This window comes from Phyllostomus hastatus, unplaced genomic scaffold, assembly GCF_019186645.2.
Source record: "Phyllostomus hastatus isolate PE091 unplaced genomic scaffold, TTU_PhHast_1.1 phas_contig_402, whole genome shotgun sequence".
In the NCBI taxonomy this organism is placed as follows: Eukaryota; Metazoa; Chordata; class Mammalia; order Chiroptera; family Phyllostomidae; genus Phyllostomus; species Phyllostomus hastatus.
Genome location: NW_025333873.1, coordinates 13,520,544 through 13,762,548, shown reverse-complemented (window position 1 = coordinate 13,762,548; position 242,005 = coordinate 13,520,544). Strand labels below are relative to the sequence as shown.

At 58.1% G+C, this 242,005-nt stretch overlaps 2 protein-coding genes across 13 annotated transcripts; both read left to right on the top strand.

The window, feature by feature from the left end:
• Positions 1-3,143: 3,143 nt before the first annotated feature.
• On the top strand, positions 3,144-110,049 carry GREB1 (growth regulating estrogen receptor binding 1). 8 transcript variants are annotated; one of them, XM_045844534.1, is made up of 35 exons: positions 3,144-3,170; positions 3,421-3,493; positions 3,771-3,905; positions 48,322-48,505; positions 53,628-53,747; positions 55,262-55,438; positions 63,613-63,795; positions 65,136-65,279; positions 66,539-66,667; positions 68,702-68,815; positions 69,217-69,360; positions 70,269-70,454; positions 72,917-73,270; positions 74,830-74,958; positions 75,588-75,716; positions 76,332-76,529; positions 77,166-77,346; positions 79,180-79,375; positions 80,571-80,707; positions 83,317-83,656; positions 84,500-84,615; positions 86,414-86,613; positions 88,072-88,161; positions 89,041-89,657; positions 91,250-91,352; positions 92,980-93,138; positions 94,010-94,152; positions 96,519-96,680; positions 98,883-99,087; positions 99,712-99,886; positions 102,137-102,358; positions 103,605-103,740; positions 105,633-105,833; positions 106,229-106,367; positions 107,756-110,049. In XM_045844534.1, exons 4-35 carry the CDS (start codon positions 48,349-48,351, stop codon positions 107,917-107,919), a joined length of 5,850 nt encoding a protein of 1,949 aa, XP_045700490.1. In that variant the 5' UTR covers positions 3,144-3,170; positions 3,421-3,493; positions 3,771-3,905; positions 48,322-48,348; the 3' UTR covers positions 107,920-110,049. The 8 variants fall into 8 exon arrangements, with proteins under 8 accessions (XP_045700490.1, XP_045700492.1, XP_045700497.1 ...); XM_045844536.1 differs by lacking the exon at positions 3,771-3,905 and having other exon boundaries at positions 3,150-3,170; XM_045844541.1 differs by lacking the exon at positions 3,144-3,170 and having other exon boundaries at positions 3,341-3,493; positions 79,183-79,375; positions 102,140-102,358.
• A 7,103-nt stretch (positions 110,050-117,152) lies between these two features.
• Positions 117,153-213,005, top strand: LPIN1 (lipin 1). 5 transcript variants are annotated; one of them, XM_045844318.1, is made up of 22 exons: positions 117,153-117,529; positions 134,269-134,325; positions 166,291-166,491; positions 167,549-167,644; positions 171,384-171,691; positions 172,313-172,438; positions 174,813-174,920; positions 178,398-178,530; positions 180,180-180,489; positions 181,465-181,558; positions 182,167-182,354; positions 183,835-183,928; positions 184,715-184,784; positions 187,803-187,895; positions 190,899-190,978; positions 195,466-195,592; positions 196,605-196,753; positions 197,205-197,291; positions 202,872-203,024; positions 205,771-205,885; positions 207,408-207,511; positions 210,426-213,005. In XM_045844318.1, exons 1-22 carry the CDS (start codon positions 117,449-117,451, stop codon positions 210,583-210,585), a joined length of 2,934 nt encoding a protein of 977 aa, XP_045700274.1. In that variant the 5' UTR covers positions 117,153-117,448; the 3' UTR covers positions 210,586-213,005. The 5 variants fall into 5 exon arrangements, with proteins under 5 accessions (XP_045700274.1, XP_045700273.1, XP_045700277.1 ...); XM_045844317.1 differs by having other exon boundaries at positions 134,269-134,355; XM_045844321.1 differs by lacking the exon at positions 174,813-174,920 and having other exon boundaries at positions 117,154-117,529.
• Positions 213,006-242,005: the final 29,000 nt, after the last annotated feature.

Genomic DNA, 242,005 nt, shown 5'->3' with positions numbered 1-242,005 from the left:
GTATTTTCCTTTGTCTTTTCTGTATGTAGGGGCATGATTAAAATTCATGTGAATTGTGTTGAAAAAATACAGTCAGCAACTTTGAAATCCTTTGCAAGGTATTTACATATCATTGACTTAATGAAAAAAGATAAACTACAATACCCTGTCCTAAGAGAAAAGAAAATTGCTAAGCATCAGACCTTAGAACACTGGTTTCAGATTTATGATCCCCAAATTTTAGTTTGGAACTACATTTTAGTTCCAAAATGCAGTTTGTTTGCTCGTGTCTTGTTGATTGTGAAATGTGTTTGTATTTTCACCTCCCATGAACTACCCCCAGGAGGTACACCTGTGCTGCTAAACTCGTTTGCCCCGTGACTCTTGCCCTGGTTTATCTGTCTAATGTGGTGCCTGCCAAGAGGACATTGGCAGGGCAGGTACGAGCTGGTCTATCATTTGCTGGGAGTGCCTTGAGTCCCCACCAGGTGGAGCAGTTTCATTTAATACTTGAGGGAGTCCAGGGAATCAAGCTTCTGCATTTTGGACGGTCACACTATTCCTGGTAAAATGGGGGTGGAATGGAGTCGAGAAAGTGCAGTCAGATCTCAGTTTAAGGTTCCAGATGAAGAATTCCCAAACCTTTAGGCCACAGACTTACTACTGATCAGGGTGGGGGTTAGCATCTCTGGGCTACATCGTGTGCAGAAACAATCCAGATCCTACTGTTGTGGCTGAATTGTGTCCCCTCCCCATCCCCCCTTCCAAATGCATGCATTGAAGTCCTGACCCCCAGTACCTCAGAATGTGACCAGATCTGGAGTTAGGGTCTCAGCAGAGATAATCCAACTAAGATGAGGTCATTAAGTTGGCCCCCGGTCCCATGCCACTGGTGTCCTTATAAGAAGAGGAGATCCGGTCACAGATACCCTAGAGCGAAGGTGATACGAAGACAGCCACCTACAAGTCAAGGGAAGGGGCCGGGAGCAGGTCCTTCCCTCACGGCCCACAGGTGGAACCCATCCTGCTGACACTTGGGTTTTAAGTTTCTGGCCCCCAGAACTCTGAGACAATAAGTGTCTATTGTTGTAGCCACTCGGTGTGTGGCGCTTCATTGCGGCAGCCCGAGCAGATGAACAGACCTCCCCATTCACATTTCGGGATGATTTAAGCAAGCTGGGGTTAAGCACTTACAAAGCCAGGGGAGCATTTTCCCCACAGAAAATGATGATTAGCACAAACTGGGTTACAGTTTAGAGATCTATTATTGGAAGAGAACATGTTTTAAGTACTCTTCAGCCATCTAGAAGTCCCCCTTTTATAGAAACAAGTGGCGTGCTGCTCACCAATGATTCTAAACAACTGCGCATACATAACTAGGGTTTCTGAAGGCGTCACCCTGGGCCATGCTGCCACAGTTTAGTTGGGCAGTTGCGGTGAGCGTGACCGACCACCGGAGGACGCTGTTGGTGCCACGAGGGAGAGTATGTTGTTACTTGTGTGTCTGGACACACAAATTTGCACACACATGCAAACGTGTGGCAGGAGTTTGCATCTGGGTGTAGCCATGTGAAAAAATGTGTGTTGCAAAGAAATGGCAGGAAATATGGGTGCAAGGAGCATGTGTGCGTGAAGGGGAGAAATGGTGTGACTGTGTGCATGTGTGTGTGTGCGTGAGAGAGGGAGGGGAAGAGAGATTTGGTGTCCGTGGAAAGAACGTGAGAGACGAAAAGCCGCATGGATGTTAAGGCGTGAGTGCTGTACGGGTTTCAGGAAGCAGATGTGTGTGCAAGGACTGCATGTGTGATGCGTGTGCACACACCTGTGAGGGGAAGTGTGTGGGCGTGGCTCTTTAGAACGACCCTGGTCAAAGAAACAGATGCGCCCAGGAGCCGGGTCTCATTGCCCTCCCGCGGCCTCTGCCAGAGCCCTCCGCTCACGGCCACCTGGGCTCGGACAGGGACAGCCCCCTGTGGGTTTCAGGCCGGCCACCGGAGTTTTTTTTGGTTCGGCCCCATTCTTGTCAGCGTTTAAACTAGGCTGATTCTCCTCATTTAAGAAAATATCCTGAAATTACTTTTTCAAGTCTTGGTTCAAGTTCAGTGAAGACATGTAAAACAAGTGGGTCAGTTCCAGTTCAGGAAAAACAAATCTAACTCATTGTGCTTGTGTGCTGGTGTTTACATCAGTGGCTAGAAGCAAGCGGGTGACTCATTAAGCATGAAAACAATACACAGCTTTTTGTTGACTCTCATTTCTTGTCTATTAATTCTTAATTGGTAGGAGTCTATTCATTTCTAAAATTTATTGTAGATTTTCAAAACCAGAATTAGATGGTTTTCCCACACTCATGGCATGAAGCAACTAAGGTATAGCTGCTCTCCCTCAAGCTTTCCCCCAAACAGTAACACTATTTTCACTTTGATTCTTAGGTTGAGCCAAGTTGTACTTTTTTGTCTTTATTAAAAGTAACTTCCTTTTAAGTGTTGGGTTTCAAGGAAAGAAATTATGTTTTGGAATGACTTTCTCCTACCAGAGGGCGAACTAACCCCGCCCCACACCTGCTCGGCTGCCTGTGTTTTCCTGTTTTCTAAAAGTGGCCCAGGCGTTAAGAATGATTTTTACACTGTAAGAGGTTATGTTTCAAATGTTTCTATAAGGACTTGTATACTAGAATAGCATTGATTTTGCCTCTTGGCTGTCAAAGCTTAAAATATTTATTCCTGGGCCTTAAAAAAAAGTTTGCTGACCCAGGTTCTGTAGAATTCTATAATTTTATAAAACGTAAGCTGTCAAAATGTAAGGGGCAAACAGTCAGGATTTCGTGCAGCGGTTACCGGTTTAGCAACGGCGATCGCCTAGACCAGTGAGCGAAGGGGTTAATGTCACGTTGGTGGAACCTGGCTGCTGTCTGTCTGTCTGCACGTTCCGCCCGCGTGGTGGCCGGGAGACGGGCTGCACCCCAGGAGCACCGGTGCAGTTCCACGAGTGTTCCCCGCAGCCGTGTCCACAGTCTCGGAGAGCCGGGTCGACTCAAATGCCCGTCAGGAGCACGTGTATACAAGTCGTGCCAGATCCACCCAACCGGAACACTACTGACCGGTTAAAACGAGCGAAGCGGAGGTGTGTCTGTGTGATTAGACGGGTCACACGAGCATCGTGTGGGGCAAAACAGCACGAGCTGTGCACAGGTAGACCCTTCATACGTAGAACAGAGAGCACGATAACACATGGCACGTCGCAAAGCTGATAAAGTGCTGTGCACAGGGTGTGAACGCGAGCGTCCGCAGCGACACTAGGAAAACAAGGACGGGACGTTTCGGAAGAGTGCCAGCACAGGCGGGGTGGGGAGGAAGGAACCGGGGGCAGGGAGAGCTGACCAGGGGCTGTGACCGATGGTGATTTATTTCATTTATTTCTTACGCGAATATATATCCGCAGCAGCGTGGCGACACCTCGGGACTGGCTGGTTCCTGGGCACACGGGGGCTCCTGGTGCGGCTCTCCCTGGGGAGGTGAGTTTGAAACACATCACAGGAAGCACAAGACAAGGACGGTGCTGCCCATCAGGGCAGGGGAGCTCTGCGGAGATTCGCTCTCCGTGTTCCCTCCCGGAGGACCTGAGAAGGGGGGGCGGGGCGCTCGCTGGGGGGCTGCACCCTCATTCAACTTTGTCTCCCCTGTCTGCAAGGGCCCTGAGTGTTAGGCCCAAGGCCACGCTGGGGGTCGTGGAGTGAGTGGCAGCGAGCCTTCAGGGTGGGTGGCCTGCCTCTAGCTCCGCACTTCCTGCAGGTTCCTGGGATCATCGGCCTGCCTTTGGCTTAAAGAAACAAAGAAATCTCGAGTTTTGCGCCTCCAGCCCTGGGCTCCGGCTGGGGGCCACCTCTGCTGCAGTCGCCAGAGAGGTCTGGCAAAGACTTATGTGAGGTCAGTTCCTTCGCTTCTCCTGTTTCTTTTCCTTTCTTTCGTTCTTCTGATCAACACCAGATTCAGTGGTGTCTGGCCGGGTTCCCTCCGCACATCATTCCAGAACCTTCCTCTTCCTCTGCTAGCCTCAGGCAGACCCCCGTCTCCGGGACGCCGGTCCTCTGCGGGGCTGGTGTGGTCGCGCGCCGCGCGGGTCCAGCGGGGCGCCCAGCACAGCAGCTCTCGGCGGGGCTCCACGGGGTCCCGGGGCCCTTGTGGGGTCGGTGGTGGGCCTGGGCTCCGCTGCGGCTGCCACACAGACCGGCCGTGTCCCTTCTTCTGGGAGCCTGGTGCCAAGTGGCAACATGACCTCTGTTCTCCGAAGGTTCTTGCAACTTCTGTCCAGACTTCCTCCCGGGCTAAGTCCCCCGTGGCCGGAGGGGCTCCCAGTGGCGGCCCCGCGGGAGTGTGTGGGGGTGCGTGCCCCCGGGCAGAACGTGGCCGCGGGTGGGGGGAGGGATCCTTCGCTCGGAGACTTAAGGAAAAGACCTACCCGGAGCGCGGCGGTGCACCTCGCCCGGCGCCTGGCCCCTCGGGTGAGGAGTTGGGAATTCCACCGAGGTGGGCGCCCGGACGGCGCCCGAGGGCTGGCTGCGGACCGAAGACCGGTCTCGTCTGGGGCGCGGGGAGCCGGGGACAGGGTGGGGTTACCGCGTCCCCCCAGGGGACGAGAGCGGGCCAGGGTCAAACTGGGGCGCCGCCGCTGGGGGAGGGCTCGGGGGCTCGGGGGCTCGGGGACTCGGGCCCTCCGCGTGCCCCCCTTCCCCCTCGCCCGCCGCCGCCCGGTTGCAGCCCCGCGCCCAGCCAACACCCTGACCCGGTCCCGGGGCGGCCGGGCCCACCGCGCGCCCCTCCCCCGCGGCCGACCCGAAGACCCGGAGAGGTGGATTCGGGGGCGGCCCGTGTCAGGGGTCGGGTCCTCCGCGCGGACCTCTGCGCTCCGCTTCTCCGGGTTTGCCGAGCGCCCCTCGCGCGACCGAGCCCGGGAGCCGGGGTGGTGCAGGCGGCCGGAGGCTGGGCTGGCCCTCCGACGGCGCGGGGCGCACGGGAGCGGGCAGCGCCGGCGCGAGGACAAAGGGCAGCGGGGCGCGAGGTAGGAGCGGCCTGCGGACCCGCCGGCAGGGCGGGGGGCGCGGGGCCGCAACGGGCGGGCGGGCGGGCAGCCGGCTCCGGAGCGGGGCGGGTGGGACCTCGCCCCTGCCCAGTCCGCGGGAAAGAGGAGCCCGAGCGCGGGGCGCGGGGCGCGCGGGACGTGGGCACTTTCGGGGCCGGACCAGCAGGGGAGGCGCGGAAGCTTCAGGGTTCAGCCCTGAGGACACCTGGAGACCTGGGTGCTGCTTCCTCTGGTGTGTGTGTGGGGGGGACGGGGAGAGGAAGGGAGGGACAGAGGCAGAGACGCACAGACACGCTTGGCACGGGGGGGGGGGGCAGCGCTCCAAAGGTGAAAGCTAGTAACAGCGACCGCGACGGCGATAATCACTATTTTGAGGGCGCGCGTGTGTGCGTCTGCGTGTCCAGGAAAGTTGGAGCCCGAGGTGGCAGCTACGTCTGGCACTCGGGCCCCGGGGGAAAACGGGGCTTCTTGCAAGAACGACCAGGGACCGTCTCTGAGGGGCTCCTTCGTTTGGACAGGCTGCCACGGGGGAGGTGGGGGCTCAGTCACTGGATCCCAGTTTGGGGTCTTGGGAACAAAGGCTGCTTTCCTGGAGTCCGAGAAGGAGAGGGGGGTGGAGAGAGAGGGAGGGGGAGAAAGAGAGGGAGGGGGAGAGAGAGTGTGCGTGTGTGTGGCCGCCGGCGCCAGGGCGACCCGCCACCACCGGCGAGGGTTGCTGGGCCACTTTGCTGTCACCCCTCCTTTGATCCCCGGTCGCCGAGGACCCGCAGAAAAGAGGAACTACTTAATTTGTGTGCTGACACCTTTCTTTAAGAAACTTTTATTATAAAGGCCAGTTACTTCGGAGCTCGAAAGGTTTGTTTTTTTTTTTTTAAGCATCTGTCTGCAAAACAAGAAATGCGAAAACTTGAACAAAACTTTCTAACCCCCCGCCGTGGGCGCGCTCTGATGGCCGCGTTTCACACGGGGTGTCAGTCATGGGGGGTGGAGGTCTGGGAGGGTCCCGAGCACCCCCCTGTGGGAGTGCTGCGGCAACATTTGGTTTGCAGCGTCTTCAAGGTTTTGGAAGTTTCAAAGGCCACTGAGAATCTTGTCTGTATCTTTTTGAACTATGTTGAAGAACATTTTCATTCTGGAACATAAAGCTGTTTTGAAGTACAGTTGGCTCTTAAGTGTCTTCCCAGAATCGCTTCAATCTCGGGGCAGGATGGAAGAGTTTGTTATCACCCATCCACAGCCCTGTTTTTTGAGGCTTTCCCAGAAAGGTTTGTTTTTAGGAAACAAAAACCCAATTTAAAATGGAAACAACTAAACGAAACACCGGTGAGGAAAGGCATCTACAAGTCTGTTCGAGCTGCGGCCGGGCTTGTCTGAAGTTTGCCATGGGAGACTCAGTGTTTTCCCTTCTGCAGCACGGTGGACGAGGTCTTCCGCCAATCCTCCTGGAACCCGTGCTCTTTGTGGATTAAGGAGCGAGCTCAGGTTGGAGCCGAGATTCCACGCCGGTCTTTCTTGTGCTGCAGGTGGTGTAGATGATTTACTTGTGGCTTAAAATGGGTTCAGTCAGTGAGAATAGCCAGTTGGACCAATCCCTGTGGTTTGTTACCGGGTGGGCAATTTGCAGCTACACTTTAAATACCTGAATTTTTGTCTTGTCTTTTTTTTTTACGGGAGAGTTTATAATCTCCTAGGGCCTGTCTAGGGAGTTCTGCGCCTCATGAAGTTGATCATGCTTTCCTTGAGGAAGTGGCTGGCGGAACTGTGGCACGGGAGGGCTTCCCTCCAGTACTGCCATCTTCCTGGACGTCAGAAACCCCCTTTTAAAGAAAACGGTGTCCACGTGGTGGACTCAGCATTTGAAATGCTTAGAGATTCCAGGGTGTTTAGAGGCAGCCTCAAAGTGGAGCTCCTGAGAGGTTAAAAACTCAGAATGAGGCCTGGCTGGCATAGCTCAGTGGATTGAGTGCGGGCTGCGAACCAAAGTGTTGCAGGTTTGATTCCCAGTCAGGGTACATGCCTGGGTTGCAGGCCACGGCCCCCAGCAACCGCACATTGATGTTTCTCTCTCTTTCTCTTTCTCCCTCCCTTCCCTCTCTAAAAAAAAAGCAACAACAAACAAACCTCAGAATGAAAAGAAGATAGACTGTATCTGTCTAGAAGAGAGGGAGCAGACCCCTGTCCCCTGCCCCATGCCCAGGTGTGGTCATCAGACAGGCGGGGGTGGGGGGGGCAGGACATTTAAGCAGAGGCTGTGGTAGGGGCCCTTGATGCACGGAGTGGGTAAGGGAGCTCGCTTTTTAAATGATCACACCTGTTTCTCTGTCTCTCATGCTTCAGCGGTTCTGCTCCAGACCTGGGGGGAAGCTCCTGTTGCATTTTCGGGGGCAGCTGACCCCTAGGGCTGGCCGAGAGCAGCTCGTGGGGCCCCGGTCTGGCCCTTGCAGAGGGTCCCTGGGGCCCTGATCCCTTCAAAGGATTGCAGGCAGTTAATCCTCTCAGCTTACACACTGCTTAGTGGGCGCTTCTGATTTTTCAGTTCAGTTCCTGGATACGCAGACACATTATAGTACTTTAAAGCTAATTGCCATATAAAACTAAAAAGAGATAGGAAAGGCTATTGTAGAAGTAATGCCACATATGTATATGTGGCATAAAGCTTAAGAACATGCAGAAGAGTTAAAAAAAGGAAAAAGAATACCAGAAATCTACACTCCAGATATAATTATTGTTAACACTTTGGTGTACTTTTTCCTGGTATTAAAAGTAAAGTCTACATGCTTCTAAACATTGGTCAAAATTATATGTTATGTGAAATATATTATGTCACTTTGTACCTTCTTTGTATAAAAGTTAGATTATGAATGTTATCCATCATTGTTGGATATTGTCTTTTCAAATAACAACTTTATGTTCTAGTGTGTGGGTCAATTGTAACTTAACTATTTTTTCCAGCAGATTCTTAGGCTTTTGCTATTATTCATACTTTTGATGTTCTTTCCGTTTGGGTGAAACATCGCTGGTTAATGGTAATACACATTTCTGAAACTTGACTGCCCTTAGAAAGTGGCAAAACATTTAAGCTCAGGGATGGAACGTGGAAAAGGCTGCAGCCTTGTCCTGATCTCTGCGCTCACTCTTCATTGTCTCTCGTGCCGTCTGTTAGTCTCTGTAACACAATCATTTGCACCTTATTTACCCCACCGGATTATGGGTTTCTTGAGGGCAGAAATGGGTGCCTTAATTTTGTCTGAGATCCTCTAGTGCCCAGCCAAGGCTTGGCCTGTCACCAATGTTCCAAATACTGTGTGTGTGTGTGTGTGTGTGTGTGTGTGTGTGTGTGTGTTGGGGGGGGCGGGTGAGTGTATTTCCAGGACTTTGGGGGAAGGCCATGCCTCTCGCCTCTCGGAGATGTGTGGCGGTGGCACACCCAGCAGGGTCCCCTCACATGTGTCACGGACTTCTTCAAACATCTACCAAGCAGAGCAGTTTATAATGCACTCTCTGTGATCGTCATCGTGCGGGTCCCACCCTGGTCAGCGTTCTGTCTGTCCCGTTCCTCCTCCTCCTCTCTCTCCACCCCGCAGCCCGCCACCTGGGTTTCTCTGGAGTGAAGCCGAGGCATTACGGCGTCTCATGCCCCTGCGTTTCAGACCGTGGCTTCACCTAGAATCCCAGGAGAAGGCCATGGCTTGGGGGGCTCAGCAGCAGGTGGGTTTGCCCGGGCGCTGTGTGACCGAGTGCCTAACTGGCTCTGTTTGGGTGGGCCTCGAGAGGCTGGGTTCTCCTCCTGGGCTCGGGTCGGCACTGTCACCTGACGGGTTGGCCTAGGTAGGTGGTAGGCTCCCTTCTAGCTTTACCTTGGTCCCAGCATTTACCTGCCACCCAGGCCGTAAGTCTTTTTTTTTTTTTTAAGATTATTTATTTATTTATTTATTTTTAGAGAGGGAAGGGAGGGAGAAAGAGAGAGAGAGAGAGAAACATCAATGTGCGATTGCTGGAGGCCGTGGCCTGCAACCCAGGCATGTGCCCTGACTGGGAATCGAACCTGCAGTGCTTTGGTTCGCAGCCCGCGCTCAGTCCACTGAGCTACGCCAGCCAGGGCTGGGCTGTAAGTCTTCATCAGTGTCAAACGTCCTCCCCTTGTACAGAGGGACATTGACTGTGGGGGCCCGTGGGGTTTTCTGATCAGGAACTCGGACAAACAGGCCGTGGCCTTGACTCAGACAGACCTCACCCTCTGTCCCAGCATGGACGGGCCCAGAGAGCACGGGGCTAAATGAAATAAGCCAGACGGAGAAAGGCAAACGCCGGAGGATTCCCCTGACGTGTGGAATCTGAAGAACAAAACAAACAAACAAAACAGAAATAGAGCCATAGACACAGAGAACAGACTAATGGTTGCCAGAGGGGAGGGGGACTCAGAGGCTAAAAACAAGATTTGGGAGAGAAATAATGAGATAAAATATTTCCCAATTGGGATCCATGTAGGGCATTTTCATTTAAAAAATCAGGTCGCGAACCATTTCACCTGACACACACATTTGAAATGACCTGTTTGCTTGTTTGATATCTTATCTGCACCCCACCCCCGTGCATGACCATACTTAGCCTTAGTCACCCCCTTTTAGACTCTGTCTCCAAATACAGCCACACTGGGTGTTCGGGCTTCCGCATAGGAATTGGGGGGACGCAGGTCCTCAGTCCATAACACCCTGCAGAGATCGCCCCCTGAGGTGGGCACGCTCAGTTTTGAAGCTTGCAGGCGGGGGGGCTGGTTGGCAAGAGCGCATGGGGGCTCCCAGCACTCGTGGGGAACATCGGGGAGGGGGCGGGGCTCTTCTCCCGTAGAGAGTAAGGCTGCGGCGCACAGGTGGCACGTGTGTTGTCGGTCATCTTTCTGTGCCTGGCACGGAGACCGAGGTGCACTGCCCCCCGCCCCCTGTCCCGGCCTAGGACAGTGCACGGCGAGGTACTTTGTACGGGTGTTTGCTCATTGGTAGTGGACAGTTCTGGACCAGTGACCACACATTGAAACCACCCTATGAAGTGTCGGTACTATCATTCCCATTTTACATGTGGGAAAACTGAAGCCCGGGGAAGGTCAAGGTCTTCTTGCTCGCCCTTCTTGCTGGCTGGTGTGGCTTAGTGGATTGAGTGCCAGTCTGCGAACTAAAAGGTCTTCTCGCTCAAGGTCTTCAACCTTTGAATGCACTTCTGTCTGATCACAAAGCTGTGCAACTGTGAAGCCAAATCTTAGTGTCAAAAAAGTGTATGCCCATGGTTTTAACTTCCCCAAACTTTCATTTGTTTCAAGGTAATTTCTGTGTGGGCTTCTCATCTGTCTGCCATTCAGTCTCCCCTTCTTTTGACATGAAGAGTCACATCTCAGGATAAGAGTTCTGCCTTTTCCTTTTCTGTCATCTTTCCCTGTTTCTTTCTGAGAGCCTGCATTTTCTCTGCGGGTCTGGTGAGGGCTTATTCTAAAAATCTTCGGGCCCTGCTTTTTACTAAGACGCACTTGTTGGGTTTGCCTGGAGAGTGAGGTGCTCGGAGTTCCGTAGTCCTGAGTGAGGTGTCTTTGCCCACCCTTACCGAGGACGCCAGCCTGATTTTTACCTCCTCCTTCTTCTTTTTTTAAAATTTAATTTAATTTAATTTATTTATTTTTAGAGACTGTAAGGGAGGGAGAAAGAGAGAGAGAGAAACGTCAATGTGCGGTTGCCTCTCATGTGGCCCCCCACTGGGGACCTGGCCCGCAACCCAGGCATGTGCCCTGACTGGGAATCGAACCTACGAAGCTTTGGTTCGCAGCCCACGCTCAATCCACTGAGCTACGCCAGCCAGGGCTACCTCCTTCTTCTCATCTCAGTCTTCTCCCTGGTTACTCCGGGTGGTCTATGGCACTCGTTAGAAGCGAGCAGAGGACAGAGGGCCTTGGGCGAACAGAAGGCCAGAACTACTGTAAATTCACACCTTTGAAATGAAAATCATTCTTCTCAACAGGCTTGTCTGAGAGCACATGCGGTCAGCTCGTGTGGCCAGAATCTCCGTCGCGGCGTGCGTGGTGAGAGACACGCGAGGGGTGCACCGCGGCGGGCCCTGCGTTCGAGGGCCCGTCTGGAGGCGCCCGGGACTGCCGCTACCCTTCCTCACGGCTCAGACACGACAGGCATTGAGAGCCAGCAGAGTTTGGGCCAGCGTGTCTGGGGACTTAGGGGACATAGACCTGATTGAGAAAAGGTGAGGGAAGAAATCAACAGGTACTGACTTTGTCTCAAGCCCGGGGACTTACATATGTCACCTCACTTAGTCCTTGCTTGGAGGCAGAGGGTCAAGTCCACTGTAAAGATGAGGCAGTGGAGGTGCGGAAGGGCCGACAGACTTGCCCAGGGTTCATGGACAGCAGATGGTGGGGAAGCCTTGTTTGTCTGATTCCAAAGTGGGAGCGGGGGCCGGACAGAGCCAGGCTGAGAGGATGGGCCCACAGGATTAGTCTGGTCGGAGGTGCCCCCAACATTCAAACTGCTTTTCCTGACTTCCCATCACACAGATTCATGAGGCTTGGGCCTTGTAAGGCGCTTTCGGGGTCCTCTGGTGTGTGTGGTCCCCGGACCAGTGGCCTCAGCCTCACCTGGTACATTGTTAGCATTGGAAGCCGGGTGTCGGGGCCCTGGAGGCTGTGCTTTCAAAGCCTCTGAGTGAGTCCTGTGTGCGCTGAAGGCTTCGAGGCCCTGCTCTGGAGCCGTCCTGGCCAGAGGTGCACCCAAGGGTCTTTGACCTAGAAACCGGGCGTTCGTTCCTGGCCAGCGGCTGACGTGGGGTGTTGTGACGCGGCCTGGCCTTTAGATGCTGACAGTGCTGCATCTGTGAAGGGGGCGGTCCGAGTGGCTGGGCTAATGGGGGTGTGGTTAGGAGCTGATCGTCTGGGGTCCTGCAGACACGGGGTCAGATCTGAACTTGATTGCACTTGGATAAGCGACCGAACCTCCAGCTCTGCTGCTTCTTCTGCAAAGTGGGGTCAGTAGTAACAAGCAGTAGTCACGGCGTGGGGGCGAGAACTCGGGGTGCTACATATCAGGTGCTGAGACAGCCACCTGGTGGGTAGAAAGAACCTACACCCGTCGTCATTCTGCTATCGGTGCGTTTTACCCCCACCCGCCGCTGGCGCTGGCCTTGGAGGGCTTTCCCCTGTAGGGGTGCTAGTTTTCACTCTTACCCGCCTCTTGCCGGGTTTCCATGGTGATTGTGCGGGGTCAGTCTATGACCCCTTGGGAAGAGGCCCCCCCCCCCCCGTGTGACATCCAGTGGTCTGCCTGGGGAACCGGGCCTGTCACATGATCTGCTTCCCTCCACCCCGCGTTTTCCTTAGCGATGGCGCTCATACACCGGGTCCTTTGAGCATCGTGACTGGGAAGCGGACGGCGGTCCGGACAGCTGGCCGCTGCATCCCCTGAGCCCCTGCTCTGTGCCGGCCCTTCGCCGGGTCCCGGGGCCTCCCCACGGGCTCGGGATGTGGGAGCGGTGTGAGCCCGTGATCCACTTGGGGTGACTTTTGTGTACGGTGTGAAGGGTTGGGTCGAGGTGCATTTCTTTGCCTCTGGGCCTTCAGTTGTCCCAGCACTGGTTGTTGGAAAGGTCACCTGCCCTCCACCCTGTTGCCTTTGCGTCAATTTCTCATAAGATTTTAAGAATTGGTGCTTTTTGTCATCAAGTCACATATGTCGGGCCACAAAAGTGCCGGACGTGGGCACAGGAAACGTGAGTTGCGCATAACTCAGGAGACCCCTGGAGACCGTGTGAGGGACACTGCAGGTCAGCACTCCGCGGCCCTTAAGTGGGGGTGGGGGTCAGGGCTCCGGGCATGGGGGGGGCGGGGCCGGGTGGGGGGTTGTGTTCCTGTGGAGTTCGACCGCTGCTCTAGGCTGGGCAGCCTTCCATTCCCAGGCACGGGTGGCGACACCGGTGTCCAGGTCGATCTGGGGCTCACTGACCTCGGGTGCAGTTGACCTTGTGGCAGGCAAAGGCGTGACCTGGTTAGGCTCGCACTTTGTCTCCGGGTCAGCCCAGCCTGACCTCTGACTGATTTCTGCGGTCAGCTCCTGGGACGCCTCCCACCCCCACCCTCACCCCCACCCCCACCCCCACCCCCACCCCCACCCCCACCCCCACCCCCACCCCCGCCTCGTGGCTTCCATTAGCTGGCTGTTTGAACTCCGGGCTTAGAATACACAGAAATCAAGTGCAATTTGGGAAGGGTGGGCTTACATTGAAAAATTTTTCATTATCTTAAAATGTTCCTTGGCACACAAACATGTTCCTCGGGGAAAAAAGTAGATAGCAGAGCTAAACAAATTTACCCGTATCTGGAGTCCCCGTACCCGGAGATAATCCCCGTGAACGCTTTGTCCTCACTTTAGCCAGGCCACGAAGACCCGGCGCTGGTCTGGGAAAAGAAAACAGCACTGTTGGGTCATTGCCTGAGGGGGAGGGAAGTTCTGGCGCAGCTGAGCGGGCTGCAGAGGCTGCCTGCGCGCGGGTGCCAGGGTCGCCGGGTGCCGAGGTCGCCCAGGCATCGCAGCAGGGCCAAAAGGTGGGCGCTTAAGGCCGGCTGCGGCCAGAATGAGCTTTTGTTTCCACTGCGCCTGCCTGCCGGGGTGACGGCTGAGCACATCAAAGACGCGACTGAACACGGTTGTTATCTGGCCCCGTCCTTTGCCGGGGCTGCTGCGGAGGGATCTCCCCGCAGGGAACCCTGGCGAGCAGAGCCCCCTGACGCTATTAATTCTGGGCGGGAGCGATCGATAACGTTCACATTAGCCGTCACATTAGCCGCCCGCATCAGTTCCCCTGTTTTGTTCTGGAGGACATTTTATTTATTTACCTATCTGCTTAAAAGATTAAAATGCATTTTCGTTCCACTTAAAAACATTATACGTGCTAATCGCAGAAAACATAAAACACAGAAAAGTGCAAAACGAAAGACTGTAATTCCTCCACCTGGAAGTAGCCATGGTGGCATTTGGAGAAGCTCTTCTTGTCTTTTGAGTGCACGTGCGGACAGGGATACAGATTTCACAGAAACTGCCGTCACACCGTCACGGTGTCCCCGCGGGTGTCCCAGGAATCTTCTTCCACGCCTGCACGCGGAATATTCCACCACACAAACTCGGATATCTGTAGAGTCGTCTACCTTACATCCTTCTTACAGAATTTTTTAAACGATTTTTTAAAGATTTTATTTATTCATTTTTAGAGAGGGAAGGGAGGGAGAAAGAGAGAGAGAGAGAGAGAGAGAGAGAGAAACATCAATGTGTGGTTGCTGGGGGCCGTGGCCTGCAACCCAGGCATGTGCCCTGACTGGGAATCGAACCTGCGACGCTTTGGTTCGCAGCCCGCGCTCAATCCACTGAGCCATGCCAGCCAGGGCCAGAATTTTTTTTACAATATAAAATTGTTGCTTTTTTCAAAAAGATTTCATTTTATTTTAGAGATAGGGGAAAGGAGAAAGAGAGGGAGAGAAATACTGATGTGCAAGAGAAACATCGACAGTTGCCTCTCACACGTGCCCTAACCCAGGCCCTGGCCTGAAACCCAGGCGTGGGCCCTGACCAGGGATCGAACCAGTGACCTTTTGGTTTGCGGAATGAAACCCAACCCCACTGAGCCACACCAAGCAGGGATAGAATTATTGTTTTTTTTTTTTTAAATTAAAATGATATTGCTGCCTTTTCTGGTTAGTAAAGAATTCTTCTTGTAACAACTAAAAACATTATAAATCAAATTAGCTGCTGTGCCAACAGGAACTTTTCAAAAGGATCAGTTAAGTAACAGACTGCTACTTGGTGTTAAAACGGTTCCACTGAGACCCAGTTTTAATTTTGCTACAGTCCTGTTTTTGCAGATTAATCTCAAACATGACCGAATCTCCGCATCCCATAGCATGAGGTTGGGGAAGGGTACACACACATCACGGTCCTGATCCATAACAGACAAAGCACCTGAAGGTGGATTTTGTCCTTGAGGAAACCCAATAACGACAAATCAGTACGTGATCACGAACAAAGGCAGTGTTGGAACTCCTTGTAAACGGATGTCGGGAAGGAGAGCGACAGGAAGGCATGCTGTCATTGCTGTTATGTTAGGGACGACGGCAATGTGTCATGTTGGCAAACCTTCGGCGGGGGAGGGGGTGCAGGGGTGCGGAGAGACCGAGCGATTTACTTACAGCCCCACGATGACGAGCCACCGCCGGCCTCAAAGCCGTGGCATTTGCTGATCGCTGTCTGTCTGTCTATCCGGGGAGCACCTGTGGTGTGGTGGGTCAGGCACCACTCCCTGGGGAAAGAGCAGTAAGTGTTAACAGCGTGGACGCAGGCAGGCCCTCGACGGCAGAGCGGGGGGATGCACCCCACTCCCCAGCCCTGCACACTGGTGACCCAGGGCACCCGGCAAGCTCCTGCCACAGTCCATGCCCAGTGGAGGGACACCAATGCCGCTTGTTCCGCCACTGTCCTGAATGCCAGGCAGGGCCCCTGCCTCCGGCTTCTTTGAGGAGCTAAGGAACCAGGTCAGAGGGCCAGACATTCACAGATGCAGAAGCTCAGTTCAGGTGTCCTGATTCTCCATGCGGTTCGCCACCAGTGCCTGGGTGGCGAAGAGAGAACACGCCTTTCCTCCCTGTCTCCTTCCTGCCCCTGTAGGCTGTGTGTGCGGGGATGGGGGGAGGTGGGGGGACATCATCGACTCGGTCCCTGAGAGAGTGCAGAGGTGAGTGGAGCGGGGGCCTCACATCCTTCAGGTCCCGAGTCCTGTTCCCAGGTGAAGGACAGGGGCTTGCTCTTTGGGCCCAGACGTCTTCTCAAGGCTGTCAGGTGGACGCATAATTATAAGATATGTGATGGTGTCCTCACCTTGGGGGTCACCTGGGAGATGAAACTCGTTTAATCCTGAAAAGTCAAGTAGGAGGAGAGGCCCATGGACCCACAGGCAGGGGCCCTGCCTTCCCCGCAAGCCTGGGGTGTGTTTGAAAATAAATAAAAGTTTCCCGTGTGGACATGAACGTGGGCAGTGCATTCCTTTCCACGTAAGGAACTGCTTTCAGGAAATACCACGTGAACGTGTGTGCCAGGGTTTTCTTAGAGACCCGGTTCCTTCAGGTGGCAGGATGGGGGTGGGGCTGCAAGGCCGGGGTCCCTCGCCCACTTCCTCCGGCTGCCCCAGAACCTCCTGGCATGGGATTGCCCCGCCTCCATCCAGCACGAGGGGATGAGACTGGCCCCCACTCAGAGATTCCTTCTCGGGAGCCCAGCCGCCACGGTTGCAGCCGCCGTGGATCATCTAGAACATTCTTCCCTCAGCCCTTGCTTGGGTGGAGAGAGCGGCTTTGCTGCCCTTGCGGAACACAGTTTGGGGAGGGAGCCTCGGGTGATTTTAAAGCGAGTTCCTGACACGTGGTGTTGTGCAAATACCTCTGCGTGCGCCTCCCCGGGCATTCCCTTGTCCAGAAACATAACAGCAATATCCACGTCTCATCTACGTAACGATCCCATTGTATCCCAAGCGTGCAGTTAGGGGTCCACTTCCACCGACGGCCATGCACGTGTGGCTGTGGTTGGCTCGTCCGTGGGAGTCGGGATCCACACAAGGTGTGTGTGTTGCGTTTGCCTGCTAAGTCTCTTAATGGCTCTTTGGATCTACAACAGTTTTTTTTTTTTTCTGGTCCTTTGTTCGAAACACCAGGTCATCGGTCTCTTGCAATTAATTCTCTGCCTTCTGGAGTCAGCTGGTGGCACCCCGGGGCTGCTGTTTAACGCGTCCCTCTGTCCCTGCGGGTCGCCAGTAAGCTGGAAGTTTGTCACAGCGGCCCGATCCGATTCGGGTTCAGTATTTGGCCAGAGCGGGCATCAGGAGGGGACACTGTGTCTAGTTGGCCCCCTTGGGGTCGGCCAGGGGTGGGGTCAGGGCTTGTCAGCGTCATCCATTTATTTAAAAATCCCCCATGAGGCTTTCAGCGCTGGGTTTCACCACAGGTCACCGTCACTGCCAAGATCCCCGATTCCTTAGGTGTCGGGAAATGATGATGTGCTAACATTTAATGTCCGTATCTCTTTGCTGGACTTCTTGGTTTTTTTAAAGATTTTATTTACTTATTTTTAGAGAGGGAAGGGAGGGAGAAAGAGAGAGAGAGAGAGAAACATCAATGTGCGGTTGCTGGGGGCCGTGGCCTGCAACCCAGGCATGTGCCCTGACTGGGAATCGAACCTGCGACGCTTTGGTTCGCAGCCCGCGCTCAATCCACTGAGCTTCGCCAGCCAGGGTGGACTTCTTTACGAAGCACTTCTCTCATCAACAACTGCTGGGTGACCTGCGACGGGCAGCTGGTGCAGGGAGAGCAGGCGGTGGGCGGGTCCTTTCCCTGAACCTGCCCCTTTTCCGAATCCGAGTCGCTGCTCCCCTGGCATCCTCCAGAGCTGACCGATGAGTGTGGTTTTGCTTTTTAGCACACTTACGCACTTTTAACATACTCAGTGTGCTCAGCTCAGTAAAGCAGTTTTTCTTTCTGGTGCTCCACGGACCCACCTTCGGCCCTCCCAGTGGGCTCCCACAGGCCAGGCGTGGCCAGGCCCTGGCTCAGGGTGGGCGGCTGCCCTCCTGCCGCCAGCCTCCTTGGAAACAAAGACCCCCCCCGCCCCCCCCCCGTGAATGGCCTTGGGAGCCAGACTGCGACGGAAGGGCAGCCGGAGGTCATTCTCTCCTCTTTCCATCACACGTTTCCCCGGGGGTCACGGCTCCTCCGGTGTTCCGTCATCACCCCCGTGTGAGCGGAGGGTCGGAGAAGTTACGTTTCCCCCGGAGACGACCCGGCCCGTCGAGGCAGAACCAGGGAATCCGAGCCAGGCAGGGGGGCGCCACACCCCGAGAACCGACGAGCAGAAACGGCCGGAGGGTAAGCTTCCACCTCAGGGTGGGCAGAGGGAGGCCGGAGATGAGATGGGGGTGTGACCGCAAGGCCAGGCTGGCTGGCACCAGGGCGAACTGCGGGTGGAGTGGAGAAGGCAGGCGGCCCTAGGTCTCGGACGTGTCCCTGCCGAGGACGCAGGTGAAACCCGGAGGCCACCGGATCGGGGCGAGGGCCCCACCCCCCGCCGCGGTGTCTCCCAGGGGAGCAGCGCTGCCGTTGCTCCTCACGCCCTCCACTTCGGGGCTCCTCCTCCCCGCCCTTGACCTGTCTGTCCCCTTCCGCCTGGAGACGGAGAGGTTCTGGGGAGCAGGGGCCAGTCCTCATTCAACAGCGGGCCTGCGTCTGGCTCAAATCAGACACCACGCACAGACGCACCAGGTTTCTTAGGTGAGTCTTCTCGGCTGTAAGCCCCGGTAACAGGTCCCGTGCCTTAGGGGTGTCGTTTGTAATGCACCTGAGTGAGATTCCTGGCCCGGCCCAGGGTCCACGGTGCGGACCACCTCCCCCGTGGCCAGTATCCCTGCCACGAGACCGTTTCCCTGCCCTTGGCGTTCCCAGGGGGAAAAAACCCTGGCTCAGTCTGCCTTGCTTTCTGTGACCAGCTGATTTCTCACAGGCAGCTGGGGGGTTCCCACAGCACCAGGCAACGGGGTCAGGTTCGGAAAACAGTGCTGGGAACGGGGTTTGTTGTTTGTTTGTTTGTTTTCAATCGAGGTGAAACTTACATCATATAAAAGTGACCATTTTAAAGGCGAAACATGTAGTGGCCTTCAGTACACTCACAGCGCTGTGCCGAAGCTGCCCTTGAATGCTTTGATTTTCACGTCGAAAGGTTCGGGAGGGGCACAAGTTCTCACCTGCCACCGACGAGAACGAAAAAGTAGCAGCTATCTATGCTGTATCCTTTCTCCTCCCTTTGTTGTTCCACCAAAGGTGGCTGACCACATGCTACTTTGCCACCACTGTGCCCACGACCCTTCTGTCCAGGTTACAAGTATTTGGGCCCCTCCCCTCCCTGCTGCCTCCCCGCGGGCTCCTGCGAAAGACCCACTTCTTGGAACCCACATTCTGTTTTGTAAATCTTGAAAGAATTATCATTTGTGTGGGGCTGACGTAGGCAATTTTTAAACTTTAAAAAGCAACTCTTTTCCTGAAGATAAAAATCAACCACTCACCCTATTTACTGAGTGCTTACTCTGTGCTGTGCCTTGTGCACCTAGTAATGCCCTAAACAGATGTGATTTCTGCCCGGGTTCTCTTGGCAACATTGAGGCAAAGGGGAGTTCGCATGTTTCCTACAGCTTTGGGGAAAAAATTAATCTTGAGCTCCTCGGCCTGCCGAGAAGCACCCAGTTTGGGTGGAAGGCGCCGTGGGCGAGGAGGCAGTGCCTGGACCGCCGTGTGGGTCCCGTCGGCTGTCCCAGGAGCCAGGCGCCTGACTGGAGCCTCTTCCTCCACGTGACAGCCGCGCGGCCAGGCCTCTGACCTCGCAAGGCTGTCGGAAGGCCCCCGAGAAGCCACGCCGTGCCCCGTGCGTGGCTCTGGAGGGTTCCGTCGGGGGAAGAGTGAGTGGAATGCCTCTTCCGGACAACTCGGGGGGCGGTTTGCGAGGCTGGGCTAGTTCTAGGTTTTACTTCAGTGAATAGGACTTAAGACTTGTAGACGAAGCCAATCCGGTCACAGTGACCCTCCGCCTGGGGCTGGGGCGGGTTGGGGGAGGGGACCCAGGGAGGGCGGTGGCAGGGAGAAAGTTCTGGAGTCTCTCACCACCTTCGCCCTGGGGTGGAGAATCTCACGAAGTCGGAGCTTCTCTCTTCTCGAGCTCAAAGGGGACGCTTAAAAACAGTCGACTCCACTGGACCTGATTGCTTTCCTGTTTGTTGTTCAGAAGTAGGGACTGTGTCTGTGGGCAAAGCTCTGCAGATTAATCAAATTCGTTCTCTTTATCTTCCCCAGGAGGGACAGGTTTTCTCCTGTCTTGGGCTCTGGTAGGGACCTGTGGCTCATCTACCATGGGCGGGGGGGCGGGGAGGGAGAACAGCGATCTCTAACCTGGCCCCAGGGTGGGGAGGGTAAATCCTCCATCTTCTCCTCCGGGGCAGGGCGGGGGGGGGGGGGTTCAGTCCAAGCACTGAAGGGCGGACTCTCAGGGAAGGTGGTGGTTTTAAGCAGCCTGGTCATTGTAACGGGTTTGTTCAAGATCCTTGCAATTAACTTGCTCAGGATCCTTCCCATGAACTGGACACTCTCCGAGTCTCTAGCCCAGGACTGGGTTCCTAGGGAACCTCTTTGTCATCCTTGAAGGCCCACTTCCTTCAGGAAGCCTTCCGTGATCTCCTCAACCGGCAGAATTTGCTCCGTGTCCTGCACTTCTGTGACCCAGGGTTGGAATTGTATTCCGACCCGCCAGAAACTGGAACTGACGGGATCCTGCCATTCATTTCCTGATGGTTCTAGTTCATCCAGGGTTCTCAGTCCTGCTTTGAAAACACAAGAACAGTGGCTCCCTCAGGAGGGTTCACAACTGCTCAGTGCCCAGTGTGGATGAAGCACTTTCTCCGGGCCTGGCCTTTCTTGATACCGACGGTGACGTGTTGGCCCAAAGCCCCGGCTCCGCGTGTCCAGCCGCACTCACGAGGGCTCCAGTGGGACGGGCGGCGGCCGCATCCCTTCTGGTTTCATTCAGCCGAGATTTCCTGAATGATAATTGGTGCCAGACGCTGAACCGGGCCCAGGGGCCCTGCGGCTGCCAGCTCCCGGCCGCTGCCGGAGCTCGGGCCAGAGCGGGGCGGAGGGAGCCCTTGCTCACTCACGCCCGCAGAATAGCAGCTGGATCCGAGTGGAAGGGTGGGGATGGGTGGAGGAAGGAATGTTTTTGACTGGGAGCCTGGCCCCGATGCTGGAGAGGTGGCTTCTTACAACCGAAGGTGCTGGGAAACAAACAGTGTCCCCGAACCCCAGGGGGCGGGAGGTCAGCGGTCAGCGGTCGCCGGCGCGGGCCAGGTGTCCGCGCGCTGCAGACAGGGTGTGACTTGGTCCCCGGCCGCTCTCACGCAACCCTTTCCCAGTCCTCTGGTGCGAACATTCCGAGTTACCGTTTCACAGACTGGGAAACCCAGGGACTAGGGAGAATCGGTTGTTTTCCCAAGTTAGCTGCTGTGTTGTTGAACTTGAAGTTCGCCACACCCCTTTGCTAGCAGGCGCCGCCACACCGACCGCCCCCGTATTTCTGAGATCGAGGGTCAGTGTTGCATCTTCAGACTCACGCGCGGTTTCTCTGCTGTGTGGGGGAGGGGTTTGGCCCGCAGCCCTGTCCCCCAAGGAAAAGGGGGAGGGGCGCTGACTGCAGAGGACCCCAGGGGAAGGAACTGGAACGAACTCTGGAGGGTTCACTGGGCTAAAGGGGTGCCACTGAAAGTGTGGGAGATCTCGTGCGGAGCCCGGCGGCCCGGGGAGACTTGAGAATCTTCATGACTTCCCGGGTCCAACTTCTCGTTGTGCTGAGACCAGGGCTGCCGCCCCTTCTCGTGGTGCTTACCGTGTGCTGAGTTAGTACCGCGGCATCTCACCCCGGGGAGATTCGGGGGTCCTCCGAAGTTGAGAGCAGCTGCGCTCCAGGGTCCCCAAGGGTCCCCAGGATCCCTGTGTCCCCAGGGCCTAGCGCTGTGCTCGGCTCGGAGTAGGTACTTAAGGGTCGTTTGTCGAATTCATCCATCTACCCGCCCAACCACCTGCCCACCCATCCATCCACCATCCACCCTTCCTTCCACTGGTCTGTCCAGCCGTCCCTTTGTCCACCATCCCTCAGTCCATCCATCCGCCCACCCAGACATCATCCACCCACCCATCTACCCACGCACACATCCACCCATCCACCCCCTCGCCACCGCCACCCTTCTCCCCACCCGCTCACGCCGCCCTCCATTAGGTGCTCTGCAAACAGTACCGTACACCTGGCATTGAGGCCAGTGCCCAGGACGCAGAGATTGAGTCAGGTATGGACCAGGCTCTCAGAGAGCTCAGAGTCTAGGAGCAGTGAGAGGAAAATGTGGTAAAAAAAAAAATAACAAAATGAGGACATTATTGTCCCCAAGCCTATGACTCCCCAGGAAGATGTCAGTTGCTTCCTGCACCGCCGGCGCCACCTCCCTGGAGTCTCAGCCCCCCCCTCCGAGGTCCCCCGCACCATCTGGCCCCTTCCTCTGCGGGAAGCCCTTTGAGACAGGACGCTCTCTGTCGGAGCTGCATGCGGAGGGCAGGGCAGGGGGCACTGACCTGGTGGCTTCAAGGTGGCCACATCGCCGTCCCCTCTGGGGTCTCCCCGGGAGGGGCGCTGCCTGAAAGAACAGAGCAGATGCTCTCTGGGCCGAGCGGTCATTCATCAGCCCCTCCTCCGGGAGCAGGAGGTGACAGCACATTTATCTGAGAGCAGAGGCTAATTCCTCTGGCATTATTCTCGGCTCAGCCCGCCGGCGCTTTGGGACACACTTCGGCCGACCCCCGAGGGGCGCGTTCATTCATTCACCTTCTCCAGTCTTGGCGGCGGGCGGCGGAGAGGCCCGTGCGGAGGTGTTGAGCTGGTGACTTGGCGGTGAGAGACAGCCGGGCGGGCAAGTCCGAATTCTGGGCCTTGAAAGCGGAAATGTGCAGGAGGCCCACCTTGCAGGACGTGGAGGATTTCACGTGCGTGGGTATAAAAGTAACCTTGGAACAGCAAGGGGCCCTCTCGTTGTAAGGAACTACATACAGTATGTCTTCTAGCCCATGTTTCAAAGTCTGTTCTCCCTGCAAGAATGTGTCCTATTAATGAAACTTACACATCGATACTTGTTTCTGGTGTAACTGATGACTGCCTTTGTTCAGTGGGTGAGTAATTTTTCCAACAGCTCTTTATTATGTTTGCTAATGTTTTTTTTTTTTTCCATTTGCCTCTGGTTTTGGAAATCCCAGAAGGTTACTGATTACTGTTCTCCAAAACTTTTAAAATGTCTGTTGCAGCATTTCACTGGGAACGTGCAGGCATTTGGAAAACATGCCGTGGAAGCGAACGTCCTCGACATTCCCCTTTGCGACCTCTTTCCCTGTGCCGATCGTGGAGCAGGTGTGGGCCACCCCTGGGAGGCAGTCGCACCTTTGGTTCTCTGATCGTTTTCTGTGTGACCAGCCTGTGTCTCTACCTGCAAAAAAGGTGACCCTGGATGGCCACCTTCCCCCCTCAGTTACCGAGGATGGAAATGCTTGGGTTGTCTATTTATTTATTTTTTATTTCCCCCCAGTATAAGTCGTCTCCTTGCCCCTCTAGTCATGGTTCAAGGGGACCGTCCCACGTGCTCCTCTTGTTTTGTGTGTCCGTCTGATTCTGGCACAGGTGCGTCTGTGGCTGTGATGGGCTGATACCATCCAGGTTCTGTGGTGTCTCAGGTCTCGGGGAGCTTTCCTAAGGGTGCCTGGCTCCCCATCGCCCTTGCCTGCGGGCATTTTACTAGAGAGCGTGATTTAGTGTCATTTTTGCGGAGCAGAGGAGCCGGCGCTCTACCACAGTGGGACACGGGGGCCTCATCACTCGGGAGCCCCCCTCTGTGCCCTGTTGGGGGGTGGGGTGCAGCTCGATGAGGAACCGGGGGCTGCTCTGCACATGAGTGTCCTAGGTCAAGGCCACAGTCAGGTGGGCAGTGATGACCTAGAAAGCACTGGACGTTGGAAAGGAGCACAGTTAACACCTTTGGTGCGGGAGGAGGGCCACGCGCGTTTAAGGGTCCCCTTGGATGGTCCAGACGGTGCGGCGAAGTTTTCCTTCCTTTTCGGTAGAAAAAGCCGCTGTGTTTTCTGGGGCTTCTCACCCTGAGGTGAGCCTCTCAGGGCCTCGGGGTCAGGGCAGCATCAGGGGACTGGACAGGGGCTTCTCTCGGGGCTTCTGGGGTGCGCCGTGGCGTCGGGGGAGGGGAGGGGTGGGCGTCAGCTGATGGGGTCGTCGTATCCCGTCCCTGCTGAGGCTGCAACCTGCCAAGGCAGCTTGCTTTGGACTCTGGTGGCATTTTGGTGGCAGTCTGAATAGGACTTGGGCAACTCGGCCATGTCTGTGAAGTTAATAGAATGAAATGAGGGGAAAAGTCTATGAAATGAAATATAAATGTGAGTTTTTTTTGTCCTCACCTGAGAACATTTTTTCATTGATTTTAGAGAGCCAGGAAGGGGGTGGCAGGAGAGAGATGATGTAACAGAAACATCAGTTGGTTGCCTCTCATAGGCTCCCGGACGGGGGACCGAACCTGCACCCTAGGTATGTGCCCTGGCCAGGAATCGAACCCACGACCTTTCAGTGTATGGGACAATGTTCCAACTAATTGAGCCACACCAACCAGGGCTAGATGTGATTTTTTAATGGAAAATACCCTAACGAGTTACCTTTGTCATGGAAAGATCTCTTCCACAACGTCTCGCGTGAAAGGCACCTACTGTTTGCTTTCTGTTTTAACCAGACCAGTAGTTTAACACGATCTGGAATAGTGCAGAGAGATGCAGTTACCTCTACTGTTGGTAATAATGGCCACTCAGGGGCTCCTGTTTGTTGGCTTATTACAGGAAGACGTTTTGACCGTGGGAAGGGACTATTTTTGAAGGTCGTCACCAGGCCTGGATGGAGTTAGAAACCTCCGCCCCCTAACTCCCATGGTCCCACCTCCCTGCCTTAGCCCTTCCACATTTTATTGTAATCACTTGTTCAATCGCTGAACCCTGTCCCCCACAGGGCTGAAGTTTTGTGAGGACGTGAGCTGTATGTATCTTGTTCACCATTTAAAAAAATTAAACGGTAACTTAATTACTTCTTTTAAACAAAAAGATTTGTTTATTTTTAGAGAGAGGGGAAGAAAGGGAGAAAGAGAGGGAGAGAAACATCAATGTGTGGTTGCCTCTCTCTCGCCCCCAACTGGGGACCTGACCCACAACCCAGGCATGTGCCCTGACTGGGAATCGAACCCAAGACCCTTTGGTTTGAAGGCCAGCACTCAATCCACAGAGCCACACAAGCCAGGGCTAACTTAATTACTTCTTCTATGCAAAGCCCTGTTTCAAGCTCTTTTTTAACCTTATTTCACCCTCGCAACGACCCTTTGAGACAGAGCATGGATTTCCCATTGCTGCTGTAACAAGCCACCACGAACGTCGTCCTCAGACGCACGAGGCCTGTTCTCTCACGGTCCTGGAGGTCAGAGGTTCTGGGCTGGCCTCCGCAGGCTGACCTCCAGGCGTCTGCAGGGTGGTCTTCTTTGCTGGCAGCTCCGGGAGGAGTCCGTTTCCTTGCCCAGTGGGGCTGCCGGCCTAACTCCGCGCAGGCTGCCCGCCGAGGGCCAGTCCCATTTCTAGAAGCTGCTCCGTTTCCTGGCTCCACCGTCCAAGGCAGCAGCTGTTGGCCAACTCCTTCCCACACCTCGAATCTCTGCTCCTCCTCCCCCTCCCCTGCCTCCTCCACTGTCTTATCTCGCTCTCCGACTAGAGAGACGGGTTCCCTTTAAGGACACAGGTGGCCACACTGGACCCACCGGATAATCCAGGATTATCTCCCGATCTCAAAGTCTGTAACCTTAATCTCCCCTGCAAAGTCCCATTGTCCCTGGCAGGTAAGATTCCCAGGGTCCAGGGGCCGGGGTGGGGACATCCTTGTTGGGGGGGCGGGGGGGTTGTTATCCTGCCTGCCACAGGCAGGCACTGTTAATGATCTTTATTTGACAGATGAGGAGACTGGAATGCAGAGAGATTAAGCAACTTTTTCAAGGCCACACAGTTGTGGGGTGGGGGAGGGCCTGTCACCTCCTTCCTCTGTTCGGCAGCTACGCTGAGTGCCGGGTCCATGGTGGGGACCCGACACCGACCCAGTGAGGGATGGCTGGACTCTTCTGAGGAGGGGACTGAGCAGCAGTGAAGGTGAAGAAGGGTTTGGGACGTGGGGAGCCCCTGCAGCTGTGAACGAGAAAGCCCTCTGTGTCCTGGGCAGGCCGGCCCCTGCCTTCCCGATTCACCTGGATTTGTAAACCCGCCCCCCCCGCCCCCGCTGTACACTCAGCCGTTCCACTTCCTCCGTTCACCCTCGGTCCCCTCGCCCGGCCAGGCTTCTCCTTAAAACACAGAGGGTGGACAGCCTCCACTCGCGTCGTCTTCCCGGAACTGTTCTTCCTCCAAGCGGACGCAAACCTGTAAACAAGTCTAACTGGCAGATTTATTTGAGACTGTTGTGAGACGCAAACAACACAGACCGCGTCTCGTCTGCCACTGGGTGCCGCCCGTCTAAGTGTTCCGTGTCACGGGACTTTGAAGACAAGTTGCTGTGTTTGGCCCTGGGTGGCCGCAGCAGGCTCGCTGCGAGAGTGCGTCGGTGGGAGCCTTCCCACCCGTGGGGGCGTCTGGAGTGTGTGCCTTTCCCTGCACAGGGGAAGTGGGCATCTTGTCCGTGACTCGGAGATCTGCAGAGCTCTAGCCATCCTTGGGCCCCCGGGGACATTCCTTTGGCCGGATGCTTGGCAGGGGTGCCCCGGGCGGGATTCCCCGAGTCCTGATGCCAGCTCAAACAGGAAGGACAAGAGGGCCCGGGAGCAGCCCTGGCGGTTTCAGTCTCTGGTCAGTGTCCTTCCCGCTGCTTATGCCGGTGACTCTTGGGGAGCGGCGCTGCTCTGACCGGCCGGCCACAGGAGGCCCTGCCTGCGGCCCTGCCCCAGCGGGCTGTGCTAGGCGGCCTCTGCCTCTCACAGTTTGGGGTCCCGGTCGCCGCTGTCTGGCCCACCTTGTTCGGTCCCAAGTGCCTGGTGCAGCAGGTAGGAGGCTCTCTGAGTGCGCACCTGGGCAGTCTTGTCTTGGGGTTCGCATAGGCTCAGCCCAAGAACGCTCTGCTCAGAAAAGGATAACAATTTGGTGTGTTTGAAGAACTCCCCTGCCCCACAGATGGCATTGCATTTAAATTTGCCGGTGGTAATCTGTATTCCTAACAAATAAATGCCCAGACACAGAGCCCACCCTTTTCTCCTTCCTCTCGGGAGAAGGTGTTCATGGCAGGCCTTTGGGGCGTTATGGGTAAGGCTTGGCGAGGACTCACAAGAGGGAGGAGCGTGTTGTGGGGTCGGTGTGGGTGGGCTGCCTGAGGCCGGCCCGGCCCAGCCAGGACCAGGGGCAGGTCTCACAGCTCGACGGCTTGAGCAGCGCCGACCAGAGGTCACAGCCAGGAGGCTGCTGGCAGGACAGGCAGAGGGGAACGTCTGACTCGGGGGGACAAAGCCATAGCAGGAGCGAGGGACCCGCGGACCTCTCCGTGGGAGGTGGCTCTGACAGGGAGCTCTGGCCCGGCCCAGTGGCCAGGGGTCTGGGGTGAGGGGGCGCCATCCTGCCCATCTCCTCAGGCCAGCGTCCGGCGTCCAAGGAGACACTGCCCAGTAGACCAGACAGGAAGAAAGGTGGGGCGGTGCTAGGCTTGGGATCGTGCGAGATTCGTGTTCGAGTCTCATGTCTGCTTCTCCCTAGTCACGTGTCCCTGGGCCCTGCATTTCCTCTGCTGTTGAGCCCGTGGAACTGCATGAGGACGGAGTGAAGAGACACGCAGAATGCCCGGCACAGGCAGCCTCTGGGGGCGTCCGTGGGCCATCCATCCTTCCCCGGGGGACGAAAAGTCCTCGCAGGATTATAAAATAGCCCTTGGAGACTTCTGCGTCTGCCTCGCAGTGTACCACGTCCTGTCTGAACATCCTCTTCTCCCCAGAAGGTCAGCGTGACCTCGTTGTCTGGGACAGATCTGGTCTGGGTTTGTTTTGGTCTTATCATCGCTTTCCATGCTGTGCTCTCCAAAACACGTCACTCGTCCTGGCACTGGCTGAGCCGGCGCCGGCCTCTGTGCCGCCCAGGGCTAGCAGCTCCGGCCGCCCCCACCCCTCCCCCTGACCGGCGGAGACCTGCTTTTGTTCGGCAGAGCTGGGTGCCAGCCTAAACTCTCAGCTTCCCGGGCCCCCTGGGAGTGTGGGTGGCCCTCAGACCGGGCTCTGGCCAGTGTCTCATAAGCACCGCAGTCTTTCGGGTGGGACTTCTGGGAGGACAACTGCCCGATGACACACGGCCCCTGGTGAAGGGCCATGCCCCTTTGCCCTTGGCCTTTCTCCTCTCGCCTTCCGGTCTGGAATATGGACTCCCCTCGCCCCCTTCCGAGGCAGAAGGAGCTTTGGTCTTAGATGTCAAGGTCAAGATGCCTCCCTGGCTCTGGACTCCTCCCTGCAGGCCTGTTGCATCAGGAGAATGAGCCCCGATGGGGCGGAGCTACTGGCTGGGCTTCTGTGACGGGCGACCAGATACGACCAGGGGTGTGGGAAGTGCTTTCCTGAGCTCACACCCGCACGACTCCGTCCATTTAGATGCGTTAGCGTGGCCTTTGCAAGGGCGCCTTGACCACATCCTCTTTCTTGTGCTGCTTTTCTTCCAGAAGGACATGCTCTGTGGATTCCCTTGGGCTTCTTCCTTAAGGCATATTTGGCCAAGGCCCGGGAGAGTGTGTTCTTACAGAAATTGGACCTTAAGTGGTGAGGGGGAAGCGCTTGCGGGGGACGCAGCCTCCCAGGGACAGACCGGTCCGGACGGGTCCCGCCCGAGATGCAGGCGGGCACCCAGGCTCAGTGCGTAGACTCGGTTCTGATGTCCTCCCCGGATTCCCCTGCCCCTGACTCCGTCTGGCTGTGCACCTTCCCTCCCACTTGACGCTCAGCATCCCCCCTCCTACCATCGCTGGGGTCCTCCTGAGCCCCTCGGGGCTGTGACCCTTTCTCACTCACTGCGTGGGGCTCGGGCCCCTCCGTGTTTAGCTGGCACAGGGACCCAGTGACCGCTCCGGGTGGTGGGCAACGCTTCCCAAGGCTCGTCCCAGCTTTGCACAGAAGGATCAGACGCTGGGCAGGGTTTTATCAAAGCTTTACTTTTATAAATGCCAACTTAGTTTGTCCTGGCCAAAAAGTAAAGTCCATTGAGAGCTTAAGTTCACGCGGATTCATTTCCTCCCTAACCCTAGCGTCATGGATGGTCTTTGGTGTTGCCCTTTACTCTCCATTTTTGCCTCTTCTTTTTCTTTCTTCGTATCTTGTGGCATTTGATGGGATCCCATGGCTCCAGACTTGCCTCCTTTAGGTCACTCGTTCTCTTAATGTGGCAGAATAAGAGAGGGGGCATAATACAGAGGAAAGACCATGAACTTGGGGTTTCGGCAAACCCGCATCAAAATCTTAGCTTTGCTTACTAGCATGTGATCTTGGTACTTCATGTCTATGAGCCTTAGTTTTCTCGTTAGTACGCGATGAATTCCATGAAGATTAAATAAGATATTGTATGTTGAACACTAATTACAGTCTTAGTTTCCGTAGCCACCCACCCACCCCTTCCTCGCTTTTCTTGTTCTTGGGAGAGAGCAATTTCCAGTCCTTTCAACTGGTACTTTCGGTAATGATCTTGACATTTCTCAAGAACGCAGTTTGCTGCTGCCTGGTCTTTGAATTTGAGGTAATATTTACTAACTCCCTCATGTGGAAGGTAAGATTCCTCTCTCTTTCCCATCCGCCCCGTTCTCCCCACACGGATGTGCACCTCCTGCCTGCCATCCTTCCGGCTATTTATAGTTTTTTTTAAAGATTTTATTTATTTATTTTTAGAGAGGGAAGGGAGGGAGAAAGAGAGAGAAAGAGAAACATCAATGTGTGGTTGCTGGGGGCTGTGGCCTACAACCCAGGCACGTGCCCTGACTGGGAATCGAACCTGCGATGCTTTGGTTCGCAGCCCGCGCTCAATCCACTGAGCTACGCCAGCCAGGGCCTATTTATAGTTTTTGATGGCTCCATTCAATGCACACACGATGATGGCCATGTGAACACACCACAGCTGGGCCAGGTATGTACTACTCTTGGTTTTCCTTTTTCCTGCATAGCTTTCCCCCCCTGAGATTAGTAATAACTTTGTTTTTGTATGCATTTATCACTACTAATCTGGTGGTCAGAGCAAAGCGAGGAAGTAGTAAGTGCTAAAGGTATCTTATCGGACAGGGAGAAGCATGACCGTTCTTCGGGAGAAAGGATTCCCCCCACCCCCCCGTCCCTCGTCACCTGCCCTGCACTAATTTCTGTCGTGTAAACGATATCGTGGCACAGTGGATCCATGTGTTAGCAAATGCCGAAGCCAGTTCCGTGTGGCTGTTTCCCACGACGGTGTGGGGAAAAGCCCGGTTGTATTTAATATTCCAGCGCGACTCTGAGAAGGTGACTCCTTGAGGGACCAAGCTGGTGGGGCCGGAGACGTCTCGTGGTGAAACTGGACCCGAGAGTGTGCGTGGGCCCCTGGTGGAGTCGAAGGACGGCCTGTCTCCTGCACGGCCTTTGCTGTGGCTCAGCCTCTCTGGGGAGCGGGGCTCACCCGTGCGGTCAGGAAGCGCTGACAGAGACAGACGGGCGGGGACCGGGCTCTGGAGAGCCCGTAGCCAACAAAACAGATGTGCTCTTGGCCCCGTGGCGCTCGTGGTCCCGTGGGAAGACAGATGTTGCTGTGTGGCTTGTTGGTGCGGTCAGTGTTGTGAAGGCTCGGGAGGGCGGGCCTCCGGTCCTAGTTGTGCAGCGGTTTGACGAAGCCTGCCACTCCGACTGTCCTGCTGATACGCGTTCCCAAAATATTTTAGGGTCGATGCATATCCCCAAGGCCCGTCAACTGCCTTTCCTTGAGACCGTTTGGACCCTTCCGTGTCCATTCTGCATGGATACGCAAACAGCTGTTGCATAAACACACACGTTCTCAGAATCTGTGTTTTTCAGGCTGTAAAGTCAGATTCCGTCAACTGTGAGCTCGCTCAGGGAAACAGTCCCCGGCTGTTCCCCCCGGGAAGGGGCATGGGTCTGAGGAACAGGTCACAAAACCCAGGGCCATTCTTCCGGCAGAGACCAGAAGGATGAAGACTTTCGTAGGGTGGAGGGTTTTCTGTCGTTTTACATCTACCCCAAGTTCACATTTATATCAAAGTTACTTGGCGGAAGGAATCTCTTTCAACTCTGCCCGAAAGATGCAGGAATTTATCCAGTGCAAGCACCCCAGTTGAAAGTAGCAGGGTTCTGTATGTACTTGGAGTGATTGTTCTATTTCTTGCCTTTCAATGATGTAACAGCATCTTATTACAAGGCACGGGTTGGACCTGGGGTAGTGTGGAGTCCCCTTCCGGCTGTGAAACCTACGGTGACAGAATGTTTCTCAAAGCCTTTCCCGAGCTCTGGTCCGTCTGTGTGCATCGAGCGGCCCCAGGTCTGTGTCTCCTGGGAGACACTCTCAGTACCGATACTTTTACAGAATGCATATGTTTGTCGAGTTTCATTTTTTTTTCTCTGCTAGCGTACACATCCTTACCCCAGAAGAATGACCAGGTAGCTTTTCTAGATTGGAAGTCTTCCAGGAATTAGTTTGGATGAAGAATTAGCTCCTGGCCATCTTTTTGCGCCTGGCTTGGGCAATTGTCCACGTTATGAAATGGAGTTCGGTCACTTGTATTGTATTGTATTGCAACAGAGTTCTTACCTTCACAGAATAGCCAGAAGACTATGTTTCTTTTCACCTGGTTTATGTGTTTGTTTCCCGCCATGACCTCGAGAATCCCCACTTGTCAGGGTTCAGAGGGTCTTCCTCCTTTGAAAGCAATGGTAGGAAATTCTAAAAATATTGAAAATAATGAAACGGCCAAATCTGTGTTAGGCATGTGAAGATGGAGGAGTTCCCCTCACCCCTGTCCGAGAAAAAGAAACCCTATAAAACAGACAAAAGAGAAACTAGAATATGCTTTTGGGCAGGGACTAAAACTTTGAAGTAAAAGCGTGGTATTAACATCCACAGAAATTTCCTTTTGGTTTGGGAAGGTGAACTGAAGGGTTGGGTTAGGAATTTATAAAGGGGTGAGAGGGACAGAACTAACGAACATCTGAAAAGATGCTCGCTCACTAGTAAAGAGGGAAATGCAAATTAAAAACACAAGATACCATTTCACACCCACTAGATCAGCAACAATTTGAGTCTGGTGAGACCCTCAACTGGTATGGCCTTTTTGCTGTAGGGGGCACTGTTCATGCAGCCTCCAAGGTGCATGGTGTCCCCCAAGCTGTGTGGCATCCTTGAGACCCGTGTGTGCACCTGGGGACCTACGTGATAACGTCTATACCAGTGCTATTTTTAATAACACGCAGGTTAACAAAAACTAGAAGTAACTCAAGTAGCCATCGGCTATACAGTGGAAACGAAACGGTGGTATATTTACACAGTCACGTGCTGCAGAGAGTGGAAGTGACCCACAGACACGGGCCGGGTCGTGGGGGGATCTCGGGAACATTGCATTGAGCCAAAAAGTAAGTCACAGAGAGATCGTGCAGTGTGAGACCGTTTTAAACATGTAAAACTGGGCAATATGTTGCTTAGGTTGAAACGAATTAAAATTGTTAGGCCTTGACTGGTCGGTGTGGCTCAGCTGGTTGGGCGTCATCCCGTAATCCAGAGAGTTGCCGGTTCGATTCCTGGTCAGGGCACAGGCCTGGGTTGCGGGTTCGGTCCCCCATTGGGGTGTGGACGGAGGGCAGCTGGTCAGTGTTCCTCCCTTACATCCACGTTTCTCTCCCTCTCTTTCTCCCTTCCTTCCCCTCTCTCTAAAATCAAAGAGAAAAAGAAAAAAATTAAGTTAGAGCAGCCTGTCAGAAATGCCAGATTTCTGACACCAAGCTGGACTGAAAGAGCATCTGCATTGCAACAAGACCCCTCCCTCTCGTGGTTCGTATCCTCACTAGAGGTGATCTTCGCCAAATGGGAAAAGTTTAAGTAAATCTTTGTTAAATCGTAGGTTAAAATTAAGTTACATTTAAATTAAGAATGTTGTTCCAGCTGCAGAGAAGAGCAAGGAAATGATAAACATAACATTCAGGATACCAGCGACCTGGGTGTGGGGGTGGGGGCCCAGGAGGCTCCCGGGGGGGGGCGGGTCAGGGAGAGCAGGGTGCTCTTGTTCTTAAACCAGAAGTGGACACACTTCCGGCTGTCCATCGTATCCCGAGTCTTTATAACATATAGATTTCACTCACGTGCTTTCATATGTGCTCAACTTTAATAAGCACAGCTGAAGAAGGAAAGTGGGTCAGAGTGAGCGGTGGACCAGCAATTGCAGGCAAGTTGCCTGGAGGCCAGGGGTGCTCAGCGTTTGGGGAGGAGAGGTCGTCCGGGTCCAGGTCTCTCTTGGGTCCGAGAGGCTGTGTTCCAGGCCGCCCGTCCCAGCCCCTAACTCCGGCGGGCCCTGCAGTCCGCCCCGGAGCAGGGGTGCATAGGCGGTGGGCTGGCATCCACGGGCAGGCGCCCTGGCCGCCTCCCGGCTTCCACACCGGGACGCAGGCCCTCGAGGGGAGACTAGCTCTGGGGACACTCGCTCCCCGTGCTGTCCCCTGAAGGAGCTGTTGAGAGGGAGCTGCCGGCTGCCGAGGAGGTGATCCACCCTGAGCCACGTTCCGTGGCCGGCCTGCCGGAGCGGCAGAGGCGGGGCTCTGGGGCGCTCAGCTGCTCTCGTCGGCGCCGCCGTGGTCACAATCCCCCCTGACAGTTAACCACGTAAATGGCACGAGACCGCTGGCAAAAAAAAATACAGAAAATTAGAAAGAAAAAATAATTGTCTTTAACTCCATTTCCCCACACATTCCCCTGTTAACATCGTAGTGTCTTTCCTTCCAGCCTTTTCCCAATGCACGTAAAAAAGTACGGTTACATTCAGTGCTAAGGACGTGAGTGACAGACAGAACTTTCCGTCCTCAGCTGTACTTTCTCTGCCAACCGTGTTGACCGTCATGCTTTTTGTTACTGGAATGTGTCATATTAAATAGGTGGAAACTATCCTTGCTAATGAGTCCACATGGGCAGGAGTGGAATGGGACACGGACATTTACTTACTCCTGGAGAGTTTAGCAAAGATCCATTCCTTTGGGGTCACGAGTTCTCATTTTTTTCTTATTTCTTGAAACTGAACCTGCTTCTGGGAGTGTTGCTTCATCCATAAACAGTCTCACGGCACTTATTTTGTGCTGGGCCCCGGGGAAACAGATGGGCAAGATGGTTTTCTAGGAGCTCGGCCTTGGGGGTGGGCAAAACATTACGCTCGTGTCTCGTAAAGTAGAAGACGGAGCGATAGTGGCTTCCGTGATCCGTCCTCGCGTCTGAAGGGCAGACCTGATAAGGTCCCTGCTCGGAGCAAAAGCCGTGGCGCCGAGTCCTTATCTTTTCCTATGCCCTTTGTTTTTGTTTTAAGGCTCACCGCAAACTTGAGCAGTGAAAAAAAAAAAAGAAGTGCAGTAACTGGGTCAGCGTGACCCAGAACCAACCAAAATACATCTAATTACTGCAGCCGGCAGCGATGAGTCATGCTTCGGCCAGCTGGCCGTCTTCCCCACAGATGCGTCCGTGCCCCGACTCACGGGGCCGGGGGAGCGTTCGCCCCAGCACGCGTGGGGTCGCGGGAGGACAGGGGTCGGCGCGGGGTCTGCTGGGCTGGGCCCTCCTCAGGGGAGGGGACCTTCCCCTTGGCAGGGCTGTGGCTTGGTCACTGTCATGCGGAGCCCCTGCCATGTGCTGGGCGGTGTGCAAGGGGCTTAGGGTCCTGGTGTCCCTGAAGGCTCCCAGGGACCTTGTGCTCTCAGTTTATCGCCTGCACTTGGCTGAGGACACTGAGGCTCTGGCAGCTGAGTCCCTGGAGTGCCCAGGGGGCCGTGGCCGCCAGCGAGGTTTGAGGGAGCAAACGAAGGGTGGCGTCAGGCTAATGGAAGGGGAGGTGGCAGGAGAGAGCCTGGCTGGTAGGACCCCAAAGCGTTGGTCCCAAAAGTGAGGAGGTTCTGTAGCTCCCAGTTACTCATTTTTTGCAATTTTCAAGCAGCAAATTCACGTAGCAATGGGGGAGGGGAGGGGATTGCAATGTAAATTAATAACACAAGACAGACAAGGGATAGATAGATACCTGGCCGGTGAAGAGATCGGCTTGACTAGTCCTCAAAAAAAAAAAAGGAAAAATACTTATCAGGTATTAGCTACTGTGTTACATACTTTACTACCATATTTTATTTAATCGTCACCAAACCCCTTTACATTAAGCCTGTGACGTGTGTTTATGGTGCAGGAGGCTGGAGCTTGGGGGGTCAGGGGCCCGCCCCCAAGTCCCACAGCCCCCAGGCGGACGCAGGCCGGCATGGTGACCCGGGCACCAGCGACGCAGCTTCCCTGAGACTTGTCTGCTTTCCAGTAAAGAAAAAAAAAAGAAAAAGCCAGGAATGAAGATTTCCTTATATACTTCAATTTTATTCTATATTTGCTGGGGGAAAAAAAAAGAATGACAGATTTCTTTCATGCTAACAAAATCCAACAGCTGACCCCGTCCCAGGGAGAGAGTCCGGCTCGGCCACGGGCAGCGAGAAGGCCGAGCAGGAGCTGAGAATGTGGGTGGGTGGCTGGGGTCACCAGAAATGACGCGCTCGGAGTGACTGGTGTGCACCCCTGGGCCCGCTGGCTTCTTCTGGGTGCTTCACCGGTGTTTGGCACAAGTGCTGTCTCTGCTCCGGTGTCTGGAAGTTAAACCCAAACAAAGACAGGTGTGTTTGGGGAGGTCAGGCGCACTGCTCCACGGAGGCTGGAGCCAGGTTTTGAAGGACGAGCCGGAGCCCAGGCAGAGAGAACCCCCCCATGCACACAGAGAGCCAGAGGTGAGATGGGGCACGGAGCGGGCAGAGGCCGCGAGCACGTGGCAGCTGGTGGCCGGTGGCTGGCAGCCGGCCCGGCACTGATCCCTCAGGTTGGCGAGTAGGGCAGATCGAGAGTGACCTGGAGAACTCTCGGGGAACGTTTTGTAAGATCCAGTGCCTATTTGTTTGGAAATGGTGGTCATCGTGGTCTACCTGTTGGACAGGTAGAGACGTGCCTGCTTTTTAAAGGTCGTCACTTCTGGCCCTTGGGGTCACCAAAAGCCACCACCTCATAGTCTCAAATGCCCGAGTTGCCTGTTGCAGTGGTGGCTGTGTCTGTGTGTGACGTGGACGGGGTTGGGCCGGGGAGAGCAGCCAGGTGGCAGGGAGCAGGAGAGAAGGGTTTGGGCGAGAAGGTGCACTGGCCTGCAGCGTAGGGTTGTGGGGCTGAGTTCAGACGGGAGCCCCACAGTGCAGACGCCCTCGAGCTGACGTCGGGGGAGCTCTCCCCTGTTCCCTTCCCACCACCAGCCTCTTCGGACAGTGACGGGAGAACACAGTGCGACCAGAGCTGCGTACCAGAGACCTAACGCGGACGGACCCTTCTTTCCTGACGTTCTGCTCCTGGTGATGATTGTGTCAGTGCAAAAAGTTAGCAAGTCACAGGAAGAGTTAAAGAAGCATGAATGAGCCCTGGCTGCCATAACTCAGTGGGTTGAGCATGGGCTGCGAACCAAAGTGTCACAGGTTCGATTCCCAGTCAGGGCACATGCCTGGGTTGCAGGCCATGGCCCCCAGGAACTGCACACTGATGTTTCTCTCTCTCTCTCTTTCTCCCTCCCTTCCCTCTCTAAAAATAAATAAATAAAATCTTTAAAAAAAATCTTTAAAAAAAAGCATGAACGAAATCTTGAATTCTTCACTTGGAGGCAACCAGTGTGGACATTTTTTCAATCTCTTTTCGGCACTTTATGAATTTGCTTACAGGTTGAAAGCTTAGTAGTGACAATGTCACTGATATCATGGCCTATGTAGTGAAGACTGTATCTGCGCCACTCACTGGGCTAAGCCTCATCGTACGGATAGGGACTCACGCAGTGCACCCAGCAGCCCTAACACACAGGCCCCTTTATGCCCTGGTTTTCAGACTGGGGAAACCGAGGCACAAGGTGAAGTAAGCTGCTCAAGGTCTGCCGTCCAGTAAGTCGGGACTCAAACCCAAGCCCGGGTCCAGAGTCCGTTCTCTTAAAGACCCTGCTGCTTCCTCTCCCTCCCTCTCTGCTTCCACATCTGTATACAGTAAAACATGTGTCACGTTACCCATGCACATGCGAGTATCTGCGTGTTTTTAGCAGATACCTTTCCATAACAAGGTACAGTCGTTTTCTTGCCGAGTGTCGTATCCTGAGGTCGTCCTCACCATGTAAAAGCTCTTTGCACGCAGAGCTTCCGTGCACGGGGACTCTGGCGGCTGCGTCGGGCGTTGCTTTCCCGGGGGCATTTTGGTGCCTCCAGGCTCCGGCCATTAGGCAGTGCGAGGAGAGGCGGGAGGCTGCAGGCACGCCCAGCAGGCTCACTTCCTCCCCGGCCCCTGGGTCCTCTCCCGCCTGGTGTGTCTCCACAAGTGAGCGGAGCCAGGGCAGGGCGCCCAGGGGTGTCTGGACTCCCCTAGCCTTTCTCTGGCAGAACCACCAGGGGGTACTCCCCTGTCCTTGCTGTGACTGTGTGGTGGCAGGTGGGGTCCCCGGTGGCTCTTTCTGGGGGGACAAGACTCAGCCCAGGAAGGAGTCAACAGGTCTGCGATGGGGGATACTTCCTTCGACTCTTCAGCACCTGGTGCTTTGGGGGCCTAGAAGCAGCTGAGATGGGGGCACCAACAAGAATAATCCAGCTCTTTTTGACTTTTGTCACACAGGGTAGGTGACGCGGACCCCCTGGGTCCCGTCCAAGTCGTCGGTGCAGGCAGGTAAAAGACCCCGGCGGGACGATAAGAATCAAAGTTGAAGGCCTCTGGCACCAATGGAGTGGGCTTCTATTATTTTCTTTCCTTTTCCAGCTCGGGTTTGAGTGGGATCCCTGGACTCGTAAGGGCTAACTGCAGCAGGAACAGGTAGGAAGCTCTGGACCGGCGCTGGCGTGGGCTTGATATGCAGGGTGGCAGAAGTGATTTCAACGACGGCAGGGTAGGAGCGCCATGCACCTGTGACTCTCGGGTGTCTCCCCCGGCGTTCCCGGAGGTGCTTCTCTTAAGGGGCGCGCGCCCCCCTGGGCCGGCGCCACACCTGCGGGGTCTGCAGGCCGGGCTGCCTGTTCCCCGCGGCAAAGCCCTGCTCTCCCCTGCGCCGTTGTTCTCTGCACAGAAGTCCGTGGTTCCATTCCAAGAACAGAACTTCCATGTTGTTTAAAAAGACTCGCTTTAATTGCTGGTGGTTAGACGGACAGATCAGTATGTACCTGCGGGGAGAGCACGGTGACCCAGCAAAACACGGCCGTGCTAAGAAGGCAGAAAACCGTGGCATTTGCCATCTGACCCAGCAGGACCCCGAGGCGGATGGAGCTCAACTGGGAAGGTCTGCTGCTTGGGGTCCCCCCCCACCACCCCCGGTTGTTGTGGCCTCGGGAGCAGATGCTGGCTCAGAAACCTTTTCCTTGGCTGGCGTGGCTGCCTCTGCCTGCCTGGGCAGGGGCCAGGGAGCCCGGGTGTCAGGCCAGCCCAGCGCTTGGCCCCTGCTCGGGGCAGAAGGGCTCCCACGTGATGAGAGGCAGCCTCCGCAAACACGCCCGCCTGGCCGCCCTTGGCTGGCCGGCCTGTGGGCCGCCCGAAAGGACCAGGTGCATCGTGCACTTGACTCCGGGGCAGGACACACCGGCTGCGGGGGGTGGAGAGGTTTGTGGCGACTTTTTGCTTCATTGTAAGGATGGCACGGGCCTGTGTTGGGCGGAATGGTGGCAAAGCATCCACTTTTAGTACGGTGTGGGCGGGGGTGGGGGTTGGGGCAGTAAGCCAAGTGAATCGGCCTCGTGAATGAGGTTTCTTATTCTCTTGTTTGCAGTGGTATGTAAAGGCAGTGGTACTGTAATTATAAAATGATTGGCTAAGGAGATAGACAAAATGCTCTGGATCCTGCCTGGTTGGCTCTGGAGAGAAGTTTTTCAGTAGTTTTTTTTTTTTTTCTTCCCTGCAAATCTTCCCTGGTTTTCTTCCGAAGGTGGGGGTGGGGGGGAGGTGGGGGAGGTGGGGGTGATGGGGGCGATGATGACAGGGCTTTGTAGTTCCATTCCGAGAGCTTGAGGACCCCCGGAGGAAGCGCTGTCTCACGCTCTGTGAACAGATGTCTGGGCGGCGGCGGCAGCTGGCCGCAGGCAGGGCTGGGCCGTCTCGGTTGGAGGGACGACAGATTAGACCTCGGCCTGGCGGCCCTGCCTGCAGAGACACCTGCGGGGTTTATGAGCCCCTGCCGGGAGACCCGGAGGCATCTGCATGAGAAAGCCCTTTCCTGCCCGGAGGGTTGTCAAAGAGTTTACGGGAGACCGTGTCGCAGCCTGAATGCCTTTATGGCCGCATCATATATTCCAGGCCGGCCGCTCCCGGGGTGGGGGGCCAGAGGCCCGCCGTGCTGTCGACGTGACAGTGAGGCCGAAAACGCAGCCCCGAGAGGGCTCTGCCTGTGCGTTCCCTGGAAGTCACCGCGCTTCCGTGCTGGCTGAAGGGACCCTCCGCTTTGCTGCAGGGGTGATGCCGGAGGGCGGGGGGAAAGAACAGGGTTCGGTGGCAGCTCCAGTCTGGGCTGGAGGTCGGGGTGTCCTGGCAGGGCTGGGTCAGGTGTCTTCCTGGGAGGCCCTGAAAGGTGAGCAGGACCCTAGGGGACGCCTGTCTTCTGGAAGAGAGGGAGCCTCCGGTGGGAGGGCCTGGGATGACAGGTGTGCTTTGGGCAGGATTTGGGGGGAAGGCCGGCAGCGGAGCAGAGCGGCCCGGCCCGTGGGCTGCGTGGGGAGGGTCTCTCTCTCCTGCACTTGAACTCCAGCCTCTGACGCGGGAGCCCGCCCTCTCTCTCCTCCGCCGTGGTCACTTCTCCAGGCAAGGGTGAGAGAGATGGAGGAGACAGACGAGTGGGTCCAGACCGAGCGAGGCGTCGCCCCGAGGGGGGCTCAGCCAGGACGGGGTGGCGGGAGGGTCCCAACCCCTCCATGCACTGAGCTCCTCAGCCGCCCCATGGTGCCTTCGTCCTGCACCGCCACGGCGACACCACCGACGTCCTCCTCTTTCTGGAGCCCCACCTCCCTCTCCGGCGCGGGGCAGGGTGGGGAGGTCCCCTTTGGTCACACGTACGGCGGTGTTCTCCAACAGGCCTTCCTCTGGGAGCTAAGCGATGGGTCCTGTACCACCTCCGCCAGCTTCTGGTCCTCTCCTGGCTCCAGGGGGACGAGTCCGGGCCGGCCCCTCGTCCCTGTGCCACCCCGGCTCCCACAGGCCCCCTGTGCTCCTGCGTCCCCAAGGACCTGTCTTCCCAATCACACACTGCGGCGTGCCACCCCAGGGGCACGCCTGGGTGCACCGACCCCTTCTGCCCGGAAGGCCCTTTCTTCCCTTCTGCGGGCGAACTCCTCCTGCCGGACGCGGCTCTTCCCAGGGCCCTGGGAGGTCAACTGGAGGTGGGACCTTCCGAAACTGTCTCTGTTTGAGGCCACCTTCGTGTCTGCGTGGCGTCCGTTTACCTGCTTACCTGCCTTCCTCCATGCCGGCGTCTATTTTACGTCCGCCATCCGCTCCCAGCAGGCCTGGAGTGTTCCTGCTGTGTATCCGGACGAGATGATTTAACCTGTTTAAGGTAAAGCTGTGAATCGGGACGAGGAAAGCTCTCTCTGCTTTCCCCAGAGGAGGCGCAGGACAGGCCAGAGTTGTGGGCTGGTCGCTTAGGACAGACCCAAGCTGCCTGACCTTGGCCCCGAGAGACCCTGAAGGCCCCCAGCTGCGACTTTGCTTCCTGCCAGGGGTGGCCCAGGTGGCAGGATCTGGGGCAGGGGGGCGGTAGTTAGCACTGAGTGTCCAGCCATCCCTTGCCACGTCCACTTTCTACAACATATACACCGTCCTGGGCTCTGTGGGGAAGGAGACATGGGTGGGCTTGGTGGCTGCGCCCAGCAGTTCAAGCCCCCGAAGAGGTGGGAGACACAGACACCCTCTGTGGCCTCGGGGGGAGTAACGCAGAGCCCAGCGGGGTGCCAGCGAGGTGCCGGGCGAGGCGGGGTAGGGGGAAGGAGCAGGAGCCATGAGTTTTCCTGGGGGACAAGCGGAAGGAGCTGAGGCACCGGCAGGCCCGTGGAGCAGCAGGGTGTCCCCGAGGCACGACCGGAAGGACGTGTCTTGTCCCGTGAGGCTCACAGGCAGGGCCCCTCTGGCCTGGCGTGCAGTGGAGGCAGTAGGTGAGTCCAGGAGATGCCCGGGGCCGGGCCGGCGATAGCCAACTGCTATCTGGTCCACTCCTCACGGGAGCCAGGCGTTTGCTCATCTCCACCGGAGTGCGACGACTCACATTCAGTCAGGGTCTCTGGCCAGCGTCTCAAAATGAGAATCACGAGCAAATGAATTGAAATTTTAGAGAGGAAACTAGAATTGAAGGAGGTCTACTATACGTCAGCCGTCCTCTGTATGTTCGTTCCTGGAGCCCTCACTACAGCCCTGGAAGGTGGTCCTTCTTAGCCTTGGTTTACAAGTGAGGCAATGGAAGCACAGAGAGGTTAGGTAACTTGCCCAAGGCCACACAGCTTGAAAGAAACATAGCCGTGAATTAAGCCCCTCCTGGTCTTATTCCTCCACAGATTATGGAGGAAACAGGGTGTTGGGGACTGTCCATGGGTGAGCGGAGACCTGTGTGGGCGCTGGCGGAGGGGGTGCTGGGTCGGAGGGTGAGCACAGGAGGCGGCGGCTGCTTTATCTCGAGGAGCAGAGCGACAGGCGGGTGGCCCCGAAGGGTGCACAGAGCGAGCGGCGTTGTCTCAGGAAGTGTGTGCTGGCTCATTTCGGGAACTCGGTGGCCGCCGTCGACAGATCGGGCTTGGGGTTTAGACAGACCGGCCTCTCGGCGTGACTGATGAAAGAGACAGAGAAGTGACTGCGGGCTCAGATTTTAGCCGGACCCGTCGCTGGGCAGGCTTCCTGTGTCTGTGGGCCTTTTCAGATAAGTGGATTTTCTACCTCTTGAGCAAACCTTTTGGTATTCTAGTCTTACCAAAAGAAAGGAAAGAAGCTGGGGGAGTCACTTCAAGGAGAGGCGGGTGCTAGCATATTTTTCTTTGAATGGGCTGGAGTCTGGTGTCTTCTGCTTTAATCTCCGGGGAAGGGCCCGCTGGGGCTGGGGCTGGGGCTGACAGCGAGGCAACACCAACCAGCCCCAGCCCCCTGCCCCTGCCTGTTTATTTTCCTGCTCGCGCTCCCCCCTCGCTGGCAGATTGGTCTTCAGGCGACATTCTTAGGATGCTCTGGGTTTCTTTGTCCGCCTGGAAATGTCTTTTTAAATGGGCTTTTCATGTACTGAGGCTTCGTTTTCTGGTCAGGGCAGCCCGCCCCCCGCCCCGGCTTGCTTTCAGGGAAAGCACCCTTGAGAAAGGACCTCCAGCCACCCAGTTCCTAACCGAAGTTTCAGCGTGGGCTGCGCCAGTGAACAGCATTCATACAACTGGGGAAAAGGCTCCCTTTGCGGAAGAAGTCAGCAGCGTCGCCGAAAGCAAAGTGTCTCAGACTCAGCGACTTGATGGGGCATTCCAAAACTGCACCCCGGGGGGTGACCCCAGGCCGGTCTCTCCACGCCTCTGTTTCCTCCCGTGTAAAACGAGAGCCACGCGAGTGTGCCCCGGAGCTGTGACGAGGGTGAAATACCATTGCAGATGTCATCCAAGAGCGGCACCCGCCCAAGTGGCCCTGATGACCGGTGGCTGTTCTTTTGATAAATTATCGTATAAAATGTTCTCAGGCTTCACGACGCTAAAGGAAGCAAGAAAGATGGGAACACAGCAGAGGTTTTTAAACTCAAGTCTGTTGGCCTGCCAGAGGAAGATGATCCTTCTGTCACCGGAGCGGTTGGCGCATAGGAGATAACTAAGCAGATGTTTTGCTTATTTTTGAATTCAGACTCCAGTCTTCTCTCTCTCTACGTATGCTTCTTGATTAATAAATTGTATGCGGGGACCACCGTGTATGACACACGTCTTTACATCATGAAGCACCCCCAGAAGAATAATGGAAGCGACTGGATAACGAGGGCAGGACAGACATGCCACATCTTCACCGTCGCGCCCACTTTGGACGGAGGCTGCCGTGTGTGTGTGTGTGTGTGTGTGTGTGTGTGTGTGTGTGTAAGCGCTGCAGTAGGTCCACCGTGTGATGGGGCTCTGTGCACACAGGCAGGAACTCCCAGGATGACCGCAGGGTTGTACGGGCTCCCGGGCCCCAGGAGAACCCTCGCCCTGGGAGGAGGTCGGCTGGCACCTCGGAGCGCCTGCTTAGTTAGTCTCAGACGCCAGCTGCCTGGCACTGTCCCTTAGAGGTTTAGAGCCATGGCTTCCGGCGAAATGGGCCCTGTCTTGTCCAGGGGAAGGGGATGGCAGTGCAGACTGACGACCTTCCCCCGGAGGGCGTCTGCCAGTGTACGCTGCTCAACGCCACTTTGCACGGAAGAGATTCTCTGGAGATGGGCTTTCCGCTGCAGGCCAGGCGCCAGCTGTGCGTCATCAGACAGGCCTCTCTGGGCCTCAGTTTGTTCATCTGTGGGATGGGGATGAAAATCGGGACAGAAATAATACCAGACAGGACAGTCGCTAGGATTAAATGAGATCGTGCCCAGCAGGGTGGCCTTCCTTTGCTCTCGGTGTGTGGTTCACTGTGACCGTCAGCTGCCCAGCTCCTGAGATTCTGTTCGTCCTCCGTTTGTTTTCATGCCTGCATTTCATTTATTTTTAAATGCAACTTTCAGCTTTCAATACATTTAAATACGCATGAGCTATGGAGTCTAGTCTATCCTATCCTATTCTATTCTATTCTAAGCTTTAAGATGAAAAACACCAGTCTCCCAGCCTATTTCCACTCTACTTCTGCTTCCTCCAGGCAACTGGCTTTTAACTCTGGTTGTTTTCTTTTCTGGAATTTACCTCGTTATTTATGGACAATAACCAGGGCTGCGATTCCTTACTTACTCCTGGCTCATCTTTAAATTCTTCCCGTGGAATAGGCGAATGTAGCTTTTTTACCCCCCTTCCCGCCCCAAAGCGCAGCCTCACCCACACACAGTGCCTTCCTGTCCCCGCCCGTCCGGAATGGTCCCCACGAACCCCGGCTGCGCTGGCACTCCGCGCGGACTTGCCCTGTGCCCGCATGAAACCTTCGATTCCCGTACAACCCCATATTTTCCCTGTAGCATGAGTTGTTGCTTGTTTTTTGTTTACTTGAGTTTTCATCCATCTACTGATAATTGACCCCCAAGCTCTGCTCTGGCAGAACCTGTACAGCTCCTTTCAACCACGCGGACCGCCTCCGGTAGCCACGCCTGTCCCTCGTCTTCCTCCTGAGGGGTCGGGCGTGGAAGACGCCTGCCGTTCCCAGGCCAAGTGCACGTGCAGGTGCAGCGGGGGGTCTGGCACAGAGACAGCGTCCGGGGAGAGAGTGCCAGAGCCACCCAGGACGGAGGCCTTTTGCCCTGTGAGGCGTCGGGAGGGTTTAGGCCTCTGTGTTTGACCTTGAGCTAGACTTGTGGCTCTCCATCGGACGGGTGCGGGGTTCTGTGCCTCCACTGCAGCCTGCTCTGCCCTCTGACCCCAAGCCCCCTCCTCACCTGGCCGGTGTCCCGTCTGCACGGTCCAGACTGCTGGTCCAGGGGCCGACCGAAAGGGCCATGCCGCTCCCCAGGATCCTCAGCGCCCCCGATCCTGCTCACCGTGGTTACTCCACGTGATTTCAGGTCAGCAATCCACAGGGAGCGGGGTGCATTTTCTCCGTCGTTTGCTTATAGACACGGAAGCTTCGATGCTTGCTCAGGGTCGTAAAATGAAACGCTCCCCTTTGTTTGAGAACTCTTCCCGTGTTGCCGTTCTCTCGTGTTTGTGCCCTCTCGCCCCCCCCCATCCCCTTCTGCCCCCACCCCCGGCTCCGGCTCTTATCTTTCCATAAGAGTTCCTTCAGGTTACTGATCATCTCCAGGCCTTGAACTTGTCATCCTTATAATGGGCTTCATAATATCCTCGCCCGGCTGGCGTGCATGTGGAGTGGGGGAGCCTGCTCACTGCTTTGGACACAGAAGCTGGCCAATTCATGTTGTTCGTATTTTCTTCCCTCTGTGTGGCCCCATCCACCTTAGGCATTGATCTGCTTTAATGGGTGGAGTCCCCTGGGCTCCGTGTGCCAGTCAGCTGTCGGGTGAGCTGAGCAGGACCTTGGGAACATAGGGTCTGGGTGTCCCGATCACTCTTTGAGTGCAATTCTGCAGGGGCTCCGTGTCAAATGGGCTGGACGTCCAGCTTCTTATGTGTGTTCAACTCCTTAGACAGACCTCTACAGACATAGGGGACATTTCTGAGCTTATCAATTTGTGGTGCCTTGAAATAGTCCAGCCTGAATCAGAAACAGTGCACGTACCCCCCCGCCCCAATGGGGCCGGTACGCCCTCATTCGTGCACCAGAGTAGGCAGCAGGTCAGGAAGCCAGGCAGACCAGGGGGCCCCGGGGTGGGTGCTGCCAGGGGGTGGGGTGGGAGCTGTCAGGTGGCTCCCGCAGCTGCCCTCTCTCTTTCAGGAGCGCTTCCTTTTTGTCGGGGCAAATTCCTGAAGCAGGGCGCCCCACGGCTCAGTTCCCCGGGCTGCAGCCGAGGCTGACGGAGCGGCCATGCTCAGGAGTTACTGCCGCTGGCAGGAAGTGTCTGGCGGTTTCCGTTTACTTTAAGTTGGCAGAGAAAGGCTTCCTTACAACAGGAGGCAGAAAGTCAGTGAGGGGACACCAGCCCTCTTGACCTTCCAGAGGGCACCAGAGGCCCCGTCTTGAAGTGGCTCTGCCTCGGACAGCGAGGGCCAGGGGCATTGCTCACGTGGGCCCTGCGTCCCAGTGCAAGACCGGGTCTGGCTGGTGTAGCCGGGCTCCCCGCCCGTGTGGCCAGCGCCCCGCTGCGAGTGAGCCAGGACGCTGCTGTCCTGTGAGCGCGTTGGAGCCGGCTTCTTGCGCTGTGTTTTAAGTCAAATGCTACTTTGAGAATCAGCAGTGTAGCCCTGGCCTGCTGGCTCAGTTGGTTGGAGCATTGTTCCGTACATCAGAAGGTTTCGGGTTTGATCCCCGGTCAGGGTGCAAATGGGAGGCGGCTGATTGATATTTCTCTCTCACATTGAGGTTTCTTTCTCTCTCACATCAATAATAAAAAAACCTTCAGGTGAGGGTTAAAAAAGGTAAAAGAAACTCAAAAGTATAGTAGGCAAGTAATACACAAATATTGTCTGTTTCACATAGGAGATTTGAATAATTTAGCTCCTTTCCTCCTTTGGAGAGGGTTTGTACATCTCTTTTCTCATATTGATAGTATATTTTAAAAATCCATTAGGTGTCCCCCCCACCAAAGAAACCCTTGACAAATTGAAAAAGTTTCTAACACTACAGTCATGGTTGTAATCCAGTACAAATTAGGAAGAAATAATATAAGGCTGACCTCTTCCTCCCCATGCCTTGACTATTTAGAAATTAAATATATTCTCTGGGTAATTCTCAGATTGAAGAGGAAATCAGAATGGAGGTCATAAAGTATCTGAAAAGAAATGAAAAGGAGAATACTTTATACTCAACCCACATGCTGTCGCACAAGAGGGGCCCAGAAGAACAGGATAGTCATGTCTTCATTATTAAAGAAGTGAGGAGGAGCCCTGGCTGGTGTAGCTCAGTGGATTGAGCGCGGGCTGTGAACCAAAGCATCGCAGGTTCGATTCCCAGGCAGGGCACATGCCCGGGTTGCAGGCCACGGCCCCCAGCAACTGCACATTGATGTTTCTCTCTCTCTCTCTCTTTCTCCTTCCCTTCCCTCTCTAAAAATAAATAAATAAAACCTTAAAAAAAAGAAGTGAGAAGGAGAATAAAAGTGATGATAAAGTAATGATTTTAATAAGTTTGCAAAAAGTACAAGCCATTAAACCAAAAGAAAATGGAAAGAGGGTGACATAAAAACTAAGTTTACTGAGAGAATACGTGGAAAGCACTGGGAAGGACTGTAGACTTCAGTGGCAGATCTTGGGAAGAAGGAAACTTGAGAGGTTGAACCGTATGTGTGTCGTCTGGGAGGCAAGTCTGAGTGAATATCGGCTCCTTCACGCCATGGAAGAAGACGCAGCCTTTAAAACGCGTTGTTTTCAAAGCGGTTGTAAGAGGGCGGGGTGAAATGCTTACACCAAGTTCAAAACGTAGGGTAACCCGTTGCGTTACAGAGCGATGATAGCCTTGTGGTCACAGCCGCTCGTCTCCCTCCCACCCCCAAGTTCTGGAGGGAATTCAGTCTGGGAGAACGTGTTTCAGTGTCACAGCTGGACTGGAATCCTGACCTGTGCTACCAGGCGGGGGGACCCCACGGACATCGTGCTGAGAGCGGCCCCTCACAGAGGACCACACACTGTAGGACCCCATGAACATGAACTTTCCAGAGCAGGCGAATCCACAGAGACAGAAAGTAAATGAGCAGGTGCCTGGGGCCGGAGGCTTGGGGCCAGGGGAGCTGGGAGTGGCAGGCACGGGCTGTGAGGTTTCCTGTTGGGGCTGTGAGAGGTCCTAAAATCAGTCACGTGAGGTTCGCACAACACTGAGAATGTATCCCTTTGAAATGGGCACTGGCAGTGGGGGAATGGTACGGTTTGTGAATTATATCTGAACGAAGTCACTAACCCCTCCACCCCCCCACCCCCCCCCAAAAGTCACAGTGCTTATCTCGGGGAATGGACACATCTGATTTTCCTTGCTTTCCACCCTCTTGTAATTTTCCGATCGAATTCTGCGTCACTTGTCTAACGAGAGCATGATAAACCAAACACCATTTTAAAGGGAGAATGTTAGTAACCGGCCTTTTAGCAGCAAAGACAACGATGGGAAACCTGCAGCCCGCTTCCTGGGAAGCACGGGGAGGCTGAGGGGGTCCTAAAACCTGGGGGCCGGTCGTCCTGGATCACCGGGCTGTCAGCTGCTGTCACGTACACAAAGTGGCCAGGGGCTATTCTTCCCCCGGGGGCCGGGAGGAGAAAGCCTCATCGGTCTGGGGGCTCTCGGGGCAGGGTCACAACACGGGGGGAAGCTGGGGAGGACCCGGAGAGTCGACTGATTCCTAGGGACAGGTTCTAAGAGGGGTCAGAGGCTGCCCTCCGAGGGCGAGGCTAGAGAAAGCTGTGACTCATATAACTTCCTGTCGTCGCCGGGCGCTGGCGGGCGGTGGCGGGCGGTGGCTGAGACCCACCCGCGCCTGCTCTCTGCGGGACGGGCAGAGCAGAGGGGTTCGTTCTCTGCCTCGGGGCTTCCCACGCGCGGGTCCGTCCTTTTAACCGGAGCCGAAATGCCATTTTGAGCAGAAGACCCCGCCGGCGGGCCTTCGGAAGATGGGGAACTCCTACGCCGGCCAGCTGAAGGCCACGCGGTTCGAGGAGGTGCTGCACCACTCCATCGAGGCCTCGCTGCGCTCCAACAGCCTGGTGCCGCGGCCCGTCTTCTCCCGGCTCTACCTGGAGGCCGAGCAGCAGCTCGCCGCCCTCGAAGGTACGCCCGTGTCCGTGTCCCTCCCGTGGGGGCGCCCTCCGTGTCGGCGGGGAGGTGGGGGGACGACTTGAAACTCTTTCCTCTTCTGCTCTGGGGAGAGAATGCCGAGTCGGGCGGGACAGCACTGTGAGGGAAAGAAAGTGACGCCTAAACTCGTACTTGGCTAAAGTTCAAGTGGGTTTCAGCTAGCAGGTGGCAAAGAATCAAAATTACTCGTGGGACTGACAGGAGGAAGGACGGGGGCCGTGTCAGGCTGTTCTGAATTGGCTGTGGCCCATTAGAAAGCTTTGATGTTTCCCCTCGGACAAGAGAGAAAGTGTAACGGGCTCTTAACCCTCAGCTGCTCTCTTTCCCTGGTGCCGCCGCTCGTGGCCCTGTCCTAGCAGAGCGGTCTGGGTGGCTTCTCTTGCCACAGCAGGTACTAGGAGCCTCTGGAAAGTTTTAAAAACCAAGAACAGACCTTTATGAATTTCACGAGTGCCAGGATTAAATAAATTATCTTCAGCCCTGGGGACACCTTGAGGGTTTGACCTAATCGTCCAGAGAATGAAATGGTTGTATTTTTTCAGTCTCCCCTGGTTTGCAGTTTTATAGCCGGGCGTTGTCATGGCGAAAGTGACCCCACGGCAGCCCACGGCACAGGACGTGTTCCTGCGGTGATGAGACTTCTTTGTGTCGGGTTTTGTCTCTCCCTCGAAGTTCCCTGCAGACGTCACTTAGCAGTTACCTGCAGGCATTGCTTAGCTATTGAAACGATGCAGGGCTGTGGTTTAAAACGAACGTACATTCACAAACTCAACAGCGTGCAGTCTGCCAGGCCCTGTGTGGTCACGACGTGCGCATGTATGTCAGTGCGTGTGTGTGTCAGTGTGTGTGTGAACCTGTGTGTGTGTGTGTGTCAGTGTGCGTGTGAACCTGTGTGCGTGTGTCGGGGTGGGGGTGGGCGGGTGGGGGGGCTGCCTATCAAGGGAAAACGAGGCAGGGACCTGTTTGTGGGACACAGACGGCCCCTCACCCAGCAGGGAGGCCTTCCCGTGTCACGCCCTGACACGTCCTGACTGAATTCACCTGGCAGACAGCTGCGGCTGAGGACTAAGAAGCATGGATTAGGAAAACCAAGAGTTCCCTCGTCTTTGCATGGAAAGCACTAACGGTTCCTGGCACAGGACACAGTACTGGGGCTTCGTGGGGGAGACGAGAAACAAGGAGAAAATATTTTATAGCAGAGGACTTGGGAAGTACATATTAAGTAGTCACCCTTAACTTCTTACAGCACTGGAAGTCTTGGTTGCTCATGATAAAATCATGATAATGGTAATGATAAATAATTCAGTGCATTTGCACGGCAACCTAAAAGCTACAAAGTGCTTCACCTGCACCAGCCAAAGTGACTGAGCCCGTGGTTTGGGTGCAGGTTGAAGGGTGCTCACCTGCGGAGATTGGGGAGCAGCTGTGAGAGGGTCACTCTGTCTGAGATCTCCACAGGCACCCCTTCGTGGCCTCTGCCTGGGAGGCTGCATCTCAGGGTGCCCCCATCTGCTGGTGGGGCACTGGGCGAGGGACACTCTCCAGGGACAGTTTTGAGGCATGCACCCTGGGTGGGGGCTGTTGGCCCCCTGGTCTGCCCCTCCTGTCGGCATGAACACCAGCGTGGCCCTCTGTGTGCTTTTCCCGTTTGTCCAGCAGACGGCATGGGGATGGCCCCTTGAGGTTTTGTTTTTCTAGCAGGGGAGCTCGGTGGGCAGGAGCAGCCTCACTGTGGTTTGCTAAATGCCGCCATAAACCCAGCTCTCTGCTCTAGCCCCTGGCCGGTGCCTGCAGCCCACACCCTGCTGCCGGTGGCTTGCACAGGTCGGAGGTCTTGTTGTGTCTGCCTGTCTCCGCGCCAGGGTCTCCTGTCTCATCACTGTCCTTGCTCAGACAGTAACCTTCCGGATGGTCGGTCTGACCAGGGCACCACTGCACTCAACAGCCCCCCCTCCGTAACAGACTCTGTATTTGGGGGGGGCAACCCAGCAAGGCCCTGGTTCCTTTGTTCTTGAATCGGGGGTCTCACCACCTCCTTTAGGGGAAAAACCTTTATGTGTTATTTGTTGTTTAAAAAGGAAGGCCAACCAGAATAAAAACAAACCAGCCCGGCATTTTGAAGTGTCTGTTAAAGTAGATGCAGGTAACTATCTATAAACCCCCCTGCCCCCGAATGCCAGCGAGTTCCCTTAGCGTGCACCTCAGGATAGGCAGCCCCAAACCCTGGAGCAAAGTGCCGCCGCAGAGCCTCTGGGCCCCTGCTGTCGCTGGTGGTCCTCGGGTCCCTGTCCCGCTGGCTGTGTCCAGGGACGTTCCAGGCCGAGGGCCCCCCTGCTCCCCAGAGACCTCAGTCGTCGGTCCGGTTTCCTCCCTCCCTCCGGGTCGGGGAGCCTCCTCAGGCTGCCCCTGGCTGACTCGCTCATCCCTTCCCAGGCCCTGGAATGTCTCACGTAGACCTTTGACCTTTAACCCTGCTTTCTTAGAGACTGGATTTTGAGCTTCCTTTGACTTTCTGAGGCTTAAGACCCTCCTCTTTCATGCCTTCTGAGAGTCTGCATTCCTGTTCTTCTCGGCTCAGTAGAGTGACGTGCGGGCATTCCTGCGCGTGCCCTCGGCACACCCGAGACTGTCCCTCCCCCGTCCCCTCTGCTGCGGGGGTCTCTGCCGTCCCCTCTGGGCCTGGAACACTGGTTGCACATCAGGGTTTTGCAGAGGAGCTGTCTATGCCGCCCCTGCCACAGTGACCGTGGTGAGCCGTGCCCTGTGGCTGGCACCTGGGACCTGGGTGTGACTGTACCTTCTTCTCCCTACAGGGAGGGGCAGGAGGGGAGCACCTCCAGGAGGCTCCGCAGTTCCCTCCCACCCCCTGGGTGCCCCCTTTACACTCTTCCCGCACCCTCCGTGTCCCCTAAGCCCAGGACCGAGACGCCAGGACTCTTGCGTCACTCCTGCTGTGGCCTTCCCAAGCCCATGGGTCAGAGCTGGCTCAAAATGTCCAGTTTCTTCTGCCTCTTGCCCCTCACACACCTTTAAGATGGTGGCCACTGTGAGGCTCCGATGCCGGCACCTGCGCGGATGAAATCGCACCTGGAGTTTTCTCCGGGCCCGAGTTCTCCACGTAGGTGTCCCAGTGCCAGCGGCCTTGTTTTACAGACGCAGGCTCCACGCACAGAGAGGTTCAGGAGTGTCCCCACGGCCACACAGACGGTGGTGGACCCCCAGTCCTGTAAATGGAGTCCCCCGACCCCCAGTCCCATCTCTGTCCACTGCACACGATTTCGTCATCCACCTAGAACCACGTAGCCCCTGGGTGGGCAGGGGATGCGAGGGCCAAGGCAGAGGGGAACGGAGAGGTGGCCACCAGGAGGCCGACCCTCCAAGAGGGCACGGAGCAACCAAGAAGAGACTGCTGTCTCCTAGCCTTGAGTGTTCAAGGTGTTCAGGGTGACCCTGTTTCATGAAGAAATCTGTGTGTTCTTTATGAAGTGATATTTGAGGCAGGTTAAAAGAGGTTTTTTTGTTTGTTTGTTTTTTTAACCAATATGTCTGTTAAAAGAAGTTAGAAAGACTATATACTTCAACAGACCTGAAAATTCATTGACTTGAGCGCCCCCTGTCTCTAGTGACACGGGGTAAATGAGGTGTCACCGTGCTGCTGGGGTCCTCCGGGCAGGTGTGGGCTGAGCGCTGCTTCTGGAACGGATTTAGTCGAACGCCTGGACGGCGGAGAAAGAGTGGGGGCGGGTCCCCTCCCCCGGAGCCGCATGTCTGCCGGGAGGGGCGGGGTTCCCCTGCCTAATTCTTGGCTCTCCTGGCCAGCTCCACGTTGGACACTACTCCTAAAACACTGTCACTTAGAGAGGGTTTCCTGAGCTCACAACACGCCTTGTCCTGTGCTGAAAAGGCTTTTTGTGTGTGTGTGGGTGTGACAGAGTGGGCGTGTTTGCATTTCTAGGGCCGATACCAGCCTTCTTCCCCGGGGGTGAGTCACAACGCATGGCCGCACCACTGTCTTCTGTGTGTGAAGACTGCGTGTGCGGCTGGTGGTCGGAATAGCAGCTCGGGCAGCAGACGCACCTGGGAGCACGCCCCCCTGTGCACGCCCCCCTGTGTCCCTTAGCTCTTCATTGGACAGCCGCGGGCCAATCAGGGCCCTCCGAGCCTCCGCGTTGTGGTCTGTAAAAGGGTCCTGCCTGTTATCACCGGCACCTGCCACTCAGACGTTCCTGGAGGGCCTGGCGGGTGCGGTTTCACGCGCCATCCTTTCCAACCGGTTCTTGGGTTGCCCAAAGAGTCCTTTTAGTTTTTCTTTTCTGTACAATGAAAGACACATTATTCATTGTCACTAAGAACTTTATTGATTTGGATATTTTGAGTACGTCAGCTGTCTCCCGCTATTGGCTTCGGCTGGGGAGAGGCCAGGGGCGCTGCTAAACCTCTAACAATGCACAGGACAGCCCCACAGCAAAGAATTATTTGGCCAAAATGTCAGTAGTACCAAGAAACTTCGCAAACCACTTTTGACACGTTCAATCAGTCACAGCACCTTCTCCGCACGCTGCACAAATATTTTTTTTGCATCGCAGTTGTGTTTTTACCTTTCTTGAAATAATAAAGCATAATACACTGAAAATGTTGTGTACTTTCTTCCATCTTCAATATTAAAACGGCTGCACAAAAATTCACCGATTTTGAGAACTTTTTAAAAAAATGCACACACACCAACATGACAGCTGTTAGCACAATCTAACAAAATCATTTCAAATGAAGCTAAAGACGACTAAGCATACTAGAGCCATCGTACAGAAAAAACCAATGGACTTTTTGGCCAGCCCAACACATACAGACTGGCCCCAGTGTGTGTGCAGACCTGTGCAACTCTGGTGGATGGGAAGGAACGTGACCCTGAATTTGGAGCCTGCGCCTGTGACCTTGGAAGAGCCATGCACCTGAGCGAGCCTCAGCTTTTTCTCTGGTGCAGAGGGTGGCAGTGCCCGGCCTTCGGTGTGGAGCAAGGACTGCCTACTTACTCAGTAGCTGGGGTTCGCTGAGTCCTTACTTGTGCCTTCCTCCCCCTCCTTTTCCCCCTGTCTAGGCAGTAGCCGCGTCGACAATGAGGAAGAGGAAGATGAGGCGGAAGGAGGGCTGGAGCCTAGCTGTCCCCCAAACCCCTACCAGATGCACCCTCCACCGGAAGGATGCTGCACCATGGACGGTGAGCCCGCTGCCCCGCCAGGCAGTGCCCACTGCCCAGTATCTGCAGCTTTGAGCTGGGGGTGTCCCCTCTGCCCATGGCCCCCACCAGCAGTGGCTGGGGTGACCTCCCGGACCTGCAGCTTTGGCTGCACGGACACCATGGGGTCACGGTCAGGCTCACAGCCCCTCAGCCGCTCACTACACAGGCTCAGCTTTATGAGTGGATTTGGATCCCAAGTTCCTCTTCCTATCCTAGTTATCTGAAAACTACAGTATATTTTTGCACCTCAGGTGTGGTGGCCCCGTGTGAGTGTTTAAGTCAGAACCGATTGGTAGGAATAACCTTTCACATCTGTTGGTGTTTCACTGTCGGAAAAGCAGATACAGGTTGTCCCAGGAACCCTGTAAAGTCAGCAACGTGAACCCCACCTTGCTGTCGAGGGGCTGAGGCTCGGAGATGCCGGGCGGGGTGACCGCTTGGTCCAGCGATGCGGCCTCGTGCTTGGCACTCAGGGACACTGGACAGACTCCTGGCTCTGCCACTCACTGGCCAGGCCACCTCTGAGCTCATTTGCCCTGTCACCAGACCAGCCAAGAGGAGTCCCTCGTTAGTGATTTAGGGCAGTCAGTTAACTAATGGAAATAACTGAGCCCAGCTCTGGAAACGTGGAAGTAACAGGTACAAGAGCTCCCACGTTGATGGGGCTCCGTGGGCCAGCAGACGCTTCACTCAGGCTGTGGAAAGTGCTAGTAGGGTGGGCGGGGCAAGCAGGGGTGTGCACAGGAAAGGTTCCTAACACAACTAGGGGAGGGCTTCCTGGAGGAGGTGGTCCTTTAGCTGGGTTTTGAAGCATTAGCAGGAGTTAGCCAGGGGACTGTAGGAGGGTTGCGGGGAGGTGGGGCCTTTTCAAATAATTTTGGACACTTATTTTTTAAATAGGAAGTATAAGTAGGTTTACAGTTGGGAGTATGCGAAACAGTTTATTCTCGTATTATTTATTTGTATTACGACCCTAAACCTACTTTGCCCATCCATGTGTTTAACATCTCTTAAGTACAGAAGGTTCAAAGGGATGAGAGGGACAGTCTGTCTGTGCCGTGAGTCTCCTCTGTGTCCCGGGCGTCCAGGCCCCTCCCCAGAGGCGGCCAGGGTCACCAGGTCCCCCCCCATTCCTGCCGCTCTCCTGTCCTCACACATGTACTACAAATACGTGATCACTCGCGGTTTCTTGCAGATTTACCTTGTGTAGATTTTCATTGGCACCGTGTGCCGAGTTTCTCCTGCTGAGCTTCCTCTGTGCAGTCGTTACGTGGGGACACCCACCGATAGCCACGCCCACGGGGGGCCGGACATTGTTTAGCGCCCACGCCGCTGATGTTAGCTCTCAGAATGAGCTTTACACTCGTCCCGGGCCGCGGTGGGGTCCGTCTGACGGGGTCCGGACGGCCCTCACCCCTTCGTCCGTCCGCGAGGACCTGGCCCTGGAAGGCCCTCCCTCGGCAGCGCGCGTGAGCCCCGCCCCTTCCTCCCAGGCTTCTGCCAGGCCGGGAAGGACCTGCGCCTCGTCTCCATCTCCACCGACCCCATCGACGTCCCCGCGGGCTTCCTGCTGGTGGGGGCCAAGGCCCCCGGCCTGCCGGACCAGCTGCTGGTGTGCGCCGTGGACCAGCGGTTCCTGCCGGACGACAGCGGGCACAACGCCCTTCTGGGTAAGCCCCTCTCCTTCCCCTGAGCCTCGGCTCCCTCCGCGTGGTGGGCGGGGCCCAGGGAGGCCGTTTTCGGGGGGCCTCTTCCTGTTTGTGTCTTTGGGGAGGCGGTTTCCTCGACGAGTGGCGTAGAAATGAGGTTTATTTTAAAACGTGACTACCTGCCTGTGGGAAGCCCATCGGTGAGTGTTCAGTTTTTGGTACCTGTATGCACCAGGCCCTCCCTCAGGGCTTACCTGGGTCAGAAATGGGGTCCCAGCCCTGGCCCAGACCCTCCCGGGAGCAATCGGCCCTGGGGCAGAGGGGGTGAGGCTGAGCCTGCGCGTTCCTGCCTCCAGAACGGCCATGTCCCCGCCCCCCTCGTGCGTCCTCTCCTCGGTTTCCCTCCCACCTCTCCCGGGGCACCATTCTCATCCTGGTTTTACAGGCAGGCTGGGGCCTGTTAATGCACTTGCCCAAGGGGACGTGAGGACAGGAACAGGGTCAGGATTCAAACTCAGCTCTTCCTGGCTTCACGTTCTATGCTTTCATTAACCTCTGTACCTCCTGGTCGGGAGTCCTGGTCAAGGTCAGCGTGGGGGAAACCTCGGCTGTGACCTTTCAAACGACCAGTGGCTCGAGGAGACCCCCGTGTCTGTGCAGAGCCGAGACCAAGCTACCAAGCGCAGCTCCCTCTGTCCCGACATTTGCTGAGCCCTTCCTGTGTGCCAGGCCCCCCACTCGGCACACTGCCCCAGTAGTGGAGCGAAAACCGAGGAGCGGTGCGGTTTGGACCGGGAGCCCCAGGGCTGGGTTGCAGCCCTGCGTGTGACCACAGGTCACCTGTGGCGGGCGGGCCTCCGCGTCCTCATCTGTGAGGTGGGGACGGGACGCCCACAGCGCTCCTGACCCTTCCCCAGTCGGGCCCCGCGTTCCCTGGGAGCAGCAGGGTTGGTGACGATCTGCCTACTTCAGCAGTGTCCTTGGGGACGACCTTCGCTGTAGCGGCCAGTTTGGTTGTGAGGGTTTATGGGAAAAACGTCTGGGCTGACTCCCCGGCCCGTTTTTTCTGGACTTTCCACGGGTGCAACACCGAGACTCCCAGCTTTACGCTGGGCAGGTACACGTGCGTGTCAGTGGGGATTCACTGAGCACCTTTGCGTCCCAGGCACTGTGCGCAGGACCGAAGGGTGGGGAGGGGAGAGAGCGAGGTTTGACCCAGAGGGAAAAAGAACTAGTCCTTCTATAGGGGGGCAGGGGGGCGGGGGGCGGGGCACAGCCGCAGGCAAACTCTGAGACGAGGCAGATGCACGCTGCCTGGGGGGGCAGACACGGCTCCCGGACAACCACCAGGGAGAGAAGAAGGTGACGCCAGATCTCTTTTTGGGGCAGATTCTAGGCTTATTGTAACTAGCTCTTAAAAACGAGAAGAATCCCAGAGTCTTGGAGTGCATCTCAGATGTGATTTGCTGATAAGGCCGCACTGTGTTGGGAGGAGCGCCTGCCGGCTGGGTGGGCGTTTGATGTGGCGGACGGAGGAGGCCGGGGTGTGCCTGCGTCCCCCCGCTTGGTGGCTGTAAAGGGATCGCGAGGGCAGTAAATCGAGGTGGTTCTGTGTCTTGGAATGTGGCGACAGGACTCTCTCAGTCCATTCACCAGCGGTGCCGGAACCACTTTGGCTCCCCAGGCGGAGCGCAGAGGAAATGGTGTCTTTGTTAATTGCTCGCCAAAAAGCCCTCGGAGGTGGGGAATGAGGGCTGGTTGGTAATAACCCATGCTTTCTTCTCTTAAAATAACTTTATGCCCTCAGCTCACACACTTAACACTGTTCAGGCTTCCTGCAATTACCTCTGATGTCCGCACAGGATGGGGCGGCCCCGCAGCCCTGGGGGACTGGGCTCAGTGCTTTTTAGTGGCCCGTATACACTGAAAACTGCGGATAATCTCAGGGGAAGCGATGGCTAGCGCCCCCACCCCCGCCCGTAACTGATAACGAAGAGAGTCTTGTTGTAGCGCCTTGGCATCAACTGAGAGATTTTGTCTGAGAACACGGAGAGATTAAAATCCAGGTGTGTGTTTCAGTTTGTTTCTTTATGGTAATGTATCTCAACTGGCTGATGACTGAGATGTAGGAGGAGAAAACACAGAAACAGAACGTTATAGATGGGAGCAAGCAAGTTTTCTGTGCCTTCAGGAGGCACATATGTAAGCATTTTTGGAGTGTGTAGCCCCACACTGGAGGTCAGCCCCAAGGTCGTCCGGGGCCCCAGAGCCAGGACAGACCCGGCCCTTCCCAGGGAGCTTGGTGTTCAGCGGGAGAGCACAGGCACAGGGGGCCTGGGACCTGCGCCGGGCGACCCCAGAAACACAGCCCGCTCAGATCCCTGCAGCGTGCCGTAGCCCAGTGACTGCAGCACCTCGGGGATCATGGAGGGCGCCTGGCGCCCAGTGCCCAGCGATGGGAAGGAAAGACATCTCAGCCCAGGTGGGCTTCCAGCTGGGCCCCGCCAAAGGAGGGGAACGTCGCCCGTTGGAGAAGAACACGACCGGCAGTTATTTGATAGAGACTTATCACGTGCCCCAAACCATGCCCTGTTGAAAGAGCCCGCTGAGGTGGGCCCATTATTAATTATCTAGCCTTTATAGATGGGGAAACAAAGGCCCAGAGAGGTTAACCGTCTTGCTCAGGGACACCCAGCCAGTCAACGGCAGGCCCTGGGTTTGAACCCAGAGGACGTGGCCCTGGTGCTCGTGTCCCAGAGGACAAAGGGCAGGCCAGACAGAGGGACCTCGTGCTTGTAGGAACCCAGCCTGAGGGGGGTGGGGCGTCATGGTGAGAACTTCTCTGGCCGCTGCAGAGGCTGCAGAATGGGGCCAGTAGGGTCCCACCCAGAAAAGGCCACAGCCTCCCGGGAGCTGTTTGTACACTGCAGGGTCGACGGAAGAGCTAGCAGCCTGACGTGTACGTCTGCCGTCTTTAACAGCCCCCAACCGCGGGGCTGCCCTGTTTGCCTGTAACTCCCCCTCTCCACCTTCCAGACTGCTTTGAGGCAAGTCCTGGACATCAGGTCATTTCATCTGTAAATGGTTCAATACGTATCTCAGAGATACGGGCTTCTTGTTGGAATCCCAGTAACATCCCCATACCTAAAGAATGCAGCATTAAGTCCTTCATAGTCTCAAATCTCCAGCGTGTTCAAGTGTTATGTTACAAATTTCTTTTTTTTTAAGATTTTATTTATTTTTAGAGAGGGAGGGAAGGAGAAAGAGAGAGAGAGAGAGAAACATCAATGTGCGGTTGCTGGGGGTCATGGCCTGCAACCCAGGTATGTGCCCTGACTGGGAATCAAACCTGCGATGCTTTGGTTCACAGCCTGCGGCTCAATCCACTGAGCTACGCCAGCCAGGGCACAAATTTCTTTTTTACAGTTGGTTCTTTAAGATCAAAATGAGATTCTCCCAAAGCATTCGGTCGCTAGGCCTCTGAAGTGTCTCTTATTAATAAGTCTCTCTTCATTTACACGTCCTTCCTTCCTACTTTTCTCTTTACGGTTCATGTTTTAAAGAGACATGGGAAATGTTCAAGTAAAGCGATCGCCATGTTTTAGTCTGCATTTCAGAGAGCTCTCTCGGAGGTCACACGAATAATTGCTTTTTATTAAAGGAGAAACTGAGGCCGGGCCACCGGTGATGAGCCTGTTGCAGGGTTCCAGGTAGTGCCTGACAGTCGGAACCTCCGAGTGCCGTGCCCCGAGCCCCCTGCGTCATTCCCGGGTGCGCCTCCCGCAGCCCGCCCTTAGCTGCGCGCTCAGAGGCCACTGCCCGCCCGCCGCGTCTGAAGGAAGCAGCTGTGGGTGCTTCAGAGAGGAGTCAGATACCTTTGGTTCTGGAAGGAAACTCAGGGTTCATTGAGACCTCACGTCCCCTGTGATGGTTGGGAAACCGGAACCCGGAGGGACGGAATGGAGCCACTCCCTCCCCCCCCCCCGGCCCCGTCCCCCTCCCCCGTCTCAGCACCGCGAGGGCCTGGGTAGGGTCAGACTTCAGTCTCCCGGCCGCCCCGCCCCAGCTCCGCTCTGTGATACAGCCGTGCCCGTCCGAGGGACAGGAGGAGGCAATGACATTGGATGAGACCTGCTGTGTGCTGAGCACATGGTGGGCACTTTGCCCTCCTCCCGCTCCTTCAAGATGGATTTTTGTGAGGACGTGCCGCAGCAGAATGGTTCAGTCCCAACCCCCGACCCCTCTGTGGGCGAGCTGCTTTCTCCCTGTGCCCGATGCCCTCATCTGTAAACTGGGGAGCCTGCGAATTGTGTTATAGGGCTGCTGGAGGTTTAAATGAGAACATTTATCATGTCAAGTGCTGGGCTCAGGGCCTGGCAGCTGGTCAGTGTGCAATAAATGTTCACCATTATCATGTTTACAGATGAGAAATGCAAAAAAGGCTCTGAGATGTTACTTAACCCGCCCAAAGTCACACAAGGTGGGAGTGGGGATTTGAACCCCGGTCCCTCCGATTTGCAAGTATGTGCATGCTCTGCTACAGTGAAGTGGGTAGGAGGTCAGGAACTTTCCTCCCAACAGAAGAGAGAGCCTGGCTTGGTGGCCAGTGTACACTGGCACGAGTTCAAGGTGTGCTAGTTAAACACAACCGGACCCGTGGGAAAATCGCATGGTGCCGCCTGTGTGTGGTCAGGAGCGAGGTGTTTTTATGGGGCCTTTCCCGTGGGGCAGTTCGTGGACGGAATGATTTCTCTCGAGTCTGGGTATTTGCGCCTGGCGGGGGCTGGAGGGTTCGGGCCCGGTGGCACGCTTCCTGGGCGTGTCTCCCGAGGGGACTGGTACAGATGTCCGTGTCCTCGGGGAGACTTGCAAAGAGAAGGACTTACTGTGTTCCTCCTCCTGAAAACCTGTATTGGCTTTCAGACAATTTCTCGAAAGATTAGAATTATCTCGTATGTTCAGCTGGGGTGGTTGCAACCACTCTGCAGTCCCCTGGGCCGGCTGGTAAGCCGCACTGCGGTCTTCCCGGTCGGCCCTCCCTGCCCGGGGTCATCTCCCTGAAGAGCAGCGGATTCTTCTCACCAGAAAGTGAGCACCGACACAGAAGGGCGGTTTGCTTGCGGGCTCCCTAAATACCGACCACGCCGGGAAGACCCAGGTTGCCGCTTGCTTTTCGCAACCACAAAGAGGAGCTCTTACGGTCCGTGGTTCCCACCCCCGCGTCTGCGATGGCCCTGCAGTGCACCTTTCTCATGACACAAAGTCATGTCCACTGTTTCTGGACAGGGGTGGCCGTGCTGGCCTTGGCCGGTCACCCTCAGCGTCCTTGGCCTTGCAGCTGTTTCTTGTTCATCCGTCTTTTCAACGCTCGGGCTCAGAACCCCTTCCGGGGAGCTTGGGAGTTTTCTCGGGGCCTCAGATGGCTGTTTATCTCAAGGTTCCCATGTTGGAGGCAAAGGGACCAGTAAGGATGTTAGATGATTACTTCAACGTGTGCCAGAAATGTGCCCGTGCTCACTCTTGTACTTAACCTTGTGTTCTGTCTCCTTCCTTCCCTGCCGATGTGTACGGACGCTCTGCCCCGCGCCAAGCACTAGTCTGTGCGAGGGCGCTTATGTACCCAGAGCAATGCGCCTCCACTCGGGCACACCACGGTCCCAGCGCTTGGGACGCATGGGAAAGTCGTGGGGGAAAGACATGAACTGCAGTAACTAGAACTCTAAGGAAGAAGCCACACGGCCCTCTGAACGGTACAGAGAGGCTGCAGGGGCCCCGGGAACAGTGAGCCCAGCCCCTTTGGGGCAGGGAAGTCTCCGGAGGCGTGGGCGTTGAGCTGAGGGCTGAGCGGTGGGTGGGGTGCATGCAGATGTGGCTCACGTGAGGTAGAGTGTGCGTGTGCCTGGAGGCAGGAGCGTGGCAGGAGTGGGCAGTGGAAGTCAGCAGAGGGAGCCCTTTGGAATTAAGCATATTTAACAGGAGCATCAAACTCATTTTCACCAGGGGCCACATCAGCCTCACGGTTGCCTTCAAGGGGCTGGATGTCATTTTAGGACTGTATACATGTAACTACTCCTTAACTAGGGGCAAGGAGCTCGGTGCTGCTGCCGGGCAGAAACAAGGTGCCGGGCCGGATAAATCAAGGTGGAGGGCCGGATTCAGCCTGCGGGCCTTGTGTCTGCTGCCTGTGTGGCAGAATGAGGACTAGAAATAAAGCTGGAGACGAGGGTTGGGGGGCTTGGGGGGTGGCCCTGGATGCCACGCTGTGGGTCTAGACCTCAGCCTCATGCTAGACTCAGATGCCACACTCTCTGAATCTACTTCAGACTCTTGCTTAGCCTCTCTGGTTCTCAGGTTTCCCCAAAGGTGGTCTTGCTGCCCTGATTGACTGAGTGGCTTGTCCGGATGACAGTGGATGGGCAGGGACGTCACGGCTTCTCTGTGCGCATCAGCCCCCTCCCTGTCCCTTTAGAACACCAGCAGGCGGAGTGCCATGTTGGACGTGTCTCTGGGGCCTTTCCCGTGTGCTCTGCTGCAGAGGGAGCAGGGTTTTGGAAGAGCGAACTAGCCTGCACTTGTCTTACATCTAGACCAAGAGACTGACCCTTATTTCTAAGGCCTTTTGGGGAATATGACATTTGCCTAAAATACAGCAGATTGGCGAGCCCGCAGGGTTCCGCAGCGTAGACGTGTCATCTCCCGGTGGAGGTGTCCTGAACTGTCACCGACAGATGCCGCTTTGAACACGGGCCAGGGGCTCCGTCTACCAGGCGTGCAAGCAGACCCGGTGCAGAGCCGCGCAGCCCTCGGGGCCGAGGTCCAGAGGACCTTGGTAGACTCGTCGGCCCGAGAGTGTGGTTAAATAAATGGGTCGGCCTCAGGGCGCCCCTCCCAAAGGTCCTTGGATGGTTGACAGCAGCCGTGCCTGGGGCCAGGCGAGGGCTGAAGGACAGTCTCCTTCAGGCGGGGTCCCGCGACCGTCAGGTGGCGGAGCTGGTCCTCACAGTGGTCCGCACTCGCCCGTGGCTCTGGTGAGTGCCGTTCGGATGGACGTGACGGCTCCGAAGGTCTTCTCAAGCCTCTTCTCTGTTTTTTTTTTTTTTTTTAAGATTTTATTTACTTATTTTTAGAGAGGGAAGGGAGGGGGGAGAGAAAGAGAAAGAGAGAGAGAACATCAATGTGTGGTTGCTGGGGGCCATGGCCTGCAACCCAAGCATGTGCCCTGGCTGGGAATCGAACCTGCGACACTTTGGTTCGCAGCCCAAGCTCAATCCACGGAGCTACGCCAGCCAGGGCTTCTCTGGGTTTTCATAGTTCCTAGGAGGTGGATTTGCCATCGCCACTGCGTAGACGGCCTTCCCAGAGCCTCGCAGCTGATGGCAGCCTCGGTCACCTCCCAGAAAGGCCCATTCTGGCCTCGGGTAGCAGGACGCTGACCCTGTGACAGCCACCTTCGAGCAGCATGCCTCCACTCCCCCGGCCCCGGAGCCCCCAGACCCCCTCCCCACTGCCTGCCATGCACCGTGGAGCCCTTTTCAGCAGCTCGTTGAATCCAATTTCTTTTTTTTTTTTTTTAATATTTTATTTATTTTTAGAGAGGGAAGGGAGGGAGAAAGAGAGAGAGAGAAACATCAGTGTGTGGTTGCTGGGGGCCGTGGCCTGCAACCCAGGCATGTGCCCTGACTGGGAATCGAACCTGTGACACTTTGGTTCGCAGCCTGCGCTCAATCCACTGAGCTACGCCAGCCAGGGTGAATCGAATTTCTCGACTCCAGGGCGGGAGTCTGCACTCTCTCGCGCTCTCCTGGCGTGTCTAGCGCCAGTGAGCAAACACTGAGACGCTGGGACTGGCCAGCGCGGAGGACGGGGGGGTGGGACAGGCCGGGTTCCTGCAGACACTCGGTCCGTGCGGGCAGCCGCAGAGACAGTGCTCGTCCTGGGAAGTCGGCTCCCACAGGCGTTCGGATATGCACCCAAGCAAGTTCACTCTCCCGAGCTTGCCTGGGCCCATGTCCGTGGCAAGGTCTTCTTGGTGGTCCTCCTCCTGTTTGAGTCACGGCCATCTTGCCCCCCTGCGGATTCTCCGGCCGGTGGCAGAGGACGTGAGTGGTCAGTTCTGATGAACCGTGTGTTATCTGTCGGAAGAGGACTTTGGAGGTGAGCTGGGGACAGTCACGCACGGTCCGTTCCTTCTCCAGGATTCTCTGGGAATTGTGTTGGCTGCGGGAAGAAAGGCTTCTGCTACTTCACGGAGTTCTCCAATCACATAAACCTCAAGCTGACCACTCAGCCCAAGAAGCAGAAGCACTTGAAGTATTACCTGGTCCGCAACGCCCAGGGGGCTCTTACCAAAGGGCCTCTCATTTGCTGGAAAGGCTCAGGTGAGGGGTTCGGCTCTGCGGGGCGGGCGGGTGACGGGGTGTCCCCCGGGCGGGCGAGGTGCCTGTCGGCAGGACTTTGCGGAGAGACGGCTCGGTGGCAGTACTGAAGGCAGGTGAGGGGCCAGTGTGTGCAATTAAAATGCCACTTCTCATGACAGGTGTTCAGTTTACAGCGTCAGCCTACTTGTGCGGGCTGTTTAAGGGCTGACAGAGGGCTGCCCCATGCTGTGCCGTCCTGTGGCCAGTGGTTGGAAGGTTCTCCAGTGGGTGACTTTGTCCCCCAGGGGACATTTGCCATTGTGTGGGCACACTGTTGATGGTCACGGCTGAAGGGTGCTACTGGCCTCTGAGGAGGGGGGCCAGAGCTGCTGCCCACTATCCTGCAGCTCATAGGACATTCTGGCCCCCCCCAAAGAATTACCCACTCCAAAATGTCCATGGTGCAAGGTTGCAAAACCCCAATGTAGGGAAACTTGGCTTGAATAATGCCCCCCAGTCCCCGAGCAGAAAGAACAGCTCCCCAGCGTCCCGGCCCTGGAGGGAGTCTCTGGGCCCCATGCCTCCCTCTCTGTGTCCCCTGTGTGGGGCCGGGGCACTTGGCTGCAGCGAGCTGTGGGTGGAGGAGAGGAAGAGGGTGGATTTCAGAGGCCCAGCCTTGGCTGCTCCCTGAGATGCCCCCACGGAGCTGGTGCGGAGGGGCATGTTCTAGAAGGTTTCTCAGTGAGGCGACTGGATGGACCGACCTTTGGTCCCTCACTTGTCCATGTTGGCTCACTGCTGGCCCCTCGGCATCTCCCAGCCAGCTCCCACGAGCAGAACAGGGGCTTCAGGAGCCGCTGGCTCTGGGCGAGCCTCCTCCCCCACCATTCCTATCATCACTTCCTCTTCCTCTCCTTTGCTTGCATCAGTCAGTAAACACTGACATTCCTTGAGCTGCTCGTGCGCGCCAGTCCTTTTCTGGGTCCCGGGGAGGCGGCAGGTCTTCCCCGGGGGACCAGTGAAGGGCTGTCATTATCTGCTGTGGCCAAGCACCTTGCAGGTGAGGTCCGTCCCTGGGGCTGAGAGCAGCCTGCGGGCTGGGGGAAGGTATGGGTGGTACCTTTACCTTTGATGGGCAGTGGCTGGAGGATGCATTCGTATCCTCTGCTTTTCTCTTTTCCCCAGATGCTCACTCTTGTCCTCTCCTGTCAGTCAGCGTGTCCCTCAGATGGGCCCCTGCCCTTAGAGCTCGGGTGTCCACGTACCTGGCTCCCCTGCAGGACACACCCCAGGCTTGGAGCTCATCTCTAACCGGTGGGGGCAGCAGCGACCTGGTTTTCACGACCCTGTCTTGTCCGCAGAGTTCAGAGGCCGGCAGACCACCGCTGGCCCGTGCTCCAGTTCCCTCTTCCCGCTGCTGGACAGCTCCGGGCCCCTGGCCGCCTTCTCCGGGGAGCCCACTCCCGGAACGAACCTCAGCATCCCCCCGGGGGCACAGCCCGCAGGTGAGGCGCTGGAGCGGCCCGGAGGAGCAGAGCCCGTGGCGGCCTGGCGTGCCCCCGGCGTGGCTGCTGGGGGACGGGCACTCCCGGAGAGACGGGGGCATGCCCCATGTCCTCTTTCTCTGCAGCGCCTGCGCGTTTCGTCTTGACCTTGGGGGAGTTTCCGACACAGAGTGCTCTGTTTCTAACTTGGAAAGGCGCTCTGCATGCCTCTTTGCTCCGGCACAGGGTCCCCCCCATCGGTGGGCTGGTGGGGTCGCTCGGCAGGCCCGGTCTGCAGCGTAGGGCTTGCCCTGTGACGGGCACTAAGTCGGCGTTGGAACTGGGCTCCCGGGAGGGGCGGTGAGACCGAACATGCGCTCTGTCCCATGTGCCCTGCGCCCCAGCTCTGGGCGTGTCCCGTCCAACCCTAACGAGCCCCTGTGACCAGGCTTCTGTGACCCCGTCGTGCTCGCTGGGAAATGGGGGCCACCAGCTGGGACCTCACTCATGGGCGGGCGGAGCCCAGATTTGACAGCATGTATTTCTGGCTGAAGCCTTAAACGTGGGAGAGGCAACCACAGTAGGCAGCAGCCTTCTTGGGGCTCGGGGGGGGGGGGGGCTGGTGGTTTCCGTTCCTTTTGCCAAGAGGGTCCAAGGTCGGACCCCAAGAGGAACCACAGCCCCCGCCCCCCCTGGCTGGTCCCACCTGTGACGAAGAGCTTGCCCTGCGCTGAAACGTGCTCCCCCCCAGGTGCCACACCCCCCTCCCCACCCCGAGGTGTCTGCCGCTGCCCTCCCGGTGCCCGGGCCGCCTGGGGCCTCTGCCACCAGGCACCCGGAGAGGCCGCTGCTTTGGCATCAGAACACCGGGGTGTGAGCGCCCGCGCTGCCGCCTCCCGGCCGGGCAGTTCAGGGCAGGCCATTTCAACTCTCCGAGCAGACTCTGCCCCCTCCCCTGGGAGGCCGGAGAGGAGAGGGCCTCGGTGACCGCAAACCCGACCGCTGTGCCCAGTGTGTCTGATACACACCTGGCCCTGGGGGGTGAAGGAGCAGGTGGAAGGAAGCAGGAACAGTTTCCGGGGCAGCCCTGAATTCACGGAGCCCCACGGGCCACTCCTGTCCCTCGGGGCCTTCCCCCACCGGGGAGTGCTCACTGCAGGAGCGTGTGTGCACATGTCTGCACACGCGTGTGCATGCATGTGTGTCTCCGTGTGTTTTCTCAGCCGGGCGGAACCGCCGTGCTGTGAGCTGACCTGCTCTGTCTTGTTCTCTGCGAGCAGGACCGGCCTCTGGTCACCCCCCTCTCACCGTAGCCACGGGCCCAGCTGTCTTCAACGGCCAGGACTCCCCGAAGCACCAGCAGCTGGTGAAGAGCAAGCTGTCGGCGGTGACGCGGCCCTCGGCGCTAGGTAGCATTGCCCGTCCCGCGGGCCCTGCCCTTCTCTGGGTCAAGGCTTTGGGGGGCGGACATGGGAGCCTCTTGGAACTGGTGTGGCTTGGACGGAGTCCAGCCAGGGCAGCAGGTGCCTCCCCAGTCTGCAGGGCTGTGCCCAGGCCCTGGTGCCGGGTGACGGGTCCCACCAGGAAACCGTGAGAGCCTTTCGTGAGGCGGGGGACCTGTCCCTTTGTGAGCCACCCGTCGGAAGGGCCGCAGGGTTCGGGAGAAGCAGAGGGTGACGTGGTATCGTGTGAACAACATCAGATAACCGCGGATCCAAAACCCAACTCTGTCTCTTGGTAGTCGGGGGTCTTGCATAAACAAGACTTCCGGCTAAACGCCCCCTTGCCTGGAGGTACGAGTTCTGCTCTGAGGGCCGTTGAGAGGATCGGACGAGGTGATGTGTGTGGAGGAGTCTGGGCCATCAGGCAACTCCCTCAGGGCACCTTACCGGCACCCACAGCGGCAGCAGGAGCGGCAGCAGCAGCAGCAGCAGCAGCAGCATTGAGCTTGCTCTGTTCAGGGAGGGCTTCCTGCAGGAGGTGACAAGTGACCTGCAGCTCACGGCTGGGGAAGCACTAATTAGAGATGCTTTGGGAGGAAGTGAGGAAAGGGGCTGAGGAGGTGGGGATCGGGGTGAGTCAGGGGTGAGAAGGGGGTGAGCGAGGGGGGTAAAGGGGCCCCCTGCTGGCGCAGAGGCTGTGGGTGGAGGGAGAGTGGACCCAGCGCTGTGCTCGCTGTAAGCCAGGCTTCTCTCTCCTCCCTCCCCCGCCCCCACGCGCACCGCTGAACGGATGGCCTGCTCTGCCGGCGGCCGGGATCAGCTTTAAGAAACTGCTTTTGAGGCGGCAAGGGGTGTTTGGGGAGGGCTGAAGGCTGCCTCCGGGGCAAAGTGTTGTCCCTGCTGAGCGGGTGGCTGTGCAGGGACCAGTTTGGGTTGTCCCCGGGCAGGTGGGGTCCTGGAGCTCCAGGTCTGCAGGGACTTAGTGCGTCAGCGGTCTCACCCTCCAGCGATCTTCCCAGAGACCGGACTCCGCAGGCGGGGGCTGGGCCCAGGAGCGGAGCGTGTGAACGGGCCCCTGCTGGTTCTGTCCGGCTCCTCCTCAGGCCGGAATCAGAGAAACGTTGCTCCAGGTGGTGGTTCCCAACCTCCGTGACGCCTTAGGCTCGTCAGGGAGCCCGGGGGGTATCAGCCCGCCTGCGCCCCTCCCCCACCACAGACGCCGGGGTCCTGGTTTACATGGGGCGGGGCTGCCTTAGGCGAGGAGGGTCCTAAAAGCTTCTCGGGGGAGTGTAACGTGCAGTCAGGGTTGGCCATGTAGCTCTTAAGTGCAGGGGAGATGTTGCATCCAAAAGTTGGTCCCAGAAGCACGGTGACCAGTCCGTGGAATTTTGAGTAACCACGAGCCCAGTGAGAGTCACGGGCACGCTGTCATCCTGTTGTCATCTGGGAGGGCAGGATGCCTGGTAGCAGCCGTGGGTGCCAGCCTAGGTCCCCTCGATTTCTTCAGCCTGGAATTCGCTTTCCAGGCTTGGGGTGGGGAGAGGAGCAGCGCTGGGTACGTGCTGCCCCCTAGTGGTGCAGCTGCAGCGGTGGGCTGAGCTTGCTGCAGCTTGTCTGCGGGAATGCCGTTAGCGATATATGGGAATGTGAGGCGATGGTGATGGAGTCTTGGCGGCCACCACTCATTGGGCCCAGGCTTGTGCTTTACATATATTCCCTCTGGTCCTGACCGAGGCACCTTTCAGAGGCGCGCCTAACGATCCCAGGTTGAAGGCGGAGGGGCTAAGCCTTCAGACTGAACGGTGTCCTCGCGCAACTTCGGAAGGAAGCATTGGCAAAGGTGGACAGGATGTTGCCTTATGCCTAGATGCTTCAGTAGATGCTAAAGCCCGTCGTGAACGGTGATTTTAAAAAATAAATAAGTGTTCTCCAAGTCAGGGGAATGTTTTATCGACGCTCATCCCCACGGGCAGCTTAATGCACACTCTGAATGTCGCCTAGGTATCTTGTCCAACTCCGGGCCCCCCAAAAAGCGCCACAAAGGGTGGTCTCCAGAATCTCCATCAGCTACAGACGGTGGCTACCCCCAGGGTGGTGGGAACAGAGCTAAGTATGGTAAGTGACCAGAACTTTCCAAGAATCCAAGGCTCGGGTGTGCTGCTGCTGGTGGGGTGGCGTGTGCATGCGTGTGTGGGCTTCTGTGTGTGCTGGCGAGGAACTGGAGGGAGGCTGACCTTGGTACAGCCAAAGGCTCTCTCTTGCATGTATTAGAGTTGCTTAACAAAGTCCAGCATCCCAGCACAGTAGTGAGTTCCCCGACCTGAAAGGACTTTAAAAAGGAGCTTGCCTGTCACTTGTCAAGGATAATGGAGAGGAGCCTGGGTCCTTTGGTGGGGATGGTTGGACCCGGTGACCTTAAAGATGCTTTTGACCTCAGAAACTTGCGATCCCAAGACTTGGTGGGGGGCGGGGCAGGGTCGAGGTGAGTCTTCCTAACGCTCTCAGTGTGTTCGCAGAGGGTGCGGGCATGTCCTGCCTGCCCCCGGCTGGCTGGGCGGGACCAGCTGCAGTCACCTTTCCCGTGGTGGCCTCCGGGGAGCCAGTGTCTGTCCCGGACAACTTGCTGAAGATATGCAAGGCCAAGCCAGTGATATTTAAAGGCAAGTGGCGCCGTGCAGCGTGGGGGAGCCGGCCGAGGGGGGAAGGGGGCTGGAGGAATGCGCGAGACACGGCCAGCAGGCTGACATTCTTCCAGTCGGACTCCGCAGTGTCCCCTGAGCGCTCACCGACACTCTTTCCAGGACGATGAAAGACCCGAGCGGACCTACCCCGTCACGGGGAAGCCCCCAGTCCTCTGCCAGCAGTCAGAGAGCTTCTTTTTTTTTTCTTTTTAAAGATTCTATTTATACATTTTTAGAGAGGGAAGGGAAGGAGAGAGAGAGAGAGAAGCATCAATGTGCGGTTGCTGGGGGCCGTGGCCTGCAACCCTGCCATGTGCCCTGGCTGGGAATCGAACCTGCGATGCTTTGGTTCGCAGCCCACGCTCAATCCACTGAGCTACACCAGCCAGGAGAGCTTCTTGATTTTGCACAACAGGCCCAAGTAAAATGATTCCACTCCGTGCCGTTCATTTGCTTGTTCATTTGTCCTTTCCTTCCTCACTCACTCAGCCTCACTGAGCTCCCGCCATGGCCACAGGCTCGGGGCTGAGTACCAGGGGCTAGAGACAGAGCTTCGGCCCCTTGCCGACTGGCGGGACCGGCACCGCCCGGTCTGGGGCTGGCCTCGCTGTCACCCTCTGCCGCTGGTCTTTTGGACGATGGACCCCGTGTCTGGTTGGGCTAGGATAGCCATGGTCACCAGTGGGGAGCGGGACGCAGAACCAGACTTGATCTCAGTGTCGGGTCAGTGGCTAGTGTGTGCACTACGTGGGGGCTGATTCGGGGCTCAATGAAAGCAATCCCGTCTTTCATGAGGCCAGAGGCCGGGACTTGGGAGGACTGGGCAGGGCCCTTTGGGTGGGGCCCAGGCCGGTTGACCAGCAGATGCCGCTGCTGCTCCTCCCCAGGCCACGGGAACTTCCCTTACCTGTGCGGGAACCTGAACGACGTGGTGGTGAGCCCGCTCCTGCACACCTGCTACCAGAGCTCGCAGTCCCTGGCCCGGGCGCACGAGCAGTACGGGGCCTCCGCCCTGCAGCCCATCTCGGAGGAGACGCAGCTGCTGCTCACCGTCTACTACCTGGTGCAGCTGGGTGAGTGCCCGCGCTGCCTGCCTGCCTGCGGGCCTCCACGGGAGCACCCGCTGCAGGTGACACGTGCCCAGCCTCCCTCGCTGACCGGCGCCGTGGAGACCGGCTCCGGCTGGTGGAAATGAGGGGCAGGCAATAGGCCGACAGGGGTTGCCTACCGGGGTGGGGGCAGGGCTGCAGGGGTCACCGCTCTGAAGGACCAGGGAGGGCTCACAATAGGTCAGAATGTACGGAAGTCATTCAAAAACGGTTGACCCGCTGAGAGCGGAGTGAGGGCTGATGGGTGACTGTCGGGCGTGGGTCCATGGAAGGGGCCGGCAGCCTCGGTGGGGGCTGGATGAGGAGCGTGGGGACAGGAGCCACGTGGGGGGGGGGTTGGAGGAAACTAGCGTGGTGACTGTGGACAGCTCTCCCAGGGAGCTTGGTCTGGGAGGGGAGGGATGGTTCTGGAGAGGGTGTGGGCTCAGGGGAAAGGCTTTAAACGTGGCAGATAAACAGCTGCCATATTTTTTGGACTATAAGATGTACTCCCCGCCCGCCCCCTGCCCTCAATTTGGGAGGAAGAATGGTTGTTAATGCTGCAGTTGAGTTCTGTTTACATTGGTCAAATATTGTTATTTACCACATTTTTTGCTTCAAAAGTTTTTTTTCCTATTTTCCCCTGCTAAAACCTAGGTGTGTCTTGTGGTCTGAAAATACAGGAAATTCAACCGAATTTTGACGCAGCCCAGGGAGTGGGTGGTGTGATTCCTATTTTTTCAGATCAGGAAACTTGATCACAGCGGGGCTCGCGGCTCCGAGCCGGCGCTGGGTGGGGACGCGTCTGCTAAACAGAAGTTCTGCCCTCCACCTGCCCCCAGTTATAAAATTTGGACACATAAACCAGAAAATACCTGTAGGAAAAAAATGTCGAAAGTGTGCAATCTCAGTAGCCATCGGAGAGATGCCAGTTAACAAGTCAAACAAGGAAAATTTTTCTCAAACTATTGACAGCCCCCCAAGTGATGGTATCCAGGGGCGAAGGGTGCAGGAACACCAGTGTGTGTCGTGTGTCGTGTGCCGGTAACGCGTGGAGGTTGACACACGGGGACCATCTAGAAAAAGTCTGATGATACGTGGGAACTGGCTCTGTAAGGTCACTTTGGAGAGTTTAGGCTGAGGACGCTACGTTCTGTACAGAGGGCTGCACGCTGCAGAATCACTGACAGGTGAGGGTGCTACCTTCTGTACAGAGGGCTGTGCACTGCAGTCACTCACACAGGTGAGGACGCTACGTTCTGTACAGAGGGCTGCACGCTGCAGAATCACTGACAGGTGAGGGCGCTGTGTTCTGCACAGACGGCTGTGCACTGCAGAGTGACTCCCACAGGTGATTCCGTGGAAGCAATAACAGGACTGACAATAGAGACATGCTGCGTAAACAAGGTGCCTGGAACATCTCGTGCCCATTAGTGGTGCTATTTTTGAAGACCCTAAACAGCGGGGAAATGTGACTGAGGTGTGATGGGAAGGACAGGGGACCAGCTCTGAAGCTGTATGCCCGCAATCCTTACAGCAACTTCCAGGAATTTAAACCTGCCCGTGGGGGGCGGGGGCGGAGACGTACACAGAAATAGTTGTGTTTGCATTAGGATGGCGCCATTAGGGCTGCTTTTGTGTCCTCCCTGTGTCTCCCAGTAGTCTGTAATATGATGTAACTAAATACTTTAGATTGTTTTTAAACTAGAATAGGTGCATTTTCCCAGAATCGCTCATTGTATTTGTATAACGCCTCTGCGTGCAGCTCATGGGTCGAGTGGGGGTGGGGGGGGCACCTAAGGCACGAGGGACTCGTGGAGCGGGAGGGGGTGCGCAGGTGTGGGTCGAGTAAGGCATGAGGGACTCGTGGAGCGGGAGGGGGTGTGCAGGTGTGGGTCGAGTAAGGCACGAGGGACTCGTGGAGCGGGAGGGGGTGTGCAGGTGTGGGTCGAGTAAGGCACGAGGGACTCGTGGAGCAGGAGGGGGTGTGCAGGTGTGGGTCGAGTAAGGCACGAGGGGCACGTGGAGAGGGAGGGGGTGCCCAGGTGTGGGTTGAGTAAGGCACGAGGGATTCGTGGAGCAGGAGGGGGTGTGCAGGTGTGGGTCGAGTAAGGCACGAGGGGCACGTGGAGAGGGAGGGGGTGCCCAGGTGTGGGTTGAGTAAGGCACGAGGGGCACGTGGAGAGGGAGGGGGTGCCCAGGTGTGGGTCGAGTAAGGCACGAGGGGCACGTGGAGAGGGAGGGGGTGCCCAGGTGTGGGTTGAGTAAGGCACGAGGGGCACCTGGAGCAGGAGGGGGGTGTGCAGGTGTGGGGCATGTGAGGCATGAGGGGCACCTGGAGCGGGTGGGGGTGTGCCAGCGTGGGGCGCGTGGGGGCATGGGGTGAGTGGGGGCATGGAGCAGGCACTGAGGCGCCGCCCGCCCGCCCGCCCACCCTGTGTTGCCAGCGGCCGACCAGGTGCCCCTGATGGAGGACCTGGAGCAGATCTTCCTGCGCTCCTGGCGCGAGTCGCACCTGACGGAGACCCGGCAGTACCAGCAGGCGGTGCCGCTGCAGCCCTTCCCGCCCACGCCCAGCGCCGTGGCGCCGGTCACCTCCGCGCAGCTGCCCTGGCTGGCGGGCCTGGCCGCCAGCTCCTGCAATGACAGCGTGCACGTCATCGAGTGCACCTACTCCCTGGCCGAGGGGCTCTCCGAGATGTTCCGGCTGCTGGTCGAGGGCAAGCTGGCCAAGACCAACTACGTGGTGATCATCTGTGCCTGCCGGAACGCCGCCATCGACTCCTGCATCGCGGTCACCGGTGAGGCCCTGCCCGCCACCCGGCAGCTGGGCGAGAAGCAGCTGGGGGTGGGTTTCCCAGGGGCTCTCGCTGGCAGTTCCACTCTCTGTGCCTCTCATGCCCGGGTCGGCAGCAGCGGGGGGTGGGAGCTGGGGACCGAAGGTCCTGTGGCCCTCCTCCTGGTGCCAATGCTCAGTGCCCTGGGTCGTGAGCTTGGTGAAGATTCTAACCCCTACTCCCACCGGGGTGACTTGGGGGTCTGGACAGGCCCCAAAACCTCGCTTTTGTGTGCACCTGGCGATGTGATTGGCTTCTTAGAGACAGTTTCTTCCACTACCTAATGGAGACTTAAGAAATGGCCATATTGTGTTGTGTGGGTGAAGGAGTCCATTAACTAATCGTGAAAACACTTGCGGGAGCTCTCCTCCATGCGGCCACAGCCAGGGGCTGGGGACACAGGAGCAGAGGGAGTCAGAGCCCAAATCCAGCACAGAACCTGGCAGGGGGGAGGGCAAGGGGGTGGAGGGTTTTAGTTAGGGGTTCTGGCTTCTAAGAGGCGGTCAGGAGAGCCTCTTCAATGGGGTGTCTTTGAAGCAGGGGTGTGAAGGACGGGGAAACAGTGCCGACAAGGGCAGGCGCAGGGTCCCCTTCCCCCCCAAGACCATGGGGCAGCAGGTGGTGCATGGCCAGGTGAAGGGACCACGGGCTGGCCAGGACCTGGGGCTGTGCGGGGCCCTGAATGCCGGGATTTTCCCGTGTGAGCTGTTTGGACCAGAGGAGAGATGTGACCTGACTTTCGGTTCAGGAGGACTTGCCGGGGGGGGGGGGGTGTGAGAACAGGCTGGGGGTGTGCCTAGGGAGGAGGCCGTGTGGGGCGCTGGGCTGCTGGGAGTGGGGAGAGGCGGCCGGAGCCTGGGTGCATTTTGGAGTTGGCGCCTTCGGGGTTTGCGGTGGGTCCTGTGCTGACAGTGGGAGGAAGGGGGGACTTGGGGACCACCCGAGGAGTGGGGCCTGGGCCGCTGGCCTCCTGCAGGGGCTGTGTATTGAGACCAGAATAGGTGTTCTGAACTTAAACCTGAAATCTTCGTATTTTTAAAAACTTAAAAAACCCTCACGTTGTTCTGGGTAAGGACCCCATTGTCTCTCACCATTCTCTGACGCTGACCTCATTCCCCATTTTGTGCGTGGCACTGACATTTGCTGTGTCGGGCGTTGGGCTAAGTGTCTCACAAACAGGGTCTGTTTCACCCGCACCACCGTCCCACCGAGTGGGTACTCCCGTCAGCCCCGAGTTCCAAGGGGGATGCCGGGTGCGGCAGGGCTCAGCAACGCATCCTGGGTCAGCGGGGGAGTCAGGCCCCATGGCCAATACTCTGGGCATTCCCTCTCATGACCCCGCCTGGGACCCGGGGCCAGCGTGGAGTAGGCTGCGTGTCCATCTGACCAACACAAACACCTGCGCTCAGCCAGGCCAGGTGCCGGGAGGGGGGGGACAGGGGAGAGAGGTGCAGGCACCGACTTGCCGTCAGCGAACTAACTCTAAGCAGGGGCCCGGTGAGAGTCTGCGGCCTGTTTTCCAGGGAAATACCAAGCCCGCATTCTCTCCGAGAGCCTCCTCAGCCCCGCGGAGTACCAGAAGGAAGTCAGTTATGAGCTGGTTACGGGCAAAGTGGACTCCTTGGGAGCCTTCTTTAGCACCCTCTGTCCAGGTAGGCCTGCAGCGAGACGGGTTCAAATGCATGCACGAACCACACAGAAATAAGGATACAGGGAGGGGAGGTCACGGTGGAGCCCGACCCTCCTGACCTGCTGGGGCTGCCTGTCTGGTGTGCGTGTCGGCGTGCGCGGCCCCTGCTGCCACCTTCCTGCACTGGCTGTAGCTTCTCCTGGGCTTTGTGGTTTCTATCTCCTTGGGGCACGTGAAGGCCTTGAGCCCGTTCCTTTCTGCCCCTCTCCACACCGCTCCTGCCTGCCCCTCTGCACGGCTTGAAGCTTCTCGCGGGAGCGGCGCGTCCTCTGGGCCCCGTCCTGTGGGTGCTGTGCGCGCCCGTCTCTGTTCTTTGCCTGGAGGCTCACCCCCCAGACTCGCGCGTGGGCCCAGAAACCTCCTCCCAGAGGGGCTCAGACCCTCTCCTCCGCCCTTCTGGGGTTGCTCCTTCTGTCCCAGCACCTGCGCGGCACGGTGTGGCTCCCCCACCGGGTCTGGACCCCTGGATGGGGTGGGCCGTGTCGTCTTTGTCTCTTAAACCCCAGGCCCAGCGTGGCTCCGGATGCACTGCGGGTGTTCCCTGGGGTCTGCTCACTCTCACGACCCCGTTTCTGTTCCTGTTTTGGGCAGAGGGTGACATTGACGTGTTGCTGGACAAATTTCACCAGGAAAGTCAAGGCCACATTTCTTCTTCACTCACTGCCGCCTCTGTCACCAAATCAGTGTCCCTGGATGTCGGAGGGGTGCCGGCGTGCACGAGTGAGTGGTGAGGAGTTGGTGGCCGGGGTCTGGGCTGGCAAGGCCGCGTCCGGGGACCCCGGGGGGGCCGCCGGGAAGCGACGTGCGAGAGGCACGGCCAGAGGGCAGGGCTCCTCCGGAGCATCACGCGAGACCTGATGTCCAGCTTGAATTCTGGTTCGTGACGACAGGTCATTGACCTGGAAACAAGCATCTGTAGGGGGTTCTGAGAGGGCGCAGTTCTCTGTTGGGGTTCACCTCATCAATGTGCTGTTGAGATACTTATTCACACTAAGGCCCTGACGTTGTCTCCTCGACAACTCACGCCCTCTTCCGGATTCCAGACTCAGCCAGCCTTCCTAGGACACCACCCCCATCCTGTCCCCCGCGGGTGGAGTGGGTCACAGCCGCTGAGCTCCCCAGGGGCAGGTCCATCCCCCTTGGATGATGAAGTGGGGATGGGTGTGCGAGAGGACTCCTGGGACCCAGCCCGGAGCAGGTCCCCGGGGGGCAGGAGGGGGACTGTTGGCCCCATGCACGAGATGGGGTGGGGGGTGCACCGTGTCCTCCCCGGCAGAGGTCGGGGGCCGGGGCCCTCGGCTCCGGGCGCCTCACGCCCACGGGCTCTGGTCGCAGGTTACAGCCCGGAGCCGCCCCGCGTCCGGCCCTTCCAGCTGGCCGTGGCCCAGAAGCTGCTCTCCCACGTGTGCTCCGTCGCGGACGCCAGCACCCAGAACCTGGACCTGGGGTCCTTCGAGAAGGTGGACTTCCTGATCTGCGTCCCGCCCTCCGAAGTGGCCTACCAGCAGACGCTGCTGCACGTCTGGCATTCGGGTGCGGGGCCTCCCCGGGCGGGCGGGTGGGCGGGGGGCCGGCGGGGGCAGTTGGACGAAGGCCACGCTGGGGTTCGGGACAGCAGTCTTCGCCGCTGACAGGGGCAGGGCAAGAAGTCTCGCCCCGGTTTGTGGGCCGTGACACTGGTGCTGAGAGATGATGCCTCACCCAGGACTTGGCTCTCCGTTCAGGGGAGATCCAGCTCGAGTTCTCGCGAGGGTCCAGGACCCACGTGAACATCCTTGCCCTAGTCTTTCAAGGGGACTGACTGGGAACTGCATGGAGAGTCAGTCCTCAAAGGGGTCACTCCGGTCCGCCCTGCGTCCTGGTGGCATCCAGCCCGGGAGGTGCCCTTGCGGGGCCTGGGGGTCCTTTCCGACCTCCTGCTTCCGTGCCTGGGATCGGCCTCTCCACGGAGCCGGCTCAGCTGTGTGCCCCGGGCGGGCTGTCTCTGGGCCCAGCCGCAGCACAGCCGAGGTAACCCGGTCGCTTGTGTGGGGCCGGCCCCCAGACTCGCCCGTGCAGTTGGGGGCCGAGCACAGCGCCAGCCACACTCGCCGGGGGTCCTCAGAGTGGATGGAGGCTGCGGCGGCGTGTGCGCCACACTCACGTGTGCGTGTGTACACTCGGTTGCAGGGGTCTTGCTGGAGCTCGGCTTGGAAAAGGAGCACGTGAGCAAGCAGCAGGTGGAGCAGCACGTGCTGAAGCTCGATGCCGAGGCGCAGACCAAGTTCAAGTCCTTCCTGCAGAGCGCCTTCCAGAACCCACACACGCTCTTCGTCCTCGTCCACGACCACGCCCACTGGGACCTCGTGAGGTGAGGTTCGAGTGCCGCGGGCGGGTGGGCAGGCTGCTCCTCTGAGACGACGATGGTGTTTATGGATGACGCCGGGGGACTGTGTCTCGGCCCTCGGAAGAGGAGGGGCGGTGGGGTTTGGCGTCGGGGACAGGCACTGGGGCTGTGGTTCTGCGCCTTCGAGCTGGGCGTCGTCTCAGGCATCCAGCGCAGCCTCTGAGTGGTGCGGTGTGGAAACCGAGGCCCCAGAAGGGACGCGTCATGCTCGATGTCGTCACAGTGCTGGGTGCGGGGGGGCGGGTGCCCGCCTGGAACCAAGGCCCTGAACTGCACGAGGGGATGCGTTGTCGGTGCCCCACTCGGCTGCCAAGCCCCAGATTCGTGCGGGCGGGATCCTGGTGGGGGGCGGGGGGAGCTCAGTCCAGGCCCCTTCCTGACGGAGGCCCCCCCCTCCCTCCCCGTGGTTGGCTGTGGGACCGACCGCGAGTCCCAGCAGGCACCATCCTCCTTCAGGAGGGACGTGACATGTCCGTTCGTCTGAACTGAGTAGAGGGGTCTGAGCGTTGAGCTTGGAATCTGGGGGTGATCCGGGTGTCTGGCGGGACCGGCCACCCCCAGGAGACGGGCCTGGGTGGTGGGGTACACTTGACCCTGCCCCTGACGTGGCCGAGGACGGGGAGGCAGGTCTTGGGTCGGGTTAGGGTGCAAGGCTTTGGTTTAGCACAGAGCCAGAAGCTTAGGGCTGCCCGGAGCCTTAAAAAGGATGATTTAAATTTAAGGTAAATGGCTCCCAGTCCGGGGCCAGTGTGTGGGCCTGGGGAAATCGGAACATCCTGGATTATACAACAGGGTACGTTTTTTGAGTATTTATTCTGAGGGGAGGCGTATCACCCATAAGGTGAGTCGCTGGTTCTCACTGTTCCCCTGGACGTGCAGGTGAGGCGGCCAAGGCCGTCTGCCCGTGGAGCCAGGCTCCGCTGCCCTTGACCCCTAGGGCCCCCGTCCAGAAGGCCGCCGCGCCATTCCTGCACCTCTGGAAGATCTCACTCGAGGCCACGCTTTTATTGACGTTAAAGGCGGGGTGGGGGGAGAGGGAGAGACACAGCGACCGCCTGCCTCTCATATACAGGCCCGACCAGGGATCGAACCCATGACTGTTTGGCTTACAAGACGATGCCCAAACGCCTGAACCATGCTGGCCAGGGCTCCATTTTCAATGCTTTTTTTTTTTTAAAGATTTTATTTTTAGAGAGGGAAGGAAGGGAGATAGAAACATCAATGTGCGGTTGCTGAGGGCCGTGGCCTGCAACCCAGGCATGTGCCCTGACTGGGAATCGAACCTGTGACACTTTGGTTCGCAGCCCGCGCTCAATCCACTGAGCTATGCCAGCCAGGACCCACTTTCAGTGCTTTTCAACTGAGCATAGAAACCTTCCGTTTCCATCTTCCTTGGATCGTCTCAGAGCCCGCAGGCCTTCAGGGGAAAGGATTTAGGGAGACGGGTAACAGGTTGGGCCGAGGGAGAACGGGCGGTTCGGCGAACACTCCTGGGTGACAGTCGCCGCTCCAGGGGCGGGGGGTGCGCTGTGTCCCCTGCAGGCAGTGTCCCGGCCAAGTTGTCAGACGGGAACCGGCACTGGGGGCGTCCCTGACGGGTGCCTGCAGCAGAGTCATTTAAGAAAAGTCCGTTTTCCTCATCACGGGCAGAGCCGTGCACCTCGATTGCTGGTGGTGTGTCGGGGTTGGGGTGGGGGTGCTAGTTATGAACGTGCGAACCGCGTGACCCTGTGCGAGTGTAGGTCGGGCTGCTCATCCCACCGACGGCCCCGTCTCCCCTCTTCCTTCCTCCCCCAGCAGCGCCGTGCACAACCTCTACCCCCAGAGCGACCCGTCGGCGGGATGGGTGGACAGGCTGCTCAACTGCAGGGAGGTGAAGGAGGCCCCCAACATCGTGACCCTGCACGTGACCTCCTTCCCCTACGCGCTGCAGACGCAGTGCACCCTCATCAGCCCCTACAACGAGATCCACTGGCCGGCCTCGCACAGCGACGTGAGTCGGGAGAAGCTCTCTCCGGCGGAGATGCCGGTGAACGAGAACGCTTGGGGGGTCCAGGGGGTGCCGGCTCCTCGGGTCTTTCATTTGACCCAGGTCCGGGTTGCAACCCCCTCTTGGTGTTAAGGAACATTCCTGAAATACATCCGTTGGCTTCCGCCTCTTAGAGCAGGGAAGGTTTTGTCCGGCCGTCTTAGAACGGTTCCCGTGTGTCCTGTATCCCTGAACTGTGTCCCTCCTCAGACTGAACGCACGCCCACGGAACCTGGCGAACCTGCCCTTCCTCATCAGATCAGAAGGTCACCGCGGCTCCGGTGACCTGAGGGGCCTGGGTGGTCGGGTGCCAGCTGATGGCACGAGGAGCCAGCAAGCGGCAGTTTTCTGGGGTGTCCCGGGGTCACCTGAGGAGCTTGTAAAGATCCCGAGCTTGGCCTCTGCCCAGCGGACTCGGCCTCAGTGGCGGCGAGATGGCACTTGTTTGTGTGGCCCTTGCCGTGAGCCGGGTGGGCACGGCCCTGAGGGCTCTGTCACGTGAACTCATTTCGGACGCAGGAGCCCGGAGGATTTTGGTTTACACATCGGGGTGGGGGTGGGGGGCTGAGCCACTTGCCTCAAGCCGCACGGCTGGGAAGGGGCCGCAGGCTGTGACCCAGTCGGCTGGCTCTGTGGCCCCGCACTTAACCACGTGCCGCTGGAGGGCCAAGCCTACGTCTCTGTGATTGTAGCAGCCTCCCCGCCTTTGCTCTGGCGTTTGAGAAGCTCCGGTGTTAGTTTGGGAGGAGCTGTGTGTCAGTGTGAGTAAAATTGGTTAGCTGGACATATTTTTCCTGTCACCTTTCATAACGGTGGGATGTGAGATAGTTGACTGTTCATAAAGCCAGGTGGTGATGTTGGAAAGAAGCAGGTTTAACAACAAAAGCTGCATGTTAAGGATAAAGCTGGTTTTCTTCTTGGCAAGCACACTGGGGTTAGTGAGCGGAAGAGCCCTGACTGATGGGGACACGCAGCCCCCTAAGTGGGGGGCGCTCTGTGCTCTGGGCCTGCAGAGGAGCGAGCGAAACGCCCCCCAGGGGACGGCGGAGCCGGCACCGTTCAGCCAGGGTGCCCGCCAGGGCGCCTGGCTCCCAGCACGTGACCCCCTCAGTCTCCGCAGATGTGACGCTTGGGTGACCGGCTCTCTTCTCCGCCTCAGGGCGCGGACTTGTATCCTGAGAGCAAGAAGTACTTCGGGCTGTCGGAGTTCATCGAGTCGACCCTTTCGGGGCACAGCCTCCCCTTGCTGAGATACGACAGCTCCTTCGAGGCCATGGTCACTGCGCTGGGGAAAAGGTACGCATCCCTCTTCGCAGTCCCGAGCGTGGCCCCGCGGTCGAGTGCACGGTGAAGTGGGTGTGTCCAGGCAGCTCCGGGACGGGACCCACCCTGGGTGACTCGGTCCCTCTGGCAAAGGGACCTGGTTTATTTCGTGCCCTGCGTTTCGGGACAGTGGCGGCTGCTGTGCTGTCGCTGCAGAAGACCCCGGAGACGAGAACAGGCAGGAGGACGCTGGGACGCAGGACTGCGCATGGGAGACCTGACTGGGAGGGAACAGAGTGGGCGGGGAGACACCAGAAGGTCTAAAGGCGGCAACGGTGGCCATCCCAGCTGCTCCGTCCAGGTTTTATTTCCTTCGAGCCACTCGCTGTCCCGAGAGCCTCACTCTCATGGTCTCACTCGGTCCTCACCACCTCTGAGTCTGTGGATGGGCTTGTCCCAGTTTTGCAAATACACGGAGGCTCAGCGAGACACCGTGACGGTCTTGGACCATGTGTCTCACGAGGGGTGGGGCTAGGAGAGAAGGCAGAGCCCATCGGATGTGACAGCTTGCCCTTTGACCCGTCACAGCGGAGCTCGGGGGCAGGCGCTCCTGCTTCCCTTTTACAGATGAGGAAACTGAGGCCTGGGGAGGTCGAGTGATTGAGACACCATGCAGTTCCTACGCTGCAAAGCCTGGCTGGGTTTTTGCAGACTGTAATGCACCACCCTAGGGATGGGCGTGCCCTCCCACTGGGGGTGAGTGGAGCTGGGGTCCCCCACTGGCCCTCCTGGCACCTCGTTTTTTCTCACTTGCCCATGAAGGGATCCAATTAGACGCGTGCTTCTCAAACTGTGTCCCGAGGTAAGGTAGGCTGCTTTGGCTGGATACTAATAGCCCTTGGCCAAAAGGGGTTCCGTGGTCACACACGTTTGAGGAACCTCTCATTTAACCAAAGGATTTCTCTTTCGTGAGCATTCTCACAGCCGTCCACGGGCCAGGGAGGCCATAAGTCCTCCTTGAGGGGACGGCTGGAGTGGATGACACCTCCAGTGTCTCCTGGGATGACCGTCCCTCCCAACACCCTTTGAGAAACCTGGTCCCTTTGCTATCTCGGAGCACTTTGATGCTGATGGATTTAATCGGGCCACTTCTGCAGCTCCGGATGGGCGGGTGGCTGAGCGCTGGTGGACTTGCTCAGGGAGGAAGCTGTGGAGTCGTCCCCGAGGCTGTGAGAGCTGGTGTTGGCCCCGCCCTGCCCCGTCCTGCCCTGCACTCACTCCCGCCCGGTTTTGCAGCGAGCCTGCGTGGGGTGCCGAGAGAACGGCTGTCCCCCGAGCAGAGTTGAGTGCAGGCACTTCCCACCGTGTCGGGGGTGGGGCAAAGAAGGTGCTGCTTCTGCCTACGAGACATCCTGCCCTTCTGACCTTGCTCAAGGTGACAAGGGGCCACCAGAGCCAGGGCAGTAAGTGGGGCAGGGGAGACGGTGTATCCTCCACTCTGCCGCCGTCCGTCCTTCCTCGGCACTGTGGGGCCAGGGCAAAACAGCCCTTGGGCCACCGAGTCCCTTTGCACCGGAGTCTGTGGCCCGGTGTGGCTTTCCCGGGCCAGCTGTGGTAGTGGCAGCGTGCCCAGCCAACCCCAGTCTGTAGGACCCGTGGGGTGGTGGAAGTGCTAAGGAGAAAGAATGAAGGAAAAGGAGGGGCAGGAGGAGACCTCAGAGATGCTGTCAGAAGGCGGGCTGGCTGCACCCCAACTCCACATGCCCATTGTGGGGTGTGGCCACGGGAAGGTTCCTGACTTTGCAGGTCAAGAAATTACTTAGTCGTTGCTCCAAAAGGCGCTCAGCGAGAGGGCTCATTCCCGAGAAATTCACCCGGAGGAGCCCTGTGCCCAAACTGGGTGTCGTCGTCTGTGCTCCTGCTGAGACACGCAGCGACCTCTTGTTCTGGAGTCTCTTTCAGACTCGAGGGCCAGAGCCGCTCCAGCTGTGCACCTGGTGGGGGGGTGGGGTCACCGCCGCCGTGTGAGACGCATGTAGTGGCCGTGACCTCCACAGAGAGTATTGGGCCTCCTGGTTGGACTGGATGTGTTCTGATTTGTCACTCTTAAAGTCAATCGCATTTAGTTACAGTTCCATTAACGATGAATGCGCTGTCCTTGAGGTGAATGGCTGGTGTGCTTTTAGGATGAAGCCCCCGAATCTGGGGTCTGTGGTAGCTGTACTTACACAGCGACAGCCGGCGGTTCCCCCCTCCTGGTGGGGAGAACCCAGGGTTCCCTCCCCTGGTGGGGAGGAGCCAGGGCCAATGGCCTGATTCAGGGAATGATGCGTGGAGCTGGTTATGGACTGGGCAGGCACTTACCTTCCTTCTCCATCTGTGCATTCGTTGAACACGTACTTCCTGGGACACCAGCAACAACAGACCCGTCCCTGCGTTTCCTGGCTGGACATGCCCACGCAGGAAGGCTACTGTCTCGGGTTCCAAACGGCCAGGGTCCACGGGACTCGTGACTGGGCTGTGACCTGGGCATTGTGGAAGTCAGGCAACCTGTTTGCCATGTGCGGGCCTCCCCACCTGGAGCCGCTGGACAGCCTGGGTCCCGGGCCGTCGGGCGGGCTCACGCCGGTCTCTCTGCTCAGGTTCCCACGCCTGCACAGCGCCGTCATCCGGACCTTCGTCCTGGTGCAGCACTACGCGGCTGCCATGATGGCGGTGAGCGGCCTCTCGCAGATGAAGAGTTACACCTCGGTGGAGACGCTGGAGATCACCCAGAACCTCCTCAACGCGCCCAAGCAGTGCCCCTGCGGCCACGGGCTCATGGTCCTGCTGCGGGTGCCCTGCCCGCCGCTGGCGGCCCTGGCCTACGAGCGCCTGGCCCACGTGCGCGCGCGGCTGGCGCTGGAGCGGCACTTCGAGATCATCCTGGGCAGCCCCAGCTCCGGCCTCACCGTCGGGAAGCACTTCGTGAAGCAGCTCAAGGTGGGCGCTCTTATCAGGGGCCTGGCAACACACTCCTTAATGTTGTATCCCTCGTGGCCTTGTGCGCCTTGCTACCCCTCCTGCCGCCTCCTGGGCCAGGTGTCCACCTGCATCTTTCAGTCGGGAGGTGCCAAATTATTGCTGCAACCCCCTGGCTGCCCTCCCCGCTGCCCCCAACTCACTATCTTGCTGTTTCAGACTCCTGAGTTGCAGCATGCTTTCTTCCTTGGGGGTTCTCTTCTCCTTCGCTTAGCTGATGTCTGCCAGCCTGTGGGACCCAACCGGGTGTTTTCCTCTTTCAGCAAGCTGCCCCTCCCGACACCTGGGGGCCTCCCCCACACCTGGGGCTGCTTCGGTGTTCTCCGTCCTCGGGCTCCTCCCCAGGTGATGGATGGAGGGCGGAAACCATCCCCAAAGATCTCACTCTTTCACACTTCAGCGCAGTGCCTGGCTTAGAGCAGCTTCTCAGTGAATCTCTGAGTGCTGGGGAATTCACGAGCGTTATGTCAGAAGGAATGTTGAAACGATGACCGAGGGGGAACTGTGGGTGGGAGGTGGAGTGCCACGGTGGAGAGACGGTAAAAACCAGTACATGCACCGAGGGCGTGTGCCGTCGTCCAGGGAGTCAGGGAGCAGGTGTGTCCTGAGTAGCTGGTCTGCGCTGGGTGCACGGTGGAGAAGGAGGGGACCTACTTATTTGCAGTACAAAGAACGTCCCTTTCTGTCAAGGGATACCACGCAAGGGTTTTTTTTTCAATCAGTAGGCGGCCATGCAGGCTCCCTTGGAGCTGGGCTAGCTGGGGAGTTGGGAGTCTTTAGGTGTTATTTCTTAATTATCTGCAGATGTGGCAGAAAATCGAGGATGCGGAGTGGAGACCTCAGACTTACCTGGAGCTGGAGGGCCTGCCTTGCATCCTGATCTTCAGTGGGATGGACCCGCACGGGGAATCCCTACCGAGGTGAGAAGAGGGGGCTCTGCCCCTGGGGTCTCTGAGGAGCCTGGGCCTACACCTGGGGCTTTTCTAGGCTGGGTTTCCACCGCCCGACTCCAGGGGGCGCATTCCCATTCATGGTCACCTTAGGTTTGTATCTTTGTTATGGTGGTGTTCTAGCTCATGGGAGTGAACTGTGGGACCTGGGACACTTTCCCGAGTTCTCTGCTTGTGGGGGCAGAGTGGGGGCTGTTGCCAGGCTCTGGGTGGAGGCCTTGCAGTTTGTCCCCAGGGCAGGGGGAGGGCTGTCACCCTGAGAGGGACGGCCGTCACCCTGAGAGGAACGGCTATCCCACTTTGGAAGTGTTCGATCGTCGCGGCTGCGTTTCCCGCTGGTCTGGGGGAGAGCTGGTCCCTCCAGATCTAGGGCATGTGCTGGAAGGGGCTGGTGGCCGATGCCGCTTGGGAAGAGTCCATTCTTCTGGCTCTGGGGCCTGCTGTCTCAGGGGCCGTGTTCCTGGCCGTCACAGCCGAGCAGGCAGCTGCAAGCCCGCACGGTGTCTCCTGGGGGTCCGTCTCCCCACGGGCCGGTGGACACTAAGGACAGAGATCCCTGGGCCTTCAGTCTGGAAGCTGCTGGCACTGGTGGTCACAGGTGGGCTTTTACAGACTGATGTTGCACCCACAGAGCAGAGCAGAGCAGGTGGCTACACAAGACACATTTTTGCTTGCATAACAAAATAGGAGGAACTGACGTTTCTTGGGCCTGTGCTGCACGCTGGCCACCCTCCTAGATCCTGTTCCTGTGCTTTAGTTCACTTGACTCTCGTGACCCTGGGGGGAGGTGTTGTTCCAGGAGCCCTGAGTGACTGACGAGGCACCGGGGCGGACAGAGGTTAAGCGGTGTGGCTGGCTGCGGACGCCGGGGTGTGTGCGAGGGCCAGTGCACGCTGCGTGTGCATGGGGCCCAGGAAAGGGGCTCCAGACCTTTGACCTCGGTTACTGCTATTTCACAAGGGTGAACTGTTCCATTCCGCAACTCCATAAGGGCTCAACGTCTCGCTCCGTCTTAAACTTGTGCGAGGGGTTTACTGAGCGACCTCTTTGCATCGGGTCGGCGCGGTGCTCGACTTCCAGTGTCGTGTCTGCGCCCTGCTGCAATAGCACTGCCGTCCCGTTTCGTAGATGCGCTCAGGAAAGACTTGTTTGCCTGAGGTCACACACCCGGCAGCCAGTCACAGGGTCTCTCGCTGAGCCCTGTGCTGTGCCCCCTCCACATCCCCGAGCCTGCGCGGGCCTGTCCTCCCTGCTCCCTTCCTCTGAGGACCCCACCCTGTTCCTGGTCGGTGTCTGTCCCCCAGGTGGACTCTCCTTTCCAGTAGGTTGGTGACTCGATGGTCGTCATGTTCCCAACACCTAGCACAGCCCCTGGCACGTTGTAATTGTGCATGAATAATCGCGTGTCCAATCATTGCACACCTCACAGCGGTGCACTTGGGTGGCTCTTCCCAGTCGTGCCCACGTTTCAGAGGAAAGCGTCCTGAGCCTCCGAGAGCTTACACACCGTGGGAGGGCCTGTCCCTAGGAAGGGGCAGGGTTGAACTTCAAGCCTCATTTTCGTCCCCACTCAGTGCTCTGCCCGTTACGCGCAACTCAGCCCACGCTGGCGGAGGGCTCCCAGCAGGCCGGGGCTTTTCCTTCCGGGCAGCCCTGGGCCCCAGCGGGAAGGGCAGGGGGCGGGGCCGCTCCCCGTTTCCCTCCGCGTGGGCGTGGCACTTCCTTGCGGAAGGCTCTGGATGGACACCTCCTCCATTCGCCCCCCCAGGTCTCTGCGGTACTGCGACCTGCGTCTGATCAACTCGTCCTGCTTGGTGAGGACGGCGCTGGAGCAGGAGCTGGGCCTGGCCGCCTACTTCGTGAACAGCGAGGGGCCCCTGGAGAAGGGGCCCCAGGGCGAGGGCGTGGAGAGCGACGCAGAGAAGCTGAGCAGCACGGACAACGAGGAGGAGGAGCTGGTGACGGAAGGTCGGCGCCCGCGCATGCGCAGTTGTGTGGACATTGGTGCGGCGTGCGCGTGGCCCTGGGGCCCGTCTGCTGGCCAGCAGCTGGGGAGAGAGCTGTGTAGACCCGTCTTTGGAGGGAACGGCAGCTCTCTCCTTGCACTCGGGCTTGCTGTTTTTCCTTTTCCCCGAGGTGTAAGAAAGTGGAAACCCTCACAGGCTCTTCTAGCTCTAGGATTTTTTTTTAATTTATTTTTATTTTTAGAGAGGGAAGGGAGGGAGAAAGAGAGAAACATCAATGTGTGGTTCTGGGGGCCATGGCCTGCAACCCAGGCATGTGCCCTGGCTGGGAATCGAACCTGCGACACTTTGGTTTGCAGCCCGCGCTCAATCCACTGAGCTATGCCAGCCAGGGCTAGCTCTAGGATTCTTAACGACTGGGAAGAAAAATGGAGATTTCTTAGGGTCCAAGTTCGTACTCTGAGTTGTCGGTGCCATTAATGCCTGGTGTGAGATGCATGCGCTCATTTCCCCTCCGTGAACCAACCCGGCTGCTCGTGCCCCTTGCTGAGACGTGTGAAAGCAGGCCAGTCGCGTGGGCAGACTCGAAGACCTGACACCATGCGGTGGGAGGGCACGCAGGGCAGAGCGGGCAGAGGCATTGGCTGTGTGTGCTCAGCAGTACAGCGAGGGGAGAAAGGCTCTGAACACACAAGGGCACAGCCCTTGGGCGTGGTGGAGTGGAGGGAGGGGTGTCGGGCCGGAACACCGAGCTTCTTGTCCTCTGCCACCTGCTGCCCCTGTGGCGGGTGCCCTGTCCCAGCCTCTGCGTGGCCCTCTGTGAAGTGGGGATTGCAGCCCCTGCCCGGCCGACTTCCCCGGGGCAGGGGCAGTCACACACGAACATGTACCTACCCTGCCGTTCCAGTGCCTGTGCCCCCTGCTGCCCGTGGGGTGAATCCACACCCCTGGACTGGCCTTCTAGTCCACCTCCTGCGAGTCACTGTTCCCCGCTGCTCAGAACTCTGCAGCCCCAAAATGCCACAGCCAGCCTCGGGTTACCCGGCTGTGCTCTGCCCTTGTCCCCCCGGGGCCACTCCTCTGTGCTTGACCTGGACACCCCTGCTGACCCTTCCGGACTCTGGTCGGGGTCCTCTCTCCCTTCCTCACCTTCCCTGCCTCTGTGCTGTGTGGGGGCCTGGTCCCTCTCTCCGTCCTCCTCATGTCATCCTGTAGCTGTGACCCTTGGGTGGGGGGTCCCCACTGAGACAGGGACTCCTCGCTGGCCTGCCCTGCCCCGTCCTGCTCCTTCCTCCTTCGGTCCTCTCAGTGCTGTCAGATGCGGGCACCTGGATGCTGAGGGGCAGGAGGGTGGCTGCGAGGATGGGGAGCAGCGGTGGGTGGGAAGGTACATGTTCGTGCGGGGTGGGCCTACGGGCGATGCCTTCCGGGCGTTCGCACAGGCGTGTGTGTCTCCGCACAGGCTGCCCCTCGGAGAAGAGGAGCCCCGTGAAGAGGGGGCGGTCCTGCTCCCACGAGTCGGCATCCTCCGGCTTCTCCTCGAAGGCGCCCGGTGAGTGTCCCGGGGAGAATGAGCTCAGAGATGCATCCGGAGATCCTTTGCTTCCGCCCGGAACTGGACAGAGGTGGGATCTCAGAAGAAGGGGACTTGCCAGAGAGTGAGCGTCTTTCTGGGCTGGGGCCTGAGAGCGCGTGGCATTTCGGCAGGACCCCAAGGGACCGCGGCCCCGGTTCTGGGGGAGGACTGTGGACTCGGTCCTGTTCAGTGGCCTGTGTGGGGCGGCCACAGGGGACCACCCCCTTGGGGCTCCCCAGGTTTGGGTAATCAGGAGGAGAGAGGAGGAAGGTGGAATGTTCTTGTAGATCCCGGAGTGCAGAGAGGTAGACACCAGACTTCAGGTGTTACAGATGGGGAAGGAGGCGTTGCAGGCGCAGGGAGAAGGTATTCTAGGGAGGGAAAGCTTCAGAGGGTGAGGTTGCTGAAAGCATGAAGGTGCCTGGGTTCAGGGAGTGGCCCTGAGGAGTGCGCAGGGTGGGGTGGGGTCAGGGTGTGGCTGCAAGGCTGTGAGGTGTGGGGGGGTGTTTGTGCAGAGCACAGCAGGGGACTTGGCCTGGGGGAGGGGCCTTCGGTTTCTATCTCCGTCCCCCTCCTGCAGGGCAGGAAGGGAGTGGCAAGGAGAGGCCTTTTGGGGGGGGTGTGGCGGGTGTTAGGGGGTGAGGATCACACCCTGTGGGGGTCACCAGCTGGCTCCCACGAGCGGATCCTGGGCAAGTCATAGGACAGAAGAGGCTGCATCACCAGCGGAGGGATCTCACTGACAAAAAGCCCAGCGATGGCCCAGTGAGGGCAGTTCGTGCTGCAGAAACAGGAGGCCGGCAGGCGTCGGGATGGGCCGTTCCTTGGACGTGACCGATGGGTTTCTCTCCCCAGGCTCAGCACTTGGCGGCGAGACCTCGGCTCAGCTGGGGGGGCCCTGGCAGGGGGAGCAGGCCCGGTCCCCACAGCCCTGTGGCCCTTCAGAGGAGGGCAGGGCCCCCGGCGACAAGCAGAGGCTCCGAGGCGGTCAGGGGCCCCCGTCGGGCGTGAGCAGGCACAGCCCCGGGCTGGCCCCCCAGCAGCCTGACTCCGGCCTCAAGACCAGCCAGAGGGGCGTCCAGGTGCAGGTTGCCTCGTCATCCCAGCTCTCCTCCTCCTCGTCCGCCACGCCTGCCACCGGCCCCCAGGCCCCGCAGGCCCCCCGGTGCTCCCTGGCCAAGGCCTGCCGGCAGCCGCCCGTCGTCTTCCTGCCCAAGCTGGTGTATGACATGGTCACGGCCACGGACAGCGGCGGCTTGCCCAAGGCCGCCTCGCTGCTGCCCTCCCCCTTGGTCATGTGGGCCAGCTCCTTCCGCCCGCTGCTCAGCAAGACCATGACCTCCACGGAGCAGTCCCTGTACTACCGGCAGTGGACGGTGCCGCGGCCCAGCCACATGGACTACGGCGGCCGCGCCGAGGGCCGCGTGGACGGCTTCCACCCCCGCCGGCTGCTGCTCAGCGGGCCCCCTCAGGTGGGTGCGCGTGGCCGTGGCCCGGCCCCTGTGGGTCCTTGTGCGCAGACCCGGGGGCGTAGGGCTGCCGTGCCCAGGGCAACGTCTTCTGTGATGGTTCCTCTGTGGGCAGGTGGACGGAGGCCAGGGCCTGGGTGACCCCTGACCTCTCACCTCTCACCTCAGTTTCTTCCCCCGGTGAAGTGGAGGGTGGGCGGGTTCTCTGGGTGCTTCTGGCTCTTTCGGATGACGATTCTGCATTTCCCACCTTGTCCCATTCGGTCCCCAAGCCAGTCCGTGAGACCGGCTGGCTAACGCTGGAAGGCGTGGGGTGCGGTGTAGCAGGTTGGCTGTCAGCATCCCCGCCCCTTGCGTTTCCCTGGCAACAGCAGGCCACTTGCTACATGGTGCGATGTCAATTAGGAAAGACAAATGGGCATGTGTACCGTGTGTCTGTGTGTGAATGGGCCTGAAACAGCCCCCGACAGAAAGTCCATTAAATCCTTGGGGGGGGGGTGCAGGTAGGGGCATGCGATTTGCGAATATTCTACCTCATTATTGACCTGTATTTCTTGAACTTTTACGTGAGCATTTATCTTTAACACAGGAAGAAGTTTTTTTAAAAAAACGGGTACCGGTTTCTCCATACCCTCTCATTAGTTCATGTAATCAGTCACGAAGATGTTTACCTATTTGATAGGGGGAAAACAGTATTTTGTTTTATTAGTAAGGTCGAATATATTTTTATTTATCTGTCATGGGTATTTCTTGAACATTGGTATTTTCTGGTTTCTTTCTCTGTGAGGCCATTTCACTTTTTCCTGCGGTGGAAGCTCTTTAGAGAGGGTCAGACCCTTTGTTTAGTGTGTTTTGCAGGTATTGTCTCTGACGCTTGCCCTGGCCGTGTTTCGTATTTTTGTTTTCAAAGTTGCTTGCGTTCACCAGCATTTGCTGCGCACTGACGGTGAACCGGGCGTAGAGCCTGGAATTGGAGGGCATGGCCCTGGAGCTACAGGGTGGGGGCGGGGAGCGTTCTGGGGAATCCAGGAGGCGCTTGCTCATCTAACCAACCGTGGCCAAAATAAACCTACGTAGACTCGCGTGGTGCTCAGCTCAGGGCTCGGGGGACGTGATGAGAAAAGAGGAGGAGGAAGAGAAAGACCACTTTTTCCTGGACCTCGGAGGAGGTGCTGGCATCTCATGTTCCTGTTCTCTCACTGGGGACAAACCGACTAGGGCAAGAAGAGTCCTTTGCAACATGCAGGACTCTTAAGAAATGATGTTTCGTACTGGCGGTTTCTTTTCTCTGAAGCAAACTTTCTTCACCTGGCGATTGAAGTCCCATTTCTAACAGCGTGAAAAATGTGGCTGGTGAAAGCTGGAGACCCACCGGCAGCGATGTATGAGCGGCAGGTGGGGGGCGGGGATCCCTGCGCTCTCCTGAGTGTTCATCCGCCTGCTCGCCCACCGCGCTTCCTGACGCTGCATGTCGAAGCCTCCGCCGGGTGCTAGTGCTCCTAGGGGGCGAGGATCGGGCGAGGCCTTGCACAGAGGGCGGCGACCGGGGCGGACTGACGGCTGGCTCCGCCCCCTCCCACCTCCTGTGCTCGCAGATCGGGAAGACAGGCGCCTACCTGCAGTTCCTCGGCATCCTGTCCAGGATGCTCGTCCGGCTCACGGAGGTGGACGTGTACGACGAGGAAGAGATCAACATCCGTGAGTCTGACCCCCTGGCGGCGCTGGGGCTCGGAGTCCTCCTTAGTCAGTTTCTCAGGGGACTTTCTTGGTGTCTTTCCGAGTGAAATTGTCAGGTTCACGATCAGACGCCCCCCAGGGGGCCTAGTGGTGGGTAGTCACTTTGCTCAAGACCAGGCTGGTGTGTGGGAGGCCCTTGTGGGGCTAAAGCTACTGAAACTAGCCACCCTTGGCTGAGGGGGTCCCCTGTGTTAGGCACGGTGCTGGGTGCCCTGTAACCATGACCACGTTTAAAGTTCTTACACACACTGTGGTGGTTCCCGGTAAGTTAACAGCTGTATCCGTTTCCCTGTGAGTCCTGTGCTCAGGAGCCCAGCCGGGAGGTGGCGGAGCTGGAAGGAACCTGGATCTGAGTGCTGCTGCCTCCAGAAAGTGGGGCCCTCCATCAGGGGTCCCCCCATACACACACACCCCTGCCGGCTGGGCGGCTGAGCGCACAGGGCAGTATCACGGGGCAACACGGAAATTCTGTGCGATGCACGGGGACGGCCTTTTCTCCTCATGCCCGAGACAGAGTTTACCCTCACGGAGGCAAGACCCTTCAACCGGCTGGTGTATGCTGTCTCGGGGCACGGCCTTTGTTTCCCATCCCCCCCACCCTCGGGTGTCTCCCGGCGGCCAGGAACTTGGGCTGGTAAACATGCAGATGAGACCAGGCCTGTTGAATTGCTGTCTCCTCCTCCCCGGGAGAGATCCCAGTCATGAAGACAGGGCTCGAACCCGGTCTGTGAAACCCGGAAGCGCAGTTTGTTACCTCCTGTAACTCCTGTTCCGCAGGGTGCTGCGGACACTATGTGACGTTACTTACACGCAGCACCGAGCTCCGCCAAATACACAGTGAACACCCCTCTCCTCCTCCTCCTCTTCCTCCCACGGGCCGTGCACTCTGCCCATGTGTACAGTGCCCAAGGGGGGAGAGGGGCATAGAACATACACGGAACCCCAATACGTTACATGATTCGAGCTGGGCCAGCTAGACTTTGTTTGGCCTTTGACCCACAAGCGTTCAGCGAGCACCTGTAGCCCAGGCCGGTTACCACGTAAGGTGATACGTGGGACCTGGAGAAGAGCCGTGCTGGCCAGGGCAGTGCTGGTGTTCACGGGCGGGGGGGGAATGGGGGACCTGAGCTCTTAGAAGAGGCCTTCCAGAGACTCGGGGCTTGGGGCTGGGCTGCACGGCCGGGTAGCATGTAGATGCAAGAACAAGAAGTACATGGGCCTCCGAGGGTGCGGGGGACCAGCGTGGTGCGTGCGGGAGGCGGTGCTGGGGAGCGGCACGGGGCACCGGGAGGGCGGGTGTGCTGGGAGGACCTGCAGTGGCCACGGGTCAGAAGAACAGGGCCGTCTCGTGGCAAACGCGGCTGCTGCTCTGGGTGGAGATCACGCCTAACGGGCCTCCCCGCCTCAGGGGGACAGTCCCCAGACGCGCTCGTGTCCTCAGGGTGCCGTGGTGTGCCCCCAGAGAGCCACAGACTGTCACCGCTCCATTCCACTCCACACCCCCCGCCCTGTGCACGTCTGAAGTGAGCCCGTCCCATTTCTCCCTGTGTCACGACTCTGGCCATCCCCCCATCCCCCCATCCTGTAGACCCCCGAGAGGAGCCCGACTGGCACTACCTGCAGCTCAGTGACCCCTGGCCAGACCTGGAGCTCTTCAAGAAGCTGCCTTTCGACTACATTGTTCACGACCCCAAGTACGAGGACGCCAGCCTCATCTGCTCTCACCACCCGAGCGTGAAGAGTGAAGGTCAGACTTGCAACATCTTCCGGGGCACGTGGGGGCGGCCCCTGACGGGAACCGGCCAGATTTTGTCAGTGGTGGACGTGAGGATCCAGCGGGGGTGAGCTGGTCAGCAGCGGCCAGCGCTGAGGTCGGCGGCTCCCTGGATGGAGAAGGGGGCTCCCCAGGAAGGAGGACTGGCCACTCAGGGAGTCCGATGGCAGTGAGGACACGCCGGCTGGTTGTCACTGGCGGGGCCCTGGTTTGCAGAGGGCACGGGCCATGTACCTTTATTTGTGAATTTGGGTCTTGGCGACAAAATGCTTATTTCCCTCTCCTCCCTCAAGCCTCCCGCTTGCTTCCTCCCGCCTCCCACAGGGGCCGCTGTCACTGCATTGTGACCCAGCCGTGTTTCAGGGTCCCCGTCAGCCAGCGGGATGTTGTTAGTGGCCAGTGTGGTAGCAAACACTGATAGGACAGTTCGGTGCACACGGCGTGTGAGGCGGATACTCACCAGTGTCCGTTTCAAACCGACGCTTTTGGTCCCCGTGGCCCTCGATCCCATCATTGTTGGGACCCCCTCCCTGTAGGCTCGTCTCTGGTGCCAGTTCAGCAGGAGACGTCACTTGGAAAAAATGGGGACAAGTCCCTGTGTATCACACGGGCAGTCAGTCTCCATAGTCCCGTACATTGATAAAACGTTCCCAGGTTCACGAGTCAGGCGACGTGGAAATAGTTTCAGTTTATCCCGCAGAGACTTCTTGTTTCTGCCCAGCTGGGCCCCGCCCCCGGCGACCCCCTCCAACCGGGTGCTAGCGCTTCCAGTGGTTGCCTAGGAGCCGCAGGAGGGCGTGACCCGCCTGCCTCTGCCACTCGGTGACGCCGGGGTTTCCTGCAGATAGGGGGGCGCCCCGGAGGCCGGAGGACCTCTACGTGCGGCGCCAGACGGCGCGCATGCGGCTGTCCAAGTACGCGGCCTACAACACCTACCACCACTGCGAGCAGTGCCACCAGTACATGGGCTTCCACCCCCGCCACCAGGTAGGCCGCGGGGCGCCGCGCCTGCGTTCCGCCTCCGTGGCGCCGCCGCCACTGTGGTTTCCCTGTCTGTGCGTTCATTCCTGGGTCGGGGATGGAAAGTTCGGGAAGCCCTTGGTTCCCGGTCTGCTAGCGTCCTCACTTCCCTCCCATCATCGGTGGGCTCACCGCCAACGCTACAGAGCAGCGGTTCTCCAGGGCCCCTCGTGCATGAGCAGCAGGGGGAGCTGCCTGCAGCCACTCGGTTGTCTGATTGTCTTTGCGTCCTAGCAGTTCGGAAAGGGCAGGCACGCGGCGGACACTCCCCGCGTGCTTGGTGTGGGGCGGGCCAAGAAGTCCGATCACTGTTTCCAGTAAAACAAAAGGCACGTTTTTCCTTTTCACCACTGACTCGATTGATTTGGACATTTTGAGTATGTCGGCTACCTCCTGCTATTGGCTTCTGCTGGGGAGAGGCCAGGGGCGCTGCTAAACATCTTCCAGTGCTTAAGACAGCCCCACGGCAGAGAATTATTTGGCCAAAATGTCAGTTGTGGCAGGAAACTTCGCAAACCACTTCTGACACGTTCCATCAGTCGCAGCACCTTCTCCACACACTGCACAAGCTTTTTTTTTGCCTTTTTTGAAATAATAAAGCATAACACACCAAAAACATTGCATCATTCCTTCCCTATTTAATGTTAAAATGGCCGCACAAAAACTTACCAATTTTGGTAAGTTTTTTTTTTAAATGCATGCTGATATGACAGCTGTCACAATACAGTGTAACAAAATTGTCCTGAATAAAGTTAAAGACGACAAAGCACAACTAGAGCCATCATTTGGGAAAAAACGCAGCGGACTTCTTGGCCAGCCCAGCGCGTACCAGATGCGCACGCGGAGGTGAATCAGCTTCGTTTCCACTCTCCCCACTTCTCACCCCTCACGGCGTGGGGACGGAGGTGTGTGTGGGCAGCACTTCAGGACGCTGTGAGCCCGCCGGAAGGGCGGTGCGGCTGAGCACAGAGCCGGTGTAGATAGAGGAGTGTGCACTTACTGAGCACCGACTGTGTGCTGGGCCGTCTCCCAGGCACTTTTCTATCTCAGCGTTTCCCAACCTGTGTACCTGCTGGAAAGGGTCATTCGCCCTGGACACTGGCCCAGGGCCCCAGCTGGTCCCCCGAGCCAGTCTGCGTGGAAGCCACACCTGTAATCCATTCAGGGTGCACGGGGTTAGAAACTGTCCTGTCTAGTTTATTTAATTCTTAGTGGAACCTCGCGAGGCAGTAGGGGTTTTTGTCACTTCAGAAATTGTCCCCAGGGAATCATGGAGGGTGAGTGGCAGAGGGAGGAGGTGAGCTGAGCTGAGACCCGGGGGCCACAGCTGAGGGGGCCCACACTGAGCCTCCAGGAGCACTGTGGGGCGTACACCATTTCCCTCTGCTCATTCTGCTCCCTCCTTCGTCCCCCAACGCTCCTGGGACCTTTTTGTGAAATTCCCTCAGCTGCGTCCCTCTGTGCTCCCTCCCCAAGTGCAAGTCTATCTTTCCCTCTTCTCTGCTCCCAGAGGGCTTTGTGGTTCTGGAGGAGCCACGGGAGGACTCAAGAGTCCGCCCTCTTGGGGCCTGTCATTCCCGGGAGTGTGCAGCACACACTGGCGGGCAGGGCGAGGGAGGGGAAGGCCCCCGCTGTGGTGCCCAGTGAGGTCTGCAGGAGGCGCTGCGTGGCTTGGGCAGAGCCAGGAGGGGAGGTCGCACCAGAGAGCTGCAGGCACAGAAGCAGCCTGAGGGGTGGGCTCTTCGGATAAAGTAACTAGAGGCGAGGCCAGACTTGGGGACAGGGGTGAGCCCCAGACCTCTGAATGTGAGTCTCCGCCTCCGTAACGTGGGGCCGATGACGGGGCCTGCTTCGGAGGACTGTCAGTGACAACGCAGAGGGAACAGGGGGCGCAGGGCGCAGGGCGCAGTGAGGGGGAGGGGGTACCTAGGTGTGTCCAAATCTTGTAGTAATTTGCTACTGCGCGTGTGATTATGCAAGATGAAAAAATACGTTTGTTAGACCTGAAAGTGTGATCTAGCTAACCGAGCACTCTGAGTCGAGTCCAGAGTTCCTGGCGCTGGAAGTGGCGCCCCTGGGTGAAGTGACGTCACTGGGGAAGCGCCATCAGGATTAGCCAGTAGGTCCCGGCTTCAGCCGAGTGGGCGTGGCCTCCAGCAGCCAGGCCCGGGTGTCCGCCCCCTGTCCGGGTGTCGCCCCGCGCGGCTGCTCGTGCTGTGGGGCAGAGGCGGCCGTGACCTGCGTGCGGTCGCGGCCAGGATGGGCCTGGGGTCTTCGGGGCGGTCACGCCGGACGCCAATGACGAGCTCTGTCCTTTCCCCCTCGCACCCCAGCTCTATGAGTCCACCCTGCACGCCTTTGCCTTCTCTTACTCCATGCTAGGAGAGGAGGTCCAGCTGCACTTCATCATCCCCAAGTCCAAGGAGCACCACTTCGTCTTCCGCCAGCCCGGAGGCCAGCTGGAGAGCATGCGGCTGCCCCTCGTCACGGACCAGGTACTGGCGCCGCGTCCGGGGGCGGGGGGAGGGGGGGTCAGAGCAGAGCGGGCGCGAGGGACCGCTGAGCCGGACACCTAGAGACTGTAGTTGCCCCATGAGTCGGGCTGGAGGGACCGGTGTGGAGGCGGCTGGGGAGCATAAGGGCTTTGGGGTCACTCAAGCCGAGGTGGAGGCCTGCTCCGCCGTTCGCTGGCCGTGTTGCTTGAACGTCACACCTAACGTCTCAGAGCCTCGGCTGCCTCACCTGTAAGGCCGGGCAGGAAGTCTGCGGTGAGGTTTATGGGCATAACCGACAGACGTTGCCAGCGCGGCGCTGGGGAGATACAGGCGGGGCGAGCTTCCTCCGTCCACTCCCTTCTCCGTAGCGCCCTCTGCTGGGCGACGTGCAGATGGCCCAGTGGTGGAGCAGTGTGACTCCCGCAGGGCCAGGCTCCGGCCCCCGCTCCGGCGTTTACGGACTCAGGGCCCGTCCTGCGGCAGCGTCTGTCCTGTAGCAGCGCTGTCTGTCCTGTGGCGGCGTCTGTCCTGCTCTCCTGCCTCCCCGTATCGTTGGGAAGCCAGTCCCTGGCATCATTATCACGTTCCCTACACATGCTGTAGTTCGCATCTCTGCAGGAGAAGCTTCCTCTTTTGAAGAGATCATTCTTTTCACTTGTACTTACTTTGAAGTCTTTATTGTATTTTCCCCCATTACTATTGAGTCTCTGCACACCCCACTCCCCGCAGCAGTCGCCACACGGTTGTCCATGTTCGTGAGTCCTTCCTCCTTTTGCAGCATCCTTCCCCCTGCTAGCCTCCCCCTGCCCCTGTAGCTGTCATCCTGCTCTCCGTCTGTGAGATGGGTTTTAGTAATCCGTCACCTCTAGAACCACCGCTGTTTCAGAGACGCGCCTCCCGGGGACATGGGGTTGGATGGTTCCAGCCCGACGGTCTCAGCCAATTCTCTGCCTGTTAACCGGCTCCCATCACCGCGGCCCAGTTGGGGGCACTGCTGCTGCTCCCAGGGCCAGACGTCGCAGGGTTGAGCCTGCCTTTCAGGCCCGGTGACCGAGCCCTGAAAACGTTTGTACAGTGCTGAGGAGACCTTTATGGCGTGGCGCCCCCTGCCCCACGAGCTGGGTGTTGCCAAGGTCAGGGATTCACTCCCTACTTCCACCCCCACTCCCACCCCCACCCAGTTCTACCGGAACAGGCTGTGGGCGCCAGGGGCACCGCGGCTTTGCAGCGGTGTTTTAAAGATTTTCTTTTTAGAGGGAAGGGAAGGAGACACAGAGAGAGAGAGAGACATCAATGGGTTGCCTCTCATACATGTCCTGACCAGGGACCAAACCTGCAACCCAGGCACATGCCCTGACTGGGAATCGAGCCGGTGACCTTTTGCTTTGCAGGATGACGCCCAACCAACTGAGCCACGCTGGTCAGGGCCACATGGTTCCTCACGTAAAAGAAGCGCATCCTCCCGGCTGGCGTAGCTCAGTGGATTGAGCGCGGGCTGCGAACCAAAGCACTGCAGGTTCGATTCCCAGTCAGGGCACATGCCTGGGTTGCAGGCCATGACCCCCAGCAACCACATTGATGTTTCTCTCTCTTCCTTCCCTCTCTAAAAATAAATAAAATCTTAAAAAAAAAAAAAGCGCATCCTGAGTGTATAAATAGGCAGGGTGTGTGAGTCGGTGGCTGGGGATTGAAGTCCCGCAGAAATGCCTGTGCCCCCGGCACGAGGCTGGGTGCTCATGTGGAAGGGCAGCGACTTGGGGCGACCGGTACATGCCCATCAGTCCGGGCTAACAAACCCTTCTCAAGTCAGCATTCACTTGGCCTCGGATCCCGGGGGCCGGGAGGCTGGGCTCGGTTCCGCTGGGCGGTCACCCTGGGCTGGGCTGAGCTCCCTCGTGCCTGCAGCGAGCTCCCAGGCGGGCCAGGGCCGGCTGGGCTCGGGTGGTCTGGGTGGGCCACCCATCTCTGCTCCCCGCGGTCTCCCTTCTCCAGCAGGATCGCCCAGGCTGGCTCCCGGGGAGGGCGCGGCAAGCAGGCCGCAGGCCCCAGGCCCCGTCCTTTTTACCGCATCTCCCCAGCAAAGAGCGAGGCTCCGCTGGCTTCAGGGAGTCCGGAGATACAGACCCTTCAGAGGGAGGGGAGGGATCGTGACCGCAACCGCGTTCAGAAACACGTGCCCTCCTCACGCCCCCCCCTTTCCAGAGCCACGAACACATAAAGAGCCCGACGTTCACCCCGACGACCGGCCGCCATGAGCACGGGCTCTTCAACCTGTACCACGCAATGGACGGCGCCAGCCACCTGCACGTGCTGGTCGTCAAGGAGTACGAGATGCCCGTGTACAAGAAGTACTGGCCCAACCACATCATGCTGGTGCTCCCCAGCGCCTTCAACAGCGCCGGCGTGGGTAGGCGCCTCTCGCTGCCCTGCCCGTCCGGTTCCCGGGAGAGGAGACCCGACCCGGGAGGGTGTTCCCCGGGTGTTCTGGGGTGGGCAGAGTTGAAGGGCCTTTTTTTTTTTTTTTTTTTTTGAGAGGGAAGGGAGGGATGGAGGGAGGGAAACATCAATGTGCGGTTGCTGGGGGCCATGGCCTGCAACCCAGGCATGTGCTCTGACCAGGAATCGAACCTGTGACACTTTGGTTCGCAGCCTGTGCTCAATCCACTGAGCTACACCAGCCACGGTGGGTTGAACGTCTTTTGTCAAGTCTTTTGACTTGTACAGCATTTTGATTTGACCCTCCTTTCTCCTTTGATGTTTGGTGGTTGATTTCATTCGTGCTCTCGATTCACGTTCAGAAAAGCGAGGATAAGCAGACAGGCATGCACATGCCCCTCAGAGAGGCGTGTTTTGTCTCCTAGAATTCTCCACCCCCCCCCAATCCACAGCTAATAATAGCCAGTGGGAGAGGGGTGTGGGTGGGCGAGGACTGACCTTCGGGGCTGCAGGTCCTGGGGTGGGGCCGCTTTCCTGGGTGACGATGCCCGGGGGCCCAGAGCTGAGCTGGTGGGGGTGGCTTTGCCCGGTGCAGGCGCCGCCCACTTCCTGATCAAGGAGCTGTCCTACCACAATCTGGAGCTGGAGCGGACCCGGCAGGAGGAGCTTGGCATCAGGCCGCAGGACATCTGGCCCTTCATCGTGATTTCCGATGACTCCTGCGTGATGTGGAACGTGGTGGACGTCGATGGTGGTGGGGAGAGGAGCAGGTGAGGTGCCTCCCCAAGCCCGGGAGTAAGACCGGGGCCCTTGGTCTCCTTTTCAGTGGGGATCGCCCCGCCACCCCGCAAGGACCACCAGGGAGGGCCCTCCTGTTAGAAAGCTCCGCGTGTAGGGCCCTGGCTGGCATAGCTCAGTGGATTGAGCGCGGGCTGCGAACCAAAGCATCGCAGGTTTGATTCCCAGCCAGGGAACATACCTGGGTTGCAGGCCATGATCCCCAGCAACCCCACATTGATGCTTCTCTCTTTCTCCCTTCCTTCCCTCTCTAAAAAATAAAATCTTAAAAAGAAAAAAAAACCTCCGCATGTAGGGACAGAGGCCTGGATGCGGCAGACTTACATTCCAAGCTTTACTTGGGGTTTAAAAAATTGTTTTAAAACTTATTTATGTATTTGTTTATTTTAGAGAGAGGGGATAGAGAGGGAGGGAAACATTGATTGGTCGCCCCTCACACACCCTGACGAGGGACCGAACCCGCAACCCAGGCGTGTGCCCTAAAATCGATTGGTGATCTTTTGGTTTGTGGGACAGCGCCCAACCCACTGAGCCACACCAGCAAGGACTGGAGTTTTAAATTTTTTTTAAATCATTTTTCAAGTACAGTTTTCTCCTTTTACTCCCAATGGAGTTTTAAATTTTTAAAAAATTTTACTGAATCTGTATGGGAAACCACAACGTATCTATTCAAATTAAAATATATGCAAAAGAAAAACGTCCTGTGCAGAAATTGTCACAAACTGAACATGCCCACTTAACCAACGCCCCTGTGAAGAAAGGGACCCTCACCACCCCCAGGGCCCCCTCCAGTTGTCCCCCCAGCCCCCCTTCCCGCCCCCCCCAGCCCCCCTTCCTCCCACACCTGCTTGTGTTTTACTTGCTGTGTGACGTGGGCTCTCTCTGGCTTCTGGTTTCCAAGGAATGCTAACACCTGTGCTGGTTTGTCGTGAGGGTCAGCGCATCTGGGGGGCGTGCCCGCGGCGAGCGGCGCCACATGGGAAGGGCTCAGCAGAGGCCGTGGTATCTGAACATCACCCATAAAAGCAGTTCCCGTGATTTTGCTGTGTCCGCGTAGGGCTGCCCGAGGACTTCTGTGCGTGGCTGGTTTCTGAGAGGGCCACCATTAGGTCAGCTCTCCTCCTTGCTGTCAGGGGTGGCCTGGTGCAACACAACCCTCGGTCACTGTTTTCCTAGAAAAAGTGTGTTCCGTGTGACGGAGTGGCAGGTGACTGAGGAGGGATAGCAACCTGCCTGGCTTTCGCCGTTCTCGCGGTCACCCTGCAAGGGCAGGAGCTCAGCTGAGGGCCAAGGGGGAAGGGGTGGAGCTTTCCTTGTGCCTTCCTGATTTGCATTTTTTTTTTTAAGATTTAACTTATTTTTAGAGAGGGGAGGGTGGGACACACACACACACACATCAATATGTGGTTGCTGGGAGCTGTGGCCTGCAACCCAGGCATGTGCCCTGACTGGGAATCGAACCTGCAATGCTTTGGTTTGCAGCCCGCGCTCAATCCACTGAGCTATGCCAGCCAGGGTCTGATTTGCATTCTGAAACAGCATTAGAAGTCCTGGATGTCACGTCGAGCAGGAGACTCAGAGTGTAGCTAAAGCCCTCCAGGCAGGGAAAGGGAAGCCGAGGCCCAGAAAAGCAGGGCCACCTGCCTGGGCCCTCGTGGGCCTGAATCTCGTCCCCGACTTACAGCCCCAGAGTCCCCCTCCCTGGTCATCCCTGTCCCTCACTGTCCCTCACTGTCCTGCCAGACTTCCGACACCGTCCTGTGGGGTCACAGGCATTGTGCTGCCACCCCCTCCCCACGCTCTCACTTGGAATTCGCAGTAGAAAGCTCTGCCCTCTGCCTCCACTGCACCCTCAGACGCGCACACCGGGGAGGCGCGGTGGTTTGGCCCAACCGAGGGTGAGGGCTTTGGAGGCAGCAGGTGTTCACGCCCAGGCTCTGGGGGGCGGCACGGTGCAGGTCACTTGCAGCCTGTCTTCTGTCCGCGGTGACACGGGCGGGGCGGCTGCCTGTGTCACCTGGTTGCTGGGAGGACCAATGCTAATAAGCTCGAGGTGCTCAGCCTGGCTCCTGGCCCTCAGCCAAGGTTGTGATGGGCTCTACCTGCACCAGCCCTGCCCGGTCTGTGAGGGTCGGCCAGAGGGCAGCGTCCTGGCCGGCCAGGCCCCAGGGCCTCACCTTGTTTGTGCGTTGACCTGGAGGTGTCCGTCTCCGTCCTTCCAGCAGAGAGTTCTCCTGGTCGGAGAGGAACGTCTCCTTGAAGTACATCATGCAGCACATCGAGGCGGCCCCCGACATCACGCACTACGCCCTGATCGGCATGCGGAAGTGGTCCAGCAAGGCCGGCAGCCGAGAGGTGCGCGAGCCCTTCTCCCGCTGCCACGTGCACGACTTCGTCGTTCTGAACGTGGACCTGACCCAGAACGTCCAGTACAACCAGAACCGGTGAGCCTCCCGCCCCACGGCGGCCGCCAGCACGGCCCACAGCCCTCGGTGGGGGGCAGCGTAGGCCAGCGGAGGGTGGCTTCTTCCCTGCCCTGCAGGGCCGAGGGAGCCAGAGGTGCCCGCCTGTGGCACTGGCCTTGGTCCTGATTTCAGCTTTAAGTTCCTCCCTCCCCTCCCTCCATTCCTCCTTCCCTCCTTCCATTCCTCCCTTTCTCCTTCCCTTCCTCCCTTTCTCCTTCCCTTCTCCTTCCATTCCTCCCTTTCTCCTTCCCTTCTCCTTCCATTCCTCCCTTTCTCCTTCCCTTCTCCTTCCCTTCCCTCCCCTTCTCCTTTCTTCCTTCCTTCCTTCCTCCTTCCTTCTCTTCTTCCCTTCCTTCCTCCTTCCTTCTCTTCTTCCCTTCCTTCCTCCTTCCTTCTCTTCTTCCCTTCCTTCCTCCTTCCCTTCCTCCCTCCCCCCCCTTCTGTATTTTTGTCATGTAAGTCTGTGGAGGGGAGATTCACATAAGACCGTTCAGCTTCCCTCATGGAGTCACACCATACATGCTTCAGTGACTTGCATTGTCCTGGACTTACATTTTGGGAGTCACTTACGTTTGTGACTTGCATTGTACCGTGTATTTACGTGTGTTGCTTTTTTGGCTTCCTCTGAGCACATCGCTTTTTAGGAGCATTAGCACCGAAGAAAGCTGTAAAGGGATTTCTGTGTGTTGCTTTCTACACACCGAGCCGCAGAAGTGCTCATATCTCAAGCCTAACCCCATCACCGACGCCCATCGAGCGTCCCTGTGCCCGGTCGGGGCCCGCCCCCCGGGGCGGCCCGTGTAGGGGTGTCTGGTTCGGAGCCAGACCGACCTGCTAGGAACCCGGGTGCCCTGATGCCCTGGCTCTGGAGGGAGCCTTGTTTGCTCCGCTGTAAAAAGTGGCTAGTTTTTTGTCTTTAACCCTGGGAGGTTCCCTTTTCTTCCTTAACGAATCGGTGAAAGGGTGTTTGTGAGGTCCTCCCACCGAGCCAGTACGGTCAGCAGACTGCAGTCCCGCGGTCGACGCCGTGGGGACCCCCCGCCTCGCCCGGGGCGCGGGCACATCCCAGTCCGTGCGTGTCCCTCGTTGGTGCTGCCTCTGCGCCTCCCCAGGCGGAGTCCTGCAGGGCGGGGGCGGGAGCGGGCCCCGCCCCCGCCCGGGGTCCGGGGCGTGGCGGCGTGTGGGCGGCCCGCGGCCCGACCGTCCCCCCTGTGGCCCCGCGCAGGTTCCTGTGTGACGACGTCGACTTCAACCTGCGGGCGCACAGCGCCGGCCTGCTGCTCTGCCGCTTCAACCGCTTCAGCGTGACGAAGCAGCAGATCGCGGTGGGCGGGCACCGCGCCTTCCACATCGCCGCCAAGGTGGGTCGGCCGCGCGCCCCGCGCCCCGCGCCCCGCCCCCCGCCGCTGGCTCTGCTGCCGGGCTGGCCCTCGTGGCACGAGACTGAGGGTGGGAGCTGGCGGGAGGCCACATGCTCGCCTTCCAGTCGGTCTGGGGGGCGTGGGCTTGACCCCTGGGTCGTGGCAGCGAGGGCCTTCAGCTGCGTCTGCCCTGTGCCCTCCCGTGTGCCCGGACACTCCCGGGGGGCTTCCTGCACACGCCTGCCTCACCGCGCCTGTGCTTGCTCCTGTCTCCGGCAGGGTCTCCGCTAGATGGGGCTCTGGGCTGTGCACGGCCTGCTCTGGGCCCCTGGGGCAGCGCCTGGCCAGACACTGTCTGAGTGGCCCTGACAGGCTGGCTTGATGGCCGAGCTGTCGTCCGTGGGCCGGCCCTGGGTGGGGGGAGGCAGGGTCCGGGCTGGGGAGCTGCAGTCATGTGCATCCCTGCTCCGGGGTGTCTCCCGTCCACTGGCCAGAGCCCTGTTCTTTGCTTTTCACCCCCATCGGCCTCAAATCGTGCCCCGATGACATCGGCCAGCTTGCACTCCAGCCGCCTCTCCCAGCCTCTGTCCTTCCCCGTGCCCACATCTCCTCCGTGGTGGCCGCCCTCCCTGACCTGGGCCAGGGCTGGGTTCAGACACCAGTCCCATCCCCTCCCCTCCCCGGACTGGCGGGGCGGAAGTCCCCCTCACTTCTCTCCCCGATTAGTTAGTAAGACCCTTGGATAAAAGGTCTGTACTTTTGGGAGAACTTGGACTCATTTAAAATCCTCCCCGCCCCGACTGCGGAGGCTTCTCACTGCCGTTGTGGCAGATTTACAGTTTAATTCGGGGAGATTGCAGATCTTGACCGTGGGAAGTCTTTCTACCAAAAAGCCCGATGTGCTTTGAAAACTAATTTTCCTTTTAGTTCCCTCAGTATCAGTTTTTAACTCTTAGGTGTTTTATTTTTATTCCTACTTGGAGCATAATCTTATTTTTTCCCTTAGATACAATCATGCAGTTGAGTGTTTAGAGGGCAGCTAGCGATGTTTTACTCACTCAGGAGTGCATGGCCTGGCAGCTGGGCCGGGTGTTAAATAAACTCGTGGTGGGGTGCTGGGTGCCGCCGTGATGAGCACCCCAAGGGGGCGTGTGTCACAGGGAGACCTAGCTTCTTGGGGGGGGGTCTGTGCGGCTGTCCCTGAGGAAGTGACATTAAGGCGGAGGTCTGGAGGATGAGGGGAGAGCACTGTGTCCGGGCATGGGGGGGGCACCCTGGAGACGATGCTGAGGTCGGCATGGAGAAGGTGTCAGGGTCACCGGGGAGAGTGCTGGGGCGAGGATGAGCTGGGGAAGCGGCAGGACCCTGTCGGCCGTGGGAACGAGCGAGGCTTCTCTCTGGGAGTCAAGGACACAAACCGTGGGAGAGGGTCCCGCAGAGGGTTTGGTTGGTTCCCCTCACGTCCGCAGCGTCTCGGGCAGGACCATGTGTGGCGATGATGGTGGAAGAGGCGGTGGGCTCGCTGGGGGGCAGTGTGGGGGGGCGGGGGACCTGGGGGCAGGAGGCCGGCCATGCCCTGAGGTTTCTCCCTGGGCTTTGGGGAAGCCAACTTTCCACGTGGGGAGGTCAGTGTCTGCAACTCTTGCCGACCGCTCTGATCGGTTCCCACGCGTCCCCCCTCGGTCAAGCCCAGTTGTTCTCTGCGGAGAACCTCACTGCGGAGGCAGGCGTTCCGCGCTCGCAGCACCGCCCTGAGACGCAGGCGCCCTGTGACAGCGCCCCCCCCCCCGCCCCCCCAGCCTGGGCTCCCAGCAGCCCGGGCGCCTCGGAGGAGGGGCCTCTCGGCTCGGGGTGGCCAGGAGCGGCTGACGCCCGTCCTTCCTGCACCGCAGGCGCCGGACAGCTCCGCCGCCGTGGTGCCCGCGCAGTACGTCTGCGCCCCGGACAGCAAGCACGCGCTCCTGGCGGCGCCCGCGCAGCTGCTGCTGGAGAAGTTCCTGCAGCACCACAGCCGCCGCTTCTTCCCGCTGGCCCTCCAGAACCACGGCCACCCCGTGCTCTCGGTGGACTGCTACTTGAACCTGGGGCCCCAGGTAACTGCCAGGCGCGGGGGCCCGTGGAGCCCTCACCCCGAGAAGTGCCTCAAACACAGGCACGGTACTCGGGCTCAGAAGCGCCCCCTAGTGGCTTCCTCTCAGGCTGAGAGCGAGCAAGCGGTTTTCCCCAACGTAAGAAGTTAGGAGTCAAACCCAGTTTCGTGCCTAAATGTTTCTGATTCTCGAAGGAGTTAACGAATATGTAAATCTGGGCCAGTCTCTTGGAATTGATTTTTAGGATATAGATTTGGAAGTAACAGAAAAATACCGTTTCTGGCCGCCCCAAACCCTTGAGCTGGGCCAAGCAGCTAGTGTTTTAGATGCTGAGCCCTAGCATGGTTATTGCCGAGTATTTCCCAGAAAGCGATGTTTTTTCCCTCTCCTTCCTCCAGATTTCCGTGTGCTACGTGAGCTCCCGGCCCCACTCCTTGAACGTCAGCTGCTCCGACTTCAGGTTCAGCGGGCTCCTGCTCTACCTCTGTGACTCCTTCGTGGGCGCCAGCTTCTTGAAGAAGTTTCACTTCCTGAAAGGTGACTTCCCCTGCTCCTCCCCTGGCCCTTGCCTCGAGTGCTTGTCATCATCCCCTGGCGTCTCCGAGGTGACGTCTGGTCGTAGTCCTCCTTTGCCAGTGGGTAAACCGAGGCTCAGAGAGCGGACGTAACCGCCAGGGAAGTACGGGAAGATGGGGGTGGGACTCCAGGGCGGCTCCCTGTCCCCCCCAAACCCGTCGGGTAGAGAGGAGACACCCCTTCCTGTGAGGCAGCTTTGTGTTCCTCTCCAGCCCCCAGGTCCCCACGGGTGCTGCTTCCTCCCGTGGGTGGTGAGCTCTTCCCCCCCGGTCTTGGGGTTCTCCGCACTCCTGGGCCTTAATTCTCCTCCTTCTGTAACTGCTTTCTTGTTGAGGTGGTCTGGAGGGACACCCATTCCCTCTCCGTGACTCTTAATGTTTCCAGTGCAGCTGGGGTCCCTGGCCGGTATGCACGTGTCCTTGGGCGGCCGGCCTTCCCTCGGACCTCCCGGCCTGGCAGGTGTTTCCTGGGCACCACGTGGCCCTGGCCCTGGCCCTTGGGCGGTGGTGAGAGGCGTCTACTGCGGCCTCTGCCCCGGGGAGACGCTTTGTCTAACGGGAGGGGGCACGTAGGGAGGAAGGTAGGAAGGCGGCAGAGAAGACCAACGGACAGAATGAGTGAATGAATGAGTGAGTGAGTGAATGGACAGGAATGAGGTCTTGTTTACGCTAGCACTCCAAGAAGAGGGAGCATTCCCCTGGTTGCGCGGTCAGTCGGGGAGGGGTTGGAGCTGCCTCAGCCTGGAAGGGCGGTGGCCTTGGGTGGGAGAAGGTGGATGGGGCCTAGAGGTGGCTGGTGCTCACCCAGGGCTGCGGCTGAGAAAGCTTGGTTTGGGATCTGACCAGCATCTGTTTCCAGTTCCCCTTCTCCATCCCTCCTTTGTCAGTGTTTCTGCGGCCCCCCCCCCCCCCCCCCGTTATCTCAGCTGCCAGGCCTGCCTGCCACCTCTCCATGTCTGTCTTGCTCAGACGATGAGGCGTTCGAAAGGACGTAAGAGGTCCCTGGGCCCTCGGGTCCTTCCCTTCCCAGCCGCATCCCAGTTCTTCTTGGCAAGCAGAACCCAGGCAGTAGGCTTCAGTGGGATAAACTCACCTGTTTTCTGCCCTGGCTGGGGTAGCTCTTAGTGGATTGAGCGCGGGCTGCGAACCAAAGTGTCGCAGGTTCGATTCCCAGTCAGGGCACATGCCTGGGTTGCAGGCCACGGCCCCCAGCAACCGCACATTGATGTTTCTCCCCCTCTCTTTCTTTCTCCCTCCCTTCCCTCTCTAAAAATAAAATCTTAAAAAGCCTATTTGAAAAAAACACAACTCACCTGTTTTCTTCACTCGCCTCCGCCGTTGTCCGTGCAGGTGCGACCTTGTGCGTGATCTGTCAGGACAGGAACTCGCTGCGCCAGACCGTGGTCCGCCTGGAGCTGGAGGACCAGTGGCAGTTCCGCCTGCGTGACGAGTTCCAGACCGCCAACGCCAAGGAGGACCGGCCGCTCTTCTTTCTGACGGGGCGGCACGTCTGAGGGGCGGGGACTCGGACACCGCGGCAGGTTTTGGGGAAGAGTGGAGCCTTCGGAACTTTGTGCTGTTGGGGCTCGAGGAAGAATTGGAAGCGTGGGGTGTTGGAACTGAAACGGGCCCCAGAGCTGGTCCCATGCAGGCCAGCAGACCGAGGCCCAGGGGTGATGAAGACTCACGGCGAGTGAGGAGGGCCTGTGGGTGGCGCACAGGAAGTCAGACCCAGTGTCCCAGGTTCTGGGCCGGCTGCGCTGCCCTGGGTTGGGTCAGAGTCCATTTCACCAAGAACAGAGTTTTGCCTATTGTCATGTCATCCATGTGCTTCCACAGACGAACTTGACTTTTCTTAGCTCCAAATCTCGTGGGTTATTCTATAGAGGTGCCAGTGTTTCCAGACGATGGGGTACGGTCTGAGCTCTGTAGGGTTTCCGCTGTGCTACAAAGCAATATCCCAGAAGAACTTTTCAACTGTAAAGGCTGGAGACGAGGGAGAAAAGTTTAAGTGGGTCACTGCATAAGAATTATGTGATTGCTTAGAAGTTTGCTTTTTAAAAAGCTAGCCCAAAGGTGTCAACGTTAATGAAAGTAAAACAAATTGTTTTACTTGAGAGCAAATGCGATTCTATTAAAATAGTATAGGGTAAATACCCTACCTCTTAGAAAGGGCAAACGTGAAAAGAAACTCAAAATCCAGAGGTTTCAGGAAAGATATTTCGTTACAGAAGTTGACCTTAAGAAACAGAATTCGCCTTACAAAGGAGAGAGGACCAAATGGCTTACTCGAGACAAAACAAAAAGCAATACAGAAACAACTGGGTGAGAACTAGACTTCTGACCATGACTTATGGAAGCTGTTCTCAGTTCCTCAAAGAGCTTGCCTTTTCTTATGACTGCTTGGTCCCTGACGGGAGAGGAAGGGGGACAGCAGAGGCGGCAGCAGGGATGTCCCCGGCTACAAACACTTTTGCTTGCCCCCCAGAAAGTTTTGTAAACCAGCCGTGTAGAGCGCCACCTACAGGCAGGCATCGGCCGCGTGCGTGCACAGCCAGGATCCCAATGAACCCTTCTCCGCAGCCGGTGTGGGCGGAGCCACTCTCCCATTGGGCAGATGCGGTGTGGGCGGAGTCACTCCCATTGGACAGACGCAGCGAGTGCGCCTCACCTAGGCGACAGCGGGAAAGGGGCGCAGGCGAGTCTGACCGCTGGACCGTGGGCTCCGGGTCCACTGTCCCTCGCAGCACTGCTTGCGAAGTGGCCTGTGAACGGAAGGGAAAGTTGAACGGTCCTCAGAAGTGGATCTCGGAATGCATTTTTATGTCTGCATCTTAGTCATTTATAAGCACTCTCATGGACAATAGTTCAAGAAGAAACTATTTTAAAAGACGATGCCAAAGAATTAGTGTCAGTCTTTTCTTCCCTAAGATGATTTAGGTCGATGTTTATAAAGTCATCACTTTGTACCTGTCGTCATTCCTCTTTTGGAATAAAAACTCACTTATATTTGTCTTTTGTACATAGGAAGCTTCGTGCTCTTTTCTCCATTTTACTAGTTAACTTAAAGCAAACTAATGTTCTTGTTTGTTCCAGCATTATAAATAAAACTTATAATGCATTTACTGTTTCTTCAGAGGGTGTTAAGTTACATCATTTTGAGGGACGCTGTGTGGCCAGTGGTTTCCAGGGCTACCTGCTTAAAACTCTGGTGACATGACAGAAGACAGTTTTGGAAAGGAAAGAACAAATCCATACAAGTGGGGGCCTATTAACATGCGGAAGAACCGCTGAAAGAAGGAACTGGAAATGGAGAAAACCGCGGCTGAACACACGTGAGGGAGCCTGCCACACCGGAAGGCGGTTTTCGGGGTGCTCTGAGCTTCACCGTGGCTGGGACAGCTGAAAGGGAGGGGGGACCTGGGCTTTCCGTAGGCTGATTCACAGGAGGGAGTTGGCGCAGAGAAGCCCTTCGGTTCTTCCCAGCTCCTCCTGCCGCACTCTTTGTAGTCCACGGGCCTGGGCAGAAAGGAGCAGAGGTAAGGGCGGGAGGGCGCTGCGTCTAGACTAGAGAATACAAGTCAGAGTCTGTAAGAGACAGCTGTCTTCCATTGAAAGCCTTGTATTTGTTTCTTGACTTTGGAAGAAAGTTTACCTTGTTTTTTAAATGTTTCATTTTTAAAATTCAAAATATGTGTCTTGGGTTTTTCCTCCTGAGTTCCTTTGGCAAACTTTTTTTATTGAACTGAACATTGTAACAGCACTTTAAAATCGGTACAAGAGCCCTGGCTGGCGTAGCTCAGTGGATTGAGTGTGGGCTGTGAACCAGGCATCATAGGTTCAATTCCCAGTCAGGGTACATGCCTGGGTTGCAGGCCACGGCCCCCAGCAACCACACATTGATGTTTCTCTCCGCCCCCGCCTTCCCTCTCTAAAAATAAAATCTTAAAACAGTACAAGATATCTGAACTAGGTGCTGCACCCTTTTTAGGAGTTATCAGCAATGCTTTTTTTTTTCATCTGAATGTGCGTTCACAAATAGACACCAAGAGAAAAATGAAACACCACTCGCATTGGTCGTTTTAGTTTGCTGCAGAGCCAAGCAGGGGTTTATTGGCAACAGCATACTTCCTACCAAATTGCAACTTTGGTGCCAGTTGAGACAAGTTGAAGGTAAAACTAGGTTTAAAGTTAGGAATTACTTTTTGGAGTTTTAAAATATTCCTGGAAAAGCTCTATAGCTTTTGTACTTTCAGAAAGCATAAGCAACTTTATTGGTTAAAAACACTGGTTAATGTAGACAGAGAATCAACTCACTGATAAAGCACGAAAACGAAAGGTGAACCAAATATGCGAAACCCTAATCCGAGTTTGGTTATTTTGCTGCAGCAACACAAACTGTATGCCCAGGCCGATATCTTGAACGTGCTGCTTGCTGGACGGTGCAGTCACACTGAAAGAACTCACACGTACAAAGTCGAAAACGCGCCTCGAACACATTTCAGTTTTCGTTGCGTTGGTCAGTGCGCACCACATGGACTCTGCAACTAGTGTATTTTTAACACTCAGCTTGCTTGACACTTTCTGCCCAAATTCTAGCTCCAAAACAGGCATGCCCAGATGCCACCAGGTTGTGAGACACGGTGGAAATTCGCTCCCAGGCATTTCAAATGTCTGGTTGCAGGTTCATTGGCAAGGCTGCGTCAGGGTGCTGCGGTGCACTGACCACCCCAGATGAGCCTGCTGCCACTCAGAGCCCTTGTGGAACCTGCTGGGAGGTGGGCGAGGGTCCCGTGCTGCTCCGTGGCCCTGACGTGCTCGGGCCAGCGTGGTGGCAGGTGGTGCTCGGACTGGGCCACTGAGGTCTGAGATCAGGGTTCCCTCACCTGATGTGATGGTAGGGGTGGCAGTTCCCACTGTCCTGACTGCGGCTGGAGTCCCCGCGTGACCAGATCCACTCCTGTGGCTCCTGTCCTGCCTCTGGTGGATTGGGGTTTCTTTTATTTTTGTTTTTGGTCTTATCATCAGGTCCAGATTTGGGTTAGGAATTTGACAACCAGCAAACACGTCTGATACAGGAAGTCCATTTTAAAAAATAAAGGTTTCCCTGGCTGGTGTAGCTCAGTGGATTGAGCGTGGGCTGGGAACCAAAGTGTTGCAGGTTCGATTCCTAGTCAGGGTACATGCCTGGGTTGCAGGCCATGACTCCCAGCAACCGCACATTGATGTTTCTCTCTCTCTTCCTCTCTAAAAAATAAAATCTTAAAAAAAAAAAAGGTTTCTTCCTAGCTGGTTCTCAGTAATCCTCTTTACGGGGGCCGTGGTTAGCAATTCTGAAGCAAACGGAATGCTATCGGACTGAGTTTAACTTTGTGTTCTCCCGTGTCCTTGTTAAGGCTGCAGTTGGTGTGTGTATTTCTCCTGAAATCTTCCTTAATACCGAATGTGCAGGCCTCTCTCCCTTATCTGTGCAAAATCCCATCACCCCGGCTGGCTGTCCTCGGTCCCGGGGCTGAAGGTGACCAGTTTTGCCGATAATGGAAGAGCAGAAGCCTGGGGTGGGTTAGGAGATCCGTCACCCCAGGCTCCCGGGGCAGTTCTTACACCCAGCGACGCTCGCTCACCACTCCTGCAAGCTGGGGAGGCCATCGACTTTCAGGGTTCATTTTAAATCCCAGACTTCTCTTCGTGTGTCACCGTGGCTGTGAAATGTGCCGATGAGATCCAACTTTCCAGGTGGTCCTGAGTGTTAGAGGTGGAAACATAGGTGGTCTGGTCCGCCCTTCCCCTTCTCTGGGTGAAAACCTGGAGCAATGACGGGTCACCAGCTTGGGGTGCTGGTGCGAGGCGGGCTCTGGCTGCCCCCCACAGCTTTCAGCTCCCCCTTCGGCCCCATGATGACGGCCATGGGCGGGACCAGGCGCCCAGACCAGCCACAGCAGGGTGCAGGTCCTGTGGGGTGTCGGCTGGTGGCTGGGCACAGGGCCAGGAAGAGCTCAGCGCAGCTCGGGCACGGAGTAGTAGGCGCGGCATTCCAGGTCTCCGAAGACCCAGAGGGAGTGGCACCGCACGAAGATGTAAGAGGTCCGCAGGGCATGCGACTTCCGCCAGCGGCAGCAGCGGAGCCGAGAGAGTTGGGCTGAGCCCGCGCTAGCGCAGGCGCCCTGGGGCTTGGCCCGCGCCTTCAGCACCACAGGCACGGACAGCGCATTGCTGCAGGCGCCGGGCGCTAAGGTGCGCGAAGAATACAGCATGGGGAAGGGCACCTTGCTTCTGAGCTGGGCTGGGGGTGGGGGTGGAGGGGCCTTCGAGCTGCTGGTCTCCAACCCCCTTTCACAGCCTACGCTCTCTCCTCTGAGTGCCCGGAGACTGGGCGAGTCCCCAGTTAGCAAGTGCCTCCCCCTCTCTGAGAACTTCCAGAGAGCGAGCCTCCCATCCCCGCCCAGGAATGCCTCTGAGCACATGCACGACCACGAGTGCGAGCCCGGGGCCGCATTCGCATTCTCAGTTCAGTTCCACCTAGGGAAGCGGGTGCTGGCTGGAAGGTGGCTTCCTTTGGGACCTGAAAGACAAGTTGGGCTGAACGCCACCACTCACTGGCCTTGCGGCCTTGGGCAAGGTTTTCAGACCTCTCTCAACCCATCTCTGCATGAAGAAAGTATTGTCTACACTGCGGACTCTCTGTGAAGGATGAATGAGGGAATCTGTGCGGAAACCCGGGACTGGCAGCGCAGCGAGTGCCCTGGGCTGTCCCGCTGTGCGCCGTCTGGCTGTGTGCTGCCCCACTGTGCGCCATCTGGCTGTGTGCTGTCCCACTATGTGCTGTCCCACTGTGCTCTGTCTGGCTGTGTGCTGTCTCACTGTGCACCGTCTGCCTGGGTGCTGTCCCACTGTGCGCCATCTGCCTGGGTGCTGTCCCACTGTGCGCCATCCCAGACACAGCTGGTCTTGGTCTTGCCAGCATGTCAACACTTTGCAGCTGCTATTCTTCTTGGTGAGGGCTGTTTCAGTGCCACACTGATGTCCTCCAGGAAGTCCCTCGTCACTGACCGCTGCATCCTCATGGCTTCACACTCGCCCAGTCCTTGGAGGGTGTCATTCTCAGGGAGCCATGGGAGGTGTCCCCTCTGCTTGCTACTGGGACCTCGGCTGACCCATGTGTGTGATAAAGGACAGTCACCCACGATATACCCACAGCTCTGAAAGCCCAACAGGAGAAAAGCCAACAGTCCAATTAAAAAAAAAAAGGGCCAAAGACCTTAACAGACACTTCACCGAAGAAGATATACACAGATGGCAAGTAAACAAAAGATGCTCCTTATTGCATGTCACCAGGGAAATGCAAATGAAAGCAGCAACGAGGTATCGACTCACACCTGTCAGAATAACCAAAACCTGAAACGCTGACAGCGCCAAACGCCGCCGCCGCCACGGAGCAGTAGGGACGCTCCCTCGCTGCTACTGGGAGTGGAACGTGGTGCGGCCGCTTTGGAACACGGTTTCTTACAAAACCAAACGTACTCTTATTACCGAACCCAGCAATCGCAGTCCTTGGTATTTACCCGAAACAGACGAAGACCTGTGTCCCCACAAGAACCTGCACGCAGACGTGTGTAGCAGATTTATTCACAAGCGCCATAGCCGGGAAGCGGCGGAGATGCCGGTCAGCGGGTGCGCGGGTGCGCGGGTCAGCAGGCCGCGGTCCCTGCAGACCGCAGAGTGCTGGTCGGCGGTGCGCAGAGATGACGTGGGAGGCTGGATGGATGGGGGAGGAGGGGAGCGCAGAGCGCTCGGAGGGCAGGGGCGTTGCTCTGCACGACATTCCAGGGACGGACGTTTGTCATCAGCAGAGGTCAAGACCACACAGAACGAGCGCCGGGAGTGCCTCTGACGGCCAACCACGGGCCTTGGCGATCACGCTAAGTCGTGCGGATCCCTCCGCTGTAACACCTGGACCGCTCAGCAGGGGGCGTTGGCCGCGGGGGCGGGGCGGTGGTGTGTGCGCGCGCGCGCGGGAGCTGGGAGGGCTCTGAGCCCCGCCTCCTCCCGGCCGGGCGAGCCTCCCCCAGCTCGCGTCCCCTTCCGGGGAATGGTATCGCCTCTCCTGGAGAGTTAGAGAGGACGGGTGTGAGACAAACTCTTGGCACGTGGAGCGAACTCGGGAATGTCAGTCCCCATCTCACCCTTTCCCTGAAAGGTCAACGTGTGGGAAGGTCATTGCGGGGTGGAGAGAATAGGGGAGGCTTCGAGGAAGATGGAAATCTGACCATTTGGGCCCAGAAAGCGGGCAACTGCGAAGGCATTCTGGAGAGAGATCACAGCACGAACTAAGGTTGAGAAAGGGCAAAACCCAAAGTGCCCTTGGGCATTCCCCGGTGACCCCCAGACGGCACCGGCAGGCCCCGGGGAAGGGACAGCCGTGGGTTCTTCGCAGCAGCGACACACAGCAGCCAGCAGCGTTTCACAGGCAGTTCGCCTGCTCCCGGCCGTGGCCCTCAGGAGCGCTGTCGTAGGAAAGCTTGGGGAGTCTGCAGCGGGTGGAAATCCGAAGTAAATCAGGGGCTCAGCTTCTTTGTCTGTGACATGGGGCTGTTAGAGCCTACGACCCAGTACGTGGGAGGTTCCGTGGCTGCAGCCACTTTGTGAAGGTCTAGCACACGCCAGGCTCCGCATCCAGGGCTCGCAGCCCGCGGCCTCCAGTATCCCCGCAGCAGCCCTCTGAGAGAGCGCCTCTATTTTTATCCCCGGGTCTGCCAGATAAGCAAGCGAGGGCTCTTCGAGGCCGAGGGACCGGCCCCGAGTCAGAACGGCTTCTAAAGGTCAGAGCGAGACGAGAGCCCAGAGCTGCGTGACTCAGAGCCTGAGATTTAAGCGTCATGCAGAGCTTCTCGGAGCCCTGTGATCGGCCGCCTCCCGTGGCGAGGTGTACCCGCCAAACCAGCGCTGGCTCTCAGCAGCAGCCCTGCACAGCAGTGGGACGCCCGCCAGCCGGGCCACCCCGTCTCCAGCACACGCTGCTGTCAGGCCTGGGAAACTGCCACCCGGGCCAGGAGTGCTGAGCACCATGCCCCCTGCCCTCCCGGTCAGAGGGGGCACATGCCTGCGCCTTCCGAATGGCAACAGCGACACGGGGGCTGCCCCGGTCAGACCCACCACCCTGTGCACGGGCCGCGCCCCTGTGCATGCTGACCAGGGCCAGGTGTGACCAGCCACTCACCGTCTTATCACTGGTTGGTCAGGAGATTCTTAAAATATGTCGACAGGAGGAAGTAAAAATAGCGAGTGGTGGCGGTGACCCAGCTCAGCAGAAGTGTCTGAAAGTGGTGTTCTGCCCCCCCGCCCCCCGCCCCCCGCCACCTCAGGACATTTGGGGCGTTCAGACCGCGGGAGCTGTGCCGGGGCGGGGTGGGGCGCCCAGCTGTGAGGCTGTGCACAGTGGTCCCTCCCCAGGGCGCTCTGTGCTCTTCCAGGGTGGGCAAGGCAGGGACACCTGTGTGGCCAGGACCCTGGCGTAGTGAGTGACCTGGGAATGGAGGCCCGGGACCAAGCCCCTCCCTGCCCCTTCCCAATGCAGCACCGGGGAAGCCTCTGACCCCTGAACTTACAAGGGGAGGGCAGTTAGACACGGGCACCCTCCTGTGCGTGAGTACCTCTCCCTCACCCAGCCCCAGGGAATCTGGGGAGGGCAGGCCTCTGGGGGGAGGAGGAACCTGCCCGCTGCGGTGAAACCAGAGAAGGCCTGGCCGGGGAGGGTTTTGGAGAAGAGGGCAGAGTTGGAAGATTTCTGGAGGCGGTCCGGTGCGGGAGTCACAGGTTTCGGGGACTGGAGCAAGGGGCGGGCCCCAGTGGGGAGAGCTGTCAGGGAGCCGACTGAGCACTGGCTGCACACCGGCCTCCGCTGTCCTCTCTCTGACCCTTCTTCCTCTCCCCGGCCTCGGCTTCCCCGCCCACGTGCTCAGATGCCAATACTCCAACCCACCTTCTCCCTTCCTCTGTCTGGGTGAGATGGCAAAGCATCCCCTACTCTGTCCCTGTCATGCCCACTCCTGCGGCGTGCCCTCCGCCCTCGGCCTCGCCCGACACCGCCCTGGTTATTGGAGCCCCTCCCGCTGGCAGCAGGTCCCCCAACAGGCTCATCGCCATGCGTCCCCGGCTCCCGGCAGGGTCCGGGCTGGCTGACCGGCTCTGCCCCTCAAGGTGGCCCGGCCCTGAGATGCCACTTCCTGCTTCGGGACCCGGGGCCCACTCTCCAAGCTCCTATTTTCAACCCGTGACCTTATTTATAGGGTTGCTCTGCGAGTTATATGCCAGCGTGCGGCTTAACTGCTTCGCTCCTGGTGTGTGGGAGGCACTCAAAACTGGGGAGCTGTTGCGCTGGCTGGTGCAGCTGAGTGTGATGGAGGTGACGATGGTGACCTGGTGACCCCAGCTTTTCCGACCTCCCGAGGGCTGTGGAGGCCACGCAGAAGAATAGAGAGAAAGGATTCCCCAGGGCATTTTCGGACTACGTTCCCCGCCCCCCCCAGCCTCCACTGCGGCAGGTGGGGCTTCCTGCCCCCAGCGCACTAGGCGGTCTCTCCCCCACCTCCTCCTGTGCAGTCCCCTTTGGTCTGAATCCCTACTCTGTCCTTTGGAGCTATGTGACCTTGGGGAAGCTGGTTAGTCTCTGAGGGTCAGAGAGCTGGGGGGGGAGGGAATGAAGACAGTGCTGGCTGCCGGCCGGCAGGGGTCGCGCCCCCGGCCGGCTCCTCTCACCGAGTCCACTGCCTCTGGCACCTGGGGGACCCTGCGGCCTTTAGGACGGGAGAGGCGGCTCCAGTTGTCAGCCAGTCCCCAGGTGGGAGAAGATTTGCAATTCAACACTCCGCTCTCTATCGGAGCCTTGTGACTTGGCCGAGCTCCTGGGGAAGCCACCTGCCGGGTTCGGTGTCCCGGGCCCAGCCTCCCTGCTCCTGAGGGCGTGAAGGGAGCCACTGGCGGCATTTTTCTCCCAGGACTTGGTGGCGGCGGCGAGGAGGCGGCCAGCATCCTGAGGGCGGGGCCATGGAGGAGCAGGCCCGCACCTGTGGCTCCACCTGGGAGCCCTCGAAGGACAAGGGCCACCCGGATTCACCTTGGTCGTGGGTAAGGGCCGAGCGTGAGCGTCCCCGGCCGAGCGGCACCGAGGGGACCCGTGGGATCCTTTGCGCTGAGGAGGTGCCAGTTAGGATTCGTGAGTTCACACTTTACCAGATAAGTGGTGGGACCGACCGGCTGCTCCCCAGGGGCTCCCGTTACGGAGGCCGCATGTGTAGAGGTTTTAGAACTTATTCAAGAATCAAGGACTTTTTTCCTTTGCTTTGAATAGAAAATAAATAGTGACGGCTTTGACCCTCGAGACTGGGGCACGGGGTGTTTTGAGGGCTTCCTGCTCCAGGCCCTTTGCTGGGGCCTTGTATTGTGCACTGAGGTGGGGGGAAGGGAAGGGAGGGCCCCCCTGCGGTCGTCGGACCCCACGTCTCAGAGTGTGGCGTGTGTGCTGCGGGCCCCACCGGGCTCCACAGCCAGGGGCCGCACCATCCTGCCTGTTCAGGTCCCGTCCTGGCTGCCGGGGCTTTTCCGTGGGGTGGGGGGCGGAGGTTGTCTGTCAGCAGTTGTTTTCCCTGAAGGCCCCCCAGGCAGGAGTGGAGGGTGTTCAGCTCACGCCCAGTGGGAGTGGTCCTGAGCGTGGGACCGGGGCTAGAACTCGGGGCTGGCCGTCCCTTCCACAAGGCAGGGGTTTGACCCATAGTGTCCGGGTGAGCCGTGACCCTCGGCCTCCGGCCCTCGTCTGCAGACGGCTGGCTGGGCTGGCACTCCGGGGTTCGGAGGGACTCCGTGGGCCTGGCAGCAGGGTGAGGGGGCTTTCTGCCTCCCAGGGCAACCGCGTGAGGGGCGTGGCCTGTGTGGGGCAGACTGAGCCTCCTGGCTGGTGGTCACCTGTCACTCCAGCCAGGTTCGTGCTCAGGGCAGCTTGCCCACGCTAAGATGCAGTGGGGACACCCACGGGAGAAAGGGGACCCAGATGCTGCTCCCATCTCTGGGCCCTCTGGGCGAGAGCTGCCGAGTGGACGGAGGCCTGCGGAAGTTCCCGGGGCTGGTCCACGGCCCTGCCTCTGCAGGCTGAGGACAGGGTTGGGACCCTCGCCCCCCTGCCACCCCGGGAGTGCTGTGAGGCCAGCCAGCCCCACCCTCTGATTAAAGAGGCTGGTTGTGTGGTGAGTGGGGGGCTCACGGGGTGGGGCCTTGCTTCCACTCCCGGAAACGCCCCGACACACAGCAGCCCCAGGCTGGCCCAGAAGCGCACCTGTCTCCCCTCCAGGGGCAGCGTGGGACTCCCGCAAAGCCCCCCACGCCCACTACGGTGACCGATGGTCTCCCAGCCCCGACACCCGGGTCTCAGTGCGGGTCGTGTCTCTCTCCTGCAATCCGGGCTGATGCCATCATTCCCTTTGGACAGCTGAGGAAACCGAGGCTGTGAAGGCGGGACTTGGCGCCCCCCCCACCCCCCGCAGCGCAGGGGCTGATGGTGGGGGGTGGGGGAGACAGGAAGCTGCCCGCCCCCCGCCCCCGTCAGCCTGGGCCACCTCTAGAGGCTGTGACCTGGGGATGCTCTGGCAACACCTGTGTTTGGCTCGTAGTTTCTGATTATTCCTTATTTTTCCTGATTGTGACCGTGTGCTGATTCTAGAGGATCTAGGACGTGCGGCAGAGTGGGAGTAAGAGGGCACAGCTGCCAGCAGCCATCCCTCCGTGCGCGGTGTCTGGGCGTCTGGGCATCTGGGCTTCTGGGTGTCTGGGCGTCTGGGCGCACGGCACTCAGACTCTGCTCGTTGCTCTGGAGGCTGGTCTACTGCAGTCATGGGAAGGGCTCCGGGCCCAGCCCTTCACCCCTTTTATTCCATAACTCGTCCAGCCCCTCACGGCGCCCCAGGGGGTTGGCTCTAGAGCCTTCAGTGGCCCTTGTGCTGTCCCAGGGGGGCTGCTGTGTGACACTGTGACTTTCCTTCCTGGGGGAGGCGGGCCTCTGTGGCCGGGGGGGCACGGGGAGGGGTACTGGGAGGCGGGTCCTGGACTCTGGAGCTGCAGCACCGGCCCCTGCAGGGCGTCCGCCGGGCACAGGGTCTGAGGGGTCCCGGGGACTTGGGCTTTTCTCCGACGTGTGCCCGTGCCTGGGAGAATCTGGCCTGCGGGGCTGAGGGGCAGCTGCGCGGTGGGGACACTGGGAGCCCAGCGGGCCGCTCCAGTGGGAGAGCCAGCCTCCCGCTCGGCGCTTGGGGACAGAGGAGGGCCTGGCCCAGAGGGGTCTTCGGCAAAGCAGGACAGGAACTCGAAGCAGGAAATCGAGGCAGACGCCCAGAGGGACTGACAGCACGGCGGGAGAGCCCAGGAGGAGGGCACAGCTACCGCGGCCGGGAGCTCGGGCTGCACTGGCTGCTTCTGGGGAAAGGAAAAGCGGCTCAGTCGTTGTGGGTGCTTCCGTCCCGGGGCGGGGGAAGGGCCTCTGGCGGCTGGGGCACCCTCCGAGATATCTGTTACGTTGGCACCATCCACCTGTGACGTTGGCCACGGCCCTTCCGAGAGTCCGTGGGGCTTGTCTTCCGGGCCCTGAGGGTGTGCAGAGACATGTGGGGTGTGCAGAGAGGGGGACACTTGGTCCCCACCTCTAGGAGGTCAAAACAGAATGCGAGCAGGTAGGCCTGCCCCCAGCCAGCGGCCAAGTTCATGGGGTCACCGATCAGGAGGAATTCCAACTGGCGGGGCCAGGGAAGGGGTCCCCGAGATACTGGCGTTGGAGCCCCACCTTGGAGAAGAGTAGGGTTTCCATACCCAGAGCGCACAGCGGCTGGAGCCTTCCAGGCTGAGGGCTCGGCCAGCCTGGGCAGGGACTGGCTTTGGGAGGAGGACGGGCTGTTCCCCTCGAGCGAAGTCTGAAGATCTTGTTCCTGGGATTTTGTTTCTCCTTAGCTGGGACGTGCACGGCGACATCCGTCTCGGTCAGGCGTCTAGGGGCGGTAGAAAGCAGACACTCAGGGTCAAATACACAGGACCCAGAGTAAGGGGGGGGTTGGTTTGGGGGGTGGAAGCTTCAGGCCTGGGCTCAAGTCCCAGTTTGGCCAGTTACACGGTTTCCTGGAGACTTAGCTTCCTCACCTGTAAAACGGGGCTTACGACACCTGGTAATAGAACGCTCGCAGGTATTTAGTAAATGGTAGCTGGTATGAACAACGGCGCTGAGCCTGAAAGACGAGACCGCCTGTAAATATGACGGGCAAGAGAGAGCGGGTCATCTCCCCGTGGACCACGGGTCTCCGCACCGCGAGGAGGAGACGCCCAAGCCCAGACCCCCCTTCTCTGTGCACACAGAGCAGGACTCTGGGGGTCGTCTTCATCTGACCCTGTAGCTCTGCTGCATCCGGGCCGAGAGCCACCGAATCAGAGTGAGGCAGCTCAGGAGGGCAGCCTTTTGTGGCGGGTGGGCCGGAGCTGGACCTGAGTGGTGGGAAGAGGAGCTGGGAAGGAGGGGGGATAAAGGAAGAGGCCTTTGATGTGAAGTCACAGGCGCTCGCTTCCTCCCACAGCGCAGACTCTCGTCAGGGGCTTTGCTGATGAGGGGGGCGGGGGCAGGGCTGCCCTGCAGGTGTGCCCGCCCCTGCACTGCCAGCTCCCCTTCCCGCCACCTCCAAGTCTCTCTCAGCCTTCAGTTCGTCCATACAGTTGGGGCTGATAAACCTGCTTTGCCGGCTTAGGGGGAGGGTGAGTCAGGTGAACCTGTGGGAGTCTTACTATTTTGCGCTTAGCAGCAGCTGCATGGAAAACACAGTGGAAGGACCTGTGGGTATGAGCGCACTGCGATTCGATGGGAACTGTGAGCGCGGGCTGGCGTCCTGCTGGCCCTGGCTGTTCCGAGCCGGAGCCCTGGATCCAAGCCGGCTTCCGGAGCTGGAACCCCATCACAATGAGTCTGGGGTGCTCCGCACGTCGGCTGGAGCAGGGCCCGCCAGGGGGGCGTGACCATCTGGCCCCCACCCCCCAGGAAGAACCACAGTGACGATGCACAGTCCTGTGCATCAGCTGTGGCTCCAGGCGTGGCCCGACCACGATTCTCAGCACCTGCCCTCCCCGACACAGGACCCTCGCCACCAGCGACAATACCCAGACCCCTCCCTATAGACCTGGGCCAGCCTGGGAAGGTGCAAAGACAGCGAACTTGGTGTCCTCCCTTCTCAAGACTCCTTTGCTTTTCCCACGCCAGCCGCCGCCTTGCCAGCCCCCACCTCCCTCTCCACAGGCGGCACAGCTGGAAACCCCCACAGGGGTAACTTCCCCGCCGGCCATTCAACTCTGGTGTCACGGGCTGGGATTCTTTTCGGAGCAACACACAGAGGGACAATCTCCGGGCCCCTGCTTGGTGGACCCAGCCTTTCTCCTTGGCCATGGCTGGGAGGCTGGACCCTGTTTCCACACCCTGGTACCTCCTGCAGGCCCTGCCTGTCCCCATTCACCCCAGAACAGGGCAGCGAGCCTCGGACTGCTGTCATTTGGGCCACAGAAGTGTCCTGTCTCAGAAATGCCCCCAGAGGGCGCTGTCCCACGGTGACCCCAGACGAGGCAGCCTTGGGCAGGGACGATGCCTTCCCTCCACCCTGCTCCGTGCAAGTGGAGAACAAATGGAAAATGAATTAATATATAAAACATTTCGGCCAACAGGAAGTGAGTTTTGTTGTCATTTCTGGAACGAACTCTCTTATTCTAAGGACAAGACGGTTTGAACTTTAACGTGGTTCAAAGGAAAGGAAAGGGGGACTTGGCTAGCTGGGGACTCGCCTGGTTTGACCTAGGCAGGAGCTGAGTTTATTAATAGCCGTTGGGGTGGACACTTCCCAGCTCAGGGTGAAGCAAGACGGGATCGGGTTTCTGGGCTTTCTCCAATCAGAGACGCCCAGTGGGCAAGAGGTCACTGGGGGGGTGGGGGGTGGGGGACAGAGGCTGCGCAGGCGTCTAGTTTAATGTTATTTTGTACACATTCGAGTTATTCCCAGTTTATGGATACGTCAAAGCGCTTTCAAAAGTGGTAACTGTCCAGGCGTTATTACTGTTTTTGCTGTTCACGGAGAGCTTTCTCTGTGCCCGGGGCCCTGAGAGGCCTTCCCGGGCCTTCTGGTCTGGTCTTATCAGCCCTGGTGCGAGCTGAAGGTGTGGCTCACTAGGTTACCTCCCTGGCCCGAGGTCTCATGACTGCCAGCCCGGAGACCGGGAGACCGCAATCCCCGAGCAGCCCTCCTGCTTTGAAAGACCACGCTCTCTCCACTGCAAGTGCCGAGCATTTGCGGGAATGAACCCTAATTTTCCTGGGAACCCCTGCTCCCAGCCTGCGTGGGTCTGCTTAGCCCCGGCGCCTGGGGGCAGAGACCATGGTCCCTTCCAACCCATCCTGGGACCCGATGGCTCTGCGTAGGGTGAGGGTGGAGGTGGGGTGGGGGGTAGCAGGACAGACGCCGTTCCCTCTGTGGGTCCCACCCTGGCGAACTTTCTGAAACAAACAACGAACACTGAGCGCCGTCTGGGAGCCACGGGACTGGGTGGGCGGGGCCTCTCCTGCAGCTTGCGCTCAGAGCTGGCCCTGTGGGAGTCCTAAGAGCCTCTCTCAGTCCCGAACAGCAGAACCACTTACAGCGTTTCCAGAAAAGACCAGATATGCAGCAGACAGCGCCCATGGCCTTCCTAGGAGTCCCGCAATTAACTCTTTGGCTAGCAGAGTCAATTAAGTAGTCTATCTGTGCTAAATGTCATCTCACTGGTTTCAGACCTGTCCGAGTCCTCTGATGCTCAGATTCTGTTATCCGAGGCATTCATTTTGTTACATCTGAAAAGGTGACCTGTTTTCTCTCCTTTTCTGACTCCAACTGAACGGATAATTGAAAAAACATAGTTCCCCGTCGCATCTTTTGTTTCCTTCAGCAGAGTTTACGACCGTAGATTGAATCCCCATTCTTTGAGCGCTTCTCCTTAATTTTGAAACATCTCCCCTTCATGTCTAATTTAGTTTTAACCTTTTTATTACGTGTATACGCCTGCCAGTCATCCAGGCCTTAGCTCCCTGTGGGCTGACAGTGGTTCCCCTCCACGGCGAGGACATATGAGTCCCCCGAGAGACTTTTCAAGCCCGTCCTTCGCCTGGTGTGTTCCGCGTCGTCAGCGCACTGCGTGTGGGTTCCTTTTTATTTGCCTCCTCGAAGCTCAGAGCCGACTGCCACTCACCTGCCGTGTCTCTTCTCAGTTTGAGGAGATTTTCAGGCGTCGTTTCAAGAGCTCCTCCTCGGTGAGGTCGTCAGTGAGTTCCCTTTTCCCGCCCACCTACCAGGCACAGATGGTCTCTTCATGTCAGGCTCTGCTGGCTGAGCACTTCCTTACTCCACCCCGCTGTATGAATTCTCTCTTTGACTGCTTCTCATTAGATTTTCCTCCCCACTGTTTTTTTTTTTTTTTTTTGGAAGGATACTATTTTGTTTTAAGATTTCATTTATTTATTTTTTAAAGAGGGACGAGAGGGAGAAAGAGAGAGAGAGAGAAACATTAATGTGTGGTTGCTGGGGGTCATGGCCTGCAACCCAGGCATGAGCCCTGACTGGGAATCGAACCTGTGATGCTTTGGTTCGCAGCCCGCGCTCAATCCACTGAGCTACGCCAGCCAGGTTTTCCCCACGGTCTTGATATTTGTGTTTTAATTTAAGTGACCATAGCTTTCATTTCCAAGACATCTAATTGGTTCTTTTCCTTAGCTACTGGGTAGTAGTCAATTTTTGTTCCTTTCTGTGACGTCATTTCTGTTTTTAGTGGAAGTTCTTCCTCAATCTGTATCTTCAAGCACCCTAATTGTACTTGTTTAGAGTCAATGTCAGCTGTTCAATGAAATGACCCGGGTGTGAATTCATCTAAATGTTTGTTTGTTTGCTTGCTGCATTTCTCAGCGTTATTTCTCTTCCTGAGTGTAAGGAGTTTTGCTTGGGGCTCGTTTTGATGCCTATTCTATTTGCGGTGGTGAGTTCCCTCCTCTAGTATCCGTCTCCCACCCCCACCCAGTGCACTGAGGCCAGACTATCTGAGGGCCACGCTCCGGGCCAGCGGCCTCCCCAGGCCCCGGGTGCCGCCCAGAGCCCCGGCCAGCCCTGCGGGCCCCCTTTAGGGCGGCGACGTTGGGGAAGTTTGGTGCCCAGACTCTGAGCGGCGCAGCCCCTCACTGTGATTCCTGCTCGAAAGAAAGGCCGTGCCATTGTCCTCCCTCCATCCTCCAGAGTCTTAGCCCGAAGCAGTGGGGCTGCGTTTTTAAGCCTCTTCCGCCAGCAGCGGGGACCACGTCCCACGTGGGGCTCCAGGGGGGAGCCTGGCTCCTGTGCCCAGTCTCGTGGGTCCCTCCCCGGGGGCCGGCCACACCCTCGGCTGCTGGACTCAAGCCCGGAGACCAGCGCCTTCCCACTTCCCATCTGTCTGTGGCTCACGACAGCACCTGCCTTGTTTTTGAGCCTCACGGCATCGTTTTGTTTTGTCCCGTTACAGACTCCGAGTCTGGGTCAGAGGGCGCGATTCGAGGCACAAACCCACTATACCATCTCCGACCGTAAGTCGTCTCCGACCATAACTCACAAATGCGCTTTCTCCTTCAACCCAACACCAACAACATGTCTAAGAAGGAACGTGCTAGAATATAGCCAGTGGCACGCAGTCCTCCGTCCCAGCTGATTTCCACATCCTTCAGGAATGTTAGCCTGACTGCCTGTGCTTAGCGCAGTGTGGCCCAACCCGAGTTAGCCGACCGATCCTTCAGGGCATCATCACAGAAGATTTTATCAGATCCTTGTTGAAAGCGTTGCGTGCCCACGCCGGGGCGTGCATGCGTGCACGCCGGGGCCTGCGTTTGTGTGGGTGATCGGCCCCTGGCGGGGGAACCTCATTGTTCCATGGAAAATGAGCTGGTTTACTTTGCCAGAGTTGTGCCGTCTGGCGCCTGCCCCTTTCTCACCAGTTGCCAAAGTCTGTGGCTTTCCAACACCAGGAACCACTCACTCGGGGCTCCCAGGGTCAAGTGCACACAGTGGCCGTGCCCCAAACAGAGCCTTGCCTCCCCGTGTGCCCTCAGCAAATGCTGGCTTATGCTTATTCAAGGCAAAAAGTCATTACCACCTGCCCACAGGATTCTGAATAGTTCTGCTTCCTGTGAAAGTTCTGTGTCATTGCTTTAGCTCTGGCCCGGTGTGAGTTCACGTGCGTGTGACCTCGTCTGCGCAGTGGGCTGCCAAGGGGGGGTCAAGGAGGTCGCACCGTGCACCCCAAACACCAGACTCCCCTGGGAACGGGGAGAGTTCCCGGGTTCTGGCGCTAGAGATGTGCTCCAGGGGGTCAGAGTGGGGCCGGAGAGAGAGAGAGAGAGAGTGTGTGTGTGTGTGTGTGTGTGTGTGTGTGTGTGTGAGCGCGTCCTGCCGTGCACCCTGAGAAGCAATCGGGTTTGGGTCCCGGGCGAGCCGCGGTGGCGTCTGTGAAATGCTTAGCAGGTGGCGCCGGCAGCCCAGCCAGGGCTCCGTGGAGCGCCCGCCTCCCGGCCTGTCTCCGGCGTTCCCGCCCCTCCTCCCCTCCGAGGTCCGCTCGCCCTCGTGGTGCTCGGTGTGTGTCCACGAGCAGAATCCACAGGCTGCCACTCGTGTAAGCTGCTCTTCCCCGGAGGTTTCCCTGTGACGAAACGGGAGGAAGGGTAACGCGTCGCCCAAAGTTTCCAGTTGAATTTCACCGTCGCGGGCGCAGAGGCTGGGCTCTCTTCGCTGCGCTTGGGCCCAGGACAGAGAGAGAAGTCGGGGCCTGGCCCCGCCCCCGAGACCTTGGGGTCGTGTTGCAGCCGAGAACCGGGAGGCATGGAGGCCAGCTCACGTGGGAGAGAACTCTTATTTTGGGTCAGGGGTCCGCCTTCCTCCTGCCCCTCAAATGACGCACCAGGGGCTTTTTCTGAACCTTGGTCCAGCTGTGAGCGGGAAGCTTTGTGGCCGCTGGCACTGACCAGACAAACCGGTAGGTGGAGCTAGAGAGTCGGAAATAGAAGAGGCGGAGCCTGGTCCTGGGGTCGCAGAAGGCCAGGTGCGGGGGTCAGCTGCCTTTGGAAAGGGCTCTGCCCCAGAATCTCTGAGCAAGTGTTTTTTTCTTTTCTTTTTTTTTTAATACTATGGAATCCCAGAATCCCCATGGAATCAAATTTCTGGCATTGAGCAGTGGGCATGTTTAACAAGCTGCCAGGTTTGGGACGCACTGATCTAGGGATTCTAGAATGATCTAATTGTGGTCCAGGCACTCCACTGAGTGGAGCAGGAGCGTGGCATTGCCCGGGAGCTGCTCAGAAATGCAGATGCTCAGGCCCTACCCCAGAATCTGCACTCTTTTTTTAGTTGATACTGAAAAAAATTATTACTTATGCTCTTATAGTTGTCCCAATTTTCCCCCTCTGCCCCCTCCACGCAGCGCCGCGCCCCATACCCTCAGGCCATGCCCGCCCTGCTGTCCGTGTCCGCGGACCTGCATTCCTAACCAGACCCCCCCTGCTGCCTCAGAGCCCCGGGTGCTCCTGGGGCTGACCTCCCGGCTGTTCCTGGAAGAACCGCCTGTTCCGGAAGCCTGGCTCAGCTCCCGTGTTTGTGAGCCCTGGGGTTCATCTGCCTTCCCAGCTGCAGCCGCACCCCTGGTGGCCTGGGGCTCCGTACACGGGCACCGGAAGGAGCCCCTCTGGCCTCCTGGGGCTCAATCAGGAGTCAGGCTTGGGCTCCTGTCCCTCGCTGCCTCTGTGTGTCATCACTTAGGGGCTCGGCCTGTCCCCCCAGCACGAGGGCACGCAGTGTCTGCTGAACCTCAGTGACTTGCTGGCCCCTTCCTTGCCTGCCTTTGCTCGTGACTCGGCCGGGCCTGGCGCAGGACAGGGACAGGCTGTCGTGCATGGAGGAGGGAGTGGGGAGGAGCTTGGCTGCCTGCCTTTGTGGCCGAAAACCTGACTCGCACCCCATCAGTCGGCCTTGCCGGCCATGGGCACCCGCAGAGCCGGGGCGCTCAGCCCCCTGTGTCCCCTCCATCTCCCACGCCACTCCGTGGAGGCCAGGAGCAAGTCCCAGCCCCGGGTCCCTGCAGCAATGTCAGGGGAAGGAGGGGACTGGCCCAACTTGCCACGCCTGCCTCAGCTTTGGCTAGTTTCCCAGCCCGGAGTCCGGCTTTGCTTACGGGCCTGGCTGGGGCTGCAGGCGGGGCAGTGGTGGCCAGACAGTGTCACTGTGGTCAGTGCTGGCTGTGTTGTCATTTTCTCTGAAGCAACAGACAGACCTTCCCTTCGGTGCCCCCTCTCTGCAGGTCCCAAGTCCCCAGGGACTGGGTCTGTTGTCCCCGCCAGCTCAGCCCGTGGGGCACTGTTGTGGGGGGGGGGGGAAGCCTGGAGGCGCGGGGGCACATCGTGTCCTGCGGTGTCCCGATGCCTAGGCCATCACCCCTCTTGGCCGCTGCCGGCTCTGCAGCCTGGCCGGAGTCCAGGTTCACGGCGGCTGCCTCAGGAGACCAGCTTTTGAAGAACGGGCTGGATATACCCAAGGTCAAGGGGCTTTCTCCGAGTTCTTTATTGAAACGTCCTCCCCGGGATGAGGTCTGCTGACTGGCTCCCCAGCCACCCGCCTCTTCTGAGAAATGCAACAACAGTGTCATGCGGGTCTGATGTCTTCAGAGGCAGCTGCTTCTTCACGTTCCGAGCTCGTGAAACGCGCCTCCCTTTGAGGTCACGGGTCAGGTTTTCAAGAGCCGGGCGTTTAGACAGCCTGGTGCTGTGTCTGCAAACGTGGGAGTGTTGGCCAGGGGTGAGCAGGAGCTGGCCAGTTGGACAGAGGGGGACAGGGCCTTTAGAGTGGACAGAGCACGTCAGCTGTGTGGTCTTGGGAACATTCCTCGAGCTTTCTGAACCTCAGCTTCTCCGGTGAAAAACAGGATGGTGTCACCCACAATGCTTAGAGAAGAAGGGCAGGAACGGACCGTGTACCTGCCATAGAGCGGGCGTGTGTCTCCACTCCACACTGAGGGGCGTGCACACGTGGCCACCAGTCTGCTGGGCTCCCCGGGTTGAAATTCCTGGAAGTGCAGCTTCGAACGGTCACCATGTCTCAGGTGTGACTAGAGCGCTGGGCATGGTGTCCACAGCTCCAGTCACCTGCAGTCGAGTCGAGGGTTCAGCCTGCCCCAAGTGCAGCCCCAAGAGCCTGCCCAAGTGCAGAAGCACCGCCCCGAGTCCGGAGCTGGACCAGCCTCGGTCACGTGCGCGATGCCCGCGGCATTGCGGGTGGGCTAAGATCGCGGCTGCCCAGAATCCTGGCTCGTGTGGCCGTCACAGGCTCTGTCATCCTGACCTCTGTCCCTCTCTCTGTCCTGGCCCAGTGCCGCCGCTTCCCGCCTTCCTCATTGGCTGTTGCAGCGGCCTCCGTGCCTCCTCCCTGCACCTCTGAAGGCAAATCAGAGAGAGAAGAGTGAAGGCTTTGGGGTTGGACAGACCAGGCCTGGGTCAGGTCTCCCCTTGGCCACTTCCACAGCACGCAACCTGGGGCGGGGGACCCAAAGCTACACCGAGCCTCAGTTTCTTCAATTCTAAGTTGAGGCTGATGTGACTCACTCACTGGGAGACAGTGAGGTTTCAAGAAACACGTGTATGAGTGACCAGCACGGGTCACGTGGCTGCTGCTCGCTCTGTGGTGCCACCCCCAGCGCCACCGTGCACACCTGTGGCTTGTGTCACATTGTCACTCCCCTGGACAAAACCTCGGAGCGCCTGACTCTTTCCCTCTGAGCCTCCAGCTCCTCCTCCAGGTTTGCAGGGTCCTCTCCCCTTCTCAGCTCCCCGTTCCACACTCACTTGGCATTCTCACCCCCTCGCTGGCTTATGGGACGATTTGTGTCTCCTTGACCCTGTGTCGTCTCTCCGCTGGCCACGCCCTCCCTTGCTGGCCCAGAGGCTCCTGCTTGGTCATCAGCCCCCAGCTCCTCCGAGACGTCTTCCCTGACCCTCCCTCGTCCTCCCCGAGGGTTCCCCCCACTGGGCTACCCCAGCCTTTGGGTCATGCCTCCCCAACCGCACGCATCAGGCTGGACTTGAGAGGTTCGTTTCTGCACCCGTTTTTCTCGCTGGACCATGAATAACTCAAGCCATCCTTTCTCAGTGAGCTTTGCAATTGCCCCAGCGAGGAACTCAGCATGTAGCACGGAGCGTGACCAGCTGTAGGAGCTCAGTCACCCCGTGATTGAGTCACGGGGTGACTGAGTTTGCTAATCCAGTGCTCGCTGGCGTGTCTCTGAACGCTGGCAGCAGCACACAGGTCTGTCCCCAGCACCGGGCCCAGGCGGCACTGACAGGAGCAGCAACCGCACCCCACTGCTGCCATTTAGTGACACGTAACGATGGTGGGAGTAATAATAAAGATGATGATGGTAAAATACAGCACCTGCTGAATGCACAATAGGCACTGGTTTCTGTGCCTACTGTTTATGTCCATTCGCGTGTAACCCCGATAAAAGCGGCGTGTCCTTGTGCCCATTTCACAGACGCAGGCACTCGCTGTGCTTGCTGGTGTGTCCGGGGCCGACGTGTTCTTCTTGGTTGGTTGGTGTCTGTGTGGTTTGGGCTGTGGCTGCACTAAACTGTCCCTTCGTTATTTGTGTCCCCTGTGTCCCCATGCATATCAATGCCTTGATGTTCTCACGGTGTCCCCTGGGCTTGTGGCTTCAGGATGCTGTGCGCTTGAGGGAAGCCAGGACTTGTTTTACTCAGGGTTGATAAGATATGTGACTATTGTGCAGCGAGACATTTGTAACCCTCCCAGGCCCCTGGAAACGGGAGTGGGGTCACGTGGGGAGGCAGAGGGAGCGAGGGGATGGGTGGGGGAGGGCTTCACTGTGTTTGCCACGGGCAAGGAGCAGACAGACAGTGTAGGGCTGGGTGGTGCGCACGCTGTCAGGGGCTCTGGGGCACAGGCCCCCCGAGGTCTGGGACCTGGCCCTGCGGTGATTAGAACAGGTGGGTAGTGGCTCTGGGTGCGAGTGCCCGATCCAGGAGGCGTCTGACTTAGGGGCCCTGGTTGGTTGGCTCCCAAGGAAAGGCGTGGCCATAAACGTCGTTAAGCCCGAGGGTCCAGAGAAGAAGGGGTCGTGGACGCCGGATGTCGGCTGGGCCACGAGGAAGAGGTTTTTCTTCTTGGGGCGACCAGGGAACGCGCACCGCTGCTGCTTCTCTGGGTCGGAGGGGCAGGTGTTCGGTGGCCCAGTGGTGACCCTGGTCCCTCCCCTTGCCTGGCCCCGGGAGGGCAGTCTCACCGGGGCCGCAGGGCCCTACCCGTGAGAGCACTGAAACTCAGACAACAGAAAGGCAAGGTTGTCACGCCGAACCAGGCGGACACGTGAGAAAGACACACCTTGGTTTACACGGCATGGTGTGTGGGTGCGTTCATGGTCTCCGTGGTCTCTTCACAAACAGGCCAAGAGGGCCGTGAGGACTGGGATTCGGTTTCACACGGGAGCGTCGGCCTCATCGTCTGGCCGTAAACACACCCAGAAAACAAGACACACACGTGTCGGGCTCTCAGAGGCACAGACCGTGCAGTTCAGAGCAAACACACAGACGTCTTGCAAAACCGCTCTCCGCTGGGAAACAGATACGCAGATGCAATTTAATCCCACGGAGCGGTGCAATCCAGCCCCTCTTCCTGCAAACCTGTGCTCCGTGCCGGCCACTTAGCCCTCCCAAACCAACTGCTTTGAAACCTGGCGGCTGGTCACAACAACTACTTTCTCTCGTGGTTTCAAGGGTCAGGGTGTGGGCGGGCCTGGCTGGGTGACTGTCCTGCTCCTCCTGTGCTACCAGGATGACGCAGGGGAGCCTGACTGGCAGCTGGGCTGGCCTGCAAGGACCGCTGTGACTGCCCACAGGTGTCCGGTGGCTGGGCGGGGGTGGCTGGAGGGCCGCTCAGCTGGGGCTGTTGCAGGCGTGCCTACGCAGGCCGGCAGGGACATGGGCCTCAGGACAGTCACACCTCTTACAGAGCAGCTGGCGTCCCCATAAAGAGCATCACCGGGGGCCGAGGGGGCTGCTGGGAGGTTTCTTACAACCTGGCCTCCGGACGTGGAGAACAGCACCTGTTCTGCAGGTCACCGAGCAAGCAGCTCGCGTGGGCTCGCTCAGATCTAAGGGGAGGGCTCGTCGGTGAGAGGAGCAGCAAAAACATCTGAGGTCCCTGTGATCTCACACACACACACATAGCCTATACAGCCCGTGTGAAGCTCAACTCTTCCCTCGTAAGCATTATTAAGTATTATAACCAGGGCTTCGATGCACTTCCCCTGACTACGGATTCTCTTTCCATTTCTGCACCATTTGGGGGCACTCCTGGGGGCACCCAGCTCAGACACGGTCTACTGGCCTGGCGCGGTTTGAAGTGCCCATGGCCCACCTGCGTGGCGGTGTCCAGCGGGTCTGTGGCCTGGAGCTGAGGGGCAGGGTCTGGCCTGGGGGGAATCCTGACCTGTGGGGCAGCAAAGGAGCCTGTCACTGAGGTCTTTCTAAGCCTCGATCTTCTCTTCTTAAAAACAAGCAAACATGTCCCGACTGGTGTGGCTCGGTCAGCTGGGAGTCGTCCTGCAAGGTGAAAGGTCGCCAGTTTGACTCCTGGTCAGGGCACGTGTCTGGGTTGTGGGTTAGTCCCCAGTTGGGGCGTGCACAAGAGGCAACAAACAGATCGATGTTTCTTCTCTCCCCCTCTCTCTCCTTCCCTTCCCCTCTCTCTAAAAATAAGTAAATGAAACCTTTAAAAAAAACAGACAGGCAAACAGTAACTACACAAACTCAGTCCTCTTGTCTGTAAAGAAAGGACAGTGATAAAATAGTCCCCTTGCAGAGCTAGTGTAAGAATCAGAAGAGAAACTACCGTGTGCACCAGTAATGCACAGCACAAAAGTTAGTTGCTAGTCTGGGCGCTGGCCAGACCAGAAAACTCAGGAGCGGGCGCACATCTCGGAACGCGGGGCTGGCTTCCGCCTCAGTCGCACCATGAGCTGCGCACCCACTCGGGGCCGTCTCTGGGCATCGGCCGCCAGGGCCACCTTTCTGCCCGCTGTTTGCAGATCCATGGGACTCCGCGGAATGGGGGTGTGCGCTGGCATCACTTGTGACTCCACTTTCCGTCCCTCCTTCTTTTTTCCTTGTATCCCTCACTTAAATGTTAACACACGTAACGCTGTGATGGATGGAATGTTTGTGCGACCCCAGATCCATATATTGAAGCCGGAACCTCCAGTGCGATGGTGTTTGGTGGTAGGGCCTTGGAGACTTAGAAAGGTCGAATTCCTGAAAGGCCACTCAGCTCTCAGTGAGAGGGCTGGGGTTCAAACCCAGTTCGTTCTCCGAGGCTGGGCCTGCAAGTGTGTGCTAGAATGTCGGGTGACGACGAGTAGCTGTGGGCGGGATGAGGTCCTGTCTTCTTAGCTCTGAGAGTAGTTACTGTGGAAACGCACGGCCTAGCCACGTTTGGTGTTCTGGTGCTTCCGTCCCATCTCCGAAGCCAGCCCAAACCCTCGAGGGGCAGCGCCGTTGCCCCCGTGGCAGGAAAAGGTACACAGTGTGGGGCAAAAGCAGGTTTACCACTGTTCGTATGGAAAATAACACAAGAATAAATTATAACACAAGAATAAGCTGTTTCACGTACTCACAGCCGTACACCTACTTTGGTCCCCCCCTCCCCCGCATGGATTTGGTGTTCGATTTGAAACTGTACTTTCAACCGGGACCAGACCCTCGCGAGGTGGAACTGCCGCCAGCCTCCGTAGCGTCTCTCGTGAGGGTGACACCGGTGTGGCTGCTCGCGCCTACCGCAGAATTTGGGTTGGGTGCTCTGGGACACCTGTGTCCACCTTGTGGGGCTGTCTGCGGCCTGCTGTGCTGTCCGCGTGGGCTGAGACGCACTCCAGCGAGTGCGCACAATGCATCCCTTGGTTGAAACCAGGATTGAATTGACTGCCCAGTTAAGCAATGCACAGATGAAGAAACCAGTGGCCTTACCCCACGTTCCCGGCGAGGACCCAGACTTGGGTGGAACCCGGGAAGGCTCATCTGCCTTCTCTCCCGGGTTCCGGCTTACAGGAAACTGTACGGACCCTTTTTATTCCGGAGGCGGTTCCAGGACTCTGCAACGGTCCCCCCAGAATCAGTCCTGCGAAACACAGGCCTGCTCGTCCCACCCACCCATCCGCAGCTCCCCACCACGTGCAGCGGGTGCCCTCAAACCGTGCTGTCCGAAACCTCAGGGCTCTCTGCAGCCACGGCTGCCGACTCTGGTCCCCTTCCTCGATACCACCGTACCGTCCCCTTCTGTCCCTTTCCATGTGGCCTCCTGCAGCAGACTGTGCTTGAGGAGGGCATTTAAAAAAGAAAGAAAAGGAAAGGGCCCCCCCGCTCGACCCACGTCTCCCCACCGTGGACCCGTCTCCTGAAGTTTCACTGACAGGTTCCGTGTGCTCTGGGAGGGACGTGGTGAAGGCAGGAAGGAGGGGAGAAAGCGGTGGCTTTTTGGTGCTCTGTGTGACAGAGACCTCAGGCTGACGGGACGCGCTGGGGGAAGAGTCGGCACAGCCTCTTCCCTAACCTCCCGTCTTACGGAGCTGCAGCTGGCAGAGCACAGAACCCGCCACGGCGAAGTGCACAGTCGGCGGTGCTCAGTGTATTCCCAACGCCGAGCGCTCACCCCCGAGATCTGATTCCAGAACCTTTTCGCTCAGTAACTTCTCGTGGTTTTGTTTTGCAGATCCCCATAATGAGAGACCCCGGATGGATTCGAAATGTATGGTCTTCGAACATCAACGTGAGTGAAGCTGCTGCGAACGTCCTCATGGTACTTTGACCTTTCAGGAGGAGAGACAAGGCTCTTCGGCAAACTGGGGTTCATGGCCACGGGCAGGTGCAGGCGCCAGGCCGGCCCCCCGCCATGCGGCGGGTGCTGGGGAGCTGGCCTGTAGCACTTTTCTCATTGTTGATGGAGCTAAGAGCCTGTTGGTTAGTTTCTCATCTCCTCTCCCCGCATTCTGCCCCAGGCAGGGGTGTGGTTTTGTTGCCTCTCTGAGTAAAAATCACTCAGCGGCTCCCTAGTGAGGACAGGAAAGGTTCCTATCAGCTCCCATGCGGCTGTTGCCCCACTGTGTAAGGTCACGTGTATCTGACAAGAGACGTGCAGCTGCGTGTAGCCCCTCGAGGCCCATTAGCAGATTCTGCCTCTTCCTCCGTAACCACTGGCTCAGGCCCTCCGGGGGGTCTCTGTGACCCTGCTTAGCGCTTCGATCTCGGCTTTGCTCGTGGACGCTGTCTTTTGGGATCTCCCTGGACCCCGTGTTCTGCAGCCTGAGGACGCCACTTCCAGCTCCTAGACTCTCCTCATGGATCTGCCGGTCTGGGCCTTGGTCGTTGGGGGGGGCGGGTATTCACACAAGCCCCCGACGGCGGTCCCAGCCTCCAGTCCCTCTCTCCCAGGGCACGTGCCCGGCACTGGAGCTACACTTGCAGCGTCATCGTACACCTTGCTGTGCCCCACGCACCTTAAACACGAGGGCCTTGCCTGTGGAGGGTGGGTGTCAGGGAATAAGCATGGGGGTGCTGGGGTTCACGGGAGGACTTTGGGGCTGGTCCAGGGACGAAGTGATGCAGCCGGGACCCCTACTTGTCCCTCTGTGGTCTGTCCTCAGCCTTGGGGATGCAGAACAAAAGTTACAACATTTCGTCTTTGCCCTTGAAGGGCTCGCGGGCTGCGGGGGACTCGGGAACAGAGAGGGGGCCAAGGGGGTTTCCAGGGGACGCGTGAGGCCCAGCGCAGGGTCGGCCAGAGCGGGCAGCTTCCCCGGGGGTGAAGGAAGAAGGCTCCGAGGGGTCCTGGCCCGGGGCTCTGTGAAGAGCAGAAATTCCGTGTCCGAGGGGATTGGCAGGGAAGGGGCCCAATCAGAGGACAGGAACTCGGGCCAGCCGGCAGTTGGTGGCTGTTAGGCCTGGAGTTGGGGGGAGCCACCGCCTCCAGACGTGGGGGAGAGATGGGGCAGGAGGTCCTGGTAAGTGAGCCTCTCCCCTGCGGGTAGGAGTGCAGGGGCAGCCTGAGGTGGACTTGAGGCTGCTTCCCATGGCCAAGCCCCCACTCCCCAGGCCGGGGCGGCAGCAGCTGGGATGGGAGCCCACCGGTCTGGTGTCCAGCTGCAGCCTCTGGCCCCGGGGCTAGGGGTCAGAGAAAGGCAGGTGGGGCAAGGCAGCCCACTAACTAGGCCTTTCCCGAGGGCCCTGGATGGGGCCTCCTCGGAGAGGGACCAAATAGGAAGCCACGGAGAGAAGAGGGGAAATGACAGAAAGCTGTTACTGTCTGAGCAGGAGAACTGGGTTAGGAGCCCCAAGTCCTGGTCGCAGCTCTGCCACTTAGAGTGAGTGTGTCACTGGACGAGTCAGCTAACCTCTCCGAGTGCCATGTCCTCCCTCCCGGGCACATGGAGCGTTCCTTCAGCCCTGAACATGAGGGACCAGCTGGTCCCCACGGGGCTCTGTGCAGAAGCGGGTCTGGAGCTCAGCGTGGGGGGTGGGGGGAGGGCGGACGGTGTAGCAGTGATTGCAGGAAAACTGCCTCTGACAGAAGGCGAGCATCACGCAGAGTCTCGAAAGGGCCCGCTTTAGGCAGGCGTGGAAATGGAGCGTGGTGCTCGTGGGGAACTGGAGCTCGTGGGCGGTGGGCGTGGAGGAGGGGGAGGAAGCTGGCTCCTGATGACCAGGGGGCCTGTCCCCCTTTCTAAGGACCTTGGACGTGATCCCGTAGGTAGTGGGCGGGGGGTGGCCTGGAAGGTGTTAAGCAGGTGAAGCCATGTGAGATCTGCAGCCTTGTTAGAGCGTGGTCGTGCGGGGGAAGGTGGGCTGGAGACCCAGGTTCATTGCTGGGCTGGTTGAGTTTGAAGCACTTGTGGCCCACCCCCGTGGAGGTGTCCAGCAGCTGCTTGGACGTGTGGTCTGGAGCTGAGGGGCGGGGTCTGGACCGGACACCCCGACCTGTGTGTGGTCAGCAGGGGAGCGGCGTCACTGCAGGCGGGCCGAGTCCCGTGGGGAGCGCGCGTGTGGCATAGGGAGGCGGACAAGGGCATCGAGGTGGGTTTCCCATCGAATTCTCTTCTACCAAAGTAGCTGGTAACTTGTATGCTGCTGTTCTTACAAGGTAGGTTCATAAATTCCAAAAATGCTTAGTGATGAGAAAACAAAAATGAAGGGGAGGTGAACCAGAGCAGAAGTAAGGCTCTGAATCTCCCTCTGCCTCTTTGTCTCTGCCTCTCTCCTAGCTGCTCTGCAAATGTGCCGGGCACCGGGACTCAGGCGTGGGTGTGCCGGGTGCCGGGCACTGGCCTCAGGCGTGGGTGTGCCACGGCTGGTCTTTTCCGTCAAGGGCTCACCAAACGGCAGAGGAGACAGGACACGGTGACAATGCTTTGTGAGGCGTGCCGCCGTGGAGTCACACACGGGCTCATTAGTACGGAGAAGCCAGTGACTAATTCTTCCCGCACCTGGGGAATGTTTGAGCACAGGTTTCTCTAAGGGGTCTGGCTTTGGGGTCAAAGAATCTGGCATGGGGTGCAGGACCCCAAGAAGTACGCTCTCATTACCCCCCCCCCCCATGTCCTCTCTGTGCACACGTACCGATTCATTCAAGGCCAAGGGCCCCGGCGTCTGGAGGGACAGGTGAGCGATGACATTTTCACCGAAACTCCTAACCAAGCTTGCTTGTTGGACTATTGGCACTATCTGTGACATCGAGCCGGGCCATCTTCCTGTTGCCTTCGGAGGAGGGCACCTTGGCAACACCTCTCGCCCGCCTGTGGCCACCCTCGGCTTGGACTGCAGCATTTCTAATAAGGGCAACCGGTCCCTGAGCTCTGCATCATCCCGGCCCAGTTACCGGAAACCACATTTTGTTTATTCCTCTTATTTCTTGTCGTCATTAGGTCTGCCAGAGGACTGCACCTAAAATGTAGTCTTCTCGTTTTTGTAGGGGGAGGAACTGAAACGTGTGTCTGGTTTTAAATTTAGTCTTGAAAAATTGTATCAGAGCGATTCCTGGGTCTGGTTCCCAGAAAATCAGCCAGGAAACACTGGTTCCCGTAAAGCCGGCTGCCTCCCCACCCCCACCCCCCGCCCCGCCCCCAGTCTGTGCAGGCACTTGCTCTGATCGTCCTGCGGACCAGCTCCCACAGAGGAGACTCCGGCCACTCCCTCGGAGCATCCGGAGCAAACGCCCCGCCCCTTCTCACGCCCCGCCCCTTCTCACGCTCCGCCCCTGGTGGATGCTCCCACCTTTTCAGTGGGTTCCGATTCTGCCTCTGTCACAGACGGAGTTGTCCTTGGGGCCGGGGGTGGGTTTCTCCTGGAAGTTGTGCCTGCCTTTCTCCTTCATCGTCAGGAGAAACAGGCCCCCACCGCTGGCCCGTGTCTCCCTGCCCCACGGCCCAAGGGTGCACAAGGGCCGCTGCCCCTGCAGGTGGCCCCGGGGATCGTCCGCGCGCGCGGTATCCGTTCTTCAGTCCCACCTCCCCGGGCGCTCGCCTTCCGCCGTCCGGATTTCATTCGACACCCGCTCCCTGGACGATACCCTTTCTGCTGCTGTGAGCTTTGACGTTCAGACGTTTCCCTGACATTTACCAAGGTGTCTGGAAGTAAAGGGAAAATAAACACGTGTTTGTCTGCCCTGCACCGCCTGCCGTTTGCCCCAGGGGTTTTCCTTTCCGTCCAGCATCGTCCGCGGGGCTATTGCGCAGGCGTCCCGCGGCATTCCCCGGCTTCCTATCCAGGAGCGGGCGGCAGCGTCTCCCTTAGCCAATTGCTTTTTTCCTGCAATGGGGGTCGTTACTGCCGCCCTCTGCAGCGCCCTCGCCTGGCACGGGCGAACGGCAGGCAGCACGACAGGGATGTGTTTCGTGAGGACTGTGCGGCCAGCGGTCATTTCCTGCTCAGCAGGTTCTCCCGGTTCACCGAGGTGTCCCGGGGTCCCATGTCACTTGATGCCACTTGTGCACAGACACGTGCGTGGACACACGTCGGCAGTGTGGAGCTGAGCGGGCGCTCCGCGCTCGCCAGCCCCCTGCCCCCGCTCCTCTGCCTCCACGTGGCGCAGCCCGGATCCTCGGAGGCTGCAGATAAGTCTGCAGACACTGCCCGCGGTTCTTACCCCACCGGCCTTTCGCCATGTCCCCTCTGTGCTGGCGCAATAACGGGTGCAAGAAGCCAAGAAGTGGTGTTTCTATGATGCAGGCGGCAGTGCGCGGAGCCGTGGTGGGTCTGGGTTGAGGCTGAAACGCCTTCTTCACCGGGCCTGAGAAGACGCCGGTGGTCCAGGCTCAGACCCCGGTAGCTGACCTCAAGCTCTCCCACGTTCTCCTGGTTCCCGAGACTTCCTTGATCAGAGTTCAGTGCTTATTGATATGAAGGCAAGATGAAGAAGTAAAGTGTTATGTGTGTAAAATGAGCAAACAAAAGGAACATCACATGTTAGCATATACGAGGTGTGTCTGGAAAAAATCCGCCCATCATTAATATAACGTGGATGGTTTACACAACATCAATTTAACCTGGCAGCCGAGGAGAGAGGCCTGGAATGCTCATGCGTGATCAATGACGATGTCACTGTACCAGTTAGTCGAGGGCAGCAGACGCCCTTGAGTGAGCTTGTGTACTGGGCAGCTGTTGCATTCAAAAGGACTGAATGAGCAGAGCAACAAAGATGCATCACACTTTGCATTGAGCTTGAACATTGCTCCGTGGACACTATTTGGATGATTCAGAAGGCTGCAGCTGTGGGCAACTGGTGGGATTGGCAGCTTCATCACAACAACGCACCCGCCCATGCATCAGGTCTCATCAGAGTTTTTTTGGCAAAACATCAAATCACCCAGGTGACTTAGCACCCTCATAGCCCAGATTTGGTGCCCTGCAACTTCTGGCTTTTCCCAAAACTAAAATCACCTTTGAAAGGGAAGAGGTATCCGTTCTTCAGTCTCACCTCCCCGGGCACTCACCTTCCGCCGATTTCAGACCACCAGTGAGATTCAGGAAAATCCAACGGGGCAGCTGATGGTGACTGGGAGAACTTCTGTGAGGTCCCAAGGTGCCTACTTTGAAGGGGACTGAGGCATCATTATCCTATGCACAATGTTTCCTGTGTCTTCTTCAATAAATGTCTCTATTTTTCACATTACATGGCTGGGCACCTTCTGGACAGACCTCGTATTCTTAATCCTCCCATGGACCAGCCCCTTCCTTCTCCGACCCAAGGGGCCTCTTGGTGTGACCCTCTTGTCCTTGTTTTCTCTTGCTGAGGACCCTGTCTTGTCTATTAGACCTTGACCTCTTTGAGGACAGAGGCATCTCTTTATCACTTGCCTTGCCCACAGTTAAGTGCTCAGAAACGGCTTGTTGCATAAACGAGTCCTTTCTGTGCAACCCACTGCCACGGGTCCGGGAAAATGCAAAAGCCTGGGCTCTTCTTCTTCTTTGTTTTAAAAAATATTTTATTTATTTATTTTTAGAGAAGGAAGGGAGGGAGAAAGAGAGAGAGAGAGAAACATCAATATGCGGTTGCTGGGGGTCATGGCCTGCAACCCAGGCATGTACCTTGACTGGGAATTGAACCTGCAATACTTTGGTTCACAGCCTGAACTCAATCCACTGAGCTACACCAGCCAGGGCTTGGGCTCTTCTTGTACTGGGGCTGGTGGGGCGTCACAGACGCTGGAATCCGCGGCCCACTGAGCATGCTGGCTCAGTCGCACCTTCTGGTCTCAGTAGAACACTGTACTTTTGAAGATGGGAGTGACGATTTAAGAAGTCGGTGAATATTTTTAGCCTCCTCCCTGCCCTACTGGTTTGGGTAAGGAGGGGCTGCCGAGGTCTGGGGAGACCACAGAATAGCGCAGTGTTTGGTGAAGTGGTCTGTGGGCATCGCAGGCACTGCGGCTTCCAGCTGCACTTGCTTCAGCAGGCAGCTGGATGTGCTGGAGCGGCACCCAATGTGCTGATTTATTGTGTTGTATTTTTTGAAAGATTTTTCATTTATTTATTTTTAGAGAGGGAAGGGGGAGAGAGAGAGGGAGAGAGAGAGAAACATCAATGTGCGGTTGCTGGGGGCCGTGGCCTGCAACCCAGGTATGTGGCCTGCCTGGGAATTGAACGTGCGACACTTTGGTTTGCAGCCCGTGCTCAGTCCACTGAGCTATATCAGCCAGGGCTTTGTGTTGCATTTTGACAAGTCAGCAAAACTACGTGCACATGCCAGGCGGTTACTAGAACCCACTGCCCAGCCTTCCGCCACCGGAACAGCCTCTTTCGCACTCTGCAGTGCCTGCACATCGATCCGAAGTACCATGCGCTGGAGAAAAAGAAAAACTGCCTTCCTTGTAAGAACTTGTTTCTTTCGTGACTTTTCCTCCAAGACTCAAGAGCGCCACCCAGAGGCGATGTGGGACGGGGTAAGCAGGTTTTGTGCGACTGGAAGACCAGGAGAGCTGCCCGTGACCCCCACCCCCAACTGTGCATTTTCCCAAAAAGGAGAAGGCCCTAGGTTCCTTGACTGATATCACCAACTTTTACCCTTCACTCCCCTGTGTAACGTCTGACTCCAGGTGTTCTGGTCGTGCCACGGAGATGGCTGATGAGAAGAGAGCCTCATTCGAACCCTGAGCATCCGTATAAAGACTGGGCTCAGACGGCCAGGGGGTGTCCCCCGATGCTCAGCCAATTGTCTGGGCTCCCGGGATCACACCTGAGCAAAGACTTCTGGTGGTCGTTTAGCAGTATTGTCTTATTTTGTCAGATTCTGTCCTGACGCTGTAACTTTCCACCTGTATCACCCTTTAAAAGTATTTCTTTAGTTCATGGAACAATAATTCAACAATTGTAGCTTGTACTCATTCGTCATTTTCGCCTGGGACTTGACCATATCGAAGACCTCCTACGCAGCTCGCCTGATCTCGGAACTGAGGCTTGTCTGCAACAACAGCGGCTCCAGAAATCTCTTAATAGACGTCTCGGATGATACCAAATTTCTACGCTGTGTGAAAAACAGCTAAGGTGATGTCCTCCGTCAACATTTCTTTAGTCTGCTGGAGGGCAGCTTTCTAAATCAGATGGTCCTTCTAGTCGGCTGGTTGTGAACTCAGAAATCAAGACGACAGAACCCCGCCTTCATGAGAGGATTGGGCCATGCCGCGCTCCCAGCTGGCTCCCTGCCGCCCCGGTGTGGACCGAGCTCTGTTCCGAACCGGGCCGGTCCCAGACCGGCTCCACTCCGCAGCTTCCGTGGGTCCACACCCACCTCCTCTCTCCTTGTCCTCCTCTCTGTGCCACCAGCACTGACATCATAGTCCCAACAGAATCGGCGGAATCCCGCCCCCCAACAATGCGTGTCTTCTGGGCCCTCTGCAGAGAGTGTGGATGGGAGGAGGACAGAGGAGAGAAAATGGGAGGGGTGGAGGTGGATGGAGGGGCGAGATCAGGAGGCAGGAGAGAGAAGGGCGAGATGGTGATGGTTCGGGGAGCCGACCATGCCTTTCCTAACAACAGCCAGTAAGTGGGGGACGAGGCTGCCCAGAACTACAGACAACCGGGAGAAAGAGGGACATCGGCCAGGGGACCCAGGTTCCCACGAGCAGGGACCTCCCTCTGAAGTTAACGCCAGTTCTGTGGGGTCCTGCAGACGGGGGAGACCAGGCTCCTTCTGGCGGCGAAGGTAAAGGACAGGCAGGGAAGGCGGAGCGTCCTTAGGGTTCCGTGGGCTCCTCGTGCCTCGGGCACAGAGCGTACCGGAGGACGGCGCCCGTGACCGAGGCCCGGGGACCCCAGAGCCCTGTCCCCGATGCCTGGAGTGCCCGTTCCACCTTCTGTTCACCGGCTTGCTCTCTCCGTCTGCTCAGAGTAACCGATGATCTCCTCGTGGAGTGCTTTTAAGAATGATCAACCATGGTCCATATTAACAGTGAAATTCTAATTTATGCAAATACTCCCCCCCCAACCTTTCATCTCATGAACACGGGTTACATACGAAGGCAGCGCCCTTTGCACACGTGCACCAGCACGTGACGCCGAGTATGTTTTCAGGGAGTTCTTCTCCAAGCCGGCGCCTCGGCAGGAGTCTCCGGAGCCTGATTCCCGACAGAAGGACGACAGGCGGGAACAGGAACAGGAGCTCTGCTTCCCGGGCCGGGGGCCCCCAGCGCCCTTGGGAAGCAGGTGAGGTCGGCCTCTGGCTCCCTCGCCCCGCCGGGCCCCGTCTGCCCTCCGTACGCCCCCCACGGCTGAGGCGTCTGAACCGCCGAGGGCAGCTCGCCACGCAGCGGTCATCGGCCAACCAGTGTGCACAGGAAGTGCCCTTTCACTGGGACTTCAAGGCAGTGGTTTTGTCTTTGCTTTGTTTTGTTCCGAATCGGGAACTGGCGGTTCTGGGAGACTTCTCAGAACTGCTGGCCGTGCAGACAGACAGCCAGCGGGGCCCCCGGCCAGGAGGCCTGCTCCCCGAGCTCCGGAAGCGCCCTTCCCCTCCCGCCCCCCGCCCCCCAGGGCTCTCGTCCTTCTGGCGGCGGCAGCGAACGAGGAACCAGTTTCCCTTGCGCCGAGAAGGACTTCAGCACGGGGGACTGCACAGAGCTCTCGTCCCCCAGCGTGGGGTCAGGGCAGCGGCCCCGCAGGCAGTGCTGTCCCCCTTTCGCCTGGGCCTGCGAGGTAACAGATGGGGGCCCTGCTCAGGGACCCGCTCCCATCCACTCTGAAACAGGGACGTTGTTTGCAAGTGGGTTGCCCCTCCGTCGAGCCCACCCCTGACCGCAGCGTGGCCCTGTAGCTTGATACCTAGGCCATTGCAGAAGCCTTCCCGCCACCCCACGCGGGCTGTCTGCCGTGGCCAGGTTGCAAAGGCAGAAGGACACTTCCCCCGCTTAAGTAGCCAGGATGATACAGCCCTTCCGATACGTGCTCTCAAGTTCAACGCCAACCACTCCTCAAGCAGGAGGACTGGACGCCGCCGACCACCACGTGCCACCTGCCGTTGATCCCGCCCGGTTCGCCCGGTGGAGGGGTGGCCACCTGTGTTAGCTCACTGCTCTTGTCCAGAGGGAAAGTGAAACTTCTGGTGTCTTTATGACAGGAGATAGCTTTGCGCCTGGGAGCAAGGCAGAGCACCTGCCCACGTCCGGCGTCCACCCTCCTGGAAGCGAGGGGATCCGGCGCCGCCTGCCTCACTGTTGCGCGTCAACACGCACACGGCTTCCAGGTCCTCGACACGCTGCTGAGTGGCACTGGCGTCCAGCGGCTCATTTAGCTTTTAAAGAGATTCACTGACAGCTCAGGAGGGGCAGAGACAGAATTCATTCATGGTAAGTGTTCCACGGCCAATGCCCTGAGAACGGAGGGGCAGGCGGTCTCTTTCCCTTTCTGCACCAGGAAAGACTGTGAACTCCTTCTCGGTTTGCGCTGACCCTCAGGCCAGAAAGGGGCAGCTGTGCAGCAAGCTGTGCAACAATCTACACACCCATGATGTGTGGATTGAGAAGACGGCCGGGGTCAATCTGATTTCTCTCTCGAAACCTTGGAGTTAGGGGCCTGAAGGGCAAGGTCACGTGCAGGTCACATGAAGGGGAGAGGTTTGTGATGAGCTGCGTGTGGCCAGACGGAGGGGGCGGAGAAGCTGGGAGGAGGCAGAGGAGGCAGGCTGGGAGAGAGAAGGGGCAGAGCTAGCCCAGTGTGTGTGTGTGTGTGTGTGTGTGTGTGTGTGTGTGAGAGAGAGAGAGAGAGAGAGCGCCTCCATCCCTGGCTCCTTTCAATATCTCCTGCCCCGTTTACTCTCACTCCGTCTATTTGAGCTGGCTTGCATGGGTTCATTATGTGGGCGTTTAGGAGAAATATAAATGGTCTGTTGGCCCTTGGCACGTGGGGCTGGGAGAGGGGAGGGTGGGCTTTGCAGGAGAGATGGCAGCCGTCCAGGGCCCTGCGGGCAGGGAGGTGGACTCTTTGGAGATTGGCCCTTCACCGAGACCAGACATTGGAATGTCACGGGGAGCGCTGCCGTGGCCCGAGAGAGGCCTGGGTCCCACCCGAGGGACTGATGTGCTTAACTGATGGGGACCCAGTCTGGGTGTGGAGAGATTTGACAGTTTCCCGGGAGTTCTGGTACGTGACAAGATTTCACGGGAAACGCTGCCTGAGAACTCGAAGGGCAGGTGAGAACGTCTGATTCAAACGGTTTCACTTACTCTAACAGAGGATACCACGGACTCGGAGTCTCAGAGTGGAGAGTCACTTCCCCCCACCAAGGCCAGGGTCTAGGTCAGCGATTGAGGAGCTTGCGTCTGGCTCCAGACGACGCACGGATGCCAGTGGGGATGGCTGTGGGCAAGCGGCGTTTAAATTCTGTAGCTTCTGGACGCAGTTTGTTGGCGCATCCAGTCCCTTTCTGCTCTCCTGTTTGTTTTGAGCTGACAAGGCATTCTATAACTTGGTGTCTTAGGCTGCACCTGAATGGGGGCCAGAAGTCTAGTAACTGAACAGCTACCCCGGGGCTGGCCCAGAGCTCACGGCGCTGCGACAGGCGGCCCGGGGTCTGCTCCGTGGGAACCTGGTTTTGTTCGGAGCCAGCTTCTCTCGCTGAGGTCAGAGCCCGGGTCGCTAAGCTCAGCTCTGTGGTCCAGGCTCTTCTGGTGGGGCTCCCCCCACCCTCAAGACCTCATCTGAGTCTAAGTACCTCCCCACCTCCAAATGCCATCCCGCTGGGCTTCAACACATGAACTTGGCAGTGTGGGCCGGGTGGGGGAGGGGCACAAACATTTCAGTCTGAATTCCTCAGTGAAATACAGATAATGTGTTCTTCTTGGGAAGATTCATTTGTATGAGCTCATATGGCCTTGCCAATGATTAAAATGCTAAAGAGTTTCGTTCTTGCCACCTCATCCCCCCTTCCCTGTCCCCTCCTGACCTGCTCTCTGCCCTGCCTGGCATCTATTCTGATTGGCACTTGCTTGCGCCACACCAAACAGTGCGCATGGCCATCCTGGGGCTGGCAAGGAAGAGACCGGTGCTCGCTGCAAGGCGGGGCGGAGGTCTGGGGCGGGGGATGCTGGGAAGGACGAAGGCTGCGAAGCTGGATTTGGACACCCTGATTAGAAATGGCGTGTGGGCTGGTCTATAGGGACTGGGGCTGGAGGTGGAACTGGAACAGGGGCCAGGGAACAGTGTAGCAGAGAAATATGTCTGTCTTGTTCCAGCCTGGCTCGGGGGGAATGTTCCCCCTGTGGCCGGAGGGGAAAGGGTGTCCCAGGCCATCTTGATCACGGGGAGCACAGGCTGGGAGCCCCTGGCCCGGCCGGCACGTGGCTTGCTGTGCTCCCCAATGACCCCGCCAGAGGCCAGCCAGGGCCTTCCCCTCACCCCCCTGCCCCCACACCAGGCTGCCTGCACACGCTGCCAGGTGAGCCCCTGCAGACGTGCGTGAAGCTTCGGTTCTGCGCGCTGCTGAGCAGGAGGACGGGCTCTATGTGTATTTGTGTGACTGGCCGTGCTTACTGCCCCAACCGCGTACCCCCCAGGGCAGGCGCCCCGTCTGCTCTGCTCCCCAGGGGGGCCCCTGGGGCTCCACCCAGGGCCTGGCACGCGGCGGATGCCTGGCACACGGGGGATGAATGAAGGTGCAGGCGAGTGACGGGGCGAGGGATGGCTGGCGGCCGCTCTCTGAGCGAGAGACCCAGTGTGGGCCCACGGGGCACAGCAGGCCCAGGGGGGCAGCTCTCTCTGCCCCCTGCCCGGGGCTTTCCTCGCTTCTCTGCTCCTCCGTGTGAGTGCTGCTGCACGAGACGCCATCTACTTAGTGTCTCTGTTGGGGTGAATCGGGGGTGTGGCCTCCAATATTCGCTGTGGCCACTGCCAGCCTCGCCCCTTTATCTCCTGTGACTTCTTTCCCTCTGGGACGCCTTAGCCCTAATCTGTGGTCCTCACCCTAATTTGGGGGTGAGCCCCTTCAGACACTCGCTCTCCCTGGTTTACCCTCCCCCTTCCTTCTCTCCCTGTGGAACCCAGGGACTCTCCACTCTCCCCTTCCCCCTGAAACTTGCTCTGGTCAGATGGTTCCCCGGCCCCCAGGGGACCCACTGCACCTCTGGTGGGTTTCCAGGCCGCCCTGTCCCCTGTACACCAGGGAGGTGAGGTGGTACCGAGGGGCCCCTAGTTCCCACCTGATTCTTGAGGCCCCAGCCAGGGAGGATCCCTGCGGAAGTCACCTCATCAGGGGCCCCAGACGGGGATGGGCCTTGGACCCCAGGGAGAGCCCCTCCCTCGCTGGGAGCCCAGGTCCTCCTGGGCCTGTTCTTCCTTGGGCATCTTTTCTGCCCCGGGGGCATTTATAGAGCTGCCCGCCGATGCCACCACCCCCTGGTTCATGGTACACCTGCCTACGATGTTTCACGGGCTGTCCACCGCATCCTGCCTTTCCCCTTGCAGAGCCCTGTCTGTGGTGTAGGTAGGTTGATCTGGAAAACGTCAGAACTCCCAGGACAATAGGGTTCTTGTCACCAGCTAAAAGGCGGAGGTTTCCAGCTAGACTAAGGCGGCTTCCATCACTCTGGCCGCTTTTCCGGGCAGAGGAGTTGCCATTGCCCCGGCCCTATCCACACTCAGCAAGGCGGCGCTCTCTGGGGGGTCCCCCCCTGGATCGGGGCGAGCCGGGCTAAGCACTCAGCGGATCCTTCCGCGAACCGCCAGTCCTCCACGTATGGGGTTCTAAAGGTTAAAAAGCTTTCAGGTGAGCGGGCGCGCCACGTGGTTTACAGGATGGCCCTTTCCGTCCTCCCAGTGCGTCTGTGGGTTGAGCATCCGCCCTCGCTTTCCAGGCCGTGAAAAACTGAGCCCGCAGAACCCAGCACGCTTGCGCCGCTTTGCCTGGCATCACCCATCCACCCTTCTTCCTCCAGCCAGCGCCCGGGGAGCAAGTTTTGCTCATCGTGCGTTCCCTCTCTTCCGAGTTGGGCTGAAAGCGGCAGGTCCTGGAATTGGCCAGAAGGGATCACCTCAGCCTCCCAGGCTGAGTCACAGTGTCGCCACCCAGCAGCTGGCAACCGGCAACACGGCGGCGAGGGCCCTCCCAGGGGGGTTCCCGACGGGGCCGCGTTAGGAGTCCCATTCGGCTTCTGGTGAAATGTGTTCTAGTGAGGGTTTTCCAATAAGTTGCTTGATTGAACGTCACCGTCCTGGTCCCTGGCCCCCGGCCCCCGGGTCCGGCTCTGTTTAGAAATTGTGGCAGCCATAGGGACAGCAGAGAAAGTGCCTTCCCTGGGGTGGCAGGCGAAGCTGGAAAGCCATCAGACCTCAGTTGCTCAGGGTCCAGCTGGACCCTGAGAATCGGTGCCGCCTTTGGGTGAAACCCCCAAAACCTGCGTTTCCCCCAAGCTCATCATTTTATAGAATAAGCGAGTAGGACCGGATTTTCTGCTTAAGACCTCCACTCTTCACATTTTGATCATTCAAGATTTATTTTAAACAAAGGCTTCACCTAAGAAGCCTGAGGTTGGACTTTGCTTCCAGGGAACCTTTCCAGGCAGGGCAGTCTTGCTTGTGGGCCCTCCCTGGGGGGCAGGGGCGGGGGTGGGGAGGAGAGGTTGAGACCGCTGCCTTCTGGGGGCACTGCACTTGCAGTCCCAGCCCTGGTCTCTGAGACGCTCTGTGGGAGGGTCTCCCCTGTACATGCTGATCCCCTGTGTGGTGTAGCGCCCTCCTCTGCAAAGCCAGCGTGGGAGGGGGCTGCCTGAATGGCGGTTACCCCAAGACCAGCCAGAGGGCACCCAGAGGGCTCTTCTGTGGCCTCCGTGGGCTGCTGGACTGAAGACACGCTGCCTGGGCAAAGCTCCCCGGCCGGCGGCCCCAGACTCCCCAGACTCCAGCCAGCCCGCCTCCCCTGCCAAGCCCCGGAGGCCTTCCTGACATCTCCACTGAGGCGGCTCCAGAATTTCCTCCCGAGCCTGCCCCTTCCCTCTTCCTCCTGCAGCCCAGGAGAGCGCGCTGCAGTCCCTCAGTGGTTCCAGCCCCATGCGGAGGGAGCTGTCACCCTCGACTCTCCCTTCTCTCATCCTGCGCCGCCCCCACCCCACCCGCATGTCTGTCAGTCCATGGGGGTGTCATCCAAAACATACCTGAAGTCTTTCCCCTTCTCATGACCACCCTCTCCTCTCCCGTTGGTCTGAGCCCACATCGGCTCCCCAGGTTTCCTGCTGCAGCTGCCCGTCTGAGTTTCCACTCCTGCCCCCTACAGTCCATTTTCCATATAGCAGAGAAGCCCTTTCAAACCTGTATGTTCTGTAATTCCCTTGTTTACAACCCTTCTGGAATGTCTACACTTCTTCAAGTGGCCCAAAGGCCCTAAAGGTTTGGTCCTTGCTCCCCCTGCAGCTGCCCCGTGGCCCCAGGACCCTGCAGAGGGCTGCCTGGGGACCTTCAGCTCGCTTTCCAGAAAGCTCTGCCTCCTGGGCCCATCTTAGGACTTGCGTGTTTCTTGTCACTTAGGATCTTGGATGATCTGATTGTCAGTGTAAGAATATCCAGACCTGTAGAGAATTTTTATGAGTCTATTTGAGCCAAACAGAGTACGTGCCTGAAAGCAAGATCTCAGTGGACTGAGAAAAATTCCTCTTGGAAGGACAGATTTGCCATTTTTGTTTTTGTTTTGATGCATTTGGAATTAAAGTGGGAGGAAGTAAGGTGGGGATTGGGTTTGCAGCTAGTGAACCAGGGTATGCGCTCCCTGAGGGAGAGGGTGTTTATATCTCTGAGGGGTCTGAAGAAGAGCATTACTCTGGCATTTCAAAGGTGTGTTAACCTGGATGCACAAGAAATAGTGGGCGTGCTCTTCTCCTCCAGGCACACCCACTCCTTTCTTCCCCCGCAGGCGTGCATCTCCCACACTCCAAGGGTCCCCACAAGACTGGCAGCCGGGGGAGCAGTGGGCGGGAGCGGCGGGCAGCAGCGGCTGGTTCTGGGCTGACCCGGGAACCTGTCTCCGAGGCCGTTGTCCCTGACCTTCTGGTGAGGCAGAGCGGCCCCGCTCAGGCTCCTGTCTTTCCTGTAACATTTCGGGAGAGCCAGAGCAGCCCCGCCTGGGCTCTCCTGCTGCTGCTTCTGTCCTGAGCCTGCCTTGTTTCACCATCCCTGGGTTTACTAAAGGTACTCTCAAATAAAAAAAAAATTGGCAGGCTTGCTTCAGGCAAAGACAAACTCTTTACCTAGAGGTTTATGATCAGATCACCCTAGGAGGTTCCTTTCAGTCTGTAAACTTCTCAGTGGTATCACAGAACCCTCTTTTCATCCGCATGACCTAAATCATTTTGCCATCGGAGGTTATTTTGCTTTTTATTGATTTGTCCCTCGCCGCGTCTCCTGCTGCTGGATGGAAGCTGCAGAGGGGCAGGGGCCTGGCTGTCTTGTTCAGTGACAGGTACGGTGCTTGCCGAGTGAACGGATGACTGAAGCAGAGGTCATTGAGACAAAGGAGGAAGGTGGACCAGCGCGGTGAGGAGCTAGGTGCAAATACCCGTAGGATCAATACAGCTGCCACGTTGTGGTTGGAGACATGAAGGCCGGGGTCAGAAGGGTTAAGGGACATGCCCAGAGTCCGTTGCTCAGGAAGAGTAGGGCCCAGAGAAATGCAACCAACCCCTGGCGGGGGCGGGGGAGTCCCCGCCGTTTACCAGGCTACAAACCCCTGCGTCGGTAAAAGTCAATCTAGACCATTGAATTAAACATATGACTTTGGTGTGGGTGTGTGTGGGGGGATCAGAAATATGGCCCAAGGTCCCGCGCCACAGGAAAAAGCTAAGGCGAGGAAGGAGGGCTGGCGGACTGGGACCTTCCTTCGGGACTGGCTCTGAAAGCGGCCCAGGAGCCCGTGCCTCCGGAGGCCCCGCGGGCCACCCCGCTTTCGGGGCCCCGCCCCGCCCCCTTAGCCCCGCCCCCGGCCCGGGCCGCGGGGGACCGCGAGCGCGCGGCAGGCGGGGTGTTTGCATACAAAGGCAGCCACGCGCACGCGCTTCCCGGGGAGTAGCTGCCTCCAAGCCGCCGTGGATCCCGGGGCGAGCAGGCAGAGCCTGGCCGTGGTCGAGGGAGACTGCAACCTCGGCGGAGCCGGGACGGCCCGGGACTGGTTGGCGCGCGGGGAGGCCTGAGAGGGCCGGGGCACCGGGGCTGACCTGACGTCCGGGGATCGGGCTCTGTCCCCGCAGCCCTTTGGGGGTAAGTGGTCCCGGGAGGCAGGCGGAGAAACGCGCCCGGGGCCAGGCGGCCTCACCAGCATCCTCGGGCCTTTCCTTTCGGAGTGCCCGCGGTGCCGACCTTCAGCGGCCTGTAGGACCGGCGGGGCTCAGGTGGGGTGCCGTGGGTGTGCGAGCGGTCGCCGGATCCCACGGCGGCGGGACCTTCTCGATCCAGGCAGGAAAGGCGGGCTCTATCTGGGCAGCAAGTAGCCCGGACATGCCTTGGGACTTGAACGAAAATGTGCCCTGAGGGAGTAAGATTTCTGCTGTGCAGTTTAGGAAACTGAGGCACTGGGAGGTCGATGTCTGTCCGGGCCCAAGGTCACACAGCTGCTGGGCGTCCGGGAACCAGGCTTGGAATCTGGGTTCTCACATTACAGTGGTCCTGGGATTGCCAGCCCTCCGCGCACCTCTCGGCAGCCAGTGGGTGCTAGGCCTCGCGAGTTCCATCGGATGTCCCCGCCAATGGCTTTATTTCGGGGAAAAGCCGGGAAAACAGACGATGAAAAGGAGCGTTTTGGAAATAACTTTACGTGCCACGGGCGGATACTTTGTTGGGGGCGGGGGTGAAGCTGGAGAAAGATGCCACCACCGTTTCTGACCGTCACACAGGACACGGGAACAATTGGCAGCATTAATTCGGAGAGTTTTTAGAACCCAATAGTTTGCCCAGGATAGTAGGAGTGTTTTGGAAATGATGTTTCAAAAAGTTTTTTTTTTTTTTAAATTGGGGGGATAGCGGTGAAATTTTTGTTCATCTTGTGTTCCATAATTTGGGCCTTCCGAATTAAAGCAAGCCATTGAGGAAAATGTGTCATAATCGAGAAATAAACACACACTTCTTTGCCCCTGGAAATGGCGGACGATCTACGGGTTTGTTTTCTGGTTCTGTATTTTGATAACATGCCATACTTGCCAGCCTTGGTTGGGTTATCAGGCGTTTTTGCGTGTGGGTGTTTGTTTGGAGCCTTTATTCCCGTTGCGCGGAGGGCCAGGCCTGGACGGACGGAGCCCCACCCCGACCCGGTGGCGGCTCTGAGGCCTGGGCGCTAGTCTTAGTTTGGCCTCAGCCGGCTGGGGGCCCAGCACAGTTCGGTCACCGCCCCAGGTCTCAGCTGCTGCAAAGACCACATCATTCTAGAAGGAGCAGGCTGCAGGGTCTCAGTGCACAGGGGAGAGAGAACATGGGGGTTCAGGTGAGGGGCCGCCCCAGGATCTCGTGTCCTTCAGCCGGAAAGATGTCCCCTGTCCAGCTGAGACCTTGGGTGGGGGCGAGTGGACAGGGCTTCGTCTGGCGGGGAGCAGGGAGCTCTTCCACACCGGTGACGGTGGCCGAGTCTCTCAACCCACCGAGTTTTGTGATTCTTGCAACAACTTACTGGAGTTCTTTGAAGATGCCCAATGCTGGGCTTTCCAGAAAAAAAGCGCTACAGGCTGCTGGACGCAGCAGAGTCCGTGGCTCTGCTCCTGAGTCCTTTGCATTGCGCGCAAAGCTGGCCACAGACTCAGCCGCTGCCCGAGACGCACCTGTTTGGCTGCTGCTTCTGGGATGGGCTGAGCACACTCGCCTGTGTACCTTGTTTCCAGGAAGTCCCCGTGTTTCCTTGCAGACACGTGCCCTCTCTGTTTGCTGACGTCTTCCTCTGCACTCTCGAGTCTCACTAGGCACCCGCCTTTGCTTTGCAGAGGATGCACGCCCCAGAGGTCATGGGGTGATGGGGCACCGTCGCCCACTAAGGCGCACTCCTCAGCTCCCTCCGTGAGCTGCTGGGGCGCAGTGGGCTGGAGTCGATGCCAAGAGAATTGCCTGCCATCGAACTTTGCATAACGGCAGGCTGCTGCCCAACGTGGGGGTGCCTTTGGGCTCAGGTTTTTGGCCGCATGGAAGTGTATTACCACCCAGTTGGAATGGAAGTATGCCCTTTTAGTATTTCTGTATTCACTTTAACCAACGGTATGCTTTTGCCCCTGTGGCGCCTTTGAAATAGTCTATATGCGCCAAGCAGGGTCCGGCCAGAGCCTTCATCTAAAGTCCAGCCTTTGCCGGGAGCATTTGTGACCATGGGCTTCACACTGGCTGTCGCCTGTGCTTGCCCTGGGAAAAGTGCTTTACCTGGACTGCCTCACAAACAATCCCGTGAGGTCGGACTCAGCAGGTAGCATCCCATTTTATAGGTCTGAAGCTGAGGCGCTGAGAGGTTAGCGACCTGTTTGCGGTCGGTGGGGGAGCTGGGATCTGAACGCCAAGGGCCGGCCGGCATCCCTAGCCCCTGAGCGCCCTTGGCTCTCCAGCTGGTGTTCGGCCCTCCGTGAGCGGCCCTCCGTGAGCTGCTGGGGCGCAGTGGGCCGGAGTCGTACGGAGCTCTCAAGAGCAGCGCGTTCTTTTCCATCAAGAACAAACTTGGACACAGGGCGTTAGCAGTAGGCGAAGAGCAGAAGCAAAGCCTAGTGCTCAATTAATGAGTCAAATAGCTAACAGTCAGAGGATCCGGGCCTGAACCTGACCACCCTGTGTGTAATCTCCATCACCCCCCACCCCGCCCCCCCCATTCCAGGCCCTTCGTGTCCTTGGCAGGGACCCGAGAACGAACTCGCATCACATGAGACTGTAGGGTCTGAGCGTTGCACAGCGCTGCAGGAGCTGAGCGTGCACCCCACCTGACCTTTCTGACCGAAGCAGGCCCCCCCCCTTTACCCCTCCTGTCTCAGCAGTCTCAGCGAGGACGGGGAGACCCCGACCTTGAGCTGGTCAGAGCTTTCCATTCCTCACCCAGGTCTCCGAGGGTCTTACAAACTAGTGTTAAAGTAATACACGCACGGGTAAAGATTCGCTCTCGGCAACTGACCCTGTGGGAATATGTATGATGAGAAGTGAGGGTCTCCCGTCCCCAGGTCTGGTTGCTCGGTGAGCCCGAGAATGCACCTTGTTCAGCCTGGAAATCAGTCCAGACTTTCTTGTGCGTATCAGAATAGGTGTAAGTGTAATTCTTTTAAAAAATATTTATTTATTAGAGAGAGGGGAAGGGAGAGAGGAAGAGTGGGAGACCTCTCTTTGGCTATTGATGTGAGAGAGAAACATGAATTGGTGGCCTCTTGTAAGCACCCTGACTGGGGACTGAACCTGCAACCTAGGCATGTGCTCCGACTGGGAATTGAACCGGTGACCTTTTGGTTTATTGGAAGATGCCCAACCCACTGAACCACACTGGTCTGGGCTGTAAATGTAGTTCTTAGCAAATGGGTTCATGGTGTAAATATGTCCTTTTTTCACCCGGTATATATATCTTTTCATGTTTGTTCGAGGGAGACCTATGTCTCCCTCTCCCATTTTTTAAAACAGTCTCCTCATATTCCACCGTCCAGTGCGGCTGGTCTGTCATCTGCCCAACCAGAGCCCTGTAGATGTGGGAGCTGTTTCTGGTTTTCCCTGTTAGAATCCATGCAGTAACACTGTTTGCCCACGGGTCTCACCGCAGAGAATTGCTGAGGTTTGCCAGTACCTGCGAGAAAGTGTCAGGCGTTGCCAGGTGCTTCCGCCTTTGTTAGCCCGCCCGCCGTGGGCGGTGGGTGGGCTTCCCCCACCTTCGCCAGCCCTGGGTTCTCACGAAGCACTCTGATTTGGGGCCGTCCGAAAGGCCTCCTCGGATCTGCACGGGTTCAGCCGTGAGCAGGGTTGGCTCTTCTCGTCCATCATCGACCTGGTGGGTTCCTTCCTCCTTCCCTTCCTTTCCTTCCTTCCTTCTGTGAACTCTGTCTCTCCGCTTTTTGCCCATTTTTCACTGAGCTGGTCCGAGGCCACCGTCAACTGGCCTTATCATTCTGGAGGTGGATGGTGTTGGCAGAAACGGCCGCGTTATGAAAGCTGCGGCTGGGGTTTTGAATTTTGGCACGCGTTCCGAGAAACCGGTCTTTCTTGGCAGTTAGTGAGCCCTGGAGAAGGGTTCTGCCAGTTTTGGGATGAAATGCTGTTGTTTTTCCCCCCCGTGCTGTAACAACTAGGTGAGGAGTCTCGAGACCCCCGTTGCCTAATCCTGACATAGAGTGTCAGCAGTATGGCCCTCCTGGAGCCTTGCCAGCCTGGGGCGCCCGGCGCTTTGGCCCGCCGGCTCTGTGCCCACGGTGGTGCCCATGAGCCTCAGCGTGGGGCGCCCCCACCCGCGTGGGAGCCCTGGCCCGCCCTGCTCCCCGCACGTCCGATCGTTCCAGGTGCCTGTTTTCTCAACCCACTCCTGCAGGGTGGCAGTGCCCTCCGTCCCGGACACATGCTGCATGCCTCCCGCCTTCCCTCCTGCCGGCAGGCAGCACCTCCTGAGCCGGCTGCCCCTCCGGGTCCCAAAGCTGGGCTGGGCTGGGGTGAGCGGGGCCCTGGATTCGTCCCACCTGCTGAGCTCGGAAAGGACTTTGGTGGGGCGACTCTGGGGCCGGCGGTTTCTGCTGCTTCATCTTTTTGTCAGGAAGTGTCAGTTTGACTTGCAGGCTGTTTAAAAGCACCTCAAGCTTTTCTAGTGAATTTCCCTATTTTGGGCCCGCACCCCGAAGGGTATTGATGGCTTGGTCTGCTTTGTTTAAGAAGCTTCTTATAAGCACCTTGTGCGGGTGGAGGACCAAATAGCCTCGTGCAGTCCAGAACTGGCTGGGGGGCAGTGACCTGCCCACAGGTGTGCTGAAGGGTGCAGGGATGGGACCCGGTAGCTGGACTGTAGGTCTGGCGTGCTCTCGCCTGCACTGTGCTGCTGCACTAAGCCGTACTTCCTTTTGTTGCCACGTAAACGTCATTCATCATCCTGACAGGCTGCTAAATACCCACAATGCCCTGGAAGAAAGACTTCCTCTCTGCCACTAACGAAAGTCACAGGAGGAAGGTAGATACACTGTAAGCCAGTTTCATTTTCATGCAAGCCTTATTAGTCATGACATCATTTTGGGGATTTCTTAGAAATTGTCTTTTCTTTTTTTCAATGCTCTGGTTGAAAACCCACCTCATCTCCCAGCCTGTCAGGTGAATGGGACCTGGGTGGACCCTGGGAGCTGTGCGGTGTTCGTGTTTCTGTTCAGAGTTGGTCGGGCTGGGGCTTGGACCCCCAACGTGGAGACACAGACTGGGAAGTGACAGGAGAGCAGCCAGGGGTGGTCAGGGCAGCCCCCACCCCTCAAACTTACTCAGCAGTGGGTCTGGAGGGCCGGCAGTGCCTTCCTACAGTGCTAGGGCCCCAGGGACAGCCACAGAGCTCTCCTCCGATGGCCAAGGACAACTGGGAGAAAGGAGGACCCGTGGGGAGAGCCCCAGGGGGGCAGATTTCATCATGCCCTCGAGGAAGAACTGTCCTGACCAGAAGCCAAAGCCTTTCAGTCCTCCTTGTGATGGGTTGCTCACTCTCCCAAGGAAAGTCTTCAGTTTTCAGAAGGGTTACAGGTGGACATCGGGATTCGGTGGTTCAACACCTGAGCCAGCGACGGTGTAAGGCTTTCTGTTTCTGCAGGGCAGGAATCGGTCTTTCCTGGCGCCGGGCGCTGAGCCAGGCGCAGGGCGACGCTCTGTCCCCGCTGCTGTGCGAGGGGAGGAACGGGTGTGTGTGTGTGTGTGTGAGGGGGGGGAGGGGTGGGTACGGGTGAGGGGCTCGCCTGTCCCAGAGGCAATGTTCAGACCCACGGGTCACCAATCAGGGTGCAGAGGGGGAGCAGAGAGATTTCCACCGCGAGTATTTAGACGTCCCCCGTAAAATCTTTTTTCTCCGTTTTCTTCATGAACAAAAAGGAACGAGTCCCCTTTCAGCGCCGCAGGGGGCCTGGGGCTCCCTCCTGACTCCGAGAGCGGGTGGCAGGGCGTGCCCCCTGGGGATGGCAAGGGGTGGGGCCGGCTGTGGCTCCTGACCCACCAGCGCAGCGTGCACAGGCCGACCCTCGAGCCGACCGGCTTCCTAACCAGGTGCCGGCTCAGGAAAAGGAAATGCCGCCGTTGACCTGTCCCGCAGTGGGTCATTCTGGCCGCGCCGTGGGAGAAGTGCACATACTGTCACATAGTGAGTGTTCTCTGCGCCCCTGCACTGTGTAACCCAGAGTCTGCGTGTGCAGCCACATGCGTCGCCTGGACGGTGGGGTCACACGGGAGGTCTGCACGACTGTCACAACCGGGAGCAGACCTGCCTCCGTCTGACTGCTGCTGCTTCTCTGCCCCTTCCCTGCTTCGGGGCCCTGAGCACGTGCCAGGGCCTAAAGCTCCGCTGCCTTCTCTGCAGGGTGGGGACATGGTGTCCCCCGCGCCCTTGTGCTGAGCAGTGGGCAGCTTTAACTCATTGCTGTCACCATGTGGGCAGCGTCCTGACCTCACTGGCAGGTGGAGATGGGCAGCGCTCTGGTTCGCGGCTGCGCTCTCTGCCTGGCGTCGTGCGTGAACTCAGTGGGCAGTTCCAAGTCTCCCAGGTGCCCTTCAACCAAAGCAGCCAGCGGGCTGAGGCGTGACAGACCACCCGTGTCTGTCGGCCGCGGGCGCTGACTCTGTACCCAGGGGTGGGATCCTGCTGCTGATCCCGGGAACCAGAGCAGGCCCCGCCACGAGTGAGCAGACCTGGGGTCGCCTTCCAACCCCGAAGCTCCCCGGACGACGTGCGGTCAGCCCAGACTCCGCAGGTGTCCTCTGGCACCTGCCGGGAGAGTGGGGGAGGGTCGGGGAGGGTGGGGGAAGGGGAGGAGCCGCCCGGCCGGTGTGTTTTGTCCAGCGGCACGTGTGTTTTCACCGGCGCGGCAGGGGATCAGCAGCAGAGCCTCTCCAGGAAGTGATGAGTCACCCTGAGGACACCGTGCAGAACAAAGACTCCTCACATGCAGACTGGAACCAAGGAGGGTGTTTTTGACCTTCGTCCTTGCTGGGAGGGAGCCCTTTGAATTTACATTCCAGAGGCGCTGGGCTGGCTGGTGAGGGTGTGAATACTCTGGAAATATCGGAGTCGTGACTGAGCGGGATGGCCCCGTCACTCAGGTCCCGCACTCAGCGTCTGGAGGCCCCGGAGAGAGGGCGTGGCGGCGCCCGACCCCGGCCGTCGTGCAGCTCCTGCTTCTCAGGCTCTTGCCCTTTGGGGTCCGTGGCCCGTCTGTTGGCAGGAGCTGCCTAAGGAGCCTGGGGTTTAAGCTGCGTTTGCAGTGGGTTTTGTTTGGGGCACTGTCTTCACCGGCCTCAACGGCGAAAACATTCCCCACGTTCCTGGTTTCTTCTAATTTTGGAACTCGAGCACTCTCCCCCGGTATCCAGGCTTGCCCGACGGCTTCGGAGGCGGCGGGTGCACCTTGGTGTCTGCACGTCTCCCTCCACCAACTGTCTCCCTACCCCCACCCCCACCCCGGGGTACTTGCTGGGTTGAAGACTTGATTTCTTGGGACTGTTATGACGGCGCCACAGGGTCCTCAGCTTAGAGCCCCGCCCCGAATTCCCTCCGTGACCTCTTTGCCCAGCGGATGCGTAGTGTCTGAGCAGAAGCGTGGTCCCATAGACTGCGCCTCCCACCCTGGCTCCGGAACGGCCCCCCGGCGACGCTGACTTCCGTGCACCCTGTGACCATCCTGGGATGCCCTGCAGACACGTGCAGGGTATCACCTGTCACTTCACACTAGGTGGTTGCCATCTGTTCTGCTCGAGCCCCCCGCCCCCCCAGGGGGTTTCCTGTGACTGGGCCTCCCCCACGGATTCCAGTTTTATCCGGTGAGATGGGGGGCAGCACGGTGCCGAGGAGAGCAGGGTGGGCTAGCGGCGCTCCAGCCAGGGCTTCTGCACGCCGCCCCTTCCCGGCCCTGCTTCTCTGATCAAGCATCACGCAAACGTGGCACCCCGGTTCCTCGTCCCCGGTTCCTCGTCGTCGGGTCTGCTGCACGGGGTTGCTCTGCTGTGCGACCCGGGGGGGGGGGCGCAGGGGGACGCAGCGAGCGATGTGTGAGGGTCTGGAGCAGAAACGGTTTAGGTCTGAGGGCTTCGCGGGTTACTTTCTCTCCGAAGTCGGCAGAGTCCCTGCGTGGCTTTCCACGCCCGCTGAAGTCTCTCTCCTAACGAGCATTTTATCGGCGCCGCCCGCCGTGATGGTCCCAGGAGCCGCTGGCTGTGAGCCGGGGAAGAGGCGTGGTCGCCGGGGCCGCATCTGCTGCCGCCGGGAACCTCCCGGAGACGGAGAGGAGCCGCGGGCTGTGCAGCGGGCTGGGCCGCCGGCTGACCGGCGTTCCCCACGCTCCCTCCGGGCGGAAGGACTTGCGTGTCCTCCTAGAGCCCGGCAGTCTCGCGGGTTCAGGACGCCCCCTTCAGAGGTGAATCCAAGGGCAGCCTCTGCTGGCGCCCGGGTGCAGTCGGGCGACTCCTTGCCCGCGGTCGGCGCCACCTCTGATACGTCCCCCCATCTCTGCCTGCGCGCCAACTGTCCCTCACTAAGGCGTGACGGGCTGTGCATGTCCTGCCGAAGCGGGGCCCCCCCCCACACCCCGGGTACCCGCCCTCCTGTCCGCGCGCCCCCTCCCCACCGCGCCACGGCGTCACCGGAGCGCTTGCACTTCACCGCGGGTCCTCGACACGCCGGGCAAGCGTGTGTTTTGTGTGCTGCGCAGAGGGGGCGGAGGCGGCTTGGATCCCGCGTGCTCTGTGCGTTGTACCACCCGAGACGTCTTCCGAACAGTGACTTCCAGCCCGCGCGCCGCAAGAGCTTCGGAATCAGGCAGCATCTGACTGTGGCGTTGGGGCACGGAGGACCCCCTTCTCCCGCGGGTTGTCACGTGAAAAATGACAGCAGCCAGCCCAGCGGTCCCTGTCCAGTGTGACTGACCCGTCTTGAACCAGATGCAGGTCGTATCATGGAGTGGCATCTTTGCGATCACGCCGCATCATAAGGCTGCGTCTGATTGGTTCATTCTTGGCACCAGAAATCCTAATACACTAGCATAGGCCCCCGCTGTTTTAAAAAGTCACTTTGGAGCAAAAAGGGTGGGTAAGGTAATTACTACTACTTTTATTTGTTTTTGGTAAGTCAATCAAAATTACATCTATTTTTTGGTCAGATCAGCAACATTTTTTTGGTGTGCTACACTTTCACTTTGGGAGGACAGTCACCATGCAGATTTAATCCAGTCATTCCAGAGGTACCTAGCTTAACAGACCAGAAAAAGAAAAAAAGAAAAGACTTCTGTCTTTCAGGTGTTGGAGGGGCTAGTCAAAGGAAGTGTGGAAATAGTTAAAGGAAACGGGGCATGCGTGACCACAGCCGTTGCCTGGCCCCCTGGGGGGTTGGGTGCCCAGAGGCCCTGCCATCCTCAGGACAGCAGACCAGCGTGGGGGATGAGGGCGCTGCAGCCACTTGCCAGGTGACAGCCCCCATTCGTCAAGCCAGTGTCCCGGACGGGAGGGAAGGTCGTGAACTGAGCCGGAGGGAGGGCCGAGGAGGAGGAGGCCGGACAGCAGGTGAGGGCGGACGTGGAGGAGGCCACAGGCAGTGTGCCCGGAGGAGGGATCGTGGGAGTCTCGCAGGGACCTGAGTCCTGAAGAGAAGAGTCGAACGAGGAGCAGAGGTGAGAAGGACTGAAGGGTAGAGGAGATGCTGAGAGTTGTATCCCTGAGAGAGTGCTGCCCTTGCTTTTGACCTTGGTCTGGGCGAGCCCTCCCGGTCTGCAGCCTTCCCCGGGGGCAAGGGGTGGGGGGGAGGAGCAGAGTGGGACCTGCCAGAGGTCGCACCGCATCCCCGATCCACTCCCTGATTCACTTCCAAGGCACTGCATACCCACAACGGGAAGATGGGGAAATGGTGACTTCCCAGATAAGGTGCCTCCGCTGACTCCACAGCCGAGAGAAATGGAAAAGGAGTGGAAATCACTTTTACCCTCTCGTGGGACCAGTGGGCGGAGTGATGGATTCCTGAGTGGACGATCAGATGGAGGTGCTTGGCCTCAAATGTCTCCCGTCCCCATGTTTAATTTTAGTAGTTGACTCTTGAAGCTGAACACGCAACTTCCTACTTCCTACGACGTGCTAAACAGAATCCCAGATGGAAATACGCTTTGGGGCTTTTAGGTCCCTGGTGTGTCACCTGTCTGGGTCTCAAGCAGATTCTGAGTTAGGGAAGAACGCCTGGGCAAACGGAGCTCCGGTGGGAGGGGAGCGCCCCAGACCGTCGGTGTTATCTCAGAAGGTCGGGCTAGAAAACGTCCCCGTAGGAAGACACATTCGCTCGTTTCGTGACCTCAGAGTCGCTCGGCAAACCCACACCGCCGCTGACCGGCCCCGGCGTGGCCGGGGGGTCTGTGAGGTCGCGCTCAGCTCTCCTCGAGAACCCCTTGAACTTGGGCTGTGGAGTCCTGTCTCGGGCGGTCCCTGGAGCCCTGTCGGGTGAAGCAGCTCTTCCTTGCCAGGTTTTGAGATTGAAATCAACCGACCTGAAGGGGTTTGGTATGGGGCGAAGGGAGAGCGCGCGGCTCAGAGCCGTAGAACTGGAGATTTAAGCGTTTTGTTTGGCTCTTGGCAGGTTTACTTCTTCTGTTCCTCTGCAGGCATTAAGATACTTTCTTCAAAACAGGTCTTCCCCCCAGGCCTGGCCGCATGTCTTAATGGAAACCGTGGGGGTTGGAGATTAGCTTGACCTCCGAAATCTGGGCCGGCTTCTTCAGGTCAATCAGATTGGCTTCCCTTGGGTTCCTCTTACTTCAAAGGGAGCTGATGGCCGCGGAGCGGGGACCTGGCGCCCCGCTGGTTTGTCCTCCTGTCGTTTCAGTGTTTGTCCAGCGTTGATCTGGGGGAGGTCCCAGGACAGGGGCAGAGAGCGGGGCGGGGGGGGGGGCCCACTCTGGCCCCGCGGATGCCCCAGGGGGACTGGGCCACCCTCTCCCAGGCCCCCCGGGCCCAAGGCCTTCTGAAGAAGAAATTTCACCAACTAATAGTCATCTTCCTGAAGTGAGTTCTGGCTAATAATGCAGTATTCTTCCTCACCCCTTAATTTTTTTTTTTTAATTTGTGGAGAAACACATAGAACGTAAAATTTACTGTCTCAGGTCTCCAGTGTACACTGCAGCACACTTAACGTCAGTAAGCACAGCGATGCTGGGGGCCTTCGCTGGTCTCCGGCTGCAGACGGTCTCTCCTCTGCGGAAGAAGCTCTGCGCCCGGGACACGCTCCCCCCGCCCCCGCTTCCCACGTTCCTGTGAGCCCGTCCGCTCCGGCTCCCTCATCTAAGGGAGCTCATCACGGTGTTTGTGTGTGTGTGTGTGCGACTGGCTTATTTCACCTGGCACGATGTCCTCCAGGTCTAGCCGTATTGCAACAGGTGCCAGAATCCCCTTCCTTTGTAAGGCCGAGTCACATTCCGTCGTGTGCGTACGCCACGATTCTGTCCCCTCTCTCATCGGTGGGCACTTAGGCTGTTTCCAGCTCTCCGCTGTCGGGAGCGAAGCGTCCGTGAACGGGGGTGTGAAGACGTCTCCTTGAGAACTTGCTGTCCGTGTATCTTGGGCATACACCTGCCAGTGGAACTGCTCGATTGCACAATGGCTCTGTTTTTCACTTTTTGAGGAATCAGCACTCTGTTACTCGGTGGCTGTGCTGTCTGGGTTGCTGTCTGGCAGCCCCATCCGCAGTGCACACGGGTTCCAGTTTCTACACGTCCTCAGCAGTGCCTGTTTCCTGCTTTTGGACAGGAGCCGTCCTGCCAGGTGGGAGGTGGGGGTGTTTGCCCTTTTAACAGACTGTCAGCGCTCAGCCAGGGCGGCCTCGGGGTGTCGATGCCAGGACAGGAGCCTATCACCGGGTGGGGCCCTGGCCCTGGTATTTGTTAGGAATTATGAACATATTTTCTGCTTCTACATGGAAGCATTTTCAGATTTGCGAATACGTTATGCAGTGGAGGGGATAGGGGAAGATGTCAGAGCAGCTTCTGATGACTTACGGTGGGAAACATAATTGAGGCCCGCTCCCGGGGCACACACAGAGCAGAGATCAGAGGAGTGGAAACCCAAGCCTCGGGGGAAGTCTGCCAAAGTCACTTCGCATTTCTGAGCTTATTTCTTTCAAACCCGGGTGTCAGAGCATCAGCCCAGTCAGGATCCTGCCAGCTTCCAAACGCTCAGATTCTGCCCAATAACCTTGAATGTGCTCCTTGATGAGGGGGAGGGACGCCTCGTTCTTGAGGACAGGATGACAGAGGAACACTGAGTTTAAATTATTCAAGATGCCCTTTCAGCGGCTCAGCATTCAGGAGTGCAGCCTCTCTCCTCCTTCCAGTGGTTGGAGCTGGAATTGCACCTCCAGGCCACCTGGGCCAAGGTCCTCATTTTACAGATGAGAAGCCAGGCCGTGGCGATGGGGTCGTCCCGCCCAGCTGTGAGCTCTCTCTGTCTTGTGAATAAAAAGTGCTGGTCGCCGGGTCCTGAGGTCTCGGGAGCTGTGCTAGCAGCAGCAGTAGCACGGGTGTGGCTTCAGGACGTCACTGCTGGGGAGGGGGGGCCACACGTCATTCTGTGATGAGCACAGCTCATACATTCACATGCGAGGGGGATGGTTAAGAGAAACCGTGGGGGAGGGGTGGGGGAGGGGGCTGCCGAATCCAGAGCCCCGGATTCCGGGTCTGCTGGCCCACCTGCGATCCTGGGCGTTTTTGCTTCGTTGTACTTTCGCGCGTCCTTGAGTTTTCTCCTCTGACAGGCCTCGTGCCCACGGGGTGGTTGTGCGAATCCCACGAGCACAAGGTGATGTATACGAAAGGAATTGTGCAAGGTGCCGTTCACCCTGCTTGCCCGTCGCTGTAGTGTCAGCGGTTTGCCCCTCAGGAAGCGTGGTGTTGTGGTCAGACCTAGGCCAGACGATTTGGTGGCGACGATTTCCTGTATAAGAGGACTCCCTGTAAGGAGTATCAGGGCGACAGAGACTCCTTTTTTTACAGCCATCTTTTCAGGGACTGTGCGCCCTCCCCTTTTCCCACGGAGTCGGCCCACCTGTACCACGAAGCGCACTTAGAAACGGCGTGGCTGTCTGTGCTCGTGGGCACGCACTCGCGTTCGCGCTGGAAGCTGGACCGCCCTGGTGGTCCCCGCCGCCCGAGGGCGGCAGGTGCGTGCGCGTCTCTGCGTGTTTGCTGAACGCGTGACCGGGTTCCTCATCTGCACGGGGAGGTAGGCGCCGAGCCCCAGGGCGTCCTTCCAGGCCCCAAAGCGAGCAGCGAGGGCTGGCCTGCGCTCTGTCTCTTGCAGGTCTCGTCCGTCGAGTTTTGACTCTCCTCGGTTCTAAATTAGAGTTACATCCACCGTTCTTTTTTGCCCAGTGCACACAGGCCATCGGACCCACTATGTTTGGGCCTCAGTTTCCTCATCTGCAAATTGGGGATGCTAATATCACGGCTGCTTGTGTCATAGAGATTGGGGTGAAGCTTCCAAAAGGCTTTTTTTTAAAAAAGATTTTATTTATTTATATTTAGAGAGGGAAGGGAGGGAGAGAGAGAGAGAGAGAGAGAGAGAGAAACATCAATGTGTGGTTGCTGGGGGTCGTGGCCTGCAACCCAGGCATGTACCCCGACTGGGAATTGAACCTGTGACACTTTGGTTCGCAGCCCGCGCTCAATCCACTGAGCTATGCCAGCCAGGGCTTTTTTTGTTGTTTTAACTTGAACGGACAAGGCCTGATCCTTGGCCTCAAGGAGAATCCGGTTCCGCGGACAGGCAAGAGAACCACTTGGCAAAATAGACGCATCAGCGCAAGAAAGGTCACAGGACCGAACTCGGAGTGGGGGCTGCTCGGGGACAGGTGTGGTGGCCGCTGGAATCACTGTTAGGGACCTGAGGGGGGCGGGCGCAGCGTGTTCTGTGTGCCCCACGGGTAGGCCGGCACCTTGCAGAACTGAGGCCAGTGGGCCAGGAGAAGGGGCCAGGTCTTGGGGTCCACAGATGACTTTGTGCAAACCCTTCCTACTCAGGTATTTGGACCACGTGGTCTCACAAGTCCGCCAAAGTGCTACGTGTGCCGAGAGGAGGGGGGAGGGGAGGGTGGCGACCAGGTCCCCCTTGTGAGGCTGGGAGGAGGCGGCCCAGAGCGGGAAGGACCAGTAAGCGCAGCCCCCTTCTCGGGTGTGGGGGGGGGGAGGGTGGGGGGGGGGAGGGTGGTGGATGGGGTGGCCCAGTGAAGCTGAGTGAGGAGGAGGAGGGTACAGAAACAGGTGGCAGGGCGAGACCTCGGTGCCCTGGACCGGGCTGAGGTGTCTGAGTCCGGTCAGGACAGGTGACAGGGCGTTGCCATGGGACTGGAGGCGGGGCTGCGGATCAGCACGCGTGTGGTGGGCGGAGCCAGCATACAGCGCATGCTCAGACCCTGCTGCTCGGTGCCCCGGGATCGCTTCTTCTGCCATCTTTCAGGCTGGCGCCGTTTCCCCTCGGCACCGTCACACACAGCTGCCAACCGCATTTCGTTTCTTTTCTTGCCAGTCGTCTCTGCACTTGTTCCATGATGCTTTTTCTGAACCGTGGTCCGAATCGCCACTGTGGTGTTCCCGAGTCTCCTGCGGCTTCACAGGGCGGTGCCGCAATGTCCGAATCTATTGGCGTGATTTCGACGCGCTGCCTTTCCCCCCGCACGTTCTCTGCCGCGGGGACAGCCGCGCCTGTGTCTTCACGCACCCCGCTCCTCCTGCAGGGCCCTCGTCCACCTTCTCACCTGAGAGCGCCCCAGCCTCCTCCCAGCCCCACCGCCAGCCTCGGCGACGCGCTCGCCGCTGTCCTCCGTCCTCACTCTCCTAGCATGTACTTCAGGTCTGGGAACATGCACAGCGCACTGACGCGTATTTTAGGGCCATGTGTTCTACTTCTCTCTCCTGCATGAGCCTGGGAGTCCTTTGAGGGACGGGGACTGTGTCTTCTTTGTCTCGGGGTCCCCAGCCCCAGGCCCTTGGTAGAGTAGAGTGCTCTGGATACTGGCAGCGTGGACTTCAGCTGACTAGCTGGGCGGAGACACCCCCCGAGCGCCGATGTCCCCAGGAGTGTGGAAGGGAGTCACGTGGGCAGGCAAGGACCAGGGTGGGGGTGGTCAAAAGAGTAACCATTTTTTTCTTGTCAAGTAAACATAGTCATTTTTTTCAACTAATGGAGTACCTGCTGGACGCGGCTCGTGGGGATACTAAGAGGTGTCGTATACAGTCTTTGGTCAACAGCCCTGAGATGTAGTCTGCAGAACTGCACGTAGGCGCAGAGCAAGCGCAGGTGCCAGGGGCTGTGAGGATGAACAAGGACCGTTGACCTCAGCAAGCAAGGGCCCAGTGCTGCTGGAAGTCGGGCCTCCGGGGTCTTCAGGGTGGGGGCTGGTGGCTGGTCGGTTTGTGGGGGGGAGGCGGGTAGTGGGGTGGGGTGGGGTGGAGCCCGTGCCGGGGAACCAAAGGCACGTGTGACCCACGTTTTGAAACGAGCATTTCGTTTTGACCGACTCCAGGTAGACGGCCTTCTCCGAATTGTAACTGTTCGTGTGTCTATGTGTGTGTGTGTCTTGCGTGGCTCTGTTTTCCAGGCTCAAACCATGAACTACGTCGGGCAGCTGGCGGGCCAGGTGTTCGTCACCGTGAAGGAGCTCTACAAGGGCTTGAACCCCGCCACCTTGTCCGGATGCATCGACATCATCGTCGTCCGCCAGCCCAACGGGAGCCTGCAGTGCTCGCCCTTCCACGTCCGCTTCGGGAAGATGGGTGTCCTGCGCTCCCGGGAGAAAGTGGTGAGGGTCCGGGGCCCTGGAGGGTCCGGGCGGCTTCTCCCCGCAGGGAAGGTCACCGTAGTTCTGCGTCTCCACGTGTCTGGAGCGTGTCTCAGACCCGGATGTTTAGCTCTCCGTTGGAGAGGGCTGTCCCGGCCCTGGCTGGTGTAGCTCAGTGCATTGAGCTCGGGCTGCGAACCAAAGTGTCGCAGGTTCGATTCCCAGTCAGGGTATGTGCCTGGGTTGCAGGCCATGATCCCCAGTAACTGCACATTGATGTTTCTCTCTCTCTCTCTCTCTTCCTCCCTTCCCTCTCTAAAAAATAAATAAATAAAATCTTTAAAAAAATAAAAAAAATAAATAAAGGGTTGTTCCCTGAGTTGACAGTCAGTTCAGATGGTTCTGGTGACTGTGGCTGTGCAAATCACCCCCACGCTGACGGGCGTTAAGCTCCCGGGTTCCACGAGCATTGAGTTCCACTGCTCATGAGGCCTCCTGGGTTCTGGGGTCAGGAATCCAGGCCCAGCGCGGCAGGGCCATCTGGGGCCTCAGCTGGAGGGCTCTGGGCTGGGGGCGGGAACCCTCTGAGGGCCTGCTCACTCACACGACCCATGGCCCTTGGCCCTTGGCTGGCCTCCCAGGAGGCTGTTGGCCTCTCCATGTGGGCTGGGCATCCTCACAGCATGGTGGCTAGCTGTAAGGGCGAGCATGGAGAGAGAGAGTGACAGAGAGAGAGAGAGAGAGTGACAGAGAGAGAGAGAGAGAGGGAGAGAGAGAGACAGCGCGAGCCGGGTGGATGCTCCATTTTTTTCTGGACCTAGCTTCTGAAGTCACCTAATGTGTTCTGCTCATTAAGGCAGTCACAAGCCTGCCGGGCTGGAAGCCATGGAGGTGTGGGTGGGCAGGTCGGCTCCACTTACGGATGGGGAAGCGCAGGTAGGGCCGGACTGGCCGGCTGAGAGTGGGGATTGTGAGATGTGTGTGGCGTGTGTGCGCGGTTCAAGTGTGTGTGTCTGTGGGGGCGGGACCACCCCGCCAGGTCCGCTTCCTGCTGTGGAGACACATGTTTCCCTTTCAGGTCGACATAGAAATCAACGGGGAGTCCGTGGATTTGCACATGAAACTGGGAGATAACGGAGAAGCATTTTTTGTTCAAGAGACTGATAATGATCAGGTAGGGAAGGCTGGGTGGTCAGGAAGTATACTTCCTGGCTCTGAGCCTTGAGCAACGCTTATCTAAGGGACAGGGGAGGTGTAGGCGGAGGGTGACGCCGGCGCCCGGCTGTGTGGACAGCGATGACGGCGGCGGAGGAGGCAGGCACCGGCCTGCCCTGGGGTCTGAGCCAGGCAGGCTGCCCGCGCTGGGCCCGCACGCGCCTCAGCAGCCCCGGCTGCTCCCATTGGCTCGCGGTCTGCAGGGAGGCGGGAGAACCAATCCCCTTGGCCTGAAAACCCTTGTCCGAAGCTGACACATGACACTGGTGTCAAACCTTAAGAGGGCTGTGTGTTGGAATTTTTGTTTAACGAGTGACCAGATTTACTTTATTTATTTAAATTTTTATTTTAATGATCTAAAAATTTCTAACAGCGTCGCTGAGATAATTCTCATACCGCAGAATGTATCCATTTCAGGTGTATAGTTCAGTGGTTTTTAGTGTTTTCACAGATGTGTCACCGGCTTTCACAATTGCTAGCACAGTCAATTTTATTTATTTAAAAAAAGATTTTATTTATTTATTTATTTTTATTTTTAGAGAGGGAAGGGAGGGAGAAAAAGAGAGAGAGAGAGAGAGAAACATCAATGGGCAGTTGCTGGGGGTCATGGCCTGCAACCTAGGCATGTGCCCTGACTGGGAATCGAACCTGTGATGCCTGGTTCGCAGCCCGCGCTCAATCCACTGAGCTACACCAGCCAGGGCCACAGTCAATTTTAGAGCATGCCCATCACCTCAAGCAGAAACTGTGTCGTTCCCTGTAGTTGTCACCTCCCCCTCCCTGTCCCTCCACCCGCCCCCCCGGAGCCCCGAGCAACCGCTAGCCTGCTTTCCGTCTCAGCGGATTTCCTTCTTCTGAGCTTCCATGTAAACGGGCCCGTGTGCTGGCTGATCCCGTATTCCTGTCTGCACCCACTCATCCTGACGTTCTCAAGGTCATCCGCGGTCCCGCACAAGGTCACCCGTGTTCCAGCGGGCACTGCGTTCTCCTGTGTGGTGAACGGTGTTCCATTGTATCGATGCCCCACGCTCTGCTTGTCCTTCCACGAGTGGGTGGACCCTTGGGTGGTTTTCCCCTTTTGTGAATAATGCTGCTGTGACTGTTCGTGTACAAGTTTTCACGTGGATGCGTGTTTCCACTTCTCTTGGGCGAACATGTCTGGGAGCGGAGTTGCGGGGTCAGATGGTGACTAACTGCGTTTAACGTTTGAGGAACCACCAGACTGTTGTCCAGGGCTGCTGCGCCACTTGCGTTTTCATCAGCAGGGTGTTGTCATCGGCGGTGCGTGGGAGTTCCCTCTTGCCCGCGTTTCCACCAATACTGCTGGTCTGACTCTGTGCTCACAGCCGTCCCCGTGGGAGTGGGGTGGTGTCTCACTGTGGCTGTGAACTGCCTCCCCCCGGTGACTGGTGGGGGCTGAGCATTGGTTCCAGGGCTTACTGGCCATTTGTGTATCTTCTCTGGACAAGTGTCTATTCAGAGTCTTTGCTCATTTCTTAATTGGGTTGCCTTTTTATTATTGAATTGTAAGAACTTGTAATCTATTCTAGACACAAGCCCCTTATAATCTGTTTGACTTGTAGGCATTTTCTTCCATTGTGTCAGCTGTTTTTGCACTTTCTTGGTGGTGTCTTTCGAAGCACAAAGTTTTAAATTTTGTTGGAGTTCAATGTATCTACTTTGTCTTTTGTTGCTTGGGCTTTTGGTGTCTAGGAATCCTTTGCCCAATCCAAGGTCGCAAAGATTGGTCCCTGTGTTTTCTTCTAGATAAACTGCTTTTTTGACTCTTTTACGCACCGAGAGAGCCACTTGGACTCGACCCGAGGTGGTCATGCCTCAGCCAAGTCTGCTCGAGCTCATTCCTTCCAGGGAAGGCGGCCTGGGTGAAAAGGAACGGCCCTGGGCTCTGGAGCAGGTGTCCCACTTTCCGCTTCCTCCTGGCCCGCCCGCAGGTGTGGCACAGAGGGCGGGCATCCCCCTGCTGTGCCTCCTGTCTTCGCAACTGGGCTGTGGCCTTGGCCGTCAGGGGCCCCTGCCTGCCTGCCTGCCTGCCTGCCTGCTCTTTACCTCCCCATTCAGAGGGAAGGCTGTGAGATTATGAATTAGTTCCTAATGGTGCTTCGACAGACACTTTTCCCACCTCAAATGCACGCTTGCCTTTTAAACTTCTGTTTCCCCTGGGCTTTCAGCGGCTGTTGTGTTGTAAGAGCTGCAGAAGCACTTCGGGTGAGGAAGCTGCAAACCTCAGAGGGCCTGCTGGGCTGGCCTTACAGGTGCCGGTGGGTGGCCGGGGTCAGGAGGCCAGAGCGCGTTCTGTCCCATCCGATGACCCTTTCTGCCGCTGAGAGGCTGCTGGGAACTGGGGGGCCCGTGTCCTTCCTCAGCAGGCTGCTGCGGGGTGCTGTCTCCCCTCTACGGCAGAGCTGCACCCCTTCCCTCTTCAGCCAGTGGGACCTTCTTTCCTGCTCTTGACCCAGTGTCAGTGCGCGCTGCGTTTCTTCTTCACTTGGTCCAGTTGAGCAGCTGGATGAGATGGCCTCCCCTGTCCCTTCTAACCTCTCCCGTCCCTTCTGGCCTCCCTCCTCCCTCCCAGCCTCTCCCATCCCTTCTGGCCTCCCCCATCCCTTCCAGCCTCTCCCGTCCCTCCCAGCCTCTCCCATCCCTTCCGGCCTCCCCTGTCCCTTCTGAACTCCCCCATCCCTTCCGGCCTCTCCTGTCCCTTCCAGCCTCCCCCATCCCTTCCGGCCTCTCCCCTCCCTTCCAGCCTCTCCCGTCCCTTCCAGCCTCTCCCGTCCCTTCCAGCCTCCCCCGTCCCTTCCGGCCTGAGGTGGAGCCTCTCAGATGTAGGTTTTGTGTCTGTTGCACACTTGCTGTTCCCTCAGCCACTTCCACGCCAGCAGCGTGTTTGCGTTCACCCCTTTTTACACGTGTTCTTCCCTTCCTGTTACCAGGCTTCTCATAATACATGAATCGTTCACAAAATGATTCCTATAGCTTTTAAAGCACCGGCGAATCACCGGTCAGCTATTAAATGGACAGGCTCTGTATTCTTTTCTTTTTGCCTTTTTATCTTTTTAAAAAAATTTATTATTTTTGATTGTATTTTTTCCCCATTACAATTTAGTCCCCTGATGCCCCCACCCCCCTCCTTTTGTCTTTACGGAAAGGGTCAGTATCTGATTATTGGACGTCGCGTGCCTGGCTGCCCCCTGACCCGGGCAGGCCCTTGGGGGCAGCACGGGGGGCTGTGCAGTCTTTCCCAAACACACGGACATCTCAGTTCCATGCACGTTCAACACACACACGCATTCTCGCTCGTACACACACACCCCCTCACCGACACGGAGGTGAGAAACTGGGTCTAGTTCCCCGGGTGACGTGACGACTCAGAACCCAGTTTCTCCTCTTCACTCTGGATAGCTCCGAGTTGAATTTTGGTGGCGTGAGATGACTGATACTTACCTCGCTCCGTTATGATTATGAAAAGTTGGAATCAGCAGCACTGGCATTTGAAGAATTCACTGCTGACTCCGTGGTCTCCTGCCCAGGCCACTGCGGCGTCTCTCCTCACGATCCACGTGGCGGTCCCCAAGCGGTGCTGGGGCTCCCACACGGGCACCGGCACGCCCTAGGCACGGTCCTGCTCCCGGACCCAAGTGAACGAGGCTCTTTTTTAAAAAAACCCTTCTGTCCCTTAGGAGGTGATCCCCATGCACCTGGCCACCTCCCCCATCCTGTCGGAAGGAGCCTTGCGGATGGAGTGCCAGCTGCGGAGGAACTCGGTCGACCGGGCGCGCGGCCTGGACGCTGGCGCGCCGGCCCCAGTCCTGGCTCCCAGCGAGGCCCCTTCCGGCAGCTCTTCGGTGAAGAAGAGAAGGAAGAGGAGGAGGAAGTCCCAGCTGGACAGCCTGAAAAGGGACGACAACACCAACACGTCGGAAGACGAAGACATGTTCCCCATCGAGATGAGCTCCGATGAGGAGACGGACCCGCCGGACAGCAGTAGGTGAGTGTCAGTCACAGGCAGGTCCCGCCTGAGAGCTGCTGACACCGTTTCTTAAGAATTTCCCCCTGAGAATTCCTTATTTTTTTTTTTGTTCATGCATTTTAGGCTGAATGTTGTAATCCTGTGGACCCAATGTTTAAGTAGCAAAGATTAAAAAAAAAAAACCCACAACAATTTATTTATTTTCAGAGAAAGGGGGAGGGAGGGAGAAAGAGAGGGAGGGAAACAGCAACGTGTGGCTGCCTGTTGGGTGCCCCCTACTGGGGTCCTGGCCCACAACTCAGGCCTGTGCCGTGAGTGGGAATTGAACCTGCGACTCTTTGGCTTGGAGGCTGGCACTTCATCCACTGAGCCACACCAGCCAGGGCTAGTAGCACACGTTGGACGTAGCTTACAACTAAGTTGGTGGGTGATGCGGACTTCCGTGGCTGCTCCCCTCAGCTCTGCAGCCGAGGCATGAGTGCGAAGCACCTTTGCACTGTCCGCGTCTCGGCTTCCCCCGCTGCACCGCCTGGGACGCGGCCGGGCGCTCCGGGGATCCCGATCACGGAGACGGGGCGGCGTTAGGAGTCTGTTGCCGACGACCCTGAGTCTTTCATTGTTGTTATTTTCTCAAACCAGAACTCTCTGTAACGACACGCCGCCATTCCAAGAAGACGTCCCCAAGGAGAACCTTCCCTCGGTCCTGACTTACCCCCAGTCGGCGTCGTACCCCAACTCCGATCGGGAGTGGTCCCCCAGCACCAGGTGAGCCGCGAGCGCGCATGCGCGCGTGTGGGGGCGTGTAGCGTGTTCACCGGTCCCAGACCCGGTCCCCGTCCCGCGGATCGGAAGTCAGTCCTGGGAAAAATGCCCTTTAGGGTGGGAGGTACAGGTGGGGACCGAAGTGACCCGCGCAGGCCTTTACCTCCCCACGTCGGAGCCGCGCTGCAGAGACGGCTCTGGGCTCCCCGAGGCGACGCAGAAAGTTAACTGACGTGACGCCAGTTGTCCCCGGGGGGAAGGCAGGTGCCGACGCCCTTGCCTGATGCTTAACTCTAAAGATTCAGACGGCGAGGTTGCTCCCGGGCTGCCCAGGTCGCTGGGGCTGTTAGAACGACGCCCTCTGCCCGAGCTCAGTCCTTTCTGCTAAACTCAGGGATGCTTATTTCCCCTAGACGAGCTCTCAGGTTGGCCTTGACCTCTGGTAGGAGCTGGGGAGCCAGGGCTGCCCAGCATGCAGCTCGCCCCACTGAGGGTCCTGAGACTTTTAAGTCTGTGGAACCCCAGGAAATGTATGGAAACCCTCTGGGCATTCTTCTGGAGACTGGGGGAGGGGCGGATCTCGGTCGTGCCGACTCGATAGGGGTGACAGCAGCCCATCGGCACGAAAATTGGTTCGTGGGTGGTGAACCCCGCCTCAGGCCTTATGCTGGGCTGTGGCCTGTAATGAGCCACAGCACAGAAACGGGTCCCCAGTGTGTCCGTGGAAGGGGATCCCTTGGTGGAGGGAGGGCTTTTAGGGGGCGGTGTCTCAGTATGCGCAGGAGTGTGTGTGGCCGTGAAAAGGGCCCGAGAAACGGCGGTCGAAGTGATCGTGAGCAGCGTCCCTGGGTGGTTCTTCTTCTGAGTGTGTAGGATGGACGTCCGGTTTACAATGGACGTGCGGGAGCCCCGGCCAGCTCCAGCACCTGCCTGCAGCCCGTCCCCTGCACCCTGGGTCCTGGTGCCCTCGTTGGTGACACAGCACGGGGAGCAGGGTGTGCCGAGCTTGAGGTCGGAGAGGACGAGACGGTCCGAGGGCCCGGGTGCAGGCGGGACTGTCACCAGGACTGTCCGTCAGCCGCGTGGGGCTGGGGCCTGGACTTGTCTAAGGACAGCTGTGTCCCCCAGACACTGCCACCCCCACGGGTAAGTCACGGCTTTCCAGAGGCTACCCTGAACAGTGGAAAGAAACTGATGACATGAACTTGGATGTTCCATTAGATTTGACCCAATGTATCCAAAATACCATTTCAAGGACTCTGTTTTTGCATACATTGATAATGAGCTCTTTCTCATTGTATTTTTGTACTGAGTCCTTGAAGTCGCTGTGTGTGTTGCACGCACAGAACTCGCCAGTGTGGACTAGTCACATGTCACGTGCTCAGCAGTCCCCTGCAGCCGGTGGCTGTCCTGTCGTGCGGTACAGGTGGCGGGACACCTTTCCAGAGCCCCAGGAGGGAAAAACGCAGCACCTCAGGAGCCAGCTGTGTGGGACGGGCGGAGACCACGAACAGGCTGGAAAGTCTGCTCAAACACTCCTGACTAATATAGTCTAAAATTAATGTCTTCAGTATAACCCCAGAGAGGTTTTCTCAGTCTGTCACGTTTTACGCTGTGAACCCAGAGTGGTGGCCATGTCAGATTATGTGGATCTGACTGTTGTGGAAAATCCACCCACACTCGGGGAGATAACGAAGCACAAACTTTATTACCTGGGGGGCTCAAGGGTTAATTCCCAAATCCCGAGCCGAAAAGGCTGGGTTAGGGGTCCTTGGGGAACCAGCTGCTGAAAGCAAGCATTCAGAAGCAGGGGCAAGGTTAGTGACCTTCAGATAACGTTACATAGCAACATCTTGCTAGCTGGCTCTTTACCTAAAAATAACTTTTACTCAGCTTTTGTCCAGACAAAACTTGCAAGTGTTACAGAGAGCAGTTTCTTTTCCTGCCACATGACCACCGTCAATTGCAATTACAAATTAAGATAAATAGGTCATTTCCGTACCAGGAATTACGCATTTTCTTTATTTAAAGAGACAGCCGACAGCACGAACAGTCAAACCGCTTACTCCAAAGACCGGGCAGAGCACTGATCTCTGACCAGAGGAAAACAGTCTTTCCCGGGCAGACGGATGAGCTGGAAAGGGCAATGGGCCTTCGGGAAGTCTTCCCTGTTTTTTTTTTTTTTTTTTTTGCGGATACGGCAGTTCGTGTTGATTTCTAAGTGATTTCAACCTGTCTGTCTGCCGCTGTCAGTTGCCGGAGGAACCTTCATTTCCTTACAGACGGGATCGTTGAGAGCGGTCCTCAGTTTCCATGAACTTCCGTTGCTCCTCTGACTGACCTGTGATCTCTTTTCCTCTCCACGTGCATCGCCCAGGAGCCTGCTGGACGGCCAGCGGAGCCCCCCTCACCTGGCGGACCTGGCCGAGGGCGGGCTGTCTAGTTCTTGCCCTCCGCAGCCGTGCCTCCTCCTCGCCTCGGACAGGTAGCGGCCACTGCCCCCCCGCCCCCGCCCCGGGGCGGGTGCCTTCGATAACGACACGTTCCACTTAGCCCCTACAAGCCTGTCTCACCACTAACCGCAATTCCTTACGCAGCAAGTGCTTAGAGACCCTGTGAGGTGAAGATTTGCATCTAACTCTCCCAAATCTTTTTTACTAACCAATCAAATTACTTACGATGAAACTACATAGAGATTACTGTTCCGCTTTCATTGTAAACACTTGTAGATTTCTTTTCAACTACTGCCTTTGACTCTCTGGGGATTATGGTTGAGCCTCTCCTTCTCCCTACTTCTGGGGAGTGGTTTGAACATAGAAGAACGAAACAAAACTGGGGAATATGATCTTTTGTTCTCTGTCTGGGGTTGTTCAGCAAGTAAGTTTACAGGATTTTTTTTTTTTAGGATATCCCTTTAACGGAGGTTATTATCATTATTTAAATAGCTTATTAAACTTTCTGAGTAGTGGCGTCAGATGTTTTCACAGCATTTCTAGAACAGAGCTGTGGAGAACAGGATCGGATAGGACAGATCCTGAGGCTGAGGGCCGTATATTTGTTTTCTGGTTCAAGGCCGCGGTCTCAGATCTCTGCCCTGTTCCCTCGGGGTTGCCCTTTGCGGGGTTGCCCTCTGCGGGGTTGCACGCCTGCCCTGCGGTCCAGCTTTGTGGACTTGTGGGGCTTCAAAATTTGAGTGTGGGAAGCTGTGATTGATTTCTAGGTGGGAAACGGTGCTTCTCTTTGACTCAAGAACCACATCTCAGGATGCACACGTCATCCCGAGGGCACACGCACAGGAGAAAGGCCACTTTAGAACATGGTCAGCTGAGCCGGGAGCCGTTACGACCGAGGGCCCGATGGGGACCGGCAGAGATACTGCACGGCTGTGGGGGCTAGTGAATGCATCCCTTAGGAAAATCAGCCAGTGCCCTCGTAAGCTTGCTTTGTGGAGCAACCCCGGAATGCACGCAGAAACCTCACGGTTGGCCGTGGGAAACTCTGGAATCATCGTTCTCGTCAGTCACATCCAGGATCGGGAGTCTTTGACTAATTCAGCTTCAGGCGCACCCCCAGCGAGTGGCCAGCGTGAGCGTGTGTGTGTGTGTGTGTGTGTGTGGGCGCAGACTCCTTCGAGAAAGGCTGGCATGACCGAGGGGGCCAGCGTCCATGATAGCCCAGCGCCGGGGCAGGTGGGATGTGCAGCTTGTCTGTGCCTTTCCCACGCACAGGGCTTGCTTCTAGTGTGTGAGCCTGCGTCTGCAAACCTGAACGCCTCTGGCCACCTCGTGACGTTCTATGGAAGGGTCGGGATGTTCGGGGTCCTGGAGTCGGGGCCGGCTCTGGAGCTGCGCTCAGCCTTGACGCCCTCTGGAGCGGAGGCTGGCAGACCACGCGCAGCATGTAGCACCGGGGCCAGATCGGGCCCGCCATCTGCTCCTCTGAAGGTTCGCCAGTTTGTTTGCACACTGGCTCTGGCCGCGTTCCCTCCCTCCGTGATGGCGGAGCTGAGTAGCTGGGACGGAGATCGCGTAGCCCACAGAGCCTGAGATATTTGCATTCCGGCCTTTTACAGAAGAAGTTTGCTGACCCCCCCTCCCCCGCACTCTAGAGCAAGTTCAGCCCCAAGGGCTTTGCTTAATTTAGTGGCAGTGGGTGACGCCAGCTATTTCACAGAATCTATAATAAGTTATCATAACAAAAGGTTATACAAATTGTATTTTGTGCGATCAATACAATGAGCGGTGTAGGGGCTTTTTAGACAGGTGACCTGTGACTTGGCTGCAGCTCTGAAGAGGGTGGGAGCTGGTCTCCCGTGAGGCCCGGGAGGGGCGTGGCCTCGGGTCCAAGCTGTAGACCCAAAGGCGGCAGTGCCCCCTGTGCCGGCTTCATGGATGCTGAGCATGAAACTGCGGACACGCAGTGTCGGAGTAGCAGTGACCCTTTGGAGACAAGCGTCGTGACGGAGCTGGAGGAGGCAGAGAGGTTGGTTGGGAGGCGGTGACCCTTTCCCACTCAGACGTGTGGCGGTCCCAGCGTTCCTGCTCAAGGACGCTTTCCTGACGGGCAGTGTTGGGGGACGTGCCCCATTTTCTGTGCTGTCACGAAATGCCATCTCAGGACCCTTGTCTCCACGGGCTGGCGGAGCAGACCTGGGGGCTACCGCACGGCGCCCCGTCATGTGGATGGATGGAGGGCGGTGGGCACCTCGGGGGCAGGGAGCAGCCCTTGTGCCTCTCGGAGTCGGGGGGGGGGACGGGAGCAGGCTCAGTCCGCTGGGTCCCAATGGCTTGAATAAGGACGTTGAGGGTCAATTCAGCCACCGAGGGCCCGGATTGGATCCGAGTTAGTGTCATCCACGAGCCCCCACGCCCTGATGGGAAGGCTGTGCTCCAAGGGGGTGACCCTGACCCCGACACGGGACCAGGCGTGTCCGTGGGAGGCGAGACATGGTGCAGAGGAACCTGGGGCAGCTCCCTTTCTGGCTGCACTCGAAAACGGCCGTCTCACTCGGGAGGAGGGGATGCAGGAGAATAACGACGAGCAGCAATTACCGGAGTATTTTGTTTCCCCACCTGCATGTCTAGAATGCGGTGAGAATTTTGTCAGTCAGTGGACTACTCTTGGCAGGTGACAGGCTGTGAGTGTGGTGGCATCTGGCATTTGCGGTCAAGTTGGCACACGATGCGATTTCCTCTTTTCAAAGCCAGTGCAGGCTCTAGTCTGTATTTTAAGTGTGGAACAGAATGGGCACGCATGTGTCGGCGACGGCCAGGGAGGGCCCCGCAGTGCCTGGAGAGTGACTGGAAATTGGGGGTGCAGCAGGGGTGCGCTCGGGGCGGGCCTGGGCGGGGAATGGCTGGGGGCGAAGTAACGAAAAACTCTCTTTTTCCCTGTTTCTTTTCGTCTGTCTCTCTTTTTCACTTTTCCCTTTTTAATGCTACTCCTCATCCTTTCTCCCTGGAGCTTGGCAGTTGGTTGGGACCAGGTCACGCACCCTGGGAGCACCTTCCCCCTGGACAGGTGTCCTGTGGACCCCTGGCAGCCACAGAGGGACGTGCCACGAAGCCATGCTCCTGAGGCAGCGATTTTCACCCGGTTCGCCCCAAGAACTTGTAAAACATGCAACACCCGACTCTCCAGTCAGGGCAGCGACCTCTTTCCCCTCGGGCTGTCAAACAGAAAAATGGCAACAGCCCAGACAATAGCCGTCTGGTGTGAATGAATCAAAGTCATACCGATTTTGGTCAAATCTGCCAAACATATTTTCCGGAGGTGCTGCAGAATTTTAGTAGTTGGTTTACGTGTGGCATGAGATGAAAAAGGTTGAAGACCGCTGTCCCAAGGCAATGGCGACTTGGCTGCATTTTCTGGGCTATCTGAACCATGTTAATTCTGGGCCAAAAACATTTTTTTAAAAATAGTTTGCCTTCCCACTTTAATCACGGGTCTGTGTTGTGTTAAGCCCCTCAGGGTCCCGGCCTTCCACGCCCAAAAGCGACTCGGAGCTGGTCAGTAAGTCCGCGGCGGACAGGACGATGCAGAAGAGCAACCTGGAGATGCTCTGGCTCTGGGGGGAGCTGCCGCAAGCCGCCAAAGTGAGTGGTTTTCCTGGGAACTTCGCTTCCTGCCGCAGACCGGAGGCACTTTCTCAAGACATGAAATGGACACAGGGTTTTTATTTCAAGGAGCTGTATTTTATATTCCAGTGCATTTTGCAAATCTTGAATTATATTACTGTGTTTCAGGTTGTTTTTTCTTTGACTTACTATAAAGCCCTTGGAGATGCCGCAGCCTCTGGCGTCTCCCCTAAATGTTTATGATCCGAGCGAGCCAGCGGAGGAGTGGGGGGGGGGGGGGCGTTCTGTTAAGACTCAAGATGGGCAGCTCGTCGGGGAGTAGGTCGGTTGGGGCTGACCCTGGGGATTCATGCCCTTTTTAGGCTCGATTTAGCTTTCACGGAAAACGCTGCTTTCTCTGCCCACAAACTGTCGTGCTGACCCAGCGAACCCTCCTCACTGCACTACGTCACTGGTTGCTGGGAAACGGCGCGGACTTGCCCAGCCACCGCCTCCGGACAAAGCCCCACCCACAGGCTGCGCGGTGTGTGCACCTGGGAGCCGCTGGGACGGGTGCCGGCCTAACGCCCTCTCCCGGCCCCGGTCCCGATGGGCTCGTTGCATTTCTGTGTTTATTTGGATGAATCTTTTCTGTAACTGGAAACTTCTTGGAGAGGCAGAGTCAGAAATGCTAGTTTCCTGCTCACGTGAACCAGCCACCAGATACATTTTCACCCACTCACTCACATTTTGGGGTGAAATACACATATATACTGTATTTTTCCATGTATAGTGTGCTCCCGTGTATACTGTGCACCCACGTTTTTGGCCCAAACTTTCAGGAAAAAAAATCTTTTGTTTTAATTCATTGTATTTATTTATATTTAGAAGCAAAACCAATGATCACATTCTAGGATATTAATTTGCATATGGATATCATTATTGCTTTTTAGAGTTACGCTTTTAATGCAGAAGCGTAAATAAAAATTAAAAACATTTATATAGATATGGAATTAGTAATATCCATGTATAATGCGCAGCCTTATTTTTCCCTAAAAAAGTTGGGCAAAAAAGTGAGCATCATACATGGCAAGAGTGAGCATTCTACAGTACATGGAAATGCCCAGGTCATAAGTGCGTGCATAGGGCAATACATTTTCCCACGTGTCCGTGTGACTTGCACCCAGACCACGAAGCTGGACCGACTTGGGGGCCCCCACCTTGGCAGTTACTGCTCGTACTGACCCTCCATAGGGACAGACGTGATCTCGACTCTCTTAACAGCAGAGACTGGTTTTGCAAGCTTCAATCCGTACCTGTGTTAATTACAACTCCTTTATTCTCATTGCTGCAAAATCCCCCTCTGTGTGTGTGTGTGTGTGTGTGTGTGTGTGTGTGTGTGTGTGTGTGTACCGTTCTCCTGATGGGCACGTGGGTTGCTGCCACCTGCTGGCCATTCCTCACCTCGCTCACTTCTGCTTGCCAGTGGGTATTTTTTAGAGAAGTTCCTTTGCTTTGGCAGATGTGGAAACTTCCACGGGACCCCTCAGGCTGAGGCGTCTCCTGCCAAGTGTGGACAATTCAGCAGATCCTTTTCTGGCTCAGTGTGGTTCTTCGGTTGACTCAGTTTCCCTGTTTGCCTGTGCTCTGACCCCGTCTCTCTCTCTCCCCCTGCCCCTTTGGTCCAGACTTCGCCACACAAGACGAAAGATTCCAGCCCTCTGAGCAGCAGGAAAATCTGTGAGAAAATTCACTTTCAGGCCATTCACAGTGAATCTTCCGATGCGTTTAGTGACCAGTCGCCGACGTCGGCTGGGGCACCTCGCGTGCAGCCACTTTCAGAGCAGAGCAAGTCGCAGACAGAGATGCAGTTTGTGAACGAGGAAGACGCCGAGGCCTTGGGCGCCGCGGCCCCGCCGCCGCCGCCGCCCGCCGCGGAGGACGCCAGAGCCCTGGCTGCCGTGGCGAGCAAGACCGAGTCGCCTTCCAGGAGAAAAGGTGCGCGAGGGCGGGGGCTCTCCGCCTCCCTGTGCGGAGGTGCGGCTCCACCAGTGACGGCCCTCCCTTCGGACGTCCAGGGCTCTGAGCCGGGACGTCAGCTGCGTACAGTTGCGCGCCTCGCGCCCCTTTGCGGAGGATATTATTTGTGAGACCTTAGCTGTAGGAAATGAGACGTACAGGAGGTCTTGGGGATCGGGTAGCGAACCCCTCACCTTACAGCTCGGGGGTGCTGGGTTCCAGAGGAAGAGCATCCTTTCCGGCATGCTCTGGGCTACTCAGCTAATCCGGTCCCCTCTCCCCCGCCCCCAGCTTCTCTCTGTGCATCGCTCGGTTTCAGTTTCTGCTTACCACCTTTCAGATGCTCATTTGTTTGTTGGCTTCGCCCGGCGCCCCAGTGCAACCTAGGTGCTCGGCGAGGCCAAGGCTCTTGGTCTGGTTTAGCTTTGTTTCCTCGCTGCTTTCAGTAGTGGTTGGCACCCAGTAGGTGCTCCATAAACCCTACTTAATGCACACCTGGTTGCGCGTCAGAGTGATGATGTGAACCGTAACCCGCCAGCCAGTTGGCTTGGTACCAGCCCAGGACCCAGTGCCGGAAGCGAGCAGGTCTGCAGCCAGCGCGCACGTGGGTGCTGTGCTCCCGCGCATCGGGCTGGATGAAAGCGCATCGCTTAGCAATGATGATGCTAATCACTTCGGTGGAGGGAGTGCAGGTCCCAGATGGGCAGTGAGGCGCTCGGTCACGTGACTTGGTCCAGGCCACACAGTCAGCCAGCGATGGCATTGCATGCAGACCAGGGCACCTGTCTTTGCAGTAACGCTCTGCTGCCAGCCTCTGAGGGTGGGGTTCTGGGGCCAGTTTGGGCCCTTCCCAGCACGGGTGCACGCTGTGCTGTGCTTTCTGGAGACCCTGGGAGGTCCCCGGGCTCCTTTCGGGAGGAGCAGCATTCTGACGCACCCCGTGTGCCTCCATAGACAAACGAAGCAGACACCTCGGTGCCGATGGCGTCTACCTGGATGACCTCACGGAGATGGACCCCGAGGTGGCTGCCCTGTATTTCCCCAAAAAGTAAGGTTTCTCCCTATTCTTCACGTCCCTTTCTGTACCCTGAGTCGGAGCCTGTGTGAGTTCACTTTCCCTGCTCTTTGATGAGAAGGTGGGAAAAGGCGGCAGGAGGCCCGCGTCTCACTGGGAGGAGTGGGCAGTGGAAACGGGGATTTCCTCTGCAGGCAGAGCGCGGGGGTGGGGGTGTCTCCCGGCGGCTCCTCACCTTCGGAGCAGGGACCCCCCCGCACAGGGCTGTGGCTCCCGATGACGCTGAGGCTGCATTGCCGTGACCAGTGCCCAGAGTGGCATCTGCGTGGCTCTTTCTCCCTAGGACAGGGTGAAAGTTCTCCCGGGGTTTGCAGGGACGCCACGAGTGCAGAGCTGTGGCCTCTCGGGTGAGCCCTGTCCCTTCAGGTCTCCCCACGTGGGCCTGGGAGGGGGCGAGACAGGCAGAAGGTTGTATTCTCTCCCGGAGTAGTTCCCTTCACTCGTCTCGGCTTCCCACGGTGCATCACCAAAACATCCGTCTGAGACGAAGCCCTTTGCTGCTCTGCGGGGCCGTTGCATGTCTGTGTGAGACCCGAGGCCAGGAAGGTCCTCAGACCGCCCTCCCCTCCCCCTCCTTCCAGCGGGGATCCTGCCGGGCTCCCCAAGCATGCCGACAACGGGGCCCGGTCAGCCAACCAGTCCCCCCAGTCCGTGGGCAGCTCCGGCGTGGACAGTGGCGTGGAGAGCACCTCCGACGGCCTGCGGGACCTGCCGTCCATCGCCATCTCCCTCTGCGGCGGCCTCAGTGACAACAGGGAGATAACCACAGGTACACAACCACAGGTACCGCAGGGCTTTGGAGCCGGTCTTCAAGCCGAGAGCACCCTCTTGTGGCAGCTGGTCAGAACGCCCCGGAGCTGGGGCTGCTGGACTCGGTTCACAGCAGAAGTCGCCTCCCCTTCGCTGGGTTCCCAATACCACCGGTGACTCGCTGTTGCTCATGACCCACGTGTTGGTGGCCTGCACGTGGCTGACCTCGGGGTTCTGGGGTTCACACGTAGCTTCAGGCAGCGGCCTCGTCGGGGTCACTCATTGTCAGGCGTGTTCGCTCCACCTGGTGTGTGTCTCCGTGGCCCGCACCAGCCCCGTGGAGGTGTGGGAGCCTGCAGCCGGTGGGGCCACAGTGCACTGGAGGGGTGCACAAGTGCTGTGGCATCTTGGAGGAGGGGGGCCTCTGGGCAAGTCCAGGGACACTTCCCAGCTGGCCGTGAAGGGTGCTCTTAGTGTTGGCCTGGAGGGTGAATGAGTTCACAGCATTCACGATATCCACGAAGTGATTTCTCAGTGTCTCAGGACAGTTATATGGGGAGGTGGCCCCAGGCCCCCAGTCAGTGTGGCCAGCCAGTGCCACCTGACAAATTCCCCGAGGAGGCCTGGGTGTCCCTCTTCCACCCACCCCACCCCCTGCCACCACCCCACACTCCTGCTGTGGCCTGGTCCTGTTCCTCTTCCTCTCGCCACTCATGACCACCTCCCTGCCCGAGGTGCCATCCTGGACCCTGTCTCCATCCTGAGGTCCCTTCGTGGCTTTGGGAATTACTTCTTACGCAAAGACCAGGGCCCCTCATGCTGGCCCCGAACCCGCTAACCCGTCAGCCCAATGATGGCGAACTAAGGCGCCCCTGACCCGGGCCTCCCTGCCAGCCCTGGCGCCAGTGGGGCTGCGTCAGCGGCTGGGCCCCTCGTGGGCCTCCGCACCCCTGCAGGTGGCCATGGCCAGAGCCACACCCACTGACACGGAGCGAGCCCTTGTTTTAGGCAGGACACCGCCTTCTATCCGTGGCCTCGTCCATCCTCGCAGCTCCCGTGGAAGTTATGCCCCTGGGGCAGAGGGGGGGACTGAGGCGTGGGGACATGAACCGCTCTCCCAGGGTCACAGCATCAGGTGCGACTTACACCCAGGCCGCCCGGTGTCCGCGCCCCGCTTACCGTTCGCCTGCCTCCTCGGAGGCGCACGCAGACTGTGGTTTCCACGCTCCTGCCCCTGCCCTTCCCGCGTCTGCGCCCCAGCTAGGGGGGCGCTTCCCCCACGCCCTCAGTCGGCCCCGGGCTCCTCTCGTTCTGCGTGGACTTGGCCCCCCCAGACACACCGAGGTTCCCGCACTGACGCAGTAGGAGACCTGCCCCGCAGTTGCAGCGTGTGAGCTCTCGGCAGACCTGCCTGGGAGCGGGAGCCCGTGGGAATGCGCCGGCTCTGTCAGCCAGGCGTTCCTCACCTCTTCCCCCGCCCCCGGCGATTGCTTCCCCAGAAGCGTTTTTGGAACAAGCCGTGTCGTATCAGCAGTTTTCGGACAACCCTGCACTCATCGACGACCCCAACCTCGTGGTGAAGATCGGGAATAAGTGAGTTTCTCCGGGGAGCCGCGCGCAGGGGCGTGACGCCGTTTCGGCGTCAGGTTTTCCAGTGCAGAGACCTGGACGGCGGACCTTAGAAGTCAGGTCATGTGTTTATGTATATATATGTACGTGTCTTTGTTAAAACGTGTTGCTGTCAGTTCACCGTTGGCGAGAACCGTGGTGCAGGACAGTTGTTAGCCTGATGTGAGCGTTGAGCCTGTGGGCTTCCACGGTCTCGGTGCTGGGTTTCACAGGGGACCGTGGGCCGTCTCGGGCCTGTGGGGCCCGGGCGGGTGTAACAGAAGAGACTGTGTGTCCACCCCGGACAGCTTCCTCATCTGAGGTCCCCCAGACGAGCTGAGCGGGTGTCCAGGGACGTGCAGGCGTTCGGTAGACTGTTGGCAAGCTCTTCTCCCTGAGAGGTGGTCATGGATGTTTAAGGTCGTCGAAGTCAGGGAGCCTGGGCGCCCTTCCCTAGAAGCGCGGCAGGCAGTGCCACCAGCGTGGGGGCAACCCGGTGCACCGCGGGCCTCGGGCCGCCCTCCAGCGGCCGTGCGGCCTCCCGCTGCCTCCGACTGGACGTGCTGCTGCCCGGGCAGCCGCTCGGCCCCTCCCTGCGGCCACCCACAGCAAGGGTGGGGCATGCAGCGGGAGAGGGCTGGGGCGTGGGCAGCAGTTTTGGGCTCTTCACGGACCCAGCTGCAGTTCCAGAACTTTCCACGACCTCCTCTCATGCCGTGAGATTGTCAGGCCGAGCCTCGGTCTGACAGCTGTCTCACTGTCTCGCGCCAGGTACTATAACTGGACCACGGCGGCCCCGCTGCTCCTGGCCATGCAAGCTTTCCAGAAGCCTCTGCCAAAGGTGAGCGTCAGCGCGAGAAAGAAGGGGGCGCCGGCAGTGGTGGGCGGGTTAGTCTGCGTGGGTGCAGTTTAGATGTCGTTTTGTTTTAGTTACGTTGTGCTCTTTGAAGTTCCTGGCGTATCAGCGTCAGGGCGTTTGAATCCGTTTCTCTGGCACGTTGGATGTCCTCCCCCTTGTGCTCATCAAGGCAAACCTGTCCGCCGTGGGGGTGCCGGACCACGTCCTGCCTCCCCCAGGGCTCCTTTCCCAACTCCCGCTGTGCTGGGGACACGGGTGGGGGCGGAGCAGGCGGACGCTGGGGTGTCCCGAGCCGCGGATGGGGGGGGGGCCGCAGCCCAGCAGCGGACGTCAGGTGCTGGTGCCGGCTCCAGCCTCGGGCCCGATGGTCCGCCGAGGAGCCAGGGCAGGGCCCGGGCGCTCCAGGCTGCAGGTGAGAGTAGGCGAGGGGCTGAGGGAGACGCAGGGTGCGAGGTCAGACGCACCGGGGCAGCCACTGTGCTGTCATCCTACCCTTCCCAAAGCGTCATGGGCGCTCGGCCTGGAATTGTTCATTTTTCCAGCGCTGCGTCTTCCTGCTAGATCACACGCTGCTTTTTGGTCCCTTGTACACGTAGCAAGTGCTTCGTGCCGCTTTGCTGTTGCTGTCTGTCGGCTACTCCTGACGCCTGAGGGTCTGGGAGGGCTGACTGACTGTGATGAGTGCATTTGCTCCTTCTCGTGTGTGTGTGTGTGTGTGTGTGTGTGTGTGTGTGTGTTGGAGTTTGGGGCTTGTGACCTTTTTGGGGGGTATGTTCCCTGTGTGTACTGTGCTCTGGGTGGAGGGCCTGCTCTCCTGGGTGGGTTTTGTTTTTCTTGCCGGGTTCCTCGCGGTATCCGTGGCCCGGGACAAATTCTTACGTTACACATGTCAACTCTTACACGTTAATAAGCGAAAAGACCAGTGCAATGGAAATACCGTTAAAGGATGTAGTTTACCGAAAAGGAAATACCCGTGGCTTGTAAACTTAAAGACTTGGCGATACACATCCTAAATCTTTTTACAAGTTGTGTTGATGATTTTTTTTTTTTGACGGGTTCTGGCGTTTGTCTAATACAGAATTATATTTACACGTAGACTCTGTCAGTCTTGCACGGCTGTCGGGTTTCGTATCATACCTGGACTGGCCCTGCTTCCTCACTTCCAACACTCATCAAAATGTGCCCTGTCTCTTCTAGTGCTTCCTTACGGCTTCGCGCCGTCCAGATTTCATGTTGAGAGTGACGGGTGAGGGGACAGGAACCAGCTCTCTCTCTTCGCAGCCGGTCACTGAGGCAGGGGGCTCTGGGGCAGGGAACAGCGACCACAAGCGGCTCAGATGAGACGGGTTTGTTTTCACGCGCAAGAAGAATCGCAGAGGCTGGGCGTCCCGGGCTGGACGAATGTGGGTTGGCTTCTCTGTGATGTTCTTGGCTTTCCCGTCCTGATCGACAGGCGACTGTTCTACCCGTCCTCTCCCACGGCCCCGTCCACAGCGGGGAGGATGGAGGCATTTCATTGGCCGCAGCTTGTTCATGTGATCGCCTCCCGACCAGTAGCTGGAGAAACGGTGGGAGGACTGTGAGTGGTGTAGACTGACTGAGGTTCGTTCTGTGAGTGGTGTAGACAGACCGAGGTTCGTTTTCTGGGACACATCGCAGCCCGGGTCTTGAGCAGCGTTTTGGTCACGTGGGCCAGACAGTGAGAACGGGGTGATGGCGCATCCAGGGTGGCAGCTCCCGGGGCTGGCGCAGCTGCCCGAGATCGTCCAGGCACCTTTCCTGGGGTGACAGCTCTCGTCCCTGCCGATGGGCGGTTGCAGCCTGGTCATCTCTTACGTTTCTCTGCGAATGCAGGTGTATTTCTGGACTTGGTCTTCTGTTCAGAAATTAGTGTGTTTACTCGTGTAGCGGCCGCATTTTAAAAAGCCACTCTGGTTTTCAGTGTATTCTGTACTACTTAGAAAGGCTTGTGTCTTCCTGTTACTCATCTGAGGATTTTCTTGGCTGTTTTTGTTTGTTTTTCCTGTGAACTGCAGACAATAGTCCTGTTAGGTTTTTTTTCTTTAATTGGGGTTTTACACATTCCTGGATGAATTAGGAGGAGCAGGGTGATTTATATCTTCATGGATGGCCCTGTTCGTGGGGAGGGGGTGTGTGTGGTTTGCATTTTATGCATTTTGTGTATTCAGGTGTTTCTTTGTGTCAGGTAGGGATGTTTTAAATGATAAAAAGAAGCACACTTTGGGCCGAATATGGGAATTATTTACCTTTCCACTTATTGGCAGCCTGTTTGGTTGAAAGAGTGAATCTTTCACTCATTACCAGCTGATGTGTCAGCTGCTACCTGATAGTTCTGTGAACCAAGGAGGAAAAATGAGATAACAGTGACCTTGGCCCAGGGAATTAGCTTCAAGATGGATACTTTGCTCTTTGGAAATACTTAGAAAATTATTAGCTGATATTAAATCTTCTCCCACAAGAGTATGAGTTTTTTAACACTTGATATTTTAAATGCACTTATGAATGTTCAGTTTGTCAAACTTTAGAAATTTACGTTTACTAAAAACATCTTTTGCATTTTTACCCTATACCTCATAGTAATCATTTCATTTTTTTATTTTATATTGAGAGTAACAGTGTCCTAACCAGTAAGCCACTTTAATTTGAAAACTCTGGTCTTACTAATCACTAATGATTTTTCAATGCTTTCTTTTTCCTGTTGTTGTTGTGTTGTATCTTTTTGCTGTTTGTTTATTCCTTTAACATCTTGTTAAGTCTTCATGCTTAAGTTACCTTACTGTAATTTTGGACGCCATTAGGTTTTGCTTCTCCAAGTTTTTTAATTCACAAATAGTACGTTCCATTTTCTCTTGATTTTTTCTTCTTCTTTTTTTTTTGTTAAATCTTACTTTAATTTGCATGTGTGCGTCTTTTGGTTTGAATGTGCTAAGTCGATCTTTTTTTGGTTCCATTATTTATGTTCCCATCCATTTAAAACAGGCCACTGTGGAATCCATCATGAGGGATAAGATGCCCCGAAAGGGAGGAAGATGGTGGTTTTCATGGAGGGGAAGAAATACCACAATCAAGGAGGTAAGCACGGGACACACAGGAATGTTGGGGCGCAGCTCAGGGAGTTTGGGGTTCGAGTGGCGGAGTTCCTCAAGCTCTCTTGTCAGAGAAATGGGCGTCAGCCGGGGCAGGGGCCCACTCTGCCGAGAGGCGGGGACGGCTTTGCAGGGTGTGCGGGAGGTGGAGGGGTGCGGTCTGGGAGGCCCGGAGGGGACCGGGCTCACCCCCGGGCTCTGTCACCTCTCAGCCCCTGTCACCTCCCGGCCCGGAGACCGAGGTCACGTCCCTCTTCCTCTGGAATGCTTCTCCGTCTCTGAATAGCAGGGATTCAACCTGATAGCTCACTTTGTTTTTGTTTTAAGTTAAATACTTTCCTCCTGCCTGTGAGGATGATCTCAGTGAGGCGTGCTTAGAGCTGCCAGCGGTTCTCGTTCGTCTGCCCACGCTGAGGGCATTTCTGTAAACGCCTGCACCCGTCTCCAGGTCTCTTGGCGCCCCGGGAGGGGGTCTCGGGGGCGGTCTCGGGGTCTTCTCTTCTGCTTGAGTCGCCCACTCCCCCCACGGCAGGCTCCCCCGCAGGACGACCCATTGTTATTTCCAGACCATGCATTCTCTGATGCCTCTGCCCGTGTATCAAGTAGCCACCCAGGAGACGTCCCCCCCACCCCGCGCCCCCCCCGCCCCCCCGTGATTGCTCCCCGACGCTGCAGACTTGTCATCTCTCACACTTACCTCACCGTGTCCCTGTGGGTCCTTCACTGGACCGCAGTCCGAAAACGGTGCCGCTGGCCGTCCGCGGGCTAGCCACTCCCTTCCTCCTCACACGCAGTCCGTCACCCGGTCCTGCCGGTTCGCCATCCTGGGCGTCGCTCCCAGCCATCTTCCGTGTCTCTCCGCCCTCTCCCCCACACGTCTGGACGGCCGTTCTCTCTCCCAGAACTGTGTCCCAGCGGGCTGGCTGTGTCCGTTCTTGTCCTCCTGCTTCATCCTCGCTGCTGGGCTGCGTTGTTCTGTGTAGGGCCCTGGTCCAGTTTGTGTGCTGCTCCCTGCTTAAACCTTTCAGTGGGTCCCCAGCGTTCTTGCGACGAAGACCAGTATCCTCACCATGGTCCCAGGCCTCGGGGATCCTCGTCCCCCCCCCCCACCCCCGTGTAGCCTCATCCTCTGCAGTTCTCCCTCCGCCCTCTGAGCTGTGGCGTCACTGGCTGAGAGTCCGTCTGCCCCAGGACCTTTGCACGGGGTGCCTTCTCTGCCCGGTGCTGGGAGGGCCCTCTCACTCCCCTTCCCTCCACCAGCTGCTGGGCCAGGCTGGCCCTCATGCATCTTGTCAGAGTTTGTACTGGCGCACGTATCGGTGTGAGTATTGGTCGGTGTCTGCTCCCTCGAGACCCCACGCTCCACGAGGGCCGAGACCGTGGGTGGCTCTCACCCCTGGGCAGTCCTGGTGTCCGTTTTGGACCCAGAGCAGGAGTCGGGAAATGTTTGTTGAGTGGTTACTTTTGGAATGTAGCATGAAGAGACCCCAGGGACACCACTTGGTGTCCAGTTGGTTATCGTCACAGTAGAAGCGCCCTGGCCGGGGTGGCTCCGTGGGGTGGGGCATCGTCCACGCGGAAAGGTTTGGTCCTGGGTCGGGGCGTGTATGGGAGGCCGCGATTGATGTCTCTCTTGCTCTCTGCCCCTCCCTCCCCATCTCTCTCTAAAAAGTAATCAGCATGTTCGCAGGTGAGGATAAGAAAAAAAAGTAAAAGAAACCCCAGTGAGCTATTTATTTATCAGTTCCAAGGGGAAAAGTCTGTTGGAAAGATTTTGTCACAGTAACATTGTTCTTTGACACTCTTCGTTAGCATACTTGAGTTTTACTGATTGTTGCATTGTTCCCAAGGAACCTAGACATGTTAGGACAAATGTATACTTCAAGAGACTTAAAGGGCCTTTCTAGTTCCCTTACTAAAGGGCAGAATGTTCTAGAATTTGGGCAGAAAGCAATGTCAAAGACCTACTTACTGCATAATATCCAGTTTCCCAGCAGTTTGGATTGAGGAGAATGCCAGGATGAAATAAGGAATCGTTATGACATTAAATATTTCTAAAAATATAAATGCATTTGTTTCAGATAGATATACGTATATTCTGAGCTAGTCTGAGAAAGCTCAGTAAATGGTGGTAGCTGAGTTGCCTATCTCAATAAATAGATTATAAATCACTGGGCGTGTTATCACATCAATTGTGAGTACACTTATAAAAAGCTAAAGAATATTTAGAAAATACTTGGTACTCATCATGTGTTAAGATGGTCACCCTGTTTATATTGCTCATTTTTTAAAAGTTAACATGGGAAACATTAATCTACCTCTGGAGCAAATGGCCACAAAGAGCGAGATTGAACTGAACGCCCTCCACCCGTCTGCACTGGCCTCCGGCGCCTTCCGGGCCCCCAGGTGGGGCTGTGGGCGCTGCCGCTGGGTTGGGTGCAGCTGCTGCACAGCACGCCCCGCAGCGGGAGGGGGTCCTCGCCCGGTTTCCAGGGGGACTAGAGGCCTAGAGGTCCCGCGACTTGGCCCCGGATCCTAAGTGAGGGGAGTGGGGCTGGCCCGATCTCCGGGCGCTCCAGAGCCAGAGCCTCTGCTAGCACAGCGGGGGAGCCGGTTCTGGGAAAAGAATGAGTACGAGAAAGAAAGACGGCGTCCAGTTTTCCCAAGCGAAACACAGGGTGAAAATGTTTTCAGGCATTTCCCTCAGCAGTTACAGGGAAACACTTTGAGAGCCCTCAGGCCCCCGAGCGGCCCCCGACGGGGCATTTGCACGGCGCTGCAGTGGCTGTGGAGTTCGGTCTGGTGCCCCAAACCCCGGTGGAAAACAGACTCACTTTTGTCACGAGTACTGATGAGCTGAACTGTGTGCTTCGGAGGAGAGGGGTGGGGGGGTGTGCTGTTGGGGAAGGCCCTCGGACCCTGCTGGGCCTGGGGAGCCCAGGGTGGACCCCCGGCCGGCACGCCCCTGACTCTTTCTCTGCTCCTCCAGGAAAGCAAGCCGGAGCAGAGCCTGGCTGGCAAGAGCCACAGCACCGGGGAGCAGCCGCCGCAGCTCGGCATGGCCACCAGGTACAGTGCGAGCCGTCGTCCCGGCGCGTGGCAGCTCCTTCCCGTGTCCAGGGTCATGGCGCGGGCCCGGTGGACGCTGATCGCGTGGTGTTCACCAGACCCCACGGCCTTGGACCCAGGTGGAGGGGGTAGGGGGCAGCCCTGGGGCCCAGCCCTGCCTCTGCCGTTTGTTCAGTGGCCGGGGGCAGTTGGCTTAAGTTGGTTTCCCACTCATCAGATAGAGACAGGCTCTGCCTGAGAGATCTAACGTCCAAGTGAAAGAGGGGCTTAAAAATGATACAGTGTAACCAGAGTACTTCTCACGGTCGTGGCCCGAGACAGCCTCGGGGTACAGGAGGCAGGAGTAGTGATGGTGATGATGATGATGGTGATGATGATGATGGTGGTGATGATGATGATGATGATGGTGATGATGAGGAACAGCGGCCTTTCCAGTGACAGAGACATAGGTTTCCCTCCTGAAGAAACTTGCCTTTCTCTGTAGTTCAAACACTTACCAGGACTTAAGTTGCTACTTTAATTTCTTTTTTTAAAATTTTATTTATTTATTTTTCTAGAGAGGGAAGGGAGGGAGAAAGAGAGAGAGAGAAAGATCAATGTGCGGTTGCTGGGGTCCGTGGCCTGCAACCCAGGCATGTGCCCTGACTGGGAATCGAACCTGCGACACTTTGGTTCGCAGCCCGAGCTCAATCCACTGAGCTACGCCAGCCAGGGCTAAGTTGCTACTTTTCTGGTGATTGATAGGGATGCGTATGAACTTGGTGCAGGAGACACCAGACCAGACAGCGCTGATCAACATGGGCAGTGTTGTTGTTTCGTCTTCAGGCTGATCTGTTTGGGGTTCAGGGTTCGGGGTGACTCCACCCTGGGGGCAGCGCTGTCACCCACTGATGGGGACGCTGAGGCTGCAAACGGACACCGAGTGAGCGAGTAGCACACCTTCCGCGCACGCCCTGCCGTAGGGAGTTCCTGTGCCTGAGACACGTGGGGTTGCGCTCCGCCCCCGGCAGACAGGAACGTCGGCACACTGGCCGAAGGCGGGGTGCGGATCTCAGTCATCCGTGCCCCGTGGAGGCCAGGCCAGCGGTGCTGCTGGGCGGCCCCTGGGCCGATGGGGTCTCCCCGACTTGCCGATCTGCAGCGGAGGGGGGCTTGGAGGTCACGCCCGCAGACCCCTTCCCCGCCCCGGCTTCCCCTTCGCTGCTGTCTTCCTGGGATTCGCCGTTGGAGACAGCAGCCCGGGTGGGCGGCGAGTGGGAAGCAGCCAGCGTTCCCTCTCCCTCTCCGTGGGGAAGAGCGTGCGGGACCCGCTGAAACTGGTTTTGGAGGTGGCTCTTAAGTGGCCCAGCCGGCTCCCGGCAGGGACGTTACTGGGGACGTGCTTTCGGTGCTCCCTGGCGGCGCCCCGGCCCTGCGTGTCCCAGCCGAGCCCGTGTGGGTCCATGTGGCCGAGGGGGCGGGGCTGGCAGACTTGTCGTCGTCACCCCCTGGACGCCCCCACCCTGGGCGCCTCCTCTGGGAGGGCTGCCCAGCGTGGTTGGCCCCTTGGCTCCGTCCCCGGCAGGAGCTCTGAGTATGGCTTCGGGAGTGTGGGGAGGGAGACGGCAGGCGTGCTGGGGGTGGACACGGGCTAAGCCCGCCCCGTCCCTTGGAGGGGCCGTAAGCTCGAGGCAGAGCGGCCCCAGGCTCCAGCCTGTGTGTGCGCTCCTGTGAGAGGGAAGCCGCGGCTGCCGGCCGCGGACCCGGGGGCCACGCAGGTCTGCCGGGGTCCTGGCTGCGGGCAGACCCCTCACCGCGTGTCGGCAGAGGGACGACGCAGGGCCTGGAGCGGCCAGAGGGAGGCTGCCCTGGGGTGGGGGCGCCACGAGGGACTGCGTGGGCCGAGACGCGGCGGCGGGCCCGTGGGAAGCGGTTCACACCAGCTCTGGCTGCACTCGGAGGGTCCGTCTCCTGGGATTCTTCGTAGGAACCCTCCCCGCCCTGGCAGCAGGTTCCGAGCAGGAGCGCGGAACGAGCGGGGACTCTCGGCCTCCTGCCTGTGACCTCGTCTCACGCGCGCCGAGATGACCTCCTCAGTCCCTGGTGTCGCCTCCTTCACCTGTGAAACGGGCACAAGAGTGACCCCCGCTGCAGGTGTCAGCGCACTGAGTCCCCACAGCAGCCTCACTCGAGGAAGGAGGCCTGGGCCGCAGACCCGGCCGGGCCACGGGGGGGTGCCCGCGGTGGCCGAGTGACCTGGGGACACGTGCCCGTCCCGACCTCGCAGTTTGGGATGTTTTAAAACTCCCTCCAGGATGGGTCCCAACGCGGCGTCTGCCATGTTCACCCGCAGCCCGCCAGTCCAGGCCTCGGGGAAGACAGGCCGCGGCTCCAGGAGGGTTAACAGGGACGGGACCGGTCAGCGTGGGAGCAGGGCCCGCAGGCAGAGGACCTGCATGCCTCCCTTTATTCTTCCCGCTCCCCGCCCCCCCCCCCGAGGCGGGGAGGCCTGGGTTGCAGCAGCGGGACACCCCGCAGCGCTGCCCGGTGTGCCGCTCCGCCGGCGCCATGTGGGCGCGGTGCACCTGAAGCCTTTGGACTTGCCCACTAGCTGGTGCGACCTCCTGCGCTTCCCCCGGTTAAACAGTCCGGCGGCCCCCAGTTCGGAAGGGAGCAGGCCCCGCCTCTTCCTTACACCCCACAGGCGGAGAACGACTCTCGTGAAAAGGAATCGAGATTGTGAGAAGTCATGAAAGTTCTTTCATGGAAATGTAAATCTTTCAATTTTTTACTGGCATCTTAGACGTTTAGTCTCCTAATTAGACTCCTGCAGCTGACTGAAAAAAGAAAAAAAGCTGTAGGAGTGTTTTCCTAATTGACAGACTTGATTGACAGAACAGCCCCGAAGCCTCGCCGTTGAGCAAACCGCTTGTCACCGTGCAGGTCATTAGAATGCCATCTGAGGGACGCTCGCTGTGACGAGTGCTGCCTCGGCTGCTGTTCCCGGCTGCGGACGCGCCCCGTGGCTGGGCCTGGCCGCTCCCTGCAGGTGCAGGGGAGTGTGCAGTGCGACCTGAGCTGCTGGGCGGGGTGGGGCGGGGGGGCTGGGCGGGAGCCACGTTGTCCCACGTGGGGTGGCAGGTCCACCACAGGTGGCCGTGAGCTTGCCCTCGGCTGCACCTACCCCAGCCCCCTGCGCCGCTTCCCTTTCATTCCCTGTGTCCGTGGCCCCTCAAGTGTGGCGGGCTGCCCGCCTTGGGGTCTTCTTCAGAGCAGCAGAAGGGAACAGCAGCGACTCCGCTTTGCTTCCTTATGGGCCCCGCGGAGGCAGATGCCGGCCTGCTGTCCCTGAGCGCGCTGGCGCACGGCTGGGTCTCCTCCCCCCGCAGACTGTCTGGCTGGGGCGGGGACATTGCCTGACTCGACGCCTCGGCCGCGTCGTCTGCCGCTCCTGGCCAAGCGCTCGTGGGTCCCGCGGGGCCTGTCTGGACCCCTCTGGGCTGTGGGTTCAGGAGGACCTGCATTGCTCACGGGCTTTGCAGGAGGGGACTCTTGTGGGAACGTGTCATTTTGCGGGCGAGCCCCTGAGGCCTGGGGAAGAGTTCTCGACTGATTACTGATGTGCTGTGTGTGGGCTCTGTAAGGAAGAGGAACCCGCTTCCCCCCTGCACCTCCCCACCCCCACCCACTAGGAGAGCCTGGAAGGCCCTCGCCCCTCGGCTTCTGGGCGGGGGACCGGGAGCTCTGGGGCGGGCCTGGCGAGTCTTCCCTGTCCTCCTCGGTGCCCCTTAGTCTGCCCCAGAGTGCCCTCATCGTCGGCGGCTGTGGGTCTGGAGAGGCAGATGCGGGGACCTGACTGGTTGGAAGTGCAGAGATTGGGACTCCTTGTGCCGAGGAGGGGAGGAGAGGAGAGGGGGCCAGGGAGGGGAGAGACAGTGAGTGTGCTCACAGGCGAGGCGGGGGCCCGGCCCTGCGGACCAGGCAGAGGAGACCCCCCCCCCCACCCGGTGTTTGACGGTGCAGGTGTCTGACGGTGCAGGTGTCTGTCTGATGGTGCAGGTGCCTGACGGTGCAGGTGTCTGATGGTGCAGGTGCCTGACGGTGCAGGTGCCTGATGGTGCAGGTGTCTGACGGTGCGGGTGTCTGACGGTGCGGGTGTCTGACGGTGCGGGTGTCTGACGGTGCAGGTGTCTGACGGTGCGGGTGTCTGACGGTGCGGGTGCCTGATGGTGCAGGTGTCTGACGGTGCAGGTGCCTGACGGTGCAGGTGTCTGACGGTGCGGTGGTCGCTAGTGAACCGGGAGGCCACGGAGGAGAGGCGGCCCCAGCCGAGGGACGCGGGAGCGTGTGCACGGGAGCCGAGTGGGGCCCCTGGTAAACGTGCGCGCGGCACACGGGGAATGACGGCCCGAGGCTCCGTGCTCAGGAGACCGGTTCCGGCCCGATGCGTTGTTGGTGGCCGCCCGGACGCACTTCCTGACCGGCGGCCACGTCGCTGTGGGTTCTAGAATGAAGCACGAGTCGTCCTCCAGTGATGAGGAGCGCGCGGCCGCCAGGCCCTCCAGCGCCGGCCACCTCCCGCTGCTGTCCGGCGTCGGCTACAAGAAGACCCTCCGGCTCACGTCGGAGCAGCTGGTGAGTAGAGTCTGGGCCTCCTCCTCCGGCCTGCCTGTGGGTGCCTGTCCAGGCGGCTCCTTGGTTCCGCTTCCCCTCTGCCTTCTGTGCCGCAGCAGCCCTGGGGGCCCCCGTTTTCTCGGGCAGAGGGAGGCAGCCCGGTGCAGCTGACCTACCCCGAGCGTGACTGGCCGACAGACCGAGCTCGGGCGTTCCCGCTTGTGCCTGGGTGCACGGCCGCTTCAGTCAGTTCCTTCCTTCCGTGGACCCCGTGTCCGGGAGCGGCCATGAGCAGGCGTCCCAGGCTTAGTGTGGGGGGGGGGTGCAGGGGGTGTGTTCAGTGGGGAATGACAGCCGGCAGGCGCCGACACCCACGCCGCCCCACGAGCGCGACCCTGCAGCTCCCGAGCAGCTGCACGGCGGCGGGCGGCTCCGGCCCGCGACCTGGGGGCGCCCCGGAGTCCGGTGGCCCCTGTGCGGGTGGTTTCCTGGGCCTGGACCTCCTGCTTTCGGACCCAGGCGGGGCCTGGTGGCAGGCTGCTTGCCCCCAGTCGGCGCCAGTGTGAACACTGTGGAAAACGTGGTTCCCTAGGGAAGCATGGGCCCACGCTGTGCTTCCGTGGTCCCACCCCGGGAGGGGCCCTGCACGTTGGGCTGTGGAGTAGGGAGGTGGCCTGTTCTGGAACTGTGGTTCCTTTTGTCGAGCCTGGTGGCCTGGGCGTTAACCCCATCTGGAACTACGAGGTTGGCGTCCTCCCTGGGGGGGTGGCATCCTCCCTGGGGGTGGGAGACCTTGTGTGTGAGGCGTGTGAGCTGCGTTGGGAGTGGGTCTGAGGGGAGAGTCGGGGTTCAGGTCGCCCGGGTCCTGGAGGGAGCCCTCCAGCCTGGAGCAAGACGGGGAAGATGGGACTGCTCCGTGGCCGGGGGCGGTGATTCCAGAAGACCCTGACCCCACTTGTCCTGGAGCGGGAGGCACGCGCCCCCGGCCCGGGCCGCCCCCTCAAGAGGGCGCGTGCCCTGTCGTGTTTTCCAGAAAAGCCTGAAGCTGAAGAACGGCCCCAACGACGTGGTGTTCAGCGTCACCACGCAGTACCAGGGCACCTGCCGCTGCGAGGGCACCATCTACCTGTGGAACTGGGACGACAAAGTCATCATCTCTGACATCGACGGGACAATCACCAGGTGGGTCCGCCGCCTCGGGCCGGCGCGCTGACCTTCATCGCGGCCCCTGGGCCTGGGGCCGGCGCCTCGGGGCCCTTCCTGTGGCGCTGGGGGCCGTGCCGTCCAGCCTCTGGGCTTGCGGAGCCTTTGCTGCCCAGCCCAGCAGCTGCCCCAGGGGGCTTGCCGGCCGGTGGTTCCTGCCGGCTCCTCCTGTCGTGCACGGGGACGCCTCTGCAGGGGCGTCGTGCGTGACGGGCCGCTCAGGGACATGGCACGCACGAGTGAACGTAGCCCCCTCCCCCGGGCCTTCTCACGTGACCGCTTCAGTTTCTGTCGTCCGGGAAGCAAGTGGCAGGGTCCTTTGGCAGTTTTCATGGGGCATTTGTGGTGCCATGAATCGGAACCCACGAGTTTTCCCCTTCTGCGATGCCCTCTTTATGTTGTTGTTTTCCTCTTTTCTGCCCTCCTCTAGGTCGGATACTCTCGGCCACATTCTGCCCACCCTCGGCAAGGACTGGACCCACCAGGGCATCGCCAAGCTGTACCATAAAGTGAGCCAGTGAGTACAGAGCGCGAGCCTGCCCCACCCCGCGCACCGCCACCGGGCCGCGGGGGCGGCTCCCCGCTCGGCCGGGGGCGTCGGCAGCGTGGCGGTGGGGAACCCCGAGTTCAGTGCCGAGAGATGAGAGAGGAAGTGGCTGGTGAACCTAAGCTGATGGAGAGGGAAGAAGGTGGCAGCTTTGGGGGAGGGACCGGGGCTCAGGTCATGCCGGGGAGTGTCGGGGACAGGCGGGTGAGGGATCCTGGTCTGACATCTGCCCGGAGAGAGTGTCCCGCCCCCAGGGTGCAGGCTCCCAGCCGGGCGTAGCCGTGGCCGGGGGAGCGCTTCGCTGAGTGGCCGGAACATAGGCCGCACCTGCCGTGGGGCCCCCGCCTGGAGGTCTGGGGTCCGGGGGGGGGCGGGTAGCTCTGAGACTGTCGGTTGGGCACATGTGTCTCTCCACTCCCGGCCTGGGGTGATTCTGACAAGTGAGATCACTTCTGTGTTCAGACGAGTGAGACACACTCAGAGTCACAGCGGTCTATCCGAGCTCCCGTCGCTGCTGACAGGCGGAGCTCGGCCCAGCCCTGTCTGCGCAGCTCCAGGGCCCCCGAGTCCGCTCTCCTCGGTCCCCAGGGCTCTGAGCCCCTCGGGGACCCCCACCCCTTCCTGGCATCCTGTTCTCCAGCCAGTCAGGGCTGGGAGGTGCCTGCGGCTGACTCGGGACCAGCCCTCCGCCGCTCCATGGGGGGAGGGGGAGGGGAGTGTCAGGACGGCACCCAGGCCCGTGGCTCGGTGAAACGACCACCGGCCTGCAGTGACCTCGGAACGCTGCGGATGGCTCGTCAAAACACGAGAAAAACATACACAGAGACAGCCAGGTCCTGTGGGGAGATAGGGACGGAACAGCCACTCTCTCTAGTGGGGAGCACCTCGGCTACCCTCCCCAGGGGAGAACGCCCCATTCTCCCACCCGAGCAGGCTTTTACTGGGTTCATTTACACAGGAATTCAGGTAGAGCTCATTAATCACTGCCAGGAAGTAAGGATCAGACAAATAGATAACAAGGAACTCTGAGGGCCTATTCTGAGTCAGGGTCAGATAGCTAAAGAGCAGTAAAACTTTGAGGCACAAACTTACTTCTTGTTTGGACCCTAATCAGTTAATTGAGAGCATTCTGAACAAAGCAGGTTTCACAGGAGTTTACAAATTCTTTCTCAGCCTGATCACCCAGGGAACCCGCCCTTTCCAGCACAGGGCTGCACCCACCTCCATCATTGTTTCAGGCTTAGGTGGAGCAAGGGCAGTAAGGCAGCCAAGAGATAAGGATATTTTCTTGCAGACAGTGAGGACTCAGGCTGTGTCAAAGCCGAGGGGTGAGGGTCCATCACCCCCTTTTTTGCTGTAGCCCCCAAAGTCCTTCCTTGGGGGTCTGCCTGTGATCGTGCCTGTCTTAGGTTGCCCCCTCCCCCCGGCCCCGGGAATCTTACCCGTCATTGGCTAACCGACCAAGCATTGGGGGCCAGGCAGGATGAAGTAAAAGGAGCAGAAGCGGCGCTCCTGCCAGGGAGATAAGCTTTTGTCTCCCTGCTGGCTTATGGTCCAAGGTCGCTCCCTCAGCCTTAGCCTTGGCGGGGGTTACAGCTTCCGATACCAGGCAGGGCGGTTCCCAACATCTCGGAGCCTGACAGGCTCACCGGTGGCCCCCGTCTGGGGCGAGGGGCCTGGGGGGTGGGCCCCCGGCGCTGTTTCCAGCCCCCCGAGAGCACAGGGGGTGAAGTGCGTGCTTTCTGCTCCGCCCCCATTCATTCGCCCAGCGCCCGCCGAGTGCCCGCCGAGTGCCTGGCCCTGTGACAGGCGTGCGTGGGGTGACAGCGACGCAGGCACAGTCGCCGGCGTCCTGGACCTGGTGCTCCGGTGTGGGGGGGTCGTTGCCTGGGAGGGGACCTTCTGTTCTGGTGGAATCAGAGACTTCCGGTTTCTTAGACGCCCAGGTCACTAGTTTGACCTTTCTTTTCCAGGTCTTTTCTATAAAAAATTACCTAAGTAATCACATGATTCTTTCAAATAGAGAGAAATAAGGAGAACTAGAGAAATTTAGAAGTATGTAGAGGTGTCTTCTTCCTCTGTGTTCGTGTGCTGAGCTAATCACCTCGCTACGAGCACCGTGAACAGTTACGTGATGCACCCTTATGCTGCGTCACGTCAGGTTTACTTCTTTTTTAAAAAAAGATTTCATTTATTTACTTTTAGAGACAGGGGAAGGGAGGGAGAAAGAGAGGGAGAGAAAGAGAAACATCAGTGTGTGGTTACCTCTTGTGTGCCCCCTACTGGGGACCTGGCCCGCAACCCAGGCATGTGCCCTGACTGGGAATTGAACCGGCGACCTTTTGGTTTGCGGGCTGGCACTCACTCCACTGAGCCGCACCAGCCAGGGCAGGTTTACCTCTTCTTAACCACCGCACACAATTCCGTAATATGGAGAAGGCACGTTGCATCTAGTGCTCTGTTGACGAACTTGGTGGGCAGCCTTCATGTTTTCACTGCTGCCAGCAGAGGCAGAAGCGCTTACGCCCCGTCTGCTGTGTGTAACAAGCGTATGAATAACGAGAGAAGGCGCACTCACTGGGGCAGGCTGCCGTAAGGTGGGCTCCGCCAGGGGGATTGCTGGTCAGAGGCGGGGCGCGGGCAGAGGGCCGATCTGGTCCTCGTCCCCACGCTGCCCCCTGCAGGGTCCCCGCCTGTGCACTCCCAGCCCTGTGCCCGCCCAGCCCTCTCCCCACAGCCCCCTCGCCATGGGCAGATCTGTTTTTAGAAGGGTTAAGTGGCGGCTTTTCAGTGACTTGCACGGCACTGACAATCGCGTCTATTTTGGGTTGAAAGAAACCGTCTTGGGTCAGGCCTCTGAGTAATTCTCAGTTGACAGCCTGACTCATTGTGGCTTTTGGAGCACCGATCTGTTCCTGTCTTCGCTGAGACGTTAAAAAAATGCAGTTACATTTTTGGGGGGAAGGGGCTGTCTTGATTTGTGTCTATTTAGATTTTCCCAGAAAAGATATCTTCTTGAAAAAATAAAGTTGTGCAGTTTACCAAAACACATGCAAGCCTTCTCTATCGACCCATGTAGAGTGAGTGAGCCATGTAGCGTGAGTGAGCCGTGGAGGTGAGTGAGCCGTGTGGTGTGAGTGAGCCATGTAGCATGAGCGAGTCGTGTAGCGCGAGTGAGCCATGTAGCGTGAGCGAGCCGTGGAGGTGAGTGAGCCGTGGAGGTGAGTGAGCCGTGTAGCGTGAGTGAGCCGTGTAATGTGAGTGAGCTGTGTAGTGTGAGTGAGCCGTGTAGTGTGAATGAGCCGTGTAGCGTGAGTGAGCCGTGGAGGTGAGGCTCTGGAACAGTCTGGAGCCTCCTTGCATTTCCGTTAGGGCCGGGAGACGGGGACTCGCACTCCCCCGAGCGTGGAGTCCGCTGTGCTTCCCGAGGCACCCAGACACGGGGGCCAGTGAGGTGCGTGGCCCCAGAGCAGCCCCCCCCCGCCCGCCTGCTGCTGGGCCATGGCCCGCGGGGGCTCGGGGCACCCGGGCGTGGGTGGGAGCCTCTGGTGTTCCCGACGGCTTCCGTGCGGCGAAGGCCCTGGGCAGCCAGCCCCTGCTGCCACCTACGAGCAGGGGGTGCTCTCCTTCCTCGAGCCGCTTTCCCAGCTGAGTTTAGGGACTACCCCCGACCCCCGACCCCCGGAGCCCGGAGCCGGGACAGCTGGGTGGTGATAACAGCCACCAGGAAGTGCGTTTGAAAATCGAGTTTTGAATCAAATTAGCATCTCAGAGCCCTCCCTGCAGGTGACAGCTTCCGACTTGGTGTGAAGAGCTGGAGACAGAAATAGTGATTTTTTTTTAAAAGATTGCATTGATTAGACAGCTCAATTACAAAGATGTTTAATTAGAAAGACTGCTTGATGTTCAGATGCATCCCTGTAGTCCACACACGCTGATGTTTCTAGATTCTCTTTAGTCTTAAAAACGTTCCTGTGTTTCTTTTAAAGGACTCGCTACCCACGGCCAGCGTGTGGTGTCCGTGGGGGAGCAGGGAGTCGATGGGAAGTGGGGAGATGGCACGTGCTCCTCCAGCAGATATTTCCGAGTGTCTGCTGTGTGCCAGGCACTGCTCCGGGCACGGGGGTTCCAGCCCGGAGTGAGACCCAGTCCCCACCCTCAGGGAGTGTGTGGATGAAGGAGACAGCAGACAGGGGACTGCAATGTCCTGTCAGTGACAGGTGACAGGGGGACAGACAGGGCCAGCATTAGTGCCTGGGGTGAGGGCCAGGGCAGGTAGTGTTATTAGGCAGAGGTAGCAGAGAAGGGCCCTCCCAGGGGGTGGCGATTGAGCAGAGTCCTGAGGGTCTGGCGCTGGAGCAAGCGCAGCGAGGGGGAGGGGCGGCGAGAACCCGCCCCTGTGTGCTGCGCCAGGAGCAGGTGGGGTTGGAGGGCAGGGGCCAGGGCTCGCTGGCTTTGGAGGTCATGGCGAGGAGCTGAGCTCTGGCTAGGAGAGGGGCAAGGTGTGGGGGGGCTGTGAGCACGACCGGGTTCAGTGTTGAGTTTTCCGTTTTCTTTCCGTGTGGAGACCTGTTGGGGGCAGGGGGATGTTCAGGCTGCGGCAGGAGTGCGGGTGGGGTTCCGCCCAGGGCTGCCCCCACTCGAGATGCCCGGGCGAGGAGCTGGTCCCCAGATCACTCACAGTCTACCCAGCTTGGCTACAAACCAGGGGTCCCCCCCCTTCTCAGATTCGGTAATTTGCGACGATGGCCCAGAACCTAGGGAAACATACTTACTGGTTTATTACCAAGGATGCAAATGGACAGCCAGGTGGAGCACGTAGGGTGAGGCCCAGAAGGGAACCCCCCCCCGCCCCCCCGCAATGGAGTTGGGCTGTGCCGCCTTCTCAGCACGTGGACACGTTCCCAAAACGGAAGCCGTCTGAGCGCCGTTGGTCGGGGTTGCCGGAGGCTTGGGTGCTTGGGCTTGACCGAATCCTGGGACATCGGCGTCCTCGGAGCTCTAACTGCCGGTTCGTTCCTCCGGCAACCGGCCCCCGCCTGCATGCGTCGCCTCACGAGCAGACACAGGGGCGTGCGTGGAGGGGGCAGCCCAGGAACGGTGCAGGGTGCTCCTCTCACTCCTGTCGCCGGGGGAGCTCCGAGGGTTTTGGAGGCTCTGTGCCCGGAACCCGGGACGCAGACCGACTGGGCGTCCGTCATATCACAGCGTCACTAACGTTGGCCGCTGTCCCCGTCGGGGTGTGGCATTTAGAGCCCCGGATGGATGGGGGTGAGGAGAAATGGGGCTCGAGGACCCCAGAGCTCCTGTGCCTTCAGAGGCCGGGACGCTGGGCGCCACGGCGACTTGTCTGGGGAGAAGCAGCCGGCGAGGAGGCAGGCCCCGGGGTGGGGGTGGGGGTGGCATCTGTAATCAGGTTTTGTGGAATGTGGCCTTGAGGGGACCGGCCACCACGCCATGTTCTCGGGGCAGATGCGGGTCAGGGCTTGTGAGGGCGCCGGAGTCCCCCACCGTGTGACGCCGCTGAGGGTGCGCCTTTGTCTCTTCCAGGAACGGGTACAAGTTCCTCTACTGCTCTGCGCGGGCCATCGGGATGGCGGACATGACGAGGGGCTACCTGCACTGGGTCAACGAGAGGGGCACGGTGCTGCCGCAGGGGCCTCTGCTGCTGAGCCCCAGCAGCCTGTTCTCCGCCTTGCACAGGTAGGCCCCGCCCGCCTGCCCGCCCCGCACTGCCCGGTCTGCTCTGCCCTGCGCGGGCCCTGTCTCCCTCCCCGGGGGCGGTGCCGGAACGGCCGGCCTCTGCTCGGTCTTCCCGACCCAGCTCCCGTCTCCAAGGTGGGCGCTGGGAAAGTCACCCTGAAGAGCAGGCTGGCCCTGCCCGCCGCCTCCTCCCAGTCCCGTTTCCCCCCAGTTTCTAGAGCTTCTCCCCAGTTTCCAGAGCTCGGTGGTGCCGAGCCCGCTCCGCTTTCCATGGTGATGTTCTCGCCCTTGGCCACGTGCTGCACCCCTTTTGTGGTGGCCGCCCCTCCTGCTCCCGCGCCCCGTCCCCGCCCCGTGTTGTCAGACTCCCGTGGGGTCTGGGAGAGTCAACGTGCAGTCCGTCCAGTCGGGGACCTGGGTCGGGTTCAGTGGCCCTCGTACCAGATGCCACCGCTCACCGGGCCTTGGACCCCATCATACTCGTCCTCGCAGGGAGTTCTGGTCGCTGTTTATTGTAACGGCGTCCAACAGACCACTGGCCTGGTTCTCACCACCCTCCTCCCTCGGCCCTCTTGGCCCCCTTCTGATCAGGGCGGCCCAGTCGGACTCTGGCCTGCGGGGTGGGGGAGGGGAGCGCTGGCCCCCTCTGTGCAGCCCGAGGCCCCGGGCAGCTCCCAGACGCTCTCACAGCATAACCTGCTGTGGCCGTAACGGGACCCTGGTCCTGCCAGGGGCTGCAGTGCGTACCCTGCGGTTGTGTCCCGAACGTCCGATGAGAAGCTTTGTCATGATTTTGCCTCAATTGGGCACCAGGTGGGCCACCTGCGGCTCTGGCCGTGCCGGTGGTGGAGAGCCCAGACAGGCCCGGCGCCCTCTGGGCTGTCTCCCTTCAGCTCGCCGGCGGCGTCTCCAGCGCGGCCCTGTGCCGTGCGAGCAGCAGCTCCTCGTCCTGCTGCAGGAAGAGATGCTGCACGGAAACTGGCCCGCACTGGGGAGAAGGTGCAGGCAACACCTGCGGGTGCCGCAGTGCACTCCAAGTCCCGCCGGGGGTCGCGACGGAGGCCTCGGTAGAAACCCAGACGCTTTAACGAGATGGCTCGGTAATCCCGTGTTTTAACGGAGTGTCCCCGGGTCGTGGGCAGGGTTTGTGGCCCGCTGCTTGGTGGCGTGCTGAGCACCAAGGCTGTGCGAGGCAGAGTCCAGAGCTGGTGTTTCTGTTCCTGACCTCCGACCACTGCAATAACTCACGGTGACCCTCTCCAGTGTTTCCTTAGTTAAATGTTCTCGTCCCAGAGGTGCCCCTGTGTCCTCGTGGGGAAGTATTAGAAAGAGAAGCCGGACCCTCACAGCTGTGCTCCCTCCCGGGAGCTGGGGGCAGTCGGGGGGGCGTGTCCTAAGGCCCCCAGAGGGGGCCGAGCTGCGGGGCTGAGCTGCGGGGCGGCCTCAGGTGTCCCAGAACTGGTGGGAGGTCTGCTTATGTGAGCCCACAACCTGCCCTAGCGAGACTCTGGAGTCGGGTGCCGTTGTGACCGTGCTGTCCGGGTGTACACTGGGGGGTGCACATGGCACAGTTGGCAGCAGTAAGCTCTTGGCATGGGGTGTGCGGGGTCTGGAGTGGGGACCGGAGCCCCACCCTCGGACGCTGCTGGGCGACTAATGAGGGGTGGTGCCCCTCTGCTGGGCCAGTGTCCCCAGCTGCCAGGTGACAGGGCGGGGCCAGAGGATCTGCAGCGTCCCTCTGAGCTCCGAAATGCTGCCAGTCTAGGACACAGAAGGCTGGCCCAAAGGTTCGTGTGATTTTTTTTTCCCACAAAACAGAAGACACGTTTTTCATCTTCACCAGTAACTACTGATTTGTACGTTTTGAGTACGTCGGCTCTCTCCCGAGTGGTGTAACGTCGATTGCTCTCAGTTAATGTGTGGATTTGATCTCCCTCAACTCCAGCTGGTCTGCCTGACCGTGGGGCGTCATCCAACGAGCCATCCCCATGAGCACGAAACTGCGCAGACGACGTTTACCACGTTCGGTCGGTTGCAGCACCGTCTCCGTCCACTGCACGGGTCTTTCTTTGCATTTCGGTTGCGTGTCTGCCTTCTTGAAATGATAAAGCATCCTATTCTGAAAGGGTCGCTTAAGTTTTGATAAGTTTTTAAAAGTTTTTAAAGATTTTATTTATTCATTCTTAGAGAGGGAAGGGAGGGAGAAAGAGAGAGAGAAACATCAGTGTGTGGTTGCTGGGGGCCGTGGCCTGCCACCCAGGCATGTGCTCTGACTGGGAATCGAACCTGCGATGCTTTGGTTCGCAGCCCGGGCTCTATCCACTGAGCTACGGCAGCCAGGGCGCTTTTAAGTCATTTTGAAGCTTTGCGCTGATGTTCACAAATGAGACCGGCTCCCACGCTGCACACACTCCGTTTCCTTAGGGGTGGTTTCCGAGGCTGCACCGGCCTCAGAAGACAGGGTGGGAGACGTTTTCTTCTCCCCTGTGCCCTGGGGTCCTTGTTCCGCAGCTGACCGGGAGACCCAGTGCCCTCAGCCTTTCCGTCGTGGGGGATTTGGAAGGAGGGAGCGAGTCCCTTCCCGTCCAGCACGTTCCTGGGACGGCAGAGCGGACTGACGCACCGCCAGCCCCTGAAGATACGAGGGCTGTTCCGGCCATGGTGTCCTTGACGGTTCAGAATGGCTCGATGGGAACGAAGTTTGTCCTCTCATGCTACCCTGTTCTTTCTCTCTTTGTTTTGACAGGGAAGTGATCGAAAAGAAGCCAGAAAAGTTTAAAGTCCAGTGTTTGACGGACATCAAAAACCTGTTTTTCCCAAACACAGAACCCTTTTATGCGGCCTTTGGAAACCGACCTGCTGTGAGTAGCTCCGGGGTCCCCGTGTTTCCTGGCGGCTGCCCCCGCCCCGGAAGGCTGCCTGCGAGGCCGGGCTCCCCTCCAACTAGCAGGGGGGGCGCTGGTCAAAGGCCTTCGCCTGCATCCAGAGGCAAGGGACTGCAGGCTGTCTCACAGCCTCTAGTTTTCTTTGCAGTTGGGCCGTCGAGTCTCAGTTTGAGGCACGAAACGTGGGTCTGGAAACGTTCAGTTCCGAAGGACCTGCAGAGTTAGTCGAACAGGAACGCCGGCTGGGCCAGGTGCCCTCTGCCGGCCGGGGCCCGCAGGGCCGACGCCTAGCGCAGTGGTGAGGTCTGCGGTGCAGGTTTTAAGGGTGTGGTGGTCCCCCTTGCTGATCCGCGGTTTTACTTTCTGCAGTTTCAGCTGCTTGTTCTCAACCGCAATCTGGAAACATTAAGTGGAAAGGTCTAGAAATAAACAGTTCATCAGCGTTACCTCGCTCACCCTTCGGAGCAGCGTGATAAAGTCCCACGCGTCCCACTCTGCCTCCCCCCCCGCCCCCCAGGAGTCTTCCCTTGGTCCTGCGTCTTCACGCTGTACCAGGGGCGCCCAAACGTTTGGCGTCTCTGGGCCACCCCGGAAGAAGCAGCGTTGTCTTGGGCCGCACATTAGATACACTGGGACAAGTAGTCACACACACACAAAAAACCTCACAATGTTTTAAGTAAACTTACGATTTTGTGTTGGGCCTCATTCGCAGCCATCCTGGGCTGCACGTGGCTGGTGGGCTGCAGGGTGGACACCCCTGCTGGCCCCCTGCCTGTCAGGTCTGCCACCCAGTAGCCGCCTGGGCCATCGGATGGACTCGTGGCATCACGGTGCTTGTGTTTGAGTCACCCGTATTTTACTTGGTAATGCCACACTCACATAACCATTTATCACAATATAGTGTTTCAATTCTGCTTTATTATTGGTTACTATTGTTACTCTCTCACTGTGTCTAATTGATAATTAAACCCAATCAAAGGTGGTCTGCATTGTGCAGGAAAAACACAGTCCCTACAGGGTCTGGTGCCCTCCCCGGTTTCAGGCCCCACTAGGGGTCTCGGAACACGTCCTCTGTGCATAACGGGGCGGGGGTGACGGTGTTGCTCTGTACAGTACAGGAAATGCTCTGGCATTTTGTGACTTCTGCCCCAATTTGCCAGAAAGTTCGACGGTCAGGAGAACAGAGTAAGGGGATTCTCCTACTTTTGACACTCGTGCCCAAGAAGGTGGGTCGGAGGATAGCCGTAAGGAGAGGGAGGACTGCAGGGGCCATGCCGAGGGTCCCGACGTCTGGAACTCCCTTCCCGAGATGCTGAGCGTGGGGGGCCGGGGGGAGCGCCGACCCGACAGTCTCTCGCGTCCGGGGATGTGCTCCCCCTGCGCTAGCTGGGAGCGTGGGTCCGGTTCACCAGCACGCGTCCCGTGGCATCGGGTCCCAGGTGTCCTGTGTGTGTATTCACGGTGAACTCCTTTTCTCTGACCCTTCACCCCCACACAGGACGTGTATTCGTACAAGCAAGTGGGCGTGTCCCTGAACAGGATATTCACCGTGAACCCCAAAGGGGAGCTGGTGCAGGAGCACGCCAAGACCAACATCTCCTCGTGAGTGCCCCGCGCCCTACGCCCGGTGCCCCCAGCACCCCTGGCGTCTCAGTGTCGGAATGGTCCTGCACTGTGTACCGTGCACCCGTGGGTCCTTCGCTGCCTGTGGTTTAACCGTTCGTTCCCACAAGGAGAGTAGATTTTAGCTCCCATATTATGCCTGAAATTTCAGGTCTGCACAGTCTGGATTAAATCAGACCCCCTCTGGGTCTCTGGGTGGAGCGTTTAAACTGGGGTCGCACTCCGCTCCAGAGAGGATCTAATGAACTTGAAAACTAGCAGCTGTGAGTCCCCAAGTCAGGTTTCGGACCCTGGAGTGCCACACTGAGGGGCAGGCACCCGAAGCATCACGGGGCGCTGCAGTGTCGCCACCGGAAACAAGGCCAAGGGCACTGCCGTTGTGAGGACCCCTCCCGCAGTGGGGGTCCCGGCCTGTTTCCCTCGGCGGAGGGCTGTGCTGGGCGGCTGCAGGGAGGCGTCTCTCCGACTCTCACTTTGGATTCCTCACTTCCCAGAGGGGACAGCGCTTCCTCCCCCAGGGGCTGGGAGCTTTGCACACCCGGTGTCGCCAGGCGGACAGACGTGGCCGCCTCTGTCTGGCCCCGTGTGGGCAGACCCAGCTGAGAGCTGCTGCCTCGAGCACCCCAGGCGCCTGCGGGCGCCCTCCTCTGGTGGAGGGGTTGGAATGGGTGTGTTTGGGTCTTCTCCCGGCGCCTCGGGTGGGTTTAGGCAGACCGCAGATCTGGGTTCCCCGGAGCACATTGCCATCCTCATGAGCGCCCTCCCCCAGCGGGGCCTCCAGCCTGGCCTCGCAGTGGGGGGCCGACTCTGCTCAGCCCTCTCTCAGCGGTTTCCCCTCCCGAGTCCTGGGTGGCCCCCCTCCGATGACGTCAGGTCTCCACCGGGGACACCGGAGCCCCCTCTGCCCTGGCTCCCCGGCCTGTCACCTTCCCACGTGTCACAGCCCCCTGAGTCTGGGGAAGGCCGAGTAGATTGTTGTTTAGGTTCAGAGAGACTCCCAGGCTATGGGCCGCCGCCGCCCAGGGACGGCCCAGGTGTCTGCCCGGCAGCAGCCGCGGGGCAGGTGTCGATCTAAGGGGCCGGCAGAGAGGGGGGAGGCCCCCGAGGTTACCCCGTTCCCTGAGACTCGGCTTGGACGCACACTTTGCCGGGGCCTTGGCCTGGCGTGGAGCTCTGCATGGGAGAGCGAGAGAGCAGCACGCGTGGCTGAGGGACGCTGTCTTAGCCTGGGCTGGGGGTGTGGCTGTCCCCGAGAGAGAGGGGCTCCTTTCCCTGAAAGCACACTCTCCACACCTGGGGCCGAACCGGGACTACCGTTTCAAAGCCAAGTGGGGGCCTGCCCCCCCTCTGGACCTGCGACACTGGCTCTGCGGAGTCACCTGAAAGGTCTCCAAGGGTCAAGGGCCTTGCTGGGTGGGGGTCTTCAGTGCAACCCCCCCCCCCCCACTGTGCCCTGCAGGAGTCCTGTGCGGGGGAGGGGGGAGGGTGGTCCGGCCAGGCCCACCGGTGGGGCGGGGCCAGCGCTCACTCAGAGCCCCGGACAGCGGCCTGGGCTGGGGCCCCACCCCCTGGCAGTGAGTGCTGGGTGAGCTGCCCCCGCCGGGGTCGGCTGCCTCCCACAGCCGCAGACCTCAAACGAATAGGTCCTAAAGCCAGGAGGTATTATAAACGTTTGTTTTCATCCCTAGGAAAGACATAATTCTTGCTCGTTAAGGGAGATTTTTTTCTTTTCATTTTATGCAAGCACGATGTTTCTCAGAAGCCCTTTGGAGGTCCTTTATTAAATACACACACTCATTCTTATTTAATAAGCTGTTTTATGCCTTAGAGCACACTAAATCCTAGAGGCCGGGTTTTGGAAAGCCCCTTTCGGTTCCCAGCAAATTGGAGCTGCAGAGGGACCCGGCGGCTGGGAGGGGGGACCCTGGGGATGCTCAGGGGGGCCCCGGCTTGTCACGGTTCTTGGTTGGAGGCGCCCGGAGGTCTGAAAATGCATCTTCAACACGGCGACTTTCCTTCTGTAGTGCAGGCCGCAGAAGCAAACTAATGTGCAACGACTTCTTGGGAATATGCAGAAAATGGAGCGAGGGACTTGTAGGGCGCCTTGAGAAACACGGGTCTAGTTCAAGTCCATTGCCCCGGGTCCCACAGCAGTGGGGCCGGGAGCAGGTCCCAGGTCCCTCAACCCTCACACCAATGACCACTTTTCTTCTTTAAGCTGCTCATTAGCCAGGGCTGAGTCTTCCCTAATAATAATTGTTCGTTGACTGCATGTCGAGAACATGCAGTGTGCGTGATTGTATTGCTGCATACTCTGCTTAATTTAATCCTCCTGTCAACAGCGTGGGGCGCTCCCTGCCTACCCTTCATGGGGGGCAGGGGGGGGCGGTGGTTGTGGCTTAGCAGACAAAGCCGTTTTCCCAAGATCCCACAGCCAGTAAGTGTCAAGGCCAAAGTCGAATCTGTGTCTCCTGAACCCCAGGGCCTGGTGCCTCTTCCCTGCACAGACCCAGACCCACGGTGCTCCGGGGATCTGGGAGCTCCGTCCCTGCAGTGCCCACGCGTGAGGTCCGAGGCGGGTGGCCGTCCCTCTGCTGGGCTGACGTCCTCCTGTCCTCCTCTCTCCCGCTCTGCCCTCCTCCTCGGTTCTCCGCGCCACATCGGGTCTTGCCGCCTCGCTGTGGGGCCTTCTCCAACTCCTTGGCGCGCCCTTCGGTCTCCTGTTAATTGCTGAGGAATTACTCTAGGCCCCCTCTGCTGTGTTCGCCCCCTGGGTCCGCTCCTCTGGGTTGTGGCGTTCTCCTAGTTTCCAGGCTCGGGGCGGGGAGCGTGGCGGGCGTGCCCCTCCGCCGGGTGTCGCCGGGAGGCAATGACGATGTCCCTTTCCGTGCAGGTACGTGCGACTCTGTGAGGTGGTCGACCACGTTTTCCCACTGCTGAAAAGGAGCCACTCGTCTGACTTCCCCTGCTCGGACACGTTCAGCGACTTCACCTTCTGGAGAGAGCCGCCGCCCCCGTTTGAGGACCAGGACGTCCGCTCCGCCTCGGCGTGAACTCTCCGCGCGCGAGTGAGCGCCCACGTGGTGGGAGCCGGCCCACGCCCCCTCGAAGGGCGGGCTCTGGGAGCCCAGGAGCGGAGCTGGGGACCCTGGCGTGCAGTCACTTGCTGGAGAGCGGAGAGAGTCGAGACGCACGCTCCCTGCCCCGCGGCCCTGAGGGCTGACAATTCTAAGTCAACTGCTACGAAGGGTGCGCTTCACGGGCGACGACTGGGCGCCCGTGCAGTGGGAGGCGTTCCCCGGCTGCCGCTGAGAGCCGGCGCCGGCACCGCCCTCCCGGCCTGCAGCGCGTCCTCGGTTGGTGGTCCGTGTGCGGCGTGCACCCGTGACCCCGACCAGAGGTGGCCGCCGGGCCCTGCTGGGGGCAGTGTAACTGAGGAATGCCCAATGCGCACGACTGGAGTGCGGGCCACACTCCCTTGGGGCAGCTCGTACCCCTCTTCTGCACCGGGTGGGAGGGGTGTGTGGGGTCACGCCAGCCGAGTGGGGGAGGTGGGGGGCTCTGGAGGGACTGCAGGCCTCGCTGCCCTGGGCACGCCTTGCGGATGTTCCCCTGCAGTATTCGCCGACTGGTCCACGTTATAGGCGACGAGCCCTTCTTTAAATCCCTTTGGTTAACAATAACCTGCGTGACCCGCTGATCTCCCGCGCCCTGCGTGCGGCTCGAGGCTGGAGGGTTTAGGCCCTACCGCACCTGTGGCAGGCTCTGTCCGGCCCTCGGTAGCGCCGCCGCGCCTTAAGTTCAGATCTCGGAGACGTTTCCGGGGCAGCGTTTCCGCGACCCCCGCCCGGCCCGCCGCCGGCGGGCAAGGCCCCTTTCCCCCAGCAAGGGCGTGTGCCGGCCCTGGGCCCTTGACCGGAGCCGGCGCGGAGGGTCGTGAGGTCCGTTTCCGTTGGAAGCTCTCAGAAAAAACTGCTCGGATTTAAGAAGATAGTTTCAAGAAGTTAAATTACATTCTCTGTAGATGTTATTTATTACTTTCCTCTGATTGGGTTATTGCTGTAAGCACTTAGCCATATTCTTTCTCCATTAACGGCCGTCGATACACGAAGAAGACACACGCTGGACCGTCCGCAGAGCCTTAGTCTACAGACCTCACAGCCCCGGCCCTCTCCGCGATCACGCCTTCTGTCTCCCTCGGCCTGTCCCGCGCGAACCAAGGGCCGGCGGGGAAACGGTGGTCCGAGCGACATTCTTTAAGCCAGTAGGAGACGAGTCTCCGAACTTGTTCATTACATGGGCTCGCCGAGAGAGAACAGTTTGAAGAGTCAAAGAATTATTTTGGTAAAAGATTTTGCTTTATTTTTTGAAGTATTATTTTTCTAAGGAGCGTTTTCCTCCAGTGATGGAAGTGCTTTCCTCTTGAACTCGCACTGTGAGAACCGCGGGGCGGGGCACGCGCGTGGAGCGGCTGCGGGGGTGGTGCTCTTTCTGTGAAAGAGCGTAGCGTAGCGGCCTCGCTGCGGTTGGGGGTGGGGGCGCTGGGGAGCCGAGGGGCCCCGCGGAGAAGGGGGGAGGGCGGCGTGGTGGATCCTATTTGCATAGAAAGGCAAACACGCATGCGCACAGTCCTTTTTTTGGGAGGCAATGAAAATGAAGTTGTCCCGCCTGAAGTACTCTGGGCTCGCTGCACAATGGCCTTGAGCCTGCGCTCATTCTCTCTGCCGGGAGGGTGTTTTGGGGGGAGATCTCACTGCTGGGACCGCAGCACGAGCTCCGGGCTTGCGGAGGCTGCCCCGCTGCTCCGCGCTGGAGCAGCGCGGCGGTGCGCCGGGGTGGCGCTCTCTTCCTGCCAGGCGCCCTTCCTGCCGCTTGCCCCGTGCTGGCCCGGCCGCTCCAATCCACTCCCCCGGGCAGGTGTGAGCGCGCCACCCTGGCCTTGCGCACCGCGGCACCCTGCCTGCCTTCCAGAAAGTTGCACTCGCGTCTGGTTCAAGTGCAGAGTGGGACCCGCCCCCCCCCGCCCCGCCCAGTCCCAGGCAGTAACATTCACACCTGGCTTGTTGCTTTGGGAAATGAGATTTGTCCTTGAGCGACACCCCCCCCGCACGAACGCGCGTTGGTTTAATCTGTGTTTATACAACTGCGACCCAGTGGCCGCGTGGTCACGTGCTGGAATGCTGCATGTGGACGCCGCGCTTCAAAGCTGTGGAGTGACCAGTGTTCATCACCTGTGATGGAGAGCACACACGCACACCCGGTACGGCGGAGACGTGACTACACCTGCAAAGAGAATCCCCGGTTCCGGTACAGGTGTGGGTCACTCCTTTCCTGTAGTGTATGTGCGACCCCGATCTGTATGTGCGTTCGCTGGCGCAGCGATGAGCACCCTTGTAATACCGCCGTGCTCTGCCGGACGCAGAGCTGGAAGCTGCTGTAATAATAAAAGAGACCCCTGAAAGTCTTGTGGAAATCAGCTGTGTGAATTCTAAACGGTGTTTTTGGTGAATGATTAGGTTGCTGATTTTTAGTGTGTGATACCAAACATTTTATTCTCAAGGGGGAAAAAAAAAAGACTGAACTATTTAAAACTTGGAATAAAAGAGTCTCTTCCGATGCCTTTGGTAACATACCCACCTGCTGGACTTGGGAGGGTAGGAGGGGGGAAAGGGAGAGGAGAGGGCGCGCCCCGTTCCGGAGCGTCCCACCCATGGGAGTGGCTTGGGAGCAGGGAGGGTTCACCGACAGGCTGTCCCCGGAGAGCGACTCAGAGCCTGGCCCGCAAGGCAGCGTTTCCCGCGTGGCTGTTAACCTGAGTGGCTTCTGCCCAGGGTCCTTTTATGTGGTAGCCAGGCAGGTGCGGCCACAAGACCCCGGAGAGGCTCAGGAAAACCAAGTGTGTTCCCCTCACAGGCCCGAGAAATGGGGGGCGGGGCCCCCTGGGGAAGCACCTGGCTGTTGGGGCGCAGGTGACGAGCGCAGGGGGAGCCTGGGCGTTTCTGCAGGACACACGGCAGGGAGGCCAGGGTGGCTGGCGTAGGGTCGGCTACTGGACTCATTTCAGTGGCCTCTAAGCTATAGGGCTGGTCCCTGGTGGCCTGGCACCCGGCCTGGGGACGGCCGAGCCTGGGGACTGGTTCCTCTGGGGTGTGCGGGCCAGACAGGAGGCCTGCGTTTCACGGGTGCACCTCCTCGGGGCCGTTGCTACCTCTGAGAAATGGCTGCGCACTGTCCCCAGCCAGAGGTTTTCAAGCTGTCGAGACGCTAACAACGTCGGGAACAGAAGAGAGTAAACCAACGGCGCAGGCTCCCCTGCCTCCGATTCGCTGTCCGCAGGTTTTGGATTCTTCTGCGTGGTGCGCCGACTCCGTTTTCGTTTTGAACAAATCAATTGAAACCCTTGACTGGTCCGCCCAGGCCACTTGAACACTGCCATAATTCCTATCGATTTTGTGCAGCGTCCACATGCCCGAGACACCCTATTGATCTATCCGCATCAGCCTGTGAGTTTTTGGAATAAATGCAGGAGCAGTGGCCCCTGGATGCTTCAGTGCTGACAGGGTGGCAGGCTGAGCTGCCCAAGGAGCCCGAGACGAACTCTGTCTGTAGAACAATTGTGCACGTGGAAGACAAAACAAGCCCTCTCATTGGGTGGAACGTCACAGATTTACTCTAGTGCACTCAGATTGTAAACTCTTTCACCTGTAAGGTAAAAAACATAGCGTCAACGCTGGGCTGGGCGTGGGCCCGGAGCTCCTTGACTGGCGCTGGCTCTGCCCCACTGTCTCCCCGTGGTGTTGCCGGGCACGCTGTTCCCATTGCATCCTGCGGGTAGCGCTCACACCTGTGCAGCTTGCATTTCTCCATGTCTCAGCTGCAAACCTGAACGTTTAAAATACTTGCTGTGCCCTGCCTGGCGTAGCTCAGTGGATTGAGCGCGGGCTGGGAATCAAAGCATCGCAGGTTCAATTCCCAGTCAGGGCACATGTTTGGGTTGCAGGCCATGACCCCCAGCAACCGCACATTGATGTTTCTCTTTCTCCCTCCCTCCCCTCCCTCCCCTCCCTCCCCTCTCTAAAAGTAAGTAAATAAAATCTTTAAAAAAATTTAAAATACGTGCTGCCTTTGGTTTCCAAAGCCGGCACACCCACCAGACTCAGCAGCCCTGTCGTCGAGGCCAGGGCGCATTGGCGGTGGGGCAGTGACTGCCGGCGGTGGTCCACAGCGCACCCTTCCGGACCACCGGTGGTGCACCGGGCCGTGCTGGGACCCCCGGACAGGAGAACAGTCAGGGAGGAGAGTTGGGCAGGCCCCCTGAAAAACAACCCCTGCATCACCGCCCCCCCCCAAAAAAAACCCCCTAACTCCTCTGGAATCTGAATTTGCTCATCCTAGCAGGAGGGTGGCCCTAGGCGGCTGTCCGGGACAGCTGTCACTCACCTGTCACTCACACGTCTGCAGACATACGGACTGTTCTGTCTCCAGACCAGGAGGGCCATGGGGGAGCAGTTCTGCCCTAAATGAAGAGAAAGTGGGTAAAGTGCCGCAGGGTCCCCTTCCTGCGCCTTCCCCTCCGGCTCACAGGTGGCAAACACAAGGCCCACGGGCCGCATCGGGCCCTCCACCCTGTTTTATCCGGCCTGGCACCTTGTTTCTACCGAGCTCCTTGCCCCTGGTTGAGGAGTAGTTACATGCATGCAGCCCTACAATTACATCCGGCCCTTTGCAGGCAAGCATGAGGCTCATGTGGCCCCCCGGGGGAAATGGGTTTGACAGCCCGGGTCTAGGTCCTGCTGCGATGGAAGGGGCCGAAGTGCCCGTGCCACTGCAAGGGGCTTGGTGTCTGAAGGAGCCAGAGTGCAACCAGACAGAAGTCGGCTCTGGAAGTCAGTGACCCCAAATGGCCACATGGGGGCGCGCTCCAGCTTGGTTTGGAGGCACAGCCTTTGAAAAAAGGAGTCCGGCTGGACTGGGGCCTCCCCTTCGAGCCCCTGCTTTGGAGACCAGCCAGGTGTGTTGTGAGCTCAGGGAGAGGGGGAGGAGGGACTCTCCAGGTATCAAAGGGCCTCCAGCTGGCACAGCTCAAGGTCAAACACCACGGAGGAGGGAGGGGTTTGCAGCTGTTTGTAGTTCAGGTCTAAGGACCCTTTGGCTCTCCAAGTGAAGTCTGGGGGCCCAGTGAAGTCTGAAGCTCCAGTATCTGGGGTTTGTTAGAGCTGCAAGCTCTTGGGCCCCACCCTTGGCTTTCTGAATGAAACCGCGTGGGGGGCCCACCTGAAGTCCCAGCAGATCCACCTGAGGCCTGCAGCCTGGTTCTGCGGGGCTGCCACAGGACATCCAACTTGAATCTGGCCTGGCCAGGGTGACGGAAGGGATCTGCTGAAGGGGGGAGGCCCCTGGAAACCCAACCCAGGGCGTCCTGGGCCTGGGACACATGGCTGCTGCTGGAGCCACCTTCCTGGGCATCTCAGCGCGAGCCGGTCCGGGCTGGGAGGGGATTCTGCCTGCCCAGAGGTGGGGGGCACTTATGAACCGACAGACCGGGGCTTCGCCCAGATTTCTGATGGCTTCCTGCCTCCCCCAAATTGTCGGGGCCTGGAGGAAGTGTCCTGATGCCAGAGATCTTTTCGCTGGTGCAGGAAGTCCATTCAGCCCGCATTGCTTTTAATGAGTTTTGCAAGCAAGTGGCCTCTTCCGGTGACTCATTCCGCCTTTTGTGCACCGGAGATTGTGGTTTTAAGTTTCACTTTGGAAAGTAACCACTACTTTTGCTCCTTTCTCCGCGGCTGGAAGCCGAACAAGTTACATTCATTGTGCAACAAAGAAATGTAAACGCAGGCGGCCAGTCGTGTTTCTGCCCTGATTGCAAAAACATCCTTTTCCGAGAGGGTCACGGAGCCCAGCGACGAAGAAGGGCTTTGTATTTTCAAGGAACCCGGCCGTTCGGGAACTTAGGGCTTTTCTTCGAAGAGCGGCCGCACAGTTTCGCTTTTGTGCGTTGTCTGCTTGATTCATAGTTCAGAAGCGTCTTGAAAATAAATAGCACGGATTGGTGGGGTGAGGCAGTCCACCGCTGATTTATTGAGAGACTTGGTTCTGGACAAAAGCGTGTGCCCTCGCTTTCCGGCGGCACAGCCAAGGAGACACGTGGTGTCACACAGGGAAATAGCCGTCATCCGGGCTCTCCGCAGAACTCCGTGCGCGCTGCCCGAGCAGGTGACCATCGGGACTCGACACGCGGTGTGTGAAGTGCACAAACTGAGGTGTTTTTCTCCAGCCCCCACGAGAGAGTCGCCTTCAAAATATTAGCGTGGAACTAAGTTCTTCTTACACAGCTTTACTTCAATACGTGCAAACATAAAACAGTGGCCCTTTGACAACGGGCAAACCGAAATGTGTTTAAAATTCAGTGCAGACAGAAGGACAGCACCGATAAAGTGCCATGTCACGTGGGGGCCCTGGGTTGGAAAACGCCCGTGGGTGGGCGCCCGTGAGATGACGTGGGCTTTGGGTGGATAATAGAGATATTCGTGTTTTACATTTCACGTGTCAGCTTGGTTCTTTTAGTCTCTGAGTGTGAGGGGCCGCCTTCCGGGTCCCTGACCCCCCTGCCCGCGCCCCCCCCCCCCCACACTGCTCTGCAGACTCTGACGACAGGGTGGGGCCCCTGAGTGAGTCCTCCGCTGGTTCCACCTGGTTCTCCCAGAGCAAAGAGCGGCCTGGACCCCGGGGCGTGTCTGTGCTTTGCAAACGGTAAGATCAGGCCCAGCCCGGAGTGTTATTATCACCGCTGTCGCAGATCACGTTTTACGGCCGTTCACGCCCTTGGGACGAGAAAAAGGGAAGCCGAGAGAGACCGCGACTTGGCGAGGGCCGTCTGACTAGGCAGAGGCCGAGCTGGAGCTCGGGTCCCCAAACCCAGCGCGTTTTCAGGTGTCCTCAAGCTCCGCCCCGTCACAGGAGTGGCAGTTGCGCGGGCGGTGGGGACGAAGGAGGAGAAGTGGGCGAGGGCCGGAGCAAGGGCCGCACCGTGGGCCCCTGGCACGAGCACCCCCCCGTGGAGCCCTGTAGCTGAGACGGTTGGTGGCGATCGGAGGACAGGGCAGGGACCAGCCCGCAGGACGGACTCGGGGCAGCGCCCGCATCTTCCCCGGGACCGAACCCTGGCGTGGTCCACAGTGCCTTCGCTGTTTTAAAACGCTAACACGCTTCAAGCGATGGGGTCCGCACCTCCTGTTTTTCGCAGGAACAAACGCAAGAGAGACCTGGTCGTGTCTCCCCAGGCAGAGCGTCACCTTTCGGCTCAGAGGTGTCCGCATGGACCAGGCGTGCTGGGTGGGGGAACGGAGCCCGCGTGGAGTGGGGCGTGAGCTGGACCGTCTGCCGGCGGCCTGGGGCCCAGGGAACGCGCCGATGTAGCAGCAGCAGCAGCAGCGGGCAGGGCAGGAGGACCGGGTAAAGGGGTTCCTCTCCCGCCTGCTGTGCCTGGCTCGTCTCCTGACGGCGGCTACACGGTCACGGCCGCTTAACGACACAAAGGAGACACTCCGGTTGCTGAGCCCCCGAGGCCGAGTGCCCTGTGGAGACGTTGACTGTCCGGGGGCTCCCTGGGAAAACGGGGCAGGGTCGGAGACCCTGAGCCTTGGGAGGGTTGGCAGAGGGGACGCGAAGTCCTCCGAGAGTCCCGCCTCTTCCTGGGCGTGGTCGCTGGTTCCCCGCCCCCCCCACCCACTTGTGTGGAGGAGCGGCCGTGTCCCTGCGCCTCAGCGGCAGGTCAGCGCTGGGCCCAGGCAGTTCGCGCACCGCTGGGCCCGGTCCCCATGCCCGGTCTCTACCCGTCAACCCGCGCAGGGCTCTCAGGCAGAGCCACACGCTGGAAGGAGCCCGGGTCCCCGAGGCACTAGGTGGCAGGCGACTTGCCAAATACTAACGTGGGCTCTAGGGAACGAGATGTGTTTCCATGGTGATGACCTCTGAGGCTCTGAGGTTCTTTGTGAGGGCAGGTAGCATTGTCTCAGTGACACAGACCACAGATGAGGGCAGGTCCAGGTCAGAGGGGGCAGGGCGACCGACCACGCCCCTCCGGAGAGAGGCCTCCCGGGAGGTCCCAGGCCAGCATGCGCGCGCTTCAGCAGAAGTGCCCTTCCAGCCTCGATGTTGTGCTTTCTCTTTCTGCTTGCCGAAGGAGGAGGAAAAAAGAAGGATATCTTTGACAATGTGGGAAACGCTCCTGAGAAGTTCCTCCCCCCCCCCCATCAAGTTATTTGGAGGAAGGAGGAGATCGCAATACATTGGAAAAATAACAAGTAATAAAAACAGGAGTGGCTGTCAGCCCCGGGAAAAGCCAGAAGGGACGGCAACAAGAAACTACGCTGTCAACCCTGGGAGGGTCGCCGGGATGGGACAAGAGGGTGCATGGAAGATAGAAACTTCATCTAGCACGAGAAGCCAGTAAGTAGTATCTATTTAGTTAATCAAAACATGATAGCACATTTGCGTTATTTAGAAAAATAAAGTCGAGAGCAGGGTAAACAGCTGAGAAAGCTCTGTCTCCGAGGGGCCGGGGCCTGTGCGCGTGGAGGGGCTGGTGGGGCAGGTGGGGCAGGTGGGGCAGGTGGGGCAGGTGGGGCTAGGCTTCCTTTGGCTTCTAGGATTATGTGAATCTATTACTTTGGCCTCAAAAATCTAGTAGGATGAAAATTACATAATGCCAACAAAATAAGGGTGGGGGAGGGGAGAGGGAAGGAGGGGAAGAAAGACGAGAGCCGTGGATCTCGCCTGCCCGAGTCTCCCTCCGCACTTCCCTGGTCTCCAAGGGATGGGTCTTCCCTGGTTAGCCTCTCCAGGGACAGCCCCTGTTGTCCCACCCAGCAGCTGGTTTGGAGGGTAGCAGGCAGGTTATTTACAGCCGGAGACAGTGTTCATGAAACAGTCCCCCATCTGTCTGTTTGTCTGTCTGTCTGTCTGAGGGGCACCTTAGAACCAGCACGGGACAGTGAACTAGGCATTTGCAGGAGGAAACGCACTGAGGGTCTCCCGTGTGCCTGGTGCCATGCCAGGTGGTGGGGGGTTCGGGGAGCTCAGGGCCCGTGGGAAGGGACATGTAAAGAAATCGTGCACTGCAGGTGGGCAGGTGCAGGGACAGGGACGTCAGTGTCCTGGGAGAGTGCCACGAAGGGAGGGAGGGAGGGAGGGAGGGTCGGGTGTGCCTGGGGGTCGGGAGCGGTGGGTGTTCTCAGGGCCCGAGGAGGAGGCCCTCCCGGGCGGGCGGGAGGCTGGTGCCTGGACTCAGTCTGGAGTGGTGGCTGGGGGACGGGGAGCAGCTCAGGGAGTGGCAGCGTGGTGAGGGACAGCAGCGACGAGCTCCAGTGGTTAGAGGAGGGGTTGCAGGGTGCTCAGGCCACGGTGGAGAGGAGCCTGCGCCCGGGAGTACCCAGACCAGATGGTCGGGTGTCCCCTGCATCGCAGTTGGCGGCCACTCTAGTGGAGGCTGGGCGGCCCGAGCGGGCGGTGCTGTCAAGAGATCACTCAGGCGGTGGTTGCGCGTGGACCAGGGAGACCGGAGACTGTCCAGGCAGCCGCGATCCCATGGGAGAGGCCGAGCACCCAAATCTAGGCCGTAGTATGGGGGTGGGGGAGAGCCCGGGAGGAACCCAGGACAACTCCCGAGGGCCTGACCTGGACACGAATGCCCAGAGGAGGCCCCACCAGGACCGAGCTGTGGCTGATGCTGGGAGGAGTGTTGGAGCAGAGGACCCCCCAGGAGCAGGTCTCAGTAACGGGGATCTCAGCCTGTACGTTAGACTGAATGGGGAGGAGGGATTTCAAAAATCACCACCGTAGGAGTCCTGCCCCAGACCAGCTGAGCCTGAGGCTCTGCGTCTCCAGTGGGCAGTGGGCAGTGGGCAGTGGGCTCAGCTTGGCTCGGAAGTGCGCACGTCATAAACTCTGATTGTCGTAGGTTTGAGCGACCCAGACTGGGGGTTCGACCACAGCAGTGGAACGGCAGGTTTTACCTAGCCAAGGATACAGACCTTTGGAGCCCTGTTGTTTTATGAGGGGTAGTCCATCTTCCGGAGTCTCGCAGAGAAAACACCAAATGGAATTTTCAGGAAACCAAAAGCTGAAAGTTACTGTGGTGCGCTCTGGGGACAGGGGGAGTGGAGACAGATCCGACCTGTGGTTCAGCGCTGGGGTGCCAGGGACATCTGGGGAGACAGAGGTCAAGGGATTTGAACAGGCGGCAGGAGCCTCTAACGAGATACAGAGACTTCACACCTGTCAAGTTCGCGGGGAGACAGCAGTGCGTCCAGTGCCACTGTCCAGGGAGCTGCCCATTCCCAGCGGGCTCCGTGGGCCTCCTCTGAGGTGGTCTTCCTGCTGAATTTGCATTTATTAAAAAGCCACGCCCAGCGACTGGCCAGACTCACTGGTATTCCGGTGGGGCCGGAACCGAAGGCAGGCAACGTTTTCATCGTTTCCATTGACTCCCCTCCCAGAAATTCCCAGAGTCTTTGTTGCAGGATTGGCCGCGTCGCGATCCGCCGAGTGATCTGGTCCTGTCCCCGTAATTCCCACGGGCCTGCGGTTTGCTTGGGTTTCCTAACCTTTGTGGGTGTCAGGGGTGGTACTGAGATGACCGTGGGGTTCGCACTGGCTCCTTGGGAAGTGGGGACATGAAGAGACGTGGCCTGGGAGTGTCACTCCTGTGCAGGTGCTCACGCATTCCAGCCTCCCACAGGAAGGGGCTGGGGATCTCTGGGTGCCGTGACCACGCACATGCTGCCCCAACAGTCTCCTCACGGACCGACCCTCCTGGGGGTGGGAAAGTGGTGCTCGAAAGCTGTCACAGTTCAATACATCATCTTCAGTTTTTCAGTTGTGCAAATTCCGGGTAGATGACGGGGTTGACACCCTCCGCCCCATGTCAGCATCCGTGGTACGGGTGAGTTAAGGTTTCCACCTGGTCAAAGGTGCGGACACCTGGAGGGAGGGAGCGGGTGGCGCTGCAGAGCAGAGGGGGAGGGGGCCCGCTGGAATGCATTCTAGTGCCCTTCAGCCTTGGTTCACCTGCGGGACCCTCGTCTGGCAGGGCAGGCCCTCGCCGGGTCTGCAGAGTAGATTTCTCGTTGCTTCACGGCCTCCCAGGAAGCCCGGTCCTGCCCAGTTCACCCCTGGGCTCCATTTACTACTCTTTCTTCTGTCTGGTGAGAGACAGTCAGAGGGGGAGAGAGGGGGAGGGAAGGGAATGGGTTCACTGTTTGGAGTGGGGGTTCCGTGCATCTGAAATCTGCAGGGTAGGCTGGCGGGCTACCCACCCGGGGACGACGTGGTGCTGCAGCCCATGTGTGCAGGATGGCTGGAGGCAGAAGTCCCTCTTCCGCAGCAGACGCCCGGCTCCTTCTCGTAAGGTCTTCATCTGACTGGAGCAGGAGCACTCACATCACCGGGAGCCGTCTGCTTTCCTCAGGGTCGACCGATTTAAACCCTGATCACATCTCAAAAACACCTCCACGGCAACATCTGGACTCGTGCTCGACCCAATATCTGGGCACCGCAGTCTAGCCAAGCTAACGCATAAAATCAACCACCACCGATGACAAAAAAGCTGAAACTCAGGGAAGTCTTGTGTAGCAGAGGTAGGGCCTGGGCTGAGAGCTGGCAGCCTCTGGGATTTGTTCCATCAGGACGCTATCTCAGTGTGAGTGTGTGTGTGTGTGTGTGTGTGTGTGTGTGTGTGTGTGTGTAGGGGCACTGGGACTGCTAGCCCGGGTCTGCGGACGGCAGCAGTCCTTTTTGCCTGGAAAAGCTTCTGGTCCCCCAGCAGGGAAAAAACCTGGTAGGCTCCCAGATATCTCCTCAAGGCCTCTCTGGAACACTGTCCCCCAGGACCTGGCACGGTGGGAAGGCAAGGATTCTGGAAGAACACAGGAGGCTGAGCGCAGGTCCAGTTCAGTTCCGTCGGACTCAATCCAGCCTGCACTGTTTAGCCCGGACCACGTGCCAGTTTGCTCAGGGCTGTGGTGCAGCCTGGGAGAACCACGCCCAGGGGATCTGGAGGCGGTGGAGGGAGACAAGCACAGAAACCAGAGGACTGGGACACATGTCGTCATGGGAATCCAGGGCTGTCCCTAACAGACAACACTGAAAAATACAATTTTTTTCCATTGCTTTCAGATAGAGAGGAAGGCAGAGAGAAAGGGGGAGGGAGAAACACCGATGTGGGACTGGCTGCCTCCCGTACGTGCCCGGGCTGGGGATGGTACCCACCTGGACCAGGGACCAAACCACGACCCAGGCACGTGCCCTGACCGGGAACTGAACCCACAGCCTTTCGGTTATGGGACGATGCTCCAACCAACAGGGCCACACCGGCCAGGGAGAAAACTACAAGTTTTAAAAGACCTGCTTAAATTTGCTGAAGAACACATGATTAGCAGTAACAAGTGTGTGTGTGTATGTGGGATTAATTAGACCCAACAAACTTGGGTTTGAATCCTAATTGGTGCTAAAATTAAAATAAAGGTAAAACCATGACTCTTGTGGAACTATTTAATGAACACATGTCAAGGGTTTTGTTTCACTCATTAATTAATGAGAAAACCAGTAAAATGTAAACACGGGTTCAACGGAGAATTCAAAGAGCACACACACTCAGGCAGTCAGGAACTGGAAATGGTTTTGCAGACAGATTGGCAAACAGTTCAGTGTGCCCAGGGCAATGATCAATAGCCTCTCCAAAGATCAAAACCATTAGCATTTTCACGGGCAAGAATGACTTGCATTGTTATTAGTTTCCTACAATGTACAGAGTGAAATAGCACGAAGACATGCAGAAGATGCGGATATTTTGGAAGAATACTCTAGAAGAACGTCTGGTAGTCCGCACTTCCCCATTTCACAGACTGCCGCGATGTCTGCCCGACACTTGAGAATACCGAGATAGTGGCTGTGGGCTGCTCTCCACCCTCGCTGGGTCTCAGCATCCGCCTCTGGGAAACCGCTGGTGTTTCCTCCCTGCACATTAGCGCATTAAAGATGCTAATGGATAGACATGATCTGACACAGAGTACGTGTTGAATCCGTGTTGGATTTTTCAGGCTGGAACGTGGATGCGTTCCCCTGAATCTCTTCACTCACGCACGTGACTATTCCATCTCTGTGGAAAGACTGTTGTGTCAGGCACGCGCACTACCGCCCAGCGAGTGTGAGAGGCGGTTACCTGCGGCGAGTCAGGACCCGGCCGGCGGGGACTAATCACCGTGTCCCCGGGCAAGCTACCTCTTCATGCCTCAGCTTCTTCGTTTTCTTCATTTTTATTTTTTATTCTTTTTTAAAAATATATTTTATTGATTATGCTATTACAGTTATCCCATTTTCTCCCCTTTATTCCCCTCTGCCCTACACACCCCCTCCCACCAGCATGGCCCCCTTACTTTATGTCGTATATATAAATTCTTTGGCTTCTGCATTCCTGTGCTATTCTTGACTTCCCCCTCTTTTCTGCCAATAATGTATGCTGCTTATTCCCTGTACTTTTCCCCCTCTTTGCCCCTCCCACTCCCCTGCTGATAACCCTCCCTGTGATCTCCATTTCTGTGGTTCCGTTCCTGTTCTAGTTGTTGGCTTCGTTTGTTTTTTGTTCTTGTTTTAATTTGAGGTTTGTTCGTGGGTAGTTGTGAGTTTGTAGTCGTTTTGCTGTTCGTATTTTGATCTTATTTTTCTTGGGCAAGTCCCTTTGACATGTCATATAACAAGGGCTTGGTGATGACGAACTCCTTTAACTTGTGTTCTTGCAGAGAGCCCCGTGTTCTCACTGTGAACGTTTCAGGGTCTGACACTCAACAAGGTCCCCCCCCCCCACCCCCCCGCAGGTTCCTTGGTCTTGGCCTCGCCTGTGAGGACAGGCAGCCTGGGTGGCCCGTTTGCCTCAGTGGCTCAGTTCCGAGTGCCGTGGACACACGGTTTAGTTTAAAACTCACCTGACTTGAGAGGCCCTTGTGAACACTCAGCTACCCACAGAAGGAGTTAGTTAAGGTGCCCGCGCTGCCCCTCCTTCCACCTGCAGGGGGCGGGCCTGCTCCCCTCAGGTCTGCAGAACGACCTCGGAGGCCCCGTGGGGTGGTCACCTGGCCGGAGGAGGCAGCCCGCCGTTCTCTGCGGTTTCCGTGTTAGCGGCGCCGTGTCCAGTCTGCAGAGAAGTCTCCTGTGGCAGCAGCTGCCCAGGAGTGACCCTCACGGGGAGGCGCACTGTCCGTGGCCTGGGGGGAGTCACGCGCTATTGTGAGTGCAGTTCATTGCGCATCTGTTCTGTGCTGGGCACCGCGACACGTGCTTCTGGCTTGTTCCAACCTGAAGCTCAAAAGTGCCTCGAGGGGAGGGGCATAAAGGCTGTGTATGTAGCTGGCCGGGACTCGGACCCAAGGCCGGTGCCAAAGCCAGGCTGCTCCCTTGCACTGAGACCGTGAGGCTCTCTCCACCGGCTCCGACCTGCCATCGGATGCTGCCTGGGGCTGCCGTTCTGTGGCAGATGGAGGGACGGACAGAGGACAGGCACGGCGTGATGCGTTTCTCACAAGGCTTGGGTCTCGCCCATCACATCTTTCGCAGCCCCCGTCCCCATGCAGCCACAGGGACGGGCCTGGCCCCGCCCTGGCTTTCTGGTCCTGCCTGTATGCTGTTTCCTCCACCGAGAACTCGGGGCATGTTTGCAGACGTGTTAGGCGGCCTCCAGCCAAGCCCCCGCCCCCCCCACCTCTGTCATGACTTCCTGGTGGCAGCACGGAGGGGCCTGGGCGTCACCCGGCAACCCTGCAGCTAACTCAGGCTCCAAGGGCTCTGGGTGCGTGGGCTGGGGAAGTGCCCCGCACATTATGGAGGGGGGGCCTGCTCCTTACTCCTGGTGTCCCCTCGCCGGGTCTCCTGTTTCTCCACCATTCAGTTCCCCGGTTGGCCTGGACCACGGGTTCTCCAAGCTCGGTCTCTGGGTCCGCACCCTGGGCGCCGGCACCCCCTGCTGGGAACTCCCTAGAAATGCAAGTGCTCCACCCTGCCCCAGGCCTAACGAGTGAATGGGACACTTGGGGTGCAGGGCGCAGCAATCTGATCTCCAAGCCCCCGGGGTGGGGTGCGGGTATAACCTAAAGGTGGAGCGCCCCTGGTTCGGGGGAATTTTAACTTTCCTCCTGGCTCTAATAGCCTGGGATTCTCTGCTCCTACCCACGGAGAGGACAGACTGTAGCTATGACGCGGCCTCACACGACGAAAATGGGACTCAAATCGGTGGCTGTGTGCACTTCCCTGAAAGCATCGCCTGTCACGGCCCTCACGTGGGTCCCATTTGTGGGCTTACTGATGTGAAAGGCGAACGGAGACCCGTGGGAAGGTTGCCCCTGAAAGGCCCCTGACAAGGTCCCCTGTGGCGGCTCCTGGAGGGGAGGATGACAGCCGCTCTGTGCAGCTCAGAGCGGGCACTGTGTCTCCCGCTGGTTCCCGACACAATGGGCGAGTCTGCCCTGGCCGCCGGCCCCAGCTGCAGCTGTGTGCCCGCGCTCCCTGGACGCCTGGGCGCCTGGACGCCTGCCCGCAGTGCGAGAAGGCGGGTCTGTTTCTGCGGGAGGCGCCCCGGCCCCTGCTGGCAGGTCTGCCGTTCACTCGAGGACAGTTCTGCTCTCCCGGCCTGGCCCAGGGCCGAGCACATAGTAGGTGTGGCGAACATCCCAAGGCGGCTTGTTTCTTCAAATGGCTTTGGGGTGCAAATGAGACCCCAGAATCAATTCTGGGCAGCTCCTTGGCTTTCTGGTGCCATCGGGAGGGGTGGATTAGACCAGAATCCAGCTCCCCAGGCTCTTGTCTCAGAGGGAGCGGTGGGAGCAAGCAACACTTTGCCACGTGGCACGCCCGATGGTCGTGCATTTCCGGCGCTGTGCCATCCTCGCCACGGGGTTGTTAGGTAGCAGTTGTTTTCCAGTTTCCAGGAGAAAACTCTAGGGCCCAGAAAATAAACATCCTGAACCAAGCCACACAAAAAATAAGTCCAGAGTCAAGATACTAAGTTTAATTTTTTTTTTATTGAGCATTTACTGTGCAGCTGAATAATACACTCATTCTATAATGGGCTTCTGTTTCTAATCATTCCGTGTGTCTAGGTGGCTTTGATTCCTTTTCTCTCTCTCAGAGGGTGTACAAGAAGCTCGCGCTCATTCGCCCATGTGCCGTTGACTGGGTGTTTGCTGAGTATACAGCTTACATCCAGGGCACAGGCAGGCGAAGACAGTACCCTTTGGGTTGCAGTGAAATACAAGCAAGATCGCTGGGTGTTCAGGGAAGGGAACACTTAGCTAGTGAAGGGGGTTGGAGAGCAGGTTTCACGAGGGGGTGGTATTGGAAATGGGCCTTGAAGGCTGCATAGGAGTTTTCCTGAGCAGGAGAATCATCCCAGCCAGAGAGAGCACAAGGGGAATCAACGTGCTGCCCAGGTTCAAGGACGCGGCGGATGCCAGAGTGTTTGGGGACGGGAGGTTTGCTGTGTGGGGGTCCCTGGCTGGTGCAGTTTTTGCCTTGTGTAGGGGTTTGGATAGCAGGTGTGTTTCCGTGTTTAGGGCAAGGGTGCACATGGGGGAGGGGTGGCTAGGAGGGGATGGGATGGATGGGTAGGCTGGGCACGAAGACACCTGATGCGCCTGAGTCTCTCCGGGCACATCACAATACGCCGCCACAACAGCAAACAGTTTCTCAGAGCGCTCAGAGGTAGCCCGTCACCTGTCAGCGTGGTCTGGTCCCCGCCCCTTCGACGTCGGTGGCCGGCTGGGCAGCTTGCTGTCCTCTCTTCCTTATGTGGTCCCTCCGGGACGGCTCAGTGCTAGGAGAGGTCGAAGGGCAGCAGGGCCCACCCCAGCCTTGGAAGCGGTTTGTGACCTTGGAGGGGGATGCGGAGGCAGGAGATGCGCCGGGCATTTCCTAGCACTGCCTGTGACCACGGCACCGTCCTCACGGCTGCCTCGGCCTCTTCCTGTGTAGAGCGGCTCCCACAGACACACTGCGAAAAGGCGAGGTCCTCCAGCCTCATCCAGCCCTTCAGTCAGCGAGCGTCTATGCTCCAGGAGCTGGTGCGGCCCCTGTGCGCTCAGAAAGGAGTGATTGCACAGCGACAACAGATTGGTCCGTGCTTGCCCTGGGTGAGACGGATCATCCCCCTGAACCTCAGTGTCCCATGGGTAAAACCAGCACAGCAAGTCTCACCCGACAGGCACGCGGCATCCAAAGGGGATGAGAGACCTGGCTCATCCGGGTGCAAATGGGTTTTGCTCCTCTCTTCACACACACACACCTTCACCTCCTTCTCCCACAAACACGGACTGTGTTCGTTCGGTCAGGAGATGGGGTGTGGTTCCCAGTGTCACCAGCAGATGGAGCCCGAGATGGCGCCAGGAACCAGGCCACCCTGCCTCCCCGCCCCGCACTCCGGCCCCCTCCCCTGCCTTCCTCCCCTTCACAGTCATTCCAGGTCCCGGGCAGGGAGTCACACAGAACACTCTGTGTCTGTCAGCAGATTCCTGGAAGGTCACGCTGAATGATGAATGCTCCTGGGTAGGCTTGGAGGGTTCTTTTTTTCTTCTTTTTTTATTTTCTTTCTTTTTTGTCTCCCACGAATTGCATCACTGGGCAGCCTCTGGGCTTTCCTCATCGGACTCCTGTGGTTTTTAGACCTTCCCCAACTGTCCTGCACTGCTTCCTTTGCAGGCCCCTCCTGGCCCAGGCAGGGCACTCAGGGTGGGCGGAGGCCAGGGTGCTGGCCCCGGCCCAGCGCTTTCCACAGTCACTCTCCCCCTGCCCATTCCGTCCCCCAGCCCCAGACGTGGAACAGACTGTGGTCCTGGGGACAGACACCCGACAGGCCGTGACCCCCGGTGACCGTCTCTCAGCCCCGAGCCCCACATGGGGGAGCCTTGCCTGGTGGGGAAATGGGTCTGATTTTCACCAGGTTCGGGGCACCTGGGAGCCCGGGCCCATGGCATCCCCCCCTCTCTCCCCTTTGCCAGCGGCAACACGCTGCTGGGGGTAGTTGGACCTTTGCCCGGTCCCCAGTTGGGTAGCCGTTTGTTATTCCGGTGCCCTGGCGTGGCCCCGATGTACCACGCGGACCCGTTGTCCCTGTGTCGGGTGTTAGGACCGCAGTCTTGGTGTGGTTTTTTTTGGAGGAATGTGAGGCAGACCACGCGGAGGTACCCTCTGTGTGCCATAGACGAGACGCTCTTCTTCCTTCCGCACCTTTACTGCGTACTGAGCAAGGTGATTTATTATGTGATCAGGGATAAACAGAAATAGACCTCGTCTTCCAGGAGCCCTGGGGCAAGGGGACGGGAGAGGACAGACACACATCCCGAGGCTGGAAGGAGACACGCTGTAGAATGGATAGAGCACGTGGGTGCAGGTACCTCCAGCGGGAAGCAGGCGTGGTTGCTCACCATCGCCCCTAGTGGCCCAGATGGGGAATTGGCGCTTCCTGTCACTGTAGGCTCAGGAGAGATGCCGCCAGCTGGGCCCACTAAATTTAAAGGTGCAGCTGCTGCTGGTCGTTTGGGCGTTTGTGCCAATAATTATCTGGCAAAGGAAGATGCTTTCACTTGGTAGGGGTGAGGACTCTGTCATCACGGGGAAAGGGGCTGTGTCCCAATGGGGACAGGGAGAACATGTCTGGCACTGAGGCGACTCCCTGGGCATCCATCTCTTGGGGCTCCCACACCCAGTTTCAACAGCAAATGGGCCTCAGACTGCCTCCCGTGGGGGTCTGGTTCCCCCTCCCCCTCAGGAACATCCCACCGACCACCAGGCTAGCCACTGTGGAGGGCAATGTGGCGTGGGCGGCGGGGGAGGGAGCTGAGTTTCGCATGTGACCTAGGGAACCTCTCTTGCAAGTGTCCCCAGGAACTGTGGCCCATGGGGACCTGAAGGAGCTGAGCCTAAATGGAGTGAACTCACTGCTGTGAGAGGCTCACCTCACAGTGCATCCTTCTTTTTTTCATTTTTTAAAGTTTATTTGTTGGAGAGAAGAAGGGAGGGGGAAAGAGAGGGAGAGAAACATCAGTGTGTGGTTGCCTCTCACATGCTCCCAGTGGGGGACCTGGCCCGAAACCCAAGCATGTGCCCTGACTGGGAATCGAACCGATGACCCTTTGGTTCGCAGGTGGGTACTCAATCCACTGAGCCGCACCCACCAAGGCCCGATAGTTCATTCTTGACCACAACGGTCCCTTCCCTTGGGATTGCCCTGGGTAATGGATGCGGCCCTGGGAATGCTGGGAAGGTCATGACTCTCCCTGAGGATGCTTCCAGCCAGGGGTTGGCTGATATGAGGAAACAGACTAGGCAGACCCCTTGCCTCCAGGTGGGACAACCCTGTGCTTTCATTTATGTTCCATGTAGACATCAGCTGAGCTCACACCTTTCTGCAGCTCTTTCCACCACCCTCTCCTGCTTCTCTCTCCTTCAGGGTCCTCCTGAGGGTCCTCCCTTAATAACCTACATGCACGAGGGTCCCTGTCTTAGCCTCTGCCTGTACAGAACCTGAGCCAAGATAAATAGCTGTGGGGAACACAAGGGAAAAAGGTACTTTTGTCTGGCAGCTCAGGGGTCTCCCTGGGGTAGGCCTTGAAGGATGAGTAGGGGTTTGATCATGGAGACCACATACATCCCAGCAGAAGAGCAGCGTGAGCCAGGTACCACAGCCGTGTAATCTGTCTCGGGATTCGCATGCTGTTTTACTGGGCCAGAGTGCTGAGTGTATGGGGTTAGCTGGGCTGTGGGTGGCAGGACAAGTGGAGACCAAGTAGCAAAGGCCCAGGCACGGAGGCTGGACTTCAAACTTTCCGTCTGAAATAACCTTGTGTGGAGCTGGCTTTCTCCTTGCTCTGCTGTGATTGGCTCAGACCCGAAGGACCACCCCTCAGGAGTTAATTGGGTTATGAAAAGCATCCTGGGTCACACTGCAAGTCAGTGGATGAGTTAGGATATAAAACTCATGCTTCCCAATTCCAGCCCCAGACTTGACCCATTGCTCAAAACGATGAAGTCCTTGGACTCCTCAAGTGATATTTGGAACCCACTCCTAAGCTGTGAAAATGGATGTAACCCAAGTCCTCTGTCCCTCGTGCTCTGAAACGCTTCTTCCTTCTCAATTCCTGCCAATGAGGAACAACACCGATTCATCGCATGCATGCTCGGCCTCACTGCATGACAGCTGCTTTCACGGGCCTCCTTCCATTCTCACAGCTGCCCCGGGAGCATATGCTGTGATTCCCGTGTCAGGCACAGCCACGCAGAGTCGCAGACGGTCAGATAATGTCCCCAGTGGGGAAACCCAGCGCTTTTCCACTGTATTACCAGAGTACGTCTTTTTTCCGTGTCACGTAGCTGTTGTTGCATGAGAAACCACCCCAAATCTTAGTGGACTGAAACTGCCATTATTGATTGGTTTGATGATTCTGTAGGCTGGCGGTTTGGGCTGGGCTCTGCTGGGTGGTTTTCTGCTGATGCTGGACCCCCCCGCCCTCACTCGCATCTATGGTCAGCTGCCGGTTGGCTAGGAAACTAATTCTGTTTCTGGGGGTGAGAACTTCGTGCGGTTGGGGCGGTGGGGCTTACTGGGTCACCTGTGTCTCATCCTCCCACAGGCTGCACAGAGGAGCTTCAGCTCTCCTGCGCTGTGGCTGTCCTGAGGCTCCGAGAGCCGTGGGCGAGGACGGGCTCCCGTGGGTAAGTGCTCTGGAAGCCTCTGTTTGCATCCCTGTGGCGACAGCCGGCTACCAGGGGCGGGGCTGGGACTCAGGGGGATGGGTCCTGGCCCCAGGGCGTGGCCGCAGGGAGGGAGGTAAAGAGTGGCAATTTTTTAAATCTATCACATTCTGTCTTCCAAATGCTTCTTTACTATACAAATGTGTATGTATCTGCTCTATGTATGTATGTATGATGTTAATTTGGGGCATATGGAAAAATCTAAAGAAACAAAAAAAATCTATAATACACTATTCTAAGAAAATTCCTGTTAACATTTCACTGTGTTTCCACCTGTGTTATGAGCATATCAGTGACCCTGTGACTGTGTGAATATGTTTGTGGAATATTTTCTTTTTTTAAATATATTTTTAAAAGATTTTATTTATTTATTTTTTAGAGAGGGAAGGGAGGGAGAAAGAGAGAGAGAAACATCAATGTGCGGTTGCTGGGGGCCGTGGCCTGCAACCCAGGCATGTGCCCTGACTGAGAATCGGACCTGTGATGCTTTGGTTCTCAGCCCGCGCTCAATCCACTGAATATTTTCTTTGAGAAAAAAAAAAAGAATCATATCAGGGCCTGACTTTTTCTATTGACATTATGAACCCTTCCTCGTGTCATGAAGTGATTCTTAAAAATAAGATATATTTCACGTGCTCTCATATCTCCCCATCGCATTTTATTGAATCTCGCCCTGCCTTTCATCCATTTATTTTTGGCTCCTTAATTTACTTCCATTTCTTTTGTAGTTGTTGTTGTTGTTGTCCTTATACATAACATTTTACTGAAAATCCCGGAATGCAAACCTTCACCCACGTTTCTGACGAGTGCCCTAGGAGAGGTTCGCAGAAGAGCGTTACTGGGGCGAAGAGGGTGACAGGCATGGCGCTCTCCGTGCATGCTGCTAAATCGCTTTCCTGGAACCGACTCTCCCGGGGCCCGTGGGGAAGCACCGCCTGCGCGGTGGCCCCCTCAAGGGCACCGAGTTACCTTCCAAAGAGAAAAAAGATCAATCAGGCAAGACGTGGTACCTTATTTTCTTGTATTCCTGGTTACCGGCAAGAGTAAACGGTTTAGAAATGCTAGCCCTGGCTGGCATAGCTCAGTGGATTGAGTGCGGGCTGCAAACCAAAGCGTCGCAGGTTCGATTCCCAGTCAGGGCACATGCCTGGGTTGCAGGCCACGGCCCCCAGCAACTGCACATTGATGTTTCTCTCTCTCTTCCCTGTCTAAAAATAAATAAATAAAATCTTAAAAAAAGAAATGCTTACTTAGTTCGTTTATAGTTCTTGTGTTAATGCCGGATTGAAAATGTTTGTTGTGGAATCCGTGTTTTCTTTCCTTTTAAATAACAGCGATGGCCTCCTGTTGGCAGGGTCATTTCTGATCCCCCTCTGTAAAGACGGGAGATGGAGCGGCTTTGCCATTGGGCAGAGCCATGTTCAGAAAGGCTGCCTGTCTTTGGAATGGGAGGAGACAGCGGGGGCTGGTCCTCTGTGTGATGGGCTCCGCTCCAGCTGAGCCTGGGTGACCTGCCTCCAGGGTCTCTGTTTAGCGGACACAGGGCTGACCAGCACGGGCCTGTGGAGCCTGGGGTGCTGCTGCGAGCCCATGAGGGAAACTGCCCGTTCACCTGCTGCTGTTCTTCTGACCGCTGGCCTCGGCCTCCCATCACCCCGAGCGGGAAGCAGGTGCCAGCTCTTCTTCGTGTCTCTTAGAATCCTGGTTGGACTCACCACCAGCCACTCTGAAGGCTCATGCTCCTTAGCAGCGTGTGTTTTCCCCACGGCGGAGTTTCCTTCCAACTGTCCATGAGGCTAATGCGTGGCAATGAATTGCTTAGTGGGCGGACGAGCACGGCCATCGCCCCCAGCCCCTGTATTTCGGGGCAGCTTAGAAGTGCTGCTCGCAGAGGAGCTAAGTGCTGCAGTGCAGGCGCTCCAGGGGGCTGGGGGCCCGGGTCCGCCACTCGCTGTGGGTCCTTTGCTTTGTGCGGGAAAGAATTCAAAGACAAGTCAGCATAGAGTTTAGAGTGAAAGTGACTTTATTAGTGAAGCAGTTCCGTCCTCGGGAACCGCCGCTGTGTCTTCCTCGGAGAGCTCTCCTGAGTGTGGGCGCGACCCTGCAGACCGCGTGGTCGGCTCAGAAGAGCTTCTCAGGGAATGGCGGGCAGAATTTTTACCCCGAAAAAGAAAAGCGACCTAAGTCAGAAAGCGATGATGTAGATTCTGTCAATCTGCGAAGACTTCGAGAACACATTTTGGGGGTGTTGAGGACCTGTCACTGTCGCTGAACTTCTCAGGAGCACGCGGGGCTCGGGCGAGGGGCAGTGCACACACACCAGAGGAGTGCCGCTTGAGTCCTGTGAGCGCTGGGTTTGACCTCCACACTCACAGCGACGTGCGACGGAGCAGGCGCAGGGCTCACAGGAGCTTCTGGGACGAGCCCAGAGGCAGGAGTTCTGCTGTCCCTGCCTGTAGGGCCGCCTCAGTGAACGCGTCTGAGACGCTCTGGATCATGGATCATGTTGGGAAGCTTCCCCAGGCAGGCTCAGACGGGAGCGGTTCCCTCCCAGGCTTCCTGGCACAGAGCCTCCTGGAGGAGAGACCGGGCACGTGGTGATGCCCCGTGGGGGTCACGGCAGTGCCGCAGACCAGTTCTTCTTCCTCCAGGCTCTCGGCAGGACTGCACTCCCCTGGCCCCTTGGGGTTAGGGGTGGCCGTGTGAGTTGTCATGGCGATAACATGTGGGCAGAAGCGCTGGGTCCCACCCAAGCAGCAGAAGCCTCCGGAGCTGGCCCTCGGTTTGTCGCGTTGCTCAGCCATCAAGGAGACGGTCACGGAGCTTCTCTCGGGCTGGGTCCCTGAGTGAGGGTGACACAGAGCAGAGGCTCCCAGTCCGCCGTGGGGGCACGCACGGAAGTGGGGAATCCCCCTCTGTTGTTCTGAGTCTCTGGGAGATCGGGATTCCTCCCCCCCCCCCCCCGCCCCCGATACTGCAGCGGAACGGAGCCTGGGCCGGCTTAGACACAGACAGGCAGGTGGCCTCCTTCTGCCCACGTGGCCGATACTGGGTTCTATTTCGGAGACGTAAGGAGCAGGCCCCTGCCCGGCCGAGAAGATCGGCGGAGGGTGGCTGAGCTGCCGCTCTGACAGCTGCTCCCCCGAACCCGGGGCCCCAGCGCGGCCGTGGCTGACCGGCACCCGAGGAGAAAGAAAGGCGAGGAAATCGTGCGTGCGCCGTGCGGCAAGGGCTGTGCCAGCTGCCTTCTCTGCGTTCTCTCCGGCGTCACAGCAGCCCGCCCAGGAAGTTCCCACGACCCTTACTTCCTTCTCAGACGAGACTAGGGCATCTCAAAGGAGGATCCAAGCCGAGACGCAAACTCAGGCCCAGGAGATGAGCTGCGGGGGGAGGAGCATTGGTGTTGCCCCCTCGGCAGTCATGGATGTGTGGAGTCTCATCCAGTGAGGTCCCAGGAGCCGGGCTCTCGTCACTCGGCCCAGAGAGGGTCTTGTCCCCCACCTCTGCCCGTCCCTCTTCCTGTGTGTTTGCCTTCGCAGCCCTCACTGGTCTGACACCCGCTTCCCCAGGTCCCCTATAGGTTCCAGCACAGAAAGGACCGCCTAGTCTCACTAACGCTGGTGTATTCTGGCCCTGCTCCGAGTTGGCACAGTGGGGGGCCTTTGGTAAAGGGTTGCTCATGATCATTAAACCCCTGTGTGGATGGAGAGACTCCTGAAGCTGCTAGTGTAGAGGTTAAAGCCCAGACTCTGAGGCCAGCCCACGTGGGTTTGAATCCCAGCTTTGTAACTTCTTAGCTGTGTGACCTTTGGGAAGTCACTTAACACCTCTGTGACTTATGTTCCTCACCTGCTGAGTGAGGGTCATACCAGTGACTGTCCTCAAAGACTGGTGAGGGTTGGAGGACGTGCAAACAACCCTCGAAGCACCGAGAACAGTGGAATGTAGTCAGAGCCCCCTGAGGACCAGCTGTCTGTATGCACCTGTGTGCTGCAGAGTGTCTGTGGGCTGTTTCCTGTGACCTCGTGAGGACCCGTGGGAAAGGGGACGATGCCACAGTGCCGGGGAGGCAGCTGCGCCGGGCGGTTCGGTGCGGTAGAGAGATCGTGGAACCTGTCGCCCGACAGACCTGGAGTCCTAGCTCAGCTCCGTGACCACTAACCAGGTGTGGACGACGGGAAGCTTGCGTCCACCCAGATTCGTATGTTGAAACCTAACCCCCCACGTGATGGTGCAGGAGGCGAGGCCTCTGGGGGGTAACTGGGTCACAGGGGTGCAGTCCTCATGACCAGGATTAGTGTCCTCACCAAAGAGGATGAGCTCCGAGGGACGCGCTCCGAGGAGGTGGCTGACCGTGAACCAGGACGCGAGCCATCGCCAGACAGTGGTCTGCCGTTACCTTGATCTTGAACTTCTGGCCTCCAGAACTACGGGAGGCAAGTTTCTGTGGTTTCCGAGCCGCCCAGTCTCCGGCCTCCTTGTTACAGCAGCGGCGCTGACCGAGGCTGCGGGTGACTTGGCAAGAGCGTCACCGGCCCTGAGCTGGTTTTCTCCTCCTCCGGCTGCGGTTGTGCCGGGCTCCCTGGTGAACACGCTGCTGGGGCGGGGTGCGGGGGTGCAGACACAAACGACGGTGTGGGGAGCAGGAAGGACGCACGTGCACGGCACCTTGAGTGTGTGGACGAGGGGAGGTTTGGTGTGCAAAGACCTCCCGCACACCCAGGCAACGTGCCCGTGAGCGCCCGTCAGCGGTGTCTGGACTCGGGTGACAATGACGGTGGGTTCTGCTGACTGAGTGGGGAGCAGGCACAGCATTCGCCCTTCCGTCTCCTTCGGGCTGGGCAAATGACTGAGATGACAGAAGACAGATTAACGGGAGAAAATACTCACACTTACTGGGGTTATCCTTGTAGGGGTTCCATGAGAATGTGAGGCCCAAGGGCAGTTGGGGTGTGGGTTCCGTCCTGAGAAGGGGGTTGTGGTGTGGAGCCTGGGAAGCAGGAAGTCAACCCACCTGGGGATGGAAAAGCCCGTAATGTTTGGTAAATAAATGATGGGCACCTTTACCCGTGAGGCACCGAGAGGCCTCTGATCCCGTGGGCCTTGCTGGGCACCCCCCTAACACACTCGGTTCGCGTTAAACTGTAGTGGCCTCTGATGACGGCCCCTTCCTGGAGCGGGTCCCCTATCTACGTTGTTAAGTCGTCAGGGGAAAGGTCAAAGATTCTTCCTGAGACTTCTGTTTCTTAAAAACCAAACAGCTTAAAATAACCAATATCCCAAAGACACGCATTTGGGGGTGGCAAAGCTTTGCCCCCTCCACAGATAAGGCCTGAAAAAGCTTCTGCTCGGGTGAGAGTAGGAGAGACCACATAGGTGCCGAGACTTCCTTGGTGATTAGGTGAAGTTCTGGCACTGAGAATCGTACCGGGATGATTTTCCCAGGCCCCCAGGGCGCGCGTGGCCTGTCTCATGAGGACCGCCGGTGCTTACGCGGCTCTTGGCTAACGTGCCGTAATACGGGCTGATCCCAAGATCAAGTCGGCCACTTACGACTGACTGTGCAGGAACGGAGAAATCGAAACCATTGCTCCTCAGAGTTTCCCGAAAGGCTGCGGTTGTTCGGCTTGCTAAATGTAACAGGATTCATTCTTGGTTTTCCCAGAACAGCAGTTGAATCTGTCGACCGATGTCTCTGTGATGCCCCTTTGGGAGATGTGGTGGCTGGTTCCACTGATTCTTGGAGAAAATGGCTCTGAGCGGGTCTTCCATCCCTCACCTGTGCAGTAGACCTTGGGTGGGCCTCTTCTCCAGTGGAACAGATTAATCTGAATTGCAAGCTGGAACATTACAGCCAACTGCGGGTCTGCACCCTACAGTATGAAATATCAGCTTTATTAGTTCCATTCTTCGAGGCATTGTGAAATAATGAAAAGCATATTGTGGAACCAAGATATGGTACATTGCAATGCATACGAGTTCAAATGACCTTCTTGGTTTCCTAACTAAGTGTAAATTACTTAGTAACAATGGCATTAACTGAACCGTTATTCACTCAACAATATTGCTATTATTCACTTAAGACAAAGCCCACATGAGATGCCTTCAGTACATAAAATACATCTCGGGCAGTCAGGCAGTTGCTCAACTTCTCTAAAGCATTTGTTCAAAAATTCAGGAAATGGAAGCATTAGCAAATGTAGGCTTTAATTGACCTCGACAGCGATGGCAGTGTAACGCTTGGTGAAGCGAGAGGGGGGGCTGGGGAACCTGATCACTATCGTTGTTTCCTAAACAAGAGGGAAAAGATCAGGAAAGTTAATGACGTTTGCAGATGACCTGCCAGTTACTTCCTTATTTGTAATTTGCTACCCCATTTTAGAGGGGTGGAGGGGAAGTTATGGGTGAGAATTTTGTGAGCAAACATGACACTTTGAGAAAGTGGTCCCCTGCTGTTGTTTTAGTACATGAGTAAGTAGAGGCTACGAGAGGGGAGGTGACGTCCAAGTTTATGGAGCGAATTAAGGTTGCGGTCAGAACCCAAAGTCAGGACTCAGGCCTCCCAACCCAAGCGGCTCCCAGATCGCCTGCCCCTCCGGGCCTGTCTCCTTTGTCCCTGGGTGGGTGGCGTGTCCTTCCTCCCTTCACCTGTGAACCCTTGGAAGGCAGAAGGGAGGCTCTTTCTTCTTAGTTCTCACCTGTAGGGACAGCTACCTTGAGCTTGACACCATCTCTTCCTGGTATAAAAAAACCCCACTGGTTTGAGGCTGTCGAGGAGAATAAAACTGAGAAGTAGATTGTTTTACGCTGGATGGCGACCGGGGGCTTAGTTGTCTTCTATGTCCTTTCTCACCCCAGATGATCCACCCCACAATTTTTAAAAAACCTAAGGCTAAGATGAGATGACCACTTTCCCTGCTAATTTTAAGTGAACACTTTTGAGATTCCCCGTACATAACCGGCGAGTTTTGCTGAATAGAGGTTTTGGAACACTGTCTTAAATGAAAAGGGCTCAAGAGGACAGGAAAGTAGAAAATTCGGTTGCTCGTGAGCGACTTCCTTGACTTACGGCAGTGAGGAAAGTTAGCTGACAAGCGTGAATCTCCAACGAATTAATTTACAAAACTACACGTTCAACACTGCAGCCTCAGCTGAAAGAGCCAGAGAGGCGGAGGAAGCGCTGAGCGTGGGGAAAGTTGCCCATGGCCTTCGCACCTCGCAAGGCAGGCGAGCCAAGTCAGCACCCCAGGGTGGGGGGTGTGGCACTGGGGGAGGGGGACCCGCCGCTCCACTGAGCCACTCTCTGCAAGACGGCATCGTGCCTTCCGGAGGGTCTGTGTGTAGGGCTGTAAGATGGCAGGGCCAGTGTCCTGGAGCCACCGACCAGAGCCACAGAGAGCTGGGAGGGCAGGCTGGTTCCTATCATGCCATCGAGTTCGTGATGGCTCTCGAGGAGTGCAGTGCCATCGAAGTCAAACCCATTGTGGTGGCGACGTGCAGGAGAACACATTTTTAAAAACACTTTCCCGGGCTCCAGCACCTGCTCCTCTGCTTCCTGATGTGGCTATTCCACGCTCAGGGGCAACGCTGGCAGGGCGGCATGCAGGAAGGGTTAGGGAGAGAGCAGGATGTTCCGAAGCCTCAGACACACCCGGGCTGGGGCTTGAGCTCCGCCATTTACTTGCTAGATGACATTTGATAAATAATCGGCTTTTTTTCCTGAGGCTCAGTTTTCTCATCTGTAATGTGGTAACCAAGATATTTACCTTGACAGCCATTCTATGAAATACATTTCTAATTATATCTTATGCTAGTACCCAGCCTATAATAGATGCTGGTACTGATAAATGATTCTACTGATGGTGATGATGATGGTGGTAGTGATGGTGATATTCATCATGGTGGTGATGGTGGTGGTGATCATGGTGGTGATGATGGTGATGGTGGTGGTCATTGTGGTGGTGGTGGTGATGGGATGTTCATCATGGTGGTGGTGATGGTGGTGGTGATCATGGTGGTGATGATGGTGATGGTGGTGGTCATGATGGTGGTGGTGGTGATGGGATGTTCATCATGGTGGTGGTGGTGGTGGTGGTGGTGGTGGTGATGGTGGTGGTCATCATGGTGGTAATGGTGGTGATGGTGATGTTCATCACGGTGGTGGTGATGGTGAAGGTTGTGGTCATCATGGTGGTGGTGGTGGTAATCATGGTGGTGATGGTGGTGATGGTGGTGGTGGTGATGGGATGTTCATCATGGTGGTGGTGATGGTGGTGGTCATCATGGTGGTGATGGTGATGGTGGTGATGGTCATCATGGTGGTGGTGATGGTGATGGTGATGTTCATCATGGTGGTGGTGATGGTGGTGGTCATCATGGTGGTGATGGTGGTGGTCATCAGAATAGTATTCATCATGGTGATGGTGGCTGAGTTCCAAGGGGACTTTTCCTTCCCATTCCGTATTTTGAAGTATATGATCCTTCATGGTGATTGGGAAGCAGCACCCAACACCTCAGATGCCTGGGGTTTGCTGGCTGGAAGGGATCCTAAAGACCTTTTCTCCACCCTTCTACATGTGATGCCTAAGTGCATTTAAACTGGTATTTCATCCTTTGTTTCAACACCTTCCTGCCGGGACGTCCACTAGCTCACTACCCCTGATGCTGATCAGACGGTCTGTTTCTGAGTAACAGTTTTCTAACCTGGAAGAGGGGTTGACGTGCCCAGATAAAAGGACTATGGTAGTTGTTCGAGGTCATGCATGTCACAGATCAAGACAGGAGCAAAGCTGTTTTCCTTCTCTCCCTTTTCTTTCCTTTCTCTGGATGCTTCTGGCTTCATCTTTGGATGGTTCTACTCTTTAGCTTCTCCCTGGGCTTTTACCCACCAGTCCCAGTTTCCCTCTTCATGGCCCCTTGGGATGAACGGAGTGAGCCTTTTCCAAGACAGCCCTGCAGACCTGACTCTCGTTCCCCACTGTCTTCTCATTTCTGGTTCCCGATCCCTTTAATTACTCGTTATCATTGCGTGGTTTCCAGCCCCCCTTTTCACTTTATTCTTCTCTCAGTGTGTGCTGGCTTCCTGCTTAAACTGCGGTATCCAGGAGGCTCAGAGGGGAAAGGAATTTAGAGAGTATCTCACTTTCAGTTTTGTGCCTGGAGACATTGATGCCCAAAGCGACAAGTATTAATACAGTAAATTCCGCCCCAGTCAGCGGCATGACCCAGTAAGTGAAATCTGGTGTGTAGTGTCCTCGTGACAACGACTTTTATATTTTCTTCACAGTGCTTCTCTATTCTTTCTAGAAAAGGATCCAGATGCAGCAAAAGGGTCTTCTCGTTTCGAAGAGCATCTGGAGTCTTTAGGAAAATTGTTGTTTGCTAACGGTTTGCATCCAGCACCAGCTGTTGTTCCTCAGCACGAGCACTTGGGGTTTGGACGAGAATCCACTCTCTGAAGCCCGTGCAACTGTGACATGGAGGAGCACGGGGCCGGTTCCTTTCACTCCACAGGGTGACGGGGTGGTGGGGAAGAAGGCAGGGTTCCCGTCTGAGATGGGCTGAGTATCTCCTTAGGTACACCTAGCAGTGCAGCTGCAGGTAAATTATCCTCTCTTTAAGCCTCCATTTCCTCTCCTTAAAAAAAGGGTAATGACTTCTTCGTTGCCTATTAGTAGGGCTGTGGGTAGATGATGTAGAAATAATGTGTCAAAGGACTTTTTTGAACTGTAAAACATGATGCCCAAGCACATTTTCTTACAACCCGCATGGAATTCATTTCCCGCTGCACAGCTACCTTTTGGGAAGGCACAGCCCCCTTGCCGGCGTGAAGCCGGTTGCTGAGCTCGGGGCATGCCCGAGTGCACCGCATCGGTCTCCCCTTTATCAAGGGCCAGTCCGAGGGTCCAGTTTTCCTGACCGTCTCCTCAGATTACTGCGTCAGTACAAGGGGAGGTTCCTGCTCCCTGAGCCTGGTCCTACCGGCTGTATTCTGTGTGACGGGTTACAGCGCTGTTCTTCTGCGTCGTGTTGGTCTTCTCCTTCATCGGCTTCCACACGTGTGCCGACTGCAGGCTTTACAAGGCTCTCCAATCCGATCTCCCTTTTGCCTCGAGTAAGTGTGTGAAAATACAGTCTGTGGAGCAGGGATGAGACTGGAGGACGTGTTAAGGGTCCTTCAATTTTTCATGCCTTGCTTATAGTAGGAATAAGTGTTTTTCTTAACATATTTTTGGCCATTTGTCTTTATTTTTTAAATGAACGTCCCATTTGTATCACTTTCTTTTTTTTTTAAACAACCCAGCCAGCATGTCTTTTTTTAAAAGATTTTATTTATTTATCTTTTTAGAGAGGGAAGGAAGGGAGATAGAGAGAGAGATAGAGAGAGAGAGAGAGAGAAACATCTATGTGCGGTTGCTGGGGTCATGGCCTGCAACCCAGGCATGTGCCCTGACTGGGAATCGAACCTGCGACACTTTGGTTCACAGCCTGTGCTCAATCCACTGAGCTATGCCAGCCAGGGCTTGTATCACTTTCTATTGCACTGAGTGTTCATTTTTCTAGCTGATTTTCATAGGGTTAAGATTGACAGATGTTGCTTTATGGTTTTCATCTTTGGCAAAATACTTCGAAAGTCTCCTTGTATATGACGATTATGTAAAGATTCATCAATTTTTATCT

What these genes read in the sequence shown, in the direction of transcription:
- LPIN1 (XM_045844317.1), top strand. Translation starts at nt 117,449, where the DNA reads ATGGAGGAGCAGGCCCGCACCTGTGGCTCCACCTGGGAGCCCTCGAAG. An exon ending in AGCTGCCGCAAGCCGCCAAA is followed by an intron (nt 178,531 to 180,179) that starts GTGAGTGGTTTT and finishes CCTTTGGTCCAG; the next exon opens with ACTTCGCCACACAAGACGAA. An exon ending in CCTTTGGAAACCGACCTGCT is followed by an intron (nt 205,886 to 207,407) that starts GTGAGTAGCTCC and finishes ACCCCCACACAG; the next exon opens with GACGTGTATTCGTACAAGCA.
- GREB1 (XM_045844534.1), top strand. Translation starts at nt 48,349, where the DNA reads ATGGGGAACTCCTACGCCGGCCAGCTGAAGGCCACGCGGTTCGAGGAG. An exon ending in GCCCACTGGGACCTCGTGAG is followed by an intron (nt 77,347 to 79,179) that starts GTGAGGTTCGAG and finishes TTCCTCCCCCAG; the next exon opens with CAGCGCCGTGCACAACCTCT. An exon ending in TGCCCCTCGTCACGGACCAG is followed by an intron (nt 96,681 to 98,882) that starts GTACTGGCGCCG and finishes CCCCCTTTCCAG; the next exon opens with AGCCACGAACACATAAAGAG.